The sequence below is a fragment of the Saccopteryx bilineata genome, chromosome 2 (genome assembly GCF_036850765.1).
Source record: "Saccopteryx bilineata isolate mSacBil1 chromosome 2, mSacBil1_pri_phased_curated, whole genome shotgun sequence".
In the NCBI taxonomy this organism is placed as follows: Eukaryota; Metazoa; Chordata; class Mammalia; order Chiroptera; family Emballonuridae; genus Saccopteryx; species Saccopteryx bilineata.
In genome coordinates this window covers 364618213-364887226 of record NC_089491.1, presented here as the reverse complement: position 1 = coordinate 364887226, position 269014 = coordinate 364618213, and the positions used below count along the sequence as shown (strand labels likewise).

The window sequence follows — 269014 nt, the reverse complement described above, 5'->3', positions numbered from 1 at the left end:
AGAGACAGACAGACAGGAAGGGAGAGAGATGAGAAGCATCAACTCATACTTGCAGCACCTTAGCTGTTCATTGTTTGCTTTCTCATATGTGCCTTGACCAGGGGGCTCCAGCTGAGCCAGTGATCCTTTGCTGAAGCCAGTGACCTTGAACTCAGCGCGTCCCTCAGCTTCCAGCCAGTGACCTTTGGGCTTAAGCCAGCAACCATGGGGTTTCGAACGCAAGGGTCCAGGCTGACACTCTATCTGGTGCGCCACCGCCTGGTCAGGCTGGTCAGCATTTTTAATGGGGATGGTTGAGTCCTGGAAAACACACCTCCAAAGGCAGAGTACCTGTGAGACACCCACTGGGCATTCCATGGAAAGTCTATAGAAACTGCTGGGGACAAAGCCAGAGAAAGCCGATGGCTATTTTGTGTGGCCCTTTCTATTAATGGACTAGTGTGGGCTTGAAGGTTTTTATTTTTTTTATTTTTTTATATATAGAGAGAGTGAGTCAGAGAGAGGGATAGACAGGGACGGACAGACAGGAACGGAGAGAGATGAGAAGCATCAATCATTAGTTTTTCGTTGCACATTGCGACACCTTGGTTGTTCATTGATTGCTTTCTCATATGTGCCTTGACCGCGGGCCTTCAGCAGACCAAGTAATCCCTTGCTGGAGCCAGCGACCTTGGGTTCAAGCTGGTGGGCTTTTGCTCAAACCAGATGAGCCTGTGCTCAAGCTGGCAACCTCGGAGTCTCGAACCTGGGTCCTCTGCATCCCAGTCTGACGCTCTATCCACTGTGCCACCACCTGGTCAGGCTTGAAGGGTTTGAGAACACAGCTTGAAGGGTAACCTTGTCAGGGCTGCCTTAGTGGGGAGTGGGCTTACTGTCCCTGGAAGTGTGCACTCAGGGGCTGGATTACCAATCTAGGGAAATGCCAGAATGTGAGTTCACCAAAGGTGGGGAGTTTAGGTTAGATGGGCATTAATGTTGCTCCTCTGAAGCAGAAATAACAAGACACAGGGCATCTCTGAGACCACCCATTCCTAGCACTGCCTCCATAATGCCCTGGGAGCAGAGGCTCATGGGAAGTAGAGCTTGCCCCTGAGCGTTCTGGAGACTTGTTCCTGGCTTGTCTGCATTTCTTCTGGAGAGGCAGGATACCTTTGCTTTGCTCTAACTGTGCCTTTCCACCTGGTGGCCTGGCTGCCCCCTGATGAGACAGTGAATTGTAGTGGAAGGAGCCTCGCAGGTTCTAGAGTCAAATGGATCTGGACTCAAATCCCACCTTCACCACTTCCCCGGCAGTCGTCTAACTCCTCTGAACCTCAATTTCTTCAGCTATAGAATGAGAATGAAAACATCTACTTTTCAGAGTCGGTGCAAGAGGATGGGTATACTATGTCTGGCGCAGAATAGGAGCTTGAAAGACATCTATTCTCTCTGACTTGCTTCAGCCCAGGGCCCAGGCTGAGGAAAGACAAGAGCTTTCCTGGAAAGAATGCTGACTGTTGAAAGAGCCAGGTGGCATCTTGGGCAACTGTGCTAACTCTCCAGTCCCAGTTAATTCACCTTTAACATAAAGAACACGGGAAAGGGATTTTCAAACACCTGCCTGCATGCAGACATTCCTACATGTGGAGGAAGGACTCTGTAAACCATGAATGCCATAGGTCACTTCCACACTTGTTGAGTCTGTCCATTTTTTGCAGTTTAGCCCTGCCTGGATTTCTAGCATGCCAGCTGTAGTGAAAGGATGTGGGTTTTGTCATCTTGTGAAACTCAGAATCCCAGCTCCCCCATTTGCTTGCTCAGTGACACTGGGCATGTCTCTGAGTCACAGTTTGCTAAACTCAGAATGAGGACAGTTACAGCGACCCTGCAGGACCAGTAGGGGCGTTACATGGGGATGCACATATTTATATATGCAAGGTGTTTGCCATTACATAGGAGGTACTTAAAAAATGGGAATCAATATTCTTTTTTTTTTTTTTTGACAGAGAGAGGGACAGATAGGGACAGACAGACAGGAGGGAGAGAGATGAGAAGCATCAGTTCTTCGTTGCGGCACCTTAGTTGTTCATTGGTTGCTTTCTCATATGTGCCTTGACTGGGGGGCTATAGCAGACCAAGTAACCCTTTCCTCAAGCCAGGGACCTTGGGCTCAAGCTGGCAACCTCAGGGTTTTGAACCTGGGTCCTCCAGGTCCCAGTCCAATGCTCTATCCACTGCTCCACCACCTGGTCAGGCTGGAAATCAATATTCTTAAAGTGCTTAGAATGGTGCCTAGCACATAAGAAGTGCTAAATAAATGTTTACTAAGTAATTAGAAATGTAGATAGATTGAAACAGACATATGTAAATAGATGCATAACTAGAGATAGAGAGAGAAGCTAGAGTGACCCCTTCCCTTCCCTTCCTACACCTCCCAGTCTACTTCTGAAAACTTCTCTGCCAGCCTCCACCCCTCTCTCAGTTCTGGCCCTAACTTCCTCTGGCCACAACAGTGAAGTCAAGCTGTGTGTGTGTGTGTGTGTGTGTGTGTGTGTGTGTGTGTGTGTGTGTCAGAAACAGAGAGAGACCGCCTGACCGGGTGGTGGCGCAGTGGATGGAGTGTTGAACTAGGACGCGGAGGGCCCGGGTTCGAGACCCTGAGGTTGCCAGTTTGAGCACGGGCTCATCTGGTTTGAGCAAGGCTCGCCAGCTTGGACTCAAGGTTGCTGGCTTGAGCAAGGGGTCACTCGGTCTGCTGAAGGCGCATGGTCAAGGCACATATGAGAAAGCAATCAATGAACAACTAAGGTGTCGCAACAAAAAACTGATGATTGATGCTTCTCGTCTCTCTTTGTTCCTGCCTGTCTGTCCATATCTGTCCCTCTCTCTGACTCTCTCTCTCTGTCTCTGTAAAAAAAAAAAAAAAGAAAGAAAGAAAGAAACAGAGAGAGACTGAGAGAGGGACACATAGGGGCAGACAAGTAGAAAGGAAGAGAGGTGAGAAGCATCAATTCTTCATTGAGGCTCCTTAGTCTCCTTAGTTGTTCATTGATTGCTTTCTCATATTTGCCTTGACCAGGGGGCTATGGCAGAGCAAGTGACCCCTTGTTCAAGTCAGCAACCCTGAGGTTATGTCTATGATCCTACACTGAAGCCAGTGACCCCACGCTCAAGCTGGTGAGCCTGCGCTCAAGCCGACGACCTCAGTGTTTTGAACCTGGGTCTTCTGCATCACAGTATGATGCTCTATCCACTGTGCTACTGCGTGGTCAGGCTTGCCTTTTTTTTTTTTTTTAAGTCAAGCTTTTGATACCATAAGAGATAGCTCTTATTTTTTTTTTTTATAATTTTATTTTTTTAATGGGGTGACATCAATAAATCAGGATACATATATTCAAAGATAACAAGTCCAGGTTATCTTGTCGTTCAATTATGTTGCATACCCACCACCCAAAGTCAGATTGTCCTCTGTCACCTTCTATCTTGTTTTCTTTGTGCCCCTCCCCACCCCCTATCCCTCTCCCATTCCCCCCTCCCCCCAGTAACCACCACACTCTTATCAATGTCTCTTAGTTTCACTATTATGTCCCACCTACGTATGGAATAATACAGTTCCTGGTTTTTTCTGATTTACTTATTTCGCTTCGTATCATGTTATCAAGATCCCACCATTTTGCTGTAAATGTTCCGATGTCATCATTTCTTATGGCTGAGTAGTATTCCATAGTGTATATGTGCCACATCTTCTTTATCCAGTCATCTATTGATGGGCTTTTTGGTTGTTTCCATGTCCTGGCCACTGTGAACAATGCTGCAATAAACATGGGGCTGCATGTGTCTTTACGAGATAGCTCTTATTTACAAAGAAGTTGAAGATATCAAAAGAGATGACCTCTAAGGTTCGTTCTAGCTCAAACTACTCATCCAACTATTATCACTGGACACCCTTCCTTTACAATAGCATCTTTTAAGAGATTTACTCACATACACTTTTATTTGTTTTCTCCCAATAGCCCTGGAAAGGGGGGTAGGGATAAACATTAGTCACTCAATATCACAGAAGGAACTGGAAGGACATGGAAAGTGCTGGGGTTTCTCTGTCCAAACCCCCATCAGCTGGTCTTGAGCCATGAGGTCACATTGTAATAATCACCACTATTTATTTGATGGCCCCTGGGTGCCAAGGCTTCATGCCTCATATCTAGTGTCAGTAATTCCATTAGGTCAGCATTGAATTTCCATTTTATAGCTGAGGAAACTGAGGTCACTGACTTGAAGGGAAGTGACTCAAGGTCACATGGCCAGTGACTGCCAAGTAGGGATGCCAGACCCAGGTCCGAGGACTCCAGAGCCATTGCCACTTGACTCTGGAGTCCCGACACCCTCTGCTGGGGGGGGCAGAGGCCTGGCGTTTCTCCTGGGTGGGGTACAGGCCAGACGCTATGACTCGGCTGGGAGCAAGGGCCACCTGGGCCCATGAGCTCACCCTCCCCAATCCTCAGTTCTGCTTGTGCTCTGCCTCTGCGCCCTGTGAGGCTTGAAGGGCTGTATCAGGAAGGCAGAACCACTTTCAGATCTCTAAAGGGATTTGCTACGGCCTTTGATGCGGCATGATTAATTGTGTACACAGTCTCTGTAAAGATGTTGTCTCCGTGTCTGGTGCTGGAGCTCTGTCTGCAGGTAGGCATCTGAGAAGGGGAGATAGCTGTAAAGAGGGAGAGGGCGAGGACAAGCTGGAGCCTACAGCCTGGACCGAGGCCGTGCTAGTCCTTTTGCTGCTGATCTTTTGAAATGTAAACACAGCCCTGGCCAGCTAGCTCAGTTGGTTAGAGTGCCATCCCAATATATCAAGGTTGTGGGTTTGCTCCCTGGCCAGGGCACTGTAAGTATCAAATAATGAATGCGTAAATGAGTGAGTAGAATAACAAATCAATGTTTCTCTCTCTCTCTCTCTCTCTCAAATCAATCAATAAATAATTTTTAAAAACCAAACAAAATGTAAACATATTCCAGGAGTCTGAGAAGCTGCGGGAAGATCCTGGAAGGCGGAGCAGCAGCAGGCTGGGCAGCTGCCCCGTTCATCTGTCAGCCAGCAGATACCTGGTGACTTGTGTAAGCTATAAGAGTGCCTTCCCTGGCCCTGGCTGATTGGCTCAGCGGTAGAGTGTCGGCCTAGCGTGCGGAGGACCAGGGTTCAATTCCCGGCCAGGGCACACAGGAGAAGCGCCCATTTGCTTCTCCACCCCTCCGCCGCGCTTTCCTCTCTGTCTCTCTCTTCCCCTCCCGCAGCCAAGGCTCCATTGGAGCAAAGATGGCCCGGGCGCTGGGGATGGCTCTGTGGCCTCTGCCCCAGGCGCTAGAGTGGCTCTGGTCGCAACATGGCGACGCCCAGGATGGGCAGAGCATCGCCCCCTGGTGGGCAGAGCATCGCCCCTGGTGGGCAGAGCATCGCCCCCTGGTGGGCAGAGCGTTGCCCCATGGTGGGCGTGCCGGGTGGATCCCGGTCGGGCGCATGCGGGAGTTTGTCTGACTGTCTCTCCCTGTTTCCAGCTTCAGCTTTAGAAAAATGCAAAAAAAAAAAAAAAAAAAAAAAAAAGGAGTGCCTTCCCTGCCCTTCTGAGCATTAAACAAATTTTTTTGTGTCAGTTATCTATTGCTGTTTAACGAATTATCCCCAAACCTGGTAAGTTAATAATGGCATATGTTTATGAGCTCACACACTTTCTGTGGGTCAGGAATCTGGTAGTGCCTTAGCCGAGTGGTTCTGGCTCAGGGTTTCTCATGATGTTACAGTCAAGCAGTCACTTGAAGCCTTGACAGGCCAGAGAACCCACTTCTTTTTTATTGATTGATTGATTGATTGATTGATTTCAGAGAGAGAGAAGAAGAGAGAAACAGACAGAAACATCAATCTGTTCCTCCAAGTGCTTCGACTGGGGATCAAACTGACAACCTCTGTGCTTCAAGACGATGCTCCAACCAACCGAGCATTCCGGCCGGGGCTGGAGAACCCACTTCTAAGAGGGATCGCCACTCACATGGCTGTTGGAAGGACACCTCGGTTCCTTGCCACACGGACCTCTCCGCCGAGCTGCTTGAGAATTATCATGACATGTCAGCTTATTTCCTCCAGAGCAAGTGATTCAAAAGAAAGCAAAAAAGATGCCATAGTTTGTTTAATGACCTAACCTTGATGATCACAAACCGTCATTTCTGCAGGCTTGTATTTATGACATAGTTCATCCCTGTTAAGCGTGGGAGAGGACTAGGTAAGAGTGTGAATGCCGGAAGTGGGGATCACTGGGTCCGTCTAGACGCAGGCTACCATGAGTTTACATCAGGTTGCTGCTAGACTCGAGAGGCTCCAGGGAGCTCCATCAGGGTGTCCTGTCTTCCCAACTAGCAGGAGAGCTCTTCAAATTCATGGATAGATTCTTACATCCTGACTTTTCTCCATAGTCCCCAGGACCATGCTGACAGCAACTCGAACTGGAAACCCAGGAGGCAGCTCAAACTAACACGCCCAACACTACATTTCTGAGTTTCTCCCAAACTTTCTCTTCTCAAACATTTTCCCATTTCAGAAGAGGCAACTCCACCCTTTCAGTTGCTCATTCCAAAACTTCAGTATCATCATCGCTCTTCTCTTTGTTTCATTTGCCATGTTGGACCCAGCAGCGAATCCTGTTAGCCCTACTTTAAAAATGTATCTGGGGTCCACTTACTTCCTACCACCTCTGCTGCTGCACCCTGGTCTGAGCACCATTCTACCCGCCCAGGTCACAGTGATTGCAGCCTGCCTGGGGCCTCTCCTGCCCCTGCCCTGTACAGTCTGTGTCCACACAGCAGCCAGGTGAGTCTGTTAAAAGCAGTTAATTCCTCTGCTTAAACCCTTGCAGTGGCTCCTAGTGACAGAGTAAAAGCCAGTCTTCACGGTGGCTTGCAAGGCTCTGTACCATCTGGCTCCCAGTTCCCCCACCTTCACGCCCTCACTGACCTAATTCTTCCCCTCTGCCCCTCACCCACTGCTATAGCCATACTGGCCGCCTCCACACCCACACATCAGGCTCACTCCATTTAATTGCCTCTGGGCCCTCCCTCTGGAACCTCTTCCTTCAAAACCATCCGGGGCTCACTTCCTCACATCTTTTTTAAATTTAATTTTATTGATTGATTGATTTGAGAAAGAGCAAGTGAGAAAGAGATTTGTTGTTCCACTTACTTATGCACTCATTGGTTGACTCTTGTATGCGCCCTGACCGGAGACCAAGCCTGCAACCTTGGTGTATTGGGGTGATGCACTGAGCCACCCGGCCGGGGCCCCCTCCCATCTTCAGGTTTTATCTCAGACATCACTTTCTTACCTCCCTATTTAACCCAGCAACTCTCACACCTCCCGATTTATTTTCTTCCCCTGTACTCCCCATGTGCCATTGTGAGTACATAACTTGTTTATTTGTTTACTGTCTCCCCCTCGGGATTTTTATTTTTTTTTTGTATTTTTCTGAAGTTGGAAACGGGGAGGCAGTCAGACAGACTACCGCATGTGCCCAACCGGAATCCACCCAGCACGCCCACCAGGGGGCGATGCTTTGCCCATCTGGGGCGTTGCTCTGTTGCAACCAGAGCCATTCTAGCGCCTGAGGCAGAGGCCACAGAGCCATCCTCAGCATTCGGGCAAACTTTGCTCCAATGGAGCCTTGGCTGCGGGAGAGGAAGAGAGAGACAGAGAGGAAGGAGAGGGGGGGGGTGTGGAGAAGCAGATGGGCGCTTCTCCTGTGTGCCCTGGCCGGGAATCGAACCCAGGACTCCTGCACGCCAGGCCGACGCTCTACCACTGAGCCAACAGGCCAGGGCTCCCCCTCGGGAATGTTAACTCAGTGAGAGCTGGGTTTCTTGTCTGTTTTGTTCACTCTCGTATCTCCAGAGCCTAGAGTGGTTGCTGGCAGGTACTCAGGAAATCTTGTGGAATGACTAGCAGGTTCTCAAGAACAATTTTTGAAAGAACCAAAGAAGGGTCATGATAGATCATGAACTATTTACCAGCTGTGTGGCAGTAAATGAGTCACCTCCCCTCTCTGAGCCCAGGTTCTACATGACCAGACGTCGTCGAGCCTATGGTTGTCAGAGCAGGCTCGGGCTGTCTGGAGTCCCAGCTGCGGTGGCTTTGTCACTTGCCCTGTGAGACCTTGGGCAGGCTGCGCATCTCCCCAGAGAGGAAAGTGTCTTGCCCTGCACGCTCCAAGTCTTTCTGCTCTGGTCATGGTACAACTGTGCATCCTAAGCTTTGGCTTCTGGGATTTTCCAAGACCTGGATCAAGATCTGTTATGTCTGCCAGTATTTTTCCATAGTGAAAAACCAGTCCCTCTGAGCTCTGTCCCCAAGAGTCAGGGAAAGCTGCAAAAAGGCTCACAGGGGGGACTCTGTTAAGAGAGGAAGGAACTCGGAGGAGCCTTCACTTCGTGTGACTTGCAAGCTCTTGAGCAACAATCCCATCACCCACCTAGTAAATGATCAAAATTATTCTTTCTATCTGGAGACACCTTAGAGATAAGTTTGTCCAGAGGCTGCAAACTGGCAGCCAAGTACTGGATGGGACTCAGGGACCAACTGTTCTGCTTGGCTTGAAACACATTTTGAAAGCAGAATCTGGTCTATGGCCATAACACCCTGAGCGCACCCGATCTCGCCTGATCTCGGAAGCTAAGCAGGGTCCGGCCTGGTTAGCACTTGGATGGGAAAACAGAATCTGAATGCCTATGTGAACAGTCCAGGGAAATCAAGGTCCAGAGACCCCACCACTCCCGGCTGCCCCACACCCAGCCAGATTAGAATATATGCTTTGTTTGCCTGAACCCCTGAGTGAGCCATCTGGGCACGTCACAAGCAAGACTCTGGGACAAGCTGACTTCTTGAGAAATCATGTCAGCCTTCTGCTACCAGAATCATTTTGGATTCCTACCGAGTCAGCAGGCAGGCACACAATAGGCTGTGTCATTTAAAAGCATAAAGTCATTAGGCCTCTTCTCTTTGGTTCTTTTTTTTTTTTAAATTTTTTATTTTTTTATTTATTCATTTTAGAGAGGAGAGATAGAGGGAGATAGAGAGACAAAGAGAGAGAAAGACAGAGGGGAGGAGCTGGAAGCATCAACTCCCATATGTGCCTTGACCAGGCAAGCCCAGGGTTTCAAACCGGCGACCTCAGCATTTCCAGGTCAACGCTTTATCCACTGCACCACGACAGGTCAGGCCTTCTCTTTGGTTCTTGATCTGTCCCCTTGTTGTTGTATACTCACCCCTAATTGTGTCCATTTGGCTGTGACCCCTCATTTGGCTGCTCCTTCTGCCAGGAACATTTTCTCTCCATAGCCTGCCTCATTGGCATCTGCTTGCAGCCCCTGGTCCTGCGTCACCTCTCTTGAGGGGCCTTCCCGGATTCTCCCCCTGCCCTGCCCTGGTTCCCACCAGCCCGCTCTGGTCGTATCGGTCCCTGGACTGATGATGTCTCTCAGGGCCCGTTCCCTCCGGGTTGCCCTGATTCCTTTATGAATCTGCTCCCCCCCACCCCCCACCCCCCACCCCAGACTACGAGCTTCTCGGGGACCAGGGCTGTGAATTACTTAGCTTTGTGTATCTAGGGCTTGGCTGCTGTGGGTGCACAATACATGGATCTTGAAATTGTAATGAAAGAAAGAATAAATAGATGAAGGAAAGGAGGAGGGAGAGAAAGAAGGAAGGAAGAGATTCGTCGATTAAATTGCTCTTTGCCTCCCACACATCGGCCTGTCAGGGTCCTGCCATTGTAAGCACTCACTCCTGTCTGCTGGGAGGGTGTCACCCCCACAGAGAGGACCCCCAGGCCTAGGCCCGCTGTATATGACACTCATCGCACCCCACCCCGACCACAGCATCATCCCCAGTGTTTGCTCGTGCTTGTTGTTGTAAATTTTATGATATAATATACATGCCAAAAAGTAAAAATAATCAGCGTACAGTTGGGTGAATTTTCACAATGTAAGCACTGCCCACATCAGGGGAGAGAACGCAAACAGTTCCCTTTGTGGCCTCCTCCGGTTACCGTCCTGCCCAAGTGTGACCATTACTCTGGCTCTTATCCTCAATAATTTTCCCGCCTTCTACTTTATCTAAATGTGACAATATATACTCTTTTGAGTCTGGCTTCTTTTACTTAATACCATGTTTGTGAGATCGATTCATCCTCATTGCTGTATAGCATTCCACGACATGCCTATGCCACGACTTATTCATTCTGCTGTCGAGGGACATTCGAATTGTTTTCAGTTTTGGGCTATTCAGACTAGTGCTCTCACGAGCATTCTTGACACGTCTTGGAGAGCACGTGCACACTGTCACGCTGGGTACCACCTGGCTGTGGAGTAGCTGGGCCATAGGGCAAAGTGTCTGATCTATTTTAGTAAATACTTGCCATTTCCCAAAGTGATTGTGGCCATTTTCACTCCCACTAGCAAGCAGGGCATGAGAGTTTCGTTTGCCCCACATTCCCACTGATGCTTGGCCTTATCTGTCTTTCTTCATGCAGATATTTTGGTGAGAGGTTTACTTCATTTTGACCACATATTCCATCGCACTGGCAGTCCACTCCAGCCCCGTCAGTGTGGGCGGGTTCCAGAGAAGCAGCTTCTCTTGTCCTTGACTCTTGCCCTGAGATTTGGTCTATAGCTCGTGTTCACTCCTGCAGATCTATACCAGGCCTCTTAGCTGTGGTCAAGAACTCCCTTCCATGAGAGGTGCCCCATTGTCAGATAATAGCACCCCACAGAGTGTGATCCACCAGGGGTGAGGATGGAAAGGGGAGGAATGGCATATGGAAGCTTTTATTTAAAGCCCTAAAGGCTCTTCCATTGACCAGAGCTTACTTAGTTGGCCACCTGTGGACCCTTTCCAAGTGTTATCAAACTCAAAACATTGAGTAAGCATAAACATTAGTTGAATATAAGAGTTAAAACTATAAAACTCTTGGACCCTGGCTGGCTAGCTCAGCAGTAGAGTGTCGACCGGGTATGTGGAAGTCCCAGGTTTGATTCCCGGCCAGGGCACACAGGAGAAGCGCCCATCTGCTTCTCCACCCTTACCCCCTCCTTTCTCTCTATCTCTCTCTTCCCCTCCCACAGCCAAGGCTCCATTGGAGTAAAGTTGGCCCGGGCGCTGAGGATGGCTCCATGGCCTCTGCCTCAGGCGCTAGAATGGCTCTGGTTGCAGCTGAGCAATGCCCCAGTTGGGCAGAGCATCGCCTCCTGGTGGGCATGCTGGGTGGATCCCGGTCAGGCACATGCAGGAGTCTGTCTCTTTGCCTCCCTGCTTCTCACTTCAGAAAAATAGAATATAAATAAAAAAATAAATAAATATTAAACTCGTAGAAGGAAACATGGGATAAATCTTGATGACCTTGGATTTGGCAATGATTAGATGTGACACCAAAAACACAAGCAATCTAAGAAAAAAAGATAAACTAGATTTTATCAAAATTAAAAACTTTTGTGCTTCAAAGGACACTATTCAAGGGAGGAGAAAGACAACCCACAGAATAAAAAAAAATATTTGCAAACCATTTATTTGATAAAGGATTTGTATCTAAATATATATTTTTAAAAACTCCTAGAGCTCAATAACAAAAATACAGATAACTAATTTTAAAAATAGGAAATGAATGTGAATAGACATTCCTCCAAGGAAGCTATACAAATGGCCAAAAGGTACATAAAAAGATGCTTAACACCGTTAGTCATAGGAAAATGCAAATCAGCACCACAATGAGATACTGCTTCACACCCACTAGGATGGCAACAATGGAAAAGGCAGAAAACCGCTGGGAAAGATGTGGAAGAATTGGAACCCTGTAGACTGCTGGTAGGAATATAAAATGGTGCAGCAACTTTAGGAAACAGCTCCTTAAAAAGCTAAACACAGTTATCATTTGATCCATCAATTCCATGTCTAGGTACATATCCAACAGAAATGAAAACATCTGTCCATCCCTACAGAAACTTGAATAGGAATGTTCACAGCAACATTACTTATAATAGCCAAAAGGTAGAGACCACTCAAATGTCCATCAGCTGATGAGAAGATAAGCAAAATAGGATATATCCATAAATAGAATATTATTTATTTGTATGAAATACTGAACCATGCTACAACACGGATGAACCTTGCAAACTCTACACTTAAGTGAAAGAAACCATTCTCAAAAGAGCACACGACTCAGCCCTGGCCGGGTAGCTCAGTTCGTTAGAGCAGTGTCCCAATACACCAAGGATGTGGGTTCTATCCCTAGTCAGGGCACATACAGGAATCAACCAATGCATGCAGAAGTAAGTGGAACAACAAATTAATGTTTCTCTTTCTTTCTCTGTCTCTGTTTCTCTCTTCCTTCCTCTCTCTCTCTAAAAAAAAATCAATAATAAAAGAAAAAGAACACAATTTCATTTATATGAAATGTCCAGAATAAGTAAAGCTATAAAGAAAGAAAATAGCACAGTGGTTGCATAGGAAGGACTGGGGGAGATGGGAGGACTGAGGAGGACAGCTAAAGGGGACCAAAAACCATTCTGGGATGATGAAAATGTTCTAAAATTGTAATGAGGGTTGTACAACTCAGTGAATGTACTAAAAACTTGAATTTTACACTTTATATGTGTGAATTATGTGATACACAAATTACATCTCAGTAAAGCTATTTGAAAAAATAATTTAAAAGTTCTTGAGGCCCTGGCCAGTTGGCTCAGTGGTAGAGCATCGGCCCAGCCTGTGGATGTCCCAGGTTTGATTCCTGGTTGGGGCACACAGGAGAAGCGACCATCTGCTTCTCCATCCTTCTCCCTCTCCCTTATCTCTATTTCTCTCTTCCCCTCCCACAGCCAAAGCTCCACTGGAGAAAGTTGGCCCGGGCGCTGAGGATGGCTCTATGGCCTCACCTTAGGTGCTAAAATGGCTCTGGTTGCAATGGAGCAACAGCCCCAGATGGGCAGAGCATTGCCCCCTAGTGGGCTTGCAAGGTGGACCCTGGTGGGGTGCATGCAAGAGTCTGTCTCTCTGCCTCCCTGCTTCTCACTTAAGAAAAATACAAAAAATAAAAAGTGCTAGAATATTTATTGTCCTTTGAAAAAATGCTGAAAGGAAATGCATTGGTTAAATGGTGCTCCCCCCATCCCAAATATGTCAACATCCTAATCCTTGGAATTTGTGATTGTAACCTGATTTGGAAAAGGGGTCTTTGAGATGTAATTAAGATAAGAATCTCAAGATTAGATCATCCTGGATTATTTGAGTTGGCCCTAAATCTAATGACAAATGTCCTTATAAGAGAGATAGATACAGCCACGAGCCAAGAACACCTAGAACCCTCAGAAACTGGAAGAAGCAGCACGAATTTTCCCTTAGAGTTTTGAAGGGAATGTGGCCCTACTAGCACCTTGATTTCAGACTTCTAGCCTCCAGACAGTGAGAAAATACATTTTGTTGTTTTAAGCCAATTGGTGGTCATTTGTTATTTCGGCTCTAGGAAACGAAGATAGGAAATTACACTGATAAAGCAGCAAAACTTTAACAAGCTTGTTTCTTCAAGTGTCTCTCTCCTTTTCTGTCTTTTTATGTGCGACTTGTTATATCTCATCTCTTTTCTCTTTGTCCTTGCACGTGTGGCAGCTGTCACCAGTCTTCCTGTCCCCTCCCTCCCAACTTCCCTGCTGAAATGACCTCGATTCCGCTTCTGCAGTCGCCTCCTCCTTCTGTTTCACCCCTTCCCCCTACTCTTCACCTTTCAGCACTTTCCATGGAAATCCAGCTCCCCAACCTGTCCCTAAAGCCCAGGACTTACACGGACTGAGCCAGAGCTTTTCTTAGTTCTTGGCAGAGACTGGAGGAAAAGACCATGAATGCCCATCTTTGCTTTCCCTGTCTAAATTCTCCTGAGGAAATAGCTGCATGGTTCTCCCAGCTGCCCTTAATTCTTCCCATTCCCTCACTCTCAACAATCTCTCTATCACAATTTTCCCGGCACTCTGTTATGTGTCCAAACAACCCTGGAATCAGCCTACCTCTCTCCATCCCCTTTGCTTCTTCCATTCAGGACACTAGCATCTCCCCCTGGACCACTTGCCACATTTTTTGTGTGCAGCCCCCGTCTCAGTTTATCCAAGCTGTCAGAACAAAAACACCATGGACTAGATGGCTTAAATAACAGACATTGATTTCTCATAGGTTTGTAGCCAGGGAAGTCTAAGATCGAGGTGCTGACAGATTCAGTGTCTGGTTCAGAGATGGCCATCTTCTCGCTGTGTTCTCACATGGTAGAAAGCTCCAGGCGCTCTGGGGTCTCATGTATAAGACCACTAATCCCATTCATGAGGGCTCTGCCCTGTGATCTAATCCCTCCCAAAGGCTCTATCTCCTAATGCCATCACATTGGGAATTAGAATTTCAACATAGGGATTTGAGGTGGGACACAAACATTCGTTTGATAGCACTATTTTTAATTTTTATTTTTTTCCATTGATTTGAAAGAGAGAGAGTGGGGAAAGGGGTGATAGAGAGAGAGGCATCAACTCGCTGTTTCACTTAGTTGTCCCATTTAGTCGTGCACTCGTGGGTTGCTTCTTGTACATGCCCTGACTGGGGATTGCACACACAACCTCGGTGTGCCAGGACGATGCTCTATCCACTGAGCAACCTGGCCAGGGTTACAGCACTGTTCTTTACACTTCAGCCAGGAAGAGGGTTCCAACAGTGACAGGCTGAGCAAAGTCTTTGGCATGAATTATGAGGGCCTCCTCCAGCCTTCAAGCTTGGGCCTGCTCCTCTCAAACGAGGCTGACTTAGGTTCCTCAAATATCTCCTGTGTTTGCAAAGGCCGTTTCCTCTTCCCTGAGCGCTCTCCCACCCCACCCCAGTTCCCAGAACTCCTCCTCTGCCTGCAGCCCCCAGCAGTCCCTTCCTTGGAAAAGCTGCGTCTGATCCTCTAAGTCAGCGTCAGCTGCTTCTGTTTTGTCCTCACAGTACTTGCATTTATCGTATGGTAACCTTAACATACACTACATATAATCGCTGGGACTTCTTGAGAACAGTTTTTATGTCGCCATCTTTGATCATTACTGGACTACTACTTGCCCAGCTCGGGAACATACTAGGCAGTCAACAGATATTGCTAATTTAATTATTTAGTTATTTGAGGGAGCCATCTGGCGATTATTGATTCCCTGTTTAAATTTAGGAGAAGAGCAATATAGAACAAGAATAGATGATAGGATTAACTTCGCTGGGATAATATTAGCTGACATTTATTAAGACTCTTATAACCTTTAGGGGCTTTTAAATACATTCATTCATTTTACAAACCTTCAAGCAGTGGCTATGGGTCAGCTACTAAGAACACACATATGGATAAGATACAGTGCTTATCTTCATAAAGCTCATAATATAAAGATCTGATTTTGCTGAGTCCTACAGTAACCTGCAGAAGGGAGTGTTATCAATCTAGGTTGGTTAGGACATTTTTGTTCCAAGTGACACAAAGAGCAATTCAAACAGGCTGGAGCCAAAAAGGGACTGAAAAGTTAGCGGAGCAGATTTGGCTACAGGCATGGTGGGAGTCTAGATTCAGGAGCGTCTCCCAGAACAGACTGCCCTGCGTCTCGGTTCTTCTGCATTTAGGTCGGCACTATGTTGTCGCCCCAGTGGCCCCAGGTCCTCCTCTCCCAGTCTCCGTATGGATGCAGGTTCACATCCCCGTGGCTCTAAGGCCAGCGGGAGAGCAAAAAGCTCTTCCGGGAGCTCCTGCCAAAGCCCAGTCATCCACCCTGATGACCAGCTCAGGTGACTGGTCTGTCCCTGAGCCTCTGACTCTACCAGAGGACAATGTCCTTCCAATTGAAGGTCCCACCAACTGCTCCATGTCCCATCCAAATATACCACCTAAATGAGGTGTGGGCTTTCCCAGGCCTCATGGATTGAGAGTAGAGGGGAGGGATGGACCCTCTAAAGTAACAATCAAGGGTGTTGTTGTAAGAAGGGGGAGTAGAAGACAAATAAGAAAAAAAAATTAAATTTATTGATTTCAGCGAGAGAGGAAGGGGGAGAGAGAGAGAGACAGGAACACCGAGTTGTTCCTTTATGTGCCCTGACCAAGGATGTAGTTCACAACCTTTGCATATCGGAACCATGCAATTGTAATAACCTGGCCAGGGCTATTTTTTTTTTTTTTTTGTAAGAGAGACAGAGAGAAGAACAGACAGACAGGAAGGGAGAGAGATGAGAAGTATCAATTCTTCATTGTGGCACCTTAGTTGTTCATTGATTGCTTTCTCATATGTCCCTTGACTGAGGGGGCTACAGCAGAGCTAGTGACCCCTTGTTCAAGCCAGCAACTTTGGGCTCAAGCCAGCGACCAAGGGGTTGTGTCTATAATCCTGCACTCAAGTTGGCAATCCTGTGCTCAAACCAGTGACCTTGTGGCCAAGCTGGTGACCTTGGGGTTTCAAATGTGGGTCCTTCATGTCCCAAGTCAACACTATCCACTGCACCATCACCTGGCCAGGCTAATTTTTTCTTTAAATAACTACATTTATTTAAAGAAATAAAGAGAATCATTTTGTATAGTTAACAAGATATTTACCATTTCCACCATTCTTTATTCCTTCCTGAAGATTCAAATTTAAAAATTCTTTTAATTGATTTCAGAGAAGAGAGAGAAAAGGAGAAACATCGATTTGTTGTTCTACTTGTTTATGCATTCATTGATTGACTCCCATATGTGCCCTGACCAGGGATGGAACCTGCAACCTTGGTGTATTGGGACAATGCTCTAATCAGCTGAACTACCTGGCCAGGGCTCACCTTCATTCTTAAAGGATAGTTTCACTGGATATAGAATTTTATACAGAAGTTCTTTATTATTTATCTATTTATTTATTTTTTAGAGAGAGAGAAGGACAGACAGACAGGTAGGGAGAGAGATGAGAAGCCTCAACTCATAGTTACAGCATCTTAGTTGTTCATTGATTGCTTTCTCATATATGCCTTGACTGGGGGGCTATAGCCGAGTGAGTGACCCCTTGCTTGAGCCAGCAACCTTGGGCTTCAAGTCAGCAACCTTTGGGCTCAAGCCAGTGACCATGGGGTCATGTCTATGATCCCATGTTCAAGATGGTGACTCTATGCTCAATCTGGTGAGCCTGCACTCAAGCTGGTGACCTCGGAGTTTTGAACCTGGGTCCTCTGTGTCCCAGGTCAACTCTCTATCCACTGTGTCACCACCTGGTTAAGGCTAGAATTTCTTCATCACTTTAAATATGTGGTTCCATCATCTTCTGACCTCCTCAGATTTTGATTCAGCAGTTACTAGAATTCTTGCTGTGTGTACATAGTGGGTTTTTATATATTTTTTATTATCCTTTTAATGTCCATGGGGTTGGTATTAATGACTCCTCTTTCATTTCTGATATTAGTTCTCTTATGTGTACCCTTTATTTGTTAGTTAACCTGACTAGAGTTCTATAATTTTTATTGATATTTTCAAAGAACAAGCTTTGAGTTTCATTTATTTTTTCTACTTATTTCCTGTTTTCAGTTTTATTGATTTCTGCTCTAATTTTTTATAATTTATATCATTTTTTTTCTTCAGCTTGTTTTAGGCTTATATTGACCATCTTTCTTCAGTTACCTATAGTGGAAACTTACATGATTTATTTTAGATTTTTTTTTGTAATATATACATTCAATGCTATAAATTTCTCTCCAAGCATTGCTATTGCTACATCCAACAAATTTTGATAATCTGTATTTTTATTTTCATATTGTTCAAAATATTTAAAAATTTCTCCAGAAACTTCTTAGACCTATGTGTTATTTAAAAGTATGTTGCTTGATCTCCAAACACTTTGGAACTTTTCAGGTATTCTTCTGTTATTGACTTCTAGTTTGGTTTCATTGCGTTCTGAGAACATAAGCCCAGAGGAACAGGACTATGGCCTAACAAAGGGTGTGTTATGTTATGAGGGTTCTAAATTCTGTTATATTCTCAAAATGTGTTCATTTTTTTTGTTTTATGAGGCAATTACCTTCAAACTCTGGCCTTGGATGGCAGCCCAAATCTCAGTTCTGTTTTTTTGTTGTTGTTTGTTTTATTTTTGTCTTTGCTGAAGTCGTTTCCATGCATGTGTGGTTCAGGGACCAGTCAGAGGTTTCAGTGGCATCTCTATACAGGATCTGGGGCTCTTCTTCCGTGCCTGTCTCCTTTCTGCCCACTCCCACCCTTTCCAGTTAATGAGGTTAATACGAATTTTGTCCTCTGCTTCTTCCAGCCAGAAAGGCTGAAGCTTTCCTATCTGTGTTGTGCTGACTGTGCTTTGAAGATTAAAGCCATAAAAATTGGGTAACTTCCCCCATGCTATTCTTTTTTTGCTGGGAGTTCCAGCAAGTTAACTCCCATCCAGAGTCTACTTGCTTTTGTTCACTCTAGTGCCTTCAAGTTGCGTGCGTGCGTGCGTGAGTGCGTGCGTGCGCCCGTGCACATGGTCTATGGGAGCGTTAGTTCAGCAAAGTCTTACTTGGTTATACTGGAAGAGAGCAAAGCATAGAGAGGTAACATCCCCAGCTCATGGCCACCCAGCTAGCAAACAAGACCTGGCACTCAAACCAAGGCCTGACCAGCTCCAGCTGTTGCCTGTGCTTTCTATTTCTTTGATCTGTCTTCCCCTAGTCACCAACTGAGTCCCAGAACTTATTGTTTAGGTGACGATGATATGATGGTGACTTCCAGAGTCTCTGACTTTTCCATTGCATAAAATCTGTTAAAATTAAGAAAGGGATTTTATTTATTGCCCCTCCCCCCCCCCCGTTTTTTCGGTCTGTACATTTTCTGTCCTGAGAAAGGAGGGTGAGCAGAGTGCCTCAGCTTTGTAGTTAGAGATGTGTGTGTCCTAACCCTGCCGCTGATATACATGTAACCTGGGCAAGTCAGTTCAGTGTCCTCATCTGTCAAAGGTGAAGAAACAATGGTACAGACCTCAGAAGGTTGTGGTGAGGATTAAATGAGATACTTCATGTCAAGGTCAAAGCACAGTGTCTGAAGTACAGTAAGTTCTCATAAATGAGAGGTTTTTCTACCCTGAGGTAAGGGTGGCCACCGTGACATATTATACACAAGGTATTTCCCCTAGGGAAAGGACACACAGGGGCCTGAGTCCAGGTCACTGCTGACATTCCTGGTTGGGAGGGCTTCTGTTACCTCAGCCTGAGTGGCCTAAGAGCCTAGAGTGGAGTGAGTGGGTCGGCATTTGTGGGAAAAGACAGAAAGCCCGGAAGGATTCAGCTCTCACCTGAGAGCCATAGCAAAGCTGGGAGGTCAGACTAGCTCTCCAGCTCTGCTTCAAATATCAGCGAAGTTCTCAGGCTGGTGAACACCCCCTCACCCCCCACCCCCCAAGCTAAGCCTGTGCACAGGGGGTGAGCAAGGGAGGCACACTGCCGGCCACGTGGGAGTGCTTCTTGGCGTCAAGGAGCCCCTGAAGGGGGGGCTCTGAGCGCTGCCACAATAGGAAGGCATGAGGAAGAGGCTTCCGTTTTATTTTTCTCCAGGGGGCTGGAAGGTGTCTAGAAGAAATACAAAGAGAGGCGGGGAAGTCACTGAAGAAAGAAGGAGAGGAAGGGAGGGTAGGAGGAGGACTGGGGAGTGGGGATGGGGAGGGAGGAAGAGAACGAGAGACTGCTGCCTGGAAAGGGGCTTGCGGTTCTGATTCGGGCTTGGCTGTGGGCCAGCAGCCAGGCAGCAGCTGCCAGCCCCTCCTGGGGAGCTGGCACCGCATTGCGACAGGAAGAGACAGCAGAGGCATGTGCTGGGTTGGGAGGGTGAGTCTGCCCACCCACCCTTCCTGCCAAGGACATGCCCATGAATTGAGCACTGATCATGTTATGCCCGTTACCCAGCTAAGTTATTTACCTCTCAAAAAACTCTTCCTAGATAGCCTTAGGGTCTCTTTTTCATATAGATGAGGATCATGAAGCTTAAAGAAGTTAGATGAGAAGCCTGTGACTAGCAGAGCTGGGGTGCTCCGTGCCCTACACCAGTGGTCTCTGATATCCAGGCTGTGGCTTGGCCAGGTGTGGGAATGGTTGAGGACAACAGACCAAGGCCTTCTCGGTCGTGTGTGTGTGTGTGTGTGTGTGACAGAGATAAAGAAAGAGGGAGGGATAGATAGGGACAGACAGACAGGAAGGGAGAGAGAGAGATGAGAAGCATCAATTCTTTGTTGTGGCACCTTAGTTGCTCATTGATTGCTTTCTCATATGTACCCTGACTGGGAGGGCTACAGCAGAGCAAGTGACCCCTTGCTCAAGCCAGCGACTTTGGGCTTAATCTGGTGAGCCTTGCTCAAACCAGATAAGCCCGCGCTCAAGCCAGCGACCTCGGGGTTTTGAACCTGGGTCCTCTGCATCCCAGTCTGATGCTCTATCCACTGTGCCACTGCCTGGTCAGGTTTCTTTCTTTCTTTCTTTTTTATTTTTCTTTCTTTCTTTCTTTCTTTCTTTCTTCTTTCTTTCTTTCTTTTTTTTTTTTTTTTTTTTTTGAGAGAGAGAGGCAGGAACATCTAGCTGCTCCTGTATGTGCCTTGACCAGGGACCAAACAGGCAACCTCTGCTCCAGGAGGACGCTCCAACCAACTGAGCTATCTGGCCGAGGCATGTTCCTCTGCTCACACCTGGCCGACTCTCCCTGAAAAACATTCTCTCTCAACATTTATGCATCCCTCCATTCATTCCTGAGCATTCTAAGCCGTGTGTTAGATCCTACAGAGACCACCTGAACAAGCTAGACAGAGTCCTTCCTTCTCAGAGCTCATAGGCTGCTGGGGCCCCCAAGGAGACTCAGAGTGATTTGGAGTACATTTTAAATTCACTCTCCTCTCTGCCCCCGCCTCACCTGCAAACCTACATACACACACAGAGTCCACCTGTTCTTTGAGTGTACTGAATAACATAACCCTTCACCTGGGCCAAGCAGTTGTCCTAGGCCAGCTGGCCACAAGGGGGCGCTGTAAGGGCAGCGAGCAGGAGTCCTCAGGCTGCCCCTGTAGCCCTGCTAGTAGTGATGGCCGTTAGCCAGCTCTGTTCTGCATGTCCTTCAGGGCTTTCTGGGCTCCCCAAATAAGCCACATGCTGACCTCTTGTGCCACCATTTTTCTCCCTTCCTGCTTCAGTCCTGTGGGGAGGGCCTATTCACCTTCACTATGTCTTGATGTTGCCACAAAGCCACTTGGGGCCCGTGTGTCACCTGACAAGGAGGGCCTGGCCCTCAGCGCTCAGCTTTGTCCTGTGGGCCTCCACAGTCCCTCACATAGACACTCCCCGTCCCTCTCTCCTCAGAGGCCCGCGTTTCTGTGGTCACGGAGACCTGAGCTGGGGCTGCTGTTGCCCTTTATTAATAGAGTAGGTTTAAGTCAAGCAGTTTGGCGGGGGGCAAGGGGGAGTCCCCAACCAAGGCCTTTTTCCTCAAGTCGATTCCCTTTTCAATGGCCAATCCTGTGAAAAGAGGAGGAAGTACAGATTCAGATCTTTTGGCTTTTGGTGGTCCAGGAATTGGTGTTTCGGGGGAGGTAAAAGGAATACAGACACAGCACTTCTCAGTCCTGACAGTGACCCTGCAGTGGGATTATCTTCTGTATTTTACAGGGTAAGAAATGGGGGCTCAGAGAGGTTAAATAACTTGTCCAAGAACACACAGCCAGAAAGCAGCAGACCTGGGATTTCAGCACCTGTGCTCCTGCACCTTCACCGCGTGGCTTCTGGTCCTCTCACTCCCCTCTGACACTGCAGACAGCACAGTGCCCTTCTGCCCTCCCTTGACACTTCCATCACTGTACCTCACCCCCAAGCTATTGGCCACTCCACTGGTCCTCACCTTCTCCTCCACTTCCCAGTAGGTAATCAGGGCTACTTCCCCCTTTAGTGAGAGGCAAGCGCGGCACCTAGGGCCACCACCAGGCCAGGATCCCATGTCCCGCCTGACTCCACAACAGAGTTCTTGGTATAGGTGAAATGATCTCTTATTGAACCATGTTGCCAAAGCTACGGAGATGCTGGATGGTGACCAGAGGGAGTCAGGGGAGGGGAAAGAAAGCCAAAGTGATAGTTTGGAAAATAAAAATGCTCTGATGGGAGCCAGGGACCTCTGGGGCTGCTCACGTGATGGCAGGCCAGATTTCTCACCGCCCATGCAGCCCAGCCCTGGCGACTCTAAGCCTGGGTTATAAATAGATGGGAATATAAATGTTGGGCAGAAAGAGCAGAGCCCAGCTTGCTTTCTGGCTGAGAAACATGGAGAGCAGTGGGGTGGGGTGGGGTCGGGGAACAGTGGCTGGTCTGGAACAAGACTTGCAGTTTGAAAGAAAGATGTTTCCTCTAGCAGCAGCTGTGAGACAGAGCTGGGTCTTGAGCTGCCTTGGGTGGAAGCCTCCACAGGACCCTGTACTTGGACCCCAAACATGCCTCACTCTATCCTAGATGACCATGGATACTTTGCTGGGGTCAGGGCGCTCTGAGGTCTGTGTAGATGGGGAGGAAACTCACATGCAGTGAGCACCTACATCTCATAATGCCATCACTGAAATAAATGCATTAAGAGCAACCGCTTCTTGAGTAACTGTTATATCAGGAAACATGCTGATATAACAGTTTACAATTGTTTGTGTTCTGATTAATGTCAACAGTAACACAATACCAGTAACTTCGACTTCTTGAGCCCCTTTTATTGATCCAGCCAATAGCTTGGGCTTCACAGATCATCAACACCATCGGGCTGCTCTGCGTCTGCTTACAGCTGCTGTGTTTAGCATTCATTAAAGGCTCTCATTTGTCTCACTGAACTTAATAGTGAGGTTGCTATTCTTACCCCTATTTTGCAGATGAAAAAACTGAGGCACACAGGAATTAAATAACTTGCTCCAAGTCACATTGCTTATAAGTGGTAAGTGGAGATTTGAATTCAGTTCTCAGACTCCAAAGCCTTAGCTCTTCCCACCACATATTCCTTTCCAGAGTGATATGTTTCTTGGATACTGAGAAATATTTCTTGGATGAATGAATGAATGAATAAATGAGCCAAAGAACATGTGTTTGTCGAAGATGACGGGTGGTTAAGCCCGTTGTTCAAAGTCACAGAGCCAAACAGCAGCGAGGGAGGTACGTTGTCAGTGTCAGCTTCCCTCGCAAATCTTCTTACTACTTGGAGGAGAAACAGCTCTTTTTGGCCACTGTTTTGCCCTTACTCATACCTAGGATGACAGTGGGTTCCAATTTCCAGGCCTACTCATTTCCTACCCTTCAGGAAGCCTGGCAAGAGTCTCAGGCCTCGGCCCTGCCCCGCCCCTCCCCCAAGCCATAATCAGGGCAGCTGGCCAGCCAGGCACGGGAGAGTCATTTTATTATCTCTCCCTTTTCTTGAGGTCCTTCCAGCTGGAGTTCCTGCTGGGTGGGTTGATGTCTCCTGGGTTCTGAAGACTGGCTGGGCATCACTTCCCTATTCAAGCCTTCGGGGAAGTTTGCCACTGAGGGGCTGTGCAGTGGTGTGGGGAGAGCTTTGTATCCTTGGGCAAACCAAAGGCTCTTCGCCAGGTCTCAGTTTTTACTCATCCCCACATGGGGGCACCTGGCAGGGTGGCCTCCCGGTCTCACTCTGCTTCCTGGGCTCTTCCTAGATGAGCCTGCTGGGAAGCATCTGCAGCTCACCCAGCCTCCCTCTTGCTTGGAAGGGAAGGGGGCAGTGAAGGCACTGGGGCCTCCTTCCAGGCTCCCTGAAGGGTGGGAAATGAGTCGGCAAGGAAATGAGAATATTCTGTTAATCCAAGCATGAGTAAGGGCAAAACAGTTGCCAAAAAAGAGATAGCTGCTGCTCCGAGTGAGGGAACCCGGCATGAGACCACAGACAGGACTCCCGACCACTGAGCCGCCCGCTCCTGCTCCTGGCCCACGCCGTCCTCTCCTGGCCCTGTTCTCCTCAGGAACGGACCCCTCTTTCTCTTTAACTTTTTCAAAGAGTGTCCGCAAGCTCTGCCTTTCCCTTCTCATCATTTACCCTTTCGCCTCCTGCAGCAGAGCTCCTGAACGCTGCTCTCCTGCCCCTTGTCTCAGAAACGCTGCTCTCCTGCCCCTTGTCTCAGAAACGCTGCTCTCCTGCCCCTTGTCTCAGAAACGCTGCTCTCCTGCCCCTTGTCTCAGAAACGCTGCTCTCCTGCCCCTTGTCTCAGAAACGCTGCTCTCCTGCCCCTTGTCTCAGAAACGCTGCTCTCCTGCCCCTTGTCTCAGAAACGCTGCTCTCCTGCCCCTTGTCTCAGAAACGCTGCTCTCCTGCCCCTTGCCTCAGAAACGCTGCTCTCCTGCCCCTTGCCTCAGAAACGCTGCTCTCCTGCCCCTTGTCTCAGAAACGCTGCTCTCCTGCCCCTTGTCTCAGAAATGCTGCTCTCCTGCCCCTTGTCTCAGAAATGCTGCTCTCCTGCCCCTTGCCTCAGGTCCCCCCACCACCACCATGCCGGCTCCATGACACTTCATCCTTCTGACTGTGCCATTATTGTCACACCCTATACTCCTGTCTTTCTCTGTTCTCTCTGGCCACATTCTCTCCACCCCTTCCCACGAATTCACTCTTAAATACAAGTGTTCTCCAGCCTGGCCAGTTGACTCAGCGGTAGTGCGTCAGCCTGGTGTGTGGAAGTCCCGGGTTCGATTCCCCATCAGGGCACACAGGAGGAGCAACCATTGGCTTCTCCATCCCTCCCCCTCTTCCTTCTCTCTCTTTCTCTCTCCCTCTATCATCCCCTCCCTCAGCCATAGCTCCGATGGTTCGAGCAATTTTGCTCTGGGTGCTGACAATGGCTCCATGGCCTCTCCTCAGGCACTGAAATAACTTGGTTGCTGAGCAATGGAGCAGTGGCCCCAGATGGGCATGGCATCGACGTGTAGGAGGCTTGCTGGGTGGATCCCCCCTCAGGGCATATGTGGGAGTCTGTAGAGAGAGAGAGAAAAAAAAGCAAAGCCTGACCAAGGCAGTGGCTCAGTGGATAGAGCATCAGACTGGGACACAGAAGACCCAGGTTCAAAACCCCAAGGTCACCAGCTTCAGCACAGGCTCATCTAGTTTGAGCAAAGCTCACCAGCTTGAGCCCAAGGTCGTTGGCTTGAGCAAGGGGACACTCGCTCTGCTGTAGCCCCCACCCCTGGTCAAGGCACATATGAGATAGCAATCAATGAACAACTAAGGTACCGCTACGAAGAACTGATGCTTCTCATCTCTCTTCCTTTCTATCTGTCCCTCTCTCTGTCTCTCTATCTGTCTCTGTCACACACACACACACAAAAGTCTTCTCCAAGATCGTGTTCCTAGCTCTTTCCTTTCATGTCCCACCCTCTCCGAGGCTCTCATCTTTCCCGAGGCCTCACTAGGACTCCCCAGGATCTGTATTCAGCCTGGGTCTCTTTCCTGAGCCCTGGACCAATAACAACTCCCATTCCCAACCTTTCTTCAGGACGATACACAGCATTTCAGGCTCAAGATGTCCCAGCCTGAGCTCATCCTCTTCCCCACCAAACCTGATTGCTTTCTGAAGACACTGTCATCCAACTGGTTGCTGAGGCAGAGACATGAGCAGCATTAGGCCCTTTCTCTGTGTCCCCCCCTTACCCCTGTTACTTCCCAGGCCCCTCACCCATCCATTCTGAACTGTATTCAGAGCCTCTCTTACCACCCACATAGGCCTCTGCTCCAGCTCCGCCTTCTTCCTCAGCCAGGGCCTTCTTTTTTCTCACCAGATGACACCCCTGCTCCAAACCCTGCGTGGTCCCCATTGTCCTCCAGCACAGGCTCGGCTCAGTACCAACTCCTTAACCTGGTTTACTGTCCCCTGAGCTAGTCTATCTTCAAACATAGTTTTGTGGAAGTATAATTTATGCGTGATAAAACTCAATTATTTTAGGTTTGTGTTTGGTGAGTTTTGGTGACTGTATTCAGTTCCCACTGTCATCAGCCTTAACGTTTCCCGGAGTCCCTTTGCAGTGCATTTCCCAACCCCAGGCAACCATGGATTGGCACTGTATCATTATTATTTTGTCTGTTCCAGAATTTCATAGAAACAGAAGCCTATAGTTTGCAGTCTTTTGTGTTTGACTTATTTCATGGAGCTTAATGTTTGTGAGGTTCATACATATTGTTGCGTGTGTTAATATTTCACTTTTTCTTTGCTGAGGAGCATTCCTTTGTGGCAATATACTACAATTTGTTTATTCATTTACTGGTGGACATTTGAGTTGTATATAGTTTCTAGTTCATATGGATAATGATGCTGTGACCATTACTGTAACAGTCTTTGTATGTGCATACATTTAACTTTCTCTGGGGTAAATATCTAGGCGTCTAATTGTTGGGTCATACGGTTAATGTGTGTTTAATTTTATAAGATACTGTTATATTGTTTTCCAATGTGGCTATGGGATTTTGCCTTCCCATCAACAGCATAGGAATGTTCCAGTTGCTCCACATCCTCTCCAACATTTGATATTATCAGCTGTTTTACACTTCAGCCATTCTAATGGATGGGTAGTTATATTTCATTTCCCGATGAGTACTGACATTAAGTGCCTTTTCATGTGCTTATTGGTCATTAATGTATCTTCTTTTGTGAGTGCGTGTTAAAATCTTTTGCCTGTTTTTTGAATTCTTCTTGATCTTGTTGTCCATTTTTTATTTTAAAAAATTGTATCAATATTTTATATGCTGAATACAGCTCTTTGACAGATATATGTTTTGCAAATATTTCCCCAGTCTATAAGCTTAGTGGTTTTAAAACTTCAGATTATTATCTATGAATGAGTTATGAAATCAATTTAATGAGTCAAAACCAATATATATTTTTTGAACAAAGTAGATAGAAGAATCACTTACAGGAGGCATTGCACATCGTAAGGCAGAGAGCATTGCTTCACGCACTTTCAGTGGTGTCTGTGTAACACTGAATCGTGAATTAAGATGCATTACTTCCCCTGCTCATAATGTTTAAAAGCCTCTGCTCCAGACCCATAGGTGCTCAAACTATGTAAATTTAATGGCCAAAGAAGCAAATGAAGAGACTGGCAAAGGCCTGCCAAGTTCTCCCAATCTGCTGGATTTCTCAAGATTAATGGCATTTTCAGCTCATCCAATAGTCCCTTCTGCGGCAGCAGTGGGAGGCTGGATTCTTTTTATAATCAATTTCCTTTCAGGAGAGATTCCATATTGGCAGTTTTTCTTCAGCCAAGTCACTGTTTTTCTATGTGTGCACCTTGACACAAAAATTCCTGGCATTCTCTGTGTGAAGGATTGTGAGGGAAGTCTAGATCGAGAAAAGATAAACACTTGATTTTATTACAGGACTTCTCAGAGCCTTAATGTGCTAAGGGATATTGTGAATCTCCAAGAGGGAGACAGAGGTAAAATTTATTTGAACACAAAACCTTTCCTTGCCTGACCAGGCGGTGTCACAGTGGACTAGGATGTGGAGGACCCAGGTTTGAGACCCCGAGGTCGCTAGCTTGAGCGCGGGCTCATCTGGTTCGAGCAAAGCTCACCAGCTTGGACCCAAGGTCGCTGGCTTGAGCAAGGGGTTACTCAGTCTGCTGAAGGCCCATGGTCAAGGCACATATGAGAAAGCAATCAATGAACAACTAAAGTGCCACAACGAAAAACTGATGATTGATGCTTCTCATCTCTCTCCGTTCCTGTCTGTCTGTCCCTATCTCTCTCTCTCTCTCTGACTCTCTCTCTGTCTCTGAAAAAAACAAAAACAAAAACAAAACCTTTCCTCAATCATAATAGCTAAAATGTAGAAATAACTCAGTTGTCCATCAACTGATAAATACATAATCAAAATGTGGTATATTTAAACAATGAAATATTATTTAGCCATAAAAAGAAACGAAATACTGACACATGCTACAAGATGCCTGAACTTTGCAAACACAGTTTGCAAAGTGTAGGCAAGTGAAGGAAGCCAGACAGAAAGTACCCATATTGTATGATCTCATTTCTATGACAGGTCCAGAATAGGCAAATCTATAGGGACAGAAAGGAGAATAGTGGTTGCCTAGGGCTGGGGAGGTAGGGAATTAGAGGGTGATAGCTGAGAGGAACAGAGTATCTTATTGAAAATTTTTTTATTGATTGGTTTTAAAGAGAGGATTGATTTTAAAAGGAGAAAGAGACAGAAACATTGATCTGTTCCTGTATGTGCCCTGACTGGGGATCAAGCCCACAACCTTCATGTTTCAAGATGATACTCTAACCAACTGAGTTACCCAGTCAGAGCAGGAACAGAGTATCTTTTAGAAATGATAAAAATACTCTAAAATCGATTGCGATGTTTGCACAACCCTGTGAATGTGCCAAAAACCATTGAATTGTACATTTTCAATGTGTGGATTGTATGGTATGTGAATTATATCTCAATAAAGCTGTTACAAAACACACACACACACACACACACACACACACACACACAACCTTTTCTCAAGATGCTTATTGAATGATTTGTGTTCCAAGGAACTTACTTGGAAATGAAAGATCTAAGCCAGGCCAGCTGGGTCCCCCTAGTGGCCTGGAGGACAAGGTTCACCTGTAGATCTTGAACTTTTTTCCAAACGAAGTCAGTGTGGTTTTCTTCTTTGAGAGCCAGAGCATGTAAATAACCCGCTCAGTTACATTTCCTCCTAAGGGGGCAGAGACAGAGCCAGGGCTGGGCAAGCGTGTAGCGTGTTTTTCTCCCCTATACAACCTGGGCAGGCGGAGGACAGCCCTTTGGTGCTCTCTACCAGTCTCACCTGGGAGCCAGCAGGCAGTGCCATGCCTCTCTGGTAGACGCCCTCTGTACTGGTAGGGGAGCCAGCCCAGAATAGCACAAGCCGAGACACCAATTGGGAAAGCAGATGGGAATGTCTGGGGTTTGGGAAGGAGCAGACGTGGGTTTTGTTCCCAGTTCTGCTGCCTTTCTCTGTGACCTTGGGTGCAGTGTTCAGTCTGGGTCTGGGCTTTCCTATTCGGGAAGAGAGGGAATCAAGTTCTGCTCTTCTGTCTCAGTAAGGATTCTGAAGGAATCCAAGACAAAGACCATTAAGATTGGAAGGGACATTGGTGCTTGAATCTGCTCTCTACTCTCTCCACCAAGCCGAACTGCTTGAAGCCTTCTAGTGCCAGGGAGTTTACTGCCTTCCGTTTCATTGCTCAATAGCTGTGGGTGTGGCTGTGAGAAGCTCTTCTTTACATTGAAATGACTTCTGCAACCTTTTCCTGGTAGTCTTAGTTCTCTCCCGAGGGCAACATGGGATGTGACTAATGCTTCTGCTATGATGCCCAGCGGAGCGCACCTCATTGGGCTCTCTGACCTCCCTGGGTGCCAGGAGGCCACTCCCCACTCAGAGCCAGCTTGCACATTCCTGCCTTGCTCAGGGCCAATGTTCTGCTCCATCCCTCTTCCTTATCTCCCTGGCCTGGGCCACCTGTCCCAGGCTCCCTTCACTTCTCAGACCTGCTGTATGAGGCCTGGGCAGCTTCCCTTCCAGCTGCAGCCTCTACTTGCTGCTTGGATGAGCACTCCTCTTACCCTCTGCAAGGGACCTCAGCACCCGCCTGGCCCTGGAGGGCCCCGCCCCACCCCACTGATCCTGTGGCTGGCAGTCCAACAGGATCGTTTGAGCCTCTGCAGACAATGAGCATGGCCATCTGTCTCAGTGTTCTCATTCAGTGGTGAGTCCCAGGTCCACCCACCCCCTCTGTCTGCCCACTTCTCCAGGAATGCAGTGCCTCGAGGTGGCCACAGGCTTTCTGCAAGCCTGACCAAGGCCAGGCAGGCAGAGCATCACCTGTCTCTCTTTCTCGAAACCACCTGCTAGTAATGCCCAGATGTGTAATGTCAAAGAGAGGGAAAACCCTTTGCATCTGGGAGTGCCACCCTCCTCCAGTGGATTGATGTGCCCACATGGCATCATTGTCCCCTTGTTGCATGCCCTGCTGGTTGTGAAGTCCCATAAGATAAAGTTCCCAAGATGGTTCCCTCCCTCACTGTGTGACCTCACCAGGTCCTCCTCCTTGCTCTGCACCAACCCCTGCACCAAGCCCTAGCTTTCCTTCTCTGTGCAGAGAGAAGTGAGGTTCCGCCACTAACAAGCTCCTCTGGCTCTGTGGGGCAGCAGATACCCTGGCCGTACTCACCCCTACATTGGACACCGGAAGTGGTGGGATTCAGCCGTTCGCCCCAGTTCAGCAGAACTGACACCTAAATTTTTTGTTGAGTTCGGCAGACCGGTGGTTAAAATGGCACTTGTCATCAGGGTTCTGGCGCAGAGGCAGCTGCCCAGTGTGGAAATCACACATTTACATTCCTTACTCTTTTTTAACATTCATTTGTGCAACAGCGTATCCCGAGCGCGTAGGTGAAAAAAATCGCAAGTGAGGGCGCCAGTCAACAAGCAAAATGGGAATATCTTAACAGTTTTATTGGCTTTTGTTAGGTATTATTTAATGTATTTTCATTCACACAATAGTTTTGTGTACCTCTTTGATTGCTCTTATTTAAGTATTAAATGCATGAAATAATAAACTACCTTTTGGTATATCATTTTTTTATACTTCAGACGGTCATTAGGGCAGAGAACCGGTCATTGAATTATTTGAACCCCGTCACTGGACATCTCTGCTGGTTGGGAGTCTCAGCCCACCTGGGTCCCTTGTCTGGCTGGCTGAGGGAGCCACATCCCACACATGACTGCAGTCTCTGTGAGTCACGACATCACGGCGTGTTTATTAGCACGGCACGGGGCTCATTTTGCCAACTTTGGAACCACGGGAACTGGCTAAGTTTAGAACAAGCCTTGAGCATGAGGACGCCGTGTTCCTTCTCCTTCTGGCAAAACACGAGACTTGAGCTATTCTTTTCATCTTCATTCTCCCAGACAAGTCCTAAGCTTCATGTACCGCTAGGTCTGTCTTCTTCCAATACAAACTTGTCTGTAATTAAGGGGAACCACCCCCAGTCATCTAAAGTTTGGAACACTTCAGAGCATTGGAATAGTTTAAGGAATATAACAAAAGCTCTGAAAAATAGGATGCTCAGATATTTAAAGCAGATGTCCTCAACCTAGTCCTTGTGGGTGGGATTTAAGGAATTTGGGACCCCCTAAATTCTCGTGCAAATGTGTTTCTTCTTGGGAGGAAAACATCCATAGTTTTCCTCAGGTTGCCAAGGCATGTGTGACTCCTGCTGAAAACGACACATCTCAGATTTAGGGAAAGAGGACCACCTCGCACTTGCACTGCAGAGCCCTCTCCACCCCGGGGTTTTTATTATTAGATATTGGATGACCGTTCGGGATCTGAACAGGAACAAAACCCCTAGAACGTGCATCAGGCTGGGCATGCTGAAATAGCATTCCTGGGAGGAGAGTCAGGTCCAGGAGAGGGAGGGAGGGAGGGAGGGAGGGAGGGAGGGAGAGAGAGAGAGAGAGAGAGAGAGAGAGAGAGAGAAAAGTCTGGAGCATTTGATTTGGAGGGTAATTATCAGAGGAACTTGGGGAGTAAGCCAGATGGGTTAGGGAGAGTGATTCAGAATTAACGGGTAGTAAGAGGAAGTCAGATGCCAGCTGGGTTGTGTTACAAGCTCAGTCAGACACTGAGACAGGTCCAATGTTAGCACTCACCTTCATTTATTCTACTCACAGCGATATGCCACTTTTCATTCTGGAGAATTTGCGGATTAGATTGTGGCACGTGTTTGTTCTCCTATTGGCTGCCTTCAATCAGCTAAACTCCTCCCTGCCTCTAATCCCACTATGTAAAATGGGAAGAGGGGAGTCTACTTGGCTGGTATCCATTAGTGGTCAGCAAATTAGTCCCTGTTCTAACACCACTGCCTTCCATTGTATAGTCTGGCATTTAACCGATGGCTGCTGTTCGCGTTAAGGGCCATTCGGGATAAAAAAAACCAAGCCTCAATATTGAGATCTGCTGCTTGAAGGGTGTTCCTGGGAAAGTCACTAACCATTCAAAATGTTATTTTCTGAACTTAAAAAATGGGGGCAAGGATAAAGCCAAGCCTACAAACCCTAGGGAAGGGCTTGGAAGATAAAAGAATCCACATTTATTGATGACCGTGTCAGGCCTTATGTTTATTTTATAACCATTATCCTTTTTAAACTTTACAATCTCCAAAAATGTCCCAGGGTCGCTGTGAGACCCACAGAAACAAAATACTCAACAAATGTCCAGTGAACACTTCATTCCATGGGCTGGGGATATAGCAGTAAACAAAATGGAGTCTCTGCCTCACGGAGCTGATAATTCTGGTGGAGGAGACAGAGAGTAAGCACCTGGCAGTGCCAGGTGGTGATGAAGGCAATGAAGACAAATGAAACAGAGAGGAAAGAGAGAGAAAGAAGGGAGGACTTGTGTGCTATTTTCTGATAAGGTGACATTTAAGCAGAGAACTGAGAAAGTGAAGGGGCAACCAGACTCTGGGAGAAGGGATTCCAGACAGAGAGAACAGCGAGTGCAAAGGCCCTGAGATGGAGGCATGCTTGGCTTGTTTAAGGAATAGCAAGTGGTCAGTGGGGCTGGAGCTTAGGGACCCAGGGGAGGAACAGTAAGGAGAGAACTTGGTGAGAAAGTAGACACATGGAGAAGGACTTTGGATACTGGGACCATGGATATAAAAACGTACTGCAAATAGTCAAGTACTATGCGTCATAGATGCATCTTTCCCTTCATCTGTCTTTCAGAACTTGGGAGTCTTTACATTTAAAAAAAAATTATATTCTTTTCTGTGTAGAAGTGCACTTTACATACAGGAAAACACCACAAATTTTTAAAGTATCATCCAATGCAACCACCATGCAAATCAAGATCTAAAACCTGTCCATCACCCCAGAAAGTTCCTTGGTGTCCTTTTCCAGTCAACACACTACTGCCCAGAGGCAACCATTGTCCTGATGTCTGTACTGCTGATTCATTTGCCCTGTTCTTGAACACCATATCAACGAAGTGGAATCATACAGTGTGTACTCTTGTGTGAGGCTTCTTCCCCTCAGCATAATATGTTTTGGAGATTTATCCATGTTATCACATATATCTATGATTCATTACTCTTTATTGTTGAGTACTATTCCATCCATCCAACAGTTGGAATAGTCTTTCTGCTTTGAGTCATTCCCAAGGATGTAAGGTTGTAACTCGTTGTGATGCTTGGACAAGTTGGGTGGACTGAGACGGTCTCACCTGGACGTGGAAATGTGGAGACGTGCAGTTAGGACACAGCAGAGGACTGCTGACTGTGCAAATGGCCTCAGTGCTGGTCAACCATCTGGCCACAGACCAGCCTTCCTCAGCCCTTCTCTGATACTGGAATCATAGGTGCTTTTGGTATCTCAGTGCCCTAGGCCTAGGTAATACTAGTACCAACGTCTTTGAATATAAAGCTTCCATCACTCCATATTGAGATTATTTTCTTAAAACAGATTAGCAAGAAGGGGGTTTACTGAATCAAAGGTTATATACTTTCAAGTGAGCAAATTATTTTCCAAAGGTTAATAACTGAGTGTAATGTGAATTCAGTAGACAGCTGTTACCTTTATTTTTTCTATCTTGAGTCCTCTCCTTAAGGAAACTGCTGTTTTTTAGTTCATTGGATCCTGTTGGGCTGTCACTCTCACTGTCCATCCAGGCTTCCTGGGTCAGAAGTGGGCATACCACCCAAACTAACCAATCAGAGAACCTCAAGCCTTCGGACACAGTCACTGGTCTACAGTAGATATGTGACATAAGCTGAACCTATCGGAATCCTTTTTGGATATATAAAACATTCAGGTGGAAATGACTTTAGATTTATAAAGAAGTTATAATACAAAGAAAAGTGTACAATACAAGGAAACTTCTTTTCTCTGAACTGAGAATAAGTTGATGACATGTTGTCCTATCACCATGTATTTCTTACAAATAAGGACATTCTACTGCATCAACTATCAGAATCAGAAAATCATTGCTGACACATTATTACCATCAAATCCCATTCAAGTTTCACCAGCTGTCCCAATTAGATCCTTTGCAAGCGTCCCAAAACTTTTTACACAGAGGGCCAGTTCACTGTCCTTCAGACTGTTGGAGGGCCGCCACATACAGTGCTCCTCTCACTGACCACCAATGAAAGAGGTGGCCCTTCCAGAAGTGCGGTAGGGGGCTGGATAAATGGTCTCAGGGGGCTGCATGCGGCCCGCGGGTCGTAGTTTGGGGACGCCTGCTTTATAGCAAAGGTATCAGTTCAGAATCACACATGGCATTTACTTGTCATGACTCTTTAATTTCCTTCAATCTGAAGTTTTCCTTGATCTTTTAACTATCATGACCTTGACCCCTATGACGATTACCAGCCAGCTGTTTTGTAGAATGTCCTCCCTTTGGGTTTGTCTGATGTTGCCTTATGATTAGATTCCAATTGTACATCCTTGGCAGGAGGATTACAGAAGTTCAGCAGTGTTCTTTTCATGGCATCCTATCAGGCGATGCAACTTTGTTTCACCCCATTACTGGTGATGTGCATTTTGTCACTTGATTATGGTAGTGTCAGCCTAGCTTCTCCACTATGAAGATACTCTTTTCCACTTTGTGATTGATACGTATTTGGAGGGGATTTACTTTGAGACAATTTAAATACGCCATTTCTCACCAAGCATTCAATTTATTGGTTTAGTTATTTATTTCTATCACCGTGGGCTCCTTGCTTCCTACTTTATGTAGTGGGTTATTAATCTTTATTTTCATTGTTTATTTTGATGTCCAAATTGTCCCAGGTTTGGCTAGTGGGAGCTCCTCCAGTCAGCTCTGTGTCTTTTTTACATGTTCCCTTTATTCTTTAATTGCTTCTTTGCCTTCTGATTTAATAAGATGTTTTAAGTTCACCTTGTACTTTTCCAGAATCAGCCTTGGAGTCAGTCATTCTCCTTACGGAGTTCTATTTCCATTTTAAGTGCAGAATGCATTTAAAAACCAAGCTCTGCTCCCCAGGTATGCTCGCTGGGATTGGGGGACACTCTCTTTATCTCTAAATATTAAACATGATGAGTTTACATCTTTTTGGAAGTTTTATCATGGACTCTGGAATGGAGAGTCTCTCTCTCTGGAATGACAACTTCTAAGACCATGTAAACCTGGAGCTACTAGGAACCTGAGTAAGATCCCGCTGGGGAGTGAAGTCAGACAGAGGTGACAGGATTTGAGAGGTAGGAGACATAGGGCCCCATGCCACTATTAGATCCAGCCATGCTTGAATTCCTTGAATGTCTTGGTTACATGAGCCAATATACTTCTTTTTTGTCTAAAGCTAATACAAATCAGGTTCCTTGCAACTGATCAATATACTAAGTAGCTTATGAGTGGCCAATATGTGTCTTTTTTTAAAAAAAAAAAAAGATTTTATTTATTGATTTTAGAGAGGGGAGAGAGAGAGAGAGAGAGAGAGAGAGAGAGAGAGAGAGAGAGAAAGGGGAAGGAGCAGGAAGCATCAACTAGTCGTAGTTGCTTCTCATATGTGCCTTGACTGGGTGAGGCCAGGGTTTCAGACCAGCGACCTCAGTGTTCCAGGAAGATGCTCTATCCACTGCACCACCACAGCCCAGGCATCAGTCTGTGTCTTTATGTTTTTGGAATCTAGGCTTCAACTCTCAAGGATTGTTCCCTTTGTATTATGGAGGAGAGAGGGGAGTTATCTTTCTGGTCCCTGGTCTATCAGTGCTTAAGACTATGACTACACAATTATCTGGCTCCCTAGAGTCTCTTTCTACTCTACACAGATCTCTCTCACCTTGCTGCTAGTTTCCCCTGAAATAAGGCCTCAACAAGAGACTATGGGGAAGGCCATCAGCCTCTCTGTGAGCCTGTCCCAAGCATAAACAGTGCTTACCCTTTAACATTCCACAACAAAGACCAGGTTGTACTGGTCAACGCCGTGTTACTGAAGGCTTGGTGATAGCAGGAGGGAACTGCAACGTTGGAAAAATAAACTTGAACCTGGAAGATAGCAATGGCTGCTCTGGCGAAACCAGGCCTAAGCCCCGCCCAGCCCCACTGTTGGCCTCCTTCACTCTCGGGACCCTCCCCTTTTCCTCTTCCCAGGGAGAGAGGTGCAACTCCTAACCTCTCTGCTTTGGATCTTTACCCTCTGCCCACAGATTTGCCCTTTTCTAGGGTGACTGACTGGTTGAGGGACTGGCTGGTTGTTAATGAGACAGGATAGTAAGAAGCTAGGAAAATTCCTGGGCAAGTGGAATGGGGAAACTGAGGCAAGAGAATTAAACAAAGCCAAGTAATTTGACCAATTTACATCCAGGTAGTGAATTACAAGACCTTATCTTCCCTAGCCAAGGACACTTGAGGGCAAATGGTTTTTTACCTCTCCTCTCTGACCAAAGAACAAATAGCTTAAATCACCCTGGTCAGCGAGATACAGAGACCCAATTAGTTCCATTTGTGACAGCTAAACCCAAGGACGAAGAAGTCGGGGAACAAATAACAAAAACCTGATTAGAGCCTGACCTGTGGTGGCGCAGTGGATAAAGCATCAACCTGGAAATGCTGAGGTCGCCGGTTCAAAACCCTGGGCTTGCCTGGTCAAGGCACATATGGGAGTTGATGCTTCCAGCTCCTCCCCCCTTCTCTCTCTGTCTCTCCTCTCTCTCTCTCTCTCTCTCTGTCTCTCCCTCTCCTCTCTAAAAAATGAATGAATAAATAAATAAATAAAAAAGAAACAAAGATTAAAACAAACAAACAAACAAAAAACTCAACCTGATTAGAGTCAGACGACCCAGGATAAAAGTAAAGCATTGAAGCTGACCAGAGAATGATCCCAAACTCCCCTCTGCACTCCTTTTAATGCAGCAGCACATTAAAGAACGCACCTGGAAAGCTGATGAATATTCTACTGAAACCCTCCCCTAAAACCTCCCCGAAGATTCCTGCCCACAGAAAGAGCTAAAACCCTCAAGATAAAGGATGCCAGTGCGGGCTCTCTCTGAAGACACCCATGCCTTCCCTTCTCCTAACCTCTAAGGGCCCCTCGAGACTAGCAACTAGGGGAGCAGTGGGCAGCAGCTCATCTGGGGCTAACCCCCTGAACCTGTGTTTAAACGCTACTTTTCTCTGATTTCTCAGTGAGCCGAAGCAGCCCTGCCTAGGCTATCTCGTGTCGCTTCTTCTACCTAAGTCCTTCCTTTGTTTCACTGTCCCCAGCTTTAATTAACATGCTCTCAAAATCACCTGGCCTCATGTTGTGAAATCTTTCCTACATGAAGTCAAGAACCCAGACACTACAGGCCCCCCTGAGGCAGACCCCCTCCAGGCCTGGTCCCGTTCTGGTGACGCTTCAAGAAATTAAACTCTATTCCCAAGACAAGCTCGGAGAATTCAGGTGTCTGTAATCATATATGACCAAAAGCCTAAGTGTTTCCTTCTCCTTCCAGAAGGACATCAGGGGGCTCAGCATAATAGTCCAGAGGGGGCTCAGCACTTGCTACCCAGTCCTGATGGCTTCCGTTCACCAACAGGAAGTTAAGATGAGCCTCTGCATCTTGCTTGTGAATATGGCCTTGATTCCCCGGGGACTCTACGAGGCAGAAAACACTTCCCCTTAACACACACACATGCTCACACTTAACCATGCATACACGTTCTTCTCTCAAGAATGAATATTTTTACAAGCAGTGTGGTCCATATCTATATAAGAACCAGGATGGAGGTGGGGCTCTTGTTCCTACAGATAACACCTTTGAGCACAATATTCATCTGTGCACATTTAAGGCAGCCCTTTCTGGCCATCTTGGGCCACTCCAGAATCAGATCTGTTCTACCCCTGATAAGCTAAGGCCCATAGAAGTGTTTGTCCCAAAACAAGAGGGACTTGTGCCCTGGAGGCTAATTTAAGACTTTCCTTCCCCCAACACTTAGAACAGGAAGTTTTGAAGTTAGTATTTATTTTTTCCCCTAAACAAAACAGTTTCAAAACTCTCAGATAGCCTGACCTGTGGTGGCGCAGTGGATAAAATGTCAACCTGGAATGCTGAGGTCACTGGTTCAAAACCCTGGGCTTTCCTGGTCAAGGCACATATGGGAATTGATGCTTCCTGCTCCTTCCCCCTTCTCTCTCTCTTCTCTCTTCCAAAATGAATAAATAAAAAATCTTTAAAAAAAACACAAAAAACCAAAACTCTCAGATAAGTGTTTTAGTGACTGGGCTTCAGGCCCTCTTCCCCTCTTTCCCCTCTAGGGGTCTCTGGAAGTAGAAAGTTGTCCCCAAGCCCAGCCCCACTTGGTAGGGGGGAGACAGGGGAGTAGGAGAGACTGCTGTTCTCTCCAAAGCAAACTCCAGCACGTAAGTTTTCAGCTCCTCTCGTTTTCCTATTATACCCACTTCTGTGCCAGGCTTAGTAAAGGACTGTGCTGATTCTCAGATGCCAATGGAGCCTCCGAACAAAGTGACCTAGGGTCACACAGGGACAGGCAGAGCTGGGCTCCAACCAAGGGCTGGCTTACCCCACAGCCTAGAGCCCTTGTATTGAACAAGAAGCTTTTTTCATACAACTGCTCTCCATCCAATCTGCATGTCTGCTCATCCATCCTGCCCACAGCTCCCTCACTCTTGCCCCGAAAAAATCTTCTTTGTATCTACTCCAAGTCTCTCTTGCTGTCCCTCTTGCCTTATATCCCTAGCCCCAAGTGTGTGTGTGTGCACACGTATGCACACACTCCTCTGGCAGTCTCAGGCACTCCCAACCACAGCCATCTCTCACCTTCTCTCCTCCTTCCCCAAGAACTCCATCCTCAAAGGCAGGAGTTTCAGGTACAGCCTTTACTCCTAGCCTCCTCCTGCTATCACTTCCGGTTTCAACACCGGCTTCTTTCAGCCTCCTTCCCCATTCCCCTCCTTCCAATCCTCTCCCCTCCCCCCAGTCCTCCTTAACTCCAGCCTGGCTGCTGCCATGCCTGTGTCTTCAGTGTGTCTTTCTCCTGCATGTTAGCAATTACACATCCTTCATCGTCTAGTGTTTTCCATTTTATTTACATAAGTCGTGTAATTCAACCCCTTTCTGTTTGCTCTGTTCTAGCTTCCCCGCTGTGGGCTTGTCCTACAGAGGTGATGATTTCTGTCCGACTCGTGCAATGGCAAGAATGCACGTTCTCAGGCTTGTAGGATGTGCTTTGAATTCTGCCTTGGCCACTTACCAACTCTGGGGCTTTGAGGGAGTTTCTGACCCTCTGTGAAAATGTTTCCTCGTCTCTCACTCTCTTCTCATTGGACTCTTGTGAGGATTCACTGGGATAATTGTTCCATTCATTGCAAAAATATGACCTTTGTGAGTGAGTGATATGCATTAAGTATCAAATGTTGCAACCCTACCTTCAGTTTAGTAACTTACAGTGAAGCAGGTAAGGCACCTAGTGGATGTGCTTGGCACATACTAGGTACTCAGTAAGTGTGTGGTTCCTCCTCCCTCTCCAGAATGAGAAAGATCTCTTTATATTTATTTCACTGGAAATTTTCCCATTTCTCTACCGTTTCCCCGGAACAAGCAGTCTCTGGGGTGGTTTTGCAAACCAGCAATTCCCTCTGCAGATGGCAGGCCTGATCAGAGAAGTACACCGTAGGTAAAAAGCACATGGCAGGGTGCTGGGTGGGTGACAAGGATGGTGCCAAATGGAACTAGAAGACCGTTTTCTCCTGCTTCCCTGTCCCCTTTCACTTGCTGGATAGTTCCAGGTCTTGCTGAGCTCCCAGGCGCCCGCTCGTCTTCTCCATCCTGGTATGCCCACCTTACTCTAGCTTATACCTGCTCAAGTGAAAATGAGAATTGATTCATTTGTGCATCTGGGACATCCCAGGGCAATTTAGGCGCCGGCTAGAGCCAAAGATCAACCTACGTCTTCAGGGCACTCCCCCATCATACATCTCTTTTCTGTTTCCTGTTCTCTGTTGGTTTGAGTCCACAGCTGACCTCTTCCATGTGGCAACAAAGATATCCCGTGGCAGCCCAATTCTGTTTCCTACACACTTGGTAGGAAAGACTGTTTTTCTCAGTAGATTTGTTTGTTTGTTTATTTTAAGTGAGAGGAGAGGAGATAGTGAGTTAGACTCCCACATGCACTCTGACTGGGATCCACCTGGCAACCCCGTCTGGGGCTGATGCTGGAATCAATTGAGCTATTTTTAGTGCCTGAGGCTGACACTCAGGCCAACATAAGGCTGAGCTTGAAACAATTGAGCCACTGACTATGGGAGGGGAAGAGTGAGAGAAGGGGGAGAGAAGCAGATGATCACTTCTGTTGTGTGCCCTGACTGGGAATCAAACCTGGACATCCATATGCGGGACCAACACTCTATTCACTGAGCCAAATGTCCAGGGCCTCCCAGCAGATTTAGCACAAACATACAGGGAAGGCCTCTGATTGGCCCTGCCTGAGTACACACTTATTCCAGAACTAGTAGCATGTTCTCATAGGGTGTGTGTCCTTTGGCAGGGTCAGCTCACCATAACCTTATAGAATGAATTTCCTACTGGAAAGAGGGATGGGTTGCCACAGAGGCGGAGGGCTGAGAGACAAGACAAAAATAGCAGGTATTGCCTGTCGAAGCCCTGGACTTCCAAAGCGCCAGTAGTGTACCCACAGCTTCTGACACAGTGCCTGTGCCTCTTACTCAGAGCAGCTACAAGGAGGAAAGGGTGTGGGTGTTGGGGTCAGGTGGATCTGGGTCCAGGTTGAAGTTCTGTACCCAAAGCTGTGGACCTATGTGACACTAATCAAAGCCCCCAATCTGTTGGAAACTCAGTTTCCTCATCTGTAAAATAGGGAGAACAGTTCCAGCCTCCCAGACTTTCAGATTTAAACAAGTCAACCATCAAGCCCAGTGATGGGCATGGAGGAGATCATTCATCTACCTCTGATCTCCTTGCCTTTGGTTCCTGACCTCCAGCTTGGCTTCTGGGTCCCAACTCCTGGATCCAGAACAGGTCTATCTGTAATGGGGGCCCCCCTGCTCCTTCTATCGAGACAGAGTTTGCAGAGGGGCTCACTCTGATCAAGTGGCCGAAGGTCTCAACAGGGGGTGGCGCATGCAGTTTTGTGTCTCTGTCGTTTCCATCCTGATAATAAACATGCAGGTTTTACACAGTCTAGACAGAACCTTGTCATATGTGCCTCTACTCGTGTGCTTGATTTAATTAGCTAGGTTTCATGTTCTATCATCTTTTTGTTGTTGTTGATACATGAAATTTTATTAGAAAATAGCCATGTCCATTGGTTTGCAAATTTGCATTTGGTTACAATAGGGACATGTGGCTCTAAGATGCCGACTCTCTGGCCCTTTATGGAAGGCCTCTTCTGCCAGCCCTGCCTCCCCCAACGAGGGCCCTGCTACCCCTCAGAGCATTGTCTTGCCCAGTCAAGGTGTCAGTGTCCTGCTTTGGGCCTGATGACACCAATAACTGCACTTACCATGTTTATATATGCATGAAATTACCAACCACAGAGCCTTCGCTGTTCCACCTGTCACCCACTGCCGGTCACCCACGTGCAGCCGAAGTTCTGCTGCTTCAGCTCCCGTGTGGTGCTCACCGCTATGGCCAGGAAGAACTTGTCCCTCATGTACCTTGTGGGACGGAGATCAGGCCACCCTCATACAACAAGGCTCAGGACAACCGACTGCAGCAAAGGGAAAAAGAAGCGCCATCAAAACCATCCTGCAGCCAGAGTGCAGACCACGTGTCCCCCGACAAATACAAGCCGTGAGGGTCACCAGGCACTTCCCAAAAGAAACACTTGAGTTTAAATGAAAGGAAGAAGCCATGGGTGACAGATGTACATAGGATGTTCTTCTGCCCCGTGAGCATTTAGGCATATTTGAGCACATTGTTGAGCTTCAGATCTGCATATAGCTTGTGGAGTTCAAGCTGAGTTCAGCCTGGACCCTGCCTGTGTGTGCAGCCTGGGGGACGGCAGAGCACTCGGGGCCTGGGCCCCTCGGGCGCATGGTGGGAGAGCTTCACCGGATTGCCCGGCGCAGGTCTGGTCATTTCAATGACACCAGTGGATAGCCAGGTCCCCTCCTCGGGGGCTGACATGGAGACAACTGAAACCACCCAGGCATGGTGTCTCAGTGGGTGCTCCTGATCCCTATGGGTACCTGGCAACCTCAAGGCACCCCTGCTCTGACGCTGTCTGTGGTTGTTATGGCTGACATCAGGGGTCACACCTCCCACTACCAGTTCTCCCCAGCCTGCTGATGTCTATGCCCACCCCACCCCAGCTCTGTACCACTTCCGTGGGGCACAAGTCAGTCTCCTCTGCCATCCGTTCTGTGTTTCCTGCCTTCACCCCTTCGAGTTAAGGAATTGATGTTCTCTAAACCTCCTCTGGTTCCAGATCATCAGATCTCTGAGTTAGAGGATTCTCAAAGAAGGTCTAATCTAGCTCTTTCTGGGAACCCTCGAAAGGATTCCTGACAAGGTGCCATCCAACCTCTGTTTGCATGCTTCACCTTGCAGGGAGCTCACCCCTGACTCTACTTGTAGCGCGGGCTTGGATGAAAAGCCCTTACTTAAGAAGAGAGGAGACGGCACCCATCTGCCTGTCTGTCTGGAAGTTATTTTGGCTAGCTCACCTTCATTACCATCTAAGTTCCCTTTTTAAAGTCCTCCCAAGATACAGCAGGGGAGAGGCAGCTGCTTAGCTTCCCAGAGTCAAATCCATCTTCTTTACCCTCTGAAAGAAACCGTGTCTTCTATTGTACCAATCTAGGCCAAACCCGTCCCCTCCCCTACCAAGTCTGGTCCCCTCTCTTCTTCCATGAAGCCCTGCATCCCAGGAACTGGTAACAGAGACAGGGATGACCTGGAAGTTATTGGGATGCTGTTCTAAAGACAAAGTGGAGGAGTCTGCCCATGGGACCAGCAGTTGGGGTACCCAGGGGGCTGTGGCCCCGGCCCATCTTCTGCCTGCTCCCAGTGAGTTAGAGAAATACCCAGCTTCTGGCATGGCGTCGGCCTTCAGCCCCTCTCATCTGCACATTTTTTTCTTTGGCCTCTAGGATGCAACCACACCATCCAGGGATGACTGCTCTGCCCCTGGGGAATAATTTGGGGATCACCCAGGGAACATTTGCTTTCTCAGAGGTCTTGTCACCACTGATTTCTTTGAAGGTGGTTGCTGCTGAGGCAGACAGCCTGTATGGAAGGTTCTGTTCCTTTAAGTGACCATTTACTGGCAGAGAGCTTGCCATGTGCCAGGCCTGTGCCCGGCACCTGGGATACAAGAGGAATGAGGCTGGGCCCCCACCTTCAAGGTGCTCACAGCTTAGGAGGTAACCTAAGTGGGAGATGACCAAACAGATGCCTACAGTGTCCTATGATAAGTGCTGTGTGTAAGGTTCTGAGAGGCCAGAGGAGGAGCCTAACTCTGCCTAGGGAAGCAAGGAAGGCTTCCAGGAAGAGGTGTCCTTGGACCTGAGTTTGGGAGGATCACTAAGGGTTTTTCAGGTTGAGTCAGGAGAAAGAAAGAGACACAGTCAGAGAACTGGGTTGAGCCAGAGAGAGTCTGGTACAATTGGGGAAGCGCAAAGAGTTATGGGAAAGTCTAGGGCATAAAAGCAGCCCTGGGGTCTTGCTCTTTGCTTGCAGGCTGGAGATAGCAAAGTCTTCTTATGGAGGCACCAGGCTTCTTTTCTGGGCCTTCACTCATGTGCCCCCTTTCGCCCTGGGGCCTGCTGATCTCCCACCCTTCCTAAGTCTAGGCTGAAAGAGTTTAGCCATTATGTGCAATTCAGCACTGAGGATGGGGAGAGGGGAGGGGAGGGAGAGGAAAGGGAGAGACTTACGACTATTAATGTCTGACCTGGGCCTGGAACCCAGGGCTCCTGACTCACAGCCCAGGAATCTCAAAGAAAAACAACAAGTGATTTTTGAAGGCTCATTCTTTAAAAAGAAAAGTACAGATAAGCACAGTAAAGAATCTGGATGATGTCACTAGTGGACAAAGCTGGGATTGTGGTTATTCTTCATTTTCTTTTTAAAATTTGCATTTTGTGAGTTCTGTGTAATTTGGTGGTTACTGCTTTTGTGATTAGAAACAGTACAGGCATAGGAAAAACTTCGCAGTAAAAAGCAGGAAAATCAAACCCCATCTATAGTAGAATCCTAGCTTTTTAATAAAATATGCACAGAAAGAAGATGGAGAAGAAATATGCTAAACATTAATAGTGGTTGTCGCCGAGGGCTGAGTTATTAGGACACTTGCCTCTTCTACTTTTCTAACTTATGTATGTTCATATCCAGATTTTAATGTATTTTGTGAGCCTATCCATGGAATAGTCTCCAAATTGGTCCCCTCGCTTCCTTCCCTGAGCTATATAGTGGCTTTCCATGGCACCATGCTAGAGAACACATGTTGCCCCTGGAAAGAGCCCCATCCCCTGTGCTCAGTTAACCCTTGCTCACCCATCAGTACTTGAAATCCACCCCCACTTCTCTAGAGAAGACTCTGGAGTGGGTACTGGGCGTGTCACCCACAAGTCCCCTTCAGGAGCTGCTGAGAGGGTTGGTGGCTGGCAGTCACAGAGGAGTCTCTCTCTGGGATACACCCAGGCAGAAAGGAACCACCTGTGGGCAGTCTACATCCATTGCCTCACTTGGGGGAGAAGAGGCACGGGTAATGGAGGCCCAGACCCCTGGCCTTAACTCAGAGCAACTCTCAGGGGTCATCTCCACTCCAGAGGCCCCTGTGAGCTGGCTGAGTCTTGTGCTGCTACTACAATACAGGGTTCTCTGTCCAGTCCTGCCTCTTCACTCTCCCACAGGTGCTGATTCTGAGAGCAAGTCCCAAGAAATGTCTCCAACCAGTGATGCTATCCTTGACCTCCCAGGTTTCTTGATGATGTGTTCTCTCTGAGCGCAAGTCTCCTTGACAAGTTTGACCTTCATTCATGTTATTCGGCTGCTGTCTGTCTCCTCCATTCCCTCACACTGACAAACAGTTGAGAAATATTTGTTGAGTATACAACTCTATTAATTATCTAATCTAAACCCTTAGGAGGCCATCAACTTTACTTAGGGCTGCAGAATGCCTCATTCATTTATTCATCCATATTTTCAATAAATATTTACTAAGAGAAACAGGATCACTATCTCTCAATACCAAAAGAATTCCAGATGCTCCAAAGATATTTACATGTAAGAATATAAAACAAATAAAGTTCTAGAAAAAAGATGAGTGAGTGTTAAAAAATAATTTTGGAATATTGATGGCCTTTATAAGTGTGATACACAAAACTTTTTTGGGGGGAAGTTATTACATATGATTACATAAAATTCTAAACCTTTACAAGGAAAAAATAAAGATAAAAACAAATCAATAAAGAATATTTGTAACACCTAGATAAGATGGGAAGCTAATTCTTCTAATACACCAAGAATGTTTACAAGACTAAAGGGAAAAAACACACACAGAAAAATGGGCAAAGAATATAAAGAATGATGAGAAACCTTATTTATATTCTAAGAAATGCAAATTAAAAACAATAATGAAATACCATCTTTCTATCAGAACGGACCAAGTTAGAATGTTTGACAATATCCAGTCTTGGCAAGAGAGTAGGTAAACAAGAATTTCATTCACATTTAGTGGCAAAAATTGTCGCGAGCTCTTTGGAAAGCAATTTGACACTATCCATTAAAGCAAAATTGGTCACCTCTTTTGACCTCACAATCCTACTTCTAGGAATATACTAACTAATCATGGTAAGGACATACGGTATTTCCCCATGTATAAGATGCACCCTTTTTTGAAAAATTTGGGGTCTAAAAACTGGGTGCGTCTTATACAGTGGTCGTGGCATTTCAAATGCCATAGATGGAACTGAGGACGAGGCAATATATGAAGACAATGATTCGTCATCAGACACAGATGAGGACAAGCTAATGGATGGGAGTTTTGACAGTGATGAGGAGTTATATATAAATTTTCTGATGAATAAAACTTGAGTTCAATGATTTTATGTAATACATTTTTTTTTTCAAATTATTAAGAAGCGTCTTATACATGGGAAAATACAGTAGGCGTCCTATGCGATTGGTCCGTTAGGGGAGCGTATTTGGCTTTCACTAGTTGGTCCTAAATTAGAAGGAGAGGCATGCTTGACCTTTGGTGGTGCAGTGGCTGGAGCGTCGACCTGGAGCACTGGAGTTGCCAGTTCAAAATCCTGGGCTTGCCTGGTCGGGGCACATATGGGAGTTGATGCTTCCTGCTCCTCCCCCTTCTCTCTCCTCTCTAAAATGAATAAATAAAGTATTTTTAAATTGGAAGGAGAGGCAAAGATGAGGGGAGCTGGCAGTTACGGTTCCAGTCCTGGCTTGTCTGTTAGAACTCTGGCCACTTGGGCTGATTGCTGCAGGGCTTGTGGTCTGGCTTCCTGGGCTGGTCGCTGCAGGTGGTGGGTCAGAGTTCTGTTTCTGTATGTGACCTGGCCATTGGCTGTCTGTATACTCAGCCTCGCAAAGCGACCACCTGCTTTCTCACAGTAGACTCCTGTAGCCCCCGTCGGTCCTCCTTGCTTCTCTTTTCCCTTTTAAAGCCCACTCTGAGGTGGCTAAGCTGTAGAGAGCACCTCTAACCTTCTCACGGCCCTCCGATGGCCACCCGTGGCACTCGGAGGAAGCCATCTCCCATGTGTCCTATCTCCTGGCCTTCTGAGGAGTCCCCACGTGCCTAGTTTATTCGTGCCTTGGGGGCTGTGTGTGTGTTGTTTTCTCTGCCTGCCTGCTTCCTGACCCCTGTCTACTTGGTGGCTCTTCATCCTCCCAGACTCAGATCAAATGCCACCTAAATCGCCCGACCAGGTGGTGGCGCAGCGGAGAGAGCATTGGACTGGGATGCAGAGGACCCAGGTTCAAAATCCCAAGGTTGCTTGACCTGTGGTGGCACAGTGGATAAAGCGACGACCTGGAATGCTGAGGTCGCCGGTTCGAAACCCCGGGCTTGCCTGGTCAAGGTATGGGGGTTGATGCTTCCTGCTCCTCCCCCTGTTCTCTCTATTTCTTTCCTCTCTCTCTCTCTCTCTCTCTCTTTCCCCTCTCTCTTTAAAAGTGAATAAATAAAATTTAAAAATAAAAAATAAAAAAGAAACCCCAAGGTTGCTGGCTTGAGTGGGGGCTCATCCAGCTTGACAGGGTCGTTGGCTTGAGTGTGGGGTCATAGACATGACCCCATGGTTGCTGGCTTGAGCCTAACGTCACTGGCTTGAGCAAGGGGTCACTAGCTCTGCTGTAGCCCCCCTGCCCCCAGTCAAGGCACATTTGAGAAAGCAATCAATGAACAACTAAGGAGACAAAGGAGCCACAACGAAGAATTGATGCTTCTCATCTCTCTTCCTTCCTGCCTGTCTGTCCCTATCTGTCCCTCTCTCTGTTTCTGTCACAAAAAATAAAAAAAGCTACCTGAATCTACTAAATGGTTGCACGTTCTTTTCTCCAAAGCACCTCTCCCTCTTAGAGGGTATCCTAGTGCTTTGGTGTTTCCTTGTTTATTGCCCGTCCCCCACCAGAATGTTGTGTCTCCATAAGGGCAGGGATCATGTCTGTCCCCTTTTACACAGAGGCCCCAGTCCTTGTACTGAGATTGGACCACGCTAAATCCATGTGTGTGTGTGTGTGTGTGTGTGTGTGTGTGTGAAAGAGAGAGAGAGAGAGAGAGAGCGAGAGAGAGAGAGAGAGAGTGTCTGGCTAACAGGATTTGCTAGTGCATTGAATGTGGGGAAGAAAGAGAAGAATCAAGAATGACTTGAATATTTTTGGCTGAACAAGCAGCAGTATGATGTTGTCATGCCGTGTGTGTGTGGGGGTGTAAATCGCAGGAGCAGTGGGCTGGGGGGGCGGTCAGGAGCTGTTTGGACACACTAATTTTGAATTTGTCTGTTAGAACTCTGCACGGAGATGTGAGGATGGAGATGTGGAGAGGCAGGTGGAGTCAGGAGCCCAGAGACAAGGTCCACTTACAGATGAGCTGGCTGGGTGAGGCCAAAGAGGAGTTGAGACCAAGGCCTGCCCCTGGCCTCTGCAGTTAGAAATTGGACAATGAAGGAGACCCAGCAAGGAAACTGAGAATGAGTACCCAGTGTGGTACAGTTAATCTCCCTAAACTTCAGTTTCCTTGTAGTAACCAGGGATTAGTGGTTAGCAGTACTTCCCCCACAGGGTGGGTGTGAGGATCCTGGGCTATGTATTAAAGGTGTTCAGAACAGTGTCTTGCACACTGTAAGCGCTCAGTACATGTTAGCTAAAGATAAGCGTTGTATCTGACCCTTCTAAAGAATTGCTAAACCTTGCATGCTGGTCTTAGCTGGGAGGTGAGAGCCTCTAGGGGAGGGTTAGAGCCTGTCTTGGCCAGGTTGTCCAAGCGCCTGACACCTAGAGCTGGCCGAGGCTCGTCGCCAACCCAGCAGGTACGTGCCACAGACTCGGCTCCCAAAGGGGAGGCTTAGACACCCTCTGGGGAGACCCTGGAGGGGAGGGAGTCTGAGCAGAAGGTGGTTGACCTCAGACTGAGACAGAATGCCTCTTCTTTGGTTACAGCAGGAGGAGAGGCAGGAAGCGTGGGCACAGGGCAGGGCGCTGGTAGATTTGGTCTGATGACTTTTAGTTTCTCAATGAAGGATGAGGAGTACAGGGTAGTTTGTAGAGGTATAAGAATGTGTGAAATAGCCATCTCTCAGAACAGGAAAATGAACTTTCTAGGAAAGGCTGGCGGGCTTGCCAGGCGTGAGGAGTGCCAATTTGAGGTTTGTGGTCATGAATTTAAAGAACAAGCCATCAGCCGGGCTGTGTGCTTTTCTCTGGCATCATCCAGCTGCTCTGGCGCAGGCCTGGGGGAGCTCGAGGGGGTTCCACAGGGGCTGGGACTCAGCCAGGTGCATCTGATGGGAAAAGGGGCAAGTTTATGGAGGGGGTTAGTTATGGAGTGATAGTCACGATGCAGCGTGGAATCGGGGAAGGGAAGGCCCCGAGCCTGTGGCAGCGGAAAAGGTGATAGTAACAATGAATGGAAGGTTTCTTACTGTTATTTTATAGGGGGTGGGGGGAGAGGGATACATGAGAAGCATCAACTCATAGTTGTGGCACCTTATTCATTGATTGCTTTCTTATATGTGACTTGACCAGGGGGTTCCAACTGAACCAGTGACCCCTTGCTTAAGCCAGCGACCTTCGGCTCAAGCCAGCGACCATGGGGTCATGTCTATGATCACAGGCTCAAGCCAACAACCCTATGCTCAAGCTGGTGAGCTGACACTCAAGCTGGCGACCTTGGAGTTTCAAACCTGGGTCCTCAGTGTCCTGGGCTAATGCTCTAGCCACTGTGCTACTGCCTGGTCAGGCAAGATGGAAGGTTTTGATGAAGTGTAGGGGTGGAGAGAAAGCTGAAGCCCACAGTGAAAGAGTTGAAGTGATTGGGAGATTGGTACAAGACACCACCAGATGGGGGAGCATGAGGTATGCCCTGATGGCTTCAGGGGGGCAATATTTGAAAGTAGAGGAGGATAAATGGTTTGAAAGAAGGACCTGGGAGCAGAGAGAGTGCCCATATCATATCACAACCTTCCCTGGACTGATTTCCCTCTGCATCTCCCAAAGAAGTTCTCTCTTGCCCGTTTGCCTAAAGAAGCCCATGACAACACGGGTGTCTTCAGTTTTAGAGCCAAGAAGGCCATTTTTCAACTCAGCTCCTTCCTGTGACCTGAGCCAGAGCTAGTTCTGACCACACTGCACAGCTGGTGGTGATGTGTCTTTTAGAACGAGCAGCTAAGCCACATAGGGGTCATTATCCTTCGAGAGAGACCTGGTTTCATCACCTGTAAAATGCAATCCATCACTTGTTTATTGAAACACATGTTAAATTCTGTTGTGTCCCAAGCCTATCTATTCTATTTCCTTTATCCCATTCAGCCAACCTGGAGGGAGAGATTATAAAACTCATTTTTACAGATGAGGAAATATAAACTCAGAGAGGTAAAAAACTTTTCCTAGATAAGATAGAGCAGTGCTTTTCAACCTTTTTATACTTGGGGACCAATGCAAATAGGAGAATTATTTCAGGGACCACTAAGGCAGAAATCAACTCTAAGCATAAGCAAATATGATCACTGGGTCTGTAATCTTCATACAGCATCAGGGTGGTTCACTCTTTTGTGGACCAGCACGAAATTTCTGGTGGTTGATATAGAGCCTGACCAGGCGGTGGTGCAGTGGCTAGAGCATTGGCTTGGAACACAGAGGACCCAGGCTCAAAACCCCAAGCTCGCCAGCTTGAGCACGGGGGTCACTGGCTTGAGTGTGGGATCATAGACATAACCTCAAGGTCACTGCATTAGCAAGGGGTCATTGGCTCAACTGGACCCCCCAGTCAACTCACATGTGAAAAGCAATTAATGAACAACTATGGTGCTGCAACAAAGAATTGATACTTCTCATTTTCTTCCTTCCTGTCTGTCTGTCCTTATCTGTCCCTCTCTCTGTCTTTCTGTCTCTCTCGCTTTAAAAAAAAAAGAAACCAAGAAAGAAAGACAGAGAGAGAGAGAGAGAGAGAGAGAGAAAAGAAAGGAAGAAAGAAAAAGAGGGAAAGAAAGAAAAAAGTGAAAGAAAGAAAGAAAAGAAAGACGCTGATATAGAGTCTATGTGAGTCCAAGAAGCTCACTGTTCAGTTGGGGAAACAGGCATGGAGGAAACCAGTTCTCTGGGACGATGGAAGTTAGACTGATTCTGTTGAAGGTAGGGTGTGTGTGTGTGGGGGGCATTTGAGCCAGATCCACAGGATGATTAGGAGTGAATGCGGGGAGGTGGAGAGGAAGCAGGACAGGCAGAAGTGACGGCCTGAGCAAAGGCATGGAGACTCAACACTCCACAGTGCAGCCCAAGATTATTGATTAGAGGCAGCAGGGATAGACAACAGTTAGGCAAGGTTCCTAATCTTGTCTACTGTTCTGGGGTTCATGGATACCCAGAAGGGAGCCCAGAAACCCCTGAAGCTGTGTCAGAATTGTGAGTATGTGTCACTTTTCGTCAGATTTTTAAACTGAGACATGGGCTTAAAAAAGCCTTGAGTAGCAAAGGAGCTTAGAGGGGTTGGCGGGCCCGGAATGAAGGACCTCACAGGCCTTGTTTAGGAATTCCTACTTCCCTCTGAACCTAGGGGATGTTCTAGCTGGGAGCAACATGAGAAGGGTCCTAGGAAGACAGCACAGGTTACAGTGAGCTCAAATTAAAGTCTTTTGTAAATTAGAAAGTGATGTACCATTTGTTGCTCTAATCTCAGTCTAGCACAGTGCTGAGCACATATTGGGGGTTTCGTAAATGTTTGCTGAATGGAAGGGCACGGTGTATGTAATAAAAATAAAGTGCATCTCTCCAGGGTGACAATTTAACTGAAGATGAAATCCTGGGCACCAAAGCTCCCCCTGCACTGCTTTAGGATCTTTCTAAGAGAAACTTGCTGAGTCCTGAGATGACGCTGGGGGTGGAGATGGGAATTGGGGGACAGTGACTGTGGCACGTGAGGGTGTGGCCACACCTGATTGCAGGGTAGGGTTCCTTCTGCAGTGCTCTGCTTTACCTTTGGAAGAATAGTGGTGATACAGCCAGGATGGCTAAAATTATTTTTTTCCTCCTTCCATTTTCAACCCATTGGCTTATCCTATTGACTCTGTTGCCAAAATGCGACCTCCACCCCCTTTCTTTCTCCATCACCTCCTCTCTCACCCTACTCCTGCCCCTGCTCCTCACCTTGGCCACAGCAACAGTCTGAAAAGCCAGGCCCCTGTTTCTGCCCTAACTCGCTACCATCCGCTGTCCTCATGGTGGCCAGCAGGATCTTTTTAAAAAACACTTCCCTGGCAAGGATTGTAGCCTTCTTTCTACATACTTAGAGAGCTATGCTTCTAAAACTTTAACATATATTCAAGTCATAAGGGGATCTTGCTAAAATCCAGATTGTGATTCAGTTGATCTGGGATGGAGCTCAAGACGCCACATTTCTAACAAGCTCCCAGGCAATGCAGTAATCATGGACCACGTTAGAAGTAACAAAGACTTAGAAAAAAAAATCCAAACTTCCTGCCATGTCCTACTTTTTCTGGCCCTTGCCCAGCAATCCCACGTCATCTCCAACCTCTGTTCTCTCTCATCACACTGTAACCACACTGGCCTTCATTCTGTTCCGGGAGTGTGCCAAGTTGTTCCTGCCTCAGGGCCTTTGCACGTGATGTTCCCATTGCCTAGAATGCCCCATTCTGAGAGCTCCACATGGCTTGTTCTGTTTCTTTATTTAGATCTTACTTCAATAACCAGTCAGAGAGTATTTCTCTGACCACTTCATCTAATGAAATACCTTATCTCCTGGGAACTTGCTATCACTATTTGCCTTTTCCCCTTCACAGCACTTGTCACTCTCTGAATTGATTTTCGTACTGTATTTGTTGACTCATTAACTTTCCATCTCCACTTTCATGTTTGTTCCATGTGAATAGGACTTGGTTTCCTACACTCTGGACCTCTCCCAGAGCCTGGCACATGATAGGTAACCTTTTCATGTCTGTGAAGCATGACACATGAACATGAACACGCTTGCACGGCTTCTGTGGTATTGAGCTATGTGCAGGGGAGTCCACTCCAAGAAAACTTGGAGCAGTGATCCTGGAGATGTCTGAGGCAGAGGGGGAGAAGGAGGGAAGGAGCAAACTTTCCGTACTGTGGCTGCCACAGAGAGCCTCAAGGACCTGGAGCTGAAGTTGGACCTAAGAATCAGCACATAATGGGTGAATTCATCTAACTAGAAGAGACTCACTCTGGAAGGTGGGAAAGAAAAGTAATTAACATTAGTTCAATGAGTTAAGTAAGGTATTGGGAATAGTGCCCAGCTCATAGTAGGTGTTTATCAAATAAATAAAAAGAAATACGTCAAACTCTGACTCTGTGACCATTGCTTTGCATAATCATCTTTGTTCATCCTCAAACATATATATAATCTCTATCTTGCAAATGAGGAGCGGGAACTATGAGATTAAAAGGCTTGCCCAAGGTCAGACAGCCATTCAGGGACAGAGCTGAGTACCCCACTTTCTAAAACAGCTCTAATGAAAGTTGATAACACTGCATTTCCCGTCTCCCCCCCACTTTATGCTCTGCCATAGCGCGTGCCACCACCTAATATCCTGTGCATTCCACGTATTTGTTTCTTTTCTGTCTTCTCACCATAATATAAATTCCTGGTTTTGTTCACTACTGTTTCTCAGAGCCCAGAACCCAGAGACCTGCCCCTCATATGTAGATATGTAATGAATACTTACTGAATGATGAAAGGGGTTATTTAAAAATCTTCACTTTCTGCACCTCTAAGAGGCAGTTCTGCAAACGTGTGGCTGACAGGACACCAGAGAAGTCTGGGGTGCATCTGAGATGAACAGGGCAGGAAAGCTGTACCTAACTGTGTGCCTTCAACAGATCAGAGGTAAGACTGTCCACAGAAGAGGGACTGGCTGCATGGAGGCTGGCAGGATTGCAGCCACGGAGCTGGGGTTTGTCCAGTCTCCAGCCCTGACACCATTGCCATGGTGGCACGGTAGGTGTCGATGCTACAGGCTGGCAGTTGTCCTCTCTGGATATGACTTCCCACAAAAAGGGGCCCTGGGGGAAAATATGTTGACCAGGCCCCTGTAGCAATGACCTGCTTGCTGTAAATGCACAAATAGGCACTTAATCAGGAAATCTCTTGTGAATTGAGTTAGAGTGAGTCAGTCGCTCAAGCCTGGCAGCTCTGGCTACTGAAACAAAGGAAGGCTCTAAACTAGCCAGGCTGCACTGTGGACCCACCTACCTGACCTTCCCCTGCACCAAGGCTTCTTACAGTTTGGCCTCCAGACCTGCAGCATCAGCATCACCTGAGAACTTGTTAGAGCACAAATTCTCCAGCCTTGTCCTCAATTTACTGAATGGAAAACTCTGTGGGTGGGGTTCGTCACTCTGTATTATGGAGCCCTCCAGGAGATTTTGATCCACTGTCACGTTTGAGAACTACTGTCAAGCAGTTATTACTCTGCCGCATGGGGGTGGGCGGGGTTAAGGGAACAGTCAGGGTTGGGGGGCTTCATAGATACAGCACAGAGAGTCCTGTAACAAATTAAGTGATGACTGGATCAGTTCTCCCTAGTGGGAAGGGTCAGGAATTGGGGAGGAATCGAGGAGGAAGACACTTGTGTTTCAGAAAATCTCCAGAGGATGGATTGGTTTGCAAAAGCACATTTTATTATATTTTCTTTAAATTTTTTTATTTATTGAAATTTAGAGAGAGAAGAAGTGGAGGAGGAGAGAGAGACACACAGAGAGAGAAACATTGATCTATTCCTGTATGTGCCCTCATGACTAGGGATCAAACTCACAACCTTTGTGTATCGGGACAATACTCTAACCAACAGAGCTATCCAGCCAGGACTGCAGAAGCACATTTTAAAATTATCATGGTTTTGTTTTTCAAACCTAATATTTAATTTATTTTAAAATTTCAAATGACATTAAAGGAAGGTGTAATATAAACTGCCAGCCAGTACTGACTATACGTATAGTTTAGGTGGAAATAAAATGCTGAGATCCTACCTCCTGTTCAAACCTCATTCTGAAAAAAAGGGGGGGTTGAAAAGAGCAGGAGCCTATTAAGCTGGATAGGAGAAGTAGAAACTCGGCATGCCTGAAGAACTCATTAAATGGGCTGCACAACTTATGGAGTTCCTACTGTGTGCTATGTACTGTATTTGGCTCTCTGAAGAGGATACAATGATAATTTAGCCAGCTGTTTGGGCAGCCAAGGAGCTTAGGAGAGAAATATTTCCTCTGGTTGGCCGACTTTGGGCAGACGTTGGAAGTATGGGTGTGTGGGGCCTTTGATCAATGTCTTGGCTTTTCAGTTTAGTCTGATAAATAGAGAATGTGTGACCTGGTAGGGGGTGGGAAGCATGGGTGGGAGGCATGTGTAGGGATGGGATGGGTCCTGGCTGGTTGGCTCAGTGGTAGAGCGTCGGCCTGGCGTGCAGAAGTCCCAGGTTCGATTCCCAGCCAAGGCACACAGGAGAAGCGCCCATCTGCTTCTCCACCCCTCCCCCTCTCCTTCCTCTCTCTCTCTTCCCCTCCCGCAGCCGAGGCTCCATGGGAGCAAAGATGGCCCGGGCGCTGGGGATGGCTCCTTGGCCTCTGCCCCAGGCGCTAGAGTGGCTCTGGTTGCAACAGAGCGACGCCCCGGAGGGGCAGAGCATCGCCCCCTGGTGGGCAGAGCGTCGCCCCCTGGTGGGCGTGCAGGGTGGATCCGGTCGGGCGCATGCGGGAGTCTGTCTGTCTCTCCCCGTTTCCAGCTTCAGAAAAATACAAAAAAAAAAAAAAAAAAAAAAAAGAAAGCAAAAGAAAAAAAAAAAGGGGATGGGCTGAAGTTTGAATGCTGGAGGCACAAAAAGGCTACTAGTCCAGGAGCCGTACTGCACCCATGCCCACTGCTCAGACCTACCAGCCACCTTTAAGAGATCTAAGGTTGGATGGTAATAACTGCTAACATTTTTCCAGTGATTACATGTGCAGCAATCAATCTACGTGCTGTACATACATGAACTCATTCTTCATGTGAACCCTTTGAGATAGGTACTGTTATCACTCCAGTTTTACTGATGGGGAAACTTGAACACTCAGCAACTCAGAGGTGAGTTAACTTTGCCCAAAGTCATAGAGCTAGGCTGTACTAGAGACTAAATTTGAAACCAGGCGTTGGCTCTAGAGCGCAGGACAAATCAATGTGCTGCCCCAAGAGTCTGGGCTGTCCAGCTAGGCTGGGGTGGCAGAGGGATGGGACACTTATTTTGGTGGGTGAAAAGGGTCCAGAAGAATGCTCTCCTGTTTTTCTCTATGGCTAAGCATGTCCGTATTTCCTTTGGCATAGACAATCGAGAGTCCTGTGCTTTGCGAACCTGCCACAGGACAAGCACTTTAGGCCCCTTCCCACTAGATGGCGGCCCCTAAAACCCACAGAGAAATTCTGGAACCTCCACTGTCCTCATCTTCAAGGGTTTGGCTGCAGCTAAGGAATGGCAGGATACAAACGCTCCTCGGTTCCCAGGGGCACCCGGCCCCCGCCCCGCCCCATCCGGGGGTCGCGGGAAGCCCCTAGGCTGGAGGCGGGAGTGGGGGGACAGGGATGGGCGGGGAGACGAGGCTCCCAGGCTCTGGACGCCCGGGGGAGGAGTCGGCGCGGAGCAGCCACTCCCGGGACATAGAGGCCGTCGCTTCCGCACCGCTTGCGTCCACCGCGGAGAGGAAGGCCGGGACCCCGGGCAATAGGAGGAGGGCGCAGGCGAAGATCCGAAGGCGCGAGCCGGGGGGCAGGTGCGCGGCGCCGACTACAAGTCCCAGCATGCCCAGCTGCCCTGACCCGGCCTCTGCTGCCACTTAAAGGCTCCGGGAGTCGCAGCCGTCGGGTAGCCGCGGCTTTCGCTTTGCTGCGGCGGCTGGGCGGGCGGGAGCAGCGGGCTGAGTCGTCGGCTCTGCTCGCGTCCCAGCTCCGGCAGCACCGAGGGGCGCTCTTCGTGCAGCCCGCCCGTCTCGGGGGTTTCCCTCCGAGTCCGCGCCCCCGGGCTCCCCGCCTCGGCCACCCCGCGGCCCCGATGCCGAGGCATGGATAGAGCGGCACGGCGCGTGGCAGCGATGGGAGAGAAGAAGGAGGGCGGCGGCGGGGGGGACGCGGCGGCCGCGGACGGGGGCGCCGGAGCCGCGGCCAGCCGGGCGCTGCAGCAGTGCAGGCAGCTCCAGAAGCTCATCGATATCTCCATCGGCAGCCTGCGCGGGCTGCGCACGAAGTGTGCGGTGTCCAACGACCTCACCCAGCAGGAGATCCGGACCCTGGAGGTAAGGCGGCCGCGGCGCGGGAGGGTCGGGGACCCGGGCTGGGCGGGAGGACGCGAGGGTCGGCAGCCCGGGGAGCGGCCCCTCATATCCCTCTCCATACCTCTGTTCGCTCCTCTCCTAGTTACATCGTTGAACGCAGGTCGCCCCGTTTGAGGCTTCCTCTCCCTCCTTTAGGTGATGCGGCAGGTTGGGGACCTAGAACTAGCCCCTCACCTTGGGCGGGCTTTGGGGGGAAGGGCGGAGAGGAAACTGGGATGGAGGCTGGGGGAGCCTTGGGGAGGGGTGGGCTGCGCGCGGACATCCCCCGCCTCCTCACCTCCGCCCCAGCCCCATTTCCAGCTTGCTTGGCTGCAAGGACTCATTCTACCACCGAGTCACACGCTGGACTTTTCCCTGTGTGCCTGAGCCAAGCATCCGTTTGCCCGGGTGACGGGGAGGGGGGAGGTCCCCTTGAAGTGTGAGCAGAGGCCTGTCGTTCTCTGCTTTCGCCTCATGCCCCAGACTGTTTGTCCCTTCCTTTCCTCTCCTCCAGGTTCTCAGGTGCGGCTTTTCAAAAAGTGTTTGCTGAAACTGCATTTTTGGTCTTCGGGCATTTGGTGCTTTTCCTTTCGCACTGCCACAGCGTCGTCTCCCCCCCCCCCCCCCGCCCCCCATTGGATTTTGGTTTAGCAAGGATTATGCTGGGGAACGAGCCTTTGGTGAGAAGATGACGCTAGTCAAGGGCTTCTGGCAGAGACAGCCTCCAGTGTAAAGAAGAAACAAGCTATGCCTTCCCTCCTCTCCCAAATTATAGCTGGGAAGTGCAGTATTAAAAGGATTTGGAAGAAGCAGCCGAAAGGGTTGTTGCGTTCTCGGAAGGGGGAGTCTCCCCTCCCCCATACACAATAGAGGGAAACTAGTGTATTCCCAACTTGCTTTTGTTCAGAGGCTGAGAAGGCTGTGGAATCCAGAGACCAGTTAATAGCTAACTGTGACTTGAAGAAGGGGCTCCACCTTGCATGGCCACATCTGGCCTTCTGCAGATCTGGAGATGTTTTGTTTTATTAGAATCTTAATTTTTCATCTACCCCCCCCTCTTATTGCTCATTACCTCTGCCTGCTGTCATAGGGCCAGTGGTGATTTGTCGTAATTATTACAAGACCCAATCCTCTGTGTACACCATAAACCTGAATTCCTATTTGATCCAAAGTGCTCAGGGGTGACTTCTTCCTTTTGTTTTATTTTCTTAAAAGCTGTTAAACCAGGGACATTGGAAGCATCCAATCAGTGCTGGTTATCATGATTTTTATTATAGTTGCTATAGCAGTACTGACCAGGGTTTTGCTTAAAAAAAAAAAAAAAAAACCAACCAACAACACCCCGCACAACTGTCCCTTCTGCAAGCATGCTGCTGTTTTCCAAGTGGTGAGAGATACTGGTTTTTTGAACACGGCTGAGTGTGTTTTTGGCCAGCAAGGTTCAGTTTTTAAAGTGACACGGTAGGGGATCTATGTGGCTTAGTTCTGGGAGGGGAGGGGTCCTTGTCCGGTAGCATGTGTCTGGCTGGACTGCTGTGTTGTTGGGATGAGAGAATGTTCTCTGTGTTGGCCTCTCTCAGATTGTCCTCATGTTGCTCTGAAGTGCTCGTGGTTTACAGAGGAGGACCATTTGCTGTTTGTTCTCTGGAAATGGAGCTTTACCCCCTTGGTACCCTGACTTCCAGAGTCACTCATTTTAACCAAGGTGTGGCATCATGACACCCCAGAGCATCCAGCTATATTTTGTCTCTGAGCAGGTTTATTCAGTAGCCTTCCTCCCGAATATTTATTGGGTGATCCAGCTAGGCAGCCAGAAACCATCCTAAGGCCTGAATGGGATTTGCATGGTAAACTGGAACCAAGATGGAACTCCCTGCCCTCTCCATTGTGTTGTGGATTCGCGTCCACCGTACTTCATTAAAAGGTGGGACCTCAGTTGTTTTGGGGGATAGGAATTTAGAGCCAAGAAGCTGGTTTCATGGAATCACTTCAACCTAGAGACCTCAGCCTCCTCACCTGAACAGAGAGCTTGGAGTGGGTCTCTGTGGACTTCTTTGGTTTAGTGAAATGGTCTCAGTTGGTGAATCAGTGTTTATTATACAATCCGCAGTTTAAGAATATCCTTGTTTAGCCTGACCAGGTGGTGGCGCAGTAGATAGAGTGTCAGCCTGGGATGCTGAGAAGCCAGGTTTGAAACCTTGAGGTTGCTGGGCTTGAGTGCGGGCTCATCCAGCTTGAGCGCGGGGTTGCCAGCTTGAGTTTGGGATCATAGACATGACCCTGTGGTTGCTGGCCTGGGCCCAAAGGTTGCTGGCTTGAGCCCAAAGATCACTGGCTTGAAGCCCAAGGTCTCTGGCTGGAGCAAGGGGTTACTTGCTCTGCTTGAGTCCCCCCCACCCCTCCCACCCCCAGTCAAGGCACATGTGAGAAAGCAATCAATGAACAACTAAGGTGCCGCAACGAAGAATTGATGCTTCTCATCTCTCTCCCTTCCTGTCTCTCTGCCCCTCTCTGCCTCTCTCTCGTTCATGAGCTCTCTTTTTCACTAAAAAAAAAGAAAACAAAAGAAACATTCCTGTTCAAAAACAAAAGACAAGACTCATAGATACAGAAAACAGAATGGTGGTTACCAAAGAGGAAGGGGGTGGGAGGAGGGCAAAAAGGGTAAGGGGGTCAAATACAATGTGGCACTCTCGTAGCGAGCACATAATAGAGTATATAGATGTTGTATTACAAAGTTGTGCAATTGAAATTTGTTATTAGCTAATAAATGTTACCCCAATAAATTTAACTTTTTACTAAGGCTACCAAGAAAAGGAAAAAGCTCATTCCCTGCTTAAGAATGATTCTAAAGTCCAGATTTACTAAGCTGATAAAATAGGGGAGAAGTTTATTACTCGTTGAATCCTGATGATAGGGGCAGTATGGCAAATGGGAAAGCCCAGGGTTTTGATTTTGGCCCAGTTTCTGTCTGTGTGACCTTGGACAGGTCTCAAGACTTCTGAATCTCAAGCTTTCCCATCTGTAAAACAGATATGAGACCACTTAAACCTACAGTGTTGTTGTGAGTGTGTAAGTTCACATTCTTCCTAAGAGATTCTGCTTATAAATGTTTCCTACTGAGAGCCCGTTGGCATTCATACCACAGGTCACCTTTAGGGGAAGCTACTTCTATAGCTGGCTCTTATTTCCTAGAGGTGGGTGACACAGGCCCGGAAACCATCCCAGCAGCATGTGATGAGGTCACACAGGACAGTGGTGATATCTACTCTGGTTTTCTTTCCTGTTCTGCAGTCTCCTCTCACATACCAGGGCAGGGCCCCCAGAGGCAGTGCTTGCAACATTGGATTCCTGGCTTTTGAAGAAAGGGTTGACCAGAGGGCTTGGCTTACGCAACCCCGCCAGACTTCTCCCAGAATCTTAGCCCCAGCGCACTCTGGCCCTCATTAAATAAGCGCTCAGTGGGAGAACCAGCACGTGAGATGCCCCTGGAAGTCCCTGATGCTGATGAGCTCAGCTGCTGGGGCCTGAGACTGCACATCGTGACGGCGTGCAGGCCTCCGTGTGGCTGGCTGCCGGTGCTAACTTTCTCCATGTGGCGGTCCAGTTTGGATTCAGAAGAGTGGAAGGAACCAAGGTTTAATGTTTGCCTCCCTCCTGCCTGCCAGTGTGCCAGACCCTCCTCAGTCTGATGAGATTTCCTGGAAATCCACCAGTGTTTGTCACACATGGTTGTTTCTCTGCGTGGAAAGAGGAGGGAGATAAAATCTGAACCCGTGTCTGAATCTGTAAACAGAAGTTGTGAGGCTACTTTATCCCAGCAGAACCTGGTGCCCCGGCTCCATCTGACCCTCTTGGGGGCTCTGAGAAATCCACTGAGGCAGGGTCGAATGTTCTCCTTCTGCAGGTGTGCTCTCGTAGGGAGCACCTCGCTGGCCTCGCAGCGAGGCCTGGAGCCCCACACCAGTTCATGCCCTGTTTGGGCCGAGTCTGTGTCGGCCACTCGGGAGAAAGTGGCACTTCACGAGGACTTGTGTTTGGTGGGCACTGCAGGTTTGCCCTTCCTTGTCCGTCTGCTTGTCCTCTGCAGGGATAGGCCTTGCCACACTGAGTCTCCCCACCTTCTGCTCTTCTGGAGGAAAATCCCTGACCTGGAGAAAGGATCACCAAAGGACCTTTCCGATTGGCCTTGCTGGTGAGGGGACACTGAGAAGCTGGCCACTTCCCTGCGGCCAGTGGGAAGACTGGGAAGGCTTGACCTTCGCTCAGGTCAGCTGTGACTGAGGTCAGAAACCTGCTGTGTGGAGGACCTGAGCTCTTCCTGTGGCCTCCGCCATGTCCTCAGATCGTCTGGATATTGGAGCTGCTGGGCAGGGAAGGGGGTGCCATCTGTCCTCACAGATCAAGTCGCTGGGGCAGTCAGCGCGGTGCATTCACTTGGCAGACCTGCAGTTATTACTGATTAGCCGGCGCTGAGCTCCTAGTGACAGGCTCCCTGGCAAGGGTTCTGAGGTAGGTAGGATGCTGTCTAGGTCTTTGGGGACATTTTCAGTCTAATGGGGGAGCTGAGTAGGCAAACAGAAGCGACTCCAGTACCCTAGCTTGCTGGCTTGCTAAGAGTGCTTAGGAATAGGGAGTGTGACCGGATGGTTGGCCAGTCCCACCTCCTGGTTTTATGAGAAAAATTCCCAGTCTTGGTGGTGACTTGTCCCAAGTCTCAGGTCCCTGGCAGAACTGAGAGCGAAATCTGGTTTCCCTTTCCCCGCCCAGCCACTGCCTCCAGTGTGGCTTTTCTCTTCTTTCGCTCCATCACCACAGTTTTAACTGCCTGATAGAGGTTTAATGCCTGCAATCCCTGAAGGGATGCAGAGCTGGGGCACTGTCCCCTTTGGTGTCACCTTTCACTTTGGCAACAACTATTTCCTTGATGAAATTTGCCACCAGCATACCTCCCACCTGGAGGTGGCCTGGAGTTTCCCTGAGACTGGGGAGGGCTGGGTGGTGCTGGAGGGAGACCTTATCAGATCTGCAGCCCAGGTTAGCGTGAGTGCCAGGAGCCTAGGGACAGTGATGCGAATGTCTCCTTTTCCTCTGGGTTGGCTCATTCCCACCACAAGTATGCTGGACCTGCCTGCGGGCTGTGGTCTGGATGACTGCAGAGACCATGGGCTTTGGTGGCAGTGTCTGCACTGGTGGGGGGGGGGGGAGTAACAAAGTCTGTGGCCACGTCTCTAAGCTGTGCATCCTTTCTGAATAGGCTGGTTAGACTCTTTCCCTGCGTTCCATTCAGAAGGAAAGCTGCAGAGATGCCCTGGGGGTTATGGGAATGACTTTTGTGCATAGTGAGGGCAGATAAGGGACAGGAGACATTCTTCGTCACCTTCTGTGTTGAGTGCTTTGCTAGGCTCTTGGCATATGTTGCCCCATTTAACATTCACAAGGACCCTAAGAGGTTTTAACCCCATTTTGCAGATAAGGACAATGTGGCTTAGAGGGATTAAGAGACTGAGTTGGTAGGTGATTGAATTTGGGTTGACTGGTCTTCAAACCTCATGTTCTGAACTTCCCAATTCCCTCTAGAAACCATGATGGGGGATTCTAGTCAGGGTCATGGCTGCTGAGCCTAAGGAAGTGGCCAGTAACAAAAAGGGCCTGCTCAGGGGCGCTTGGCTCAATTCCAGATGCCGGGGCCTTCTGGTGGCCACCCCAGGCTGTGCAGCCTCTGAGCCCAGGCTCGGGGCTGCTTCTGGAAAGTGCATCCAGCACACTTTCAAAGACAGGTCTCTCGCAACAAAGCCACGAGGCTGCCTTGTGTTGGTCTCATTCTGAGAAATGAGAAGCTGCCTAGTGATCAGGTTGCTCATAATTTTTTTAATGGATCCCTGCCTTATTCTTTTTGAATAATTCCTCTGGTTAGCAGTATATACTTTCACTTTCTGCTTTTATGAAAAAATACGTAACGATACATGTTTACCATAAAAAATAAAATAAAGATGAATAAAAGAAAATAAACTCACCCATAATGCCACCTCTCTGAGTTAATCTTTTTTCGTGATAGCTAATTTTTAATATGTTCCTGAGAAGTAACTATGTATATAACCTTAAGCTAGGTTTACAAAATATTTAGATCATCTGTACACTGTTACTCAAGATTCCTTTTTTTTTAATGACAAGACATATTTGTTGACTGATGGACACAATGCAACAGAATGAAGTTCTTCAATCATTGTAAGTTTGGAAATTTAATCAAGGTGTTTCCATTCTCAGTCCAAGGTTTAAGAATAGCAAAATAAAAGCTTGTTTCTCTCTCCTGTCACAGTCCAGTTCGGGTTGGGCAGCTCTCTTGGTAGCCATCCTCCAGGCGGAGCCTTGGAGATGGGGACTCCTCCTACCTGTGGCTCTGTCCTCTGGGATCCTTCGTTTCCAACTGGTATAACCCTTCTCTATTGGAAAGATTTTAAACTTGCCTCAAAAGGGGTCTGACCTTTGTCTTTGGCTTCTCGGAGGTAATCTCTACATCTTCGGACTGTCACGCCTGATAGGAATCGCTCTGTTTTTCAGACTTAATTCTTATTAACACCTGTATTCTTCCAGTGTTTTTATCCTCTGCTTTGCATACAAATGTAGGTGCTTACCCTGTGCATTGCCTTATACATGTTTTCTGTCTCCCATCAGAAGAGAGATGTGCAGCATCACTGTTAGCGACTGCCTCGAGCGGTCGTACCACAGTCTCATTGAACCAGTTCCTCATAGTCAGCCCCTGAGGCTGTTGCTGTGTTGCAGTGATTGCATGAATTCATTCCTAGAAGTGGAATTTGCTGGGTCAAAGTATGTGAACACATTTACCGGCAGTCCTATTCTTTAAGGTCTTTAGGGCCTCCTGTGTTCCCACCTGCCCGTCAGGAAGGCCAGAATTTATAAAACGATAGCCTCTGCGCACTTTCCCCTTTGCTGCTGCTTCGATGTCCGCCCTGAGGTCAGGGAGTGTGAACAGGAGTTAGGACATGGCCCCCGTGGCTGAAGTGTTAAGGAATGAGGTCTCAAGGTTTCTAATTTTGTGGGGCCCCTGGATCACCCAGTTAGGAGAGGGTCCCTTTCTTGCTCCAAGATAGCAGGGGAAGGGGAGGTAGATGTCAGGTCTCCCTGTGTCCAGGGACTGGTCCCGTCTGGGTGGTGCACAGCCATATGATGAGGTCTTCATCACTTGAGGCTAGGTTTCATTACCAACAATAAATATATTGATCAGACAGCTATTTGGGGTGCCTTGGCTTTGGGGTTGATTTAGTGGAATCCTAGATTTCTAAGAGGGCTACAAAGAATCTTGGGATTTCTATCAGGTTCAACCCTCTCTGCAGGTGAGGAAATGAAAGACCCAAAGGGGAGTGACTTATCAGGAACACATACTAGGGAATAACCTTAAGAAAGAATGGAGAAGAGACAGGTGGTCCATAAAGTTGCACTTATCTTGAAGTCAGACCTTAGGGCTACCAATCCACTGATGGCAAGCAGCAGCCTACTGGTCTACCCTCCTGTGTTAAGGCATGGCCCTTGGCCTCAAGCAGTTTCCTGTAAGAAGAAGCAGATGAGTTTGCTTTCCCAGCCCAATCTCAATGTTTTAGGGACCCTGTGGACTGGAGAAATTCTTGGAGATCAGTGTAGGGTGTCTTGTGAGTGAGGTCTTGTGTGTGTGTATGTGTGTGTGTGTGACAGAGACAGAGACAGAGAGAGACAGAGGGAGGGACAGATAGGGACAGACAGGAAAGGAGAGAGATGAGAAGCATTAATTCTTCGTTGTGGCGCCTTAGTTGTTCATTGATTGCTTTCTCATATGTGCCTTGACCTGGGGATGGGGGGATTGAACAGATTGAGTGACCCCTTGCTCAAACCAGCAACCTTGGGCTCGAACTGGTGAGCCTTGCTCAAACCAGACGAGCCCACGCTCAAGCCAGCGACCTCAGGGTTTTGAACCTAGGTCCTCCGTGTCTCAGTCCAACACTCTATCCACTGCGCCACCACCTGGTCAGGCATGTAGGGTCTTTTTTAAAAGCTAGTCTGCCCAATGGGCTGGCTCAGCCTGAATGGACTCTCTGAGTCCTTGAACCAAACCTGACTGTGTACTTCCGAGGGCTTTTCATCCTTCCACAGAAAGGTCCCCTGGGACTTGGGTGAGTGAACTTTTATTCCTATAGGGACCAGTGTTTGTCTTAAATTTGTGTAGGTTTTGCCTTCTATACTATGATACATTGTTGTTGGTTTTAATGTCAAGATAACATTATAAGTGGTTTACTGTTGGTTTTGTTTTTTTTTAGATTTTATTTATTGATTTTTGGAGGGGGAGAGAAAGAGAGGGAGGGTGAGCAAAAGGGGGGAGAAGCGGGAACCATCTACTCGTAGTAGTTATTTCCTGTATGTGCCTTGACCAGGCAAGTCCGGGGTTTCGAACAGGTGACCTCAGCATTCCAGGTTGACGCTTTATCCACTGTGCCACCACAGGTCAGGCAAAATTTCTTTCTTTCTTTTCTTTTTTTTTTTTTTTTAAGGTTTTATTTATTCATTTTTTAGAGAGGAGAGAGAATGGGAGGGAAGAGCAAGAGGCATCAACTCCCATATGTGCCTTGACCGGGCAAGCCCAGGGTTTAGAACCGGCGACCTCAGCATTCCAGGTTGACGCTTTATCCACTGTGCCACCACAGGTCTTGTTGCTTCTAGAAGATACAACCTTTTAATCTGGTGTCTTTGCATTCATTTTGGCTTGCTCCTTTATTCCAGACCTCAGGTGGAGACGCAGGGCGTAGGCTGGGATCAAAAATATTTTGTTGTTTCTTCCCAGGCATGACTGTTTCTCATCTGCATTGAAAAAGTCTTAATTCAAACTGCCACCATTTTGAATGAAAAGCTATATATTTATTTATATCTGTGTTTGTTGTCCTGGCTACGGTGGGCAGCACTGTGTTTTAACTGGGTGGGTTGCTTTCAAGTGTCCTGGAGCTGAAGCCATCCTGTTTGCTTGCTGTTTTTCTCCCTCTTTCCTGTTTCCACCTTCAGAATAGAGACAAGAATGAAATAAGGCTTGTATTTAAAATTTTAAAAAAAGGGAAAGAAAGCATAATGCAGTATGTGGAATAGCCCAGATATGGTTAGGACAAATAACTCTTCATACAACATAAATTATAGACTTGGGTCTGCAGCATTGATCACGGGAGTTTTGCTTTGTGCAAAGCTGATGAGATAATCTGCTTATAGAGTGATGGGGCTTTCTTCAGCAGAGCACCTGGAGGTTTTGAGTCCCAATTTAGCCAGTTAAATTGGGTTTGGTTTTGATATGGATTAACAGGACCAGCTTCATTCATGGTGTACACAGAGTTTTGCTGTCCAAGAGAAATAAAAGATTACAAGTCCTATTTAAAAACAAACCTGAGCCTGACCAGGTGGTGGCACAGTGGATAGAGTGTTGGCCTGGGACTCCATGGGCCCAGGTTTGAAATCCCAAGGTTGTTGGCTTGAGCACGGGGACGCTGGCTTGAGTGTGGGTTCATAGACAGTGGTGGGAATCAGCCGCTTTGCATCTGTTTAGGAGAACCAATACCTAATTTTTTGTTGAGTTCAGTGAACTGGTTGTTAAAATGGCACTTGTAATCAGGGTTCTCTCTAAGATGGGCTCTTGGGCAGCTGCCTAATGTGGAAATCACAACTTTACATTCCTCACTCTTTTTTAATGTTCATCTGTGTAATAGCGTATTCTAAGCGCCCGTAGTTATGTTCATTCTGTCCATAGTTGAAAAAAATTTGACAGAACTATGCTTATAATATTTATTTATTGATTTCATAAAGCTCATTATACCTTTGATGAAATACTACATTTTAATTCCCTTGTGTTTGTTATTTCAGTAGGAAGTGAGGACGCCAATCAAGAAGCAATATGGACATACCTTAACAGTTTCATTGTTTTTTGTTAGGTATTATTCAATATTTTTTCATTAATATTTTAAAACTCTTCTTTATAACAATCTAGTTTTATATACCTCTTTCATTCTTATTTAAGTATTAAATACATGAAATAATAAACTACCTTTCAGTATATCATTTTTTATACTTAAAACGGTTAATGGTCAAGGGTTGTTAAATTATTTGAATCCCACTACTGCTCATAAGCATGACCTCATGGTCGCTGGCTTGAGCAAGGGGCCACTGGCTTGGCTGGAAACCCCCTCCTCTCCCCAAGTCCCCCCCCCAATCAAGGCACATATGAGAAAGCAATCAATGAACAACTAAGGTACCACAAGTATGAGTTGATGTTTCTTATCTCTCTTCCTTCCTGTCTGTCTGTCCCTGTCTCTCTCTTTCTCACTAAAAAATAAAATAAAATAAAAAGTGTTCTCATGCTGTAGGCACTATCTGGAGGATCCTCTCACCGCAGACTCAGACCCTTGAAAGGGCTTAGTGCACCTTTCCCATGCGGTCTTCTGCAGGATTCTCTTGTGAAAGAGGGCCTCAGGTCATTGAGAATGTGCTGCCTCAGCCGTCTGGCTCCTGGAGACTCCTGAAGATGGAGACTAGTGTTCTAAAGGCCCTGAGAAGTCCTGCAGTGAGGGTTCCCAAACCTCTTTGTCCAAGGGAGCTTTTTCCCACCCGAACATAGTTGGGAAAAGATTGTCTGAAGAGGGAAAGAGACGAGAAATATTAGGCTTCGTTTCAGCTATTGTTTTTATGATACTGAGGTCGCATTTGAGGTTCCAGTTTAAATTGGGTGGATTGCGAAGAGGCTGGTGACCCTGTATGCTTACCCAGCAGTTCAAGGTTGCCTTTCCTTGAGGGAGGTGCTTTCCAAAGGGAGGCAGATTATGCTCTGGGCACTACACTAGCTGTTAAAGACGGGTTTCACTTGATCCTTCCAACAAGGTGAGGGGAACGTGCCCAGAGAGGTCTCAGTGCCTGTACGCCCATGTGTGTCCTGCCCTCTCCTGGTCTTGTGTGCCAGTGAGCCTGGTACCAAGGGCATGCTCACTCAGTGTTGGCCAGGAACCTCCTGACCCTGCTGGTGGGAAGAAAACAATCCAAGAGAAATGCAGATGTCCGTGGGTGTGTTTGAGCCTGGGGCTGCCCAGGGCAGGGGAAGGGCTGGGCTGTAGACAAGGAATGCTTTTTAAAACAAAAAAGGAAATGCTGGCTCAGAATGGAAAGGAAAGGAAGCAGCTTCCTGTTTCTGGTGCCGGCTTTTTGAAAGGAGGAGCTCTCGGTAGCCCCTCGGGCCAGTGGAGGCCTGGGCTGGCTCGGCCAGGCCACTCGGGTGCCCTAGATGTGTGCTCCCAGTTACTGCCTGAGGTCTCAGACATATTCCCAAGGTCACAGCTCCACCCCATTTTATTTTCCACTGGAAATGCCAGCTCCATCCCTTTTTATTTTCTCCAGATAACTGATCAAGTAGATCTGTGGTTTCCAAAATGAATATTTATGGACGGTTACAAAATGGATGTGTCATAATAATTCACTTTTACTGCGAGCTTACTCCATGCCTGGCCCCCTTGTTTGGAGTTGATATGGCATTTACTTCTCACAACAACCTTGTGGGGAAGGGTCTATTGTTATCCCCATTTTATAGTTGAAGAAACTCAGGTGCAGAGAGGTTAAGTGATTTGTCCAGAGTCACACAGCTAAGGAGAGAGTAACTTGTGACTTGATGCCAGGCAACCCTGCCTGACTTGCATTTGTGAACTCATGTACCAAGCTGGAAGATCTGTTAGCATAGAATACTTTTTTAAAGACTGGTGGCCTTTGTCTGGCTCCGTAGTGTAGACCTGTAGCGTGGGCTGGGCCCTGGTGATTCTTAAGTGAAATGCCTAGGTATGGATTTACATTTTTTTAAAAGCGGTATTGTGGAAACATTCCAACATGTACAAAAGCAGAGAGCATCGTATGGAGCCCCTGTAGTGAACCCCTAGCTTCCGCAATAATCAGCTCTGGCCAGTCTTGGGTCATCCATGGTGTTTACACTCTGAGTAAGCCTGGTGGTTGAGGACGGTGGCGCTGGGCAGTTGGTTGTAAGGAGGCAGAGTGACCTGGGAAGGTCTAGTCCGGCTCTCTGCCTCCAGGCAGAGGTATATCTACTCTAGCAGACTGGGAGGAATCTACACGTTTTCCCATGAAAGACTGTTTCAGTTTCCTCCTGACGTTTCCTTAGGCTTTGGGCGGCCTGTACATTACAGGAAGGCCATCTTGTTCTGTCAGCTGAATCTCCCGCTGCAGCTGGAACTGGTTTTCAGGTGGCAGACTCACAGTATGGTGCACGACCGTCCTTATTCCCACAACCTCCCTGAGACAGACGCGTGGTTTTAATGGAGGCAGGCCCCTGGGCCCCGCAGGGTCATACTCTGCGGTCCCAATTTCCCGCCCACTCTTCTTTTGGCTCCTCTTCGACCTTCCTTGTTGTTTTACACACATGTCATGAGTGTATTTCAGCCAGTGTGTATTGGGCGCCACTGTGTGTGTGCCCTGGGAGGAGAGTCTGAGTACAGGCAAACCCTTGCCCCAGGAGCTCCCCGGTAACACCTGTCCCAGCGGGTCCGGCCTGGGAACGGGAGCCAGCATCCGCTAAGGGGCTTCCTTGCCCTTTTGTGGTTCTTCTTATGGTTCTGCTCTGTCCGTCCTGAAGTCTGATCTTGCTGACTGCTCTAATTTTGTATTTTCTGTGGACTCTTGCCCCCAGCAGAGGTAGTTTTCACTGTTGTTTTATTTTGCTTTTCACTGTACTTCTCACAAGTTTCTCAGGTGCAGGGTCACTTTTTGCTAGCTGCATCCGGTCTCTGCACTGGGCTTCCCAAACACAGTCATGATGTCACTGCAGGAAAGGATGGTCTCGAGCACTTAGTAGGACGCTGAGGGTGGCCGTGAGGACTTCAGGGTGTGCATGGTTCTCTGGGTGGAGAAGGACACATTCACATCCTGACTCTGTTCCTTGTTAGCTGTGACCTTGGGAAAGATTCGCAGCTTTCTGAACCTCAGTTTTCTTGTTAGGTAAACAGGGTAAGACTCTTGTGAGGAGTTGCTGAGATACGGAGGGTGTGCTGGACAGGGCCTGGAAAGTCAATACTTTTTTTAACCCCCTCTCACCTAGTGTTATTCTAAGCCACTTGTCCATGTTTCTCTCTTATCCTACCTTCAGTTGTTGTAATTGCTGCGTGATACTCCATCCAGTGGATATGTTGTAACTTGCCAAAGCATTTCCCCTGCTAGTGGACATTTCGGTTGTTTCCAGATTTCTGCTGTTATAAACAACGTGACTGGACTCATCTCTGTACAGGCGCCTCTTTATTTTTGTTCCTGTTCTGAATTCATTTCCTTGGGATAATTCCCAGGAATGGAATTACTGGGTCAAAAAGCACGGATATTTTTTGTGGTGGTGGTTGCTGAGGTAATCTCCATTTTATGCTTTTTGAATGATAGCTGTCTTAGAAATTGTACTCCTGGTCGGCGTTCGAAACCCCAGGCTTGCCTGGTCAAGGCATATATGAGAAGCAACTACTATAAGTTAATGCCCCCCCCCCCACTTCTCTTGCTTTCTCTCCCCCCTCAAACAAAACAAAACAAACCAGGTTGTACTCCTGGGTGAATAGCTCATATTTTCTTTGCAGTCCATTTTGGCTTCTGTGACATTCTCCCCTCCCCCCCTCCCTGTTTTTTGGCCTTGTTAAATCACCCCCCCCTTTTAAAGCAGCTTTATTGAGATATAATTGCCAAATAAAATTATAAGGTATTTAAAGTGTGCAAATCATTTTTCATCTCAAATTGGTTATTTATTTATCTCTTATGTCCATTCATTCAATGACTATTTATTGAGTATCTACTATGTGCCAGGCACTGTTTTAGGCACTGGAAAAAAAGAGCAGTGAGGAAGACAGAGGGAGCTTGGTTCCTTTAATGGAAAGAGAAAGATAAAAAAAAACTAATCACCAGACAAGAGAAAAGTGGCCTGAGAAAAAGAAAGCTATAAGTGAGTTAGAGTGGGGGTGGGGGTGGGGTGGGAAAAGGCGGCTACAGTACGTTGGGTGGTTAGGAAAGCCTGCTTTCCAGGGAGGGTGACCTTTGAACTGTCTTAAAGGGTGAGAAGATAGCAGCCTGGTAAAAACCTGGGTGAAGAAAGAGTATTACAGCCTGACCTGTGGTGGCGCAGTGGATAAAGCACCGACCTGGAATGCTGAGGTTGCCGGTTTGAAACTCTGGGCTTGCCTGGTCAAGGCACATATGGGAGTTGATGCTTCCTGTCCTCCCCATCCCTTCTCTATGCTCTCTAAAATGAATAAATAAAATCTTTAAAAAAAGAAAAAAAGAAAAAAAAGAAAGGGTATTACAGGCAGAGGGACCAGCACATGTAAGAGCCCTGAGGCAGAAATGAGCTTGGTGTGTCATGGAAAGGAGGCCTGCATGCCTGGAACACAGTGGGAGTGGTGTTCCATGAGGACTGTGGTGGGCCATGGACTCGGGGAGGTAGGTGGGAGCTTGGGGCTGTTTCCCTAAAGTTGAGCCATGTTAAAGAACTAATGCTCCAATTCATCAAATAGTTGTTGCCCCCCAGTTCCGTGCCAGATTCTGTTCTGGGCTGAAAGAGTGAATGAGAATGTCAGCTTAGCAGGGGAGTTTGTAGATGACTAAACCAATAGAAGGTGCTGGTGAGGTGTGAATAAAGGCCCATTCGTGGCACAGGGCTGACTCATCTCTATATCCTGAGGTGTGCAAGACCTCGGGAAATGTTTCTTGGTTTGAACCAAGTTGTGCTCTGTGCTGCCAGCTTTCATCGTGTTAACTGAAACTCAGTTCTGTCCCGAAATGCCTGGCAGCCTCAGCCTGCTAGGCAAGGGTACCCTGGGCCTCTGCCAGGGAAGGGGCCCTGAGAACTGAGGTTGTCAGCTCAGAAGTGGGGTGGCTGATACCAGGTATGAGTATCTGGGCATCATTTATGGGAAATAAGACTGAGAAATAGAAATGGGAAACCCCCTTCTTACTGAGCTGCTCTGCCCTGCCCCAGCCTTCCCTGACTCAGGACTCTGATTTGTGACTCTTGTTGGGAGCATAGGCTTGGGGACATTGTGATTTTCATCATTTTCTTCTCTTAGGGTAGGGCAAAGAGAGGGGATATGAGGTCTGAGTAGATGCTTCTAGATTCTCAACTTTGGGACGACCTAGAATGTCTTCATCTAGTGAGCTGTGACCCGTGGCAGGTCCAGGAAAAGGGCCTGGTGGAAGATGGTGGCTACCATTTTGTGTGGAGGAGACTCATAAGCTACAGAGTAGTACCCTGGTGCCACTGAGGTGGGGGCCAGCTTTGACCAGAGGTAACTGGCTTTTTGGGTTTCTTGCATGTGAGCTCATTGCCAAACGGGCAGGGAAGGCCGGAGCCTAGGAATACAATAATTTGGGCTCCCATGTCCTCCGCCCGCAGTTATGGCTGACTTGAGATAGACTTGCCCAGTTTTAACATATCAGACTTTTCTCAGGAGATCCCTTACTTGGCTCCTCAGTCATGATAACCTTATTAGCCCATTTTGTGGGTAAGGGAATAAGTCCCAAAATCACAGTAATTGGAGGATCTGGGTTCCAAATCTAGAATTGTCTGAACTCACATCTGTGTTCATTTCATTGCCCTTAGAAATCCGCTTGACCTTGGGTCTTGTCTGGGTAGAGAGAGATCAGAAAAGGATTTGGTAATGCTCAGTATTTTGGAAGAAAGGATGCTGGGTGGAAAAGAGTCTGAAAATGTCTGCTTTTCTACAGCGTTTGTCCAGGATTACCTCAAAGTGGTCAACAGGATGAGATGCCCAGAGTATTGGAGTCCAGGTTAGCAGGTGATCATTTGCAGAAGAAAGGAGGTGAAGTGGGTGGAAGGCTGGTTGCTGAGACGGAAGATGGGGAGAGAAGCCTCCTTGGGTGGGGAGAGGGTTTGCTGGGTTCAGAGCAAAGGCCTTTTATCTGTTTCCATCTCCAATAACTTGGCTTCTGTTTTGAAGCACCCTGGTTAGAAAGACGCCGTAGTCCAACGTAGTAGCACTGGGGCCTGATGGAGACTGCTTGCAGGCTGGGTTGCATTTTAAATATCGGTGGCGAGTCTTAGGAGAAAGAAGGTGATAAGTCGTCCCTGGGGGGATTCCCCTTGGTGGCCCTGACTCACCCCGGCCAAGGGGACTGAACAGAGCAAGGAAGAATCCATCAGCAAATGGAAACTTGTCTTTTCAGGGGACAGGAAACTTTTTTTGTGTGGTTGGCTTGGTGGTTTATGAGGAGAGGTGAGCATTTGAGACAAAGTGCTGGGCCAGTCTTGCAACTGTGTCTTTGCGAATTGTTTTAAGAGGTATTAAAAAAAAAAAAAAAAGAAAAGAACCAAAGAAACCAAAGCCAATGACATCGTTCCTCGCAATACCTGTGTGTAGACAGCCATGTGGGCTATGATCTGCCATGTGACTAATGGAAACTGGCTCATCTCTACCAGTTCATTTTGCACCCTCCCCCACCCTGTGCCCCTAAACCAGAGGGCCTTTGGACTGTTCTTAGAAAAAGACTTAGGTGGCCTTAAATGACCAGATCTTGTCTCGGGCATCTGACAGCTTAAACTAAACTTCCTCTCTGGCCCTGTTTGGTTTAAGCAGTTTCCTGGTCTGGCAGGATTTGTTTTCTTAGCACCCAGCTTGTCAAAGCACCAATCCCACTTGTCACGGTGAACTGGCCCCTGTCACCCTGTGGCTGCCAAACTAGGCTGTGCATGTGTTCTAAAAGTCAGACTTACTGTTCTTCAGGGGAAATGGAACAGAAGCAGGCTCACAGGGTCAGTCCAGTGCTGGGCTCTCTGCTCTGGCCTCCTCTTCCCAATTTTGATCACAGAGTGGGTGCTTGGCCTTGCTCTGCAAAGCTCTGTGGGCTTATCAGCTGCTTCTATATTTTGATGAAAGGCCAAGAGGGTGAGCAGACCCTGTTGTAGGTGAGAGTGCAGGTTCTGGGCCTTGAGGGGTTTCATACTCCCCTCTCTTCCTGGCTAAACTGGGTGTATCTTTGGGCAAGTTGCTTTACTTGTCTGAACAAGAGTTTCCTCATCTGTGAAATGGGGACTTTATTAGGATTGTTCATAGCTAGTGAGATGAGCCATGCCAAGCACAATGCCTGACACAGTAAGAATCTTTTTATATATTATTACTGTTTGTTTTTCAACAAGTATTTAATCAGCATCCGCTGTGGTTGGATACCCACTATTGGTGGGGCACTCTTCTGAACGTTGTTGATTTAAGTAATAGTGAACAAAATGGACAAACACATGGGCCTTGTGGATCTTAGGTTTTGGTGTTCAGACAGTAAGTGAATGAGTACCATGTATTATTAAATGGTGAATGTGCTTTGGAAACAATAAAAAGCAGGGAAGAGTGCCAGGGGCGAGGAGCGGTGTCATTTTAAATGAGGGGTCAGGACAGCTTTGCAGAGAAAGTAATATTGGGGTAAAGACCTCAAAAGGGGGGGGCATTGGGAGCTGAGGACCAGCAAACGCAGAGGCCTAAGTGAGCGCTGGGGCTGGGGGCACCAGGAGATGCCCCGGCTGAAACACTCAGGAGAGGCAGCCCTCAGGTGCCCCCTGCACGCATGAGGCCCCGAACCGGAAGCCTTGGAGTGCGAAGGAAAGAGTGGTGAGGACAGAAAATTGAGAGGTGTGTGGGCTTTTCAGCATTCCCTGCCTCCATCCGCTAGAGCCCAAAAGGGATTTTGAAACACAACCCTCATTTGTTATAAAAACATGGAGGTTGGGATGGGTCCACTCACCGACTTGCTGTGGAAAGCCCTGTTGCTGACTTCACCGAATGTGCACTTGGGAGTGAGACCTGTTGCTGACCACGTGGGCGGGTGGCAGAGCCCTGGCTGGGGCTAGCTGCGGCTCTCCACCCAGAAGGGGCATCATGCGGGCGAGCTGCTTGTATTCATTCCAGGAGCATTTACTGAGCGCCTGCGAGAGTGGATACTGCTGTGCCCCCTCATATTCCTCTCCTGGTCTCTAATAGCAGCATCGTGGCTACTCTTTGACTCTGTCCAGCCTTCTGAGGCTGCTTATCCTAAGGCAATCATTCAGTAAAAAAGAAAAGCAAAATTTATGAGGATATTTGCATGATCTGTAATACAGAAAGAAATTGAAAACAAGGTAGATATCCATTGGCAAGGGGATGAGTGTATTGAACACAATGGGTTTTTGTGCACGCAGCTATTAATTGTGAAGACTGGGTAAAAATGTGACCATATTTATGATGCCATGTTAAGTGAAAATATATAGAGTGCACATTCTGTATGTAGCACACGTATGTAAATACATAAAATATGTCTGCAGATGGGAAAAACTAGAAGAGAAATGAGTTGTGTGTGGGGGGACTGTTTTTGGAAAAATTCCTTTATTGATGTTATTGTTTCCATTCATTCATTTATTAAAGTAACGGATACGCAAGTGCCTGCCACACTGGAGGCACTGCACGGTGCTCAGGGACGGTGTGGACTGGACCAAAAACCCCGTGCCCTCGACGCCACGCTGGTCGCCCAGCCCCATCCCCTTCTCAGTGCTCACGGATCTAAGGCTAATGTTGGTGTGATGCAAAACTCAAATCTGGAATAAAAATGAGAGTGGTCCTGCAGCTTCACCCAGGGTGTTCGAACCTCTGTTGAGCCAGTGTTAGATTTGGCTGAGAAGCAGGGAAATTTCCAGAGCTGCTACCCCTCCTGAGGGAACTGCTATTTCTAGCACGTAGTCTTGTGGGAGCAGAACCTACCTGGTGCCAATGGGGCTCCCCAAATCTTGGCTGCCCGACTTGATCAGCCCCGGGGCACCCCATTAACAAGTTGGGATCCGGCAAGCCGTCCAAGGGAGCACCCCTGTCCTCTGGCCTTGAGGTCCTTTGCATGAGGGGCCAGCCCTGTAAGGAGAACCGCTACTCTGGGCTCTGTGTCCTAGGTGCCAAACACTCACAGGGTAAACACGGCCCGTGGTGCTGCCCCAGGAAGCTGGGGTTGGCTCAGAGAGACTCGTGTGGAAATGTTGGACAAGCACGTATGGTTCCACTTATGGTTCTTGTTGCCCACACTCTGAGAAAAGTCCTGTGGGTTTTAGGGCAGTGGTAGTGGTAGTGGTGAGGAGGAGGACATTTATGACTAGAGCAAACATTTCTTTTTCAAATTAAAAAAAAAAATTTTTTTTAATTTTTAAAAATTTTTATTGAATTGATTGGGGTGGCATAGTTAACAAAATTATATAGGTTGCAGGTGTACAATTCTAAAATACATTATCTGTATATTGTACTGTGTGTTCACCACCCCAAGTCAAGGCTCCTCCATCACCATTTACCCTCTGTTATCTCCCCGCATTCCTCTTTTCCTCTGGTAATCACCGTAGTGTTGTTTGTGTCTAAGTTTTTCTTTTTTTTTGTTTTGCTTAATTAATCCCTTCACCTTTTCACCCAGCCTTGCAACCCCCACCCGTTCTGACAGCTGTCAGTCTGTTCTCTGTATCTCTGAGTCTGTTTCTATTTTGTTTGTTAGTTTATGTTGTTCATTAGAGCTCGCATAGAAGTGGAATCATTTGGTACTCATCTTTCTCTGACTGGCCGATTTCACTTAGCACGATACTCTCCAGGTCCACCCATGCTTTTGCATGAGGTAGCATTTCCTTTTCTATGGCCAGGTAGTAGTACTCCACTGTGTACATGTCCCACTGCTTTTGTATCTACTCATCTATTGATGGGCACTTGGGCTGCTTCCAAATCTTGGCTATTGTAAATAACTCTGCAAAGGACCCAAATAGATAGACACTTCTCCAAAAAGGACATATAGACATATGAAAAGATGCTCAGCATCATTAATCATCAGAAAAACGCAAATTAAAACCACAGTGAGATATCACCTTACACCCGTCAGAATGGCTGTCATCAGTAAATCAACAAACAAGTGTTGGCAAGGGCGTGGAGAAAAGGGAACCCTCCTGCACTGTTGGTGGGAATGCAGACTGGTGCAGCCACTGTGGAAAACAGTATGGAGTTACCTCAAAAAAATTAAAAATGGAACTGCCTTTTGACCCAGCTATCCCACTTCTGCAAACAGTATATCCGAAGAAACACTAATTCGAAAGAATATACGCACCCCTAGAGCAAACCCTTCCGAATGCTCTCTGTTCTGGGCTCTCGGATAGCTCTGAGAACACTGGACCTCACTGCTCCTTCCACCTGCCCTGGGAAGTTGGTGTCGTTCTCACCTCCATTGCATAGGAGGTAACTGAGGCCCAGAGAGGAGGTTTAGTCTCCCAATGTCACGGTGATGGTGACAGAGCTGAGACCCTGTGGGGTCTGGCTGATGACAGAGCCCATGCCTTTACAGTTTGTGAGTCACAGCATGCTCAGCCTCAGAGACGGGCCACATCTGGCTTCACAGAGTAGTGTTGTCAGTGGCTCCCTCTCTGTCCCCCACACTCACTCCCCTTCATCCCTCCCAGAATACCACTGCCTCTCCCCTTGGCACCCTCTCTACCTGCCACACCATGTGCTTTGGGAGAGTCTCATGTTCTCTAAGAAGGGTGACCAGGGAGCCCTTGTGCTATAAAAGAAGGATTTCCTGTCCCTTTAAGTACAAAGAGTATGTGTGACCTCCAACCCCCCTTTCTTGCTCTCCCCTCTCTAAAACTCAATAAATAAAATATTTTTTTTCCTTCCTTTTTTTCCCAAGTGAGAGGAGGGTAGATAGATTCCCTCATGCACCCACACCGGAATCCATCTGGCAGCCTGCATCTTGGGCCGATGCTCTGCCCATCTGGGACCATGCTCGCAACTGTGCTATTTTTAGTGCCTGAGGCGGAGTCTCCACGGAGCCATCCTCAGTGCCAAGGGCCAATGTGCTCAAATCAATTGAGACATGGCTGTGGGAGAGGAAGAGAGAGAGAGAGAGAGAGAGAGAGAGAGAGAGAGAAAGGGGAGCAGGAGGGGTACGGAAGCAGATGGTTGCTTCTCCTGTGTGCCCTGACTGGGAATTGAACCCAGGACTTCCACTAGCTGGGCCGACGCTCTGCCACTGAGCCAACTGGCCAGGGCTAATAAATAAATCTTTAAAGGCAGTCACCCTGGACCTCTGCTGGGGGATTTCTCCTGCTAGATCCCAAGAATGGAGGGTGGGTTCTGGTTGGAAGGGGGAAGGCTGTGAACAGCAAGTACAGGAGGGATCGTAACCATTGCTAGGTGTGAGGATCCCTTACTGATAAGGATGCGTTGAACCACATCAGCCCAGACTGATGGTTGGGGTTACAGCTGACAATAGTGGTGACCTGTGCTGCTGGGTATTGGGCTCAGAGGACATTTTCTGCAGGATGCTGGCCATGCTGACAGTGTGTGTGTGGAGGGGAGAGGTGGGCGTCCTGGAGAAGAATGCAGAGCATGGGACCCTTTTACCCGACCTTCATGTATGTGTGTGCCAGCTCTGAACAGAAATGGGATCTTGGTAAAGTTCAGGGAAAGATTTAATGCTAAAGGGTTGTTTTAAGAACGTGAGTCAGCTCATGTCAGTCCTTTGCTGAGAACCCTCCAGTGACTCCCATCCCACTAAGTGTCAAAGTCAAGGGCCTGGTTTCTCTCCTCCCCATTCTCACCATGCCCCAGCTCCACTGGCCTCCTTCCTGTGCTTGGAACGCACCAGGCACATCCAGTGTTCCCGCTTTGCAGCCTTTGTCGCTCCTGGAATGCTCTTCCCGCAGTGTGCACAGGGCGCTCCCACTCTGTGAGGTCTCTGGCCACCACGTGTGAAAGGGAACCCTCCCTGCAGTCTATCCCCTGCGCGACTCCGTTCTGCCCGCTCACTGTCTACTGCTGCCATACACAGTGTGGTTCTACTTGCTTGTTGATTTCTGTATCGCTTCACTACAAGAAAAATTCCAGAAGGGTAGGGTTTTTAAAATCTGTTTTATTCACTGATGCGTCTTCAACATCTGAATGGAGTTGACTCTTCAGTAACATTCAAATGAATGAAAGAGGAGAGTTACCTTACAAAAAAAACTGTCAACACCTTGTAGTTTAGCTGTCGGAGCCCAGTAAGACCCGTTGAGTAATTATCCAAGTTTGGAAAATTGAAGTCATCATAACACCAGTCAAAACTCCAGTTGAGGCCCTGGCCGGTTGGCTCAGCGGTAGAGCGTCGGCCTAGCGTGCGGAGGACCAGGGTTCGATTCCCGGCCAGGGCACACAGGAGAAGCGCCCATCTGCTTCTCCACCCCTCCGCCGCGCCTTCCTCTCTGTCTCTCTCTTCCCCTCCCGCAGCCAAGGTTCCATTGGAGCAAAGATGGCCCGGGTGCTGGGGATGGCTCTGTGGCCTCTGCCTCAGGCGCTAGAGTGGCTCTGGTCGCAACATGGCCACGCCCAGGATGGGCAGAGCATCGCCCCTGGTGGGCAGAGCGTCGCCCCCGGTGGGCGTGCCGGGTGGATCCTGGTTGGGCACATGCAGGAGTCTGTCTGACTGTCTCTCCCTGTTTCCAGCTTCAGAAAAAAAAAAAAAAAAAAAAGACTCCAGTTGAGCCTGACCAGGTGGTGGCGCAGTGGATAGAGTGTCGGACTGGGACACGGAGGACCCAGGTTTAAAACCCCAAGGTCGCAGGCTTGAGCATGGGCTCATCTGGTTTGAGCAAGGCTCACCAGCTTGAGCCCAAGGTTGCTGGTTTGAGCAAGGGGTCACTCGGTCTGCTGTAGCCCCCAGTCAAGGCACATATGAGAAAGCAATCAATGAACAACTAAGGTGTTGCAACGAAGAATTGATGCTTCTCATCTCTCTCCGTTCCTGTCTGTCTGTTCCTATCTGTCCCTCTCTCTGTTTCTCTCTATGTCTCTGTCACACACACACACACACACACACACACACACAAAGACTCCAGTGGATCTGGGCACGGCCCATCTGTTAGGTGTGTGTGTGTGTGTGCTGGCCCGCGCGTGTGCTTTTTTTTATGTCTGTCAGGGTAATGCTGGGTGTGTCCCAGACTTCTGTGGTTAAGGTTATAATAACCCTCTGATGTCAGTTTACAAAACTCAACAACCTTGAACTGAAACAGTTTATTACTTCTCTCCCCATTGTTGCTGACTTTATTTACATCTCTTGACCCTTTCAGGGCTGGGGCGGGGGGTGGGGGGGTCAGATGTACCAGAGATGTCAGACTGAATCCCCGATCATAGACCTGTAAATTAGACACTCAGTTTTGTTTAAAAATTGAAGTATTTTCTTAAACTTTTGGGGTCTTTAACAGAATTCTCATGAGTTATGTGCTAAACATACTGCTGCGAGTTACATCTTAGACGACTGAGCTGGTAGAGTGCAGACCTGGTTCTGTGTTCCTGGCTTTGTGACCCAGTGGCCTTGAGCTTCCGTTTCTCATCTGGGCAGTTGAGGGCCTTGGACTGGTTGATTTCCTCTGAATTCCCTCTAAATTCTCTACCTCTCATGGGCCAAATTAACAGAGATTGTTACTTGTTTGTAGCATATATGCAGCTTAATTTAGCCAATAAAGGCGTCTGCGCTGGGGTGTAATATGCAACTACGGGCTGTGGCCCCACAATCACAAATCAGCCTCATGCCTTTTTGTCTGTGTGCTTGGGGGGGGGGGTGGAGCCTCTGTCCTCCTGCTTGGCATCCTGATTGGTCAGTGTGATGTGCCGGGGCCATAGCATTTGCCGTCCACCCTAACGCTTCCACGGGGGAGTTTAGCTTTGGTGTCCTGCCTTCATCAAAACTGTCGATTTTATCCCCAAAGTTGAAGTCCAGTGACTTCAGACTTTGGAATTGATTAGGTTTGAATCTTGAGTGCAGTCATGTTAGCTGTGTGCATTCATTGAATTCCTTATGTTGACCCTCAGTTTTCTCATCCAGCAAAAGGATTCAGGAGTTTTTCTCAGAACAGTTTTGAGAGTTAAATGTAACAATGCATGAAAATTGCTGGGTAAAAGAGCTTAAATATTTATTGTTGATGGTGTTGATGCTAAAACCTATCGTATGGGGGTAACGACTATCTTCAAAAGCTGACAAGAGACAATGGAATCTTGGGATATCTGTAATCTGTAAAACACATTTTTAATGTAAAAGATCTAGCATTAACTGTGTTCATGCTACTTGGTTATAAAGCAGGCCACAAGTCAGATGGGCTTCAGAGGAAACCTGGAGAAAGCCAGTGTTCAGTTGGGTCAGCAGGTGCCTCAGGGTATATGTGGCTGATGTGCAGGAAGACACTTGGTGTGGTCGCTCTTCTGCCCATTTTGGGATTGCAGGAGCAGGTCCTGCTGTAGAACGCCGGCAGAGAGAAGGAAGGCCCATCTCTTAGTCGCCGAGGCCTAGTGTGGTCTGGGCATTTCCTTCTGTGCTGGTAGCTCAGTGCTACAGGCACGAGGAACCCGTTTTTAGATTCCTAAGATGCAAATTTAGTAACAATAAGTGAATACAGACGCTGGGATTTTGGGTTAAGGACCAACTAGGATTTCAAAAGAATTTGGTCCTGAAAGATAATTGCAGCATTATTTACACTGAGGGAGAATCGCAGATAACCTAAATATCCAGTATCCTAAGTATACAATACAACCTTGGATGATTGCATAAGGAAAATCAGAGCACAGTTTAGATCTATTGGCCTTTAAAAACAGCAAAAACTTGCTGTGAGGAATTACTGCTTGAAAAAGTGTTCATAATATTCCATTAACAGAAAAAAACAGGCCCAACGGTATGACTCTAATGAATTGTTGAGAGTGAAGTACACGGAGGAAAAGAAGGCTCTGCATATGCTTGTTAATGGGAAGTGGCTTGTCCCTAAACAGTGAGGTAATAATCAACTTATTTTCTTCTTGGTGCTTTTTTTTTTCTTTATCAGTTTTTCTTCAGCAGTCGTGCATTTCTCCTGTATGGCAGGAAAATCGTGTTATAAAATATAAAAGTATTTTGGATGGACTTTCCTGTACTTTGAAATGCGACAGGCATTTCTCATGTTTTATTTTACACCCACCGTACAGTTTGAACCTCTTGATTACCCTGACTTTGTTCCCAATTTAATGAGAATATCTGCTCATGTGATGTGGCTAGAGTTTACAGATCACAAAATAGATTTTTTAAATGTATGAAATAGGAGCTTGAGAATGATGAAGGATAAATGGAAAATTCACAGAGCAACTTGTTGACGGGGTTCTTTGAAGTGACATTATGTGTTCTTAAAAGGAATTTAAAACCAGGAAAGAGAACTTTAGATCCTATCAGCTCAGTTATGAGTGACATAAAAATAACAGACAAGTGCCTTTCCTCTGTGATGCTACGTGTCATTTCATTCTGAGGTCATTGGACTGATCCTCTGTTCTAGACCAAGTCCTCGAAAAGGCTGAGCTGCCCCGCAAAGGCTGTGCAAAGGGGGCCCAAACCCCCTTCTGAATTCAGTCCCCTGTCCCAGCTGCTGAGAGCGTGGCTGCTGACAGCGACAGCTAAGTCCCTTCCCAGGCACTGCCTTCAGCTCAAGGGAGCTTCCTCTCCCCAGGTAATTGCCCCATCCATAGATGGGATATGGAGACAGGCCCCCTTGCCTCCAATGGACAGCTCTGACGGGCCATCCCAGCTCCAGAGTCCCCCATGGGTCAGACTGAGGCCTCTGTGGCAGCTGAGTCGTAGCCCAACTGCTCCTCTGGCAGGCCTGCGTCCCTCTCGGCAGAGACTGCTCCTGCTGGCAGACCTCCATTTCTGAGTCTGTTTCTAGGGGAATGCTCCCCCAGACCCTGAGTTTTATGGCAGGTAGGTTGTGGAGAAGAAAGGGGCTACTCTTCCCGAGCTCTGGCACTCCTGGCCGACGGGAGGAAGGAGATCGGCTGTCGGGAGCAGTCTGGTGTCTCCTTGGCCTCTCGCCCCTTTCAGAGAAAGGGGCTTAGATTCTTGGGGTCCTCAGTGAACACTGAAGCCCGCAGACATGGGTGGGGACTGGTGAATCCGCTTACCTCTCCACCTGTGCCTCCCCTCACGTCTGCCTCCTCTGCCTACTTGTGGCTGACCCCAGGGACTGGCCCTGATGACTGGGGACAGGCTGCCACCACAAGCCCTGCCCGCCACGGTCCTGTGGATCTGCACCTGAAGGTGAGTTCTGGTGGATTCCGTGCCCAGGATCTTTGGCAGCCCTGTGCGTGGGGCTGTCCAAGTACTGCTGCAAAGCTCTTAAAATGTTACCAAATCAAGTGGCTTTTACTGACAAGTAAAGGGACACTTGCTCCTTAGCATTCAGTTGGGGGTCACTCCTCATGCCTGCAGGACAGTTCTGCCTCTTCAGTGTGACACTGTACTTGCCTCTCGAGTCTCCTGTGCAGCTGCCTGCCCCCACCCTCGAATCATAGTGCACAGCCACACTGACCTGGGCCCTCCCTGTGGCCTCGCTGTTTTTCGCTTTCAAGCCTCCTCTCCCTGGAATGCCTGGAATTCCCCCTTGTCTCACTGGATGGCCCCCTCATCTGTTTCCTTTCCCTTTCCTGTCCTATCTTTCCCCGGCAGGGAGTGTGCTGGGCCCTGGCCCTGAGCATCTCCATTTCTGAGACCTCCCCTATCTCTGTTCCTTTGTGGCCCCTGCCCTGTGGACACTGGGACCTCCCTTCTGCCCTTTCCTTGCTGTATGGGCATGGTGCATTTCCTAGCTGGACCCCCAGTGTCCAAACTTGTGCTTGCATACCCACCAGTAAAGCAATTTTGATCATGGGTTTCCAACATAGGTATTTTCACTTACAAATTATATACACATTCCGCTGTGCTCTAATAGCATGTGCATTATAATAATATATCTACAAAAGTAGACATTTGAAGGGATGAGATAAGGAAAGTTATGTTTTCTTCAGGCACTCCCCCCACCCCAAGGGAATCTGGACTGGAATTCCTAGATTGAGAACTCCATGGGGGACGTTGGGGATTGCGTGTCCCCTGCCTCCTCAGTGCCTGGTACAGACGAGGAGACTTTGCTTCCTGGAGGGAAGTGAGTCTTTGGGTGTGAGAAGTGTTTGCTGGGAAGCAGACAGTGCAGGGAGGTGTGGGTTTTGGTCAGTCTCGGTGTTGGAGGCCCCTGTGGGGATCCCCAGCCGAGGAATGTGCTATTCTGGTTACAAATTCCAGAGGGCGATAATGATAATACTCATACTTTTCATTTATTTGGTGAACGTTTACTGTAGCACCTAATGTATGCCAGGCACCGTAGCACATATTGGGGGTACAGAAGGACACCACCCCAAGGAGCCCTGCCTGCAGCAGAAATTGACCAGGAGATGCACAACTCCTGGCCAGCATGGTGGGGGGGGGGGGTAGCTGCAGAGCACGCTGTCCCTGTGAGTGAAGAGTAAGGGTCTGGGACTGCTTTTAGAGGAGGCGGTGCTCAGTCTGAACCTTGACCCTGGCCAGTTGGAAGAGCGTAGAGGCCATTCCGGGCAGAGGGTGGGCCTCCTGGGAGCTGCCCGCTGTTCATGGCGGCTGTGGCCATGGTGTAGCGGGCGTGGGGCCTCTCATCTGTTAACATGTCTTGCATTCTCAAGATCTTTGAAGAAGTTGATGTGGCTGAGTTGCTTTAACAATACTCCCCTCCCTGTGGAGAGACTCCCTCCACTTTCACAGATGGAGAGACATCAGGGAGGTTTAGGTAATTTCCCAAAGACGGCTGATTAGAGCCAAGATGAAAACCTCCTCCCCAGCCCTTTGGCCTGGCCCTGCCTGCAGGTAGGGCTGGCTTGGCCCTCACACCAAGGTGAGTGGGGAGAGGGTTGGCGGCTCCCTTGGGCCATTGCAGAGCTGGCTGGCTGGCTGGCTGTTGGTGGGGGTGAGTGTGCCTGGTCTACTCTCACCTGAATCCTTCTCACCCAGGCTGTCACCTGCACTTGGTGTCAACAGCTGGGTCACCAGGGCCCTCGGTCTGGAGCTGAAGCTCTGGGCAGTGTTATGGATGTGTCCCGGGCTCTTGATTTAGTTGGAACTCCTGGGGAAACGCTCCCACTTTGCAGTTTGGGAGGGGGTGGGAAGAAACAGGCCTGATTGGCCCCTTTCAGGCGGAGTACATCTAGAAGAAGAGCTCCTGTTGATGGATGGGTGGGCTGTGTCTTGCTCAGTGGGTGGGGACTGGGTTTTGGAGCCAGACAGACCTCAGTTCGCCACTTGCTAGTTCTATAACCTTGGATAAGTTACTTCCAGTTAAAGCCTAGACTTCTCTGTCAAACGGGATAACAACAGACTGTCCACTGAGGTCTGCTGGGAGGACTAAGTCAGGTAATGTGTGTGAAGAGCTTAGTAGCATATCTGGTATGTATTAAGCTTATATAGTAAGCGTTCTCCAAATGTTAGCTGTTCTAATTACTTTCCGTGCTCTCAGTGTGCCTGGCTCCCAGTGGGGTACAAAACACTATATGAACTCAGGTTTGTTAGCATTTGTTAAATAAGGAAGTATTAAAATTTGGATTGAGTTGTTTCTGGCCTCCAATAAATGAGGCAGGCATGGTAGATTTTAACTGCAGGAAAACTATCCAGTTTTCTTAACAACCCCCCTCTCTGAGGTTTTATGATTCTTCTGCACAGCCCTTAAGGATTTTCTTCAGTGTAAACACACTGACAAGGGTGGTATTTTACAACCGGAGTCTGGTTTGGCTCCTGGTGCCCACTCGCTGGCTCGCATCTGGGATCTATGGCTAGCGAGCTGGTAGCGCTGGTGCTGGGCAGCTGGCACGAGGACATCAGGGTTAAGTGCTCGTTTCCCCCAGATGCGGTTATAACTGCAAAGTGGCCAGCATGTGGAACTCCGCCAGTGGTTTTGCTGGGTGGTGGTTTGTCGGGAAGATGCCTGCTGAGGACACAGGAGTGGCCACGGAGCTGACAGTGCCTGGAGTGTCAGGGTGTGAGTTGGGAACCCTGAAGCCTGCCCGTCTTTGTGCCCACAGGCTGGAGGCAGCAGCCCAGGAGACATGAGGGTAGGGAAGCTCTGGAACTGGGGGCTTCTGTTGACTGTTGTCCCTCCCCCCCATTTCCCATTCTGGGACTTGTGGGCCGCTGCCCTGATTCTGTCTGCCTTGTCTGTGACTGAGATGGGGCAGGGGCTGCAGGAGGGTTTGGCTAGGCCAGGGGGGTGGTCCTTGAGTTTGAGCAGCCTGGGAGCCCCTGGGTGAGATGTCAGGTGCAGCACACTGGCCTACACCTGGAGACCTAGCTTCTCTTGCTGAGTCTGCCATTCAGTCTCTGTGTGACCATGGACAGGACGCTCAGATGCTCTGGGCTGCAACTTCTTCAGCTGTAAAATGGGGAAACTGGCCCCTTGGGTACTTTCCCGATCTTTGATGCTGAAACACCCTGGAGAATTGCCAGTGACTGATTTGTTTTGTTTTGTTTTGTTTTTTGGACAGGCAATTCATATATGTGGTAAAATATATTGAAAGGTTATATGGTTATATGGTGAGTCAAAGTAAACCTACTTCTTATCTCACCCCACTGCCCTGCAGTTTCCCTTCTCAGGGGTATTCACTTTGAAGCTTTCAGAGATATTTCTGGCATATGCAAACATAAATGTACACACATGTCCCCACCTTTACAAATTTTAAGTTATGACATATCATACATTCAAGAGCATGTACAAAACGTATGTACAGTTTAAAGAATGATAAACTGAACACTCGTGTACCCCCCAGCTCAGGTGGAGAAAGAAAATCCTCAGTGTCTTAGGTGGAAATCATTCCATTTCCTGTGTCCCTCATTCCATTTACTCAAATGAGCATGCATTTATGCTCTCCTGTACTTCAAACAAAAATATTGCTGTATCTTGCAGTTTGGCTCACACCAGGACATATAGCACTGTCTTGTTCTTTTTAATAGCTGCATAATAATTCCTCTACATGGCTGTGTCATTATTTTATTTAACCAATCCCCCCTTGCTGGATATTTAGGGTGTTTCCAATTTTGCCATTACCAACAATGCTGCAATAATTTTTCTGGCTTCCAGGAACTGACATTAATCCAAATATGCTGTAAGAGGTCCTATTGCATCAGTCCTGACCTGTCAATCATTTTCAGAATAACATGGAAACACAGCAGGAAAGCCCTGCATGGCTCTGGTCTAGTAACACATGAATGTTCTGTGCCACTCTCCTTGTACCTTCTTGGAGCCAGCATTGCCTGTCTAATACCACTCTTTCCTGGAAGCCCTGTGGGGCCGGGTCCCTGGGGGTGTGGGAGCCCCAGCTGGGCGTGCTCCGTGGCTGCTGGAGAAGTGCGCCGATGAGAACTCAGCTGTAGGCTTCACTCCAAGCAGAAAAGTTCCTTTTCTTTTGATTATGCAACGTCCCTGCGAGGGGCCTGGGTCTGCTCTTCTGCTTTTCTGTATCTTGCTGCAGATGGCAGTGATGCAGGGGTCTGGTTTGGGACTTGAAGCCGAGGACGCTTGTGTTTCTGAGATGGTCCTCCTCACCTTCCCTTTCCTGCTTTGTCTGCCTCTTCCCCATTTCCTCTCTCTCCCTGTTTGTTCTTTTTTTCTTTTTCTTCATCCCCACACCTCCCCCTTTGGACTAAAATTCCTGGTAAGCTGGCTGGTTCCTCTATCCCCATGTGCAAAAGTTCTGGCTGTTCTTTCTCCCCTGGTTCTGAATGTGGGCAGACCCCAGCTTAGAAATCGTGGGGTTGTAGGCGTTGTGGTCAGAGGTCAGTGAATCGGGGGTCTTTTGCTTCTTTTTCTCCTGTCGAGCTCATCTTTCTTTACTTCTCCCTCCTGCAGGGTGTGTGGCTGTGAAATGGGGAGGACAGACCTGCCCAGGAGAAGGTCGTGAAGGGTCAGCAGTAGGGATGATGGCCATTGGATTTGGAGGGTGACAGGCTGGGGAGTTGGCAGGGTCGTTAGGGAGATGGGGAGGTACAGGTACCTTCTCAAAGTGACAATGTTCCCTTGGTTCGCCATCCTGAAAGGTGATGTCACAGTTCGTTCTGAGAGGCCAGTAGGCTAGATCTGGAGGTATTTTTATATTTGTGGGTCTTTGTGTGCTCAGTCCCCTCACCAGAAGGTCCGGAGGTGCTGAGCAAGGTGTGGACTCCTCCAGAATTGGGCTGCCTGGGTCGCTCCAGGTGCCGCATCTTATCAGCACGTTGGAGAGGCCTTACAAAAATCACTTTCTAAGTCTCAGTTCTCAGGTCTGTAAAATGGGGCTGTTGAAGCATTAAATGAGGTTATTCTTATAAAGTGTTAAGCACATAGTAAATGCTGCAGAAATGCTAGCAGTTACTAATATCTTTTAGGTGAATTTCAAACATATCAGGCAGAGTAAGCCGCCTTTCCTTCCCTGGTGAATCTTCTGTGGAAAGCCAGTGTAGAAAGGAGTTGAAGTTGTAGCCGCACTGGTTGGAAGGGGGGATAGCATTGGTTGGAGTGGGTGTGGAGAATGTGGGTGGCAGAGGCCAAGGGCTCTTTTTGCTGGGTCCCTGAGCCTCCGTTCTGGTTTCAAAGGAGCAGTTTGCAACTCTTAGACACAATCGAGTTGTGCAAATTGGTACTGCCTTTTTGGATGGTACTTTGACAGTACTTATTAAAACTGAAAGTGTATATCCCTTAGAATTCAGCAATCCAACTCCTGGGAATCACACCTATAGAAATCATAGCGCGCGCACACACACACGCACACATACACACACACACACACACACAGAGGTATATGCCCAAGGCTTTTTATTGTAGTATTGGGTATAGATTGGGTATAGAAGTAAAAGGTGAGACTCCTACGTGTTCACTGGTAAGGGAGAGATTAAATCAATTGTGAAATATACTATATGACTGTAAAATGGGGAATGTATAGACTGTCTTGGAATAATTGTCATGATATATTAAGTGAAAAATTCAGATTCAGAGCAAACAATATATACTGTGTATTTCTATTGTTAAAAGCATATGCATATCTATGCCCCCTTGTAAAGACACAGGTGCACAGAGCACTCCATCTCTCATTAGTACAGAAACCAATTGGTAGGGTACCGACTGAACTGCTAATGGGACTAGACTTTTGGGGGATGGAGGGGAAGCTGGCATTTCTTTTTTAATTTTTTTTTATTTTTTTTTCTGAAGCTGGAAACGGGAAGTGACAGACTCCCGCATGCGCCCGACCAGGATCCACCCGGCACGCCCACCAGGGGGCGATGCTCTGCCCCTCCGGGGCGTCGCTCTGTTGCGACCAGAGCCACTCGAGCGCCTGGGGCAGAGGCCAAGGAGCCATCCCCAGCGCCCGGGCCATCTTTGCTCCAATGGATACTTGGCTGCGGGAGGGGAAGAGAGAGACAGAGAGGAAGGAGAGGGGGAGGGGTGGAGAAGCAGATGGGCACTTCTCCTGTGTGCCCTGGCCGGGAATTGAACCCGGGACCTCTGCACGCCAGGCCGACGCTCTACCACTGAGCCCACCGGGGAAGCTGGCATTTCTTACTAAAGTTCTTCCTTGCCCCCCAAAAAGATTAGCACTTTGGGGTAATTTTGCTTTCTAGTTGGTGTTTTCCTCCAAATTAAAAAGAGGGAGATCATTTTAGAGGTAAGAAAACTGCTCCCTAGTGCGTGGTGGATTTGCCCAGCCTCCCACTAGTCTGCAGGAGCGGCTGTAGGTGCAGCTCTGCGTTATTAAAGCCAGCCTGCTAAACGGAGGCATCGCCTTGTTTTTCCCCTGGCAGGCTGGCTCCGTGGGCTGCGTTCCTGATCCACTCTGCTTGCCATCTGTTGAGGAAGCAGTTGTTAGGCTGTTAGCGATGCCGCCCCCATGTCTAATTTAATAGGCCACCCTTCTCTCAATAGACCTCATGGAGGCTATGGGATCACCCTTTAATTATTTACAAGGGTCGGCCACCTGATGGAACTCCTTTGCTGGGGACAGACGGTCCTGACAAGCAAATTAGTTGCATGTGGGGAGGAGAGACGAGACTAGCAGGGAGTGTGCCACAGTTAAGAGTGGGTTAAAACAGAAATTCATGAAGCATCTAGGAAGGTAATTTTAGACACTAATAATCTCCAGCCTGTGGTTCACTGGGCGAACCGAGCTGGAGACAGCCTGCCCGGCACACGCAGGCAGGCTTTTCTTTCCTGTCAGTCTGGGGAGGGTGGAGTCTGCTTCACTCACCTTTGCATTGCTTTGAAATCTGTTCAGAGCTTTGCCTCTTGTTCCTGTCACTGGTTTATTCCTCTAGGAACCATGGGGCATCCATTGGTTCTTCAGGGTCAGAACACCTGAGTCCAAATACCACCCTGCCTCGGACCTATCACAAGCCACATTCCTTTCCTTGGTCTGGGTTTCTTTTTTTTTTTAATTTTTTTATTTATTCATTTTAGAGAGGAGAGGGAGAGACACAGAGAGAGAGAGAGAAGGGGGGAGGAGCTGGAAGCATCAACTCCCATATGTGCCTTGACCAGGCAAGCCCAGGGTTTCGAACCGGCGACCTCAGCATTTCCAGGTCGACGCTTTATCCACTGCGCCACCACAGGTCAGGCTAGTCTGGGTTTCTTTTGTGTGTGTGTGTGACAGAGACAGAGAGAGGGACAGATAGACAGACAGGAAGGGAGGGAGTGAGAAGCATTATTAGTTCTTTGCTGCGGCACCTTAGTTGTTCATTGATTGCTTTCTCATATGTGCCTTGACGGGGGGCTACAGCAGACTGAGCGACCCCTTGCTCAAGCCGGCAACCTTGGGTTCAAGCTGGTGAGCTTTGCTCAAACCAGATGAACCCGTGCTCAAGCTAGTAATCTCAGGGTCTCGAACCTGGGTCCTTTGCATCCCAGTCCGACGCTCTATCCACTGCGTCACTGCCTGGTCAGGCGGTCTGGGTTTCTAACACTCCTAAATCAGTGAATCAGATGAGGCCAGGTCTGTGGTCTCGCATAGTTCTGGAACATTCTGTGGTAATATGCCCATATGTGCTGTTTGGAGGGAGAGAATCAACAGCTAGGCAAATAGCCCAGAAGTCAAGGCCCCGTGCCTTAGTGCTTGCTGCCATTGGACCCGGGGTGCCTCCTGAGCTGTCATCTGTTAAGACTGGCACGCAATTGGGAGAAGGTAGGACATGGATTGAGCCTTGGTCTCCCAACTGTAAAACGGGACTAACAAAAAGTGATGGCCTTGCGGGATAATGTGGATTTGTGGGAATAAACGGTTACATTATTCCTGGGACATTGTAGGTGCTCATTAAATGGTATTATACATTTAGTACTTGGCATTTTCAACCCTGCTTTTTGTCTTAGCTGGAAAACATATTCCATGAAGGAAGGGCAGCGGGCATTATCTTGCTTTATAGATACCTCTTGGTAGAAAGCATTGGCCCTGGCACTTACTGACCAAAGCAAGTGTGTTCTTTCACCATTCTGATTATGGTTAACATTCATTGAGCATTTGTTATATATGGTGCTCATGACACCTCTGGTCTTCTTGAATCCTTGAGGTCCCTATGAAGTAGTAGGGACTCTTGTCTCCATTTTATCAATTAAGAAATGGAGGGTTGGCCTGACCTGTGGTGGCACAGTGGATCAAGCATCGACCTGGAAATGCTGAGGTCGGTGGTTCAAAACCCTGGGCTTGCCCGGTCAAGGCACATATGGGAGTTGATGCTTTCTGCTCCTCCCCACCCTTCTCTCTCTCTCTCTCTCTCTCTCTCTCTCTCTCTCTCTCTCCCCTAAAATGAATAAAAAAAAAAATAATTTAAAAAGTAAATGGTGAGTCTCTTTAAAAAAAAAAAAAAGAAATGGAGGGTCTGGGAAGTTATGTGACATGCCCAAGGTCACACAGTCAGTAAATGGTGAAGCTGGGATGGAGCTACATCCTTCAGATCTTAGAGTCCTTGGCATTAACCATTATGTGTACTCTTCAGCACAAGTGGCGGGGGGGGGGGGGCAAGAAAAGCTCTTGGACAGTCAAACAGGAAATCATGCACTTGAGTTCCTTAATGTGGTAGATTTTCTAAGTCACAGCCGTTTAATAGTGAGCTCCACACAGTGCTTGGGGCTTGTCAGACCCTGTGAGGTGGTAGAGCCCCACGGCCTACATGGGCCAGATGATTCAGTTTTCTGTCTTGTTTATTGCAAGTGACCTTGAATTACCTAAAACCCAGGGAAATGTGTTCTTAATTTGTCTTGTTAACAATGCTGATTCCCCCCCCCGCCCCAACTCAGATGAAAATAACCATTCCTTCTGCGTTGTCATGTGTTTGAAAAGAAGCATCATAAAAAAATCCCAACCCTCAATTCCCTATAATTACGGGGTACAGTGGAGAGGGAGGGGCCCTGAATAGGAAATGGTGGGATCGTCAGAGCGTTCTAAGTGGCACTGGTTATATTCAGTAGCAGGGTTGAAGGCTTTGCCTGTTGCTGGGAAAGTTAAAAGCAAAACAGCCCGTTTCAGCCGAGAGGTTTGGCTGTTGAGTTTATTCCTTTTAATTTGGGGCACCTGAGGTTCCCATTCTGTGGTGAGATTGGCTGGATTCTCACCACCTCTTCCTCTGCCTGGCTTAGAGAGAAACTTGTGGCCCCTGAGGTGGCTTGGTTTCAAGGCAGCTGCCATCAATATTGGCCTTTGATGTCTGCCAGGGTTCGGAGCAGAGGCCCGGAAACGCTCGTGGGTCACTGTGAACTGGAAACACGGCTCCTTCTCTCCCTCCCCTTCTGACAGCAGGGGAAAAAGTACAAAGAGCTTCCCGGAACAAGAGAGGGATGTTTTTTAAGGTTCTTCATAAAAGACTTGAACTTTGGGAGTGAAATTGCCATGGGGTTTTGTGCAGGGAGTATACAAGATTATTCCTGGGGAGGAGACAGGCACTTGTGGGGACAGGAAACGAGGAAGTGCATTTTGCCTGGCAGGTGAGCATTGTAGGCCCGTCCAGAAGGGAAAAAGGAGAGGCAACAGCAGAAGGCAGTAACCAGGAAGCTCACCTCGGAGTGATGCTAACTATGTAGAATGCATCTATCTGAGATGTTAACGCTTGCGACAGGGATGGGTTTCACCTGCCTGGGGGAACTGCCTGCTCAGTGCCTTCCCTGGACCCAGGAATGGGGTCCCTGCCATGCGACAGTCCAGCCTGCCTCAACTCTACAGGGTTAATGTTTTCTTAGGGGACCGATATTTTGGATTCCTGTTCCATGAGTGAACAGGTCCTTTAATTTACATTTAAAAGCAATAAAGAGCAGGAAGAAGACTTCTGGCATTTGTGCCATTTAAAAACCAACCAGATTTAAGAAAAAAAAAAGATCCTATTTCCTGATCGGGCAGGCAGCCGTCTCCAAGTTGTTGTCCTCATAACAGAGGCTCCTTCTCCGAGAACACCATTGGGCAGCGCCCTTTCAAGTCCTCCAGGAAGCCGATTCTGGACCCTGGCCGCTGACTCAGTGCGGCCTGCTGGGTGGCTCCCACGCTTGGGAGGTGGCTCTGGCAGTGTCACTGCGTCCAGCCCATGAGCAGGTGCCCCAGGTGATCCTGCTCTACTCCCGCAGCCCGGGCCTCCGGAGAGACAGAGAGAAGGGGCTCCCCAGCCGTGCAGGTCTGAGATGCCGAGTCAGTGGGGTGGCTGGGCGGGGAGCCAGGGAGGCTTCCTCAGGTGGAGGCCTCAGGTGTTTGTAGTGGGCGTGACTCTGCTCAGAGACAGAGGCCGGCTGGGGTTGTTCTCCGGCTGTTTGTTGCTTTTCCCCATTGGGCAGGGAAAGAAGCTGGGAAAGGTGAGCTTAGTTTTGGAGACAGTGTCTGTGGGAAGCTTGGTCTCTGTAAGGCATTAGCTTGCAGGCTTTTGAGAAGAATGTGCACCGTAGGGGCTGAGGGGATGGGGGACGTATTCAGGAGCTGCTTCTGTTCCTTGCCTTCCCCCCAGGCATCTCCTAGCCTCGTCTATGGTCTTGGTTGGTAAAGAAGCACTTAATATGTAGTTAATGATTAAGGTTAATGATAAGTCCTTGCGTGACTGTGTGTGCCTATGTTTGTGTCTGAGTGTGTTTCTCTAACTTAAGAGAGGACCACGGTATCCCTCCTAGAGGGGGCGAGGCGTGGCGGACAGCCTGAACCAGGAATTGGAGGATGTAGGGCCTGGTGTCTGCGTGATGATGACTTAGGCCTAGTTCCTTGGTCTCACTGGGACACAGCCTCCCCCCACTTGCCCCCCAAGGGTGGAGATGGGCACTTTGGGGAGGGGGCTTGGTGATTGTTTCTAACGCACCTTCCAGCTCGGAAATCCTATGAGCAGTGTTGTCCAGTAAGACTGTCTCCACCAGGTAACACATGACTGCCAATTGGGTATTTTAATCACTGTGATTTCAGAATAACAGGGCCAGTTATTCTCACAGAGGGTTCATTGCTCTGTTGATCATGCAGTCCCTGTGGAATCTGAGGTAAGGGTGGTCTGCGGTCCTTTGTTTTCCTGGAGCTGTCACTAATCAGACACAGATATTCTGTTCAAAGTCTAGAACCCCCCCATTGTTTTAAGTGGGATCATAATTTGCCCATTATGATTGATAAATTTTGTTTCCCAGTGTTGGCCCTGAGAGCCCAGAGGTAACAGTTTGGAAAATTCATCCCTTTTGGAATGGGACGGTATTGCCTGTATGCCTAATTTATGACTGGGTCTTATGTGGTAGGTGGTAAATGTTTCTGGAATCTTCTGGGTTTTGCCCACTGCCCTGTGAGGAGCCCTAGGCTTTGGTTTGTCAGCACCTCATTGGCCAGTGGTCAGGCTTGGAATTTTGAATCCACACTAGCCAAGCTCCTAGCATAGGCCTGCCTCTCCGTCAGCAAGGACAATGTAAACAAGTCTGATTCCTTTTAAGAGACCACAGCCCAGGACTGTGTTTTATGTTTGCCTAAGGGGATGCCTCATCTCCAACCACCTAAATATGACTGGAAAGAGATAGCCATGATACTTCTTTTGTTTTCAATTATGTGTAATAACATGGGAGCAGAAGGATGCATATAAAAATACTTCTAAGGCTCTGGCCGGTTTGCTCAGTGGCAGAGTGTTGACCCGGTGTGTTGAAGTCCCAGGTTTGATTCCCGGTCAGGGCACACAGAAGAGGTGACTATCTGCTCTTTCCCTTCCCCTTGTCTCTCTTTCTCTTTCCTTCCCGTAGCCATGGCTTGATTGATTTGAGAACAGCTGCAAGGGCTCTGAGGATGGCTCCCTTGAGGCTCTGCCTCAGGCGCTAAAAATAGCGCGATTGCGAGCATGGCCCCCAGATGGGCAGAGCATCGGCCCCAGACAGGGGTGCCAAGTAGATCTTGGTCAAGGTGCATGCAGGAAGCAGTCTGTTTCTCTACCTTCCCTCCTCTGACTTAAATAAATAAATAAATAAATAAAAGAGGTACTTCTAGTTAATGAAACCCTAGTTTCTTCTAAAATTAGAACCCCTGAGATTCATGAATTGAATAGAAAAACCCAGATAACTTGCTTCCTTCTTTCTCTGTTTTCTCCAGCCTTGTGGCTGATTCTGCCTGATTTTAAGTCTTTGATATCTGTCATAGCCACATATCTGGTCCTCTTCCTTTGCCTCCCTGGACAGAGGGGAAGGCCGTGGGCCTTTGGTTGAAAAGGGCCTGAGAGCCAAAATCCGGTTTGAGAACCTCAAGGGTGCCATGGTAACCAGCAAGCAAGGCTTGGGGACCTTAGATTAATGATTAAGCCCTTCATGCCATTTCAGATGAGTCAGTGGCCCTTAGGATTCTCAACCCCCAGCCAAACTTGGGCTCCATTTACTTCTGTTAGTCTTTCAAACATAGTGAAGATAGAAAATGTCTTAGAGGGATACTGAAGGGTTAGCACGAGGAGGCTGGAACCTGGCTGGCCGAGAGGCTGGTAAATTTGCTTGTAACTGCAGCCATGTGTTGTCGTCTTCTACGGACAAGAGTTTAGGCAGGCAGCTGAGAACAGAGGACGAGGCCACCAGGCCTGCTCTGAAGCTCAGCTTTTGTTTTAAATAGTTTTAAAAGCCCATGTTTGTTTTTCATTTATACGTAAACAGGAAGCATCAGATTCTAAACGATCTGGTATTTCTGAGGGGGGCAGCCATAAGTGGTCTTTTCCTCTTTCCCATAAGGTCAGCAGATGAGCAGAGATTGATTTGGTCTTCAGCTCTTTCAGTTTTGCATGGGGACAGCAGGCATTCATTCACGTGGGACTTGCTGTGTGGGTTACTGATAATCCCACTCCCCCTTAACATCTCCATGAGGATGAAGAGCCATCGACCCCCTACAGAGACGCGCCATGCTGGGGGTGTTGAGTAAGTAAGGTTAGGCGGTGGGCAGCTCTGGCAGGTTGGTGGGCTTTGTCCTCTTATTACCTCAGGGCCAACAATCCTGGTGTCTTTCACTTCTTAGTATTACTGTCCTTTCTAGAAAAACTCAGCTAAGGACAAAGTGCCGGTGGGCACCCCAGGCAATTTCAGGTGATGCCCGGATGTGGCATCAATCACCTGAAATCCCATAGCGAACAAGCAGTCTCCTTCAGCCCCCTTCCTGTCCTGCAGTGGCCTCTGGGAGAGGGTCTGAATGCCATCTCCCTTTTTGAAAAACAAGGAGCAGGATCAGCAGGAAACAGGCCTCAGGATCCCAGGCTTCCGTAGGCAACAGAGTCCGCTAGATTTAATAACATCTTGTTCCAGTTATGCTTGTTTTTATGGAAATCCTGGTCTGATACAGACGAAGAAGGGTGTCCTCTTTGTGACAATGATGTTAAGTTAATTTTCTTAAAAAATGAGTAGGGCCCTGGCCGGTTGGCTCAGCGGTAGAGCATTGGCCTGGCGTGCGGGGGACCCGGGTTCGATTCCCGGCCAGGGCACATAGGAGAAGCACCTATTTGCTTCTCCACCCCCGCTCCTTCCTCTCTGTCTCTCTCTTCCCCTCCCGCAGCCAAGGCTCCATTGGAGCAAGGATGGCCCGGGCGCTGGGGATGGCTCCTTGGTCTCTGCCCCAGGCGCTAGAGTGGCTCTGGTCGCAGCAGAGCGACACCCCGGAGGGGCAGAGCATCGCCCCCTGGTGAGCAGAGCGTAGCCCCTGGTGGGCGTGCCGGGTGGATCCCGGTCGGGCGCATGCGGGAGTCTGTCTGACTGTCTCTCCCCGTTTCCAGCTTCAGAAAAATACAAAAAAAAAAAAAAAATTAGTAGGTTTAAGAAAAAATATTAAATAATAGCGCTGGTGGCCTATGACCAGTGTGAACAGCCACCATCTGAGAAACGTGCCTGGCTGTAGCAAGGCGAATGGCATGGGAGGCTCAGCAAGGGCCAGAGCAGTAAACGCACCTCTCGGGAAAGTCTGGCAGAGGCGACGCATGCGTGTACACAGAAGACTGTCAGGGTGGCAGCTCTCTCCGGGACGGGCCGACAAGTTTGTACAGGTTTTGCTGCACAGGTGGGGAGTCTCCGTGCGTGTGTATGTGCACGTGTGTGCTGTTTATCCCTCAGCAGTGCTGTTGTTCCCCCTTAACCTGCGGGGCCTGCGTTCCAAGAGCCCCCCCCCCCACATTGTGGATGCTGGAAACCGTGCATAGTGCCAATCGCCAGACACCCTGTTTTTTCCTACACATGTGTAACAAAATGATGTTAAATGGATAAATTAGGCATAGTAAGAGATTAACAACTTATAATAACATAGAACAATTATAGTAATATATGGGATGGGGCAAAAGCAGGTTTACAGTTGTATGTGAGAGTTCATTCTTGCATTTATTTATTGTATTTCTTTTTCCATAGGAACAGCTGTAAACCGACTTTTGCCCCACGCTGTAACTGTAGGAAATCTATATGAATGGGGTTTCTCTCTCGGTATGTCTTACTGTACAGCACTGACCCTTCTGGTGATGATATGAGATGGTACAGTGTCTACATGATGAGACGAAGTGAGGTGAATGACTTAGAGGACAGTGGAGATTTTATCACACTACTCAGAACAGCGTGCAACTTAAAACTTATGAATTATTTATTTCTGGGATTTTTCATTTAATATTTCTGGACTGAGGCTGGCTGTGGCTGTGGTTAACCAGGACCACAGATTAGGGAGGGCTACCATAGGAATACTTCGCCCCTATGCATGACAGACTCTACTTACATCCAACTTGGTTTGACAATTCTGTTTAAGTAATTTTAACCATAGAGAAGCGGCTTAGGAGTTGTCAAGGGAAAAGCCTGATTGGCCATATCCCTTTTAAAAACTGTGTCTGATGTCCTGCTTTCCAGACGGTCAGGTGGTTCTCAAACTTCAGTCATTCCCTGAATCACCTAGGGACAAAGGCTCAGGACCTGCCCCACCCCACCTAGTGGGGCATCTGGGTGCCCCTGGTGATCCCAGTATATGCCAGAGCTTGAGCTCATGGTCTAGGTCACCGGCCCCAGAGTCAGCTGGAGAACTGTCGGGAGATATGAGCCCTGGACCACACTCCAGGATAGCCTAACCAGAATGCGCCGGGGCGGGACCTGTCATCGGGTTTTCTGAATGCTCCCCAGGCGCTTCTGTTGTGTGGGCTGCTGGAGACCCACTGGCTTTGATAGAGACTTTTGGAGAAACGTTAACCACGCTTCGGAATGTTCACCATGAAAAAGCAAAGGGACTCATGAGGCATTGAAAGAAGTTAGTATGGCTGCAGAGGAAACGTGCAGGTCTGAGTTCAGGTTTTAGAGGACTTCTGTGAAAAAGTGGAGATAGAAGGCAGGTAACCCAGGGTGAGTGGCAGAGCAGCACCAACCTGTAAGAGCTGGGTCAGGAGAGTTAACAGCTTCAAAAACAGTGCTGAGGGCATCAAGAGGGCTCTTGAAGATTTGTTCAGAGCCAGAAGAACAGGGTGATACACGTGAGTCCCGCTCAGGCCATGCAGAGGGAGCCCTGGCAGGAGGAGGGAAGCAGGCTAGTAGCTTATGCGGCCTCTCTCTGAGGACCCTGAGCAGAAAGGTAACCCAACCAGAAGCATGACAACTGGGGCAGAGCAGGCCAGAGAGCCCCCCACTGCTTTAAATGAGGCTACCCCCTCTTATCCACAGGACTGACTTCCCGGGTCCCTGGGAACTTGGTCATTCCATTGTTGCTGATCAGTTAGAGGAACTATGAAGGGAGAACCAGGCTCGAAAAGTTGTCCCTGCTTTAAGAAGTTAGAAAAAAGTGAGTTCCAGAAACCATGATCTGCTGAGCTTAGGCTCTATTTCCAAGAAGTTTCTAGAAAACATTACTAAGCAGCTGTTTGTGAGCAGGTATAGAGCACAATCTGGGTCAAGGTTATGGCCACTTACTTTTTTCAGAACAAACTAACTTTTCTTGTTCTGGTAGGTAGCTGAGTGCCAGCTCAGGGAGTGCCTGAGGCCTCCTGGCAAAGGGTTTGGCAGAGCATTTGTGATGTCTTCTTCACAGGCTCTGCAGAGTGCAGCGAAGCCTGGCTCAGGAGCTCACTGCGTCTGTGCAACTCCTCGTGGAAAGATACAACACTAGGGACTGGATGGGATACAGCCAGGTGGCTTCAGAGTGAATTCAGCAGCTACCGTTAGAGCAGAGGGAGCCTTGAAATTGGATGTGGAGTTGGGGTGGGGGTGGGGTCTATCCACCTGGGCCAGCCAGGCCCCATCTGCATGTTCACGTTCTGTTCTGGGTACCATTTCTTTAACTTATTTGGTTAAATTAGAAACTAATGTTTTAAAAAGAATATTTTAAAGTTCTAAAAGAAACATTACAGCAACCAAAAATTGAGAGAAAATTGGGGGCTACAATTTGGAACGGACTTTGACAGACCTGTGGGTGATTCTGGTACAGAAGTGACAAACGGGAAGAGAAGGACTGTAAAGGGCAGATGGCGATCTCCACTTTCAAGGATCTAGATCAGTGGTTTCAACCGCCAATCTGCCAGCCGCTGCTGGTCTACCAGCAGTTTCATGCTGGTCTTAATACAACAAAGGGTGGTAACTCTTTTGTGAACTGACGGTTGAAAATCAATGATCTAGAGTTCTTCTTGGAAAAAGAGGGCAAAGGGGGACTGCCAGGTCCTGGCTTCATCCCTACCAGGGTTGGCACAGCCCCTTCACATATGGTAACTAAAGGGTATGAAAGTACTGTAATAGTGGCTGACACTTTTTGAGCCTTTCCTATGTGCCGAGCATAGTTTTAAGATTACACTAGTGTGAGCTCCACAGTGCAGAACTCAGACTAAGACCGCGTTAAGTCTTTGATAATAATTGTTGAATTATTATGCTGTTGAATAGAAAATGCTGTCTATTGAGTCCTTCCTTATTATGTTAAGCTTCTCCTGTACATTACTTCATTTAATCCTCATTGCAGCCCCCACGAGGCATCATTTAGGTTTCTTCTGGTTGCTTGGGAAGCAGGACACTGACCAACCATATAAATTAAGTCATTATCATCAGGAGTGATTGTAATTTTCATCGCAACGATCACTGAGCATTTTCTCCATGCCAGGCACGTGTAAACACGTTGCATGCATTGTTATTAATTTTCATAATCACTCTGTGGAGATATGGGGATTATTATCCCTATTTCGAGGTAGAGGAATTGAGGATCTGGAGTGCAGATTTCATGGAAATTACTAAAAGGTGTCCCTCAAGTGGACCAGGCCAGGGCGCCGAATTTGGTGAGGATTGTGTAGGCCAGTTTCCTGCCACCACACCGGCCTCCTGGACTGGCACCCTAATGCAGGAGGTACTGCGTAGCTGTTGTGGAAGCCCTGAAGACGAGCGTGGCCAAAGAACTTGGCAAAGCAGCACAGTGAGGAAATGGCAGAGCTGGAATTCCAAGCCAGCTCTGCTGATTCTACAGCTGGTGCTGCTAACCAGCAGTGAGTAAGGGAACCATGCACTCATCAGAGCCTTCCAGGGTGGACCGGACCATCTTGGGGCTGGCCCTTAAAGTCCTATGAGACAGGTGGCTGTCTCTCAGGGGCTGTGGTCCAAGTAAGGCATCTTTAAAAACTTAATGTCTTGCCTGACCTATGGTGGCGCAGTAAAGTGTTGACCTGGAATGCTGAAGTTGCCAATTCAAAATCCTGAGCTTGCCCAGTTAGGGTACCTATGAGCTTACAAATAGATGCGTCCCCCTCCCCCACTTCTCTCTCTCTCTCTCTCTCTCTCTCTCTCTCTCTCTTTCTCTCTCTCTTATAAATTCAGTGAGAGGCAGGGTGGCAGAGAGACAGATTCCCGCATGTGCCCTGACCAAGGCAAGCCCACCAGGGGACAATGCTGTTCATCTGGGGTGTTGCTCCATTGCTCAACAACCAAGCTCTTCTTAGTACCTGAGGCAGAGGCCATGGAGCCATCCTCAGCTCCTGGGGCCAACTTGCTCCAATTGAGCCATGGCTGCAGGAGGGGAAAAGAGAGAGAGAGAAGCAAGAGCTGGGGAGGGGTAGAGAAGCAGATGGGCACTTCTCCTAGGTGCCCTGACCAGGAATCATCCCCAGGGCATCCATAGGCCGGGCCAGCACTCTACCATTGAGCCAACTGGCCAGGGCTCCCCCTTCTCTCTCTCAATCAATAAATAAAATTTTTTTTTAAAAAAAACTTAACGTCTTGGCCCTGGCTGGTTGTCTCAGTGGTAGAGCGTCGGCCTGGCGTGCAGGAGTCCCAGGTTCGATTCCCGGCTAGGGCACACAGGAGAAGCGCCCATCTGCTTCTCCAACTCCTTCCCCTCTCCTTCCTCTCTGTCTCTCTCTTCCCTTCCCGCAGCCAAGGCTCCACTGGAGCAAAAGATGGCCCGGGCGCTGGGGATGGCTCCTTGGCCTCTGCCCAGGCGCTAGAGTGGCTCTGGTCGCGACAGAGTGACACCCCGGATGGGCAGAGTATCACCCCCTGGTGGGCGTGCTGGGTGGATCCCGGTCGGGCACATGCGGGAGTCTGACTGCCTTCCTGTTTCCAGCTTCAGAAAAATACAAAATACCCCAAAAAACTTAATATCTTAAAATCTGACACTTTCTTCTCCATGTTCTTTTCCTTTCCTTTTGCTAATTTAAAATCAAGTCCCTCCTCCCCTCCCGCCCCTCTCCAGCCATGGGTGAAAGGCTCGTGACTCCCATGCAGGCAGAGGAGGAGGGTGGACGCTGGGAGGGGTGTGGCCATCCATAGCCTTACAGATGGTTGCTGGTCAGGAGCCTTTCTCTGGGCAGACACTCGTTTGTCATTCTGGTGTGCTTGGCCACACTTGAGTGTCAGCACATTCTACCTTGACTGTCTGGCAAGATTATGACACAGATGTTGTCTGACTTTAGGCGTTGGTGGCTGAAGTGTAATGGCAGGAATTCTGTAGCAGCCTCCCAGCCTTGGACTCCTGCCGGGAGACAGGGATGACCTTGGGCCCAGTGAGTGGCTCTTCTGGTATCTCATGAAGGGATCTGTACTGTTCCCAGGTCTTCTCCCAGACAGCGATGCTAGCAGCGGCCTTGGGGTGATGGTAACACAGCGAGTCTTTATTACTTGTAGGCAGTGTCATTGCAGGCTACCTGTGCCCAGCCCTGTGCTGAGCGCCTTATGAGTATTTGCTGTTTTAATTGTCACAATAACCCTTTGAGGTGGGTGCAATGATTATTTCTGTATTGTAGTTGAGAATGCTATCTCTTAAGGTAGTTCTGAGTAGGGTGTCTTGAGGGAGGAGGATGCTATTTTTTTTTCTTTTTAAGAGAGATTATGCTTCTTGTAAGTTTAACAAGCAAACTTGACTCGAAGAAACTGCTGAACCAAAGCCAGCCCTCTTCTTGTAAGTTTAAAGCAGAGGATCTCAACTGGGGACCATTTTGACTTCCAGCAGACACTTGGCAATGTCACAATTTGTTTGTCACAGTTTGGGGTGGACTTCATGATAGTCATCTTGTGGGTAGAGAACAAGATGCTGCTAAGTATCCCTGCCAAGCACAGGACAGCCCCCATCTCCACCCCCCACTGATAATTATCCATCCCCAAGTGTCAATAGTGGGAGGCTGAAAAACTTTGGCCTAAAGAGAATAGAAACAATACTGAACTTTTCACCCAGTCTGATATTATTAACTTCTACTCAAACCCTGCTTGTGGTCATGGGTGCAGCTCATCATCTATTTCTGCTTCTCCCACTGAACACATGATGGGATTGCACTTTTACTGTCTTCTTCAAGTTAGGTAGACATGTGACTTGTGTTGGCCAATGAACTGTGAGCAGGAAGTAACATGAAACTTGGAGGTGGAAAACTAAGAGTTCAGGTGCAGTTTGCCCCACTCCTTTCCCCTTGCTGTGACTGTCAATGCTCCCAGATGGTGAGGCTCCATCTGCCAGTGTGAGGTGGCCCAGGGTAGAGCTCCTGGTCAACTCACTTGGCCTCCTGTATGATTGAGAAATACCCTTTGTAATGTAAACTACTGAGATTTTAGGTTACTTGTCACCGTGGATAGCCCGTCTGATCCTGATGGGTGTATTCTAACTGGAACAAAAATGAGAAGTTCTAGGATTGGGATTAGGCTGGCAGTATGTGTTTCTGTGTCTATCTGAATACTGCCAGGAAAAGCTCACATCCCCACTCTGGAGAAGCCCTTGTGCTCGGCACTATGGGAGGTTAAATGCTGCTGGATTGCTTCATAGAAGAAACGGATGCGTGATTGAGTCTGTTAGGTCATCTAGACCACTCTGAGATCTAAAGAAGTTAAGTGACTTAACCACCTACGAGTCCCGTGTGGGGATTCAGAAACCCCACTCAGACTGCAGTTCTGTGAAGCCCCTGCTCACCCAACTCAGTGAGTGGTTTTAAATCAGTTACTGGTCTGTGACTGCTTGCGAGGGCAAAGTCCATCCTTACCTGCCTGGGGCCGGTAAGAGGTTGCGGCATCTGGCACAGTAATGTTTATGGAACGAGTTGCGGTCAGGGGGACCGGGTAGATAGTGACCGGATGGGGTGCAGCTGGGGGGCCTTGAGGGAAGAGGTGACTTGAGGTAGCTGGCCAGGAACACCAGAGCCTGCTGTCAAAGGGGAATGCCAAGTGGATCGGGGTCTGGGCATGGAGGCAGGAGGGGCTGGGCATTTCTCACTCGTGTCTGGGTTTCAGATGTGCAGGAAGCACCCCAATCTTAGGGTGTCCGTGAAGGAGTATTGCAGGGCGGGATGCCCTCTGGCCAGCCCTGGAGAGGGTCTCTGGTCTGCCTGGCTCTGCATGAGCAGGTGCAGCCTCACCTGAGCAGCTTGTGCCCTGACAGGGGCTGTCACTGTACAGGAATTGCTCTGAAGGCTCAGTAACTGTGCTCATCTTCTTCAGAGGCCTGGAGAAGGATCAGTTAGTGCCAGGAGCAGGCTTATCCTGGCACAGGGCCAGCGCCCTTCCCAGCAGCACAGAACAAAGTCAGCTTGGCTTATGCTCTCAGGCGCCTCAGTGTGCCTGTCGACAAAAGGGGCATAATTGGGAGATCTCACCCTATCTGCCTTTTGCTGAGGCAGTCATGTCAGAGGGCTTTGTCCTATAAAGCCAGGGACTTAATGTTCTTATAGGTCAGAATGGAAGAAACGATGGATCAGTTTCTTTTTTCTTATTTTTAAAAAAATTTATTTATTGATTGTAGAGAGATAGGAAGGGAGAGAGACAGAAACATTGATCTGTTTCTGCATGTGCCCTGATTGGAGATTGAACCAGCAATCCTTGCATATTGGGATGATGTTCCAACCAACTGAGCTAGCCGGCCAGGGCCATGGCTCAGTTTCTTGCCACTCAGTTCAGGTCTTCAAGGAACTCTTGCCAAGAGGGAGACAAGATGGTGAGCCTTGGGACAACCCAGACAGCACCTGCCTAGTGGGCACCTGCTGGCTGTGAACAGGCACTGTGCTAGGACCACCCATCGGTAGGGTTGACCATTTAGATCCTTTGGTTGCTGGCCGGAGGAGTCTGTCCTTCTGCCTCCTGCAGCCTTGGCTTCCCTGTTCTAGGTGCTCCTATTCTCAGGGGTTGACCCTAACTCGTGTGGGCTCCACCTTGCCCCCCGCTTTCCCAGTAAGACTACCTTTCCCACAATGTGTGCAAGTCTGCAGGTGCATGAGCGTGCTTCCTGTAAACCGGCCCCTCCCCCTTCTACCACCCTCATTAATCCAGGAGATAGTCTTTCTTAATCCAAGAAGGTGCCAACAGTTTCCACCTCAGCTGGGTGATTCACACAGATTCAGGCAGCAGAGGCTTTTTTTATTGTTAGAAGAGAAGCAGTATAGCTCCGAGGCTCAGTTCTGTACTCTGGAGCCAGACTGCCAGCTTTGAATCCCAGCCTCTCCATTCGCTAGCTGTGTTTCTGGAACTATAGTAGTTATTAATCTGTCTGTGATTCAGTTGCCTCATCAATAAAATGGGAGGGATTCTATTGCCTATCTCAATAGGGTTGTGTGGTTTAAATGCTGGTACACCATAAATAAGTTAGCTGATTAATATTTTTGATGCTGTCTCTCCCATTTTGTGCCAGGTATTGGTGTCACCAAGGGGATGCCACCAGCCACTCCTCCACCCAGTCCTTCGGTGTGTTTCCAGTCTCACTGGAAGCACCATGCTAGCAGAGTGGAAGTCTCAGCCCCACTTGCTGTGGGGTGTGGGACTTAAGACCTTGGGGGTGACCAGGACGGCTTCGGATATGCTTAGTGTTCTTAGTACTGCTCTCATTTTCTCTCTTCCCAGAAGGGAGCCAACTTTAAAAAATGATTCATTGCATAAACAGTATATAATATTTAAAAAACAATTGGCTTACTGCCCCTGACTGAACCCAAACTGTTTTTGTATTTCCATGCTTCCCTCTTGTCCTGTCTGCGGGCAGATGTGAATCTAATAATGCGTATTATAATCAAAGCCACTTTTTGACAGTATTACCCCCACACACCCAAATAAAACACACCAGAAGATCCACGTGTCTTTGGCCCTTCCTGGCTGGGCCACGTTGGCAAATTAATTTGATTTGGGGGAGCCTTGTTCTCCTCTTTGTTAGTATGGGAATAATATGGTTCAAACTCATGACTTTGCAATAATGAAAAGTGGTAGTGTAGATAAAAATTCAAGCTTAGCGTAGTTGTTTAACAAAGCATACTTTTTATTAGAGAAGTCATGCGTGCTCATTGTAGAGTTTCTAATACGTAGCTCCCTGATACTCAGTCGTGTGGATGTGGCCAGATTTATCCAACCTGTCTGTGGGGTTGGACGTTTTGATTATTTCCACCTCCCTTCCCTCTTGGTCATCTTTATGGAGGGAATGACTTTGGGGGCTGGCAGCTAGGAACCCCAGGAGTCAAACCCTCCCCTTTGTAATTGATAACTTGGTGTCCTCGGGGGGTTGTCCAGCCAGGAGGCTGTCTAGAGCCCTGCTGAGGGTCAGCCTTTATCTTCTGTCTCCACCCCGGGCCCCTCTAGCCCCCCAGCCCAACCCTCAGACTGGATTTTTCTGTGGTCTTGCTCTTGGTTCAGCTCCCTGGGGAACAGTGCTTTGGCTTCTGCAGGTGTCATGGAAACCCCCCAGCCCTGCCCAGGCCCGAGGCAGAAGGAGGGGAAAACTTCTTTGTAGCCAGACAAACAGGTATTTTCTGTCAAGTCCCCAGCTGTTGGAGAAATCATTCCTCTTGGTGATTCGAAGGAGGAGCCCCACCCATGCCACTTTCCATCCCCCTAAAGGCCAGAAACTCCCAGGAGATGACGAAAAGAGGACAACTGCAATGTCTACAAGAACTTTCTGCGATAACGGGAATGTTCATTCTGCTCTTTCCAATGTGGTAGCTGTTAGGGCCATTGAGCCCTAAAAATGGGGCTAGTTTGAATTGGGATGTATTCTAACTAAAAATATGCAGCAGATTTAAAAGACAATATGAACAAAAAAAATGTAAAACATCTCAATAATTTTCAGTATTGATTTTGTATATTTTATAATGTGCTGCAAGGGTATTTTGAATATATTCGGTTAAATATAATCTAGCACTGAAATTGATACCATCTGTTTCTTTTTATTAATGTGGCACTAGGAAATATAAAATTTCGTAAGAAGCTAGCATTATACTTTTACTGGACAGTGCTGTTGTAGAACGTAGATTGGCAGCTGCTGTCTTGCCCCCATGAGTGGCTGAGAGGAGAGAAGTGAAACCCACGTGGGCACCAGGGCTCCCCCGTGTGCCCCAGGGCCAGCTGCTCCAGTCCTGACGTCCGGCAGATCCCCTGCAGAGCGAGGGAAGACCCAGGTGACTGCGTTTCAGGCGTCTGGGCACAACCCAGCTCCCTAGGCCAAGTGCCTTTTAAACACTGAATAAATATTGGTTAAAGAGGCTAGCATCTCCATTAGGTATGTGTTGGGGGGTGGAATGGAGGGGGCGAGACCCAGACTTGGCCTCAACTTCCTTTTTCAGGGTCCGGGGGGGGGGGTGGTGGTGAGCAGATGTGGCTCACAGGTAATGGGGGTCCTTGCATAATCCTAGCTTGGTGCCTGCAGAGGCCAGCACCTGCTGCCCCCTTCCTCTTAGCGTGCAAGGGAATAGGGAAGTTTCTGTTCGCATCAGTCCTCCTGGGCTTCTTCCTCTCCATTTGTTACACTCTGACCTGACATGACCTTTGCAGGTTTCCCTTTTTCCATGGACTTCTTATCCTTTCTCCCGAGCGCCGTGAATCGTGGTAGGACCGGCAATTCAGGAGAACCCCTCCTGATCAGCCTTCTGTTCTTGATCTCCCATCTTGTGCGCATCACTTCACTCTGAGCCTCAGTTTCCTCATTTCCGAAAGGGGAATATCGGTGATAGTAAGACACACCCTGAAGAGTTGTGAGGATTCAGTGAGAATATGGAAGAGGGCTTGGGGAAACCTGGCACCCGTGTGAGGGTCATTTTGTAGTAGTGTCATGGACATATTTCAGACAAGATGGAATTAGAAAGAACCTGAGAGCTGGAGAAATCTGAGCCCTTACACTGAATAACTGGGTGGTTTTAGCTTACGGTAATAAGGTAGCTTAACCTCCCAAGCCCTTGTCTGTAAAATAGGGTTGTTGAGATTGAAACAGGCTCTGTGTGCCTAGCGTGTGCACAGTGGATGCTCAGTTGCTTCTTTCTGAATGCTTGGGTAGTGCTGTGGTCTGTTTGGCTGCAGGCTGTCAGGAGAATGCTTGCCTCACTTCTTTTTAAAATATACAAATACTCCTGACTGGTGGTGGCACAGTGTGTAAAGTGTCGACCTGGGATACTGAGGTCCCAGGTTCAAAACCCCGAGGTTGCCCACTTGAGTTCAGGATCACTGGCTTGAGCAAGGAGTTACTAGTTCGGCTAAAGCCCCCGGTCAAAGCACATATGAGAAGGAATCAATGAATAAAGTGAAGTAACTATGAGTTGATGCTTCTTATCTCTCTCCCTTCCTGTCTCTCTCTCTCTCTTACTTAAAAATAAAATAAAATGAGCCTGACCAGGCAGTGGTGCAGTGGATAGAGCATCAGACTGGGATGTGGAGGACCCAGGTTTGAAACCCTGAGGTCGCTGGCTTGAGTGCAGGCTCATCCAGCTTGAGCACGGGCTCACCAGCTTGAGTGCAGGATTGCTGGCTTGAGTGTGGGATCATAGACATGAACCCATGGTTGCTAGCTTGAGCCTAGGGTTGCTGGCTTGAGCAAGGGTTCACTCACCTGCTCTAGCCGCCCCCAAAAAAGGCACATATGAGAAAGCAATCAGTGAATAACTAAGGTGCCACAACGAAGAATTGATGCTTCTCATCTCTCTCCCTTCCTGTCTGTCTGTCCCACTCTCTGTCTCTGTCAAAAAATAAAAATAAATAAAAAATAAAAAGAAATAAAATAAAATAAAAAGAAATATACAAATACCATTTCCTGGCTCAATTATTTGCTGCGAATGAATTTTCATTCTCCTTTGAGCATCCCCTTGTACCCCCTAGGGCCTGGACACATGTCTGGGCCAGCATTATCTCAGTACTGACAGCTGCTCTGCTCCTGTAATAATTTGAAGTTCTTTCATGTTCCCGATCTCACATCTGTCCTGACAGTGAGCAGGACAGCCCTTGTCCCCATCTTGGATGTCAGAAGGTAAGGGTGAGCACACCTTGGAAAAACAATCTAGAAGCTCTAAAAAACCTTGCCAACAGCTTCTTTGTTGGTCACTTCTTAGAGAACAAGTGACAGATGGGCGAGAGATTTTAGTTAACTTTGCTCTTGCAGAATGGTTGGCAGTGAAGAGGGGACAGAAAGCATGAGGTGGGAATAGCTGGCTGTGGGTGCAAACTTGTCATCGATAAACCCCTGGCTCCCGACCGGGAGCTGACTGTTGGGTGTAGACACCATCGTGATGACTTGGAGCCGGGAAGGGTCTCGGTTCTTATTTTCCTCCCGATCTGAATGCTTGAGGATTCTGGGAGGCGGCAGGGGAGCCCCTGGGGCGGCTTTGCTGCTGGCGGGGAGCGGGGTGTGTGCCAGGGACGACAGGCTGCTTATGCTTTCCTGGGAAGAAACTTAATCCCCTCCAGGGGGTGGGGATATCAGTGGGCACTTGGGGACTAGAATTCTGAAAGGAGGGACAATAGCCTGCCCTCTGATGCCATCTGACTTCTTTCGTGAGGGTCCTGTGGCGGGTGGGGCAGAGTTTCCTGCAGGACCCCTGGGACTCCCTGGCCAGCTGGGGTTGGAGCTGCTCAGTTGGGGTATCTCTGTAGATAGAACGTGTGATTTAAAAGCAGCCTGGTCAGCCGTGGAAGCTTAGGAAAAGGAAGGGATCCTGAACCCAACTTTGGCAGTGCCTAAGCAAGGTTGCCCAGGGAAGAGGGCACCTAGCCGTTAGACTTCTGTGCATTCTACCACTGTGGTTAGCTACCAGCATCCAGGTTGGGGTTTGGAAGGCAGCTATGCTAACCACTATACCAACACTGCGACTGGGTTTTGTTGTAGTTGTTTTTTATTCGATGTCACCAAACATGGCAGTTCTCAAACTAGGTGTTAGAGAAGTATAAACTCACCTAGAGACAGCTTACCAGGGGAGAATACACTGATGTATGCAAACTTCTAGGGTAGCAGAACTGGAGATGGCAGTTTCTCACCATAAAATAATAAGGTGGCTTTGTGCAGTCTTAGCGGTCTTGTGTGGGTTCAGTTATCTTGGGCCTACTCTTGACCCCTGCCTCCTTATTGAGGTTCTGACCACTGACTGGGTTCTAACCTTCGCTCTGATGATGCAGCAAAATGTCTATTTCCTCCTGTAGTGACTTTTCTAGTGCTTTCTGAGTTTCTGTCTTGAATATCCATCACTAACCTATGGAATAAATGTATGTGTCTGAAATGGTTTCCTGCCTCTGAGGATCTTATAATTCTGGTTTTGGGAGATAGAGATGAATATACTTGGAACATCCAGGGGAGGTTGACAGTTTCTGACCCCAAATGTGAGCGCCCCTCCCTCTCTGAAGAGAAATCTAAGTTATATAGACATAGCATGCCTTTTTCCTTTTTATTTTTAACTGTTCGTGTTGCAAAATATAACGTAGGTTCAGAAAAGCACACACAACATAAATGTAAAGCTTGATGAATTTTCACAAAGTGAACACCCTTGAAACCACTTGCAAAATCAAGAAACGGACCCTGTCAACACAGAGAAGTCTCCTTGGTTGTAACTCCTTCCCTTTCTACCGAGAGTGGCACTGGCCTGACTCATACTAGTTAACTTTCTTGCTGCTTAAAACAATGATTTCATCACTAATACACATTCCTAACCACTGCAAGGTGGGTTTTTTTGGCCTGGTTTTTGAACTTTCTCTAAAGAGAACTGTTATGTATATGTATTCTTTAATGTCTGGTTTCCTTTACTCAACATTGTGAAATCCATGCATTTTTGTTGTTTGTGGCTGCTGTTTATTCACTTTCATTGCTGTGTGACTCCATTGAATGATTAATGGGAGTTTTGTATCCATTCTCCTGTTGCTGGACATTTGGTTTGTTTACAGTTTGAGAATGTTACTAGAAAATGCTGCTGTGATTATTGTTAGATGTGTTTCCTGGTAAGCCGGTGCGTGTGTACATGTCCACGTGCTTTCTGTTGGGGGAACTGGCAGTGGAATCGTGGCGTCTCATTCTGTCTTCACGATGGCCTTGTTAGCGCCTAGGGAGGGTTGACTTAGATCAGCAAGTGTGGGGAGCTTGCTCAGTGTCCTGCCTCTGTATCCCTTGGGTTGTCTCTGTGCTCCTATGGGGGCCACATCTCCTTTCCAGGTATGGGAATTAGAGTCCTAAAGCTTGTGTGCCATGCACGGATGACTCTGGGGGGGGGGCAGTCTGTGAGGGCTGTGCAGGAGACTGGTCAGAAGGCTGTCCCGGCAGTGTTGGGGGCACAGCCTGTTCATCACAGTCCTCCAGGTGGACCTGACTGCCCAGCCCCTTTCCGTGTCGGTGTCTGCTGCAGCCTCTTCCCCCCAGCAGCTCTGGCACCCGTAGAGCATATTGAGTAGAGGATGGTCAGGAAAGCTGAGGCCTCAGCCGAGTCTCCTGGCCGCTGCTTTTGGTGCAGCTAAGCTCTTAATGTGTTTTTATAATCAAGCAGAAAGGCCCCATTGTGGCACTAACGCCTTTGCCATAAAGCGCGTTTTGTTTCTTCACAACATTCCAAGTTGCAAAAGCAAGTCAGCTTAGCAAAGACACAATGCCAGTTAATGGCCATTTGCCACTGGCTGCAGCTAGGCAGGCTCCTCGTAAGTAATGGTTAGCCAGTCTGTGTTTCATTGGGGCACCGGGAGCACAAAAATACTTTTCAGGCTACTTGGGGCAGGGATAGTAGGAGTCATTTTCATCATCCTGGAATTATAATCTGATATTAATGTGTCAGTTAGGGTTCATTTGGCTCCATGTTTAGAAAATCCAAATAACACTGGCTTAAACAAGGAAGGGAGTTATTTTCTCATGAAACAAGAAATCCAGAGGCAGCCTGACCAGGCAGCAGCATAGTGGATAGAGCGTTGGCCTGGGATGCAGAGGACCCAGGTTTGAAACTCCGATGTTGCTGGCTTGAGCGCGGGCTCATCTGGCCTGAGTGTGGGGTCACTCACTGGCTTGGGCATGGGATCACAGACATGACCCCATGGTTGCTGGCTTGATCAAGGGCTCACTTGCTCTATAGCAGGGGTCCCAAACTCAACTCAGCATGTGGGCCGCAGAGCAAGATCACAGCCGTTTGGCGGGCCGCACTAGGTCTACAAAAGGCAACTGTTACGCAACACTTTTCTCACTGCAGTTGAAAACAAAAAAAAATCAGTACAAGCACAATTGTACATGCAGTTTACTCAGTGTCACAAAACGACCAGAAACTGTAGTTCACATCACAACTGCTGTTAACTAAGCTAATATCTAGCTAGGATGCTAGAGAAATGAAAAATACAAGTAGGCCCCTAGGCTTACTTAATTTTATCCAAAATATTTTGAACTTCGTGGATTAGTCTGCGGGCTGCACAAAATTGTTCAGCGGGCCGCAAGTTTGAGACCCCTGCTCTATAGGATCCCCCATTCCCCATCAAGGCACATATGAGAAAGCAATCAATGAACAACTAATGTGCCACAACAAAGAATTGATGCTTCCTGCCTGTCCCTATCTGTCCCTCTCTCTGTCTCTCTTGCTTAAAAAAAAACAAAAACCCAGAGGCAGGCCGTCCTGGGGCTCCATGTTGAGCCCTATCTTTTTTCTTTGTCATCCTCAGCACGAGTGTTGCCCTCATGCTCTCAAAATGACTGCTGTATCTTTAGGCGTTCACATCTGCGTTCTAGGCAGGAAGAAGGGCTTTTTCCAGCTGACTCTTCCCCATTTTAAGGAAGGAAAGTCACTTCCTGGAGAGTAGGTAATAAGTGTTCCTGTACATTTCATTGGCTAGAGCTGGATCACGTGACAACCACTGCCTACTGGTTGCAAAGGAACCTGGGAGCTGCACACATTATTACTCAGAACAAAGTCAGGACTCCCCAAAGTTCAGGAAGAAGGGGAGAATGGACATGGGAAGGCAGCTAACAGCAGGCTCCGTGATTTACTAGATAGCATGGGGAACAAGTCATTTCACATAAAGTGAGTTACCTTGGTAGCCGACTTATTTCTGGGAGCCTGAAAATGTATTTTAATCATTTTAAATGGTTCAGAAAGGCACATGCATGTTACTTGAAACAATGTACTGACATCATTTTTTTCTGCTGTGGCTGGAAGTTTCAGTACCTCCATTGAGGTGTGGTTTGCCCCCTCATATAATGGTCCCAGAAAAGTGCCCTTTTTGAATCTTGGGTCTGCTTTGTAGTTTTTTCCAGTTCCTCTATTCTTGCTATCACACCTGGGCTCTGGGTACTCACCTCTAGATAAAGCAGGTCCTCAAATAATGTCACTTTGCTCAGTGTTGTTTCATTATAATGATGGATGCCATAGGAACTTAACTCTTTTATTATTATTAAATTTATTGAGACGACAACTCCTGTGGTAAAATTGGTTTTATTATAGTCATTTTGCTTAAGTTGCAGAACCTATCTACAATGTTAAGTGAGGACTTACTGTATTGTGGTTCTCCTCACCTTCAAATTTTCAGCCTTTTATAATCTACGAATGGGAAACACCAGGAAACCAGTGGTGTACATGGGCAGAGGGAGGGGGTGCTGGGGGAAAGCATGAGGACTCCAGGTTAGATAGAGCCTTTTTAAGTAAGCCGTGGAGTCTGTTCTGTCAGCTTAGAGGCATTGATCTCTTCTGGCCTACCAGATAACAGAACTAATTATTATACTTAAGAAAAGAACATGAGGAGTTTCCAATCATATCCTTCAATCAAGGTGATATCGGTCAATTGTTATTTATTATTTTATTACAGTTTACAGTTAATATTATTCTGTATCAGTTTCAGACATATAGCGTAATGGTTAGACACCATATACTTTACAGAGTGGTCCCCTGACACTTCAAAAACTCACCTGGCCCCCTACGTAGTTACCACAGCACCACTGACTATATTCTCTATGCTGTAATTTCCATCTCTGTGACTGTCTGTAACTACCAGTTTGTACTCCTTAATCCCTTCACCTTTTCCACTCAGTCCCCCAATGAATAGTTGATTTTAGGTGGTTGACTTAATGCTAATTTTCCTATCACCACTCAAAATAACTCCCTTCTACCTCACCTAACCTGTCCCTGGAAATGTCAAGCCCCATGTTATAAGTATGACATATATAATACCTGGTTTTGTCTAAAAGAGATCACATATAGGCAGTAACCAAAGGAGAAAATCAGGAAAAGGCAGCTGCACAACTTTGGGACAGTTACCTAATTTCTCTGTGTCTATTTCCTCATCTGTAAAAGAGGGACAATAATAGCTGCCTCAGAGTCATTGTAAGAAACAAATTAGAATGAGTTAAAAAAATGGGGTGGTGCCTACCACATGATAAATGCTCAATAAAAATTAATATTCTTAATATTGTCATCATTATCATAGATGGCAATGTGTTCCTTACAGGATTGGGCCACCCTGGGAAAGTATTTGGAAAGATACCTGAGCCATATTTACCTGATGACAGAGATAAATCTATTGTTGGGACAACACTGAGGAACCAAGGACAGATGTCTTAGTGTCTCCTTGGCCTTGTTCCCTTCCTGCGACAGTGCAGAGTGGACTTTCTTCCTTCTAATAATAATTTTTATATCTGATTATAAAACTAACATATGCTCGTTGTGGAAAATTTGAGAAACAAAAGCATAAAAGAGAAGTTTAAATCACTCTTAAAAAATGTATACATGGGCCCTGGCCGGTTGGCTCAGTGGTAGAGCGTCGGCCTGGCGTGCAGAGGTCCCGGGTTTGATTCCCGGCCAGGGCACACAGGAGAAGCGCCCATCTGCTTCTCCACCCCTCCCCCTCTCCTTCCTCTCTGTCTCTCTTTTCCCCTCCCGCAGCTGAGGCTCCATTGGAGCAGAGATGGCCTGGGCGCTGGGGATGGCTCCTTGGCCTCTGCCCCAGGCGCTAGAGTGGCTCTGGTCGCGACAGAGTGACACCCTGGAGGGGCAGAGCATCGCCCCCTGGTGGGCAGAGCTTCGCCCCCTGGTGGACGTGGCGGGTGGATCCCGGTCGGGTGCATGCGGGAGTCTGTCTGACTTTATCTCCCCATTTCCAGCTTCAGGGGGGAAAACAAACAAACAAACAAAAAAACCCTATACATGTGTCCAGGGAGGTGGGGGAGAGAACCAGCTTTAAAAAGGTGGGTCCACCCTGTGCTTCCTGCTCTGTGAGCGCCTTCGCTTTCATGGCACAGCAAATCATGAGTGAACTCTCATGTGCTAAGTACAGCTGTGTAGCATTCCATGGGGAGGATTTTTACCTGGAGTTGGAAGAGACCTCTGAGAACAAATACTGACTCGCTTTCCTGGGTGATTTTTACGGAGAACTTCCTTGACCCACTTCCATGTTGTGAAACCTGCTTTTGTGCAGCTTAAGGAACTGAATGATTTGCAGTTGGGTCCCTGTGTTCTGTAATTGTGGACGTGGTACGCTAAGGTTTGGGGGCCTGAAATGATTTCAAATATAGGCAGTAGCATAATGAAGGAAGAGGAACCATGGTAAACGAAAAACAGTTCAAGCTGTTTATTCACTGAGCCGTTGTTAAGGACCTGCCATGTGCCACCACATCAGGCTAGATGTTCTTGATACAGAAGCAAACGAGACGGGGCCTGGGACCTCCAGGACCTTCCATTCTTAGACACAGTCACAGTCTCTGGTTGAAGACTTAAAATCAGTTGGTGAACAGGTCATTAGGGATGCTGTCCCCAAAGGGAGCCCCAAGGAGGGAGGCATCAGTCTTCCCTAGGGGACAGGAAGGTGGGGTTTTTTTTGGGGGGGTGTTTGGAGCCCAAAGGCTTTGAAAGGGGAGGGTATTCCAAGCAAGGGAGACTTGTGTGCAAGACCCAGAGGTGTGAAACAGCTTGCATGGATTAGGTTACCAGAGCAGCTACATGAAGCAATAGCTACATCTTTTCATTTCTCAAAGGATTTAATACTAGGCAGGGAAGCTGCACTTGTGAAATTTGACATGTCTTTAATATCCTCAAAGTCAAAAGGAAAAGCCAAAGTTACTTATTTTAAAAGCACCTGAATGTTTTCTTTCTGTACTTGTTTTGGGAAGTGTGGATCTCCTCCCAGAACATCATAAAAGTAGCTTCTAGTAACTGGTTTTTGCAGCCCACTCGTCCACCCACCTCTCCATCATCCCAGTGCCTACTTGACTAGGTTGGGGACCCAGAGCCTGCCCTTACTGAGTGAGCTCTGACAGTGTGTCAAGGGAGGCGGACATCTACATTAACAATTGCTGTTCTGTGCTGACAAATTCTGTGGAAAAGTAGAGGTGAGATCAAGAATTCTGTGTGCAGGAGGGAAAGCTTGAGACTGGGAGGCTCAATGGGGAAGAAAAGTGTATCAGACGCCCTTCTCCTCCGCCATCCCTCCAAAAGGGCACAGCAGCTCCGGGAAAGTTCCACACCCCTCAGTTGTGCTGCAGCGACAAAGAGACTGAAAAGAGCCTTGGAGGGAACAGACATTCCCTGGGCCGGCACTGGCCGCACACTGTGATGCGCCACATGTACCGTTAACCCTGTGCAGTGTTTTATTTAAAAAAAAATGATTTTTTAATTAAAAATTTTAATTTATTGTGTTAACATGGATTCAGGTGTCCCACTCAATATAACACCGTCACCCCCCAACAACGTGCCCCCATTACACCGCCTTGGCCTCCGCCTGTGCAGTGTTGTAGAGTGAGGAGATTGGGCCGCCGACGTTGGGTGATTTGTCCGGGTCACGTTGCCGAGAAGTGGCCGGGCTGGATTTGACTCAGGCTTACCTGACCCTGAAACCTCGAGCTGCAGAACTCGCTTCTGGGCCTTGACAGCTGCTGAGAGGTGGAGGCGGTGGTGGTGGTGAGGGGAGCAGCGCCTGGCCAGAGGCCTCCTTGCGTAATGGCTTGTGGTCAGCAAGTAGAAACCCTGGCTGTGGTTCCTGTGCAGAAGGCCAGCCCTGATGACTTGGGAGCGAGACTTGTTTAGTCAGAATAGTAGATTACCTGGGTAGCCCCACCCCTTAATAATTCCCAGTAGCTCCACACCCTTCTGACGTGGGAGCCTGGGGCCGCTGCCCTCCTGGGCTCGGTGGCTCCCCCACTCTGCCCGCGCAGGCCCAGGCCTGCTCCGTGGCTCCAGCGTGGGGCAGTGTTGGGGTGAATCAGTTACTCCCAGAGGGCTTCCAGGGGCAGGAGGACAGGAAACCAACCCCCTTAGGGTTTTTAGTTCAGCAGCCTCCTCTCCACACCTGTTTTACAGTTGAGGAAACTGAGGCTCGCTGAACCCCAAGCGTTTGGCTTCTGTGGTGTCAGCATGATTTCCTCTCTTGACTTCCCGGCTGAGGCAGGTTTGATGCCAAGAATACATAACCGAGATGATGACGTTTGGTCGGTGCCATGCTGCAAGTCACAGGACTCCTGCTGTCCTGAGACCTCCCTCTGCACGGCCTTACCTCGGACACCTGACCATGGCGGGAACCGAGGTTCCTGCTGTGTGGCGCCTGCAATGTGAGCGTCTTGAGCCGCCTGGTTGGGGTGGGGGGGATTTTGACACCGCTAAAACCAAGCTGAACGAATGAAACAGGATGGCAGGAGTGCTACTAAGCTTTATCGTTTAAAGCCTGGACCTGAGCTGGGGGTGGGGGGGGCAGCGGTAAGGGATTCAGAATCAAGGACCAAAGGAAAGTTTGTGACATGGTGTTTGAGCCTGGGCTCCACCACCTTGAGAGAAGCTCTTCCTCCAGTGGAGCCTCAGTTTCCCCATCTGGAAATGGGGATAGTAACACTGAGCTTCTCTGGGCTGCTGCAGGGTAACGGGTGCAAGGCAGAGGGCTCGGTCGTGGCAGCGATGACACTTTGCAGAAGGAGAAGGGGATGAACCCATAGCTGACTCCAGGCCCTTTGTCCAGCTTTTTTACCCCAATTGGTTCATTTCAGCCCTCACACCTCCTCTGAGGTGGGGGGCACTGTTCCCACTTACAGACAAGGAGATGAGGTTCTGGGAAGCTGCCAGACGTGTTCAAGTTCACATAGCACGCTTGGCTCCTACATTCTTTCCACCTCAACATGACAGAAGAGGCTAGCTGTCCACAAACTGCAGCAAAGGGATGCACGTCACACCCTGGGATGCATTCTAGATCCAAGTGGTGTCTGTACCTTGTTATGGGCCAGGCAGTAGCAGAAGGCAGTAAGTACAATAAATATTGTCGTTTGGTGGTTCATGTGCCTGTGGCTGAGGGTGAATTGGATTCCACTCCTCCCTTGGACATTAACTTTAGAAAGCTTAAACCTCTGAATATTTTGGCCAAAGTGTTATCAGAACTCAGTGAGTTCATGTTTGGAAGAGCTTTGGGCTTTGCCCTGTAAGTGTGTGTTCAATAAAAATGAACGTGTATAAATAAATAAAATGCTAATAGGACCTCCACCAGCCCTAAAGACTCCTTGTCTCTGCTGGCTTTTCCATGCCGAGCATGTACAATGGAGCTTTGTTCTTCTGCCCCTTTGTCTGAAAGCGGCCCCTCCATGGCTGACTCACGGGCAGGAGGCCGGGCTGTACCCGCCCAAGCTTCCCAGGCCCTGCCGCCTCCCACTCCTGCTGTTTTCCACCAGCGGCTCCCCTGAGGGGAAGGTGACCCCTGTTAGTGACTGGAGGGCATGCTACCTTCACCTTGTGGTTACCCCCTTCTCCTAAAGGACAAAGGAGAGAGTAAGACCCTTCCCGAGGAGGGGCACCCAGCTGGCTGAGAGCAGGTAGAGATGGGGAGAGCTTTGCATATGGTGTGATTCCCTGTTTGCCTGTCTTTGTTGCTGGGTTCTTAGAGAATTTGGGCTTAAATCATCACATCCCTGTAACAAGAAAGCCAGCAGGTATGGGCTGTGTGGCCTCTGCTTCTTGGCTTGGGTAGGTTCTGGATCAGTTTATGAAATAGAAGGCTGGACCTTCAGGCACTGGGAGCGTCGTTTCCAACAGTGGTTCTTAACTCTCTTTTGTTTGAATCACCTGGAGTGCTTTTAAAACATGCTGATGTTGGGGGCACAGCCTCTGATCCATATCTCCAGGCTGGGTCCATTTCTGGGCATCCCCCTTCCTGTAGCCCCTCCCAGTGACTCAGATACACTGTGAGGGGTGAGAAAGATCGGGTTAAAGTGCTGGAGCTGAGAGGTCTGTCCCACATCATCGCTTGTCCCACACTTTGGTTTGCCCATGGGGAGGATGAAGAGTTAGAGCAGAGGATACTCAGGAATTGGATTAGAACCGGATCCCTGTTAGGGAACTCCGGGCTTTCCCCCTGAACACTGCTGCCTTGTTACTCCTTCGGTTCATGGTTGGGGGGAAGGAAAACAGTTGTTGAGGAATGATGTTGGTAATCAAATGTCTACTCCTCACCCTTGCTAGCAGGGAGACCAAGCTTAACGTCACCTCATCCAGGAAGACTTGCCAGATGCTCGCAGTTAGTGTTTAATCTTTCTATTCTCCATGTTCCTTTTAACTCACACAGTATTTACCATTGCGTCTTTTCACAGAGCATCAGTTATTTATTTTGTAGGCTGTGAGCTCCTTGGGGCGGGTTCTGGGCTATAGCCATTGTTAGCAACTAGTTCCTGGACAGAGCAGGTGTTCAGTCAGTGTTTGGAGTGGGAGGTGTGGATTCCCATCCAGGAGTGTTCTGTAGCTCCTCTGAGCCCCTGGATTAAGTGGGGTAAGGTGCCACCCTCTGCATTTGGGGCAAGTCCAGTTGAAAAATGCATAGCCAGGCAGAATCGGGAAAAACAGGACTGGGAAGGGGCTATGTATTTGATTTAGGAAGGACTTGCTTACCTAAAAATAAACAACCCCAGCTCCTCCTGGGCAGCCCTCGTCTTGCCCCCGCCCAGCTCCCTTTCCAATGTACGTGTCACAGCTGGAATCTGGCTTGTGTTTGGAAATAAACAAGTTGGCCCCTCTCTCTGCCTGGGACTTTCCTTTATCAGGAGACATTCATAAGCCACCACCCAAGATGACATGTTTCTGTCCTGCAGCCGGTGAACTCCGGGGAAGAGAGGGAGGGCTTGTGGTGGGTCAGACAACGATAAATTGTTCTCTTCTGTCTTCACATTGGTATTTGGGGGTGGACACAGAGGACTTTTTAATTTTATTTTTTCAGATGCTGCGGGAGGGAAAAGAGCCTGTATCCATCTTGAGGGAGATGTGATACAGGGAGAAGGGTGCGTGCACCCAGTCTGCACTGGCTCGGCTGCAGGGTGGCCTCCTCACATAGCAGCCAGGCAGCCTTTTGGGGAGAGAGGCTCAGGCTGAAGGTCTTCCTAGGTTTCTGCCTTAGCTTACTCAGAGGGTTAAGGTGAAAGGGAGAGAATATGAATGAATTTATGAGGAAAAGTCCCATCATCAGCATGTTAGGTAGGAACTGGTGGTTCAAAAATAAATATGGCGCCTGACCAGGCCGTGGTGCAGTGAATAGAGTGTTTTACTGGGACACAGAGGGCCCAGGTTTGAAACTCAGAGGTCACTGGTTTGAGCGTGGGCTCATCCGGCTTGAGCGTGGGGTCATAGACACGACCCCATGGTCACTGGCTTGAGCCCAAAGGTCGCTGGCTTAAAGCCCAAGGTCACTAGCTTGAGCCTAAGGTTGCTGGCTTGAGGAAGAGGTCACTTGCTCTGCTATAGCCTCCTGGTCAAGGCACATGTGAGAAAGCAGTCAATGAATAAGTAAGGAATCAAAGGAGATGCAATGAAGAATTGATGCTTTTCATCTCTCTCCCTTTTTGTCTGTCCCTCTCTCTGTCTCTGTCACACAAAAAAGAGAATAAATAAATAAATAAGGTATGGCGGGGGAAAGGCCCCCCTCTCACACAGGGCTGGGGGAGGGGTAGTATAAAGTGGTAGAGCTGCTCTCAAGACTGAGTTGACTATATCTGGTAAAGTTAAGGATGCACATGCCCTCACAACCAGAAATTTTCCTTTTGTTAGCTATACTAGAAAACCACTCCATAGCCACTCAAGGAGTAGATAGTGCTGTGCACTGTAGTATTTTTTTTTGCTTGTGAAGAGCTGGGTGCAACCTAAATGCCTATTGGCAGGGAAATATATCAATAAATGATGGTATGTTTAAATAATGTAGTCAGAGGTTAAATCTGATGTACTGCATCAGCCTGGCAACACTTGAGAAAAAGATCGGTGGAGTCAGGTTGCAGAATATGTGTAATGATAACCATTTCTGAAAGTTAAAACAATCAAAACCCTGTAGCAAAGGTATAAAATCCTAGACAAGAAGGTTACCCAGCAGCTTCCCATAGTGGCCGCCTCTGGGGAGGGAGAGGAAGGCAAAGGCTCTGAGAGAAGTATTAGGGCATTTTAACCTTATTTATAATGTTTCTTTATTTATTATTTTAAAAAATGTCTGAAGCAAATGTCATAAAATGTTGACATTTGTGAAATCTGGAGGTGAATGTAGACTGTATTGCTCTCTCTCTTTTTTCAGATAGACAGCCAGAAATGAAGAGAGATGAGAAGCATCAATTCAACTTTAGTTGTTCATCGATTGCTTCTCATACGTGCCTTGACCAGGGGTTTTAAGCTGAGCCAGCAACTTTTGGGCTCAAGCCAGTGACCATGGGATCATGTTGATGATCCCACATTCAAGCTGGTGACCCTGAGCTCAAGCCAGCAACCTCAGGATTTTGAACCTGGGACCTCAGCATTGCTCTATCCACTGTGCCACCACCAGTCAGGCTCTTTTTTAAAAAACATATATTTGAAATATTTTATTTAAAAAGTGAGAGACAGCCTGACCAGGCGGTGGTGCAGTGGATAGAGTGTCGGACTGGAATGTGGAGGACCCAGGTTCGAGACCCCGAGGTCACTAGCTTGAGCGCGGGCTCATCCTTTTGAGCAAGGCTCACCAGCTTGAGCCCAAGGTTGCTGGCTTGAGCAAGGAGTCACTCGGTCTGCTGTAGCCCCACGGTCAAGGCAAATATGAGAAAGTATTCAATGAACAACTAAGGAGCCACAAAAAAGAATTGATGTTTTTCATCTCTCTCCCTTCCTGTCTGTCTGTCCCTCTCTCTGACTCTCTCTATCTCTGCCACACACACACACACACACACACACACACACACACACACACACACAAGTGAGAGACATGTTCCTGTTACTTAGTTGCTTGTAATCTAATGGGGGGAAAAAAAGACAAATAAATAGCCAAGGGGTCCCAGATGCAAATACTGATATGTTAAGAGGAGATTGCCTTGGATGAAATACTAGTTAAAATTAAATTTGGCTTCATTTACAACGTCAGCAAAGTAAAATACCAGGACTCAAACAAGTTAAATTTTCTTACACATAAAAAGGTATAGAGGTAAGTATCCCATGGTTGGTGTAGTGGGTCCACAGATTCATAACGAAGGTTTTTTCTAGTTTATTCCTCTGCTGTTCCTTTTCCTCCTGTTCTAAGATAGCTGCCAGGGCCCCGGCTATCACATCAATCCAGGCAGTGGATGGATGAAGGGCTGGAGGAAAAATTTGTTCTTTAAATATTCTTTCTGAAATTACCACATGACACTTCCATTTGAATGTCATTGGCCAGATGTTAGTCATCCAGCTACACCTAGCTGCAAGGGAGGATAGAAATGGGCCAACTACACATCAGCATTCTGTTAAGAAGAATGGAGATAGGGAAGTGGGAGGCAGCTAGATGATGAAAGGCAGGAGAGAATTAGGTTGGCTCAGATCTGTTCAGTGTGAGGTACCTCTGGGCCATGCCAGCAGGTCATCCATTTGGGAATTGGGTAGATGATTTTGGAGCTTGTGAGGGCGTGGGGTTCAGAGTTTCTGGCTTAGGAGACATCAATGTATAAGTGGTGGGGGGAGTCCTGGGAAGAAAACTCCTGAGCTGTCAGAGATGGAAGACAGCTGGAAAGCCAGGGGCAGGCTCGTGTGGGAGGAGAAGAGACTCCCTGTGCTGATGCCCCGGGGAGGTCAAGCAGGGGAGGTCAAACAGGGGAGGTCAAACAGGGGAGGTCAAGCAGGACGAGCTAGCTGGAAGTCTGAGTCTGGGCTTTCTGCAAGAGCCGTTTCAGTGAAGTGGAGAGACGCAGATAGAGGGAGAAGTAAGTGAAGAAGTGAACGGCCGAGAGAATGTTTTAAAACCTTTGGGCCTGAGGGGAAGGAGAGAGAACGTGGCACGAAAGTGTTTTCTTAAGGCCAGAAAGATTTGAATGAAAGTTTGGAGGCTGAAGGACAGTTAGACACCCTGCCCTAACCCCCAGCTGCCTTCAGAAGGAAGGAGGTGACCTTGGGAGGTGATGAGTTCCCAGGGGGAGGGAGGAGAGAGGCCAGTCAAGGGAGTTCAGGTCAGTGGCCTTACTGTCTCTGCACAGGGGCTTGTAGAGTGCCAAACCAGTGGGACCCGGAAACTGGGAAAGAGCAAGCAGGCAGGAGCAAGTGAGAACTGCTAAGCCATAGGAAGGTTAAAACCCCAAGCTTTATACGGCCTCCACCTACCTCACATTCCGCTTTCTCCAATAGCGGTTACCAAGGCAGAGAAAGATCGATTATCCAGGATAGGGATGCAGAGGCTGGGTGTCAGGAAAAGGCAAGGGGCTGGGGTCCCCACGTGCAGGGTAGAGGTAATGCTGTGGGGTTGAACTATATTTGCTGCACTCTGTCCTAAGTGACAGAGAAGGATGGAGCACATTTCAGAAATAAGGCATACCTCATTTTATTGCACTTAGAGCTTTATTGCACTTCACAGTTATTGCCTTTGGTACAAATCCAAGGCAAGACCCTCTACCAGTAAAAAGATCATAGCTTGCCTGGTTGCAGTAGTCTGGAATCAGACCCTCAATATCTGAGACACGCCTGTGTTTCCATTTGAAATGATGAGAATGCTAAAAAGCCTTGACCCACGCAGTTGTAAATGTCAGAGCATTTTCCCATCGTTGCTGAAAATTTCATCATCTTAGACACACAGAACCGGTGCTCTCAGTCACCCGAGTCAGTGCCTCTGTCCACCTTGGTTTGCATTAATTTGCAGGCCACTTACTGAATATTAAACTATACTGACTTGTTACTTGGGAGTCAGGCGGGCCGGGTTCAAATCTCAGCTGTGCCTCTTACTAGCTGGATGATTTTGGATGGGATAGCGTACAGTCAGCAGCTTGTGCACTGCACAGGGGGTGGATGCTTAAAACCAGACTTTCCCATTTGCCAGGCGTGTGTCCTGTTTGTGACTGTGCTGCGCCCCCCAGAGGAAGGGGCACCCTCCTCCATCTTGCACGAAGGCGTGTATGGGCTGGTTCTGGTGCTGACCTTGGGCAAGTTATTTAACCTCTCTGTGCATGTTTCTTCTGTTTCGAGGATAGATGAGTGACCACATGGAAAGCTCTCATTGGCCCTGGCCGGTTGGCTCAGCGGTAGAGCGTCGGCCTGGCGTGCGGGGGACCCGGGTTCGATTCCCGGCCAGGGCACATAGGAGAAGCGCCCATTTGCTTCTCCACCCCCCCCCCTCCTTCCTCTCTGTCTCTCTCTTCCCCTCCCGCAGCCAAAGCTCCATTGGAGCAAAGATGGCCCGGGCGCTGGGGATGGCTCCTTGGCCTCTGCCCCAGGCGCTAGAGTGGCTCTGGTCGCGGTAGAGCGACGCCCCAGAGTGGCAGAGCATCGCCCCCTGGTGGGCAGAGCTTCGCCCCTGGTGGGCGTGCCGGGTGGATCCCAGTTGGGAGCATGCGGGAGTCTGTCTGACTGTCTCTCCCCGTTTCCAGCTTCAGAAAAATACAAAAAAAAAAAAAAAAAAGAAAGAAAGAAAGCTCTCAGAACTGTGCCTGGCACGTGCTGAGAACCATGTAAGGATTAGCTGCTGTGATTGTGTGTGTGGGGGGAGTGAGCTGAATCTCGTATCTGAAGGCTTATCTTGGGTGAGTTTACTAAAGCCTGGCATTTGAGAGGCATTGGGACTCTCGATTGCTTATAGTTTAGTCACTGAGATTGCATTTCTTTCCAAACCTTAAGCTTTTCCAGGGTGCAGCTGCTTATTTTTAAGTCAGCCTACCTGGGCATTACTTGGCTTTCTTCATCTGAAAGAGGATGAGGTGATTGGGGCCAAGGACACCCCAGGTAGGCTGCTGAAACTGGTTCAGAATTCTGCCTAAATTCTCTTTGCAGATGTCAGACTGGAGAAACGGAAGGGGCTTCAGGGAGAATGAGAATAGCACTCTTCAATTCAGAACCGTGTCCCTGGAAGGCGGGGCCTTACCCCTACGGTGTGCGGGTCTGCCTAGGAGCCGAAACCTGGCTTCTTATCCACTTCTTCATTTTGGACACAAATTAGACCTTATAAGAAGCATGAGAACAACATTAATGTCTTAGATTATGACCAAATGCTTCATGTGATCATGACCATCACCATCATTAGAAGAGAGAAATTCCCATCTTTTCTTGATTTTAGGACAGATATCTTTTCATAGTTTAATTAGTTCTGATATTGAAATGCATGTACATTGGCTTTAATGTAACACTTGTTTTCCCAAAATGCTCTTTTTATATTGATGGTGTTGTCTTGTAAATGAGTGAGTATGCCTGCTTCACCTGTGTGAGTCCAGGCAGATCTGGTTTTCTAAAGGGCTCTAACTTTTGTTAACTTCCGAGAGAGAGAGAGAGAGAGAGAGAGAGAGAGAGAGAGAGAGAGAGAGAGAGGCTGGGGGGGGGGGGGGGGGGCAGGGAGTTGATGGGGCCCCTGACCAGAAACTGAAGCCCAGGAGTGGTTCAGTAATTTGTTAAAGGTCACACAGCTAGAAAGGAATGGAGCCAGGACTGAGCCCAGCTCTGTCTGATTCTGAAGCCCGGCCTGTTCGCCTCCACAGACAGACTTGCACTTCCTACTGCCTCCTGCTGTTTTCTGAGTCTCTGATGACCCTTTCTCCTTCCATTGCAATTCCTGTGGTTCTTTCCATTGAACCACCTATGGTTCTTTCATTTTGAATAACATTATTTTGTGATTTTTTAAAAAGGACACACAGTCTTTGTAAGAGATACAAAAAAAGTAAAAAATGTTAAAATCAGATCCTATATTTCCAGTGTATCAATTTTGATGTATTTATTTTTCTATAAAATATAAATTGCCCTCAGTAAAGCTGAAAGAAGAAAAATAATCCTTTGAAATAAAAAAAGGGTACATTGGGCTTATACTGTACATGTAGTTTTCTTAGCTTCAGTTGTTAACTTGCTATAATATCATGGCCATGGCCACTTCATTAAATATTCTGTGAAAATGGGATTTTTCACTAGTGTCATAGTCTTCTGCTAAGTAGACACACCAGAATTTAGTTACCCATTTTCCCACGGTTGGCTATTTTAATTCACACTTTCACCAATAGCCTTACGCGCACACTTAATTGTTTCTGTAGGATAAATTCCCAGAAGTGGCATCTCTGGCTCAAAGGGGCGCCCTTTTGTAAAGCGGAAGCCGCAGTGACTGCCTGCCATGAAGGTGGCACCCCAGCGCACCCACCGCAGCCCAGCCCAGGGACATCTGGTGTGGCTCTACCAGCATCACCAAAACCCCCAGTTGTTTTCATTTTGCATTTCCTTGCTCATTATTAGAGGTGGCGAGATTTGTTATGATTGCTTGCGTCTGTAACTTTCCTTTGAGATAAGTGTGTATATTTCCTTGGCCTGTTTTGCTGACCTGTTTTACGGACTCCCACTCTTTTTCTTCAAGACCAGATTCAAAGTCCACCTTTGCCATGAGCCCTTTCTTGCTACCTGTTGTTCCTCTGAAGCTGAATTCTTACAGCAGCTTGTGTCTGAAAGCAGCTTGTCAAATACCCCTTTGCACTGTAACTTGATAGCCTCTACTGCAATCTAGTCTTTAGGATGGGGAATGGGTCTTACTCATTTCTTTATTAGCTGTGGGGCCCTAGCCCAGTGCTGGGTAACCAACTAGATACTGACTATTCTTGGATGGATGGATGGATGGATGGATGGATGGATGGACAGATGGGCAGATGGATGGACACACGCTGTTGTAAAAATAAAATTGGCAAAATTAATCTAGTGCCATCTTATCAAGTTGTTTCCTTTCTTTCCACCTTTTTCCCTTCAGAATCAGGGAGGTTTTGCTCTATCCAGAATCCAGCAGGGCAGGTGGGGTAACCAGCCATGCTGGGTGCTGTGGGAAGGCTAGGCATGGCAGCATGAAGCAGGGCTCCACTTCAAATAGGAAGGACTTCGACATTGGCTACCTGTCTAGACTTTTCTCCTCTTGCTGGAAGAGGAGCATCTCCAACCTCCATCTTCCTCTTGATTATTTATTTATTTGTATTTAGAAAATTTAATTTGGCTGACGAGGTGGTGGCGTAGTGTATAGAGCAGGGGTAGTCAGCCTTTTTATACCTACTGCCCACTTTTGTATCTCTGTTAGTAGTAAAATTTTCTAACCGCCCACTGGTTCCACAGTAATGGTGATTTATAAAGTAGGGAAGTAACTTTACTTTATAAAATTTATAAAGCAGAGTTACAGCAAGTTAAAGCATATAATAATAATTACTTACCAAATACTTTATGTTGGATTTTCGCTAAGTTTGGCAGAATAAATCTTTATAAAACAACTTACTATAGTTAAATCTATCTTTTTATTTATACTTTGGTTGCTCTGCTACCACTCACCATGAAAGCTGGAACGCCCACTAGTGGGCAATAGGGACCAGGTTGACTACCACTGGTATAGAGTATCAGCCTGCGATGCTTGAGTACCCATGTTTGAAACCCCAAGGTCGCCAGCTTGAGCCCAAAGGTCACTGGCTTGAGTCCAAGATCATTGGCTTGAGCAAGGGGTCATTCGCTCTGCTGGAGCCCCCTGGTCAAGGTACATATGAGAAAGCAATCAATGAACAACTAAAATGCTGCAACAAAGAATGGGTCTTTCTCATCTCTCTCCCTTCCAGCCTGTCTGTCCCTGTCTGTGACCCCCCCCCAAAAAAAATATATATTTTTCCAGTAAACATTTCTATAACATTTGAACTGTTGATTGTGTTGTGTGCCCATCAACTAAAGTCATATCATTTTTCATCTTTTGATAATTTATTCAATAAAATGCATTGTTATTGCTAATCGCCTTATAAAATCAATCCGTGGGAATTATGGAACGTTTGGAAAACAGAAACATAGGAGGAAGACCATGATTACCTATAGCTTTCCCACTCACACTTAACTCACTGATGTTGACATTTTTGCTGTTTTCCTTTAGTTGCTTTTCTAGGCAAAAATGTGTTAAGTTTTTTCCTCCATAGGGTAGCGTGCAGTTCCTTCATCCTGCCTTTGTCACACAACAGAATAACACAGAAATACCTCCATGTTTTGGTTAACTTGTCCAATGGTTCTGTAATATTTTACATGGTTTTACCGTAACCTAGGCAGCCCTGGTTTTATTGTAGGGTCTGTGTTACTCTCATGAACAGGGATGGACCAGGTTGTGCACCTTGTTTCCTGTCGTTTCCGTAGCTACACCGCAGGCCTCTGGACCCACGCCAGCCCTCCCCCTCGTTCTCCCACCTCTTAGGCTGGTGCCCCGCTGGCCTCTTGGTGTGTGTTTCTCAGTATCTGTGTGTAGCAACGTATTGAGTAATGGCTTCCTTTTTTCAAGAAGAAAACTCAAGTGCTGGAGCCCCAGAGCCTGGATGAGGCCACACCAGGGTGCATGATCATGCCCCGGGGGCTTTGGGCCTCGGGGAGGTTGCAGAGGGGGCAGGGGAGGGGAGGCTGAGCCTCGGAGGGGCCACAGGCCTTAGACTTGGCAAAGCTGCTCTCCTCAACAGTAAAGGTCTGGTCACGCTCTCCAGGTCCCCCGTCGGAGTCTATAGTCCATTTAATAGCTGGTCGCAGACGTGGATCCTGCATGGCAGACCTGCTCCCTGATTCCCTGGGCATGTCCTGTTCTACAGCAGCTGCTGGGTTCGGACTTCAGCCCTATTCTTCCAAAGAGCTGGTCAGGGAATGCCATTGAGCTCCTATAGCTAACTGTCCCCACAAGGGACTGCAGTTACGAAGGCAGCATGGCCCAACAGTCCAGGGCTTCTAGTGTGGGGCAATGCTGCCTGGGTTCACATCCTGCCCCTGGCCGTTACCTTATCTGTCTTCCATCCCCACGTGGGGGTAATAATAACACCTCTCTCCTCCGATGAATGAGTGAGCATTTAGAAACTTCTTTAAATAAAAATAGGGGACCAGAGGCCCAGCTAAGCTTCTTGCTCATGCAGCAGGTTGAACCCAGGCCCTCTGCCGTCCGGCATGAGAAGAAGAGCACTGGAGAGGAGCTTGGGTCTGTCCTGACATTGCAAGGCTTTCTTTGTGACTTGGACCACAGCATGCCCTGCCCTGGGCCTTAGTTTCGTAGGTGATCTATTAAATGTGTGAGATGACCTTGAAGGCCCTTCTCATCTTGGAACATTCTAGGATTTTGTGATTGAAAGGTGTTTCAGATATCTTAAGAAGGGTTCAGTGCTGCCAGTAGCTCCTCCTGGTTGGCATGGTTCTCAGTCAGGGCCGACCGCAAAGACGTGTGGCAAGAAATCCGGAACCCTTTGTCAGGATTCTTCTCTATGCAGGTGAGCTCTCCTCCACCTGGGGGCTGAATGAGAGTATCTGGGTCACCTAGGAGTGGCTGTGGGAGAGCCAGCCTCCTTGGGGATGTGAGAGGTGTGCTGTCCTGCACAGCAGAGCAGGGCCTGAGGTGTGGGCTGCCGGCACGCCTGCTCCGTGGACCACGGAGCGCCCTGGCCCACAGAGCTCGCCGAGGTCTCTCTATGAGCAAAACTGGGTGGTATGCAAGAGCCTTTGTGTAGCTCTACTTGGCGCTGTTACACCAGAAGGCAAAATACTCAGAGTTCATGCGGTCAAGGTCGATTCTTTCTGCGGACAGGTAGGATGGAGTAGGATGTGGCTGGCAGGCCCTCAGGGAGGAGAGTGCTGTGTGCTGAGGAAGGGGGCTGAGGCCGGGGGATTCTGTCTGGGTTCCTCTGGCAGGTGGCAGAGACTCCCCTGGGTCTGTGCATTGTGTCAGCAATGTGTTAGTGGGAAGGGTCCTTGTCTGAACGGTGGGTTTGGGGTCAGGTGTCTTAATATAGGGCCAAGCCCAGTGCCTGGTGTGGGAAGGTGAAGCATGGGTCAGACCCTCCCGGCTTGAGGTTGGCCCTGGCATGGACCAGTTGGTGAGCCTGGGTTGCCTCCCTGAGCCTCCGGATCCTCCTTTGTACGTAAGGCTCCCCATACCAAGATGCCCAGCACTCATCTGACTCACACTGGGTGTTCCAAATATCTCAGTCACTCAAGAAGGTAATATAGACTGGTTTGTGTATGAAATCAGCAGCTAACCCACCTGGGTTCACATTCTCACCCTGCCATAACTAGCTGTGTCACTTAGAACTGCTCCTTGTCCTCATTTTCTTCCTCTGTAAAATGGGAATAGTGTTAGGGCCTCTCTCACAGATTTGTTATGAGGACTGCGTGACTTAATATATAGAGAGAGCACTTAAAGCAACGCCTGTCGTATAGTTCATGCCTTGTCAGTGGTAGCTGTTACCTCATATCTTCAGTAAGTTGTGTTCAGTTGATTTCTTGGGAGATTGGCGGTCCACCTGTTCTGTTTATTTTGAAATGGAGCTCCTTTCTGTTCAGCCAGAATTTATCCAGATTGGCAAGCGTGTGCGCATTCTTGCATATTTGTGTGAGTGTGTCTGTCTGTCTGTCTGTCTTTGAGCTGTGCCGCCCCTGCCCCAGGCCTGGAGAACAGCTCCTGTTACAGCCCGCGTGCCAGGCCTGGAGCCCGACTCTCCCAGGCTCTGCTCAGCTTGCTTCCTCAGGTTGCGTGCATCTTAATAGCGGTCTTGTTTGCCTTGCTGCTCTGCCCGGTCCGCTGGCAGTGGTTTCTGTTGCACGATCTGGCTTGTGTATTGACCTGCTCTTGACCTCCCAGGAATAAAACTAGGTTTAAGATGGCCATCCTCTGAGGTGAGTGTTCCAGCCTGGGCTGGCCTCCTCCACGCCTGCCCCTTTTCAAAGAGCACATCAGAGCAGCATGGGATTTGCCATGTAAATGGACTCATTCAGGAAGAATCTTAAAGCAATAAACAAGTCAGAATTTAACTGCTTTCAAAAATAACAAGGTACTGGAATTTCCATGATAATAACTGCTGATGGTGTGTGTTGACATTCTGGTGCTGAGCACTTTACATCTTCCCATGAAGATAGTACTAGTCCTCCCCACCCCCATTTTACAGACAAGAAAACTGAGGTGTAGAAGGTTAACTTAATCCACGTTAAGGCAACTGGACATCAGTAGAGCTGGAATTTGAGCCCGGTTCTGTGGGACTGTAGGTCTGAGCACCTGACCGTCCGGCCTTGCACCGCCTCTGGCTGGCATTCCTGGAATAGCTCAGCAGTGACAGCTGTGTAAACTGAGGTGCCCTGGGCTCAGGGGGAGAGACTCTGTAGTCTTTTGGCCTCCACGTGTTAGGGAGGGTGGTCCTGCTCTCCTCTCCCCAAGTTAACATCCCCTCGACCCCTCCTGCGGTTTCGTTCCTGAACCCCGTATTTCCTTACCTTCCTCTGCCCAGCTAAAACGGCCCCTTAAAGAGAGAGCTTGGAAGATTTTATAATGAAGGAAGTCGTGGGTAATCGAATGGCCTTCCCAGATCCCTATGTAAAGAGGCATGGCTGCCCTTTCACGCTGCCCCCAGAGGCTCTGTTCCCTCAGAAGCGTCTGAGGGGCTCCCCGCTGGGAGTGGCCCCAGTGGGACTCAGTGTTTCAGGAGTGCTATGTTTTAATCTAGTAACCTAAAATCACGCTGTCCACTCCGGGGCTAGGGTAGGAGAATAGGCCATTCTCAGCATCGTTTGTTTCTATAAGCTGGTGGTTCTCCTTGTTCCATGGGGAGCCTCAGACATGTCAACAGATCGATACTCGACACCTGCATTCGGACAGCCTCCCTGTCAGCTGTCAAAGCCCTGGCCTTTCCCACGATGAAGGCCACAGAGAAGAGAAGTAGCTGCAAAGATCTGCTGGGCGCCCGGCATGACTACTGCTGGGTACGGATTGTATCATTCCGTGTTCAGTGATCGTCTGAGGCCGATCTTTCCCCTCATTTACAACGGAGAAAATGCAGGCTCACAGGCACTCTGTCAGTTGCCCACAGTTCCATAGCTGGTAGGAGGTGGGGGTGAGAGTTGAACTTGGGTTTGTTTTTTTAATTTATTGATTTTCAGAGAGAGAGGAAGTGGAGGAGAGAGCGAGAGAGCAAGAAACATCCATTTGTTGTTCCTCTTACTGATGTATTCACTGGTTGTTTCTGGTATGGGCCCTGACTGGGGATCAAACCCGCAGCCTTGGCTTATCAGGATGACACTCTAATCACTGAGCCACCTGGCCAGGGCCGAACTTGGATCTTTTTTTTTTTTTTTTTTAATATTTTATTTATTGATTTTTTTTAGAGAGAGAGGAGTGAGAGAGAGAGACAGAGAGAGAGAGAGAAGGGGGAGGAGCAGGAAGCATCAACTCCCATATGTGCCTTGACCAGGCAAGCCCAAGGTTTCGAACCGGCGACCTCAGTCGAACTTGGATCTTTTGACTAATTCCCACGATCTCTCTGATTAAGATAGGGAGAGCCCTCTCTCTCTTTCTTTCTCCCTTTCTCTCTCATACATACACGCACACACATACACTGCCTGGGCCTGGGCTAGCATGTTTCCTGTACATATCGGTTAGAGAGGACTGGACAGAACCAGTAGCCCCATGCTGGCTGGAGAAGACTCCTTTTGGGTCCGGCGGCTCTGGCAAGCGCTGCCTTCCTCCAGCCCGCACCTCTGGGGCTGCCGGGAAGAGTTGGAGGTGGAACTGTTGGAGCAGTGGCTTCTGCTCTTGGCAGGTGCAGGGTTCCCCTCTGCCTGGCGAGGGGGAGGGGCAGAGCTCACGGGCAGCGAGACACCTGGGCTGGGAGCTAGCTGCCTGTGGGCTGAGGTGCCTTTGCCAAGTTGGACCTTCAGCTGAGGACTTCTGACACGTAGACCCTCTCCGCCACGAGGCGCCGAGTTTTGGTAAATGGGACAGACGATCCCTGCCCTGTTGGCTCATGTGCTGAAGAAACAGCTCTGCAGCTTCCTGCATTCCAGGGTGCTGGTATGTCAGAAATTCCCTGGACAAGCAAGCAGGGAAGTCTTGTCTTTATAGTAAAAATACTAATAAAACATCTCTAGAATCTGCTCCTTCCTTTCCACCCACACTGCCACTGACTAAATTACCTTTTGTTCTCATCTTTTGCTAAATTGCGGTAGCTTCTTAACTGGTACTCCCGTCTCCGGGTTCCCCACACCCACTTCAGTCTGTCCTCCACATGGCTTCCAGAATGATGATTGTTCAAAAATGCAAATCTGATCGTGTTGCTTCCTTTGCTTCCCTCCCCACTCCTGCAAGATTGAGTGCAGATGCCTTAGTGTGGCTTTCTAGGGCCTTCCAGAACCTTCCGGGATCTGCATGGGCTGGCCCTGCCCCCTGGCTGACTGCTCCATCTTCTCTGTTCTCTCTGTTTTCCAGCTACTTGCTCTACCCTAAGAAAAGGAGGGGTTCTTTTGTGACTCTGCTCTTTACTCCTGCTGCGTCCCCACCCGGAGCCCCTTACGCTCTGTCTGTGTGCCTCACCCCCTGCCTCACACCAACCCATTGAACGCATTTTAGGGATTACCTCTTCTTTGATGACTTCCTAGGATCTCAGCCACCCCATTCCAGTCCCCTTGACTCTCACAGCAAGGACACAGCCTCTATTGAGGCACTGAGGCGGCATGTTCCATGTGGCATCAGCTGTCCTGGTCTGGAGGTCCCACCCACATGTCTGGCACCTTGTTGGGACGGCTGGGCAGCTGGACTGAGCTGGCCTGCCCTCGCTGTCCATGGATGCTCAGGGCCTCTCCACCTAGTCTGTCCATCAGAGTTGTCAGGCTCCATAAGAATCTTCCACTGTCCTGTTGGTCAGAGCAGCCATAGTCCAGCCCAGGTTTAAAGGGAGAGGAAATAGACCTTCCATTGGAGGAGTGTGAAATTCCTGGTCACTACCTTTAATTGCTGTGGTGCCCTGCCCTTGTGTCATAGCCTTGAATGATCCTATGACTGTCACATTGGGAAGAGCAGCTCTCCCCACCCACTGTCAAGAGCAGGGGCTTTCCTACCTGTTCCTTTTCTCTAGAAATGCAGGATGCTGCACATGTACTCCCCCCACCTCCACTGTGTCCACTCCGGGAAACTGTCATCTGTTGTCCCCACCCCCACTGTGTACACTCCGGGAAACTGTCATCTGTCGTCTTCCTGGGAGTAGGGGTGCCGCTGGAGGTCGTATTCCCAAACACTCAGTGTCAGCTACAGAAGGCAGGTTGTTAGAACAGCAAGGAAGCCACTTCTCTCTACCTCCCTGGTCGGGTTCAATGTCTAGTTGTACTTTAGGTTCTGTCTAATGACATGCAGGAACCATCAGGTATTATTATACATGTATTAGAGTACACTTACTTTTTCAAGTATATGTACCTGTAAGCCTCAGTTTCCTCATTTGTAAAATGAGATAATAATGGTCCCTATCAGAGTATTCCATGAGATGATACACATACAATACATATCACAATGCCTGGCATGAAGGAATGTCCAATTAAAAGACAAACACACATTGCCCTGGCTGGGAAGCTCGGTTGGTTAGAACAGTGTCCCAAAGCAGCACAGAGGTTGCTGGTTTGACTCCCAGTCAGGGCATTTTTAGGAACAGATTGATATTCCTCTCTCTCTCTCTCTCTCTCTCTCTTTCTCCCTCCCTCCTTCTCCCTCTTCCTCCCTACCCTTCCTCTCTAGCTAAACCAATAAATAAAAATAAAAACAACAACAACAATACACAGTTGTGTTTTTATATGCAGTAGTGGTAAAATAAAAAAAAAGTCCTGAAATACAAAAATTACTGCAAAGTGGATCACAGACCTAAATAAAAAAGATTAACCTGTAGAATTTGTAGAACATAGGAGAACGTCTTTGTGAATGTGAGTTTGGCAAGGATTCCTTAGATAGGAGATAAAAAGCACCAACCAACAAAGAAAGAGGTTGATAAGTCAGACTTCGTAAAAAAGTAGCTGCTCCTGGTAATTTGGAAGGACTTTTGGAGGATGCTTTTGGATGACGCATAATCCCAAGAAGAATCGTTTTGTTTTTGAAGGTTCTTTGGAGGCCCATAGGAAGCCTTAGCCTTAGAAACATGAGTCTTAGGAGGTGTCGAAAGTTTGAAATACTGCAGGCTTAATAAGTGTTAGCAGAGAGAACTGCTTTCAGTTGCAGGTGACAGAAAGTGTGACTTCAACAAATAAATAGGCCATTATGTTTCTCTGCTATAATGAGATGTTTGAAGCCCAGCCACTCACATGTTGGTTCAGCAACAGAACCAGGCTGGCCTCTCTGGTTCTCTCTGGACAGCTCTTGGCAATTCTAATCTAAGAAGCAGGAAGGGGGGGGCTGTGGGCGCTCCTGAGACACTGTCCCGTTTGTGAGGAAAGCAGGCACGTTCCCAGCAGTTCCAGTGGACACAGCCTTGTGTCCCGCTGACCAGAACTGTCACACATAGCTAGCTTCAGGGATGCTGGCAGCGGGGTCTGGATCATTGCAGTAGCCATGCTGGACCCCATCCCAGGACAGTTACATGGATGAGAAGTCCACGTTGAGAACCACGGGCTCAGATCGATTAATTGCTGGGCATAGTGGTGTCCCAAACAGAATCAGAATCAGTCTGTGAATGAGGAATAGATCAGGAATAGATATCAGGTGGATAATGACAGCACCTAACAGCACCATCATTTCAGGGGAGTTTCCCATAGTTCACCTGCCCCTTATCCCTTGTCCCTGCACACAGCTCTTTTTTTTTTTTTTTTTTTTCTTCTGTGATGGCCTGAGTTGCTAGGCAAACAGCCATGTTTTTGAAAAGGAGGACCTTCTACTCCCCATCATTGGCATAAGCTCCTGCTCATAGCAGGTGCTTTCAGATCAGAGTTTAAAATACCTCATTGTCCCCCACCCCTCCTTTCTGGTGGCTCTCAAGGGACCAGGTCTTGAGGAGAGGTCAGAGAGTAGGCTCATCAGCAGGAATCCATCTTTGCCATTAAATGGTATGACTCTGCCTATTTTTTCCTAGTTCTCCACCTGGTAATTCACACCCAGATCCCTTCTAGTGCGCAGTGTTAGGAATTCTTTGGGATTACCTCTTGTCATTGAGGGGTAGAGGGCTAAGCCGTGCCCCGTGGGCCTGGAGAACTAAAGGTGGGCGCGTGGAATGAGTATTTGGACTGAAACAAAGGCCGTGTCAATTAAGGATCTGGTTTGGGGGTGACACCACCCACGTGGCTCCTGACCCCTGCTCTCCCCTCAGTTCCCCAGCAGGAGCACTGAGCACTGGGGCGGTCAGTGACGCTCAGAGGGCGGCCCCCCTTACTCCTCTGGCCAGGTCTGTCAGTGGATATGTGAGTTCCTCAAACTTATGCACCAAGTGGCTTGTGACCACGCTGCAGCGCCTCTCACAGTGCCCGACGTCAGGAAGATGTTTACCTACCGGTCGTTGAATAAATGGAGAGTGGATAGAGGTTCTCCTTCCTTGGACAGTCACTTCAGACCCAGGGCAGATGGAGGAGTGTGGGGATGTCCTGCTTTCTCATAATTTAGTCCCCTTTGTTCCCACGGCCCAAGGAATGCTAGTTCTAAAAAAAAAAATCACATGAGATGTTGAGAACTAAGCACTGAAATAAAGGCAAGAAGCAAAACTGGAAAGGCAGCCGAGTCGGTCCTTCGCCAGCTTTTCGTGTAAAGATGGATTTCCAGTAAGCACGTTTATTTCACTCACCCGTGGTTCTCAAGTGGGAGCTGTCTGAGGATATTTCAGTCTGGGAAATGCCTTCCTCTCAAAACCTTTCCTGTTGAGTCTCACAACCTCAGCGGAGCCTGAGGTGGGACACAGGTGTCTCCGAGACAATTAGGGTCCTTGTCTGTCCACCTTGGCCCAGCTCACACTCCACCTGGCCCAGGAAGCTTCGTACGTGCTTCGAAGTCCCATCAGCCTCTCCTTGCCCTGCCCTCTCATGCTTAGTACCAGAGCAGATAGAAGGGGCGATGGTAACTTCTAGGAGTGCTAATCGCATGAAGTTAACTCTGCAGTGCTCTGGGCAGGGTCTCCTGCACCTGCTGCTGTGCTGGTCCTCGTGGGCACTCATACCCATCGCCCAGCCCGAAGACTAGTCCTGTTTTGTCCCCGCCTGAGTTTGAACCTCTCATCTGCAGCCTGTTCTCAGGCTCGGAGTCTGCAGCCTCCATGGAGCCGGGGAAGGGCGGGAAGCCCAAGCTCCCAGCTGTGGCCCTCTCACCCTGGCCTCCTTGGGCACGGCTCCACTTGTGGTCTGAGGCAGACTTGTTTGTTTGTGTTTGAAGTTTCCCGACTCTTGAGTTTGACGTCAGGGCAGGGCTGCTGATGGGAGCCTTGGCGGGGAGATTGTCTCTGCACAAATGCGCACGTCTGGCGGTTTCCCCAGGGGAGCCTGGGCGCGGGATCGAGACAGACGGGCGAAGGATGGTTGATTACGAAATGCCCGGCTTGGGGATTGAGTTTACTTTCTCCTCTCCTCGTCCCACTCTCCCTGGTGCTCTTGCCTGCTCTGTCCCTGCCCCTGTAATGGCAGCCCTACTAGTACCTTCCAGACCTCTGCAAGGCTTAGAAGTGTGAGGGGTGGAGGGCTAGGCCTTGTTTGTACCTGCATGTGGCGCTGTTAGCTGCACAGTGACCTCCGGAGGCCTCCTTGCATTCTCAGAAATCATTTTGCAATACGTTGCTCATGGCAACCAGACCAGACTGCACAGCTGCCTGGACTCGCAGGAAGTTTCCCGAAACATACTCCAGCTTTGCAGAGGAGGTAGGAGAAGTGAGGGGACCATCCCTGAGGCCTGGGCAGAGCCCACCGTGCTGGGGAAGCTTCAGGGACCATCGAGGGAAGGCTGGAGTTAAGTCCCTGGTGACTCTCTCAAGTTTGGGATGGGGTAGACAGGGACCTGGCACTAGCAAAGCCTGCTGGGGACATCCTCTTAAGAGTCTAGGGCTTGCCCACCTGGGAGGAGGGAGTCAGGGTCCCATAGGTGTTGGTGACCTGGAGGCTGGTCCAGAAATCGCACCTGCTGGCTGGAGGACTGGCTAAACCGAGGGGAAGGGGATGGAAGTGTGGAGTGGTCATCTAGGTGCCGCAGCTCATTCTGCAAGCGTGCTGGGACCTCCTTGAAAGGGGCAGCCCCAGGTACCAGGCAGGATGGTGGCTAGTTTGGGTGATTTTAGAGCTGGGTTGGAGCCAGAGATTGGGTATAGCCCGGAGGGTAGGTTATCACAAGTCAGGACCAGAGGCAGTGGACGGCTGTGACCGGACATCCTTGGGGAGTGTGTGGGAGTCTGCAGCCTTGATTCAGAAGATGCACTGCTTGGAAGTCTCGCTATTGCTGGAGTTGGGGCTTTGGGCCCCAGGATAGGTAGCCCTGCCCACTGCCATCCTGCTTGTGCCTGTCAGGACAGCGTGGAGGAGCTGAGGGGGTGGATAGCAGGAGTCAGTTGGGGGGATGGTATGGTACCATTCGATCGAGGCCTGGATCCCTTCGTGATCTGAGAAACTTACAAAGCTCTTGGTGCCTCTGTTTTCTCACTTATAAAATGGGATGAGAAAATACACCTGTAAGTCTCATGAGTTTAGCATGTGTGGTTTTCCCATTTGTGAGTGACCCTAAGTGATGAGACGTACTTGTCCTTGTGCTGAGGCTGCACTCAGAATAATTGCGCGTCACCATTTGCAGGGCAGGCGGGCATCTCTTAGCCAGTGAGTGAGCCGGGCGGGCTGCCCAGTACTGACATCTTGACGTAGTTCTGTTTTCCTCCACTTGATGTGGAATGCACACTACTTCCCATCAAAAGTCTGCAGGGATCTGTAATGTTTTCAGGTATATGTCACTGTTTTGTGGGAAGAGTGACACACTCGGTGACATTGCCAGCTTTGGGGTTGTGTGAAGGTTGGGCTGTCACTCTTGAGCTGTCAGGTATCTACTGCAATTTCTACCTCCTGGGATTTTCGTTGAGAATCCAGGGAAAGATGGTGATCAGATGCTACATAAGTAGAAGACATCATCATTACCACGAGGGTCGATCATTGAGTGTGGGCGTGATTTCCATAATTGAGAGAGGCTGCTGCTGTCCATGAGAATCCGGTGTCCATCTCTCTGCCTGTCCCTGGGGCTCACTTGTCCATCTACATTTTAACATCTGTCACATCTGTCCTCATGGCTGAACTGCCTGCCCTGCTTGAGACATGGATACTTCCCTGCTCAAGACCTGGGATACTGAGAAGAGTACCGATCTGCTCAGGGTTCTGCAGCAGCCAACATCAGAATCAGGGTTAAGGAGACAGCCGTCATGGCATCTGGCTACTTCCCTAGCCTGGATCATGGATTTGGGGGTCACTCACAAAAAGGACCTCCTTATCCCAGGCACTGAAGTTTTAGGATGCAGTGGATTTTGTTTGTAGTCAGTTTTCTGGAAAGATGTGTTTTCTGCAAAGGTGCAGAAGCCTAGATAAAGTACAATTCAAATAGCCCTGATGGCCTGACCTGTGGTGGTGCAGTGGATAAAAGCGTCGACCTGGAAATACTGAGGTCGCCGGTTCGAAACCCTGGGCTTGCCTGGTCAAGGCACATATGGGAGTTGATGCTTCCAGCTCCTCCCCCTTCTCTCTCTCTCTCTTTCTCTCTCTCTCCCTCTCTCTCCTCTCTAAATTGAATAAATGAAATAAAAAAAAAACTAAAAAAAAAAAAAAAAAACCCAAACAGCCCTGGCTGACCGTCTTTACCCTCCTGCTCATCAAGGTGCTACTTGACTGATAGTAACAGTATCCCGTTAGTGAGCGCTGCATAATGTACTGTGCATACATGAATCCCGCAGTGAATTTTCAGCTTGAAGTGTATATTATTTTCTTCATTTTACAGATGAGGAAATTACGATAAAATACACTGGTCACTGCCACACAGCTGGTGAGGGATAGATCACACCAGGGGTAGAACTTACATCTGCCCAGCTGCCAGGCCCGTTTCCCACTCGGGGTCGTGGAACGGTTAACTAATGGTAGGCAGGGCCCCCCGATCAGTCAGAACAGCTGCTGATGGTAAACAGGGGGCACGGGAACACCTGTGCACTGGGCGGAATGTTTGCCTGGTTGTTACCACTGCACTGCCCGGCCAGTTTGGCACAATGGCTGGCCCCTGTCTAGCCGCTTTGGGAAGCCTGTGAGAGGTTTCTGCAAGGATGACCATGTAAGCCAGCACTGTCCTCTCTCTCCTGGGAGCAGCTACCATTCCAGCACACTGGCTGCCTCCATAGGATTTCAGTTTTGTGGCTACAGGAGAGCCCTGTGTCTCATCTCAGATCAGCCTGGCCTGTGGGTCCCCCGTGGTACGCTCCGAAAGGCGAACCTGGAATTTGCGGGTGCCAGCTATAGGGAGGCAGGTTTGAGCCCCGTGTATAGGAGGAATAATGAGAGAGCCTTCCCCAGGGGAGGCTGCGGTCCCTGCACTTGGCCGCTTTGAGCAGAGCAGACGGGTGAGGCCTCTCGTGTTTCCACATTCCTCGCAGTTCCAGGAGCTACTTCCTTTTCCTGCAGAAGTCTCTCTCATTCTGTGGCACGTGTTTTGGGAAAACGTGTCTGCTCTTCAGGGATGCCCAGCAGGCCTCACCGTCATGGAAGTGATGCTCATGGAAGCTTCTGTTTGGGAGTTACACTGGAGTAGCTAGAGGTGGCAGATTACGTTGGAGATTGATCAGGATGCCAGGTTAGGGGCGCAGTTGCTCATCTGGGCAGGGCCTTCCTGCTGTTAATGCAGCTGCACTCTGGCCATGGCCTCTGGTGCTGATGGTGGAGGTGTGAGCATGTTGAGGAAAGTGGTGAGCTGAGCCTTGGTCCTCATGCCTTTAAAATAAATGTACCTACTCTGTGAATTCTACCAGCATTGTCCTAAAGGCCAAGCCAGCTTGCTGGGTCTTTAGCTCTGTCTCTGAAATGGGTGCGATCCCAGCCACATCTTCCCGATTGCCTGGGGTAGGGGGTGGGAGTTATAAGAGAACCTGAAGACTTAGCTCGGTGAGGGTGCCACCCACTGCAGCGACCACTCAGTGGGTGAACATTGATATCCATATTCTCTCATGTAAATCTTCTCAGCAGCCCTTTGAAACGGATCAGCCCCATTTTACAGGTGGGGAAACTGAGGCCAAAAGTGTCCTGCTGAGGGAGTGTGGTAGCGAGGGGCTCTGAGGCTGGGTTTGTCCGTCTCGAGAACTGGAGTTCTTCCTCACAGATCTGTGCTTTCTCTTGGTCGTGGCTGGAGGAACCAACAGTAACATGGTAGGACATGGATGTATTTCTTTTTCCTTCTTTCAAGCACTTTTATATTAGTTACTTTGGCCCCACCCTCTTTATAGGTGGTGAGACTGAAGCTGAGCTTAGGGGGATTTCCCCAAGAGCCTTATCTAAATGTCAGAGCTGGGACCAGAGCCCAGCAAGATCTTTTAGCCTAGGACACTCAGTGAGCTCCTGCTGTGTGCTGTGTATCAGTAATACCCACCACTTGTGGGCTGACTGGATGCTCTTCTGCTCTTTCTGTAAACCAGGCTAAATGTCAGGGCAGGGGCGGGGCGGGGCACACACTCATGAAGGAAAGAATACTGGGGTGAGACTTCGGTTCCAGGCCAGGGTCTCCCCTACCCCGTGGCCAGAGTGCTAATAATGACTTGCCCTCCCATTGCTGATTCTATCACTGAAACCCCAGGTGCTTTGCTATTCCGGAAAATTTATATCTTGCGGTTTTGTGGTTAAGAGAAAAATGACTCTACCCATGAAAGGTCCCCTTGCTGGCCCCCAGGATGGGCTGGTAAGCCCCACTGTGGTTTGTCTGGGAAAGTAGTCCCTGGGTGCTTCTGTCACTGTGACCAACTTTCCAAAAAGTGACACGCTCAGATGTGAGCTGATGCACCCTGGGCAACCCCATCCTTTATGAATGAGGACAGCTTTGCTCCTTTAGCAGAACCCCCACATCTACAGGTGTCCTTTCTCCTTTACGAGCTCCAGGAGATAGCAGCCAACAGGACACCAGACCTGCTGGCCAGTGGGTCACAGCACTCCACCCACCAGGTTCATTGGTTGTTAACTGAGAGTGAGGAGTCATTTCAAGTTCTGCGCAGCCCTACCCACAGGCCTACTTTGGACTGACTACTGGGGCTCTCTCACAGCCTTTAAACAGAGAAACTGCTCACTCTTCTGGGGAACTTGTCCTGGTTTTTGAGACTCTCAGGCTCCTGAGTCATCCCTTGCCCAATGGAATTTATTTTCCGTTATCATTTTGGTAAATGTGTATGCCTGTTGGGCTACAAAAATGTATTGTGTTTATTTATTTATTCAACAAAGGTTTTACAATAGTGCTATGCTTATTCCTGGGGAGTCCAGCAGTGAGCAAGAACACAGAGCAGGCTCCTGGCCTCATGGAATTGACAGTCTAAAGAAGCAATCAGACAAGTAAAATATTAGAACTTACAGTGTGAGATCTGATGGAGGAGAGAGAGGCTTGGGAAGGCTTCCTGGAGGAATGGATATCTAAGCTGAGTTGTGGAGGCTGAAGGGCAACGGGAAGAACCTTCTTGGTGGAGGGCAGAAGGCTTGATGGCTGAAAAGGGCTGGATACACTAGAGGGAGCAGAACTAGAGAGAGCCCCAAGTGCTAGCTCGTTACTGAGGCCAGATTGGCCGATCTTGATATTGACCTTTGATGGCCAAAGTCTTATGCAGAATGGTGTGTTATTAATCAGCTCCCAGGGATACGGCCCTGGAAACTCGCATGCCAGTGATAATGGCCTTCGCTGCTGCTGCTTCCCATGCCAGCAACCTGAGCTCTTTGGTTAACGTGGAAAAGAACGGTGTTGACTTGGCAAGTTATTTGAGTTACTGCCCTGTCTTTGGTCAGCTCTTTGAAGCTGTGGTTTGAGAGCAGTTTGGAGTGGAGGGAAGGACGGGCTGGGAGAAATGTGTGAACGTGAGGATAAGACCAGTGTGTTCCCTTGCCTCCTTCCTTCCTTGGGATGTTTGAGCACATGTTGGGTGCCATGTGCAGCAATAGGCATGCTGTGACAGTCACAAAGAGGTAGACTCGGCCCCTGCCCTGATGTATAATAAGAGGGAGACTAACCTAGTCATGGGGGGGGGGGGTTCCATACAGTTCAGTCCTCCCAGTAGAGACCATGAGTGAGCTGGACAATATCATTCCTCTTGTACAGCTGAGAGAACCAAGGCTCAGAAAAATTAATGAACTTCCCTCAAGGTCACATAACTGGTAAATGGCAGAACCTAGCTTTGAACCCAGATTTTGTTAAATTCCCAAGCCTGTCCTGTGTCTGCTGCCCTAGAAGCTCGTTTCTGTTGGGGGAAAACCATGTCAGAAGCTTGACTCCGGCCGGCTGTGCTGGAGGCTGCCACAGAGACACAGGCAGCATGCTCAGCAGGGGAGACAGGAACTCCTATCAGGCCAAGGACACTGTGGCTGGAGGAGAGAGGGACCTCTGGCCGGAGCAGGCAGTAGGAGCAGAGGCCCGGGGGTAGGGAAGGATAGGAAACATTTGAGGAATATTTCCGAGGTGAGCGTGTGCCTAGAGGGCAGGGTAGGCTTGGGGTGGAGTGGGGAGGATCCTGGAAAAGAAGGCGGGGGCCTGATTCTGGAAGTGGCCTCTGGTCACACTGGGAGGGATGGATCGGAGAGGGGTGAGCCTGGGTGAGGAGCATGCGTTCTTCTGATTAGCCCTTCAGAATACAAGAGGCATTTGTGTTGTCACATTTGTGAGCTTCAGGCTCTGGAGATGTTCCCAGGGGCTTAGGTTCCATAATAAGACAGGAGATATACTTCTTGTATGGCAACCTGGGAGTTGCCAGCCTCCGCAGAGAATGTCTGATCAGTTAGTCCTGTCTCTCTCTGGGTCCCCAGGGGCACGTGGTGCAGGCTCGCCATGGCTTTGCCTGTCTACGTTCCACTGAAGGTAGAAGCTGTACAGCTGAGTGGCATTATTTTTGCTCTCACTCAGTGTTCCCTCTCTGGCAGTTGTCCTCACTGGCCACTGAGCCCTGTGAAGATAGCAGGACTTAACAGCTCCCGTGAGCAGGCCCGGGCCCCTGAGTCTGGCGGCCTGAGAGCTAGCTGGGGACCAAACAGGTTTGTGGGGGAGCTTTCAGAAAGGCGGCTCTAGCCGTGGTTCTGTTGTCATTTGGTTTCATTTCACGCCTCACATCCCTCCAGCTACAAGGGTTGTTTACCCGGAGTCTGTGGAGAGAATTCTGGGGGTTTGTGAATCTGGAGAGGAAAGACGTTACCTTCATTTTCATTAACATTGCCTGGGACTTAGTATGTCGTTCGATCTGGATGAAGGCAACAAGGCACAGTTGTCTCAGCAAATATGTGACTCGGTCACCAGGAGGAATCACAGCTGTTTTCGTATCACATGACAGTTAGGGAGCTGTCTGAAAAAAGCACAGCTTCCAAGTTATGATCGCTGTGAGCCCCACCGCTAGGCATGATTTCATGCTTTAATAAAGAAGCTTGTATCACTGTTTTAAGACCTGTTTTGATAAATGTATTTACATGTAATTGATTTCCTTTATTATCCTAAGCGTTTTGTTGCATTCGCTCAGAAGCATTATTCTTAGAGATACGGACATCCCCAGGCTGCCAAAGGGGTGCATGGTGCGCAGGTGGTCAAGAACTTCTTTGGAAGTTGGGAACCCTCTTAGACACTGGCAATTTTAACTTATAATTATCATTAATAATTTTTTGGCATTGTGACTACTGTTTAGAGAAATATACTGGAGGTATATACAGATGAAAGAGAAAGGAATGTATTAACAACAAAACCCTCTGAGGGGTAGTAGGACAGGGAGGTGGCTCCAATGGCAGGGTTTTTGAACAGGACTTTGAAGGTGGTGCTTGCCTTCTGGGGAAGCTAGAACGTCTCTAATGTGAGGCCGCTGGAGTTTGTTCAACATCTCGGTAGCTCTCACTGGGTCCCAGGATCACTTGGCCTCAGCCGAGCCAGGACCCTGGTCTCCTTCAGATTATGCGCTCATTTCCATCCGTGGGAGCCGCTGCCTTCTTTCCCATCAGTCCCGGGCTGTGCCCCTCTGCATTCCCGCGTATAGTGCAGGCCACCCAGACGGAGCCCAGTCTTCGTTAAAGAGAACGTCACGCCGACCTTATTTAAATGGATTTCATTTGAAGTTTTAGGCGTTTGAAATCTGTGGACACTCTTCTCCTGGAAAATGCACAGACTCACATGTTTGAAATTTGCATACCTTTCAGGGTTAGGGTTAGAAAGCCTGTCATTGGACCTGAGTCACGGACCCTCGCTAAGACTGCCGTAGCCCCTTAGGCATGGCCAGCACGCCTGGGCCAGGCACGCACTGAATGTTTTATTTTTTCTCACCCTCCCTGAGAGGGAGGTTCTATTATTATCCCCATTTTCTGGAGGAAGAATCTGAGGCCTTTCTGGGGGTGGGGCGTTAAGTAACTTGTCTAAGGTCACAGGGCTAGGGTGTGCCTGAGCCCCCAGATCCCAACCCAGGCAGTCTGATTCCAGGTTGGACGCATCTTTAAGTGGAAGATTACTCATAGTCCTCAAACCCCCGTAACTTCCATATTATCAATTACTAACCTCCTCCACTCCAGCAGGAAGTCCTTCTTATGTTTTAACTATGCTCTGTTCTGACCAGTCTTGCCTGTTCTCTCTGAGGCTCGTGGTCTTGAGGAGGAGGCAGAGTCAGCCATCCCTGGGTGGGGTAGGAGTTAGGGGTGGCTCTCCAAATGGCCTGCTGACTCTCCCCAACGCCTCTCCTCTCTTCCCTCCCTCTGTTCGGCTCCAGCACTGTCAGCACGGCAACAAAGGGCTCCTGTTTGCCAGAGCTCCCCTATAGCGTGCTCAGGGCGGCCACATGTGTATGCCCTGGATGAACCACCTTTTCTTTTCTTTTCTGGGCTCCCTGCAGGCAAAGCTTGTCCGGTATATCTGCAAGCAACGGCAGTGCAAGCTGAGCGTGGCTCCTGATGACAGGACCTCAGAGCTCAACAGCTACCCTCACTTTAGTGACTGGCTGTACACCTTCAACGTGAGGCCAGAGGTGGTGCAGGTACGCGGGCCATGGGGCTTGGGTCAGGGGCTGGGGATGGGGTGGGTCAAGCAAAGGGACCACATGCAAACCCAAGCACAGCTCTACTGTGGCTAGGAATGCGAGGCAATGCGGTCTACTCTCAGCAAGGGGATATTTGGGGGGCAGCAGCAGGAGGGATCCAGGGTAAATGTGGCTCTAGCATGTGTCCTGGCTGCCATTGCTTTATGAGCCAGAGATCCTGACCACACCGGTCACTTAAATTGGTTTGCTGTAAGGACAGCAGCCAACGTTTCTGGAAACCTTGGCTGTGCGAGAGACACTGTGTTAAATACTTTCTAGAAATAATGTCACTTAATTCTCACAAAACCCTGTGAAGGAGTTACTATCACTATTGCCATTTTATACTTGGGGAAATTAAAAGCACAGAATGGTTAAATTACTTGTTTAAAATTATACAGCTAGTAAGTGATAGCTTTGGGATTTGAAAACAAGGGTCTGAGTTTACTTTTCCCTTGTAACTGTTATAATATACTGTCTCCCTCCTTTGATCCCTCTTCCCACCATTCAACCAACCTACCCACACACCAACTAACCAGCTCATCAAGCAGTACGCGTGGAGACCCCCTGCGAGGTGTTGGGTGCAGGACAGCTCTTGTGGGGCATACATAAATCAATGCTTGGCAGGTGTAGTTCACCCAGTCAGGCCTTTTAAATCCCTTACTTCTAAAATTGACTCTTGCTATTGTTTTAAAAGTAATATGAATTCATTGTATGTAAACCCTTTAAAAAACAAAAAGAGGAAGGAAAAATCACATTCCTATTTCCACTACCAGAGACAATTGATGATCATTAAGATTTTGATATTTCTTTCTAGTCTTTTAAAAATTTCTAATGAGGCTGACCAGGCGGTGGCACAGTGGATAGAGTGTCGGACTGGGATATGGAGGACCCAGGTTCGAGACTCCGAGGTCGCCAGCTTGAGCACGGGCTCATCTGGTTTGAGCACAGCTCACCAGCTTGAACCCAAGGTCACTGGCTTGAGCAAGGGGTCACTCAGTCTGCTGTACGCCTCGGTCAAGGCACATATGAGAAAGCAATCAATGAACAACTAAGGAGCCGCATGCTCTATATGCATTTATTATTATTATTATTATTATTATTATTATTAAGTGAGAAGAGGGGAGGCAGAGAGACAGACTCCTGCATGTGCCCTGTCTGGGATCCACCTGACAAACCTCCTACCCGGCAATGCTCTGCCCATCTGAGGCTGCTGCTGCTCCATTGCTCAACAACTGAGCCATTTCAGCACCTGAGGCAAGGCCATGGAACCATCCTCAGTGCCCAGGGCCAACTTGCTCACACCATTAGAGCCATGCCTGCAGGAGAAGAGAGAGAGAAAGAGAGAGAGAGAGAGAGAGAGAGAGAGAGAGAGAGAGAGAGAAGGGGGATGGTAGCTTCTCCTGTGTGCCCTAACAGGGAATTGAACCTGGGACTTCCACGTGCTGGGCCAATGCTCTACCACTGAGCCAACCGGCCAGGGCGCATTGTTTCATCTGATTGTCCCAGCACCCCTGGGACCGGGTACTGTTTCTGTCATTTCACAGTGGAGGAAGCCGGGGCCACACAGGGTGCACTCGCTTGCCTAGGATCGCAGAGCTATGAGGAGTAGAGCTGGGCATTTCTCCATTCCTGACTCTCAGTCCTCGCCCTCAGCCACTTCTCTCCCCTTCCTCCTGGGAATGCTTGGTTCTTGAACTGGCTCTGTGAACCTGGCCAAACTGTTTATCTCCCTGAGCCTCAGTTTTCTTCTCTTGTAAAATGGGAGGATACCCATGTGCTTGCTGAGGCAGTTGAAGGGTCAATGCTTAGAGGCACTGTAGTGTTTGCTGGGATGGGAGAAGGAACATGAAGGCAGTTCTCCCCCTTCTCTTCCTTGGCTGCTGTTACTCCTGGTGGGAGCCAGAGCCCACAGAGAGCACTGGAGACTTTCACACGGGGCAGTTCTAAATAGCCATGAAGAGGGAGCACAGGTGGAAGGCTGGGAGCCGACTGGTGAGAGGCAGCCTTCTGAATCAAGAGGCAGTAGGATTCGTCCCAGGGCTTAAGGCAGAGGGTGGCACCTAGGACCGACTGGAGCTAGGCCAAGGGCCACACCAAGGCACTCTCGCCACCCACACCAGTGGAAGGGAGTGGGGAGCAGGAGGAAGGTGGGCCGGCTGCCTACGGGTTCCTGGGCGGCAACCGGCAGCTTTCCACCTGGGATTTAAGAACCACAAGGAATCGTTGCCTGGGAATAGCACCATTTTCCCCAAACTCCCAGCCCCTTTTCTAAAGATGGCTCCTCAGTGTCTTCCTCTCAAACCTCCCCTTGGTGCTTGGGCCCTGGGCCAGGGTATTGAAGGATGGAGAGCTGTCCCCCTGGTCACCCCAGCCCCTGCTTACCGGCACCCGGTAGGGGCTGCCTTCGCCTGGCTCTGCTCCGTGTCTGTTTCTCCTTGCACACGGCTATGAGCACGGCAGTGGGGCCTGGGGTTAGAGGGCTCCTGGGCACAGGCCTCAAGGCCGGCCCCAGGGTGTGGTTCTGTTTTATTCTGTTTTTCAACCCAGACAGTTGTTTGGACTCTGAATGACCCACCCCGCCCCACTCACCCAAGGCCCAGATGGATCCTGTGTGCGTTCAGTAAAAATTGGTTCTGCCCATCAAAGTTAGGTGCAAATTTTATAAACCGAGGTTCCAAATAGCCAAAAAAAATCTCATGTTTTCCCAAAGCTGACCTCAGAGATAGAACCCTCGGACTTCTGAACAGAAGTCTAAGCCATTGTTTCTTTTCTTTTCTTTTCTTTTTTTCTTTATTTTTATTTTTATTTTTTTGTGGCAGAGACAGAGAGAGTCAGAGAGAGGGACAGATAGACAGGAAGGGAGAGAGATGAGAAACATCAATTCTTCGTTGCGGCTTCTTAGTTGTTCATTGATTGCTTTCTCATATGTGCCTTGACCAGGGGCTACAGCAGACCAAGTGACCCCTTGCTCAAGCCAGCAACCTTAGGCTCAAGCTGGTGAGCTTTGCTCAAACCAGATGAGTCTGCGCTCAAGCTGGTGACCTCGGGGTCTCGAACCTGGGTCCTCCGCATCTCAGTCCAACGCTCTATCCACTGTGCCACCGCCTGGTCAGGCTGTTGTTTGTTTTCTTAACCATTTTGTTTTGGGAACGTTTTAGGTTTATAGGAAGGTTGCAGAGATAGTACAGAATTCCCATATAAACCCTTCACCTTCGTCCAGTTTCCCATCGTTAGCGTCACACATTACCTCTGCACATTTGTCAAAGCTAAGGAAACAACACTGATACATTACTATTAACCAAACTCTAAAATCTATTTGGATTTCACCAGTTTTTCCATTTAATGTCCTCTTTCTGTTCCAGGATCCAATCTAGGGAGCCACATTGGTTTTTTTTTGTTTTTGTTTTTTCTTTTCATTTTTCTGAAGCTGGAAACAGGGAGAGACAGTCAGACAGACTCCCGCATGCGCCCGACCGGGATCCACCCGGCACGCCCACCAGGGGCGATGCTCTGCCCACCAGGGGGCGATGCTCTGCCCATCCTGGGCGTCGCCATGTTGCGACCAGAGCCACTCTAGTGCCTGAGGCAGAGGCCACAGAGCCATCCCCAGCGCCCGGGCCATCTTTGCTCCAATGGAGCCTTGGCTGCGGGAGGGGAAGAGAGAGACAGAGAGGAAAGCGCGGCGGAGGGGTGGAGAAGCAAATGGGCGCTTCTCCTGTGTGCCCTGGCCGGGAATCGAACCCGGGTCCTCCGCACGCTAGACCGACGCTCTACCACATTGTTTTTATTTACATATAAATTCATTTCCCGTTTTTTTGTTACAGTTGCTAAAATGGGATCGTAGAATATATGTATATCATTCTGCAGGTTTCAGTCTTAACCTCATCTCTGCGTTAGTCCACATGCATCCCTCTTGTTCTTCTGTGACAGTAGTCTAGTAAGAGGTGAGGCTTCTTCAGGTTGTCTTAGGAATGACTGTTTGAGGGGTGCCCTCCTGCATACATAGAGGCCCATGTGTAAGGCATCGGCCTATGCCCAGAAGAGGCCCTGTGCCTAGCAGCACGGCCCCTGGCCTTTGGGGAGTCCTTGGCAAGTACTTGCTGGGTGAAGGAGTGACTGAAAGTCGCCGTGGAATGGAAGATGGCAAAGCCAGACTTTAAAACAGGGTCTCTTATCTGTCTCTTCTTTGGTTTTATGGGGAAGGTGTCCAAATGCATGTAGTCTGACCGTTTCCTTTTTCTGCGTTCTCAGTGCTGAAGGGCCCCAGAATTGGCGCTTTACCCCAGGGCTGCTCCCCAAGGTCCGCAGGGATGGTCGTCATGTACTGGGATTTGTCCTCTTGGCCTCTTTGATGAGTTCCCTGCTGGTCTTGACCCCTCGTGGCTTCCTGATTTTTCTCCCTGGAAAGCACACACATTATACATCTGTGTAGCCAGATGTGTGTGTATAATCTCCTTCTTCCTTTTCAGTGTTGCCTTCCTGGGGTCCGTTTCTCTGTTATCTAAATATTATTTCAGCTTTTGGCTCTAGATTATGGTCACTGGTTTGTGGTCATAAAGTTTCCAGGAAATAACACCTTTCTGCCAGTGAAAGAAAGGGGACGGACGTGGAAGTGGCCACAGGATGGTGCTTGTACGTTCCGGTTTCTGGGGGATGAAGGGGCTCTATCTACACTCTTGACTCCCTTCACACTGAGTCAGACTCAGCCTGCTGCAGTGCTTCCGACATGTGTGACCCCTGATTCCTCCTTCAGTCCCTCTTCCGGGGATGTTGGAGACAGATAAGCATATGCTTGCCCAGCTATCAGACCTTGATCTGGAGTGGCACTGTCTGATAGAACTTTCTAGAAACGGTCTGTAATGTTCTGTCCAGCATAGTAGCCACCAGCCACATGTGGCCATAGAGCACTTGAAATCGCATATTGTGACTGAGAAACTAAAATTTCATCTTAATGAATTTACTTTAAATAAACATGGCTGTTGCTGTATTGGGCTGTGCAGGTCTGGAGCCTGCCCTGGTGGGGCCCTGGGCTGAGACCTAAGATGCCAAAGACACTCTGCCCGGTCCCAGGAGCTCACAGGCTCAAGTGAAACATGCACGGGCACTGGCACCAAGTGCCCGGATGGAAGCCAGCCTGGGCTCTGTGGGAGCAAGCAGGCAGAGTTGGCCCGGGGAAGTCAGAAAAGGACCAATACCAGGGATGGCTTTCCTAGAGCCGGAGCCAGCCTGGCGGGAAGGGTAAGAGAACACCAGACGGAGGGAACAGTACCTGCAAAGACCCCCAAGGTCTGAGTGAGCTGGTGCCGACCTCACAGGAAGGGTTTGAAAGGGCCTGGTCTGGGAGGAGGCTGGTGAGGTCACAGGGTGGGTTCACAGAAAGCATGGGGCTGGGTTTTATACGGCATGTCACTGAAGTGTGCGTATATGAGAGAGAGAGAGGAGAACATTAGAATTATTATGTTTTAGGGAAAAGTCAAACTCCTAGGGGTGAGAAAGCTAGATTCATCACGGGGACGGGTGTGGGGATAAGGAGCATCAGCACGGAGGGTTGGACGGCCTGAGGGGTGAGGAATGTGCAGGAAGTGTGCGTGGAGGCAGGGCGCCTGCTCCTCCCTAGACATCTAGAGTCACACACTGACTGTTTCCACCACCCACCGCACCCCGTCCCACAGGTTAAAAACTTGCAACTTGGAGTTCTGGTTGCAGCTGGGGAAATGATTACAGAGCCTGCTGGCATGGGGCCATATTTTTTTTCTTTAGCAATTTCCCTGTTGGAAGTTGTTAAAGGAAGTGGCTAGCGCTGGCTAGCATCATTTCTGGCAGGCAGAGGTGGGTGCTGCAGAGGCTGGCGTTCCAGAGCCAGAGCCCAGGCTGCAGGGGCCCCTGAACCAGCTCTCACTGGTGACGTTTTTTGTAGTAGAAGATGGTGGTAGATCCGTGAAGGGATTTTTGTTGTGGCCCTGACTGGGCAAATTTCTCTTTCCCTTTTTTTCCTATCCTTGCATTCCCATGTTTAAAATCAGGCCCTCTTTTGGGAATGGGGAAAAATCCTACCTGACCTCTGCCACCATCTTGGTCTGCCATTGTCTGGGAGTGGTCATTGCACTGTGTGGACCCCGAATGTAGGCTGTATGAAGCAGAAGCTATGTAACATTAAAACAGAAAAGTGGCATTGGACTACAAAGGATGGGGAGATGCAGGGCTGGGCACTGGACTGGCATGCTGGTGTAACCCACCCAGCCAGGAGAAGAGCTGAGGTTAGGATATAGAAAGCAGAGGGCAAACTTCAAGGTGGTATATGTCATCTTGTATAATCCTTATGTCTGGGGTGGGGGTGGGGAAGACACTATAATCCCCATTTTATAGCTAAGCAAACTGAGGCTCAGAGATGTCGAGTGACATTAGCATCGAGCAGCTAGCTGATAGCTGGACTGGAATTCAAACTCACGTCCTTGTGACTCCAAAGCCAGGCTCATCTTCCTACATGATTTTGTCATCTGACCTCGTACCCAGAATAGCCGAGCATGGGGCTACCATATATAGATATATAATTGAACTGAGCTTTCTTCCCATCTCCCCTTCCTCTCCTCATTCTCCTTCCCTTCACCCTCCCTTGTTTCCCCCTTCCTCATTCATCCTTCCTCTCTCTCTTCCTCCCACTGTCCTTCTTTTCTTTCCTTACTCCTCTCCTTTCTTCTTTCCTTGAACTATTTATTCTAGAACGATTGATCACGTGCCTTGGATCCAGATTAATTCTATTAGGGTGTTAATTAGGAACAAAATACAATCTTCCCTGGGGAGACCGGGCGGACCAGGGTGATGAGATGTACACATGCTCAAATGACCACAGTGCGAAGCACACGGCTTGGCCCCGAGGGAGGAAAGGATGGGATGTGGCAAGATGCAGAATCCTGTTTTTTCCTATTGGTCCAGTCAGGCACCTACTCAATGTCTTGCTGCCTTTTGTGTGCCAGGTACTATTCTAGGCGTTGCACCTGACTTCCTGTCCTTCTGGAATGTGCATATATCACTCTGTCTAATTAGTGAAGTGGTTTATTTTTCTGATTCTGAGCCACAGTGTCATTTTGTAAGCCCCTGGTTTCTAGAAATCTGAAAAATCACATGCATGGCTGTTCTGCTTAGCCCTATCCTGGCTGGCTAAGCGGGTGAGCCCATCTCCTCACTCCTTGAATTTCTGAGTTGCCTGATCCAGTGAAAATTTATGATGCTAGAAGCACCACACAGGCAGGGACTTGGTTGTTGTGTTCACTGCTTTGGCATAGAGTAGGTGTTCTTATTGAATGAATGACTGAACTCAAATAAGATCATCCAAAGAGTTAGGTGTCTTGTGCCGAGGTGTCTCGGGAGGTCCCATCTGGGGCTGTGGAGGTGGAATTGCAGGACCGGTGGAGGTAGGTCTTAGGGTTGCCAATGACCTGCTGAAGCCTACATTCCTCTGGTTTCTGTTGGTGATGGTCTGGACTTGAGCAAGGCTATGAGCCTGTGGCCCTGCTGTGATGTGAGATGGCTTTGGCTTAGTGTGCACGTGAACCTCCTCTAGGACCACCTCGCTTCTGGGCTGTCATTGTGTTCTGTCCCTCCTCCTGCAGGGACTGCCTGACTCAAAGGCAAGATTGCTCTAGAACAGATCTGACCAGCTAGATATTAGGGAATTTGGGTGTCAACGCCACGCTGTTTTAATTATTATAAAGCAAAAGTCTCTTTTCTTATTACTCTTCTTTTCTTAAAAAATAGCATATAAATACCACTGGCCCTTACTTCCAGCTGCACACCTTTTGGGGGGCAGCAAGACTGGAAAATAAGATTGCTTAAGAGCATGACCCCTGGAATTTTGGGAGGCAAAGTCTTAACTTTGCCACTTGCCAGTGGTGTGATCTTAGACAAGTCCCTTGCCTCTCTGACTGAGTCTGTTTACTCTTCTGTCAAATGCTCTAGCTAGAAACTCAGGAGTCATTTCTGATTCCTTCTGCTTCCTCAGCCTCCCATTCAATTGACTGGCAAATCCCGTGAGCTCTCTTTCTGAATATATATCCCAAGTCTGTGTCTCCTTTTACCCACTGCCACCTCCCTAATCCTAGCCACTGCACAGACTTGTGCAGTAGCACCTACATTGCTCTCTGTATCCACTCTTGCCCTCTCCTTTATTTTATTTTTCCATGAGCCAAGAGTGATTCCTCTTAAAATCCGGATTGGATCATCATCTCACTTTTCTGAGTACAGTCTTTCACTGGTGTCTTGTTGCACTCAGCATAAAACTCAGACCCCACCTCTGCCCCTCCTCTCTCTTCCCCTCATATAAGAACACATCAGATTGTTTCCTGTCATAACCCAGGGCCTTCGTATGTTCTTTTTCCTCTGCCTGGAAATTTCTATATCCTCATGGCTAGCGCCTTCTCCCTCTAACAGGAGCTTGGAAGTCACCTCTTCAGAGAGGCCCCCTGTCTAAAATTAGATGCTGCTTATACCCCTCACTCTATCTAGGCGTGCTGATTTCCTTTTTCACGCTTATTCACAAATTTTGATGACATTTTAGTTATTTTGATTGGTTTTTTATTCTGTTTTCTATTGGAATGTAAACTCCCTAAGGAAGAAGACTGTGTTTTGTTCACTGTTGTAGCCCAATGCTAAGTAAAGTTCCTGGCACACAGCTGGTGTTTAGTGGCTGTCTGTTGATGGATGGATGGATGGATGGATAAACAGATGGGGATGACATATATGACTTACTAAGTAAAGTATGACTTAACTCGCATAGTATGACATACTAAGTAAAAGCTATTATGTTCTTCTACTAGTTAGAAGTTCTTCATATCAAGTTCTCATATCAGCTGGCCTAAGCCAACCAAGCCTTTTATCAGTTTAGGTAACAGACATCCAGGGAAGTCTGGATGCGTGGGTTCAGATGATACTATTAGAGTATACTTCTCAGATAGACCCCTTCCATGTGGCAGTCATGAAGGGCAGCTGCCACCAAGCCTCACTTCCTGCCAGCATAGTAATGGTAGTGCTTGCCTATTGGAGAGCTTTTCCCCCTAGAACTGTAGCTGAAAAATGCCAGGGAAGGCCCTGATTGGCTTGGCTTTGGTCATGTGCTCATATAGAACCAATCATAGGACCAGGAAATGGAGAACTTGTCAGCCCAAACTGGGTCATGGTCTCAGAGCTTTGGAGCGTGGTGGAAGGTCTGAAGGGTCAGGGACACCTGTGCTCGGGAAATGAGTTCCTGGAGGAAAGCCAGCCCTGCTGATAGAAGAAGAGGCATACACAAATTCTCTCTCTCTCAGACAGCAGTAACAGTTGCTACTGCAGCACCCACCCTTAGTCTCCCCACGGCTCTCCCTAGGGATGGACCTCCTGGCTTTCCCCTGGGGTCCCCAGGGGTGACCGTTGTGCCCCATTTCCCATCAGTGAGCAGAACTTGTGCGTCTGTGTGGGAGGGAGGCTCAGAGATGGTTGTCAAAGGCCTAGCCCCTGGCGTTGGTCTGCAGAGATCATGTTTCCAGAATATAACAGGTGAACCTATCTCTCAGTTTTTGTTTTTAATAACATTCTTCATTTTTTTCACTATGAAAATAATACATACTTATTTTAGAAAATATGGAAAAGCAAAGTGATCTATAATCCTGTACAGAAATAATCATTGCTTCTTGACTTTTAATTTTTTTTTCCTTAGCATCCAGTAATTTACACATAATAATTCCTTTTCAAGATGTGAAAAGTACAGCAATTAAAGAAAACAGTAATACTACCGTTTACTGATAGTTTATCCCATAATCTTATTACTCAGAAGAAATGCTATAAGCCTTATTTGTTGGTTTGGGGTTTCTTTTTTCTTTCTTTCTTTTTTTATGTAGTTTATTCTGGAATTGTGCTATTAATTCTTTTGTGAGTATTCCCAGTGGGCCTGGGACGGAGCTGTGAGTGCCTCGTTCAGTCCTCCCAATAACCCTGTGAGGGAAGTGTCTTAGTCCCGCAGGCTGCTATAACAGAAAGACCACAGACCGCGTGGCTTATGAACAACAGAAATGTATTTCTCCCAGTTCTGAAGGCTGAGAAGTTCAGAGTCAAGGTGCCAGCAGATTTGGTGTCTGGTGCTGACCTAGTTCCCGGTTCATCGGTGGCCATCTTCCTGCCATGTTTTCGCATGGTGGGAGGGGCCAGGCAGCTCTCTGGAGTTGCTTTTCCCAGAGCACTAATCCCATTCCTGAGGGCTCCACCTCCCACAGGCATGCCTTCAAATACAGTACCATCACACTGGGATTAGGTTTCCACACGTGAAATTTGTAGAGATACAAATGTTTAAGCCCATAGCAGGAGGCAATGCTTTTATCCCCCGTTTACAGTAGAGATAGAGAAAGTATCACTGTCTCTTACCTGAGGTCCCCTGGATGGTAAGTGAGTAGAGTCAGGAGTCATATCTAGGAAGTCTGGCTCCAAAGCTGAGGTCACGAAACACATTGCACGTGTGTGCATGCTCTCTCTCCCTTTCTCTCTCTCTCTCTCTCTCTCTCTCTCTCACTTTAAATTCCCACAGATAGGACCAGGTTGCACATTCCCTCTGTGATGCCTGAAACAGCTTTCCTTTTTTAAAATTTTTTTTTAAAGTGACATTTTTGTGCATCTAATTACAAATGTTTATTGCAGGAGAATTAGAAAATATTAAAAAGTTTAAAAAAAAAATCCTGCCACCACAATCCCACCAGCCTTTGGTAGCCAGCCCCTTAACCTTTTACATTGTTTTGTTTTTTAATTTACGTATAGTAAAGTTAACTGTTTTTTTGGTGTACAGTTCTGTGAGTTTTGAAAATTGGTGGTTGATATGGCTCTGCCTATGAGTGTCCAAACCACCCGGTCCCAAATGTGTGAGAGCTGCAGGGGACTTGGGGGCCGTTCGAGTTCCTGTGGGGGTGGGGGTTCCCCAGATGATTCACTGGGAGGAGGGAGCTGATCATGCTCCTTGTTGACTCAGGTCAGACTTTTTGGAGGGGACAGTGAGGCAGGGAAAACCCTCTCTGTTTGTGGCCTGGTATCCTGGGCGCCTGGGTCCCTGGCCCCCTGTAGTGAGGCCCGCTGGAGCCTGCGCAACTCACACCCAGCACCTGCTCCGGGAGGTATGTGCTGACTCCCCAGCTCCCGGGCACAGACTATTTTTGGCTACAGTGACTGTTCACTACAGTCATGAAAACAAAAACTCTCCCTGTCTCGTCCTTCCCTGAGATACTACACAAGGGGCCGGGGCTGCCAGAGACCCTGGGCTCGGGCCCCTCATCATGCATTGCCTGTGGAGCTGGGTGACAACCAAGACAGCAAGGGGCACAGGGGCCCCGCCGCCCGTGGTGCTGCGAGAAGCACGAGGCCTGGACCAGCCCCGGCCGGAGGGCGGCGAGGTAGGCGCTGGGCTCTGGGTTCAGCCAGCCTTCCCGTGAGTCCCTGAAATGGGTGTACATACTTGTCTGCTCTCTGAATGAGTCCTTGCTTTGCTAACTGGAACACGCCTGGAGAAATCTGCATTGGTTTCTCCAGAATGTGACTTCCATTTCACTGTCTCACCCCCTTTCTTGTGATCAAGTGTCTGGGGAACTAGTAGAACCTTTCTGAAATAGATCTTCCCCATCCTCTAGTGAATGGTTTTGGGCCTGTCCATACTTTTGGTTTGAACAGGGCACACATTTATTTTGAGCCTGCTCCTTCTACAGGGAGCTGAAGAAACTGAGGTTGTGCCGGCAGACCCGGCCCTGCCTCTCGGTGCTTCTGGTCAGCCAGGCCGGGGAAGCCCGGCTGTAGAGGCGGGAGTGCTGACTTCGGAGTTTCAGGGACCAGGCTCCAATCCAGGCACCATCGTTCACTTGCTGTGACTTCAGGCATAACGTAATCCCTCTGCATCTCACTTTCCTTAGCTACTAAGCAGTTGTGTCCAGGCCACTTCAGGGGTTGCAGTGGTACTTGTAGTTGTTATTTTTATGATTTTATGGTTGTGAAAGATGAAGCATATCGAAAAGCTGAGTAAGAATCAGGGTGCCATGGGCCAGGATGGTCCTCGCCTTGTCTCAGAACCTGGTTGTTTGGGTGTAGCTGCTGCTGTGGGGTTTGCTGCTGCTTTTCAAAAAGAAATGTGTGCACTGTCACCACGGGTATGAGCAGGGGTAGGCAAGGAAGTGGAGTTGAGAATTTCTGCCCACCCATCATCTTTTGAGCCACCAGCACTTTAGGGACTTGCCGAGGCTCCGGGTGAGACCATGAGCCCAGAACCCCATTGCTTCCAGGTTGCACGGGACTCTGTGCCCACGAGCCAAGCACATGGCTTGGCATCCCTTGGGCCAGCACCTTTGGAGGTGATTCTCAGGGCAGATCTCGGAAGAGGGGGTCTTCCCCTGGCTCATCTCTTAGGCAGCTCAGGAAACGTGGCAAGAATAAACCCTTGACATCGGGATAAGAGATACCATGGAAAACAGTAGACTCTCCGGGATAGGATGTGTCCTGCTATTGGTCACTGGCAGGGCCCTGGTTCTGGTACTGTTGTTCTGGGTGACCAGGCAGGTCCCCTCCCTCTCTGGACCTTATTTTCCTCCTCTGTAAAATGAGCGTTAGACTAGATTGTCTCTAAGGTGCCTTCGAACTCTGCTTTGACCTTGGCAGAGGAAGGGTTTCTCTCCGGTTGGTTCATGAATATCTGTTGGCTCCTTTCATACCCTCAGACCCTGGGGACTCTGGCGATGGCCACCTTGGCTTGCGTCCTGGCCATCCACTCAGGGCTCCATTGGGCTTCTTCAGCTCCTGTGGGGTGGGAATTGTTGATAGTATTTCTGGAAAGCTACAGAGAGGGGCTGCCTACCTCTAGGAACTCCTGAGAAATCTTGGCCACCTAGTTGGACACCTGTGGGCTAGCTGTGAAGTAATGGGGTCTCTGTCGTCAGGTGGAGCAGCCTAGGTCTTGGGTCTCCAGCTCTGGTCCCACTTCCTATGGCCCAGTGCATCCCCAGCCTAGAGAGACGAATAGCCCAAAAGGACAGACCACATGCTGAACCCTAGGACATGCCCCTTTGGTGGATGAATCTGTGATTTGGCTCCTGGTCCCCACGGGGGCCCTCCAGACCCCAGCATTGGGGCCAGGCATTGCTCTAAGCAGTGTCGCTGTGTCTGAGGCCTGTTGGCCAGTCTGCTCACTCTCTGGTGGGAGGGCCTCACTGCTACACTCAGAGTTTTCGCTCTGCGGACATGGAAGAGGCAGGAAAGGGAGACCGAGTTGACTTGTCTGGGAACCCTCTCTTAAATGGTATGTTTGAACAGGGGAGAGTTGGGAAGGGAGAAGTTAGGGGCCGGCCAGCCACAGGCATGGTCACATGTAGCGCCCCTGTTTTTTTCTGTCAGTGCCTTTACCCTCAGGAGAGCTGAGGCTCCCAGGGTGACATACATTTCAAGCCAAACCCCATCCTCTGCACCCTCTGCACAGGATTATCAGGCCTCCTGTTTGCCAGAGACAGTCCCGGTTTAGGGTTACCGTCCCAGGGCAGTTACTCACGGCTCCCCCTTTCCCTCTGGAGTGTCCCTGTTGGGGCACAGCAGACCCCCACCTCCCTCTGGAACCCCTCCCCTTCACGCACCTGCCGGCCTGGCCTGTGTCCCACTGCCACACTGCTCATCTTCCTCTCACCTGCTGCACCAACCGGGCACTCCGTGGTGGGGGTGCAGCTCTGACCCCCCTGCTCACTGAGCTCTGGCCTCTGCCCCGCCCTGCTGGTGCAGGGAGGGACCTTCCCACTTGCCAGTGCCCCAGAAGCCAGGCGTCACCCGAGGGTTCGTGTTGCTCTTTGGCTGCTGCTAAACGCTCCACCCGTGCTACCCTCACCCCAATCTTTTTTGTTTGTTTGTTTGTTTTAGAGTATCCCATTTTTGACTTGAGTTTTACTGTGGAGTCTAGTGAACAAGAGCGGGTTTTCCCCCACAATCATCAAACATCCTGGGTGTAGAGAACCCACTGTAGAAGCCCACCCAGCTCCTCTCTTCATTTTGGGTTGCATGTATTGGGGGAAGCATGTAGCCCCCAGACTGGTGTGTGTGTGTCTGTCCAATGCTGGAATTGTCGGTCATTTTCAGATAGCAGCCAGGAGCAGCAGTATTGGAAATGTGTGTAGATGACGCAGAGAAAGGTGACAGATGTGGGCCTGCCTCGCAGCTGCTTCCTCTGTGTCCCCCTTCTGCTCATCGTGTGCTGGGAGTCAGAGGGGCTGAAGACATGTCAGCACGGCAGGAGGCTGGGGGGGAAGGAGCAATGAGCCCCAAGGCCACCAGGAGATGGAGCCCAACGTAGGTGATGTGTGTGTGTTGAGTGGCTGGATGACCCACTAGCCAGGGGTCACTAAATTGTGGCCCCTGGGCCAAATCCAGACCACCACTGTTTTTTTTTGTACAGCTTTGTGAACTGAGAACAGTTTTCACATTTTCAACTTGTAAGGAACAAAGAGAAGATTTTCATGACATGTGAAAATCAAGTGAAATTTAAGTTTCAGCATTGTCAGTACTAGAAGTTTATTGGAACACAGCTGCGCCCAGTCTGTTGATACATTGTCTGTGGCTGTTTGGGTGCTCTGCCGCAGATTGTGACAGAGACCCCATGGCCTGCAAAGCTGAAAACACTCTCTGGCCTGTAAAGAGAAACAATTCCTGCTAATTCCTACACTAGATAGATACCTCAGGAATATAGGAGAAAGAATGGGGCCCAAGAGGCAGCCACAACAAGACTGCCTGGGGTGATGGAGCTGGCTGTGGGGATAGCAGGTGCTGTCAGGACCGGAGAGCTCATCTCAGGCAGAGGCAGAGGTGCCCATCTCTGCCAGGGGGCAGGAGGGAAACTGAGGGGGCACCAGCAGGCCTGCCCAGGGGGTTGAGAAAGAATGTAGAGGAGACCCCCTGAGAGGCTTGCAGCTGCTTTTAACCCCACAGCTGGAGCTCACCCCAGCTGTGTGGAGTAGGGCAGGATATGGAAAGGAGAGCCAGATGTCACCTGTGATGCCAGGTGGGCTCTGCCCTGGGAAAATTACCTCATTTTGTAGAACAAAGAAGTGGGCATCCATTTGGGCAGGGACAGATGGGACTTGATAGAGATGGCCATACCTCAACCTCGCCAGTTGGGCTGTGTGGCCTTAAGTGAGTTACCTGCCCTCTCTGAGCTTTATCACCATTCTCAGGATCTTATATTCATCTAGCAGAGTACCTGGCACCCAGGAAATACACAACAGATGCCTGTCAATCACCTCTTAGGCCCCTCCTCATCTCCTCCCTTTAACCTGCATCCCTCAGCCTCCACACCCCATCTCACCACTGCACTGTCTTCCTGAGGCTCTCAAGCCCAGGCATACCAATACATAAGCCAGACAGCCACTCCCAGAAGATCCCAGGTAGGCTCCTGACTCTGTGATCACCTACCCTGCTTTGCAGGAGGGAGGGAGGCACTGGTGTACAAGAGGGGAAGTCTTCTGGGACATCTGTGTGCTTGGGCTGGGCTTGGGTTGAGTTGAGGGGGTGTGAGCCTCCTTAGAAGACTGGCAGGAAGTCAAGCCCCAGAGCACAGCCCTGCCCCAGTCAGACCCACCCTCTGAACTGGATTAATTGGCCAGACTTAAGACCCAGCAGCCTACCTGGCCTTGTGGTGGGCACCCCCCAAAATTATGATTTGATTGGTTTGAGGTGGGGCACAGGCAGCAGGATTTTTTTAAAGCCCTTCATGTAATTCCAGGTGCCACCAGAGTGGAGAGCCACAGATCTGTTCTAGTCAGACCCACTCATTTTATAAATGATGAAATCAAAGCCCAGAGAGGAGCAGGGACTGGCCCAGTGTCCAGGAGGTTCCAAGGACCAAATCGACCCTTCCTTCACTGTGCTGGCCATGTGGGAGCTGTGGAGAGGAGGCCTCCCGGAAGCGGAAGTGGCTGGTTTTTTCCAGGAAGGTCTTTTCCTCGTTTCCCGGGCTGGGGTTATAAAGAGGTGGGGTGCAGACCCCATTTACCAGCAAAGCCAGTGTCCCCAACCTGCCTGCTGGTCTCCATAGAGAAACCCAGGAGGCCGCCTGACCTGGGCCCTCAGCACCTCAGCCTCTGCTGTGCCTCCCAGCATAGCCAACCATTATCCAAGTCCCACCCCTCCCTCTCCTTCAGCCCCAGTAGTGGGGAGCAGGAAGGGTAGACCATCTTGCTAACTGTAGGCACATAGACTCCCAGCCTGGGTTGCCATAGAAAGCTCCCTGCTTTTCTCTCTTTTTTAAAAAAAAAAATTTTTTTTATTTATTCACTTTAGAGAGGAGAGACAGAGAGAGAGATGGGGGGGAGGACAGTGGGAGCAGGAAGCATCAACTCTCATATGTGCCTTGACCAGCCAAGCCCAGTGTTTCAAACCGGCGACCTCAGCACTTCCAGGTCGACGCTTTATCCACTGCGCCACCACAGGTCAGGCCTCCCTGCTTTTCTCTTTGTCCTTTCCCAACCCCTTGGGCCTGGTCTCAGAGGGGTGTGCGGGGTTTTACATAACCATCCACAGGGTTCTGGGAGTCTACTCCTGGCCTCTGATGTGACCAGTTCCCAGAGAAGCATCTGTGGTGAAGGATCCTGGCCCTTTAATTAACCCCCAGCCAGAGAAGCTGGAGGAGGCCTTGGCCCACACAGTGCAGAAATCCCTTCTGCTGATGGACCTTGAATGCTAGCAGCACTGGTTGGGGCGGTTACTGCCTTTACTGATCCAGCCTAGAACGTTAAACATACACGAAGTTCGGGTTTGCTTCTTGGTCTTTCTTCAACCCGGCATTCACCTGAATGCTGGCTTAAGCTGTCACGTGGCTCATACACAGGCTTTGAAGTACCCCTGGCATCTCCACTGTCCCCCTGACTGACCACAGCGAGTGCAGAGGGCTCTCGCACAGGTTTCTAAGTATAGACCCCAGGCAGCCCCGTGGCTGCCGGTAAGTCCCAGGATACCATTTGATACCCCGCCTGGCCTGTGACACCAGCCATCGCCAGCTATGGAGGGGAGGGGACAGCCTACCCCACATTCTTCTGTGGAGAACAGAACCAGCAATTTAATTGTCACAGGCTGGGGGTGACTTCAGTGCTCAACTGATCCTGCTATCTAATTTTTATCAGAAAAAAGGACTTGTCACCCATGGGAGAATAGACAGTCTTGAGAGGATGGCAGAGGCCAGAGCCAGTGTCCCCTGGAGCTCTTTTCTGTCCCACGTGCTCACCCGAGGCCCCCAGGAGCTAGGGTAGCTCCCAAAATGGGCTGGGCAGCTGGGCCCTCCTTCTTGGTTTCTAGTTCATAATTTCTTCTTGACACGGAACTGGGAGTGGGGTGGGCAGTGATTCTCCTCGAAGTATGCAGACTCTTTGCCTTCATCCCTTCCCTGGAACTCCAGGGTATGGGCCCTCGCTTTGAGACCAGTTGGCATGTCCCGTGTGCCTGCAGGAGGTGGGAGGCTCTCTTGAGGCCTGCAGACCTGAGAGGGTTTCAGAGCTACCTGTGAGTTCACCTTTAGCAGGTGGTTATACTGATTGCCTGACTTGCTTTAGGTAGAGAGATTATCCAGAGAATTTGTATGTGAATTACTCAGGTTTGAAATAACTTTCTAACTCAGACTTGGCTTTGCCTAACACCGTGGGTGGGCAAGTCACATCCATGTGTGAGGTTTGGGGGTGCCAAGTTGCTGAGGGGCATTGCTTGAGTCGTGGTAGGAAGGGAGAGCGGGGCTGCTCCGGAGGCCTGCACAGCCACGAGCCCAGCCTAACTGTTGTCTAGCTGGAGGCCCAGGCAAAAGCAGGGGCTGCTGGTTCCAGCATGCCTGCCTCATGCTCTCTGCCCTCTTGATTGAAATAACTTCGGGTCCAAAGTCACTCATAGGATTTGGAAGGCTGGGCCCTTTGTTTCTATGTCCGGGTCCTCAAGCCAGGGTGGGGACCTTACTGAGAAGGCCTGGCCACCCTGTGGTATGTTGCCAAGGGCACTTGCTGCTGGGCCACCATCCTTCCCCATTGGCCTACAGAAAGACAGCTTTGGAAGTCAGATTCTTTACATAGGGTCTGTATTCGGGGCTCTGGGGGCACCATGTAACCAACAATACAATTGTTTGGTCTGCGCGGATTTGCTACCATGTAGCATTTTTATTTTAAAATAAAAATTCAGATTTCTTTAAAACCAGGAAAACTGGCACCCCTCCCATAGTCACCCCTCTTACCCCAACACTGAAGGCAGAAGGTGAGTTTCTGCTTAGCATTGCCCTCGCTGCTCCTGGATTTGTTGTCCAGTCGAGGCAAGAGAAGTGTTTCTAATACATGTTTCCATTAAAGATAGATCCAGGGGGCCTCATCCCCTCTGATCTCCTGTCTTCCAAGGGTCTGGCCCCGTGGCTGTGTGTGAGACCCTCACTGCTGAGTGGTCTAATAGCTTCACTGACTACTGCTTTTAGGTAGAAAGCTGTGGACCCTCTCCCCAGCTCAGTGGTCCAACCCTGCAGTGAGGAGAGATAAGAGAGTGGAAGGGACAGTCAGAGATCAGGGTGACAGCGGTGTGCTGAGCACTCTGCTTTCGCTGGTGGACTTGCAGAGTCCACACTTCAGGGCGACGCTTCCCCTGGGAGAGGCCAGGGCAGCTCTAGTTTAAGTGGATCCCTGGATTGGAGTAATTGAAGGAGTTTGGAAATGGCATACCTGGGTTTTAGCTCTGGCCCTGCCATTTATGGAGTAGCCTTGTGTGAGGTCTCTGAGCCTCAATAAAATGGGCTTAACAGCCTCTCGTGCTGAATTCTTTTGAATGCAGATAGTATATGGAGTACTGGGCATACTGTACTGGTAAATAGTCTGTAATCATAAATGTAGTTATTATGTTTGAAAAACAGAAACTTGGTGAGCGCCGGGAAGAGAGGAACAGTCCCTATTGCATTTTAGTTAGATTGGGTTTCTAGGCGCGTTGGTTTCCATGTCGTTGCCTCCTCCCCACCCCCACACCCCCGTAAAAAATCAGGCAGATACAGGATTCTTCTCTTGGGAACCTGCTGAGTCATCACAACCTCAGGGAAAGGCAGGAGAACTGAATGTCGGGGAGAGGTGGAGGGTTGTTTCTGCACTTGTGTAAAGGTCGGCATCACTGTCACTTGTTTGTCTCCTGACAGTATTGCCAACTTGCTTTTCATAGTAAAATGAGGGGGAAAGATGTCACAATAAAGGAAAATAAATACGCTGATGAACAAAAGTTTCTGCCCTGGGACCATTATCTAATTGGCCCCTTTTCTGTGCTGTTCTTACCATTGTCCTGTGACGCTCTGTCTAGTTTTCTCTTCTAGAAGGATTTCTGACAACCATGGGTTTGTCCAAAGAGTGAAGAGCTTCTTGGTACTTTTACTTGTGTGCTTGTTTCTAATTATTGGTGTGAATCATTCTAAACAGCTACAAGATTATTGTCCTTGACTAGAGAATGGACAGGCAAGACACAAAGGTGGAGATGTCAGGACATGGCCACACCCCAGAGGCCACACACCAGGCCTCAGCTGTGGCCCCCACCCCCAGGCACACCGAGAGCCCCCACACTCTTCTCGCCCCAATAACTTATAGCCAGTATTTCCATCAGGTTCGGTTTTGACACTTAGGCCTAAGATTTACAGCAGATTGGATAGACTGACAATAACATGACTCTTTTAAAATAAAATTAGACACAGCTTGCTAAAATCAATGAAACTCGGATTCTCAGGAACGGTGAGCTCTATATGAATCATTTAATGGGAGTGTCTGGCTTCTCTGTTATAGGAAATCTGGAAAATCTAGAAAAGGACCAAAGAAGCAAAACGACAGATCTTACCACTGATCCTATGACCCTTTGAGCTTTTCTGTATCTCACTGCTCTGCAGCGACTGTTTTCATGGCAGTCACCCTGCAGGCCACTTGAGGCCGGGGACACGTCCCACGGTTCTGTGCGTCTGCTCCAAGCTGGGTGTCGCATGTGGCTCAAAGTAATTAGAACCAGAGGGGTTTCTTCCCTCCAAGATGAGGGCAAAGAGCACAAGCTTCGAAGTGCTAACCCTAACCCTAACCCTAACCTTGGTTAGGCCTTGGTTCAAATAACCACTCTTTGTATTAGTTTTTTGCTGCTGCGTAACCAGTCACCGCAAACTCAGCGGCTTTGAACACCCCCACTTGTTAGCTCCTAGTGCTGAAGGAAGAGGACCAGATGGAGGGGTCCAGGCGGGCTCAGCCGGTGCCTGCCTAGGGTCTCACCAAGCGGAAGCTGAGGTGTCAGCCAGCCTTGCCTCTTACCTGGAAGCTTTGGGGAAGAGGCACGTCCAGGGGCATCCAGGTGGTTGGCAGAGTCCTGCTCCTAGTGCCGCAGGTCTGAGGTCCCTTCTCCTTGCTGGTCTCTGAGGTGGGGAGGGACTCTCCCCCAGAGGGCGCCCACGTTCCTTCTCCTGTGTCCCTCCAGCACCCAAGTCTGCACCATGTCCTGGTCACACTTCAGATCTCTCACTTCCTCCCTGCTGCCTCGAACCCTGGAAAGGCCTTGACAGAGAATGAAATAAAGCAGGGTGGTGAGTGCCCACATGGCGCCTGCTGAGCCTTCACTCGCTGGGGCAGTGTACTCTGAAGTCTTGTCTGGTTCAGATCCAGTGCAGCAGATCTGTAAAGGGCTATCTTTATCCCAGGTGCTTGTCTTTCTAGACAGTCGTGATTCATCATTTTTCTGGCCAGAGGAATAAAAAGAAACGAGAGGGGTGACAGGTCCTGATGAAAACTTTTCAGGTTTCGCCCCCCGCCCCCCAAGCCTAGGCCTCTGGACTTCAGCTGCCGTCTCCCTGAGCGCGGAGCGTTGTGGTGAGAGCCGGCTGCCTGCGTCCTCAGACAAGTGGTGGCCTCAGTCCGGTGGGAGGCCGGCCCACCAGCTGGCCCCTGCCACTCAGCAGCCGGCCGGCCGAGGGGAGAGGGGAGAACGAGGAGGGCCTCGGGGCCGCGCCGGTGCTCACGGGCCCTCTGCCTGTCCCTCTGTGCTTCCTCAGGAGATCCTCCGCGAGCTCACGCTGGACACCCTGCTGGACATGAATGAGGCCAAGGCGAAGGAGAGGCTGCGGCGCTGCGGGGCCAGCGCGGAGGAGTGCGGCCACCTGCAGTACGCCCTCACCTGCCTGCGGAAGGTGACAGGCCTGGGTAGGTAGGGCCGGCCCCGTCGGCTTCCTGCCCCTCCACCTTGGTCTGGACGCCCGCCTGCTCTCTCCAGGCCCAGCCTGGGTCCCTGGGCCACGGCCTCTGCTGAGGCGGATGATGGGGCGGGTGTGGCCCAGGGTTTCTGGGCTGCTTGGAAAGGCTAGTGTAGACATCCAGAAAGTGTGTGATGGACGTGATCTGAGACAGAGGCTCTCCCGAGGCGGAGGGCTCAGATCTAGGCTGGTGTGGCCAGTACGACCCGACCGAGGGAGAGCTTTAGCTGTAGTGAGAAACCCCGGGCCTGACCTGTGGTGGCGCAGTGGATAAAGCGTCAACCTGGAAATGCTGAGGTCGCCGATTCAAAACCTGGGCTTGCCTGGTCAAGGCACATATGGGAGTTGATGCTTCCAGCTCCTCCCTCCCTTCTCTCTTGCCTGACCTGTGGTGGCGCAGTGGATAAAGCGTCAACCTGGAAATGCTGAGGTCGCCGGTTCAAAACCCTGGGCTTACCTGGTCAAGGCACATATGGGAGTTGATGCTTCCAGCTCCTCCCCCTTCTCTCTCTCTGTCTCTCTCTCTCTCCTCTCTAAAAATGAATAAAAAAATAAAAAAATAAAAAATAAAAATAAATAAAAAGAAACCCCGGGCAGGTCTGCTGGGCGGGCCCAGTATGACATCCCCTCTTTGGAGAGCATTTGTTAGGCTCTGGGAGTCCTCCAGCAGCTTTCCCCACCCACCCCAGCTCATCGCCTCTCCCCCCTTCTCCTGTCCTCATCTGCTGGCGGGCTCTGTGCTTGCTCAGAGGCACACACCGATGTAGGCTCAGCCGGAGCCAAGCAGAATTTGAGAGCTCGTGTGGGGTTTCAGCCCTGAGTATGTTCATGGCTGCCCCGGGCATTTGAAGAGTTCCTGGGGAATTATTTGCTGGCTTTCTAAATCTTGCTTTGGAAACAGCTTCATATACCTTGACTTAATACTCCCACTACCAACCACACAGATAAGGCTTTGAAATGAGCCTAATGAGCGGAATTAGCCCTGTTTTTTAATTGTCTGAACCACTTGTCTTATCTCTGGCTGCCTGAGGCTTAAGGAAGGCTCTGAGGTTTGTATTCTGCTTAATTTTTTTCTCAGGGAAGGTTGAACTTAATTTCTTCCCCAGCCCCATCGTACCAAGTCCTCCTCTGAACACGGGGCGCTGTGGAGAGCTTCACTCAGTTCAGAAAACCTCGGCACGCCAGGCCTCCCGGCAGGTGCCAAAAAACAAACCTGACAGAGATGTGGTCAGTCTTCTGGTCCCTGTACTTTATGGAAGAGGAGATTGAGCCCGAAGAGGGGAGGCCAAGGACACCTAGCAACTGGTAGCAGAGAGGGGATTTAAGCCTCAGTCTTTGATGTTGGTGGGCTCGTTCCCATGTTGTAGAAATTGGAAAGCACTTGCCACCCAAGCTGGAATCTGGGGGTAACTTGTCAGCCCTCCCTCTGTATGCCTGAATTGTAAAGAACTGTGGAGGAGCCAGCTGTCAAGTGAGTGTGGCCCATTTCTATTAGGAAGGCTGCTCTCTGCCCGTCCTTGATGCCAAGATAGGAACTCACTAACTTATTCAGCACTAATTTATTAAGCCAGGCACTTGACACACAGGTGGCAACACCCTTTTAGGAAGTGGCAGTAAGCGTCTTGAGTAGCTAGAGCATCAGACACGTTGGGCAAGTCGTCTGGGTTCCCACACCTGGCACGGAGCAGAGCTGAGCTTGGAACTCAGGGTTTTTCCCCAGAGGGTGCTTTTTTCTCTATTCCCTGGAGGAGGTCTTTTCCAGGTCCTTCTTAGCATTCAGTCTCAGCTTAGGGTGCCCCAGCGTCCCCAAAGGGTCCTGGGTACACCCCCCCCAACAGGTCTGCCCAGTGGTGGCCACACTTCAAGGGCACCTGCTGGACTGGTCGGGTACCAGTGATGGCCCAGTCTCTTGGATCGTGCAGGCACAGTCTTGCACCCAGCCGGGCTTGGTGACAGCAGCCTAGCTGCAGCGAAGCTCAGCCATTTACAACCTGCAGGAGCTGGGTCAGTTATTTCACCCTACTGTGCCTCAGTTTCCTCACCTGTAAAATGGAAGTAGTAATCACCTCTTTCATAAGGTCGTGAGGATGAAATGAGTTATGGTTGAGTGCTTAGAACAGAGCCTGTGACCTATTAGGTACTCTTTTCAGTATTAGGCTGTTGTATGATGGAAAATGTTGAAGTCCTTTCTCAGTGGTCTCTGATATTAAGGTGAGTGAAGGATGGTTCTCTCTGCCAGTGCCGGGTAAACGGGAATATCATGCCTGCTGATACTCCCTTTTCATTATCCGTATCACACATTACTAGTCATTCCCAAGCTCTTCTTACTGAGTGACTCCAGGGTCATTCTCAAGAGCCACTGCCAACTGACTGATGTTGGCATGCACAGGGAGACCCACCTGTCCTCCCTGAGCTGGCTCAAAACAGAGGCCGTAGCCAGTAGGCACTCTGGAGAATTGGGGGCTTGTTTCCTTTGGTGGTAGAGTTACCCATGGATTCCTGGAACTCACTCTTTTATCCCCTGAGCAAGAAACATGTCAGTGCCACCTGCAGGTTAGTATATAAGCGGAGGTGTAAGTCTCGGCTGCAGTTCCAAAGGAGCAAGCACGAGGAACACTCCGACTGCGTAACTCGGGGGTCCCCAAACTTTTTACACAGGGGGCCAGTTCACTGTCCCTCAGACCATTGGAGGGCTGGACTATAAAAAAAAAAACTATTAACAAATCCCTATGCACATTGCACATATCTTATTTTAAAATAAAAAACAAAATGGGAACAAATACAATATTTAAAATAAAGAACAAGTAAATTTAAATCAACAAACTGACCAGTATTTCAATGGGAACTATGGGCTTGCTTTTGGCTAATGAGATGGTCAATGTCCGGTTCCATATTTGTCACTGCTAGCCATAACAAGTGATATGACGCGCTTCCAGAGCCGTGACACATGCATCCCGTTGTCACCAAGAAGTAATACTATACGTGAGTGATGCCACACTTCACTGACCACCAATGAAAGAGGTGCCCCTTCCAGAAGTGCGGTGGGGGCCGGATAAATGGCCTCAGGGGGCCACATGCGGGCCGTAGTTTGGGGACCCCTGGCATAACTCATTCTGCCAAGGGGGTTCATGAGTAGAAAGTCAGCCTGCAAGGAAGTAGGAGGAAGGGCGTTTGAGGAGGGGATGGAATGCACAAAGAAACCTAAGAATTGTAAAGGCTAATCTCTCCACCGTACCTGACAAATGGCTTTGTGGGCTAGGCTTGACTACCTCTGATGACGGAGAGCTCATTGCCTCCCAAGGCCGTGGTAGGTTATTCAGAACTGATACCCTTGTGGGAGGAGGCCAGTGCTGTGGTCGGAACAGCAGGCTCAGTTCCCATCCCACCACCTGCTTAGCTGTCTGACCTCAGCAGTGCACGTGGCCTCCCTGAATCACAGCAACCTCACATGCTGAGAGACAGGGTACAGAGCACAGAGTGGAAGGAGTCCAGGGTAGATGTTCCTTTTGTCTTGAGTCACTTTCCTGTACTTTCTCATTGATAATATGAGGAGGGAGGTATCTTCCTCTTCCCCATGACAGGGTCTGTAGATGGGTTCCTTGCTCCCTGCCCCCACCCCTTTCTATCTGTCTCCCCATCTCCTCTGAGATCAAACCTAATGCTCTTAGCAAGGCAACCAAGATCCCTCCTGAGCTGGCCCCAGGTAGACTGACCCTCCAACTTCATCTCTTATGTCTCTGGCTTGTCCTGACCTCTCAAGGCGCATGGAAGGCTTAGTGGTTACCAGAAGGTGCCGTGTGCTCCTTACCTTTGCAGGTGCTGTTTCCTCTGCCCGGCACACACGCCCCATCCACATCTTCCCTCGCTCATGCCAGGTGCCATCTCCCCTGGGGAGCCCCTGATCCCCAAGCTATTTAGAGTCCTCGTCCTGGGCTCCCTCAGACCCCTCCATCTTTGGGTCAGCACACAGCTAGCTCACTGTGTCGAGTGTCTGTCACCCTCATTGGACTCTTCAGGCTCAGTAGATGTATCTTTTTATGCCTTAGTACCTGGTGTCCGGCATATGCTTGAATGGATGGACAAATTGTATCATTGAGTTGGAGCCCCCCAGAACCTTGAGGTCTCAGGGGCCTCAGGCAGAGAGAGAGAGAGAGAGAGAGAGAGAGAGAGAGAGTCACTGTGGGGCCAGCCGAAAGTCACCTGCGGGCTCCTCTCAGAAGTAGGTGGCTGTTGATCCCTTTCTGGCTGGATCTCTTTTCTAGCAAATTCCCCGGGCAATTTGCTGTTGGAAGGTTGGTGGAGCCCCTTCTCCTGACATTTGAATTTTTGCGAAGTGGAGTTATCCCTTTATACCCCCCAGCTTCTCTTTCCTAACTCTTAAAAGGTCAGACCACTTCCCTCTCTGAAGTTGCCCACTTTGGGCTGGCTCTGCTGGCTTGATCCCCACAGACCTGCCAGCATGAGCCCTGCACAAGCCAGTCCCTCTCTGGACCTCATTTTTCCCTCCGTATACGCTGGCGGCCTCACGGTCAGCGAGAAAAGGTGCGAGAAAATGCACGTGTGGCAGGCCTTTGTAAACCAGGTAAGGGCTGGTGGATGAAGCCTTCCATAAGGGATGACTGCAACCATGGACAGGTGTTTCACCTTTCTGGGCCCTGGCCACCTCACCTGTAAATTCCTTTAGCCCCAGCCTTCTGTGACTCGACTTCTTGGCCCACAGGAGGGGAGTACAAAGTGGACTCGGGCTGGAGTTCATTGGACGCCCGGCGGGAAAGTGGCTCAGGGCCTTCCACAGACGTCCTCTTACCAGCCGGCCTGCCCTGGCCCCCGGGGAGCTCCCAGCTGGGCAGGATGGGCAGCAGTGCCCAGGGCCCGTGCTCTGTCTCCGTGTCAGCTCTGCCCACCTCGGACTTCCCAACCCCCGGCCCCAGCGAGGGCCTCACGGACACCTGTATCCCCCTGCATGCCAGTGGCCGGCTCACCCCCCGTGCCCTACATAGCTTCATCACCCCCCCAACCACGCCCCAGCTGCGACGACACACCAAACTGAAGCCACCGAGGACGCCACCCCCACCCAACCGCAAGGTCTTTCAGCTGCTACCCAGCTTCCCCACGCTCACCCGGAGCAAGTCCCACGAGTCTCAGCTGGGGAACCGCATTGACGAGGTCTCCCCACTGAGGTAAGTGCTCCTGTCAGACAGACGGAGTTGGTCGTCCACTGAACGTTTTGACTACAGTTTTCTCATTATAAAGGTAACACAGGCCCAGTTTTTAAAAGGATGGAGAGCCAATTAATATAGAGAATATGCACAGTAAAAATGGAAAGGTGCCCCTACCTCTCAGCCCACTCCTCAGGCTACCTTAACAGTTTGGGCTGGATCCCACTGGATTTTCTTTGCAAGAGTGCGCCCGCACAGACACACGCACGTGCATCCACGCACACAAATGAAGCGATGCCGTGTATCAGTCAGGATCAGACTGGGCTGTGCTGCAGTGACAGACAACCCCCGGATCTCTGGGTCTTACACAAGGATGTATTTCTTGCTCATGCTACCTGTCCCTCATTGATCAGCCTCATTCCAGGTTCCAGGCTGATTAAACAGCCGCTGTCTGGGCCATTCCCCTGTGGCAGAGGAAAAAAGATTTTCAGATGTGACATACTAGCAATCAACACTCTTTCCTGAAAGTTCTACTCACCATGCATGATCCTGCCGAAACAAAGGGTACCCTGAAGAGAATGGAATATCTGGCTGAAACCTCTTAATGATGATCAAAAACCATGTACTTTGATCTATAACCTATTTTTTTCACCTTACCTTGATATCGCTGAGAACTTCATGTTAGTACAGCTTTTTTTTTTAATTCTTTTTAGAGAGGGGGGGGAGAGAGAGAAGGGGGAGGAGCAAGAAGCATCAACTCCCATATGTGCCTTGACCAGGCAAGCCAGGGTTTTGAACCGGCAACCTCAGTGTTTCCAGGTTGATGCTTTATCCACTGCGCCACCACAGGTCAGGCAGTATATCTTAAAATAAATTATTTTTTTAAATTTCTTATTATGTACTTTAAATAGGTGATAACAGTCACATAGTCCAAAATGCAAATGCTTCATAGCTCATGTAGTTCACCTTTGAAAGGATGCATAGTATAAAGTGACCCCCTCACCATTTTTCCTTAGTCACCCAGTTCCCCCTTCGAAAGCAACCAGGTTTTAGTTTTATATGTGTTTATAATTATTAAAATACCTCATCTTTTTCACATTTTCATATTATTCTATTACATAGTTTAACTCCTCCCCTCTTGATGGACATTGGGTTCATTGTCGTTTCTGTTATTACAAAAATTGCCCATGTCGATACATCCTTGTGGGCAGGGCAGAGAAGGAGAGAGCATTCTTTGAGTACCTGTTAACTTTTTTATACTTCTGAGAGTTGGCTTTTTTCCTGGCATGAGCACCCCTTTTCTGATCTTGGATAGGCTTGTTCCCTTGTCCCAGTGCAGGCTGTCTGTCTTTGGTTCCTTATGGCAGTGGTTCCCAACCCCTGGGCCACAGACCAGTACCGGTCCATGGGCCGTTTGGTACCGGTCCGCAGAGAAAGAATAAATAACTTACATTATTTCTTTTTTATTTATATTTAAGTCTGAACGATGTTTTATTTTTTAAAAATGACCAGATTCCCTCTGTTACATCTGTCTAAGACTCACTCTTGACACTTGTCTCAGTCATGTGATACATTTATCCGTCCCACCCTAAAGGCCAGTCCATGAAAATATTTTCTGACATTAAACCGGTCTGTGGCCCAAAATGGGTTGGGGACTACTGCCTTATGGGATGGGTCCTGGACATCACTGATGGTTTTGCATATGTCACCCGAGGAGAGAAATCCTGATCAGGCTGTCCGGCTGGGGCCTGGCCCCCTGCTCCTCTAAAAGGGACTGCAGCCTGCCTCTCCCTCTGGATCCTCTTGTCTCAGAGAGCACAGTGATAACTTCTGTGTGGACACGTGGGCGTGGGTGAATCAGAGGCATTTCGGTGGCAAAACCCAGGGCATCTGCCTCATATTCTCCCGAAAAGAGCATTCAGAGGGCTCTGGTCTCATTCTGGCTTCAGGCGGAGAACAGAGCCCCGGACAGCTGACAGTGCCTCAGACCCCACAGCTGGTGAGCTGGGCCTTGGACCCTCGGGTTCTGAGCTGCGTCTCCATGGAGCCACCAGAACTAGCAGTGGCATGGATGCTTAGGCTGCACAGCTGCCCTCAACCCCGAGGGCAGTCCAAGTGGCATCGGTTTCCCCAGCAATCTTTGTCCCTGTGACAGCATTGCTCAGGGCATGTCCTCACCTGGCCCTGCTTGGAGGTCACCTTACTGCTCTCCCAGCTGTCCTCCCTGCCCTCCTGCCCCAGCGTTTCCTCTCCAGCAGACTGGCCCCTTATCCTGCCTGGACCCTGAGCACGCTCCTTCTCCCTGGGCTCTGGGCGGGGCTCCCCCCCTCCACACCTGGGCACGTGACCTCGGGAGACTGAGCCTTTGTTTCTTCAGCTGTGAAATGGAGGGTACTCTAATGACCGCTGGGTGGCTGGCAAGGCTCAGACAAGCTGATGTATTAGAGGACACAGGTGCAGCTTCAGAGCCCACTTCAGGGAGGGTACTTCCAGCCCTTCCCATTGAGGAAACGTCCGCATTCACTCAGCCACACGAGTCCCACACCTTCCCAAGTCCTCACACCTCGCCCACTTCCTCCCAAGGGATGGTGTTCTGGGGGAGCACGCCCAGCCAGCGTGGTGACCTGACCCTGCTTTCTCTCTCTCTTTTGTCTTTTCCAGATTTGGTAAGAGTGATTCCTTTCTGTTCCCTCCGCCACCGGGAGCTGTGTTTGTGTCGCTGTCCCCATCGGGGGTGGATTTCTTTGACCCTCTCTAAGACCACTGAGCCCTTCCGTAGTCCAGAAGCAGAGGTGCTGGGAGCTGCCTCAGGAAATAACTCTAGGACAGGTGGCCTTCACATGACGAGGTGGCCTCAGCCCAGCCAGCAGCTTTTCTTTGTGAAGCAGAGACCTTGAGATGCCACAGCGGGTGTGCAGTCCCCCATGGCAGGCTCTTTGCACCTTCCCTTCCCCAAGAGTGCGTCTGGCAGGGAGTGTTTACCTGCTGCGCTGCCATGGGAACCCGGCAGTCCTGAGAGGGAGGTACTACCTGTCTGGTGTAGGTGGGCATAGCCATCCACAGACCCCAGCTGACTTCTCAGGACCTATCCCTTCAGGAGAGGGATGTTGGAAGGAGGAGGACGGGCGTCTCTGAATGAGGCTGAGATCTGCCCCCTTGGACGGGGAGGAGGAAGCCTGGGAAGCCCTCCCCTTCTGGTCCACACTTCCATCCCCGGGGTCAGGAGAGGTTTATGCACTGGCTATGTTGTGGGGCTTCTCTCTCCTGAGTCTAAGCAGAGGGAGACAGCATGCCTGGAGGCTGCTTTTAATTGTCCGGGTGGAGAGCAGAGATACCTGGTGTTTGCCTGAGCAAAGGAGCAGTTTGTTTTGTTCTGTCCTGAGCTGTCTAGCAGAGCGGTGGGAGGGGATATCAGGTGCTGTCTTAGCTGGTGAAGCCAGCTGCAGGACCACGGGGGAGGCGTAGGGTCGGAAGGAGGGCTGCACTTCCCTCTCCCGGGGCATGGCGGTAGGCGGGGCTCGGGGGACAGTTCCAGGGCCCTCACAGAGCCTCGGAGGAGAACCCAGCACCTGCACCCCTAGGACAGCCTTGGCCCTGTTATCCTCCTGGCCGCTGTAGTGATGCAGGGTCCACACCAGTGAGGCTGCCTCTTCAGCTTGCCAGGAAGGCAGGATGAGGCCCGCAGGGCCAATGTTGCGTCTAATGAGGGACAGTCAGTGCCGGCACATGTGCCCTCTCACCTCTTTTGTCCCATACCTGTGGCAGACAGTACAAGTTGGTTACAAGTTGCGCTCAGAGACAGCTGGCTGAAACCTCACTTTCCTGTGGTCTGTTTCTCTAAGGCTGCGGACTAACCCGTTTTAGATTCGTGTGCTTGGATGGCCGTGGCTGCTGAGTGGGGGGAGACCCCGATGGAGTTGGGAAGTCAGCCCCGTGGCAGATGTGCCGGAGAGCTGCAGGTGGTGCAGTGTGGGTTCCTGGTCACCCTCAGGGCAGCAAAGGGCCTTGGAGTCCTGGTCAAACTCCCCTTGGTGTGGAAGGAGTCAGTACCTCCACCATGTCCTTCTCCTTGTGGTTGGGTGTGGTACTCGACCTGAGGGAACCAGCGCCCAGTGAGTACCAGCTGTGTGCCAGGCTAGCACTCGGGGACCTGGGAGGGCGCAGTGGCCTTCTAGGAGTGGTAGGAAAAGGGCTGCTGACTCAGAGGACACGAGATGGCCAAGATCCTTCCAGCACTGTGTTCCTAACCTTTCTGGGTCATAGGTCTCTGAAAATTGGGAGCAATCTAGATCGTCTTTCCAAGGAAAAGCCTATGACTTTCTGCTCACCAGTCCAGAGGGTTCCCAGACCCTCTGTTCAGTTGAGACCCCCTGTTCCAGGAGGAGATAGGCAGTGCTGAGTGTGGGGAGGAAGGGGTATCAGAGGAGGGGAGGGAGGGGGAGTTGGACGTGCAGGCTGCCCGAGGGTGAGGGCTTGCTTTCGGCTGTTTCTCTACCGCCCACCTGTGATGCTGTAAGCACTGGGGATGCCTGTTCTTATGGGGAAGCCAGGATCAGGAGGAGCGCTCAGGGTGCCCTCTAGGAAGGCGGGCAGAAGGGGCATCTTCAAGCCCGTGGACTGAGGCCTCCTCAGAGACTCGCTCAGACTGAGTGCCAGGTGGGGCTGGGCCACAGGGGAGCATGGTCAAGTTTCACGTGGTCCTCGTTCTGCCTGCTTAGGTCTGAGCGGTTGTTCTCGGCCACATTCTTAAAGCTAGGGAGCTACTGGAAGTGCCGCATGGCTGACCAGCCTCAAACCCTCTGCCAAGGGTCACGCAGCTTCCACCCACTTAACAGGAAGTGACCAGAATTAAGCCCTTGCACACTGGTGACCTGTGGGTGCCTCCCTGAGAGTGCAGGAGGTGGAGGGTGTGTTAGACCTCTGCCCTCACACACTTTGCCTTCTGCCTCAAGCTGGCCTTCCACCAAGGTCAGAAACTGCGGAAAGATGGTTTCTGAATGGTCTGCAGCGGCCAGGCAGTCATGTTCATTGCAGAAGCAGGCCAAGTGTGAAGGTGACCAGGCTGCCCCTTTGGTTCCTGTTTTGATAGACGTGGGTTCGGGGATGTTTCTCTGCTGTTTAGTAAGTTTTGGTGCCATCTAGTCTGTGGTCTCTGACATGGAAGGTCACAGGCACAAGCCGCCCCTGCAGGGCTTCCTCAGCCTGCCCAACCTGGCCCCTTTCCCTGCAGATCTCCCGCACGGGTCCCCACAGATGGTACGGAGGGACATCGGGCTCTCGGTGACACACAGGTAAGCCCCGCTGGACGAGGACCCACACATGCCAAGGCTGTTGTTCGTCATAGTGGGGTCTGTCCTGATCCCTGTTTCCCAGGGCTCTTTGTCTCTTTTCTGTCTCCGTCACCCCTGTGGACACAGCCCCACTCTCCTCTGGATCCTCTGCCGGTCCTCCACTGCCCTGTGGACTTGTTGGGCCCTGCCCTGCACCTCCTTGGGTCTCTTCCTCAGTGTGCTGAGGGACAGCACGGGTCCCAGAAGAAACAGGGTCACGGTCTTGGGGAGGAAGAGCTAAGAGCTGCTTCTGAGTCCAGCTTTATCTCATGTGGATCTTACAGTTGTCCACATATCAGTGCCACACCCTGGGCCCCGTCCCTGAGGTTCTAGGCCTGACATCTGGGTTTCCAACAACTTCCAGTGACTGGTGCCCAAGTGTGTTGGGGAGGGCTGATGTGGGCCTGCTGACAGCAAAACAGCGTCTTGGGTGCCTTGTTCCGGCTGCCCTGTTCAGGGCTGTCGTGGACACAACAGCATGCTTGTCAAGAGCTTTGCAGCCTGCTCGGACTTTCCATTTCTCCCTGCAGTATGAGCTGCTCTCCAGCGCATGCAGGAGCTGGCCTGGAATTCTCACCCAGAGAGGGACCCCCGAGGGGTGGAGTAATATGCCTGAGGTCACACAGCCTATAAGACAGCCCCTGAGGCCTGTGGCTGGTGCCCAGGCACCCATGTGCAGCTTTGTGGGTGCTGGGGTGCCCAGCACCACAGACAACCAGGCTGGCCTTCCGAGTGGGGATTTAAGCACCTTCCGTGGCCCTACCCAAGGTGCCAGGTGCCGAGGGCGCTGCTGAGAGCAGGGCCTTTCAAGTCCAAACTCCACTCACTTCTCCTCCATGAGCTGCACACCTGTGGTCAGAAACCTCTCTGAGCCTCGGTTTCTCCCTCTGCAAATGGAACTGCCTCCAAGTCCTGTCATGAGGATAAAATGGGACGATGTGCATCTGAGTTTCACGTGTCCAGAAGTGGGGGGCACTTAGTGTTTAACCTCTGGCTGTCGCCAAGGGAGGCCAGCATTATTCAAGGGACACCAGGATCAGAAGGTTGCTTCTTTTTCCTTTTTGTCTTGCCTGTACCTGATTTCCCAGAGGATTTGAGGCTCCAACAACTTGTCCCCAAGTCTATCCCAGACTGCTGCTTCCCTCCACCTGTGGCAGCCGCTCTTGTCTGGCATTGCCAGGCCGCCCCATCCCACCCCTCCCAGGGTCTGGGTTTGGGTAGGTGCCGTCACAGTGATACCCTGTTGGGTTTATTTATTTATTTATTTATTTATTTATTTATTTATTTATTTTGTATTTTTCTGAAGCTGGAAACAGGGAGAGACAGTCAGACTCCCGCATGCGCCCGACCGGGATCCACCCGGCATTGGATCCCGGCACGCCCACCAGGGGCGACGCTCTGCCCACCAGGGGGCGATGCTCTGCCCCTCCAGGGCGTCGCTCTGCCGCGACCAGAGCCACTCTAGCGCCTGGGGCAGAGGCCAAGGAGCCATCCCCAGCGTCCAGGCCATCCTTGCTCCAATGGAGCCTCGGCTGCGGGAGGGGAAGAGAGAGACAGAGAGAAAGGAGAGGGGGAGGGGTGGAGAAGCAGACGGGCGCTTCTCCTGTGTTCCCTGGCCGGGAATCGAACCCGGGACCTCCGCACGCCAGGCCGACGAAGGTCTAAAGGTCTTTGATTAAATCATAGGGGAACAAACTGTCCCACGACCCTTCCTGGGACTCAAGGCTTTTACCTCATCCTCCCCCCCCACCTCCCCAGTACCTGCCCCTTCTCAGGCCCAGACCCAGCTGTTAGTCTCGAGCTATTTTCAGGATTTCCTAGTGGAGGTCAGATGCCACTCAGCAGCTGCTCTTCCCCTGGTGTTGACACGAGACAGATTAAAGCCCAGAGGGCGAGAGACAGTGGGTCCCAGGGAGGCTCGATCAGGCCTCTGTAAAAGGCACTGACTCTAAGGTGGTAGATGTTGTCCTAGCCCCCAGGAGCTCCCTCTTGGCTGGGTGGAGACAGTAACATGTACACGCCTCCTCTGTAGTCCAGACGCTCCATATCACACAGCACACCTGTGATCGATCCTTCCTCCCCAGGTTGCTGTGAGGAGCGAGTGTGGGCCGGTTTGCAGAGGCTCCGAGGCAAACCACAGCCAGCAGTTGGCGGGACTCACGCCTAGTGCAGTCCGATCCTGGAGCCACGCGCTTTCCCTCCCACTCTGCCCAGTGGTCTCTCCCACGGAGAAGCCTTGCAGCTCTGAGTTCAGAGACCCGGGGTCTGGCCCCCACTGCACAGCATCCCAACTCTGTGACCTCAGGAAAGTCACCTGACTCTCCAAGCTGGTTCCTTGCCTCTGTACTAAGAGTCCTGGAGCTGCCTAACTCCCAGGCGTGGTTGTACGAACTGAGTGAGCTAATGCTCATGGGTGCGTTACAAGCTGCTGCTGAAACCCTGTTGCTGTCCGGTCTGCTGTTACTGGAATAGGCTGGGCTTTCAAAAATCTGTTCCTCCAGACCGTGAGTTCTTTCTGCCCTTCGGCCTCGCCACCCTGTGGGCTGGCTGCAGGCTTTCTCTCTGGAGGATACCACCCACTCAGCGCCCGTCCTTCCTTCCAGTCTAGCTCTTGTGCTTTTACTTTTTTAAATTTTGATTTGTTTGCATTGAAATACATCCATACATTCAAAATGCATGTAAAGATAGATACCTAAAAAGGTATTGATACAGAAAGGCCCTCCTACTCATGTCTCCTGTCCCCCTGTTCCCCCTGTAGGCTGATCTTGGTGTTACTTGTGTCCTCTAGAGATACTTTTATACAAGCAAGGACATAAAGTAGATTCTTCTGCCTCTTTTTCATTGCCACACAAATACTGCATCTATTATACACACTGTTCTATGCTTTGCCTTACTTTCCTGTTTAAACTGAGGCATAATTTATACAGAGCTAAGTACACAACCAAACGAACTTTTACGTACGTATACACCTATATACGCCACCACACGGAGGGAGATTCAGAGCGTTCCCCAGAATGTGATCTTTAGCCCTTCCCAGGTGACAGCGCTACCACCCAGAGGTGACTGTTCACACCTGACATCATAAAGTAGTGTATCTTTTACTTAAACTTTGTCTAAATGGAATCATACAGCATTGCACCTTACATTTTTCACTGGTAGCGTAATTTGGAGGTTATTCCATATTTGCTCACAAAGAGCATCTTTGCCTTATTTTCCGGCTGCCTGGAACTCAGTCACACGGACGGTTGTGCTTTCTCTGGTCTGTCGCTGGTACACCTAAACAGCACGGGTAATTTCCAGTCTTCCGCTGCTGCAAACATGCTGCTCCCACTCACCTTATCTACACATCCTTTGACATCGGTGGGAGTGTCTGTTACATCAAGTCCTGGGACTGGAATTGCTGGGTTAGGGGTTCTGCGCACCTTGTCAGTTTGGTTGCTGTTGCTGTTGCTAGTTGTCTGCCCGAGAGCTGGCCTGAGGGACCATACCAGCTTTGGGATTTTGACAATGTTGACTTCATGGCTGGGAAATCTAGGGGGGCAGGGGCAGGAGGCAGTGGCAGGGACAGGAGGCACGGAGCGGGTGCCTGCGGCTCTGGGTTGAAACTAAGTCTCTTGGTTTTCCTGGGCTGTTTGGGGACCCTTCTTTGTCCAGGCCTGGTCCTGGCCCATGTGAGCATTTCTACGTGACCACCCCCTGCAGGTTCTCCACCAAGTCCTGGCTGTCGCAGGTCTGCCACGTGTGCCAGAAGAGCATGATGTTCGGAGTGAAGTGCAAGCATTGCAGGTGACGGGCGGGGGGCGGGAGGGGAGCACGCCTCACACTTGTGCTTTAGTAACAGTCCTGCTCCTTGCTGACGGGCCTTAGGTCAGGTCAGAGTTCACTATTCATAATCCTGCTCAGCGCACCAAGGAGGGGCCAGCCCTCTCTAGGGAGATTCAGGAGGCATCAAGCAAAGCACTCCTAAAAGAAGGGACTATGCGAGATGGGCTTTAAAGAATGAAGAGAAGTTTGCCAGGTGGACCAAGAGGAAAAGTGAGTTCCAGGCCCGGGGAGTATCTTGTGCAGAGATAGAGAGGAACTGTTCTGGAAACTGTAAGGAGACTGTTCTGGAAACTGTTCTAGAGACTATTCTGGACTATTCCAGAGACTATTCTGGAAACTGTAGGAGTTCTGAAATTAGCCTTATATTTTAGCACACAAGGGATAGGAAACAGGCCGGCAGTGGTAAAAACAGAGATGGCTCATAGTGCTTATAGAAGGAAAGAATACAGAGTGCACAAAACCAGCATTTTTTATAACATTGTGGTTTCTCACAGGAAAGGACAAAGATAGGGAATGGTGTGGTGTGAGCAGCCTGTCCCCCGCATTGCTGTGTGGTTTGGGGCAAGCTGCTTGCCCTTTGGGGCCCCATTTTTGTCATTTATACATCTAGGAAGATGATTCCAGGCCTCTGTCCATCAGGAGTGCTCTAAGAATCTGAGCTAGTCGGTTGGAAAGCACTTGGGTTTCCACGAGACTGTAGGTGATAGGTCTCCATGTCAGCTGGATAAATTGTACCTTCCTGATGACTCTCCTTACCACCGAGGAGAGGCCAGAGCTTTCTCTCCAGTCTAGCTCTGCTGTGGCTTCTGGCCATTTGGCTTTCAATTGGGGGCCTCCAGCTCCATTTCAAGGAATGCTTTTTATGTGGGGGAGGGCGACTCCTGTGCCCAGCGCTGCAGTCGCAGTGTGAGGTTGGTGGTGCAGCGGTGGGCTCATTTGGTGGGTGAGAATCCCAGCGCACAGCGCAGCAAGGCAAGACCAAAACGGGAACCCAGCCCTCCCCACTCCTGTCCAGGCCTGACCCTCCAACCGCGGGGCTCGTGCTGCACCCCTGGGGTATCCTTCGGTGGTGCAGGCAGTCTCCCGGAGCTTTCTGAACGTGGGGGGAGGGTCTTCTTTTTTCTAGAAAAAGGGAAACGTGTGACCACATGGGACAAGTTAAAGTGGGGATAGTCAAACCTGCTTTGCTCTGAGGACTGGGCAGACAACAGCGGGCATGTGGTAGTAGCTGCTAGCACTGCGTATTAACATCAGTTTTATGTTTCTGAGCTAACGTTGAGAACTTTGTGGAAATTGAGGCAGTCATGAGTGAGTTGCACGGGCCTTGCCCCAGGAACCCCTGTGGCTCTCCATGCACTGACCCCTGCCTTCTTTACCAGGTTGAAGTGTCATAACAAGTGTACAAAAGAAGCCCCTGCCTGTAGAATATCCTTCCTTCCAAGTGAGTATTCCGTCCTTTCCCGCCTCTGCTGTCTGAACTGCGGGCAAGTCTCTCGTGAGCTCAGTCTGTTCCCTGCTGATGGTTCTCCCCCTCTTCAGTAGCCAGGATTCGGAGGACAGAATCTGTCCCTTCAGACATCAACAACCCAGTGGACAGAGCAGCCGCGGCTGAACCCCATTTTGGAACCCTCCCCAAAGCACTGACAAAGAAGGTAAGCTGGACAGTAGCCCGAGGGTCCGTTGCTCCTGCCGGGAGAACCCCCCACCCCGGGATTCCTCTCCGTAAAGCCTCCCGAGGGCGGAGGTCCAACGTGACTATGCAATTGGATCTGTGGCCAGAGCCTGGCCTCCTGGGACCCTATCTTTAGCCATTTAGTAAACTTCACATTTATAGCTACATGCCTGTAATCACCCCCTTCCCTATTTGAGCTAATATTTTATTGACTGTGAGTCAGGAACCTTTTCCAGTGGATTCCTTTGATCCTCAGAGTAGTTCTGAGAGGCACGTGCTGATGCTACCTCCATTTGAGAGATGGGAAACTGAGCGCTGGGTCCCCTGTGAGTGATGGACAGACCCAGCCCCTGAGCCTGCGCCTTAGTCACGGTGCAACAAACGGCCCTTCAAAAGTAATACATGGAAGTGCCTTCTTTACATAACCTGGGATCAGGCTCCACTAGGAATGCAAGCAGACCTGTCATGGGCCCTGTGCACAGGTGTGCGTGGTGTCTCTGAGGTACCCTTGCTGATGACTTCTGACAGCCACTCCTATCCTGGTGACCACAGAGTGGGTAGCCGCCCCTAGGCTGCTGTGGGTGTGACTGTGTTTCAAGTATGTTATATTCCAGCCCCCAACCAGGGCTTTACATCAACTTGCCTCCCTACTGAGGGGCCAGGTGACTGGCTGCTCTATGGCTCTGTCTCGTTCAGTGGCTCAGGCCCACCTGGGTAGATGTTTGGGCAGAGAGAAGAGGCAGGTGGTGTGGCCAGTTTAACAGTGGGGACCCTGAAGATATAGCTTGGGGGCTGCTCTGGGAGAGGCCGGGGCCAGCTGTTAATTGTCCAACAAAGGAGGCCAGCTGCTCCAGACCTAATGTCTCTCCTGCCTCTCTCTATCCGGAGTCACGTTTTCCCTCTGATGATGGCATTCCCACCAGGAATGGAGAGGGGAGTGGAAAGAGGTTAGGATCCACAGGCCTGGGTTCGAGTCCTGACGGATTCACGTTTATTTTGTGGCTTAGAGTGAATTTCTTTTCCTTTCTGAGCCTCAGTTTTCCTATTTTGTAAAGTGGGGATAATCTGTATTCACAGGATGTTGTAAGGATAACAAGATAGTACTCATGACCTTGTCAGGAGCAGCACCGTCAGCCGCCCGTGTCTGTCTTCCAGCCTGTTACAGATGGGTGCAGAGCCTCAGTGGGGTGCCAGACCCCTCGATCTGCCACTCCCCATCTTGCCAGCCTTGTTTCTGCACCTCCCTCTCCAGCTACACGGAGTGCAGCCCCCTCCTCACATTGTTTGCACAGCCCTTACCCACCTCGTGTCCATTCACACCTTGGCACGTGCATATCTGCACTTCTACCCACCTGGACACCCACCCCTCGCCCTCCTGTCAGTTCCCCAAACCCACTCAAGGTCCCTCCTCCACGAGCCCCTCCTTATCCAGAGCAGAACAGGGTCTCGTCTCAGAGCGGTGACTGGGTATCCGCCTTCCCATGTCCCGTGTTGATGGCCACTGTCAGAACACGAGGTAGCAGTTGCTGAGTTCTCCCTCAGCGCCGGGCGCTGTGCTCTGGGCCGTGTGTTTATCCCACTTATCTCACGAGCACCGTCCTGTCTCTCTAGCTGCCCTCCCCCACCGTGCTCTGACAGGCTCTGTGCATTCCCGCCTCGGGGCTTCTGCGACCCTGAGACGTTCTTCCCAGCATCTAGGCCACTCGAATCCTCAGGGAAGCCTTGCCTGGACATGGCCTAAGGCCCAGGGCCCCTGGCTGCACCACTGCCTTCCCGGGGTTCCTCCCGGCCTGACATGGCTCGGTGCGGTCCTGCTGGGAGCTCTGGGAGCAGTGGCACCAGGCACATAGCAGGCAGCAGGGAGATGCTTGTATTGAATGTTGAGTCAATGAACAGCCCTGTGAGACATCAGCCGGCCCCCCCTTTGATAGCTGACTCACTGGCTCCGAAAGGTGGGGTGCTTAGTCCAGGGTCACGCAGGTGCTGTGTGGAGGAGCTGGATGCAAATGTGCCCCGTAGACATGCCCCCTGGCCTGGCTGCCCGGCCCAGACGTGTAACTGGGGTGGGTTTCAGAGTCCACGGTGCATCCCACAGCTTCTAGGGTGTGCAGAAGAGAAACCTGTTGAATTTAGCATGTAATTCAACTTGGCCTCACCTTTTTTTAAAATTGATTTTGAGAGAGAAGGAGAAAGAGAGAGAGAATGAAAAAAACCCATCAATTTGTTATTCTGCTTATCCATGCATTCATTGGTTGACTCTTGTATGTGCCCTGACCAGGGATCCAATCTGCAACCTTGGCATATTGGGATGACACTCCAACCAACTGAGCTACCCAGCCAGGGCCAGCCCCAACTTTTTTGACCAAGGAATTCCTCTCCCACCTGCTGATGTTTGGGTCGGGGAAACAATGGCCACATCAAATAGAATCAATCCCTCTATGTCCCTTACTCAGGTGGTCCTTTGGTCTTGCTAGAGCCCAGACCACTGGGTGGCCTAGCTCACAGGTCAGCAGAAGAGAGGAGAGAGTACTGTTAGGCACCTGCTGTGTACCTCACACTAAACAAATACTTGTTAAAGGCTGAATTTGATTCATTAAATAACCTTACTATGTGCTGGCCCAGGGCCAGGCACTGGGTGTCTAATGAGCAGGCATGGTCCCTGCCTACCCCTCATAGGATACCATGGTGGGAGAGGCAGTGTTTGGAAACCCAGCCAAGATAACCTACAGTTAACAAACCATAAATCAGGTGCCCTAATGAAAAGTGCTGGGAGCTATGGAGGATGAAGAGGGGGAGCATGGTCACAGCCAGGGCTCAGGAAAGTATGTTTGAGCCAAAATAAGAGGAGCAGGAGTCCTCCTCTAGGGGGTGGGCACTGAGATAAGGCTCTCCCTGTGCTATTCCTCGTTCAAATATTATTAGGCCTGACCAGGCGGTGGCGCAGTGGATAAAGCATCGGACTGGAGAACCCGGATGTGGAGAACCCGGGTTCGAGACCGCGAGGTCGCCAGCTTGAGCGTGGGCTCATCTGGTTTGACCCAAGGTCACTGGCTTGAGCAAGGGGTTACTCAGTCTGCTGAAGGCCCACAGTCAAGGCGCATATGAGAAAGCAATCAATGAACAACTAAGGTGTCACAACGCACAACGAAAAACTAATGATTGATGCTTCTCATCTCTCTGTTCCTGTCTGTCTGTCCCTGTCTATCCCTCTCTCTGACTCTCTCTGTCTCTTAAAAAAAATAATAATAATAAGATAAAAAAAAATATTATTAGACCTGTAAAATCAGAATGCCCTGGGCTGACCTCTTTGTTTTTATATGGGGAAGGGAGGGTCCTAGCCAGGGTGTGGGAGGCAGGCTGGGCAGGGCAGGGGCAGGGCCTGCCCACTTCCCATGTCTCTGGTCCTGCAGGAGCACCCTCCAGCCATGAACCACCTGGACTCCAGCAGCAATCCGTCCTCCACCACGTCCTCCACACCCTCCTCACCGGCTCCCTTCCCAACGTCGTCCAACCCGTCTAGTGCCACTACGCCTCCCAACCCCTCCCCCGGCCAGCGGGACAGCAGGTTCAACTTCCCAGGTACCACACCTCCGGGCTTTCTGGGGCTCTTAGTGTGGGGGTTGCATGCCCCTTCTCAGCACACCGCAGCAGGCTCCAGGTCAAACAATGCAGCCACTAAGAGTGCTGGCGGAGAGCCGGGCCCTCTGCCAACCTCAATTACATTACTGTTTTTAAACTTTATAAAAGCTCTGAGGTAGATGTTGTTATTACACCCACTTTATAGATGGGGACACTGAGGTTCAGAGAGAGAAAGTGGCTTGCCCCATGCTATATAAGTGATAGAGCCAGGATCAAAGCCAAGCCCGTCTGACATGAACCTTGTGTTCTTGACAAATCCCCATGCTGCCCTCCTGCACACACCTGGCTTCTACTGGACAGGACTCACTCGGGCCTTCGGAGCTCCCGGAAAGCATGGCAGGCAGCACAGGGAGCCAGGGCAGGTCTGGAAGGCCTGGGAGAGGGGATCCCGGCCTCTTGTCACTTACCTGCTCTTGAGATCTGGACAAGCTACTTAAACGGAAGTGTTTGTTCCATTTTCCATAAAACAGAGGCCCCATGTGTAGACGAGGACACTTGGGACGCAAAGGGGTGTGCGTGCTGGAGCAGACCAGACCAGAGCCGGCCTCTGGCTCGACCACAGTCAAGGCTGCCGTGGGATCTGTCAAACCAGGACCCCTCCTCTCGGCCAGGCCCGGGGCGTCCCACCTCCCCAGGGAGAGGAGCAAAGGCCATTTGTCCATTTGAGGACTGAGCCTCGGCCGTGGCCTCCCTGGCAGCTCCTAGCAGCAGGTCTTGGCCGTTAGCATATCTCAGTTGGCAGCCTGGAGGAAGGAGGGCGGCTGGGATGCTCCAGTTTGCTCTCGGTCCAGCTCAGGCCCCACCTGTCATTGGCGCCTGAGGCTCCAGGCCCAGGAGGACAGGTACAGCTCTTCTGTGCCAAGGGACCCCCAGCTGGGGCCACTCACAGCCAGCAGGAGGCCTGGCAACCTCTCTGGACCCACCTCAGCAGGGGCCTAGGGACTTCATTGGAGATTTTGTAGGAGTCCTTTTTCTCTTTTGCTATCCCTTTACCTTAATACGCACATGGCTGGATATCTCCTGACATTAGTGCACCATCCTGATTATACCCCTCCCCTTCCTGTGATTGAGCGATGACCTATTTGATTAACCTCCTCTTCCATTCTGCTTTGTCATTAATATGCTCTGAAACTGGGCCTTTTGCTAAACCTCCTAGTTTGGGTTTTTCTAAAATGAAGAGCCAGTTTGAAAAACAACAGCCACAGAGAAAGTCCTTTTTGTCATTTGAGCCAAAGCGTTTCAGCTTTCCCTGATGTCCCTAGGCTGGGCCCTCATTGTCCCCTGCACAGAGCCCTCACTCTCTCCGGGCTGTTATCTGTCCGGTCATGGCTGTCTCCGGGGCTGGGCTGGCCTGGCCAGGTGGTTAATCTGGGAAAGGCGCTTCTGCCATCCACCCGCTCCGCTGGGCAGGAGCATTTCGGCTTATCTTCAAGGATAAACCTGGGGGAAGGTTATTTATACCCCCTTTTACAGTACAACTGGAGAGATTAGCCAACTTCTCAAGGTCCCAGAGCCTTGTAAGCGGCAGAACTGGGGTAAGAAGCATGATGTGTCAGAGTTCAGATCCCCAGCAAGTCCTTCCCATTTGTCCTTGAGAGGGGATTTCTTTTTTTTTTTTCTAGATGGTGAAGTTGATTTGCTGAAGCCTCAGCACCACTGTTAAATGTTTTCTGAATCATTGGTTTTTTCCCCCATGTATTTTACCCTCCTGGGCTCGTGCAGATTTCACACAGAAGCACGAACTGCCAGAGCCCTGCGGCCGGGTGGCCACAGAGACGGACTCTGAACCCCAGCCCTCCAGCGCTGGTCCCTTCACTTCTGGGGCCTCCTGCCAACACCTGTTTTCTCCCAGAAATTTTCCTCCTTCCCGCATGGGTCACCCTGTCTTGGCCCAGGCCCACCAACCCGAAACCGGTCCCCGCCTCCCAAGCCCATGCCGGTGACCCCTTCCCCTTCGCTTCATTTGCTGTTCTGTGTGTGACTCACCTCCTCTTCTGTTTAAAGCTGCCTACTTCATTCATCATAGACAGCAGTTTATCTTTCCAGGTGAGTCCTTTGCATGGTCCCATTAACTGCCCTTCGTCCTGGCCCCTCTGTCCAGCCCACCTGGGTGCCCACGTCCTAGGCACCTTGCAGGTGCTAGAGTCTCACACCGCCTGTTTTGAGAGCTGCCTATCTTTTGAGGCTGGAAAAAGGGTAGGGTGAGTAGTAGCTTTCACAGGGGGCAGTGCCTTCCTGGAAGAGACCTTGACATCCATCCCGTGTAGCCTCTTGCACAGAGACTGCAGGCAACTTGCCCAGAGTCACACAGCCAGGAAGTGGCAGAAACTCAGTTTGCATAATAAGGGGAGAAGACTTTTTGCTGGTGCTTTATGAGCATCTGGCATATCTTCCTCTGCACAATGATGAGGAAACTGCTACTCTATTTTACAGATGGGAAAGGCATCTATTTTACAGTTTGGGAAGGCCTGCAGGCTTCATTTACTCCAGTGGTAGTCAACCTGGTCCCTACTGCCCACTAGTGGGCGTTCTAGCTTTCATGGTGGGCTGTAGTGGAGCAACCAAAGTAGAAATAAAAAGATACGATAGATTTAACTATAGTAAGTTGTTTTATAAAGATTTATTCTGCCAAACTTAATGAAAATCCGACATAAAGTACTTGGTAAGTAATTATTATATGCTTTAACTTGCTGTAACTCTGCTTTATAAATTTTTTTTTTTTAATTTTTTTCTGAAGCTGGAAACAGGGAGAGACAGTCAGACAGACTCCCGCATGCGCCCGACCGGGATCCACCCGACACGCCCACCAGGGGCGACGCTCTGCCCACCAGGGGGCGATGCTCTGCCCATCCTGGGCGTCGCCATGTTGCAACCAGAGCCACTCTAGCGCCCGGGGCAGAGGCCACAGAGCCATCCCCAGCGCCCGGGCCATCCTTGCTCCAATGGAGCCTTGGCTGCGGGAGGGGAAGAGAGAGACAGAGAGGGAAAGCGCGGCGGAGGGGTGGAGAAGCAAATGGGCGCTTCTCCTGTGTGCCCTGGCTGGGAATCAAACCCGGGTCCTCCGCACGCTAGGCCGACGTGCTTTATAAATTTTATAAAGTAAAGTTACTTCCCTACTTTATAAATCACCATTACTGTGGAACCAGTGGGCGGTTAGAAAATTTTACTATTAACAGATACAAAAGTGGGAGGTAGGTATAAAAAGGTTGACTACCCCTGATTTACTCATTGGGCTTTACCTTCCAGAGCCTTGTCGCACAACACCATCTGGTGGCCATTTGTTGGAAATGCTTCCTTAGTGCAGAAAGTTTAAAGGAAGGATTGTTTTTGTTTTTGTTTTTAGAGTGGGGGACAGATAGGGACAGACAGACAAGAAGGGAGAGAGATGAGAAGCATCAACTCATAGTTGCGTCACCTTAGTTGCTCATTGATTGCTTTCTCGTATGTGTCTTGACTGGTGGGCTCCAATGGAGCCAGGGACCCCTTGCTTAAGCCAGTGACCCTGTGCTCAAGCCGGATGAGCCTGTGCTCAAGCTGGCGACCTTGGGTTTCGAACCTGGGTTCAGTGTCCCAGGCTGAGGCCCTATTCACTGTGCCACCACCTGGTCAGGCTAATGGAAGAACTCTTAATAAGAACTCAGTAAGATAATCTCATTGATTCCCTTCCACAGAAATTGTTTTGTGCACCTACTGCATGCCAGTCTTTGCATTTGACCATATGCCTGCCCCTAAGGCATTTATGTGATTAGTTATTTGTCCAGCTGAAAGTAACAAGCATTATTATAAGTAATCTGCAACTTTAATTCTTAATTTAGCTCTGTGAAAGGCTACTTATAGCTAATTAATTTTTTCGTAGGTTAAACAGATCTTCCTGAGGCCATGGTATTTTGGTTATTCCAGGCTTTTCTATACCTGAACCCAGCTCTATTAAGGGAGTGACTTGGAGGATTTGTTCTTACAAGATTGTCCGTATGGGCATGACCAGGCGGTGGCGCAGTGGATAGAGTGTCAGACTGGGATGTGGAGGACCCAGGTTCGAGACCCTGAGGTCGCCAGCTTGAGCACAGGCTCATCTGGCTTGAGCAAAAGCTCACCAGCTTGGACCCAAGGTCGCTGGCTCGAGCAAGGGGTTACTCGGTCTGCTGAAGGCCCGTGGTCAAGACACATATGAGAAAGCAATCAACGAACAACTAAGGTGTCACAACGCGCAACGAAAAACTAATGATTGATGCTTCTCATCTCTCTTCGTTCCTGTCTGTCTGTTCCTATCTATCCCTCTCTCTGACTCTCTCTCTGTCACTGTAAAAAATAAAAAAACAAAAAAGAACAAATGTGGATACATTTTGGAGCAGAATGCAAAGTATACTCTTTCATGTTTAAGGAAAAGTATGGGGATTCAGAGACATTCGCTCTCCTACCTGGGGTGCTGTTTCTCCCTGAACACCCCCACTCCCACCCCCATGCGTGATTTCCTTTGGGGAAACATCGGAGCAGTGTGAAATGAGTAGACATCAGCCACCCCACAGTCTGCAGACACAGGGAGTGGTGTGTGAGTAGGCTCTCACAGAGGCTTCCAGGGTCCAGCACCCCCAGAAACTATGCACAGGGTGTTGGGTGCATGTGTGCATTTTCGTTCCTTTTCTTTTTTTTTAATTTATTTTTATTTATTTTTGACAGTGACAGAGACAGAGAGAGGGATAGATAGGGACAGACAGACAGGAATAGAGAGAGATGAGAAGCATCAATCATCAGTTTTTCGTTGCGTGACACCTTAGTTGTTCATTGATTGCTCTCTCATATGTGCCTTGACCGTGAGCCTTCAGCAGACCGAGTAACCCCTTGCTTGAGCCAGTGACCTTGGGTCCAAGCTGGTGAGCTTTTGCTCAAACCAGATGAGCCCACGCTCAACCCTGCAACCTCAAGGTCTCGAACCTGGGTCCTCCACATCCCAGTCTGACGCTTTATCCACTGTGCCACCATCTCCTGGTCAGACAGTGTGTGCATTTTCTTGATAAGAAAGCCCATGGTCTCTGTCAGATTCTTTAAGTCTCTGAGGTTCTTGAGAGGTTGAGAACCTGTGGTTCATATGACCTTCAGGGATAGTGTTGGAGAAAGCTCTAGAAGGAGGTTGAGAGAGGTTTGATGGCTGATGGGAGGCTCTTTGTCCTAGAAGGCAGGGAGAGGCCACTGGTTAGCCTGAGCCACTGCTACTTCCAGTCTATCTCCTTTTGGTGATAAAAGGAGGGAGTCAGGGGCCCGCCCAGCCTCCCCGAGTGCTGTTAGAGGGCTGGAGAGAGGAAAGAGGCAGGCAGCAGAAGCAGCTATGAAGAGTTTGGCCTGTGACGCATTGGTTTCACCCTGGGGTGACCGTCTGTCTAGTGTTTCCTGTGCAACTTTCATTGCTAAAACTGGGGAAGCGCCAGGCTCAGGGGTCAGCCTGAGCTGATGTGTGGGTTGTGCATTTCTTCCTCTCCCCTGACAGCTGTTCACCAGCAGACCAAACCTGGAAGCCTGGAGGGGGGGGGGCGGTGCTCCAGCTTCCACTACAAATTCCCAGCAACTGTACCAGGCGCCAGGTGTCCCTAACGAGCCACCTGTGAGTCCTGCCTTCTGCCTCTGCCGGCCTGAGTGAAGGAGTCTCTACTTTGAAGGGTTCTTGCCACCAACCCAGCCTCCAAGCAGAGTGGGAAGGTCTGGCCCACACATCCAGTAAATACTAGCCCAGTTTGCTTTCACCACTGGCTTTTATGAGGCGGTTTGACCACGGGGCAATGGCAATGGGGGTGTTACAGAGAACTCTCAACCTCCTTGCCCCCCTGGACTCCCCTCCTGGAACAAGCCAAGTCTGTAGAGGCTGCGTTCATGTCCAGTTTTAGGAAAAGCACAAGTTGGCCCAAGTGGAAAGGGCCCGGAGACCCCCTGTAGGGGCTGCTGGGGGGAGTGGGAATGTGGTCTCATGCTTCGTGTTTGCTTTTGTCTCCTCCAGACATTTCAGCGTTTCCGCCGGCCGCCCCGCCCTCCGAAGCAGCGGACAGTCCCCGGTAGGCGTTCCTGTGCCATGTCCCCCCTCTCTTCCATGGGGACTTGTGACAGCTGACCATCTCTCCCCTGCCCCTTAAGTTTCTTACCTCCCACTCTGCACATTGCCATCTACCTGGCCAGCCAGATGGGACACTCCTTGGGTTAGTTCATCATCTAGGCCCGTGAACTCAGCCAGACCAGTTTTATTAGCCTCTTATCGGCACAGCCAGCATTGGGTGGGGCTGTACACCTGACCCAGAAGAGGGGGGCAAAGGGCACTCAGAGTTCCATAAACCTACTAAAAATAGCCCCTGCTTATGGAGCCCTTTCTTAGTGTCGGTGTGCTGAGCACCTGACTCGTGTTCCCGAGTAGGTGTTGAAGTAGTTGTCATCCTCAGTGTATAGATGGGAAAGCCAGCTCAGAGAAGTTAAGAAATTGTACAAAGTCACACAGCTAGGATGTGACAGAACCAATTCTCCAGTAGGATTTCAAGTTCTGTGCTTGTGCTCAGAAGCTCCATACTGGTTCTCAGACGTGAAAGGGCCTGGTGTGCTGCCTGTGCTGCCTGTCACTCTCAGGTTGGTCTGGAGAGGCCGAGGCTCGAGCAGGGAATTGGGACCTGTGCTCGGCCTCCTGTTTCCACAGCATCTAGACCGCCTCTCCCATAGCCAAGTGGGTCAACGTAAGGATCCAGCCCGGTGGCCTTTCCTCAGACCTCACATGGGGAGTCCCCTGGCCAGCTGAGAGCAGAGTAGCCGACCCTCAGGGTCTCTTTGACAAACCCTGTTTTATTCTTAGGCTCGATGACCAGCCCAAAGCAGATGTGTTGGAGGATCATGACGTGGAGGTGAGCCACAGATAGGCCTCTCTGTCCTCTCCTCCCCCTTCCCAGCACATGCAGGAGGTTAGGCAGCGCACGGCCGCTGGGCCCTGGCGAGGGCCATCCCAGATGCCTGCTGCAGCAGACGTGGGCAGGTGTGCCTGCCCGGGAAGAATGATGAGAAATGCAAGGAAGCAAGCTTCCGTTTGCTTTTCTGTTCTGGAGGCTAAAGTAAGCTCTTGATTCCCATGGTTCCCACCCCCAACCCTGGTGGCGGCTTCAGTCCGTCCTGGGTGGGGCGGGCATCTGTTGTCAGAGCTCCCCAGGTGACTCTGATCATAGCCAGGGCCAGGACCACCGCCTCAACCCTTGAACCACAGTATCAGCTGAGCCTGGCTCCCTACAATGAGGTGTGTCTTACAGAAGGTTAGCAGACTGACTCCTGCCCAGGGGAGAGTCAGAAACTCTATTTAAACAAAAGGAGGCCCAGAAAGAATGAATGCAGTTTTAAATTCTTCATGCCAGGGGATGTTAACGCTCTTCCTGAGTGATCACATGTCACTCATAGGTAGATCTCGGAGTGTTACGGGGAGAAGGGCCTTGGGGCCCACCTGGGCCAAGGGCCATATTTTGTGGATGAGGACACTGAGGTTCCGTGGTGCTAAGTGACCTGCTTATTGTCCACAACAGAACAGTGCCGGGCTGGGACTAGAACCCCGGCCTCCTGACCCCACGCCTACCCTCCTTTACCTGGCTGGGGTTCTGGGGAAGGGGAGTCCACTGAGCCCAGATCTGCTGCCCCTCTCTACCCCTTCCTCCTGTCCTTCCAGGCTGAGGAGCCGGAGGCGGGCAAGTCAGAGGCGGAGGACGACGAGGACGAGGTGGACGACCTGCCCAGCTACCGCCGGCCCTGGCGGGGCCCCATCTCTCGCAAGGCCAGCCAGACCAGCGTGTACCTGCAGGAGTGGGACATCCCCTTCGAGCAGGTGGAGCTGGGCGAGCCCATCGGGCAGGGCCGCTGGGGCCGCGTGCACCGTGGCCGCTGGCACGGCGAGGTGGCCATCCGCCTGCTGGAGATGGACGGCCACAACCAGGACCACCTGAAGCTGTTCAAGAAAGAGGTGATGAACTACCGGCAGACGCGGCATGAGAACGTGGTGCTCTTCATGGGGGCCTGCATGAACCCGCCCCACCTGGCCATCATCACCAGGTAACCCGACCCCTGGCCCTCGCTGCAGGGCCGCCTCCGCCTCCCCTTCCCCAGGGGCCCTGTTATTTGTGTGGAAGCCCTGGAGGGTGTGCAAGGTTGTTGTTTTTCCTCTTATAGTTGATTTACAATACCATACTAGTTTCAGGTGTATAAGATAGTGATTCGACATTTATACACCTTACAGAGTGGTTGTGATTAAGTCTAGTACCCATCTGGCACTGTACATAGTTATTAAGATATTGGCTATATTTCCTATGCCATCCGTATATTATATTCCCGTGACTGTTTATATAACAGCAATTTGTCTTTCTCTCTTCCTTTCTTCCCTCCCTCCCTCCCTCCCTCCCTTCCTTCCTTTCTTCCTTTCTTTCTTAGATAATGTGAGAAAAGAACAGACAGGCAGGAAGGAAAAGAGATAAGAAGCATCAATTCTTTGTTGTGGCACCTTAGTTGTTCATTGACTGCTTCTCATATGTGCCTTGACTGGGGGCTCCAGCTGAGCCAGTGACCCCTTGCTCAAGCCAGTGACCTTGGGCTAAAGCTGATAACCATGAGATCATAAAAGATCTGAGTCTGCTTAAAGGGAATACATATAATAACATAGCAAAGCATTTGTTAGCAAAAGTTTAACATGTTTTAGAATAGTCGGAAGGTACTAAGCCAGAGATAAGAAACTATCAGCCAATATTCCAGAACCCTCATCCGGTTCTCAGAGTTCCTGAGGCTCCCAGAATCTTATCTCCTTGGAGACTTTTCCTAAAATCTAGCCACTTCCTCAGGTAGCTTAAGTCACCTTCTCCCTGGAACAGTAGAATGAGCCACACGTTCTTTCTGGGTCCTTCCTCACCTCAGGTTGTCGGGTCAGTGTAGATGGAGACCCTAACATGCAGGCCCTTATCCAGTAATCACTCTGACACCCCTGGCAGCCGCCTCCACCCCTTCCCCCATCTCCCACGCTTCTTTATATGTGATGATATCTCTGCGGTCAGAAAACAATAGAAACCAGCCTGCCCAGGCAGTGGTGCAGCGGAAAGAGCATCAGCAGGGACTCTGTGGACCCAGGTTCAAAACCCCGAGGCCATCTGCTTGAGTGCAGGCTCACCAGCTTGAGCACAGGGTCAGTGGCTTTAGCGTGGGATCATAGACATGACCCCATGGTCGCTGGCTTGAGTCCAAGGTCACTGGCTTGAGCAAGGGGTCGCTGGTTCTGTTTGAGCCCCCCTGGTCAAGGCACATATGAGAAGCAATCAGTGAACAACTAAGGTGCCACAACAAGTGGATGCTTCTCATCTCTCTCCCTTTCTTTCTGTCCCTGAAAGAGAGATAGAGAGAGAGAGAGAGAGAGAACAATGGGAATGATCCTGAAAATCATTACAGTGAGCCCCAGAGCCCCAACACTGCCCAGTTATAACCCTAACAGGCCAGATTCCTCCTGGTCTGAGTCTGAGTGGGCACGTTCCTGCCTTGAACCCCCGAGGGTGGACTGCTGTGGATCACTAGGAGCCTGAGTGAACTGCGTTTTCTGTTCGAGGGTGGACAGGTCCTGGGCCTCAGGAGTGGGGTGCGTGTGAATGTTTTTGTCCAGGCCACGCCCCAGAAGGAATGGGCCACCGGTTAGGTTAATAACAAGGATTCTGGCACCCACAGTCCAGGGGTTGGAGAGAGCCCCCCCAGAGGTGGGCGGACACAGGTCTCCCCTCGGCTGTTCCCGGGCTCCACAAGGGCTGGGGTCAGGCTGCTTCGGCCCCGACCTCTGCCTGACCCCACCACTCTCAACAGCTTCTGCAAGGGGCGGACGTTACACTCATTTGTGAGGGACCCCAAGACGCCACTGGACATCAACAAGACCAGGCAGATCGCTCAGGAGATCATCAAGGTAAAGCTGGGTCTGCCTGTGTCGGGTGGTGGTGGAGGCCTCGAGGGTGGGACCCCATCTCATCCCCTCCATCTGTTTCTTGCCCACGTGGAGCCATGAGCTGGAAGCTAGGTTAGCCTTGATGGGTTTGAATTGGTAGAGGAAGAACGCAGCAGGCTTTGAAAGACAGATGGCCTGAGTTCGAATCCTGTTCACACCAGCTGTGTGACTTTGGGCGGGTCCTTTAGCTTCTCTGAGCCTTGGCTTCCTCCCCTATAAAAATGGGGATACGAGTAAAACCTCCCACAGTGGATTGGTACGAGGATCTCACGGGGCAATCTACAGAGAGAGCCCCGGGCACCGGAGCAGCTCTTGGTGAGAGCCTGTTGGCATTGTTGCAGGTGCTGGGGGAAGCACACACTCTGTCTGGAAGTTGCCAAGTCCAGGTTTCATGAGGGTAGGCCTTCCAGCTCAACCCAAGCAGCCTTTCTTTCTTTCTTCCATCCTTTTAAATAGTTAAATGAGAATGAAAGAAAAGCTTATTGCTGCTTTATTTAGTGGCACGTTCCGATGAAAACGAGAACCTGCAGTGAAGGGTTATTCTTTCCTTGTTTCTGCCGAGACGCTTTCTCAGCCGCGCCACCCACATTTAGGTCCCATTTCTCTTCTGCCTTCACTCTGCCCCCTTTCCTTCCTCTCCCTCTCTTGGGTGTGACTTTAAAAGGAAAAAATAAAAGTCACAGTGACTTCTAGGGGACAACGCCAAGATTTCCACATGACAGTTTTCATGTGGCTGAGCTAATGGGTTAAATTTTTGAAGCCCTCAAACCAGAATATCGCGTTTGGGCCTTCTTCTCTAAGTCTCACTGCAGAGCAGTGGGAAGAGAGCTGCAGAATGCCACACCCCCTCCACGTGGTCCCCAGGCTTGCTGGGCCCTGCTCCCCTTCTGTTTTTCCCAAACTGTTATTGCTCCATATTGTCAGAACATTGAGTCTTCTGGAAGGTTCCAGAGCAGAAGAGTTGCTCAAAAGTTTTGTAGCTGCAGACCGGGAGCCGCCTGTGCTGGCTGTCTTGATGTTCATCCTGCTGAAAACTGTCCCCTGCCCTTTCACCTTCTGCTGGGACCGTCTAAGCCACTTCCTTTTGTACTCGTCTCTGGTATATTGAGGCTCTAAATACGATTCCAGGGGCCCTGACCTCGGTTAGAGGGTTTTTAGTGGAATTTCAGGGGAAACACTGAAATTATGGGAAGGAGAAGAGTTCGTGTCCCAAGACCCAGGCGCTGTATATCTTGTCTCTTTAAGCTGGCCTTTTGGGTTGGTGGCGCCTGTTTTATAAACAAGGCTCAGAGAGGTGCAACACCTTGTCTGTCACATAGCTGGTCCCTGTTCAGTACAGGGTGGGGTCGTTGGCTCTCAGGCCACTGAGGAAGGTGTGTGCACTTGCTTTGGTTTGGGAAGTGGCAGATATTTTAAGAAGGATTGTTTTGCATTCAGGACAATGTAGGGAGGAGCAGGTCACTCTTTCTAGGACCTCCCTGCTTCTGTGGCATGATGACAGCTCTCAGCAGGCCTGAAGGAAGTGGTCGCAGTGGACCCTGTGCCCCCTTCTGTCTCTCAGAAGAGCATCTGCCTTGTGTAAATTCTCAGCGTTCTCCAGACCCACGTGACCGAGCTCTGGCCTCAGCTGAGTTCTGTCTGGTTCTGCCTCACACTCATTCTACTTCCTAAACAGTGCTTATTTGCCTTTCTACCCTTGACCCCAAGTAACTCGCAGCCAGAGAGATTCTGTATGTATGGTGCTCCCTTGAGTGGGAGACTGGGAATTAGGTTTATATTTGCCTGTTTCTGAGCTGGCAGGGATGGGCATGGCAGTAACAACGTCTCATTCCTGTTCCCAAGGGCATCAGGGTACATGGGCGTCCTGCGTTTGGCCTTAGAAGACAGATTTGACCTTGAATGAGATCATGGCTGTCAGGTCACCCATGAACCATATGCCTGGCCAGTCAGTGTTCAGTCCAAATAGAGCATTGGCTAGAAATCACCCACCTCTGCCCTTTTACTTGACAGATGAGGAAACTGAGGCTCAGAGAAGATGAGCGTCCAGGCCACACAGCAAATTAGAGCCCACGCTGGGAAGGAACTTGGGCCCTGGATTTCAGCCCTTGGTCCAGGACTCCTAGGACAGCACAGCTATTGGGACCTCCCAAACTCGGGACTCCTTTGGTGGGAATTCCTCTCTGTTCCCCTGCCTGAGCCCTTGCCCAGCCTGACGGTAGAGGCCGGCTGGTTCAAGTCTGCTAGAGACCCCAGATCGCACGGGTCTTTAATGACCTCATGTAGACGGTATCGTCACGCTATATATGCTTCCTGACACCCCAGCTTTCTGCTCACCCCCCTCTCCTCATGTCCCACGTTATCTAAGTCTGAGTTGGATGCTGGCCAGCACAGACGTATGGGAAGAGCATGGACTAGCCCGTGACCAGATTGCAGCTGTGTGGCCTGGAGCCGGTGAACCCTCTCTGGGCCTGGTTTCCTCCTCCATAAAATGAAGACAGGTACACTGCATAAGATCATGAAGATTACATGAGGGGGTTGGGTAAGGCATCCAGCTCAGTGCCTGGCCCAGGTGGACACTAAGTCATCATCGCTCATCTTATCTTCCCTCCTCTGATGTGAAGCTCGCTGTTTTCCAGGGCATGGGATACCTGCATGCCAAGGGCATCGTGCACAAAGATCTCAAATCCAAGAATGTCTTCTATGACAATGGCAAAGTGGTCATCACCGACTTTGGGCTGTTCGGGATGTCGGGTGTGGTCCGAGAGGGGCGGTGAGTTGGCCCTGGGCATCTGGACGGAGCAGGGAGGAAGAGGGCAGTGCTGGGTGGGCCCACGTCCCGCTGAGGTCTGGGGACTCTTGCTGCTTGTTGCTGGGAACAGCCCTCCCTGAGGGAAGTCAGACTGGGGTGACACGTAGGTCCCTCATAGACTTGATTCTCAGGCCCCGTGCAGGCTGGGTCCTCTCACTCGTATTTACTAACTTGGGCAGAGGACCAGGGTTCAAATCCCCAGTATGAGGAAGGACATCAGGTTTTATTTCCCCAAATCTTGAAGGAGTAAGGGTAGAAAGAAAGGCTCTTCTCCAAGCATCTGAGGGCCCCCAGGAGGCCGAGTGGCAGCCTGGCTGGAGAACCAGCCCCAGGCCAGGTCATGAGATGTGCAGGCAGATCTGATTCCTACATAGAGACGTACTCCATCCTCCCAGAGAATCAGGCACCTTCGAGTGCAGCTCTCTGCTTTCCTAGACCCTGGTCATCACCCTTCTGTAACGTTCCCCAAAAGCACCGGTGCCGGTGGGACCCGCAGTGAGCGTGCGGGTTCTCCGGGCCGTGTGTGGGTGGTGCGCTGGCCCTGGGGCAGGTGTGCGCCAGGCAGGCTTCTTTGCTGACTAATGAAAGGCCCTGTGTCCCTGCCCTGGCTCCTCGGCCTCCAGGCGTGAGAACCAGTTGAAGCTGTCCCACGACTGGCTGTGCTACTTGGCTCCTGAGATCGTTCGCGAGATGACTCCCGGGAAGGAAGAGGATCAGCTGCCCTTCTCCAAAGCTGCCGATGTCTATGCGTTTGGGTGAGAAAGGCCCTCCTCCTGGGGCTCTGAGGCCAAGTGTGGCCAAAGGAGAGGGCCCTGCTGGCCGTGGGGGGCGGGGCAGGTGTGCTTTGAGCCCTGGCTCTGCTGCTTGTTGGGTGAGTGACCACATTACTGACCTTTCCTTTCCTGGCCTGTAAAATGGGAGAATAAAGGCACCTTCCCCATTGGGTTGTTTCATGAGGACTAAGTTAGGAGATTTCTGGTCTCACCCATTGCCCTGTGAGTGAGAATGCTTAGACACTAAGAAGTGTCCCTCTGGGCGAACCGGGTCGTCCGCCAGCCAGCTTCTTGTGCCCCATGAAGCTGACCTAAAGAAAAAGAGAGGACACAAGGCAGGGCAGAAGTAGGCATACAGTTGTAAGAACATGAAACACAGAGATTATTCTTGTATTATTATTTATTAATTGTTGTATTATCTTCCATACAAACAACTGTAAACCTCCTTTTGCCTCACCCTGTATAATGTATGTCAGATATATAAAGTTTTCTCTTAGCCGCATTAAAATCAGTTTTAGTAATACATTTTATTTAACTCAATATATCCATCATTTCAACATGTAATCAAATTAAAATTTAAGGAGAGACTGTGCCCTGCAAAGTTTTCAAACACCTGCAGTGCACTCCGTCCACTCTCCACAGTGCAGCTGCTCAGCGGCCCCACGTTAGACGGTGTGGGTCTAAGAGAAGGTTTCTGTCCCAATAGGTCGGGAAAGGCTAGGGGACTCAGAGAGGCTGGGTGAGGTCTTACCCTGCAATCTCTCGGGTCTCCTTCCTGCGGGGGTCTCTTCCCCCTGTGACTGTATCATTTCCGGAGCATCTGTTGTGCCAGGCTCTAGGCTTGGCACTTTAGCTCCTCAGACAACCTTGGATGTAGGCGTCAGCCCCCCTGAGGTTGACAGTTATACCAGGATCTCTGTTCAGAGCCTGTGCTGCCCCAGACTTTCCAGCACAATGGGAACTCAGGCCACAGATCTGCTAGTACCTGGCAGGAGCCTCCAGGACCTGGTCATGGCATTCCCGGAAGCCTGACAGGAGAGGAGGGCTGGAGAGGCCTGGGGCCTCTGTCTGGGCTCCTGACATTGTGGCAGCAGGGGCCCCGGGCGTGAGCTGTGCTGGGCAGCCCAGGAGCTCATGTTGCCTGGATGGTCTCCACAGGACCGTCTGGTATGAGCTGCAAGCAAGAGACTGGCCCTTTAAGAACCAAGCTGCAGAAGCCTTGATCTGGCAGATTGGAAGTGGAGAGGGAATGAAGCGTGTCCTGGCCTCCATCAGTCTGGGGAAGGAAGTCACTGTGAGTAGCCACCTGTTCTAGGAAAGGGAAGAAGGGTGAGAGGGCAGGGTATGGGCCTGTGCCACGGCTGCGCTTCACTCTCACACCTGAGAAGTGGGACCTGGAGGCAGCAGGTGTATGCCGGACCGGCCCCTTCGCTGCTGCCTAACAGGCCTCTGTCCTTGATTATCCCACGGTTAACCTCTGTCTTTAAAACAAAACAAAAAAATCTTAAAAAAAAAAATAAAAAATAGACTAACCTGACCAGCAGTGGCGCAGTGGACAGAGCATCAGCCTGGGACGCTGAGAGCCCAGGTTTGCAACCCCGAGGTCGCCGGCTTGAGCGCAGGCTCATCCAGCTTGAGCACAGGGTCGCTGGCTTGAGTGTGGGATCATAGACATGACCCTTTGGTCGCTGGCTTGAGCCCAGGGTCACTGGTTTCAGCAAGGGGTCACTGGCTTGGCTGCAGCTTCCTGGTCAAGGCACATATGAGAAAGTAATCAATGAATAACTAAGGTGCCACTACTATGAGCTGATGCCTTTTCTTATCTCTCTCCTTTCCTAACTGTCTGTCCCCCATCCCCACCTAAAAATAAATAAATAATGAGTGACTCCAGCAGGTATCTGGGCAGCGTAACAATGGGAGGGTCTGAAGGGAAACACCTGGTGTTTGTCCAGGTCGAGACTTTCTTGTTGGAGTCGTGCCCATCGGCAGGGTCGCCACCTGCAAACTCGGGGACAGGCCGAGCGGTTGATTCATCTTCCACCTAGTTCTTAACAAATCTTAACATTTTCCTCCTTCGACTGGTAGCCAGCAGCTTGGCATTTCTGAAAGACTCATTTATGACATTATATTTGGGGTATTTTATTCTGTAATAGTACGTGTCACCTGGCTGAAGTGCAGAATATTTGTACAGGTATGCACCCCCAAGAAGCCTAGTCTGGAGCCAACACCAGGCTCTTCTTTGGCCAACTGATTCCACTTCATCTGGGGCCTGGGGCCAAGGGGCGGGTGCTGAGCACCTCCCCGGCGCTCTTGGGTTCCTGCTTCTTGGCTTCATGGGCTAGAGCCGTCCTCACCATGGTGCGGTCTTGGGTACCTTAGGAGGGTAGTGATGGGCTTAAAGTGGAGGAGTTGGGCTCCTGCTGGTTTGGCAACTCAGCAGCTGAAGTAGCTATTGCATTTGAGTCATTTTAAAATAACTTTTTTTTAGATATATTCTTTAACAAAGTCACGATCATTACATATAGCTGATTTTTATAATTGTGACTTTTTCCACGTGGCATTTTATTATGCTCATTATCTCAGGTCATTGACTGGACCTTGTTTTAAAGCCTGTCTGCCTTTCTGTCCTATGGCTACATCATAATGTAATGGCTTCTCCATTGTTGGGCATTTAGGTTATTTCCAATATTACCTTTTGCAATCAAGTTATAAAGGACACCTTTTTATAAACCAGAGTACATGAGTATGTTTACTTTGTCTGAAAGAAAAGAATATTCTTAGTCAGTTGCCCTCCTGGCAACAATGTCAGTTATCTCTCTGACACTTAGTCTTGGCGTAGAGAGCAGTAAGTTCTGTCTTCAAGGACCGGGGGCACCTGGGGAACCCGGGAGCACAGAGCCACAGAGGCTGCGAGGGAGTCCTGCTCAGCGCTGGCTACGAGTCAGAGTCATCCAGGGGCTCTTTTAAAAATACATGTAGTCAGGGCCTCCGTCACAGATAACAATTTTGTTGACCTTGGTTATTCATCATTTTTAAATAAAGCACAAGTAATTCTAATATACTTCCAGTGTTCTAAACTAATTGAAAGGATTTCTTACAGGGTAGGGTCCTGGGTCCTTTGAAGCCTTTTGATAATGAATTAGGGGCAGAGATAGGACAGTGGGGACAAAGAGAAAATGTTCCAGCAGCCAGCTTCTGGCTCACGAGAATTGTCTTTCCGGTCATGTCTTTTCTCTTTTTTAACACATTGCTGTTGCAGGGTGAAGTGGGTGTTAACTAATGGCAATAAAAATTTATTTTGAATCATAATCAAAAGCAGGGAGTACCCTCTAAGGGGCACCTTTCTCTGTCCCTCTAGTCACACAGCTGTAAGTTGGACTCTGGGTACTGCTTTGTGTACAGAGGCAGCCACAGTGAGTTAGTGTGGACAGGAGGACATCAAAAGGTTAGAAGGGGCCCTGGCCGGTTTGCTCAGTGGTAGAGCGTCGGCCTGGCATGCAGGAGTCCCGGGTTCGATTCCCGGCCAGGGCACACAGGAGAAGCGCCCATCTGCTTCTCCACCCCTCCCCCTCTCCTTCCTCTCTGTCTCTCTCTTCCCCTCCCGCAGCAGGGGCTCCATTGGAGCAAAGTTGGCCCAGGCGCTGAGGATGGCTCCATGGCCTCTGCCCCAGGCGCTAGAGTGGCTCTGGTCGCAACAGAGCAACGCCCCGGATGGGCAGAGCATCGCCCCCTGGTGGGCGTGCCGGGTGGATCCCGGTCGGGCGCATGCGGGAGTCTGTCTGACTGCCTCCTCGTTTCTGGCTTCGGAAAAATACAAAAAAAAAAAAAATAAAGGTTAGAAGGTTCTTCATGAAAACCATCAGTTCCTTACCCAGGTCACTCTCCAAAAGACCAATTCTTGTTCCATCAGCTCTTCATTCCTGTCCCTCTGCTCCTTCCTGTGCTCAGCTGCCATCAGCTTTCCCTGTGTGTTTTTATCATATCGATTGATTTTGGGGTGGCCATGATTGAATCTCCCATACTGTGTCTATGACTTAAGGCTAAGAGCAAGAGAAGCAGTGGGTGTAATATTATAGTAGATTGTAATTGCCATTAGCTGCTGATGAGGTGGTTCACTGGGATTGCAGTTTCTTCTTTGTGGATCCCTCTCTTCCCTTCCATCAGTTACTCAAAGGCTTACCACAATTTTGTTGGCTTTACATTTGGACTGTGGTTTTCTTATGTAATTTTAGCTTTTTCCTGTAGTTTTTAATTACCTTTCTTTTCTTTCTTGTTAAAAGAGAAGAAACGATACCTTTGCTGTATTTCCGGGGTCTTGCAGCTGCTAGGTTGTGTGTATATTGAACGGAACCTCTTTCATTCTTTCTAGAGATTTCTTATCCTTTGAATCAGTGGGATTTGGGGCCTGCTGTAGTGCCGTCATCCTGTTCCTTTTCATTCATTCCTGGGTCAGTTGCAGAATTTCTTTGTATCTTGTGTCTTCCCATTTCTTTATTTGCACTCTAGGAAAATGAGAAAAACCTAAAGAAACTACCTCCCAGTGGATGCAGAGGAGATAATTTTGAAATCCTCGCATCCCTAAAAGGGTCCTTATTTTGTCCTCACACCAGAAAGAGAATTCTAAGTTCACAAGAATTTTCCCTCAGAACATAAAGATTTTTCTCTGCTGTGTACTAAGTATCCTGAGTGTTGTAGAGAGATCTGGTATCGTCTAATTCTCAACCCTTTTGTAAATGCCCTGTATTATTCTCTCTGAAAACTCCTAGAATCTTCCCTTTATCCTTGTTAGTGAAATTGCATAAAAATGTGCCTGAGCTCCATTGGAGCAAAGATGGGCCGGGCACTGGGGATGGCTCCTTGGCCTCTGCCCCAGGCGCTAGAGTGGCTCTGGTCGCGGCAGACAGAGCGTTGCCCCATGGTGGGCGTGCCAGGTGGATCCCGCTTGGGCGCATGCGGGAGTCTGTCTGACTGTCTCTCCCCGTTTCCAGCTTCAGAAAAATACAAAAAAAAAAACAACTGTGCCTGAGAACGGGCTTGTGCAAGTTGACCCCAGAACAGTCAGTCCTCCGCATGCACAGATTGCCGCCCACGGGGCTGATCCTGGAATGATGTGGCCTTGAACTGCATGTGTCAATTGAACTGTGGTCGATTGAAAACCAAAATCCATGTATCACTGGACTCAGGCAATTCAAACGGCTTTGTCCAAAGGTCACCTGTCACTTTTTTTTCTTTTCTCAGTGAGGTCCCTTTATTGACCAAGGCAGCTGAAGATTCCTATTTCCCTCAAGTTTCTGAGACTTTTTCTTTTATTATGGCTTTCATCATTTCCTGCCCTACTGTTTCTGCTTTCTTTGTGGAAGCTTCCGTTAGACAGAATTTGGTCCTCCCAGTGACTTTTCCATGTCTTTGACCTTCCTTCCTTTTTCCCATTCTTACGTAAAACTGGCTCCACATTCTGGGGAGTTCTGTTGACTTTATTTTCTAGTCCTTCCTGATGTTTTGTTCTGGAAGTTACATTATTAATTGCCAGCCCTTTTTCACTGTGTTGGTATCTTTTCTTATGGCACCCTGGTCTTGTTTTATGGTTAGAGCAGCTTCTTCACCTGCACACACGCGCCGTTTCCTCCAGTTGGTGTTTTGGTCCATTTATCTTTGGTCTCTTGTTTTCTTAACATGCCGGGCAACCCCATGGGCTCCAGTCACATTTAAGAACAGAAACCTGAGTTGCCGAGTCTAAGTGGCTGTGCACGCTCTGCTGTCACGTGGGCACTCTGCCTGCCCGTGTGTGCGGGCCTGTCTCCTCATAGGTGGTTCTCCTGGACCCACAGCCTGCAGGGGTGTGGTGTGTACACGCGTGGGTCCCCAGGGCGGGAAGCAGATTGCCAAAGCGAAGAGGGCTGTACTCTGGGGACCTTAGGACTGCTGCGCTGCCTGCTCTGAGCTGCTGCCCTGTCTTTGGTCCTTGTCACCGCCAGCCTCCGCTTGGCAGCACTGTGGCTCCCATGTGTCACCACCGCACCGCACACATTCAGAGCACCTTGCATTTCACCTGCCTTCTACTTTCCATTCGAAGAATTGGTGACTTCATTTCTGATGTCTTTTCCGTTACTTGTTTTCCCAGTTGGTTACTGTGGCCTGAGGAGGAAGGAGGGAGAGGTTTATATGCTTCCTTTTGAACTGGAAGCAGGAGATCTCTTCTGAAATGCAGTTGTTTCCCAGCCCGACCCCAGCAGTGGCAGCAGGTGTCCGGGGGAGCACCAGCTGGGGGTACCGAGAGCATGAAGGGACCCAGTGCAGAGGGCCCCAGCGGGGCCTTCCTCCCCTCGGCCCACTCTCACACCCGCTAATGCCGACTCTGCTCGCAGGAGATCCTGTCTGCCTGCTGGGCTTTTGACCTGCAGGAGAGGCCCAGCTTCACGCTGCTGATGGACATGCTGGAGAAACTGCCCAAGCTGAACCGGCGGCTCTCGCACCCCGGGCACTTCTGGAAGTCTGCTGAGTAAGTACCCTTCAGTGGCCAGACCGGCCAGCCAGGCCTTGGTGGCTCCATCCAGGATCTCAGAGGGCACCGTCTGCCCTCTCTGCCCAGGATTGTGGGGGTGACTCACGGCAGGTTAGCCAGAGCGACTCTTCCCTCACCGGTGGTACCAGGACCTCATGCACTACGTTTATTCCGGAGACGCCTGTAGACAGGTGAACGTCTCTCATTCTCCACTATGACAACTTCCAGGTCACTGTTCCCAGAGCATTCCTGACGCTGGGCCCAGGCCAGGCCCAGATGAGGAAATTCTGCCTGCGACAGGGCCAGATGGGACCATTGGAGATCGGAGCAGCTTGGATACAGGGCATCACCAAAATCCGCAGAGTGGCCACGGCTTAAAATATTGCAGACCCAGGACAGCTGTCTAGTCCCCAAATCAGCCACCTGCCTGGGTCTATACGGAACTCTGGTGCTAGCTGCTCAGCCCAGCTTCTGCTTAATCTCACACTCTTTGCACCCCGTGGGGCAGGGCTGGCTTCCCCCAGGCGGTGGAAACCTCTCCATCTCTTCTCAGTTCTGTCTCATTCCCTTTTCCCTTTGTCCCTCTGCCCTGCTCTGCCCGGACACAAATGCAGACCTCTGCCCTGCCGCAAACACTGTGAGGATCTGGGTAGTCCTTCCTTGGTGCAAGCCTCAATGTCCAGAGCTTTCAAAGTGGGGGCTGGGCGAGATAGGGGGGCACCCACACCTGTGAAAGGCCACATGGGAAATATGGTAGGCATTGTGAGCCAAGAGGGACGTTGGAGTTACAGCTCCTGGCGCTGGGATGGTGGCACGCCAGCAGCAGTTGGGCACAGTGACCCCACCACGTACAGTCTCTATCCCAACCACTCAGCTCTGCCCTTCTGTGTGGGAGCAGGCTGGCTGGGCTCCAGGCAAGCTCTGTGGACACTGAAACGTGAATTTCATGGAATTCTTACATGTCATGAGATTTTCTTTTGATTTGCCTCCCCGCCCCCACCCTTTAGAAAGGTCAGATCATTCTGAGCTTGTGGGTGGTATGGGAACATGTTGTGGGCCATCTGTGTCTGGACCCCTGGACAAGGTCTGTGGTTTTAGACTTTCTTTAAGGCAAATGGCACTCTCTGAAACTGAAATCTGTGTATAAACAGACAAAGTGCAGCTGCTCTTGACAGATGAGAGCAGAGCCTGTGGGCCCCACCCCCTGGGGGGCCCGAGGCACCTGCTGCCATGCACCTGTGTGGGCACCTGCGGGCACCCACAGCCCTGGAGCTGCCCCGGGTGTGTGCAGCAGCGCTCCTCTTAATCTAGAAAGGGCCAGAGAGTACATGTCTGTGGGTGTCGGTCACATGCTCTTAGCTATTGGCTTGGGATTTTTTTTTAAAAAAAAGCTCTTTAAAACAGAACCCTACCCTGGCCAGTTTGCTCAGTGGTAGAGCATCAGTCTGGTGTGCAGGAGTCCTGAGTTCGATTCCCGGCCAGGGCACACAGGAGAAGCGCCCATCTGCTTCTCCACCCCTCCCCCTCTCCTTCCTCTCTGTCTCTCTCTTCCCATCCCCAGCAAAGATGGCCCGGGCGCTGGGGATGGCTCTGTGGCCTCTGCCTCAAGTGCTAGAATGGCTCTGGTTGCAACAGAGCAACGCCCCAGATGGGCAGAGCATCTCCCCCTGGTGGGCATGCCAGGTGGATCCTGGTCGGGCGCATGCGGGAGTCTGTCTGACTGCCTCCCTGTTTCCAACTTCAGAAATAAATAAATAAATGAAACAGTTAGAACCTTTTTGAGGTCAGATTTGGCTTATGTATAGTTTGCTAGCCCCAGTTTTGAAAACAAACCAAACCAGCTTCAAGTTGCAGATGAAGGAGTCCCAGAATGGATGGCCTAACCAGAGGATACAAGTAAGGGAATCTGAGAAATATGGTAAACTTACCTGACCAGGCAGTGGTGCAGTGGATAGAGCATCGGCCTGGGACACAGAGGAGCCAGGTTCAAAACCCCGAGGTTGCCAGCTTGAACGTGGGATCATAGACATGACTCCATGGCCGCTGGCTTGAGCAAGGGGTCACTGGCTCGGCTATAGAGAGTCATATGAGAAAGCAATCAATAAACAACTAAGGTGCCACCACGAAGAACTGATGCCTCTCATCTCTCTCCCTTCCCGTCTTCTGTCCCTGTCTGTCCGTCTCTTTCTCCTTCCCTCTCTCTCTCTCTCTTTCTCTCTCTCTCTAAAAATAAAAGAAATATGGTAAACTTTGCCAATTGGGCCAGTTGCAGGGATATTCTAGAAGAAGGACAGTTTGTGGCTAAGGAGTACTGTATTTCATGATACAATATTAGATTGACTGTTTTGTTCTTAAGATGGGTCAGAAGCCCTGGCCGGTTGGCTCAGCGGTAGAGCGTCGGCCTAGCGTGCGGAGGACCTGGGTTCGATTCCCGGCCAGGGCACACCGGAGAAGCGCCCATTTGCTTCTCCACCCCTCCGCCGTGCTTTCCTCTCTGTCTCTCTCTTCCCCTCCCGCAGCCAGGGCTCCATTGGAGCAAAGATGACCCAGGCGCTGGGGATGGCTCTGTGGCCTCTACCTCAGGCGCTAGAGTGGCTCTGGTCGCAACATGGCGACGCCCAGGATGGGCAGAGCATTGCCCCCTGGTGGGCAAAGCGTTGCCCCTGGTGGGCGTGCCAGGTGGATCCCCGGTCGGGCGCATGCAGGAGTCTGTCTGACTGTCTCTCCCCGTTTCCAGCTTCAGAAAAATGAAAAAAAAAAAAAGATGGATCAGAGTCCAATACAAATCAGAAGTAATAGAATATTGCTATTAGTGGTGGTGTGGTTTTTACTCAGCCATTGCAGAGCACCTGCTGTGTACCTGGGGAGACAGAAGGCCACAGTGGGCCGTGGCCGGAAAGGAGTTTACAGTCTAACTGGGGATAAAGACAAGCACACATACACTGTATGTTTACACAGCTGGACTGTTTTGTCACCTCTATTCCCAGCTCCTAGCACAGTCCCAGGAACATAGTAGTTGCTCAGTAAACATTTGATGGGTGAGTGAATGAGTGAGGGAAAGATTGCTACATGCTGAGTGCTATAAAAAAAGCATAGCCTCTGTGGGAATATGGACGGGGCCCTCTGTCCACCCAGGGAACTTAAGGAAGGGTCACTAGCAGGGTTGTTGGAGGTGGGTTTTGAACAGGAATTGTCCCAGCAGAGACCAAGTAGCCTGGGGTTCTCCTGAACTTGCAAGAAGTTCAAGGATCTGGCTTGTCAGACCTCAGGCATCTCATTAAACAATATGGGCCCTGGGCCTGACCAGGCAGTGGCACAGTGGATAGAGTGTTGGTCTGGGACACTAGAGGACTCAGGTTTGAAAACACGAGGTCGCCGGCTTGAGCATGGGAACATAGAGATGACCCCATGGCTCTGCTGGAGGCCCCTGGTCAAGGCACGTATGAGAAAGCAGTCAATGAACAACTGAGGTGCCGCAACGAAGAATTAATGCTTCTCATCGCTGTCTTTTCCTGTCTGTCCCTACCTGTTCCTCTCTCTATCTCTCTCTCTTGCTTAAAAAAGAAAAAAGCCTGACCTGTGGTGGTAGAGTGGATAAAAATGCTGAGGTCGCTAGTTTGAAATCCTGGGTTTGCCTGGTCAAGACACAAACAGGAAGCAACTACTATGAGTTGATGCTTCCTGCTTCTTCCTTCTCTCTCTCTTTCATTCTCTCTCTCTCTCTCTCCTCTCTCTAAAAATTAATAAATAAAAAAATTTTTTTAAAGTAACATTTAGCTTGATCAGGCAGTGGCACAGTGGATAGAGCGTCGGACTGGGATGCGGAAGGACCGAGGTTCGAGACCCCGAGGTCGCCAGCTTGAGCACGGGCTCATCTGGTTTGAGCAAAAGCCCACCAGTTTGAATTCAAGGTCGCTGGCTCCAGCAAGGGGTTACTCAGTCTGCTGAAGGCCCACGGTCAAGGCACAAATGAGAAAGCAATCAATGAACAACTAAGGTGTCACAACGAAAATCTGATGATTGATGGTTCTCATCTCTCTCCGTTCCTGTCTGTCTGTCCCTATCTATCCCTCTCTCTGACTCTCTCTGTCTCTGTAAAAAAAAAGGTAACATTTAAAATAAAAACAGTATAGGCCCTGGCTTTCTCATCCACAAAAGAAAAAGCTGTGCTAGGTGCCCACTGCACTCAGGAGCTGGCTCCAGACTCCCTAAGGACCATAGAGAGCCCCCCTTCTCATTTCACGGATGGAAACTGAGTCTCAGAAGGGGGCTGTTTCTGGCCCAGCACAATTAGTTTTTGCCTCTTAAAGAAAAGAATGCCACCCTGGCTGGCTGGCTTAGTGGTAGAGCATCGGCCCAGCGTGTGGATGTCCCAGGTTTGATTCCCAGTCAGGGCACACAGGAGAAGTGCCCATCTGCTTCCCCACCCTTCACCCTCTCCTTTCTCTCTATCTCTCTCTTACCCTCCCACAGCCAAGGCTCCATTGGAGCAAAGTTGGCCTGGGCACTGAGGATGGCTCTGTGGCCTCTGCCTCAGGAGCTAGAATGGCTCTGGTTGCAACAGAGCAATGCCCCAGATGGGCAGAGCATCACCCCCTGGTGGGCATGCCGGGTGGATCTGGGTCGGGCGCATGCGGGAGTCTGTCTGCCTCTCCCCCGCTTCTAACTTTGGAAAAATAAAAAATATATATATTTTAAAGAAAATAATGCCAACATACCTGAATGAGTCTGTGTCAAAGCTTCCTATTCAGAACTTTTATTTCTGCACACTCAGCCTCTAATTCTCGTTTTGTTTTTCTTTTCCATCGGTTTTGTTGTCTTTTTTTATTTTCGGGGGGTGGCTGATGTGATGGCCTGTCCTGTCATCTCCCCTTCTCCTTGCATCATGATTCCTGTGGCTCCTCCTCCACCTGTCCACCTGGGGGCCTGGCTCCACCACCTGCTGGACTTCGCTGTTCTCACACCTGGCACAATGATCACGGGGCACTCCCAGTCGCTGGCGAAGCCGATACTACGGGAAAGGACGTTACGGTCACCCTGACTTTAAGAACTCCTGTCCAGTTCTGGAGGAATAGTGTGTCTTCTGTTACTTCCTGCACTTTCTGCCTGTTTGCAGTTACCCCTTGGCATAACCGCTTTCTGTTCTGTCTGCATCCAGCTACCTCATCTTTGCTTGTTTTTTCCTCATGAACCAAAGTGAAGAACCAAAGAGAGCTCTGCAGGATTGTATTTCTCTCGCCGCGGTGGGAGAAGACCCACAGCGTGTGTCAGGGCCTCTGTCCGCACACTGTGGCAGAGCATGGCTTGTCCCGGGTGGGAGAGACCTGGCATCATTGTCTGAGTCCCCGGATGCCTTCTGGCCAGAGCTTAAAGAAGGGAATGGAATGCAGGGAGCGGAAATAGTGAACTCCAAGAAGTCTATTTTGATAGTCAAGGGCCAAGGGGCAGTGGGCGCACTGCCCAGCCTCTGTATAAAATCCTGGGAGGTTCTTTGTGTTAGGCTCCCTTACGCGTTCATTCTGCTGCCCAGCCTGGAATGGAACAGGGGCGTTCCTTTCTCTCTCTGCAGGGAGAGAGGGTCCCCTGACCTGGCCGGGCTTCGGCTGCACCCCCCCCCCCCCCCGCACCCTCTGGAGCTCTGTTCTTACGCTGCTCTCCCCTTCTCTTTCCTCCCGTAGGTTATAGGCCTGGCTGCCTCGCATGTGCCTGGGGCTTTCTTCCTCCTAACCGTTGCTCGGCACCAAGACTTCCGCTCAAACGCAAACTGAGATGCAGGCACTAACCCCGGGGATGCCATCTCTGCTGTTCCAGTCTTCTCTCCGGAAACTTCTTTTGCTTTGTTTGATTTTAAACCTGGCCCCTCTGTCTCTGCGGCCTGTGTGTGCCTAAATGACTGATCTCACGGAGGACCCCCTAACAAGTCCCCCCAGAACTGGCTCCCTAGATGCAACTTCATTCTCTCTGGCCCTTCCTCTGTGGGGTGGTGGTGTTTTTTTTTGTTTGGGTGCTCCTGTCTCCCTACTAACAGCTCAGTGAGATCTACTCCCTCCCCACCACCCTGCCGACCAGCACGTTTCCAACCGGGATGTTGGCCTTTCAGTATCTGGGTCCAGAGCACAGGGGGAGGGGTTTTGCTTGGCTGTTAATCCATCGGGATCTCTTCCCAACAAGGAGTGGGATGATTTCAGAGCTGCCCAGGGTCAGTCCCCTCTGTGGGCTGGCGGTGGTGGACACCGTGAATTCTGTTGCCATAAAAGACACCAGCTGGGAAAGACTGTGTACTCGGCAGCACACTCAGGAATGTCATCCTAAAGCTGGGCTGGGGGGGGGGGGGCTGTTTTCAAACAATTTCACTAATGAATACAAAACCCCTGTCGCTTTCCACGTGTCACTCCTTTTACATCTGCCCAGTGCAGACGGAAAGCACCAAACCAAGAGAGCGTTCATCAGGAGTGTGGCCGACAAGGCACACACAGAGTGCCTCCACTGCTGGCCAAGTGCACGTTCCTGGGGCCCCAGACCTGCACCCGGGCCTCGGGAAGCAGGCCCTGACCACCCACAGCCTGCTTCCCAGATGGTTCTGATGTACTCCAGTGTTTGAGGACCACTTCTAGAAGGAGCATGTGATGTCACCATTGGTACTGGGGGTCAGGCTTCTGTTCTCCCCCAATTCCACTTTGAGCAAGAACTTTCCTGGGCTGCAAGTGAGACGGCAGTTCAGACAAGCCCACAGCAATCCCTGGGCATACTGGGTGCCGGTCACTCTGCTACAGACACGCCACTGCCCTCTAGGAGGAGAGTGTGGCTGAGGTGTGGGTCCCCCAGCCAGGTAGGACCAGCAGCAGCTCTGCCGTAACGCGGCTGCTGGCCGTGTAATCATTCTCACTCCTTGGTGGGCTGGGTCCTCTGCGGTGCTTCTGGAGCTGGCCCGATTCTTAGCTTATGTTATCCTAATTCTGATTGAGACCGCTGGGGCCATAACCCTTGTTTTTGTTCCTTTTTGCAGCATTAACAGCAGCAAGGTTGTGCCCCGGTTTGAAAGGTTTGGCTTGGGCGTCCTGGAGTCCAGTAATCCAAAGATGTAGCCAACTGTGCAGTTTTTTTTCACCGATCTTTTTCTTTCTTAAATGTGTTTCTAAAACATCCAAACCACCACCACAACAAAAGGCAGCACTCTTCGAAGCGTCCGCCACTCTCCTGAGTGCCGCAGGTCGGGAGCGTGAGTCCTCGATCCGGACTGTTTGTTCACGAAAGACACTTTGGTCCTAGAGATGGAGCCGCACCTGCTGTTTCTTAAAATGATGTCACCAACAACCAAACCTGTCCCGACAGGCAGCAAATGTTTACATGCACGCTTCTGTGGAGTGAACTTGATGTTTTACAATAGGTAATAATAAAAATGGGCTGTGTGGGGTACCCTGGCACCGTCGGCCGGGACAGCGGAAGTGGCTGGCCCCTCTGGAGAGCCGTGTAGGCAGTGAGCCCAAACTGGGCCCAGAGGAAGAAAAACATCAGGACTGTAGATGCTCTCGGGACAGGACGGGGGTGGTGGGGCCACAAGATTTGACCTGCCCTCTGCCCTGGCCCTAAGCCCTCTTGGCGCAGAATCTCCCTCTGCAGGGATCTCCGCTTGTGCTAACAAAAGGGCACTGTCCCTTCCTCCTCTTGCAGAAGAAACCCTGGCTAGGAACCGAGCTGGATCATGAGGGTCTTCGGTTCCCAGAGAGCTGGGGTCCACCTCCGACCCCTGCAATTCAGCCCATACCAGTTGCAAACATAGAAACAGATAAAATCCAAATAACATCTGCACTGATCCAGTGGTTCCTAACCAGGGCTTTCACTGTCTGTAGAGATGTTTCCTTCATGAAGGCCCCAGGGAGGCACCAAGGAGGTGGGATGCTTTTCAGACACATCCCAGCCCCTGACTGACATTGGACCCCAGAGCTAAGGCTGTGCATGTCACAAAGGCTCTGTGAGAACAAGGAAGGTTAGGGAGGAAGTAGCAGTAGTGGGTCCCCGAACCCCCGCCCCTCCCAGCCACAGGGTACCCTGATCGGCCCCTTAGAAACCCCAAGGTTCTGCTCCAGTCCTGTGAACCCTTCAGCTCACTCCTGGCTCCTCCAGGCTCCTCTGCTGTCCATGTTCAGAGCAAAGGTGGGAGGCAGTGTCCCCCTTTCATTTAGAGCCACCTAGCGAGCCCCCGCCCCTGCCCCCCAGTCTTCAGAGCCTCCCCAAGGACCTAGCCAGGCCCTCTGCTTGTCAGGCCTCCCTTTGAACTGGAAGGGAAGGCTAGATTTGGGGAAGTCCGTGATGTGAGAGCATCCTGCCTGTCTTCATTAGAAGCTGTCGCCTAAAAAAAGTTCCAAGTGGGAAAGAAGCCTTTCACTGGACGTATGTCATTTTAGGCTCCAAAACCAGAAATGACCAAGGGTGAGGAGGATGGCTGTGTGGCTGGATTCAGACCCAGAACCTGTGTCTGCTCTGAGCCGAGACGCAGGGCGGGGGCACGTGGTCCTCCCACCCGTCTCATCTAGCAGAGCTCCCGACCCTCAGAGCCCTGCCCGGAGTCTAGCCAAAATGTCATGTGAAACAGACCACTGTCCAGAAGCTGAGAGGTAGTCTATGCAAGGTACTCGGGGCTCCCGCTGCCCATCAGCGCTCCAGACATGAGCGCCTTGCCCCTTCCCACTTAGGGCATGGGGAGGAAGCTGGAGGAGCTGGAAATCAGTGGGGCTCAACTCCATGTGGGTCTGTTCTCTGTGGGACCGTCCGTTTCCCCCCATCATGCCTTTGACCTCCCCTGTCAGCCCTCTACATGGTCACACACACCCCCCGGAGCCACACAGTGTGTGACCATTGCTTCTGGCTAAGATAGCCGCCCCCCACACATGTGGCTATGCCTTACCAGAGGTCAAAGTTCATGTGTCTCCAGCCTCAACCTTCCCCTCCTGGCCGTGGTCGTGCCGATGAGCCCAGAAGTTGGACAGCAACTGAGCAAGTCGGGCTCAGTGCCTCCTCAGCCCACAGAAAGTCTTGAGTTCTGTTTTTTTCTCATGAGTGCCATACTCGTGGGTCAATTCAAGCTTTCTTTGAGCATCTCTGTGTCTTGCACAAGTGCTGGGGGCCTGGTGACAGGAGCGGTTGCAGTCCCACCCTTCAGGAACTGACGATCTACCAGGAACCCCCCAGAGTGTAGCCTGGGGACACCCCCTTCCTCTCTAAGGCCCTGGGCAGCCCCCCACTCAGCTTAAACCTCTGCACTCCCTGTCATAAGAATAACACCGGAGGAATCTCCCCCCCCTCCACGTGGTGTCCTCTCTCTCTCTCTCTATTTAAGTGACTGTGAACGAGGTTAGGAAGACATGCTCACCCTTCCGTGTGCTCTCCCTGTCCGCCCAGGAAACACATGAAGGACAGCAGATACTGTGAATTCAGCCCTCATGGCCAACTGTGAAGGGGATGGGGAAGCTGGGAGGGCCCCGTTGGTGAGAGTTCTGGGGGCTGCAGAGGTCCCCACCGGGGTCAGAGAGAGGGACCCTCCGGCCAGTTCCCAGCCTCACCTCCAGGACCCTAGGGTCTGTGTCCCTGCTGCCTTTAGCCACCAGAGTCACAGCCAACTTGAGGTCTTGAATCCTAACGAGTTCCCTGTTAGTCGTGAGCAGTGTGTAGCAAAATTGGCCTCTCATGTCACCAAATCAAAGATGTGTGCAGGGCCCTGGAGCCCGTCCCCTTGTGGTGTTTCTTGTGATCTTGGAGGGGAGTGGCGCACCCTGTAAGCTTGCATTCTGTTGATTTGGGGACCAGCGGAGACATAAATGTGAAGCCCAGTAGGGAGCTTGTGCGGTTCTGCAGCGTTGACCAGGATGTCACCTGGGTGTGCAAGCCCAGCGTCTCCTGTGGCCACAAGGCACACACTTGCTTTTTTTTGAATGTGATGTAAAATTTGTACAGTAAAAGTTTTTATATTTTCTATCAACTGCATTTGTCTTCCAGAAAGGCTATTAATTTAAATTAAAATGATTAGTATTAACGAACGTGCTGTATCACTTTTTGCCACTGGCAAGAACACACTCAGCCAGGCCACGCCTGGATATCTGGAGTTCAAATAAAATTGTACCAAGGTGTCTGGGGCTGGTGTCTGCTTGGGTCAGTCAGACGCGTATGGGGGGCTGCTCAGACGGTTGGCTTGGGAAAAACGGGAATGGAGGGGTCAGGGTGTTTGGAGCCCCTCTGGATGCGCCTTCCAGAGAAAAGAGAAGTTATGCATGAACCTCAAAGGCAGATGTTTCCAAACAGATGGAGAAATGGAGAAGGAACAGCATCAAAGGCCTGTGGTGCACAGAGGAAGGTCATCCAGCCCCCAGCATGCCAGCTGGTGGTCAATGTCTCCGTGCCTGGTGGTGCTTTTGCCTTGTGGAAGCCTGGCGAAGTCGGGGCCAGGGTGGGGGGAATGGTCATTCATCTAAATCTTATCCCTAGGACCCTCTCCTTGACAGCAACAGAGGTGCTTTGGAGATTGGGGTAAGCAAAACTGATGGAGATGAGGAACAAATATTTGTAGGACCCCCACTCTGAGCCAGGGAGATGCTTTCTATAGATCATCTCACCTTTCCCTAACCCGGACAACAACATGGGTCAGGAACTGTTGTGGTGTTCCAGCTGAGGAAACCGAGACATGGAGAGGTTAAGGTATACACCTAACGTGACATAGCTGGGAGGTGGCCAGTCCAGGACCCAGACTCCAGAATCTCACCAGGAATTGGGGGAGTTAAGATCAGACATTTATTGAGCACCTACTTACTATGTTCAAACAATGGGACTAAGTGCCGGAACACAGATAAAATGGTAGTGCTCTTGCCTTCAGCCATGAACCAGTGAGTGGCCCAAGGAAGGGGTACCTCAGCCTGTTTGGCAGGCTTCAGGGAGGAGGTGGCCTTGGAGCTGACTTGGAAGGTGTGTAATATGCTGCATGCATGTGAGCAAAAGGAGGGCATTCTACCCTGCATAAATGGCATATGCAGAGACTTAGAGGTCTGTGAATACATGGTGGGATTGGGAAATAAATGGATATCTCAGCAATTGTAGAATGAATCTGCAGAAGATGCTATAGATGCTGAGCCACTGAGTTTAAGCTTTAACGTGACATCCCTGGGGAGCCATTGAAAATTTTTAAGTAGGGGAGAACCCTAATCAAATTTATGTTTTAGGCCTGACCTGTGGTGGCGCAGTGGATAAAGCATTGACCTGGAATGCTAAGGTCGCCAGTTCAAAACCCTGGGCTTGCCTGGTCAAGGCACATATGGGAGTTGATGCTTCCTGCTCCTCCCCCTGTTCTCTCTCTCTATCTCTCTCCCCTCTCTCTCTAATAAAAATGAATAAATAAAATCTAAAAAAGTAAAAATAATTATGTTTTAGCTGTATAGGATGGATTTGGGTGGGGCTAAACAAGAAGCAGGGGAGATAACAAACAGCTTTGAATGGATACGAGGGAGAGATGAGCATTCAGGATAATTCCCCAAACGTCTGCCTTTGTGACTGATGGAGTTATTCTTGGGAAGGTGACCCTACGGATGGGGGTCATGCTTTGGCGGCATCCAGGTGAGATGTGGAAAGAAGGATACTGCCAGGCGGTGGAGCCTGGGAGACCGGGCTGGGAGGTGCTCAGACCCTGCCTCTTGTGCTTTGCTGTGAGCACAAACAGAAGGGGGAGATAAGCAGTGAGCGCCACCTGGAGGAAGGGGTGGTGCACAGTGGCTCTCCTGCAGTGCAGAGGGAGTGGGGAGAGAAGTGTGAGTCGGGTGAGGAGGTCAGAGGAGAGCTTAGGGTAGATGGGTTGGGGTAGGGAGAGGCTACAGGGTAAAGCACAAAGGGCAGGGTGAAGTCTACCCAGGGCTCCCAGTCTGAGGCCCAGCGCACTCCTTCCCTCCACCACCACTGAAGACCGCACACCGTAAGCAGAGAGAAGGGACACTGGGAGGAGCAGCAGGCTGGCATGAGACTGTCATGAGATGGGCGTAGGTATTTGTACCATTAAGTGTGAACCGATTAACACTACTGTCTCCTTCCCCTCCCTCCGTCACACTTTCTCTTTTGTCAGGTAGTGTAGGAGAGGCCATATGCATTTTGGGGATCTGGTTAAGGGGCGTTGAATTGGGTATGTATCTATTCTGAGTTTAGTGGGATATGTTTTTACACGGGTAATTCAGTTACTTTCAGCTGTCTCAGCTTGGGAATGGCTTCTGAAATATTCCTCCTGCCCACTGTGCCAACTCACCTGGGTCAGACACAAAGATACAGGGCCAGAGGTGAGCCATGAAGGAGCATGTCCCACATTGCCTGGGAACCAAAGGCCACCAGCAGTGGAGAAGACGCAGGCCATTAGTGTCAGGTTTCGTTTCAGGGCCCCTTTAAATCCAGAGCCCCTTTAAAACTCAAATGCCCCTCACTCAACTTCCCACTAGCCTCAAAACAGAGCTTTCTCATCCCCCCCACTGTGAGGTTGTGATAGATCAGCTCTCATCCCTGGGGCAGTGCAAACCTGTGGGAGGAGGGGGGCTGGCTTGCTTGAAGTCCCGGCCTGGGACCTTTGAGCCAGCCTAGGTCTTTTTATTTTTACAGCTGATGCTGATAATAGTCAAGCCGAAATTTGGAGGAGCCTGACCAGGCAGTGGCACAATGGATAGAGTACTGGAATGGGACGCAGAGGACCCAGGTTCGAAACACTGAGTTTACCGGCTTGAGCGTAGGCTCACCTGGCTTGAGTGCAGGCTTACCAGTTTGAGCACGGGACCATAGACATGACCTCATGGTCCCTGGCTTGAGCCCAAATGTCGCTGGCTTGAAGCCCAAGGTCACTGGCTCAAGCAAGGGTCACTCAGTCTGCTGTAGCCCCCCCCCCCCATCAAGGCACATATGAGAAAGCAATCAATGAACAACTAAGGAGCTGCAATGAAGAACTGATGCTTCTCATCTCTCTCCTTTCCTGTCTGTCCCTCTCTCTGTCTCTATCACAAAACAAACAAACAAACAAAAACTGGAGGAGCTGTGGTCCCATGCCCATCCACATACGAAGAAATGTTACCTTGTACTAATAGAAGCAGCAACGTCAGTCATTTGTTCCAAGACACCCCCCCCCCCCCCACTAACCTATATAAACCCTGCTCCATCCCACCCTCGGGGCCGACACAGCTTAGTCTGTCTCAGCCAGCCTGCACTTAGGCATTTTAAATAATTTTTCCTTTTGGAACATACTGGTCTTGTGTTTTCGATTAGGCTCTCCCCAGTGCCCACCCATAGACCTGGGGAGGGGTTGAGCTTGTCAGCCGTCTCATCCGGGACGAGGGAGTCCAGCTGGAGTTCTCTCCAGACCTGACCTAGTCGGGGATTTATCCTGACCTGCTGGTTGTGAAGGGAGACTGAAAATAGGCTTTTTCCCCTCCCAAGTGGACTGGCCCCCCAGTTTCAACCTTTCAATTAGAAAGACAGACGATCTATCTACTTTCTGTACAAAAAATGTATCAAATCCTTATCACCTGAAGAAGCAGAGTGTGCAGCCAAAAAAAGGGGGGAAGTATTTTAGCACCAGGAAATTAATTAATAAAAGATTTATTTTTCTGAATTCTATGATGTTTGGGCTATTTTGTCAACCACTACGGTCCAAAGTTTGTGACCTGCCAAAATTCACATGACCACCTTTTTATCCATTATGATCACAACATCAATGACATAAAATTTGCTTTAAAAAATAATAAATAAATAAATAAATGCAGATAAGTTTATTTAAAGGAAATTGGTAAGTAAGGCTAGGCCCAGGCTAGTCACGCCAGGACTGAAGGCAGAGGCAGCTGTGTGTTTGGATAACTGATAGGATACTAATCCTTTGAACCTGTGTTACTAAATGTTTCCTAACTTGGGTTCCCCAGTGAGGAAGTGTGAGCAGTGACGCTGTGTGCTGATTCCATGGAGTGGCATGCTCTTCCACTCCTGTTCCTGCCATTGGTGGAAGAGATACCACAATCCTTCAAGACTCAGCTCAGGCCCTGGCCGGGTGGCTCTGTGTATAGAGCACCATCCCAGCACACCGATCTCACGGGTTCTGTCCCCGGTGAGAACATACACAAGAAGCAACCATGAGTGCACAACTAACTGGGACAAATAAGTGGAACAAGTTGATGCTTCTCTTTTTATCTGTCCCTTGCCCTCCCCCTCCCTCAAATCATTGGGGGGGGGGAATAATCCAAAGGTCATCTCCTCTCTTTTCCTCTCTGATCTCTATCCTGGCCTCACCATCCACAAATGAGATGTGTGAAAACAGACATAATTCGTGGAGTTTCCTCTCTGCCAGGCATTGACTTAGTCTTAGTGCCTTACGAGTATTAGTTTCTTCATCTTCACAATAACCTTATGAAAAGGCCTCTGATTAGTTCTCCCTCACAGGTGAGGAAACTGAGGCTTAGAGAGCTAAAGTAACCTTCCAGGCTTCATGCAGCTGCTGTGCCCACTGAAAGCGGAAGACCCTTACTTCATAACCCTTTGATACATTTAATAATTCACATCATCACCAGTCCTAATGATTTATGAAATGTTGGACAAACCAGTGTGTTAGGCTTGATTGCTTGCAGTTTGCCTGGTTTGTGCATGAGCACGGGGCAGCACCACACGTGTGTATAGTCTTTGTAAGGCTACAGGTGCTTGCCCTCAGGGAGGCAGATTGTAGATTGCGAATTGCCTGCTGCCATTGGGAGGGGCCATGTTTTTTGCTATTGTTTGCCAGAGAAAGAAGGTGTCCCCCTCCCCAGCCTGTTTTGCTTGTCAGCCCTAAGAGAAGTGGTCTTCCCTGCCTGCCTGTTTGCTCGTCCACTGTTGCGAGACTCTAATAAACGGAATGGCCCATGTAAAGCCAGCAGCCAGGGCCACCATCATGGCCATTCACATGCAGGTTCGCATTGGATTCGGACAGTCGGTAAAGAAACAACGGAGCCAAAAACTGATGGGCTATCATTTTTAATCCTACCTTGCACCCGGTGGGCAAGTAAAAACACACACTGGGCTCCAAAACCCAATCACATTCAGTGCTCACAAAGCTACTGACTTATCCGAGTTTCCTAGAATCAAAGGTTTCTAGCTCACCAGACTTAATCACCTCTGTTCCCCATCTTCTTCCTTCTCCCTGCACAAATTCTGCACTAACTGGCTTCTCACTCAACACTCTGCCATCTTGACTGCTTCTCCTGGCCTCCTCCACGTGGCCTTTCTCTGCTCTCTTCTCTGCTCTCTCCTCTAATGCTAATCTCAGGAACCAAGAGAGCAAGCTCCCATTCTGCCCCTATTTTATACTGTAGAAATCCAAACCTTTAATCCAATATACAAAATAAGGAAGTCTCTAATACAAAGTCACTTATCTGGGGCATGATGGGATTGTACCACCCCACATCTAAAAAGGGTGGGAAAGGCTTAATCCCAAAACCAAGCCCCAGGCTACAAGGATTCTGCCTGCCCACAGCCCACAGAGACACACATTAATATCGCCTGGGTGACGGCCTCCACGTGGGCAGCGCCATCTTTGACAAAGTGAGCGTAGTATATTTTATCTGCCCAACAGCCCACTATCCTCCGGCTCCACAGTTGCTTTACCATCTGCCCGAATCCAATGGGAACCTGCATGGCCATGACCACCGGCCTTACATGAAACTTTACAGGGAAAGGACCTAACTTCTTGGTCTGTGGTCCCCAGAGCCAAGGTCAGGGTTGGGCATCCAGCAGGTGCTCAGGAAATGCTTGTAAACAAACTGCTGGTCTGTGCTTCTGAAGGAGGAGAAACCAGAAGAACGCAGAGGAGAGGGAGGCCTTCAATGTCTGGAGTCTTACACTCCAGCCTGTGACCTCAGTGAACAAGGCCAGACAGAAATGTTTGAAAAATAACAAACCACGGGTGTGGACCTTGCTGGTTATCAGTTCCTTGAAATAAACTGCAGCTCTAGTAAGAAGAATGAGTGGTAAGATTATGAAGGACAACCCTCCGGCTACCTCTCCCCTCCCTCTCCCTAAGACACAAAAGTCACTTGGCCTGCAAACAAGTCATAGAAATCAGGCATTTATCATGTGAAAGATAAAGCTGTAAAGGTATAAAAGATGTGAGAAATCTAACTTTGGAGAGCACGTGTTTGTTTGCCTCTTCTGGGGTCACACAGCTCTGGCGGCTAAATACATCCTACTTGTTGGTCAAATAAGTTTGTAAATATGATATATGTTTGCTCGCTTATAGTTTGCATTGGGTGTGGGGGACAGGCTGTAAGCAGGCAGGGTTGTTCTAGCCTAAGGTTTAGTTTTAAGACTAAGCTTTTCCCCACAACCTTGACTAATTGCATGATGTGGGGTGGTACACTCTCATGAGGAATCCCATTATGCCTCAGATAAGTGACTTTGTATCAAAGACTTCCTTGTTTGTATATTGAATTAAAGGTTTTAATTTCTACACTATAAAGTGGGGCAGCCCAAGAGCTTGCTCTCTTAGTTCCTGAGATTAACATTAGAGAGGAGAGCAGATAAAAGAGAAGTAGCCAAGATGGCAGACTAAAAAAGGAGAAGCCAGTTTGTGCAGAGAGAAGGAGATGGGGAACAGAGGTGGATAAGGCTAGTGAGCTAGAAACCTTTGATCCTAGGAAACTCGGATAAGTCACTAGCTTTGTGAGCACTGAATGAGTGGGTTTTGGAGCCCAGTGTGTGTTTTTACTTGCCCACCAGGTGCAAGCTAGGATTAAAAGTAATGGCCCACCAGTTTTTGGCTCCGTTGTTTCATTACTGTCTGTCCGAATCTAATGAGAACCTGCATGGGCCAGGCGGCTGTGATGGTGGCTACGGCTACTGGCTTTACACTACTTCATCAAGTTGTCTCCTCTGATTCTCGCAGTTACTTCCTGCCGGCTCAGGCTGCAGGGCCCCTCATGTGTGTGGACCCTGGGCAGGGCTCTAGCAACCAGTTTTCATCTATTTTAATAAAGTAAGGCATTCCTTTTCTTAAAGATGCCCCCAAATTTGTCATTTGGGTTCCGCAAAACCTTCGTGGGGTGTTTGTTGAAAACGAAGCTATCATCTGACCTGTGGTGGTGCGGTGGATGAAGCATCGACCGGGAACACCGAGATCGGCAGTTTGAGACTCTGGGCTCGCCCAGTCAAGGCACATATGAGAAGCAACTACTATGAGTTGATGCCTTCCTGCTCCTCCACCCCTTTCTCTCTTTCCTCCCTGTAAAAAAAATCAGAAAATAAAAGCTAAAGAAAGAAAAAGAGGAAGGAAGGAAGGAAGGAAGGAAGGAAGGAAGGAAGGAAGGAAGGAAGGAAGGAAGGAAGGAAGGAAGGAAAGGAGGGAGGGAGGGAGAAGGGAGGGAGGGAGGGAGGGAGGGAGGGAGAAAGGAAGGAAGGAAGGAAGGAAGGAAGGAAGGGAGGGAGGGAGAGAGGAAGGAAGGAGAGAAAGAAAGGAAAGGAAAGTATGGATGAAAATGGGGCCACATGCTGAACCTGACAAGCTCAGGGAAAGCCTGCACGGTGGCCTTACAGACTCTGAGACCTGAAGTAAACACACAGGATGATCTGAAATGCAATATTTTTTTTACTAATGTGATGAGGTGCCAAGGAACTGTAAAACTTCGCATTAGCAACGCCATTTTAAAGAGGAAAGTCAGCTGAGGTCGCCGGTTTGAAAACCTGGGCTTGCCTGGTCAAGGCACATATGGGAGTTGATGCTTCCAGCTCCTCCCCCCCTTCTCTCTCTCTGTCTCTCCTCTCTCTCTCTCTCTCTCTCTCTCTCTCTCTCCCTCTCCTCTCTAAAATGAATAAATTAAAAAAAAAGTTAAAGAGGAAAAGTCAGGCCTTTCCCCCCTCCTTTCTGTGGAGAAAGGAAGGAGGAGAGTGCAGGAGGAAGGACTTGCAAGGGCAAGTGGGGCAGAAAAGTTATAATTTAACTACAGAGCAAGGAAGATGGAGCTTATCTGAGAACCCCTTCACTTCTCTTTTCTTAAAAGCCTTTAGGGTGTAGCAATGTTCTCCTTATAAATGTTGTAACAAGGCAGTAAAATTCAATGAGCTTGTTAATGAGATTAATGACTTTCCTGCCATGCTCCCCCTCCTCCCAAGCCCAGCCAGTGTGTAATTGTAAGGTGACCAACTTTTTTACAATGAAAAGGACAAAAATAAATTGAAGAAAACAATATTGTAAATGAAAGAAACATTTTATTCATTGCAACAATAATATACTATAATATGATAAATGCATAATAAAAACTTCAGTAATATTTTATATTGTAATTATGCTTACATGCCTATTAATTGTTAATAATAATTGTAAGAAAAAGGTACTCATTTAGATACAAATACGTCACATCACACGCAATGGGTCGACTCGGCATCGATTGAATACAGACATTTACAGATTAGTCTTCTAATATCAAAAAGGAGGACATGTAGGAGGACACTTTTTGAGGGAGGATGGAACTTATAAAAGAAGGACTGTCCTCCCTAAAGGAGGACGATTGGTCACCTTAGTAATTGGGTCTATAAAAAGGGACCTCTGAACTGTAGGGGGGCTTTAGGATTTGGGTTTGTCTTACCTGTTAATCCAAATTCGGAGGGACTCAAAATATGGAAGACAGGAGCAAGGTCCGTCATTTACACATCAAAGCTTTATTGTCTAGCTTGGCCAAGCGGCAGGGAACAAGCTCTCTCTGACAGAGAGCGCGCTGGCCCTTTGTTCTACTTAGTTTTTATAGTTTTGTAAGTGGGAAGTACAGAAGCAAAAATTGCAATTAGGAGCCCCTTACTGCTATTGGTTATAGTCATATGTCCTTTAACATGATAGGACCACATTCAATTTGCAAACCATACATTATTTTGGAGAAAACAAAATTTACAAGCCAACACAATGGTAGAAAGATGTCTCTTTACATATTAAAGGCATTCCTATATTATCTAGTGTTTATCCGCCATCTCTCTGTCCAGAGTCACACACGCATTTACATAGGAGAGGTAGTTTCGGTGGGTGGGGACAAATACCCGCAAATGGCTCATTGCTATAAGAAAAGATTTTGGCTTTTCTCTTCCTGCACCTGGCTAGCCATTCACCCCTTTCCCCACAGGTGTGGTGGAATGTCTGGGAATCCATGTTTTCCTCCCCTTGCATTTATAATACAATGCCAAGGGCCATCCTGGTTATGCCAATCACACAGTACAGAGACTATTCTCACAATTTCTCTGCACACCTTAATCCAAATTAATAAAATGTTCTCCAAGCCTCCTAAAATATTAATATTAATTCTGTAGCCTTTGGTACTTTACAACACCTGCGGGTGAAATGGCTCATTGGCTCCTCATTATCCCCCTGTAGTTGCAGGCCAATAAACTTGTCCCATTAGAGCCCAAGCTCTACTCTATCAGGCAACCCTGATTCAACTTCCCCGTGCAGTGAGACAGTCCTGCTGCTTATCAGCAGGGCTGGCAGCCTCTTCCAGACTACTCTTGAAGTGGCTATGAGGATGCTACTAATTAGTGCTGACTCTAACTGCCACCGGAGGAAAGACACGACAGACACACAGAGTTAGTTGCAAGAATCACACAGGCAATTTATTACTCACAAATCCTTTTGGCCTGCCTGGGTACAGCTTAAGAAAGCCCCGTCAGCGGCTCCTCTCTGCTGTCTTTGGTCAGTGTTCAGAGCCACGTGGAGACAGTTCACGTTCATGTCTCATTTTATAGTGTAGAAATCAAAACCTTTAAGCCAATATACAAATAAGGAAGTCTCTGATACAAAGTCACTTATCTGAGACATAAATGGGATTCCTCATAAGAGTGTACCTGTTGGGCGGATAAAGTGTATTATGCTCACTTTGTTAAAGATAACAGGAGGAGGCCGCCGCCCAGGTGATATTAATGTGTGTTGGGGTGGGCTAAAGGCAGGCGGAATCCTTGTAACCTGGGGCTTGGTTTTGGGATTAAGCCTTTCCTACCCTTTTTGATGTAGGGCAGTACAATCCAATCATGCCTCAGAGAAGTGACTTTGTATTAGAGACTTCCCTATTTTGTATATTGGATTAAGGGTTTGGATTTCTACACTATAAAAGGGGGGCGGAACGAGAGCTTGGCTCTTGGTTCCTGAGGTTAGCATGAGAGAGCAGAGAATAGAGCCAGCAGCGGGAGGCCGCCACGTGGAGAAGGCCAGGAAAAGCAGCCAAGATGGCGGAGTGCTGAGTGAGATGCCAGTTTGTGTAGTGTTTGTATCTGGGATAAGGAAGGAGATGGGGAACTGAGGAGAATAAGGCTGGTGAGCTAGAAACCTTTGATTCTAGGAAACTCGGATAAATCAGTAGCTTTGTGAGCACTGAATGTGACTGGGTTTTGGAGCCCAGTGTGTATTTTTACTTGCCCGCCGGGTGCAAGCTTGATTAAAGACTATGGCCCACCAGTTTTTGGCTCTGCTGTTTCTTTACCGACTGTCCGAATCCAATGCGAACCTGCATGGGCTGGGCTGCTCTGATGGCGGCCCTGGCCGTGGCTCCTGGCTCTACAGTACCCCCCCACATCATGCAACAGTCAAGGGTGTGGGGAAAAGCTTAGTGTTGAGAAGATCTTAGTATTAAAAGGGCAGGAAAGGCTTAGTCTTAAAACTAAGCCTTAGGCTATAATGACTTTGCTGACTTAGAGCCTGTCTCCCACACCCAATGCAAACTACAAGCGAGTAAACATATATATCATATTTACAAAGTTATCTGAACGACAGCCTTCTAACAGGTGTCAATCTACAGGATTGTCACCTCAAACCACCTTTTTGAAAGTTCCTCACAGGGAACCCCTATAATGTTAATCTACTGAAATGTTACATCAAACCACTTTTTAAGATGTTCTTATTTACATTAGCTTACAAATTATGACATCAACCGACTTCTTATCTATGTATAACTTCACACACATACTAGGCCCTGCTCAAAAGTCAGAGTCTGTTTATCACATCTGCACCCACTATATTAATTCCTATCCAGACGGCATAACTTTAATTTCCTTAATTATTTTTAACATTATATCTTAATTACTTTTATATATCTTCCATATTTTTGTTTTTTTATATTTTTATATATTTAATTACTATAACATTATATTACTATGACAAAACTCAAAAATTCTTCTGGGCTTGGTGTCTTTGAGGAACTTGCTGGTTACATACAACATTAAAAGCCTTTTTTTTTTCTGGCAGAGACAGAGAGAGTCAGAGAGAGAAGGACAGATAGGGACAGACAGATAGAAAGGAAGAGAGATGAGAAACATCAATTCTTCCTTGCGGCTCTTTAGTTGTTCATTGTAAAAGCCTTTTATGGTGGGTAGTTAAATCCTAGGGAGCTATTCTCTATCTGAATAGAGGTCAATGTTTGCTTTGAAGCCAGTCTGTTGCCTTTTATATCTGCAATAATGTACCTGATAACAGGCCTTTGAGGTGTGGGGGTAATCTTCTTTTTCTGCCCCCTCAGGGCAAGCATCCTACCAGAGCAGGGACCAACAAACCCTTTTGTTATTATTGTTGGAATCCATGGGAGTCCGAAAAGACCAGAGTAACAGGCTTTATTGAAAGGAAGAAAGGAACCCTACTGGGCACTTCTCCCAGGCTATGAGTGAATTTTATAGTGCATGGGAGAGCCTGAGGGGGTACTGAGTCAAAAGTTCTGATATGGGCCCTGGCCGGTTGGCTCAGTGGTAGAGCGTCAGCCTGGAGTGCAGGAGTCCCGGGTTTGATTCCCGGCCAGGGCACACAGAAGAAGCGCCCATCTGCTTCTCCACCCCTCCCCCTCTCCTTCCTCTCTGTCTCTCTCTTCCCCTCCCGCAGTCGAGGCTCCATTGGAGCAAAGTTGGCCCAGGCGCTGAGGATGGTTCCATGGCCTCTGCCTCAGGTGCTAGAATGCCTCTGGTTGCAATGGAGCAACACCCCAGATGGGCAGAGCATCGCCCCCTGGTGGGCATGCCGGGTGGATCCCGGTTGGGCACATGCGGGAGTCTGTCTGACTGCCCCGCCTCCCGTTTCCAACTTCAGAAAAATACAAAAAAAAAAAAAGTTTTGGTATGTTCCCTTTTACGGTTTTAGGATGTCAGCTTTCTGGAATGCTCCTTCTTGGGGCAGGTTGGTCAGCTTTCTTGTACTCTTCTGCCTCAAGGGCGATTATCCAGTAAGTAAGGGTGAGGTCAGGCAGCCAGGTGGAACAACAAAAGGGCAGTTGGAGTTTCATATATCTACCATTTCCCAACTCTGTGGTATGATGAAAAGGAAAAGAAGTGGGGGAAGGAAAGGGTATGGGATTCAGGAAGGAGGTTTGTCTCGAACTGGCCATCTTCTGGAGCTACTTCCTGCTGCTATCCCTACTGGGGGACTCCTTTGTGAACCTCTCTGGGGCAGTTGGAGTAGGGGTTGTAAAAGCATTTGATTGTAGGTAATTCTGGAGATTTCTCTCATTCAAGTCTGCAGGAACTTGATAAAGAAAGAGGCAAGCATTAATATTAGGCACAAAATTAGGAGTGGTCCTACAATTGGTGCTAGCATTGATAATAAGGGGTTTTTCCACCATTGTTTGGAGTAGGGGTGTTTTTATAGGGTTCCAGATTTTTCTGTTTTGCTAGGGCAGGTTTCAGAGGTGGTGTGTAGGGTTAGGTATATTATTCCACGTTTCTGATTGGTGAAGGTCTGCATGTGGTTCTATAAGAAACTAGTGAACAAACTTAAGAGGCAGGGTTCAAAAGTTAGAAAAATAAATAGGAGAGTGAGTGGACCAATGAAAGGCAATAGTCAAGACACCCAGTTTGTGTGAAACCACTGATTCCATGTTTACAAATTCACTGGGCTTCAGAGAGAGAGAGAGAGAGTAAGAATAAGACAGGGAAGTGGCCAGTCCCCCAGGTCCTAGAACTGCTTCTATAGAAATTTTTAAAGCAACAAGGAGAGGAATTACCTGTACAGCTTGTTTGGTCCTTAGATTGGGTAGTGTACTAGGAACTAGAAGAGGCTCATGGGGTGGGATTAGGTTGATATTTGGGGTGAGATAGATTAGGGTACAGGTTTCTGTCTAATAAGTAGGGAGACACATATAGGTGTTGGTCCCACACGAGTAGAAAGCCCCTGATTGGGTAAGGCAGGCTGAGAGGTGAATAAAGAATATAAGGACAAGGGGTTGGTTTTGTTTCTCTGTTTCTGAGCTCCAGATGGTCAGGGTGGAGGAAAGAGTCATCCCAATAAGTGGAGAGAGTAAAGGATTGTTAGTTAGGATGAGTAATTAAACATTCTTTGAAAAACCTGTTTTCTGACTGTTCCAATTCTTTTTCCTCTGTACCAACCTCCTACAACCTGCACAAACCTTCTACAATTTACATAAACCCTCAGCTTTCATGCACTTTCTTATCTAGAAATAACTGGCTTTCATAACAACTTGCTTTTCCTTTCTCTTTCAAAAATATTTTTATATGTTAGACCTTCTATTATTAAAACCATACAATTCTTTTCTAGTCAGAACTCTTGATTAATTTTTTTTAACTTTTAATGATGTTGGGCAGATAAAATATATTATGCTCACTTTGTTAAAGATGGCACTGCCCACGTAGAAGCCTATCGCCCAGATGATATTAGTTGCCCTTCTTGCTTGGAATGGGTGTGATTATATTGGGGCGGGCGGTGGGCAGGCAGGATCCTTGTAGCCTGGGACTTGGTTTTAGGACTAAGCCTTTCCCACCCTTTTTGATGTGGGGTGGTACAATCCCATCATGCCTCAGCTAAGTGACTTTGTATCAGAGACTTCCTTATTTGTATATTGGATTAAAGGTTTTGATTTCTGCACTATAAAGTGGGGCAGACCGGGAGCTTGCTCTCTCAGTTCCTGAGATTAATAGAAGAGAGGAGAGCAGAGAGGAGAGCAGAGAAAGACCACGTAGAGGAGACTAGGAGAAGCAGCCAAGATGGTGGAGTGCTGAGTGAGAGGCCAGTTTGTGCAGAGTTTGTGCAGGGAGAAGGAAGGAAATGGGGAACAGAGGTGAATAAGTCTGGTGAGCTAGAAACCTTTGATCCTAGGAAAACTTGGATAAGTCAGTAGCTTTTTGAGCTCTAAATAAGTGAGTTTTGGAGCCCAATGTGTGTTTTACTTGCCTGCTGGGTGCAAGCTAGGATTAAAGATGATAGCCCACCAGTTTTTGGCTCCATTGTTTCATTACCGACTGTATGAATCCTATGCGAACCTGCTTGTGAATGGCCATGATGGTGGCTCCTGGCCTTACAAGTGACAATTAAGTTGACTTTCTTTTTACCCTAATTTTTCTTTTTCCAAAGTCTGATTAAAAGAGTCCTTGGTTTTTCATATATTCGCCATACATAGACCAACCAGCTTCAGGTTTGTGGTTGGAGTAAGGCATGCCATTTTTCTACTTTAGCAGCAGTGGAGTTGTCAGGATTATGGTGTGTGTGGACGTGTCCACGTGAAAGTCAGTCCTTGGGTGATGTAGTGCTGGAAGCGCCTCTTGGACAGTCTTTGAACAGTTTGCTTAGTAACCTGTAAATTCTGCAAGTGCTTAGGGAAAGGGTGGTTACATTTCTACACTTTGCAGTTAGGGTTTAAGTCCTAGTGACCACTGCTTCTAGCTGGAATTAGCAGAAGGTCCCAGCCTACAATAGGCATGGGGCATTGAGATAAGAGGAATAAAGGAGTAAATAAAGCAACAAAGTCAGACTGTCAATATCCATAGTAGAGATGTTTGAGGGATAAATAAAACTCAAATATTTAGGTAAGGCATAGTAGATGGCCCATATGTTAACAAGAAATGAGATTAGCTTATCTGCTACTTGGAAGAAATACCTTAGGCTCTTAAATGATGTCCTTGGGCCTTCAGTGGCAATTTCCAGCATGCTGGGCAAGGTCAGGTCACAGGTAGCTGGAGCAGGGCTAGAAGAGACTGAACCTTCCCTCCATAGAGCAAGGGGGAAGCTTACCTTCTCATGTCCCTCTTTCCATAGCAATGATGTGTCCCTTGATGAGACCGGGAAGCCTGGCAGGCTTCAGTTCAATGACTTTTCTTTCCACTCTAGAGCAGGGCCCTGATGGAATCCTAGGAAGCCCTTTAGGGTGCTGGAGCCTTTAAGAGTGTATGCCAAAAGCTGGTATTTCCTTACTTCTTTTGGGCCTTATTTGCCTTTTATGTTACTTCCTTGGCCATTATAGACCTTAAAAGCCATGCTCAAAAGATTTCACTGAGGGGCTTAACAAAGAGAGTAAAATTGGGAATCCAGTGCTAAAGAAGCCTATTAGACCAAGGAAAGAAAGGATTTGATTTGCAGTGGTGGGCGGTTGGAGACTGCGGAGGGTCTGAGTTTGATCTAGGGTGAGACTTCAGGTGGTGGGGGTTAAGGCGATGCCTAGATAGACTACAGACTAGGAGTGAAGTTAAGCCTTAGCAAAAAAGACACAATATCTCTTCATGGTGAGGAAGTTAAGAAGGGTGGAAGTGTGTCTCCTTGAGGTAGGCAGGGAGGGCTGCAGAGGAGTACATTATTTACATATTGTAAGAGAGTACTAGTTTTGAGATTGCATGCTACTAAATCCTGAGCTAGTGCCTGCCCAAACAGGTGTGGGCTGTTTTTGATCCCTTGGGGTCATGTAAGTTGCTGGGCTGCATTAGTGTCCAGGTAAAGGCAAACAGAAAGTAAGAGTCAGGATGTAGAGGAACGGTAAAGAAGGTACTCTTGAGGTCTAGGACCATGAAGTGAGTGGTGTTTGAGGGAATGTGTGACAGTAATTTGTAGAGATTAGGACTACTGGATGGAGGGGAACTACCACCTTATTGATTAGGTGTAAGTCTTGTATGAGGCAATAAGCCCCTGAGGGTTTTTAAATAGGAAGGATGGGGGTATTGCAGAGAGAATCCATGGGGCTGAGTAAGCCTTGATTTAAGAGGTGGAGAATTATTGGTTTAAGGCCTTAGAAACAGACACAGTTACACATTAAACAAAGACTTCACATATAAATTATAAATTAAGAAATTTAAATGAGCACACTTTACTTGTTTCAATTAAAATTATACTAGAGATATTTTCTGACAAAGAGACAAAACATATTATTCACTCACATACTCAATAGACAACTCTGCTTTTTTAAGTTTTTCGAGATGGCAGGGAGTTGTCAGCATAGAGGGGAGGAAGGGAGAAAGCAGATGGATGGACAGCGTGAATAGCTGGATGAGAAGAAGGAGGGTCAGAATTTGCAGGAGGAGGGGAAGGAGGGCATAGCTGTAGTTGAAGCCGGTGGGAGGGGTTGAAGAAGAGAGACAGGCACCACAGCCGGAGCCACAGTTTTTAAGGAGGGAGGAGGGGACTAAGAACACAGTGGAGAAGGGAGGGGCCCCTGGCTGACAGGGGAGGAGAAAGAGAGAGTCATAATTGCAGGTGAATGAGAAACAGGATCCTGTGAAGGGAGGGGGCTTTCTGGAGGGAAGAGACTTGAGCGCAGAGATTTGTAGAGGGACCAGAGAGAGGTCCCAAGAAAGGGGTGCCCCTGGGGTCAGGCAGGAGGGAGAGAGAGCTGGGAGTCTGTGGAGAAGGAGAAATTAGGAGTGGGGGTTTTAGGTGAGGTTTCTTCGGCCAAAAATGGCCTGCATGTAGAATCAGCGGCACAGAAATTAAGGACTGGAGCGAAAGTAAAAGGAAGCCTGAATGTAAGGAATTTCTGATGCCTTCCCTGTCTGGTGGCAGAAATTGTCAAGATCTCTTAGAATATTATAATCTAATGTCCCATTTTTAGGCCAATGGGAGTCATTGCCTAATTGTATAGGGGCCCCGCTGTGTTACAGAAGAAAATGAGGTTTTTGGCTTAAGGTCAGAGAGGCCCAACTTAGTAAGGTTTTTATGAGACATCCTAGAGGGGTCTGGTCAGAAGGAAGACTCTGAAGAGCCCATAGTGGAGACAGGTGAGCAAGAGGGGGCATCCCCACCTTTTGTCACTGTCCCAAGAGGAGAAAATCTGCGTGTGGGGGAGTCATCCCTGATAGTGGTCGTCGCCACCTGTCAGAAAGTTCCGAGAGAGTAGAGAGGTTTGGCTAGGTGTCTAGTCTTTCATGCAGTCTACTGAGACTGAAAGTCAAACCCCTCAAAACGTGAGGCATGTCAGAGAAAACCATCCAACCAAAGAAAATTTTGTGGAAAAGAGAAGCAGACCAGGGAAGGAGAAGAGTGAAACTCCTTACCTTCTGGTCCAGCAGGGGTTCAGGACAGGGTTAGACTGCCGGCCAATCAACCTACAATTACACGTCCAAACAGAATCAGGGAGTAAGCCCGGGATGAGCTGCCGCTGCCTATTGCTTCCCTAATTGTAAGTTTGGACAGTAAAGAGGGATCGTCCAGGCAGTTAATACCCTGTCCCGGGTTTTGGCACCTGTAGAGCCAGAAGCCACGGCCACTATCACAGCAGCCTGGCCCATGCAGGTTCGCATTGGATTCGGACAGTCGGCAAAGAAACAGCGGAGCCAAAAACTGATGGGCCATAGTCTTTAATCTAGCTTGCACCCGGCGGGCAAGTAAAAATACACACTGGGCTCCAAAACCCAGTCACATTCAGTGCTCACAAAGCTACTGATTTATCCGAGTTTCCTAGAATCAAAGGTTTCTAGCTCACCAGACTTATTCACCTCTGTTCCCCATCTCCTTTCCTTATCCCAGATACAAACTCTACACAAACTGGCATCTCACTCAGCACTCCGCCATCTTGGCTGCTTCTCCTGGCCTACTCCACGTGGCCTCCTTCTGCTGCTGGCTCTACTCTCTCCTCTAATCATCCCAGGAACCAAGAGCCAAACTCCCGCTCTGTTCCTATTTTATAGTGTAGAAATCCAAATCCTTAATCCAATATACATAATAGGGAAGTCTCTAATACAAAGTCACTTCTCTGAGGCATGATAGGATTGTACCACCTTACACCAAAAAGGGTAGGAAAGACTTAATCCCAAAACCAAGCCCCAGGATACAAGGATTCTCCCTGCCTTTAGCCCAACCCAACACACATTAATATCACCTGGGCAACGGCCTCTTTAACAAAGTGAGCATAATACATTTTATCTGCCCAACAGCACCAAATGTTGGAATCCATGGGAGTCCAAGAAGACCAGAGTAACAGGCTTTATTGAAAGAAAGAAAGGAACCCTGCCAGGCACTTATCAGGGGAGAAGAGCACTGGTTACAGGCTATGAGCAAATTTTATAGTGCTTTGGAGAACCTGAGAGGGTACTGAGTCAAAAGTTCTCGTATGTTCCCTTTTACGGTTTTAGGATTTCAGCTTTCTGGAATGCTCCTTCTTGGGGCAGGTTGATCAGCTTTCTTGCACTCTTCTGCCTCAGGGGCAATTATCCAGTAAGTAAGGGTGAGGTCAGGCAGCCAAGTGGAACAACAGAAGGGCAGTTGGAGTTTCATATATCTATCAATTATTATCATGTTAATTAACCTGTCTTGTGCCTCCCTTTGTAAAAGAGGTTTTCCAAGAGGCTGGCAAGCCGCCCCAAGGAGGAGCATTCTGGACATACCAGGACTTTTGATTCAACACCCACTTGCTCGCAACTCTCCCTTTACCCTATAAAATTTGTCCCCCTATCTTGTACTGGTGCCCTTCTCCCCAGAGAAGTGCCCGGCAGGGTTTCTTTCTTCGTTTCAATAAAACCTGTTACTCTGGTCTTTTCAGACTCCCATGGATTCCAACAGGAAGGAAGAAAGCAAGGGAAGGAGGGAGGGAGGGAGGAAAGGAAACAAAGATATTTTACCTCACTGCTATGCCACCCAATCCCAGGCTCTGGGAGAGATTCTTGGCTGAGTGAGGTTAGTATCACTATGCTGAAAAGCTTTCCCCTTTGCCCTCTGCTGGGCTACTTTATGGCTCAAAATAGAGTCATTGCCTGGAGGTATCTGCACCTTCCGTTTACCACCCTCCATTTTTCATGAAAATGGAAATATCCCAAGCTCTGAATAGTTTCAATTTCTGTGCAGCCAGGCTCTGCTAGGAGAGTTCAGCTGGAGGGAGGAGTGAGATAGGCCTGGGGGCTGAACTACCCAGAAACCTGCAACTCTGCCCTCCACAGGCCCTTCTCAGACTCATAAAGGGTCCTTATCACCTTCTCTTTTCAAGCCAAGCCTCTGCCCTCTTACCCCACGTTTTCCAAGGAAGTGTTCAGTTTCGATTCCTGCTGGCAGAAAAGAGTGGCTCTGGCTGCTGGCCCTGAGGGGCATGTCGGGTCTGGGGTGCAGACGGAGCTCTTCCCTGGGTTTCCCGGAGTCACTCCCAGGAAGCCTGGGGCCTGAGCCATGTGAGCCTTCGCTCAGACAAGACTAAGAGAAAGAGTGTGAGAGGAGGGACTTCACTGAGGCAGTGGAGACATTTTGCTGATGGAGGTCGTGATCTTCTCAAAGCTTGTTGATGCTGCCCCTTGACATTGCCAGGACAGTGAAAGAGTCAGCCTTGAGAGGGGCGAAACCAGGAGAATGCAGGAGAGAGAGGGTCTGCCGTGTCTCTGATCTTATGCTCAAGCCAGTGACCTCAGGGTTTCCAACTGGGGAAGTGTAAAGCCAGTAGCCACGGCCACCATCAGAGCCGCCTGGCCCGGGCAGGTTCGCATTTGACTTAGACAGATGGTAATGAAACAACGGAACCAAGAACTGGTGGGCCATTAGCTTTAATCCTAGCTTGCACTCGCAGGCAAGAAATACACACAGTAGGAAAACACTTCCCTTTCCAGTCAGGGTTCCCAAAGTCACTGACTTATCCGAGTTTTCCTAGAATCAAAGGCCCCACCAGCCTTATTCACCTCTATTCCCTATCTCCTTCTCCCTGCACAAACTCTCCACAAACTGGCTTCTCCTTCAGCACTCTGCCACCTTGGCTGCCTCTTCTCTGCAATGCTGATAGCAGGAACCCAGAGAGAGATAGATAGAGAGAGAGAGAGAGAGAGAGAGAGAGAGAGAGAGATGACCCTGGTCTGCTTTATTTTATAGTGTAGAAAATTAAAGCCTTTAGCCAATATACAAATAAGGAATTCTCTTGGCCTGACCTGTGGTGGCGCAGTGGTCTAAAGCATCGACCTGGAACACTGAGGTCGCCGGTTCGAAACCTTGGGCTTGCCTGGTCAAGGCACATATGGGAGTTGATGCTTCCCGCTCCTCCCCCTTCTCTCTCTCTCTGTCTCTCTCACTCCTCTCTCTCTAAAAAAATCAATAAACAAATGTTGGGCAGATAAAATGTATTATGCTCACTTTGTTAAAGAGGCCGTTGCCCAGGTGATATTAATGTGTGTTGAGAATCCTTGTAGCTTGGGGCTTGGTTTTGGGATTAAGCCTTTCCCACCCTTTTTGATGTGGGGCGGTACAATCCAATCATGCCTCAGAGAAGTGACTTTGTATTAGAGACTACCCTATTTTGTATATTGGATTAAAGGTTTGGATTTCTACACTATAAAATAGGGGTCGAACGGGAGCTTGTGCTCTTGGTTCCTGAGATTATCATTAGAAGAGAGAGCAGAGGAGAGCAGAGAAAGGCCACGTGGAGGAGGCCAGGAGAAGCAGCCAAGATGGCGGAGTGCTGAGTGAGATGCCAGTTTGTGTAGAGTTTGTATCTGGGATAAGGAAGGAGATGGGGAACAGAGGTGAATAAGTCTGGTGAGCTAGAAACCTTTGATTCTAGGAAACTCGGATAAGTCAGTGGCTTTGTGAGCACTGAATGTGACTGGGTTTTGGAGCCCAGTGTGTATTTTTACTTGCCCGCCGGGTGCAAGCTAGATTAAAGACTATGGCCCATCAGTTTTTGGCTCCGCTGTTTCTTTACCGACTGTCCGAATCCAATGCGAACCTGCATAGGCCAGGCTGCTGTGATAGTGGCCGTGGCTTCTGGCTTTACAACAAATAAGGAAGTCTCTAATACAAAACCACTCATCTGAGGCATAAATGGGATTCCTCATAAGAGTACACTCCCCCCCCCCAATCATGCAACAGTCAAGGGCGTGGGGAAAAACTTAATGTTGAGAAGATCTTAGTATTAAAAGGGTGGGAAAGGCTTAGTTAAGCCTTTGGCTATAAGGACTTTGCCAGCTTACAGCCTGTCTCCCACACCCAATGCAAACTATAAGCACGCAAACATATACATCATATTTACAAACTTATTTGACCAACAGGGAGGAAGGGCTGACTAAAAAGGTTTGAAAACAAGCCACAGCTGTAGCATCTTTATCAGTTCCCTGAAATAAACTTGCAGCACCAGCAAGAAAAATGGGATATGTAAATAGTCAAGGACAGACAGTCCAAACCTGCCCCCTCCTACCCCATCCCCTCCCCTCCCAGAGACACAAAAGTCACGTAGGTCTGCAAAGAAGTCAAAGAAATCAGGCACTTGTCATGTGAAAACTAAAACGGTAAAGGTATATAAGATTGAGAAAAACTAAGTTTGGAGAGCTCGTGCTTTGGTGCTACTAGTCTCACATGCTCTGCCAGCTACTAATAAATTCTTCTTCCTCCATCAAGTTGTCTATATATTGCAGGAATCAAAGGAGGACAAAAATTCCCAGACAACTTGATGAAGGAAGTAGGATATATTAAAGGTGGCTGAGCACGTGGGGCTTCTAGCTCCAAAACACAGGCTCCCCGAAGTTGACTTTTGTTGGGCAGATAAAATATATTATGTTCACTTTGTTAAAGATGGCGCTGCCCATGTGGAAGCCATTGCCCAGGTGATATTAATGTGTGTTGGGGGCGGGCAGAATCCTTGTAGCCTGGTGCATGGTTTTAGGACTAAGCAAGCCTTTCCCACCCTTTTTGATGTGGGGTGGTACAATCCAATTATACCTCAGAGAAGTGACTTTGTATCAGAGACTTCCTTATTTTGTATATTGGATTAAAGGTTTTGATTTCTACACTATAAAATGGGGGCAGAACAGGAGCTTGCTTTCTTGATTCCTGAGATTAGCATTAGAGGAGAGAGCAGAGAGGAGAGCAGAGAAAGGCCATGTGGAGGAGGCCAGGAGAAGCAGCCAAGATGGCAGAGTGTTGAGTGAGAAGCCAGTTTGTGCAGAGTTTGTGCAGGGAGAAGAAAGGTGATGGGGAACAGAGGTGAATAAAGTCTGGTGAGCTAGAAACCTTTGATTCTAGGAAGCCAGGGCCACTATCACAGCAGTCTGGCCCATACAGGTTCGCATTGGATTCGGACAGTTGGTAAAGAAACAACGGAACCAAAAACTGGTGGGCCATCACCTTTAATCCTAGCTTGCACCTGGCGGGCAAGTAAAAACATACACTGGGCTCCAAAACCCACTCACATTCAGTACTCACAAAGCTACTGACTTATCTGAGTTTCCTAGAATCCAAGGTTTCTAGCTCACCAGACTTATTCACCTCGGTTCCCCATCTCCTTCCTTCTCCCTGCACAAACTCTGCACAAACTGGCTTCTCACTCAACACTCTGCCATCTTGGCTGCTTCTCCTGGCCACGTGGCCTTTCTCCCCTCTGCTCTCTGCTCTCTCCTCTAATGATAATCTCAGGAACCGAGAGAGCAAGCTCTTGTTCTGCCCCTATTTTATAGTGTAGAAATCCAAACCTTAAATCCAATATACAAAATAGGGAAGTCTCTAATACAAAGTCACTTATCAGAGACATGATGGGGTTGCACCACCCCACATCAAAAGGGTGGGAAAGGCTTAATCCCAAAACCAAGCCCCAGGCTACAAGGATTCTGCCTGCCCACAGCCAGCCCTCAACACACATTAATATCACCTGGGTGATGGCCTCCACATGGGCAGCGCCATGTTTAACAAAGTGAGCATAATATATTTTATCTGCCCAACAGTGGCCCTGGCTACTGGCAATACAACTTTCTTACAGGTTATATATCTTTGCAGTATCTAAGCAATGGGCATGTGCTTTCTTTGTTTAAGGTTTCCCAGAACTCAAGGAGAGGAGAGGGAAAGTTTTGGTGTGATCAGCAAGGGGGAAGGAGTTTCTCGATCCCTGGTTAGTTACATACAGATCCTGCTATTCTTGCTTTGTATTGTAACTATGGGATATAGTTAATTTATCACTGGCTGACTCGGTGACCCCAGCTGGCTCCTTCCCTTGTATTCTTTTCATTTCTTCCTTCTCAGGGAAGAAGGGGCCTGCCCCTCCTTCCTCATCCCCGCCCCCCCTTTAAGACTTTAGAATGTCTTTTATACTGGAGTCTCACTTTCTTTACCTGATCCTAAGGGGAAGGTCTGATAGTAGTGGGTAAAGTATACATGGGCCATTGTTCATTGCTGTATTGTGGCCTCTCTCATGTTCCTCATGCTGATTATTAATAGTGGCAAAAGACATGGACCTGTTAAGCAAATTCCTAGGAGCAGTAAGACTGCTCCTATTAGGGTTTTAAACTTCCTAAAGGCTGAGAACTATTCCCTTAAAAAGGCTACTAGGATTTCCTTTAACTTTGGTCTGGGCTATTGTTGGTCCTTCTATCTATTCCCTCTATTCTCCTGATGCTATTTTTACTTTAAATATTGTTGTAGTAGGAGGATCTGTAGGATTATAACAGACATTGGGCTGGTTATCCCCTGGGTCACACACTGAATATTGAGTCTGATTATAGGTACAGGTTCCTTTCTGAGTTCCCTCACACTCATAGAAGCTATAGGAAAGCAAGGTGGTAGCCTGACCTGTGGTGGCGCAGTGGATAAAGCATTGACCTGGAATGCTGAGGTCACTGGTTCAAAACCCCTGGCTTGCCTGGTCAAGGCACATATGGGAGTTGATGCTTCCTGCTCCTTCCCCCTTCTCTCACTCCTCTCTCTCTGTAAAAATGAATAGATAAATAAAATTTTTTTAAAAAGCAAGGTGGTAGAGACCTTTTGGCCTTCCTTGGTGACATGGTGTAAAGCCAGCAGACAGGGCTACCATCACAAACAGCCCGGCCCATGCAGGTTCACATTGGATTCGGACAGTCGGTAAAGAAACAGTGGAGCCAAAAACTGGTGGGCCATAGTCTTTAATCCTAGCTTGCACCCAGCGAGCAAGTAAAAACATACACTGGGCTCCAAAACCCACTCACATTCAGGGCTCACAAAGCCACTGACTTATCCGAGTTTCCTAGAATCAAAGGTTTCTAGCTCACCAGACTTATTCTCCTCAGTTCCCCATCTCCTTCCTTATCCCAGATACAAACTCTGCAGAAACTGGCATCTCACTCAGCACTCCACCATCTTGGCTGCTTCTCCTGGCTACATGGCCTCTTTCTGCTCTCTGCTCTCTCATGCTAATCATCCCAGGAAACAAGAGAGCAAGCTCCCGTTCTGCCCCCATTTTATAGTGTAGATTCAAAACCTTTAATCCAATATACAAAATAGGGTAGTCTCTAATACAAAGTCACTTCTCTGAGGTATGATTGGATTGTACCGCCCTACATCAAAAAGGGTGGGAAAGGCTTAATACCAAAACCAAGCCCCAGGCTACAATGATCCTGCCTGCCCCCAACACACATTAATATCACCTGGGCAATAGCCTCCACGTGGGCAACGTTATCTTTTACAAAGTGAGCATAATATACTTTATCTGCCCAACACATGGATACACAGTTCACAGTGCTCTGCCCTAGTTCCCTTCCCTCCTCAGAGTCCAATTATAAGGAGCCCCACTGTAAGAATGAGCCCCACTGTGTTTGAGACGGCACTCAAACACCAGGTGTGCAGGCTTTATTAGAGGGGAAAGCCCTGCCGGAAACAGACTCTGAAGAAAACATTTATTAAGGTGGGAAGAGCTTTGAGCAAGTGTGCACTGAGTCAGCAATTCTGGTATGCTCCCTTCGGCAGTCCTACGATTTCGGCTTCCTGGAACGCTTCTCCTCGGGGCAGCTGACCAGCTTCCTAGAACTTTTCTGCTTCAGGGGTGATAGTAAGTTAGCAAGGGTGGGGTCAGGTAGACAAGTGGAACAGCACAAGGGCAGTTGGAAGTTCTGATAAATTCATATATCCATCATTTCTCAACTCTGTGGTATGATAAAAGAAAAAAGAGGTGGGGGAAGGAAAGGGTATGGGGTTCAGGAAGGAGGTTTGTCTCGGACCGGCCATCTTCTGGAGCTACTTCCTGCTGTTATCCCTATTGGGGGCTCCTTTGTGAACCTCTTCCTGGGGCAGTTGGAGTAGAAGTGTTTTTATAGGGCTCCAGATGTTTTTGTTTTGTGAGGGCAGGTTTTAGGGTTGGTGTGTAGGGTTAGGTAGATTATTCCAATTTTCTGATTGGCGAAGGTCTGCATGCGGTTTTGTAAGAAACTAGTGAACAAACATAAGAGGCAGGGTTCAAAAGTTAGAAAAATAAATAGGAGAGTGAGTGGACCAATGAAAGGCAATAGTCAAGACAGTTTGTGTGAAACCACTGATTCCATGTTTACAAATTCACTGGGCTTCAGAGAGAGAGAGTAGGAATAAGACAGGGAAGTGGCCAGTCCCACTGCCCCTAGACCCACTTTTGTAGATTTCTAAAGCAACAAGAAGAGGGATTACCTGTACAGCTTGTTTGGTCCTTAGATTGACGGGTAGTGTACTAGGAACTAGAAGAGGCTCATGGGGTGGGATTAGGTTGATATTTGGGGTGAGATAGATTCGGGTACAGGTTTCTGTACAATTAGTAGGGAGACACATATAGGTGTTGGTCTTACACGAGTAGAAAGCATCTGATTGGGTGAGGTAGGTTGAGAGGTGAATAGAGAATAGATGGACAAGGGGTCGGTTTTGTTTCTCTGTTTCTGAGCTCCAGATGGTCAGGGTGAAGGAAAGAGCTGCCCTTAGCAGCAGTGGGAGTTGTCAGGATCATGGTGGGTGGACCTGTCCACGTGAAAGTGAGTCCTTGGGTGATGTAATGCTGGAAGCACCTCTTGGACAGTCTTTGAACGGTTTTCTGAGTAACCTGTAAATTCTGCAAGTACTTAGGGAAAGGGTAATTACATTTCTATACTTTGTAGTTAGAGTTTAAGTCCTAGTGACCACTGCTTCTAGCTGGAATTAGCAGCAGGTCCCAGCCTACAATAGCTATGGGGCATTGAGACAAGAGGAATAAAGGAGATATTATACATTAAATAAAGTAACAAAATCAGACTATCAATAGCCACAGTAGAGATCTTAGATGGATAAATAAAACTCAAATATTTAGGCAAGGCATAGTAGATGGCCCTTGTGTTTACAAGAAATGAGATTAGTTTATCTGTTACTTGGAAGAAATACTTTAGGCTCGTGAATGATGTCCTTGGGCCTTCAGTGGCAATTCTCAGTGTTGGGCAGATAAAATATATTATGGGGAGTTTGTCCCTCCTCTTCCCCGGTTGGCCTCCAAATTTCTCTCTAAAAACACCCCTTCCTGGGGAGGAAGAGAGAAGACAGACGGATGGACAGTGTGAACAGCTAGATGGAAAGGAGGGTCAGAATCTGCAGCAGGAGGAGGAGATTAAAGTGCTGGTGGTGGCGCCATGTGGTCAGAGGAGTAAAAAAGATTAGCGCTTGTACGGAGAAGGGAGGGGATGAGGGGAAGAAAGCCCCCCCCACACACACACCACAGCCTGTAAGGAGGGAGGAGGGGTTTAAGAAAACAGTGGAGAAGGAAGGGGCCCCTGGCCAGCAGGGGAGAAAGAGAGAGACTGGTATTTTCAAATGAATGAGAAAGAGGATTCAGCGAAGAAAGAGAAGGGGGCTTTCTGGAGGGAAGAGACTCGAGCAGAAGAGGTCTTCAGAGGGACCAGAGAGGGGTCTCGAGAGACGGGCATCCCCAGTGGTCAGGCAGGAAGGGAAGAAAGTTGGGAGTCCGTGGAGAAGGAAAGATTAGGAGCGGAGGTTTTAGGTGAGGTTTCTCTGACCAGAAACGGCCTGCGTGTAGAACAAGCGGCACAGAAATTAAGGTCAGGAGCGAAGGGAGAAGAAAGCCTGCATGTAAGGAATCTCTGATGCCCTCCCTGTCCAGTGGCAGAAATGGTCAAGATCTCTTAGGATATTGTAATAGTAGTAGAAAGCAACCTGGTTAGGTGCCTAGACTTTCGCGGAAGTCCGTAGAAGCAGGCTGCTCGGAGTAGAAACCTCCCAAACTGTGAACCTCAGAGAGTAGAGTAAGGATGACACAGCATCCCGAAGGAGTAGTCCCGAAGGAGTAGAGGAGTAGTCTCTGAGGCCTGAGATTGGGAGGAGCCCATGTTCTGAGGGGAGCCTGGCTGGACGGTTTGGACTGAGAGGAGCCCACAGTAGAGGAGACTGGTGAGAGAAGGTGGCGTCCTTGCCTTCAGTCACAGATCCGAGCGGAGAAGGTCTCCGTAGAAAGAGAGTCTCAGACAGGAGGTCGTCACCCCAAGGCTGAGATCCCGAGACGTAGGAGAGGGGCCTGGCTGGGCGCACCTAGACTTTCATAGAAGTCCATAAAGGCGTAGAGGCAGACCACTCATAGATATCGGGTCTGAAGTCAAAACCATCTGACCAGGAAGGGGTGTTTTTAGAGAGAAATTTGGAGGCCAACCGGGGAAGAGGAGGGAGAAACTCCTTACCTTTCTGGTCTAGCGGGGGTTCGGGACAGGGACAGATCGCTGGCCAATCAACCTACAATTACACGTCCAAATAGAATCAGGGAGTAAGCCCAGGATGAGCTGCCACTGCCCATTGCTTCCCTGGTTGTAAGTTTGGATGGCAAAGAGGAATCGTCCAGGCAGTTAGTACCCTGTCCCAGGTTTCGGCACCAAATGTTGAAATCCATGAGAGTCTGAAAAGACCAGGGTAACAGGCTTTATTGAAAGGAAGAAAAGAACCCTGCTGGGCACTTCTCCAGGGAGAAGGGCACCGGTACAGACTAAAGGGTGAATTTTATAGGGTTTGGGAGAACCTGAGGAGATACTGAGTCAGAAGTTCTGGGCCCTGGCCAGTTGGCTCAGTGGTAGAGCATCGGCCTGGTGTGCAGAAGTCCCGGGTTCGATTCCCAGCCAGGGCACACAGGAGAAGCGCCCATCTGCTTCTCCACCCCTACCCCTCTCCTTCTTCTCTGTCTCTCTCTTCCCCTCCCGCAGCCGAGGCTCCACTGGAGCAAAGATGGCCCAGGCGCTGGGGATGGCTCCTTGGCCTCTGCCCCAGGCACTAGAGTGGCTCTGGTCGCAACAGAGTGGCATGCCGGAGGGGCAGAGCATCGCCCCCTGGTGGGCAGAATGTCGCCCCCTGGTGGGCGTGCCGGGTGGATCCCAGTTGGGCGCATGCGGGAGTCTGTCTGACTGTCTCTCCCCATTTCCAGCTTCAGAAAAAAAAAAAAAAAAAAGAAGTTCTGGTATGTTCCCTGTAAGGTCGGTGGATAATGGGGGATGGTCACGTGGGGAACCCAGACCTGCGAACTTTGGCTGGGACCGCCCACAACCAAGTGCACCAAAAGAGGCTTCACAGGAACCCTTTGGAAAAAAGCAACCGTCTGCCAGCCAGTGAGATTTCACCACATCATATTAGCTTAACCACCCTAGGGACCTTTTAAATATCTCCCACGTGAGTCAACACTTGCAACTTCCCTGGCCTCCATTTTTCCTCGGGGCCAGGGAGCCTTGTTGGGCAGGATGTACTCTGTACTAAATAAAACCTTTTGTTATTCCACACTTTGTGGCTCTGGCCCCCTTCCTTCCTTCTTGGTGGGGAAAAATACCTTACATTTTGGTGCTGAAACCCAGGAGTTTGAAGTCCACAAGGACTGCTCCTCTTTTTGTCTTCTCCAAGAAAGAACCAGGATCTCCGACCTTCCACCCACTTTGGCACACGGTGCAGTAATTCCCCTACCTCTAGCCTTCCCCTCAGTTCTTTCCGCCAAGACTCCCTGTCTGAAACCATAGCTACGTCAGGGAAGTCTTTCCATTCTGAGTGCATGTGTGCCCGTGGAGACATCCCGAGCACATCCACTTTACCTTATTCATCTGTGGCCAGAGCTTGAGTTTTGGGACACTGATACTCAAATCTGACCACTCCGAAGACTGAGGGTGGCTGTGGGGGCACAGGAATCTCCCTCCCTAAAGAAGAAGAAACTGTTCTCTTCTCCACTGTGGCCAGGCCACAGAACCCACTGAATTAGCCTCCTGAAGGGACTTTCGGTTTTAACACCCTCACCAATTTAACTATTGCCAAAAAAGCTGGGAACTGATTGGAGATCTCTTACATACACGGCTTTTAATTATTTGCGCACCTGTCCTTGATCTCTGTGCCGCCTGTTCCACCGCGCAGGCCTTTTTCTGGCCAAAGAAACCTCACCTAAATCCTCCACTTCTGATCCTTTTTTCTCCGCGACTCCCAACTCTCTTTCCCTGCTGCCTGACCCCCGGGGTCACCTCTCTCTCTCGGGACTTCTCTCGTTCCTCTGCGGACCTCTTTTGTGCTCGAGTCTCTTCCCTCTGAGAGCCCCCTCCCCCCCTTCACAAAATTCTATTTCTTATTCACCACTACCATCTCTTTCTCCTCCCTGCTGGCCAGGGGCCCTCTCCCGTCGCTATTGTGTTCTTAAGCCCCTCCTCCATCAGGCCATTCTCAGCCTGGCATTGGCTCTTACACTGGTTTGCAGGACCCCAATGCCCAACCCCAATTTTCTTACAGGAAGTTCTGGCCCTGTCCTGCCTCTGGCTCCAGCGTTTCCTGCTGGATCTGGGTGCCGGGCTCCCCACGAGCCCCCCTCCTCTTATTCTCAACCCCCAAACCCCTATCCAGAACCTGTGAACATGGCATTTAAAGTTTTTAATGGTCCCAACTAGTAATAACAGGCCAAGGCTGTTAGCCAGGCCTGCATGCAGCAGAAGGTAACTCTCCAAACCCAGACTCTTGTGGCAACCCTGAGGCAAGACACAGGAAGTGCCCTACCCAAATCCAAGCCACTAGCAGCTTGCTTTAAGTGTGGCAGGGCCCCTGACCGCAGCTGCCCACTGAGCTCTGCCCTGACTGCAAGCAGCCCAATCACTGGCAGAGCGATTGCCCCTTTGGGCAACAGGTTTTTCCTCAGCGCCTCTACGTGGAGGACAAGCCGCTCGAATGGGAAGGCCAATCCAGCCAGGTGGGTGCATTGCTCAAACTCCTAGGCCACGGCCTGGACTTGGAGAACCCAGGGTATGCTGCAACGAGTGGGTAAGTCCATCTCATTTCTTGTGGACACAGGGGCTACCTTCTCTGTTTTGCCATCACACTCTGGACCTCTAATTCCCTCACAGGTCTCGGTTATGGGAATGGATGGGACCCCTTCCTTTCCCCTTTTTATGCTACTCCTGACATGCAGTTTTGCCTCAAGCTTGCCTCCATACAGGACCATTGACAGTTGGAACCACTGGACTCCATCCATCTCCAGCTCACCAAAAGGCTGGACCCTGCAAATCCCCCTAATACTCCTCTTTTTTTAAAAATCCTTACAGGACCACATCCATGAAGTTTCTCCAGTCACGGCCAAACAGATGTTCTTCCTGACACCCCTCAAAACCACCACCTTCCGATCTACCCCTTCCCACGTGTAAAGCCAGGAGCCACGGCCAGGGCCACTATCACAGCAGCTTTCTGGACTATGCAGGTTCACATTGGATTCGGACAGTCGGTAAAGAAACAACGGAGCCAAAAACTGATGGGCTGTCATCTTTAATTCTAGCTTGCACCCAGCGGGCAAGTAAAAAACACACACTGGGCTCCAAAACCCACTCACATTCAGTGCTCACAAAGCCACTGACTTATCCGAGTTTCCTAGAATCAAAGGTTTCTAGCTCACCAGACTTATTCTCCTCAGTTCTCCATCTCCTTCCTTATCCCAGATACAAACTCTACACAAACTGACATCTCACTCAGCACTCCGCCATCTTGGCTGCTTCTCCTGGCCTATACTCCACGTGGCCTCTTTCTCCTCTCTGCTCTGCTCTCTCTAATGATAATCTCAGGAACCAAGAGAGCAAACTCTTGTTCTGCCCCCATTTTATATTGTAGCTTCACAACCTCTAATCCAATATACAAAATAGGGAAGTCTCTAGTAAAGTCATTTCTCTGAGGCATGGTTGGATTGTACCGCCCTACATCAAAAAGGGTGGGAAAGGCTTAATCCCAAAACCAAGCCCCAGGCTACAAGGATTCTGCCTGCCTTTAGCCCACCCCAACACACATTAATATCACCTGGGCAACGGCCTCCTCGTGGGCAGTGTCATCTTTAACAAAGTGAACATAATACATTTTATCTGCCCAACACCATGATGCCCCTAATCAGCAGGAAGTAGCCAGACGAATAAATGGCACCCCTTTTTTATTTAACACAAAAGGTCAGAATGTAAGGTCGGTGGATAATGGGGGATGGTCATGTGGGGAACCCAGACCTGCGAACTTTGGCTGGGACCGCCCACAACCAAGCGCGCCAAAAGAGGCTTTGCAGGAACCCTTTGGAAAACAGTGACTGTCTTCCAGCCAGTGAGATTTCACCACGTCGTATTAGTTCGACCACCCTAGGGACCCTTTAAATATCTCCCACGTGGGTCACCACTTGCGACTTCCCTGGCCTCCATTTTTCCTCGGGGCCAGGGAACCTCATCATCGGGCGGGATGCACTCTGAACTCAATAAAACCTTTTGTTATTCCACACTTTGTGGCTCCAGACCTTCCTTCCTTCTCGGTGGGGAAAAATACCTTACATTCCCTTTTATGGTTTTAGGATTTCAGCTTTCTGGAATGCTCCTTCTTGGGGTGGTTGATCAGCTTCCTGGAACTCTTTTGCCTCAGGGGCAATTTTCCAGAAAGTAAGGGTAAGGTCAGGCAGCCAGGCAGAACAACCAAAGGGCAGTAGGAATTTCTGGTAAATTCATATATCTATCAATGAGAAGCATCAATTCTTTGTTACAGCACCTTAGTTGTTCATTGATTGCTTTCTCATATGTGCCTTGACCAGCGGGCTACAGCTGATTGAGTGATCCATTGCTTAAGCCAGTGACCTTGGGCTCAAGCCAGCAACCCTGTGCTCAAGCTGGTGAACCTGTGCTCAAGCCAGATGAGCCTGCGCTCAAGCCAGCAACCTCGGGGTTTCGGACCTAGATCCTCAGCATCCCAGACTGACATTCTATCTACTGCACCACCACTGGGTCATGCCTAAAAGCTTTATAGTTTTGGTTTTCCATTTACATCTATGATCTATTTCTAATTTATTTTCTGTATATGATGTGAGGTACAGATCAAGGGTTATTTTTTCCATATACACAGCTAATTTGTCTAACACCATTTGCTAAGAAACATTTGCTTTCCACATTGAATTGCTTTGGTGCCTTTGTTGAAAATCAATTGACCAGCCAGACCAGGCTGGTGGCGCAGTGGATAGAGGGTTGGACTGGAGTGCAGAAGACCCAGGTTGGAAACCCCAAGGTCTTCAGCTTGAGTGTGGACTCATCCAGCTTGAGCGTGAGGTGGCTGGCTTGAGCATGGGATCATAGACATGACCCCATGGTCGCTGGCTTGCAGCCCAAGGTCGCAAGGGGTCACTCACTCTAATGTCAAGGCACATATGAAAAAGTCATCAATGAACAGCGAAGGAGTGGCAACAAAGAATTGATGCTTCTCATCTCTCTTTTCCTGCCTGTCTGACCCTATCTGTCTGTCTCTCTCTGTCTCTGTCACACACAAAAAAGAAAAAAGAAAAAGAAAATCAATTGACCAAATAAGTGTGGGTCTGTTTTGGGACTTTCTATTCTTTCTGACATATTTGTGTATATTTACAACAACACTTTACTGTCATGATTTATATTAGTGTTGGGAAGGGGAAAATACCCCTCTTCTTTTCTTGATTCTCATTGTTGCCAGAAGAATAAGATTCTTCCACAGTATTGTAGGAAATTCATTTCAGGTATACACACATAGGAGATTTGAGCTATGGTGGCAAGATTTATTGGAACAATACAAAGCAGGGGTCGAGAACCTTTTTGGCTGAGAGAGCCATGAACGCCACATATTTTAAAATGTAATTCCGTGAGAGCCATACAATGACCCGTATATGTTACGCATTATCCAATAAAAGTTCGTTGTCCCAGAGGACAGCTGTGATTGGCTCCAGCCACCCGCAACCATGAACATGAGCAGTAGAAAATGAATGGATTGTAATACATGAGAATGTTTTATATTTTTAACGTTATTATTATTATTATTTTTATTAAAGATTTGTCTGCAAGCCAGATGTAGCCATCAAAAGAGCCACATCTGGCTCGAGCCATAGGTTCCAACCCCTGATACAAAGGAAGGGCTTAGGTGATGCCTTATCCACAACCAGGTGGCTCAGCTCTGTCTTGCTGTGGAAGAAGTCCAGTCTCTGGGACTGCAGGCCTGCACTTGTCCCCACCAAGCTCAGGAGGAGGGCCAGGACCCTGAGCTAGATGTCACTACCTGGCATCTGAGACTTCTGCCCATGATTGACACCATGTTTTAGCCCATGTGGGTGCTGAAGAGAGAAAAAGCCTCAGGCCTTTGATAGGCTTTGATTATATTTATATTTCCTTGGGTTTGGGAAGGGATAAGCTTTTCTTTTTTTTTTTTTTTTTTTAATTTTTTTTTATAGGGATAGAGAGAGAGTCAGATAGAGGGATAGACAGGGACAGATAGACAGGAATGGAGAGAGATGAGAAGCATCAATCATGAGTTTTTCGTTGCGACACCATAGTTGTTCATTGATTGCTTTCTCATATGTGCCATGACCGTGGGCCTTCAGCAGACTGAGTAACCCCCCGCTCGAGCCAGTGACCTTGGGTCCAAGCTGGTGAGCTTTTTGCTCAAACCAGATAAGCCCACGCTCAAGCTGGCAACCTCGGGGTCTCGAACCTGGGTCCTTTCGCATCCCAGTCAGACGCTCTATCCTCTGCGCCACCGCCTGGTCAGGCAGCTTTTCTTTTTTTTCTTTTCTTTTTTTCTTTCCTTTCTTTTTCTCTCTCTCTTCTTTCTTTCTTTTTTTCTTTCTTTCTTTCTTTCTTTCTTTCTTTCTTTCTTTCTTTCTTTCTTTCTTTCTTTCTTTCTTTCTTCTTCCTTTCCTTCTTTCAGTGTAAAGTTCTTTTCAAACTATCCAATCTCATTCCTAGATGTTCCCAGCTATGCAGGTGCCTCCCCCATCCAGTCCCTTTCCTGGATTTTCTGGGGTTTCATGCCCTTATCCTGTCTGATCTTTTCCCCAGATCTTCCCAAGCTAGACTTCTTTTTATTGTCACCATTTTTACTCCTACTGCGCATGCCTCATAGTTTTGTTTTGTCATCTGGCTTCTACTACTCATGCCTCAGCAGAGGAGTTTTCCCCCGGATGTTTATCCCTCCCTCACCTTCTCCTCCACCCGCCCCAATGGATTAATCTGGGGGAATGGGCTGGTCGTTCCCTGGGGAGATGGAAAAGCCAGTTTTCCTGCCATATTGGGTATTAGCACTTGGCGAAGAATGTAACTATTACATGGAGTGTCTGAAGCTTCTCCTTCCTGGTTAATCTGGCTTAATTAGATGTCTGTTTTTTGTTTGTTTGCTTGCTTTTATTTTAGAGAGAGAGGGAGAGATAGACAAACAGAAATATTGATCTGTTCCTGTATGTGCCCTGACTAGGAATCAAACCCACCAACCTTTGTTGATATTGGGTCGATGTTCTAACCAACAAAGTTATCTGGTTTTTGTTTTGTTTTGTTTTTAATTTTTAATTCATTAATTGATTTTAGAGAAAGAGGAAGGGAGAGAGAGCAACATTGATGTATTGTTCTACTTATTTAAGCATTCATTAGTTGATTCTAGTATGTGCCTTGAGGATTGAACCTGCAACCTTGGTTTATCAGGACAATGCTCTAACCAACTGTGATGTCTGGCTCCCTTCTCTTTCATTAATATCTAACTAGCTGCCTACGGCAACATTATGACTGGTCAAATAATTAAAATGACATAAGGCAGATGTAAAGCCAGTAGCCAGGGCTGCCATCACAGCAGCCTGGCCCATGCAGGTTCGCATTGGATTCGAACAGTCGGTAAAGAAACAATGGAGCCAAAAACTGGTGGGCCATCATCTTTAATCCTAGGTTGCACCTGGCGGGCAAGTAAAAACATACACTGGGCTTCAAAACCCACTCACATTCAGTGCTCACAAAGCTACTGACTTATCCGAGTTTCCTAGAATCAAAGGTTTCTAGCTCACCAGACTTTATTCCCCTCTGTTCCCCATTGTAAAGCCAGGAGTCACGGCCAGGGCCACTATCACAGCAGCCTCCTGGCCCATGCTGGTTCGCATTGGATTCGGACAGTCGGTAAAGAAACAATGGAGCCAAAAACTGGTGGGCCATAGTCTTTAATCCTAGCTTGCACCCAGTGGGCAAGTAAAAACATACACTGGGCTTCAAAACCCACTCACATTCAGTGCTCACAAAGCCACTGACTTATCCGAGTTTCCTAGAATCAAAGGTTTCTAGCTCACTAGCCTTATTCTCCTCAGTTCCCTATCTCCTTCCTTATCCCAGATACAAACTCCACACAAACTGGCATTTCACTCAGCACTCTGCCATCTTGGCTACTTTTCCTGGCCTCCTCCACGTGGCCTCCTTCCGCTGCTGTCTCTACTCTCTCATGCTAATCTCAGGAACCAAGAGCGCAAGCTCCCGCTCCGTCCCCATTTTATACTGTAGAAATCCAAACCCTTAATCCAATATACAAAATAGGGAAGTCTCTAATACAAAGTCACTTTCTGAGGCATGATTGGATTGTACCACCCCACATCAAAAAGGGTAGGAAAGGCTTAATCCCAAAACCAAGCCCCAGGCTACAAGGATTCTGCCTGCCTTTAGTCCACCCCAACACACATTAATATCACCTGGGCGATGGCCTCCTCGTGTTATCTTTAACAAAGTGAGCATAATACATTTTATCTGCCTAACACCCATCTCCTTTTTTCTCCCTGCACAAACTCTGCACAAACTGGCTTCTCACTCAACACTCCGCCATCTTGGCTGCTTCTCCTGGCCTCCACGTGGCCTCTTTCTGCTCTCCTCTCTGCTCTCTGTTCTAATGTTAATCTCAGGAACCAAGAGAGCAAGCTCCCGTTCTGCCCCCATTTTATAGTGTAGAAATCAAAACCTTTAATCCAATATACAAAATAGGGAAGTCTCTAATACAAAGTCACTTATCAGAGACATGATGGGATTGCACCACCCCACATCAAAAGGGTGGGAAAGGCTTAATCCCAAAACCAAGCCCCAGGCTATAAGGATCCTGCCTGCCCACAGCCCACCCAAACACACATTAATATCACCTGGGTGACGGCTTCCACGTGGGCAGCGCCATCTTTAACAAAGTGAGCATAATATATTTTATCTGCCCAACAGCAGATTAACAGGAGAAAATTTAAAACTCTGTTCTCATAATGGAACACAATTATGTTACAAGTATACATTTGTGTGTCAGAGTTTTCATGTAAGGAAAGGTTTTGTTGTAAGGTACCAAAAAGCTGCAAATTAATATTAATATTTTGGGAGAAAAGGTTAGGCTTTCCCATCCTTTCTTTGGAAAATGGAGGAAAAAGAATATAGAAGTCTCCTGACTTACAAGGACAACTAGGGTCATTTGGTTTTAAGTTCTCTGAAAGGATTAAGGTTATCTGAAGAACTCCGTTTCTCCTTTAATAAGAGACAAAATTAACATACCACACTCCACTGATCTTAGCTCTCCCTCCCTTCCTGGAATCCTGAGATTAACGTGTACCTCTAGGCCAGTGGTCCCCAACTTTTTTGGGCCATGGACCGGTTTAATGTCAGAAAATATTTTCACAGACCGGCCTTTAGGGTGGGATGGATAAATGTATCACGTGACCGAGACAAGCGTCAAGAGTGAGTCTTAGACGGATGTAAAAGAGGGAATCTGGTCATTTTTAAAAAATGAAACATCGTTCAGAGTTAAATATAAATCAAACAGAAATAATGTAAGTTATTTATTCCTTCTCTGCCGACTGGTATGAAATGGCCCACGGACCGCTACCAGTCCGTGGCCTGGGGGTTGGGGATCACTGCCCTAGGCAAAGGAGAAGAGATAGTGTTGGGCAGATAAAATGTATTATGCTCACTTTGTTAAAGATGACACAAGGAGGCTGTCGCCCAGGTGATATTAATGTGTGTTGGGGGCAGGCAGGATTGTTGTAACCTGGGGCTTGGTTTTGGGATTAAGCCTTTCCCACTGTTTTTGATGTGGGGCGGTACAATCCAATCATGCCTCAGAGAAGTGACTTTGTATTAGAGACTTCCCTATTTTGTATATTGGATTAAAGGTTGTGAAGCTACATTATAAAATGGAGGCAGAACGGGACTTGTCTCTTGGTTCCTGAGATTATCATTAGAAGAGAGAGCAGCGGAGAGCAGAGAAAGGCCATGTGGAGGAGGCCAGGAGAAGCAGCCAAGATGGCGGAGTGCTGAGTGAGATGCCAGTTTGTGTAGAGTTTGTATTTGGGATAAGGAAGGAGATGGGGAACAGAGGTGAATAAGTCTGGTGAGCTAGAAACCTTTGATTCTAGGAAACTCCAATAAGTCAGTGGCTTTGTGAGCCCTGAATGTGAGTGGGTTTTGGAGCTCAGTGTATGTTTTTACTTGCCCGCCGGATGCAAGCTAGAATTAAAGACTATGGCCCATCAGTTTTTGGCTCCGCTGTTTCTTTACCGACTGTCCGAATCCAATGTGAACCTGCATGGGCCGGGCGGTGGCTGTGATAGTGGCCCTGGCTGCTGGCTTTACAGATAGATACTAAAAGGATTTGTGAATGTCTTTGATTGTATTACCTTGAAAGTTAATGTTTCTTGTAAATCCCCTAGACAAATGTTATAATCTTGTTAATGATTGTGTCATGATGTCATGCCCCCAACCTGTATGTGGTCAAAGGATATATAACCAGCCCCTGAAATACACTTGACACGTAAGATTTGGGTCTGCAATTGCCCCGTGTTAGCCGTATGCAGCCGGCATATTTAACAAATCTCCAATAAAACTCTTCAAAATTTATCTGGACTGGGTGTCTCTACATGGACTCGATGAAGTGAGGTACAGTGCCTTTCAGAATCTGGAGTACAATATTTTATAATAGTTTATTGATTGAGAAGGCCTACCTCAAGAACATGGGGGAATTAATTCTCCAATCCATCTTAGGCTGGCCTGTGATGGCACAGTGAATAAACCTGGAACACTGAGGTTGCTGTTTGAACCCTGGCTTGCCTAGTATAAAGCTATTTGCCAGGGCCACCATCACAGCAGCCTGGCCCATGCAAGTTCGCATTAGATTCGGACAGATGGTAATGAAACAATGGAGCCAGGAACTAGTGGGCCATCATCTTTAATCCTAGCTTGCACCCAGCGGGCAAGTAATAACACACACTGGGCTCCAAAACCCACTCACATTCAGTGCTCACAAAGCTACTGACTTATCCAAGTTTCCTAGAATCAAAGGCCTCTAGCTCACCAGACTTATTCACCTCTGTTCCCCATCTCCTTCCTTCACCCTGCACAAACTGGCTTTTCCTTCAGGACTCCACCATCTTGGCTGCCTCTCCTGGCCTCCACGTGGCCTTTCTCTGCTCTCCTCTCTGCTCTCTCCTCTAATGCTAATCTCAGGAACCAAGAGAGCAAGCTCCCGGTCTGCCCCACTTTATAGTGCAGAAATCAAAACCTTTAATCCAAGATACAAAATAGGGAAGTCTCTGATACAAAGTCAACCCCACATTAAAAAGTGTGGGAAAGGCTTAGTCCTAAAACCAAGCCCCAGGCTACAAGGATCCTGCTTGCCCACAGCCTTCCCCCAACACACATTAATACAATCACGCCCATCCCAAGTAATCACCTGAGTGACGGGCTTCCATGTGGGCAGCACCATCTTTAACAAAGTGAGCATTATATATTTTATATGCCCAACACCCGGTCAAGGCACCTATGACAAGCAATTAATGAATGAACAATCAAAGTGAAGCAACTATGAGTTGATACTTCTTGCTTTCTCCCCTTCCCCATAAAATCAATAAATAAAATCTTTTTTTAAAAAGTCCATCTTGCCCTAGCTGCATAGCTCAGTTGGTTAGAACAGTAGTCCTCAACCCCTGGGCCGTGGACCGGTACCGGTCCATGGGCCATTTGGTACCGGTCCGCAGAGAAAGAATAAATAACTTACATTATTTCTGTTTTATTTATATTTAAGTCTGAACAACGTTTTATTTTTTAAAAATGACCAGATTCCCTCTGTTACATCCGTCTAAGACTCACTCTTGACGCTTGTCTCGGTCACGTGATACATTTATCTGTCTCACCCTAAAGGCCGGTTCATAAAAATATTTTCTGACATTAAACCAGTCTGTGGCCCAAAAAAGGTTGGGGACCACTGAGTTAGAGCATCATCTGGAAGCACAGAGATTGCCGGTTTGATCCCTGGTCAGGGCACATCCAGGAGCAAATCAAACAGATCAATGTTTTTGTCTCTCTCTCTCTCTCCCTTCCTCTTTCTCTAAAATCAATACAATGGACATTAATAAAATATTTTTTAAAAATCTTAAGAGAGCTCAAAATTCATGCATCTTGTAAGTCAGGGGAAGGGAGGATGGGGGAAGCAAGATACAGGTGGGGGCTACAAACATCTAAAAGGGAAAGTGCAAAATTTCTACATTTCTTTGTTATTGATTGACCCCAGCTGATTTGAGACCAGTCCTGGAGTCACCTGTAGATCTTTGATAAACAGTCATTATTTTGTACATATTTCCCATCCCTTCCAGAAAAGCACCCCCTGGTGAGGGGCTGCTCTTGCAAACACTCAAGCCTCAGGTGTAAGAATCCATGGGAGTCCGAAAGACCAGAGTAACAGGCTTTATTGAAAGGAAGAAAGGAACCCTGCCGGGCACTTCTCCTGGGGGAGAAGAGCACCAGTTACAGACTAGGGGCGAGATATATAGTGTTTGGGAGAGCCTGAGGGGATACTGAGGCAAAAGTCCTGGTATGTCCAGAATGCTCCTCTTTGGGGGCTTCGAGCATGTGGGGGTTGAATCAAAAGTCCTGGTGTGTCCAGAGTCCCTCCTTGGGGCGGCTTCTCAGCTTTTTGGAATTCCTTTGTCTCAGGGGCGATAGTCCAGTAAGGGTGAGGTCTGACAGATAAGCGGAACATCAAGAGGGCAGTTTGGAATTTACAAATCTATCATCAGGCAGAATTCCTCTAGTTAATTATATCTGTGGCCAACCTGAAGGCCAACAGAGAGAGGAAGTATTTCGCTCTGTGACAGTTGGACATTGGTTAATTAATTATCAAAGCTTTGACTGTAGTGTCATATTTGAGAGTGCACACTCACTCACAAATAACCAGACAGCTTTCGGGAACTATGGTTGACTTTCTGGAGCCAATAAAACCCCCCTGGAAAAAATCATCCTAGTACCTTGCTTACAGAGTTCCCCACAGCCTAACCAGGTGCATAAGGAAGGTCATGTCCTGGTAGGTCCAGGAACCTCAAGATAATTAGGGTGTTGGGCAGATAAAATGTATTATGCTCACTTTGTTAAAGATTACGCTGCCCACGAGGAGGCCGTCGCCCAGGTGATATTAATGTGTGTTGAGAATCCTTGTAGCCTGGGGCTTGGGTTTGGGATTAAGCCTTTCCCACCCTTTTTGATGTGGGGTGGTACAATCCAATCATGCCTCAGAGAAGTGACTTTGTATTAGAGACTTCCCTATTTTGTATATTGGATTAAAGGTTTTGAATCTACACTATAAAATAGGGGCAGAAAGGGACCTTGCTTTTGGTTCCTGAGATTATCATTAGAGGAGAGAACAGAGCAGAGAGCAGAAGGAGGCCACGTGGAGTAGGCCAGGAGAAGCAGCCAAGATGGCGGAGTGCTGAGTGAGATGCCAGTTTGTGTAGAGTTTGTATCTGGGATAAGGAAGGAGATAGGGAACTGAGGAGAATAAGGCTGGTGAGCTGGAAACTTTTGATTCTAGGAAACTCGGATAAATCAGTAGCTTTGTGAGCACTGAATGTGAGTGGGTTTTGGAGCCCAGTGTGTATTTTTACTTGCCCGCCAGGTGCAAGCTAGAATTAAAGATGAAGGCCCATCTGCTTTTGGCTCCTTTGTTTCTTTACCGACTGTCCGAATCCAATGCGAACTTGCATGGGCCAGGCGGCTGCTGTGATAGTGGCCCTGGCCGTGACTTCTGGCTTTACATAGGGAAACTTGAGAAGAGAGGAATTCACCCAAATCTATAGGTATCACAGGTGCAGTCCGATGGCAATTCCTTGGTTGGGCTTCCTGGCCCCGAGAAGCTTTTAAAAAGCCCTATTTGAGATTCCTTATGGAAAATTGTAGCACCCTTGGGGTATCAGATTCTAGTCCTGTCAACTGTTCTTCAGATTTTGTTTTCTACCTATAAACTGAACTAGATCCTGAATTCTTCTAGTTTTTTCCAATAGTTGACTGCAACTCTCCAAACCAATGTTTCCAATGTTTTCTCCCTTTCCTCTGACATGGAATCCTTCAGAACTAAAACTGCCCCTTTTCCCAAAGCTGTGGAGGCTAAAGTTGGACAACTTGATATAAACTTCAGAGACATCAACACAACAGCTCATATAGGTACACCCTTCATGGCTACAGACATTCAAACTGAAAATTAAAATATCTGTCAGACTGCCATTGTCTGCACTCACTCCATTTAAAAACTCTAGAAAGTTCCTTGACTGGCTGCCCTCCAGACTCAGACTGAGTTTACAGTCTTTTCCAATCATCAACCATTTTTTCCTTTTGTTTCCACAGAAATGCCTTATTAAACACCTGATTGCTTGCAGCATATGCCTAACTTTGGAAGCATAACTGCCTCCTGAAATGAGTTTAACTAAACTGACCAATTGTCAAGACCAAGAGACTGGTTCATTGAAATGGAACAATCTACTTACTTCTTGTTGGTCAAATAAGTTTCTAAAACGTGACTTTTATGTTTGCTTGCTTATAGTTTGCATTGGGGGCCGGGCAGGGTCAGGTATATGTGATCTGTGAAATTGCAAATTACCTTTCTGCTTGGGAAGGGCCATTGCTTTGCTAACGTTTGCTGGAGGAGAGGTTTTTGTGACATCTTAGAACAAGCGGTGCAGGCCACCAGCCATGAAAACTGAGTACATCCAGTACATGGCTGGAGGAAAAAAAAAAAAAAGGTAAACAACCGTTAGAAATATAGCAATATTTTCCACAGAACTCTATGTACCCAACATCAAGGAAGCCCTACCCTAGAGATGTAGCTAAGAACAAGGTCAGTGGCCCTGGCCGGTTGGCTCAGCGGTAGAGCGTCGGCCTAGCGTGCGGAGGACCCGGGTTCAATTCCCGGCCAGGGCACACAGGAGAAGCGCCCATTTGTTTCTCCACCCCTCCGCCACGCTTTCCTCTCTGTCTCTCTCTTCCCCTCCCACAGCCAAGGCTCCATTGGAGCAAAGATGGCCCGGGCGCTGGGGATGGCTCTGTGGCCTCTGCCTCAGGCGCTAGAGTGGTTCTGGTCGCAACATGGCGACGCCCAGGATGGGCAGAGCATCGCCCCCTGGTGGGCAGAGCATCGCCCCTGGTGGGCATGCCGGGTGGATCCCGGTCGGGCGCACACGGGAGTCTGTCTGACTGTCTCTCCCTGTTTCCAGCTTCAGAAAAATGAAAGAGAAGAAAAAAAAAAGAAAGAACAAGGTCAGCTAATCGCACCTCTCCCGCCCTTGTAAACGCTGCTTGCTTGCTCAGCCTAGATAGCCACCCTATAAAAAAGAGCCATTTTAGGAGCTCGGGGCTGCAGTGTTCCCTTGCGTGGGTTACCTGCAGTCCCTGCGCCTGTTTGCAATAAAACTTATAAAATTCACTTTGGGTTTTCTGTGGTCTGTCTCCTGGGATGTAACAGTTTTCACGCCAGAAAGTTTTGAAAAGGAGAGAAGAAGGAGAAGAGGCAGAGAGAAGCCATGCTTGCAGAGTGAGAGCAGAGGGAATGCAGAGTGCTGCAGAAGAAGCCATGTCCAGAGAGAAAGAAGGTGTGCAGATGGAAAACCACAGCTGAGCCTGGCCAGGTGGTGGCGCAGTGGATAGAGCGTCGGACTGGGATGCAGAAGGACCCAGGTTCGAGACCCCAAGGTCGCCAGTTTGAGTGCGGGCTCATCTGGCTTGAGCAAAGAGCTCACCAGCTTGGACCCAAGGTCGCTGGCTCCAGCAGGGGTTTACTCGGTCTGCTGAAGGCCCACGGTCAAGGCACATATGAGAAAGCAATCAATGAACAACTAAGAAGTCACAACGCGCAACGAGAAACTGATGATTGATGCTTCTCATGTCTCTCCGTTCCTGTCTGTCTGTCCCTGTCTATCTCTGCCTCTGTTAAAAAAAAAGAAAAAAAAAAAAAAAAAAAAAGAAAACCACAGCTGAGGTGCTTTTGCGAGCTCCGCTGAGACTGGTGGGGCCTTCGATTCCAGGAGAAACCGGAGAGGATTCTCTTGGCTGTGGAACCAGAGAATGTGTCAGGGCTTTGGTAGCTCCGAATGAGTGAAAGGGAAGTGTTTTCCTAGTGTGTTTGCTCTTCGGTCGGTGCGAGACTTTAATAAAGGAATGGCCCACCAGTTCTTGGCTCCACTGTTTCTTTACGGTCTGCCCAAATCCAAGGGCACCTGCATGGGCATGGCTGTGAAGGCTGTGACTACTGGCCATACACTCTGGACTAGAAAATTTCCCAGGAACACTTCAAAGGCAGGACTGTATGGGAACAAAATTTTTCACTCAAAATAGATCTCTTTGACAGAGGTATTATTTAAATTGGTTATTTTTAAGACACAGAAGATTTAAGAAGTTTTTCTCTCTCTTTTTTTTTTTTTTTTTTTTTTGTAACAGAGACAGAGAGAGGAATAGATAGGGACAGACAGGAAGGGAGAGAGATGAGAATTATCAACTTGTAATTGTGGCACCTTAGTTGTTCTTTGATTGCTTTCTCATATGTGCCTTGATCAGGGGACTCGAGCAGAGTGAGTGACCCTTGCTCAAGCCAGCAACATTTGGGCTCAGGCCAGCAACCATGGGGCCATGTCTATGACCCCAAACTCAAGCTGGCAACCTCACACTCAAACTAAATGAGCCCACATTCAAGCTGGCAACCTCAGGGTTTCGAACCTGGGTCCTCTGCATTCCAGGCTGACGCTCTATCCACTGCACCACTGCCTAGTCAGGCTCAAGAAGTTTTACTTTTTACCTTTCCCTTAACTGCCTAAAAGACCTTGGGTAGAGGGCCTATACCAGGAAGAGAGCTATTACCAAAGATAGCTTCTGTTTACATTAGAAAGACTTTTTGTGTGTGGCACGGCAAACATTTGTTAACCAAACATATTCATATTCTCCCCATCTTTCTATGAATTGTTTCCTTTCCTTTGAACCAGGCCCCTCCCCCTTCTTCTTAGCTCAGGATGGCATAGAAGCCTCCATTGTCTGACTGCCTGTTGCCTCATGTTCCATGGAGCCCTCGTACATAGAAAATTAAATTTGGTTTTTCTCCTGTTAATCTGTTCCACATTAATTTACCCGTTAGACCAGCCGGAAGAATTTAGACAGATAGAAGGAATATTTTTTCCTTTCTGACACATCACCATCATCCATCCACAGAACTTTTTTCAACTTGCAAAACTGAAACTCTGTGGCCATTAAACAACTCACTTTCCACTCCCCAACCCCTGGAAACCACTATTCTACTTTCTTTTCCATAAATTTGACAACTTTAGGAACCTAATACAAGGGAACCATACAGTATTTGTTGTCTTTCGTGTCTGGCTTACTTTACTTAGCAGAATGTCCTCAAGGTTCATCCATGTTGTAGCATGAGTCATAATTTCTTTCCTTTTTTGGAAACCCAAACGGGTAAAGGGAGCGAAGCCAGTCAAGTAAGTGCAGAGCTGCAAAGGTACATGAGAAGGGTGTCCTGCTGGGCATAGACAATTGCAGACAAACCAGTTTGTTTGTTTGTTATTTAGAGAGAGGGAGGGGGAACAAAGAGAAAGAAAGACTGGAAGGAAGAGAGATGAGAAGCATCAACTTGTAGTTGTGACACTTTAGTTGTTCATTGATTGCTTTCTCATATATGCCTTGATGGAAAGCGGGTGGGGGGCTCCAGCCAACCTAGTCACCCCTTGATCAAGCCAGTGACCTTGGGCTTCAAGCCAGCGACCATGGGGTCATGTCTATGATCCCCTACTCAAGCCAGTGACCCTGCACTCAAGCTGGAAGAGCCCGCACTCAAGCTGGCGAGCCCATGCTCAAGCCAGATGAACCCATGCTCAAGCCAGTGACCTTAGCGTTTCGAACCTGGGTCCTCTAGCATCGCAAGTCAATGCTCTATCCACTGCAGACAAACCAGTTTTAAAATGTTACAGTTGATATCATATCTACTGAAGATGTGGGCATCTTTGATGCAGATCTGAATTCCTGAGTGTTGAGATGGAAAAGTTGCAGCTCAACATTAGGATTTACTTGAGATGCAATGTTACAGTAATATAATGTTATAGTAATTAAATATATAGAAATATAGAAAAATATAGAAAATATATAAAAATAAGTTAGGATATAATATTGAAAACCATCTAGGCAATTAAATAAGGCTATGCCCTCTGGGCAGGAGCTAACATAGTGTGTAGAAATGTGATAGGCAAGGCTATGCCCTCTGCGCAGGGCCCAGTTAGTATGTGTGTGAAATGATAGGTAGATAAAAAGAGCTCTCTGCAAGGAAATCCCTAAAAATGGCTTGATGTGGTAATCCCGTAGATTAACAGCTGTTAGAAGGTGTATGCCAGAAAAGGTACTTAAGCCAACGGGGCCCCAGCTGCAGTCAGCCATCCAGACTCCGACGTTGAACGTGATTGTCTCCACGCCACTCTGAGCAAGGACAGCCCAGAGGAGCATGCTGACAGGGCCTCATTAAGATGTACCCGGACACGCCATAGGATCTGTAATAAACTGCCTGTGATTCTTGCAACAAACTTGTGTGTCAGTCATGTTTTCCTCTGGTGGCAGTTGGTCTCAATACCCATAAGTAGTATCCTCACAGCCGACTCAAGAGTAGTCTCGAAGAGGCTGCCAGCCCTGCGGTTAAGCAGGAGTGTCCCACTGCGCGGGAAGTCGAATTGGGGATATCTGATTGATGGTGAGCTCGGGCTCTATTGGGACATGCGGTCTGAAGGAGTAGTTGTAATAAAGACATTGATAAGGTTCAAGTGAATGTAAACCTCTTCCTATACCTGCTGAACAAGAAACACTATGGCAAATGAAGTGTCTGAAGAAATTTTATGGATTCTGTATCACCTGGATTAAGAAATGAATCTGTTTAGTATTTTTGTTTTTAAACATGATTGAAATCGTTGTTTATAAACTTATTTTTTTAAAAGACAAAAACTGTTGCAAAGAATGTACCCATTGTGCCTTTTTGCTCATTTGATACTGCAGTAGAATGATACACAAATGAATTGATGTAAACACTTCTAGATATACTATATACTACATATCCTATACATCTTTTTTTTTTTTAATAGGGACCAGGGAGAGAGTCAGAGAGAGGGACAGACAGACAGGAACGGAGAGAGATGAGAAGCAGCAATCATCAGTTTTTCGTTGCAACGCCTTAGTTGTTCATTGATTGCTTTCTCATATGTGCCTTGACTGCGGGTCTTCAGCAGACCAAGTAACCCCTTGCTCAAGCCAGCAACCTTGGGTCCAAGCTGGTGAACTTTGCTCAAACCAGATGAACCCACGCTCAAGCTGGCAACCTCAGGGTCTCGAATCTGGGTCCTCCGCATCCCAGTCTGATGCTCTATCCACTGCGCCACCGCCTGGTCAGGCCATATCCTATACATTCTATAGATATAGTGGTGGGATTCAGCTGGTTCGCACTGATTCAACAAAACCAATACCTAATTTTTTGAGTTTGGTGAACCGGTTGTTAAAATGACACTTGTAATCAGGGGTCTCTCTAAGGTGGGCACCTGGGCAGCTGCCCAATATGAACATCACAAATTTACATTCCATAGGTGAAAAAAATTTGATGGAACTATACTTGTAATATTTGTTTATTCATTTCATAAAACTCATATCTTTGATGAAATACTACATTTTAATTCCCTCATGTTTGTTACTTCAGTAAACAAACATACAATGTAAAGAGAAAAAGTGCCAAGCAACCAAGGGGTGACAATTTGTATTGTTTTTTGTCAGGTATTGTTTAATATTTCTTCATTAATATTTAAAATTTTTTTTATAACAATCTAGTTTTGTGTACCTCTTTTATTGTTCTTATTTAAGTATTAAATGCATGAAATAATAAACCACCTTTCAGTATTTTCAGTATATCATTTTTTATATTTTCAATGGTCATTAGGGCAGACAGCCAGTTGTTAAATTACATATTTGAATCCTACCACTGAATAGGTGCTCTGATTTAACACTTTGAACATTTTGTGATTTATTTTAAAGTAGGGAGAAAATAAATTTAGCTGACTAGGGACAAATGTGTAAGCCTATTTTCCTATAAAAAAATTTTACAATAAGTGTCCTATTTAATTTTTTTTTTTATTGATTAGAGAGAGAGAAAGAGAGAGAGGAAGGAGAGAGCGGAGTAGAGAGATGAAAAGCATCAACTTATAGATGCTTCACTTTAGTTGTTCAGTAATTGCTTCCAGTGATCCTGTGCTCAAGCCGGTGAGCCCATGTTCAAGCTGAACGAGCCTAGGGTGACGCCTCTATCCACTGAACCGCCATTGGTCAAGCCCTTCATTCAATTCTTTAGGATATAAATCCAGAAGTGAAATTGCTGGATAATATGGTAATTCTATGCTTAGCTTTTTTTTTTTTCTTTGTATTTTTCTGAAGTCAGAAGCGGGGAAGCAGTCAGACAGACTTCTGCATGCACCCCACTGGGATCCACCTGGCATGCCCATTAGGGGGCAATGCTCTGCCCATCTGCGGTGTTTCTCCACTGTGACAGGAGCCATTCTATGGCCTGAGGTGGAGGCCATGGAGCCATCCTCAGCACCTGAGCCAACTTTGCTCCAATGGAGCCTTGGCTGTGGGAAGGGAAGAGAGAGACAGAGAGGAAGGAGAGGGGAAAGGGTGGAGAAGCACATGGGTGCTTCTCTTATGCGCCCTGACCGGGAATCAAACCCAGGACTTCCACACTCTGGGCAGACGCTCTACCGCTGAGCCAACCTGCTAGGGCCATATGCTTAACTTTTAAAGGAACTACCATGCTGTTTTGTTGCATAGGCTTTATCACTAGAAATGGCCTGGAGCACTCACCTGGCCCCATCCTACCTGTGGTGAGCCCCCACAGACATTTCCCCAACTGGAGCCAATGCTGTGACTGAACCAACCCTTCTGGTTCTGATTGTAAGATGCACCTCAGCACCAAGCATCGGGGGACTTTGACAACATGAAGCTAATTACTGACAAGTCCTGGAGGCCACACAGCATACCTGGGGCCACACAGCAATGCTGCAGGAAGAGAGAGAGACACACAGAGATCAGGGACCTGGGGTTCTGTCTTTATTGGGGCCCAAGGGAGCACTGGCTAGGTGGAAATTAGGGTGAGGACAGTAAAAGTAAGGGTCACTCACCCTGGCTGGATAGCTTGGTTGGTTAGAGCATTCTCCCCTGGTCAGGGCACATATAGGAACAGATTGATGTTTCTGTCTGTCTGTCTCTGTCTCTTCCTCTCTCTCTAAAATCAATCAATAAAAACATTTTTTTTTTTTTTTAGAAAGTGGGGGTCACTCATGTGGGCAGTTTTCTAGGTTACCCAAGGCTTTCTAAGGGAAGAACTTAATGGGTAGGGGCAGCCTGGGTGCTCATCTGTTTATCTAGAAGCTCTTACATGATTGGCAATATACAGCTAGTGCTCGACTTATGACCACGATTGGTTCCGACAGACCGGTCGTTACATGATTTGGTCGTAAGTTGAGTAGGCTGTATGTACAGTACTGTGAAATGATGTTATAAAAATCTTTAAGTCAAAGACAGACAATTTCCTCTTGGGAGGGGTTTGATGAAAAATATCCAACACACAAAACACAAATTGCTGTACCGAGTCTGGGATAACAGTTGAAATGGTGCACGTGGAGATGGTAGTGCTGCGGAAGCTGGTCTGCTCTGTCGTACGCCCAGCTGGGCAATAACGCTTGCGCTGCCAGACGCGGAGCAGTCGTGGCTAGCGATTGTGGTCGTAAAGTTGAATGGTCGTAAGTTGCCTAGGTCATAAGTCGATCAATACCTGTATATATTTGAGATGGATATCTTTGAAATGGATGCCTTCATGTCAGGCACTTATAGTACACTATATTTTTCATCGCAGTGCCGCCCTGTCCCCTATTTTATGTGTCCACCCATAGTACACAGGGCTGATCCTCCACATCCTGGTCAACACCTGTCATTTTCTGTTTTTATTTTGGTTTTTGGTTTCTTTTTTGTTTGTTTGTTTTTTTGTATTTTTCTGAAGCTGGAAATGGGGAGAGACAGTCAGACAGACTCCCACATGCACCCGACCAGGATCCACCCGGCACGCCCACCAGGGGGGCGACGCTCTGCCCACCAGGGGGCGATGCTTTGCCCCTCCGGGGAGTCGCTCTGTTGCGACCAGAGCCACTCCAGCGCCAGGGGCAGAGGCCAAGGAGCCATCCCCAGCGCCCAGGTCATTTTTGCTTCAATGGAGCCTCACTGCAGGAGGGGAAGTGAGAGACAGAGAGGAAGGAGAGGGGGAGGGGTGGAGAAGCAGATGGGTACTTCTCCTGTGTGCCCTGGCCGGGAATCGAACCCAGGACTTCTACACGCCAGGCCGACGCTCTACCACTGAGCCAACCGGCCAGGGCCATTTTCTTTTTTTATAGTGGCCATCCTGATGGGTGTGAAGTGACAGGCTCACGATTCAAACAGCTCTTTCCATCTACAGTCCAGAGAACAGAAAACAAAAAGACAGTCTCCGGTCATTGTCTGGGATTCTGAAGAACACAGCTCTGAGGAGAAACTAGCTCAGGCTGCCCCTCGCCTCATTAAGATTGGAGCTGGCTGCGGGGAGTGGGCCACTGTGACCGCACAGTGATGGTGCCAAGCTGCGGAGGTCCAGCTGCCCTGGCGCTGTGACAGGGGGATGCCTCCCTACTGTCTTAACTAGCCTGGGAATGTCCCGCCCTGCTGAGGGCCCTGGGGCTCTCTTTTTTGGGCTGGACTCACTGTGACTCACCTCCAACACACCCATGATGCCTTTGAGCTTATTTCTTAGCTGTTTCTGTGTCTCCCTGGGATACACTCTGGGTTCTGGGAGTTGGGGTTGGGGGTTTCCATAGCATTTTATTGAGATAGTGTTCACATAGAGTGAAATACACAGATCCTGGTCTGCTGGATGAGTTTTTATGTTACATAAGTAAAACAGCTGTGCGGCCTCCATCCCGATCACGTTCCAGAATATTTCCAGCATCTAGAAGACTCCTTTGTGACCTCCCAGCCAGTGTCCTCCAAGGTTCATTGTTCAGCTCTGAGGTTCACGGGTTTCCTATATCACAGTTCCTTTTTATTGTTGCGGCCGTTCCATTGTGTGGACACCATCAATTGTTTCTTCTTTCCCTTGTTGGTGCACATCTGTTTGGAGCTGTGGTGAGTAAAGCGATCGTGAGCATATGTGTAGGTTTTCACCTCTCTTGAGTTGTTTCCCAAAGTTGAATTATTTAAACTCCAATCTTCTACTTGTTCCATGTCCCAATCAATGATGAGATTGTCCCTGGTGTTGGAGAAGATTGCAAAGAAATTCCCTTCCTTTCCCTCCTTTCTGCTCCAACGGTGCTGTCTGTCTCTTACATCGACTAAATTCTAGCTGATACAGGAATACAGGGGATGGAGGGTAGGCCCAGTGGACACATGGCCTCAGTCGACCGGAGCCTCTCAAAGAACTCAGTCTTTGCAAACTCTGGTGCATCTAGATTAAGGTTCAAGAAATAAGAGTGGTGCAGACACGTGTGTGACCCTGGGGCACCTTCTACCCGCTTGGCTTGATTGGTAGCACATTGGTTTTCTCTCTAGCACATTTCAGGGACCTGCTTGACATCAGATGAGTTTATTGTCACTGCTCCTCTCCTTTCCTCCCCACTCCCTCAACCCAGTCTATCCTGCTAGTCTCTGTTCAATCATTTATTTTAACGAGGTGCTGAAGTCAGTAAAGGCAGTGTATTTAATATTACGCTGACCTCCATGTCACTTGGGGTGTTCCAGTATGTCCAAGACTTCTCCTCTCCCTATTCTAAAGCCCCAACAAAAAAGGGAGAGAGGAGAAGGGAGGGAGGGAGGGAGGAGAGAAGAAAGACATAAATTCATAGAGGGGACTCAGAAGCTCCTGAGTGCCTCTGGAAGCAGGGATATCATAACCTCCATTATGAGGTTTTCCATTTGTAAAACATTTCTCTCTCCATGATGATGTTTTTATATGAGGAACAGAATTTTAAAGGAGAGAAATGCCTCTGAGAACCTAAGGATCTTCATAGAGGTCAGGCTGCCTCTAGTGAGCTGTGTGACCGTGAACATGTCAGTTTCTCTGTGTGTAAAATGGGTATAACCAGGCCTTCCCCTCCCCCCACCCCTACTCCCATCCCTCCCTGTGCTGCCCCTTAATTTTCTGGACATTGTCACTGAGCATGCTCAGGCAACACAGCACCACCCTTACAGGCAGGGTCATCTGGAAACTCATTGCCATG

The 269014-nt window shown here is 49.0% G+C and overlaps 1 protein-coding gene across 4 annotated transcripts; it reads left to right on the top strand.

Moving 5' to 3' along the window:
• Positions 1-56512: 56512 nt before the first annotated feature.
• KSR1 (kinase suppressor of ras 1) lies at positions 56513-217296 on the top strand. 4 transcript variants are annotated; one of them, XM_066263272.1, is made up of 21 exons: positions 56513-57034; positions 146170-146310; positions 167393-167540; positions 172311-172770; positions 175411-175415; positions 177980-178040; positions 181782-181865; positions 183284-183345; positions 183444-183556; positions 186987-187155; positions 189220-189261; positions 193202-193256; positions 194036-194084; positions 194888-195267; positions 197047-197143; positions 199819-199952; positions 200615-200746; positions 201923-202058; positions 207130-207263; positions 212260-212340; positions 214273-217296. In XM_066263272.1, exons 1-21 carry the CDS (start codon positions 56804-56806, stop codon positions 214349-214351), a joined length of 2793 nt encoding a protein of 930 aa, XP_066119369.1. In that variant the 5' UTR covers positions 56513-56803; the 3' UTR covers positions 214352-217296. The 4 variants fall into 4 exon arrangements, with proteins under 4 accessions (XP_066119369.1, XP_066119371.1, XP_066119367.1 ...); XM_066263274.1 differs by lacking the exon at positions 212260-212340; XM_066263270.1 differs by lacking the exons at positions 56513-57034; positions 146170-146310; positions 167393-167540; ... (1 more) ...; positions 175411-175415; positions 212260-212340 and having other exon boundaries at positions 177907-178040.
• The last annotated feature ends 51718 nt before the right edge of the window (positions 217297-269014 follow it).

Bases quoted from the DNA above. Each gene is read 5' to 3' on its own strand.
- KSR1 (XM_066263272.1), top strand. From the start codon at position 56,804: ATGGATAGAGCGGCACGGCGCGTGGCAGCGATGGGAGAGAAGAAGGAG. The intron at 57,035-146,169 runs GTAAGGCGGCCG...GGCTCCCTGCAG, and splicing joins AGGAGATCCGGACCCTGGAG to GCAAAGCTTGTCCGGTATAT. The intron at 197,144-199,818 runs GTAAAGCTGGGT...GCTGTTTTCCAG, and splicing joins TCGCTCAGGAGATCATCAAG to GGCATGGGATACCTGCATGC.